The sequence below is a fragment of the Bos mutus genome, chromosome 27 (assembly GCF_027580195.1).
Source record: "Bos mutus isolate GX-2022 chromosome 27, NWIPB_WYAK_1.1, whole genome shotgun sequence".
NCBI classification, from domain to species: domain Eukaryota; kingdom Metazoa; phylum Chordata; class Mammalia; order Artiodactyla; family Bovidae; genus Bos; species Bos mutus.
In genome coordinates, this window is record NC_091643.1 from 23,937,566 (window position 1) to 24,225,923 (window position 288,358).

General features: G+C 38.5%; 1 protein-coding gene across 7 annotated transcripts; it reads left to right on the plus strand.

Moving 5' to 3' along the window:
* The first annotated feature begins 30,139 nt into the window (after nt 1-30,139).
* On the plus strand, nt 30,140-228,046 carry TUSC3 (tumor suppressor candidate 3). Of its 7 annotated transcripts, none has more exons than XM_070364137.1 (11): nt 30,142-30,503; nt 98,743-98,912; nt 119,488-119,605; nt 122,933-123,073; nt 125,948-126,088; nt 141,588-141,677; nt 196,123-196,186; nt 207,384-207,482; nt 212,984-213,074; nt 223,705-223,767; nt 227,570-228,046. In XM_070364137.1, exons 1-10 carry the CDS (start codon nt 30,366-30,368, stop codon nt 223,721-223,723), a joined length of 1,071 nt encoding a protein of 356 aa, XP_070220238.1. In that variant the 5' UTR covers nt 30,142-30,365; the 3' UTR covers nt 223,724-223,767; nt 227,570-228,046. The 7 variants fall into 7 exon arrangements, 5 of the variants coding, with proteins under 5 accessions (XP_070220240.1, XP_070220238.1, XP_005891018.1 ...); XM_005890956.3 differs by having other exon boundaries at nt 207,384-207,458; XM_070364139.1 differs by lacking the exon at nt 141,588-141,677 and having other exon boundaries at nt 30,140-30,503.
* Nucleotides 228,047-288,358: the final 60,312 nt, after the last annotated feature.

Here is a 288,358-nt window from a genome sequence, read left to right on the forward strand (position 1 = left end):
GGAGCTCTGGGGACAGAGCGGGAAGCACATGTAGGTGGCAGAAATCACAGAAGCAAAATGCACCTCTAGTTGACTATGGCTCTCTTTTCAATCTACCTGTTACTTGAGCTCGATTTTTCCTCTTTTTGTTTCCACTTCCTGGTGCCTCCGTTTATCTTTCTGTCCCCCTTCCTCCTCCTGCTTTTCTGCTCTCAGCTTCCTTCGTCCACTCCTTTATGGACAGCTGTGCTTCTCTTATAGCAGAGAGGAACATGTGATGCTTTGATTTGAGCAGCCTAGAACTCCCGTCTATCTGCCATCACTTCTCAGTTACTCATTAACAAAGACAGTTGCTTTCTGTTGGTGTTTATAATCGACCCTATCAAACCTAACTAGATTTAATGAAATGTCATTTGGATGTTTTACTCTATGTGGTGTTACTTAAGGAAGTGTTATGCTCCTGTAATTATGTAGATACTTAGATCTGCTTTGTTTTGCATGATGAATGCATCATTATGAATGATGACAGAGTCATTAGCTATATGCTGACAAAATAGGTGTTTTCTTTCACAATAACATTCACATCTGTAGTAGTCAGTTATCTTTATATTTTAGGTTTTTTTTAATAACAATGTCAAGAGTGAGTTGAGCAAGAAAGTAATTATCTTACAAGGAGTGTTTATTACAAAGCATGCAAAATAAAACATATCCCTTGGATGCTGTAATATTTTTAACTATCTTAACTCCAGAGGTCCAGAGTAGAAGATTATAAATCTGAAAGGCAAACTCACCTTGTAATCACACTGAAGGCAAAACTCCACTCTCCATAGTGTAGACCTTCACACCTCTTGAACATTCAAGGGATCTGACTTCTGTGTTTTGTTTAGATTCTTGGTATGGAATAGCCTCCTATATTTGTTTTCTAAACTATTTTTACACTTATTTTTATTTGGTGTTAATAATAATATTTTAATAGCCACCTTATTTATTTTATAAAGACACATCAAGGTAATCACATCATTCATGATTCCTTTGGAATCAGGCCCCAAAATCACCTAAATCTGGCTTCAGAATGGCTCAGCCACTTAACTAATGTGTTAACTTACACTCTCTTACAGTCTTACACTCCCTCAGTCTCAAATTCCTTATCAATAGAATGAGTATAATAAAACCTACCTTGCATGAATCCATAAATGATATTGTTATTTAATTTTGGTTGAAAAATCAGTAGGCCACAGACATTGGGTTTATTTCTGTAATCAAATTTTTCTCCATTGATAATCTGTATGTCTATCTATATGCCAAGACCATATTCTTGATTATTGTGGCTTTGTAGAAAGTTTTGGAGTCAGAAAGTATGAGTCTGCTGACTTTGTTCTTTTTCAAAATTGCTTTGGCTATTTAGGGTCCTTTGCATTTCCATATTAATTTTAGGATGAGTCCATCAATTTCTACTTCAGTGTTTTTTAAAGAACAGTTCCTTTTTAAAATCCAGCTCTGCCAGCTGCCAATCCTCAGTGAGATAGTTAGACATACTTACATTTTTTTCCGCCTCTAATTGGCTCCACTGAGGAATGAAAATAAGGCCTCTGGATAACAGACTAACTTAAGGGAAAGTGACTGATAATCTAGATGTGTATTTTACTCAAATTATGTTCCCTTATTTCAGCATCTTCCTGACTCTAGCAAAAGTCCAAATCTTATGTTTTCCTTGGTTCATTTTTAATTGTAGAATTTGAAAACGAAATTGGAGGCTGTTCTGTTAACATCAGCATAGAGCAAAATGCCAATGAAGTTTTTGTTAATCAAGTGCTTTCAAATATGAAAATTCATGTAGTTCATTATACAAGAGATGTACTGTTCAAAAAAATTTTACTATACCCTTGGAACTTTCCCAGAATTTTCTATTTTGTGAAATTATCCAACCTAAAAAGCTTTAGAGGACTTTGGAGAAATGTATAAAAAGGTCAAGTTAGCATAGATTTTTATAGTTACCTATTGTTAATGACTTTCATGGTTGAGTTAACTGAGTTTGACTCATCCTCATCTCTCTTACCAGAAATGTTTCATTGATTTTAAGTCAGAGAAAGAAAAACAAAATTGTATATTAACGCATATATGTAGAATCTAGAAAAATGGTACAGATGAACCTACTTGCAAAGCAGGAACATAGACATAGAGAACAAACATATGGACACCAAGGGGGAGGTGGGTGGGGTGAATTGGGAATTGGGATTGACATATACACTCTATTATGTATAAAATAGATAACTAATGAGAACCTGCTGTATAGCACGGGGAACTCTAACCAATGCTCTGTGGTGACAAAGAGGGGATATATGTATATGTATAGCTGATTCACTTGGCCACACCGCAGACACTAACAGACCGCTGTAAAGCAGCTAAATGCCAATAAGAAATGTTTCACTGATTTTAGAATTGATACATATTTCCTGTATTCTCTCAATATATTCAGCATATACGGGGCCATTAAAACAATTAGAGAGGAATGCATTGCCAACCAATTTAGAATCCATGATCTATTCCAACTTTTCAAAGCAAGTGATTAAAATGTTTCTGATGTTCTCACCTGACGTTAATGACTAACAATTTCATTTTCTTTAGTAGCTTCCTTGGTTGAAGACTTGCTTCTCACTTTGATTGCTTCATGGCATTATTCATTTACAGTGCATTGCACTCGGGCTCTGTGTATTTCTCTTGATAAGTACATTGCTTCTTGGTACTCTGGCAGGTGATCCCCCCTTCCCTGCAAATGGTTTGAGTTTCTATTACCATGCAGATTACTTTTCTTAATTAAAGTGGGTAGGTTTATAAATTGGAGCTGAAAGCATTTGGTTCCTCCACGAAACTCTCTGTTCTGCCATTTGTTATGTCGAGTGTTGGCTCTCGCAGTCTCATTACCATTAACCAGGGCACAAAAATGCTTCTGATTTAGACAAGCTATATTTAGACAGTGAATTCTATGAAATATAAAAGGTCATTCACTCCTCCCTCATTGTTTGTTGAGGAATAAAAAGGATGAGTAATAGACCATCAGACAAAATATAAAAATGTGGGTTATCCATTACAAAGAATATATTTCTAAATGAATCTGTGGTTTTAACAGTAATATATAATGTTAGAGTGTTCATATCATTTACATTTAATTTTAGGGAGTGAGATAATTCTATGCTTCTTTTAATATGGTTATTTGAATTGTATCAGAACTGGGGGAAAATCTTAATAAATGTGATTGAACTTTAAAGATATGAAGGTCTTTAAAGATCATCTAGTTCCCAGTATCAATGCTTAGATTCCCTTTTAGCGGTGACCTGTTATTAATCAATGCTCCCACTTACCTTGGGAACCTGAACTTCCTTCTGAGCAAAGAATTCTAGGGACCCTCACCAGTAGCTCAGAATTTTCTAGTTCTTATATTTACGATAACCTCAAATTATACACATTATGGTTTTACCTTTATAGTGTGTGGTATTGAGAAAAAAGTAGAAAAATACGGAGAAAAAAAGAGAAGTAGAAAAAATTTTATTGGGCCTTTTTCAAATCTTTCTTCATTCTCTTTTTTTTTTAATTTTATTTTATTTTTAAACTTTACAATATTGTATTGGTTTTGCCAAATATCGAAATGAATCTGCCACAGGTATACATGTGTTCCCCATCCTGAACCCTCCTCCCTCCTCCCTCTCCATACCATCCCTCTGGGTTGTCCCAGTGCACCAGCCCCAAAAATCCAGTATCGTGCATTGAACCTGGACTGGCGACTCATTCCATATATGATATTATACGCATTTCAATGCCTTCTCCCAAATCATCCCACCCTCTCCCTCTCCCACAGAGTCCAAAAGACTGTTCTATACATCAGTGTCTCTTTTACTGTCTCGTATACAGGGTTATTGTTACCATCTTTCTAAATTCCATATATATGCGTTAGTATACTGTATTGGTGTTTTTCTTTTTGGCTTACTTCACTCTGTATAATAGGCTCCAGTTTCATCTACCTCATTAGAACTGATTCAAATGTATTCTTTTTAATGGCTGAGTAATACTCCATTGTGTATATGTACCACAGCTTTCTTATCCATTCATCTGTTGATGGACATCTAGGTTGCTTCCATGTCCTGGCTATTATAAACAGTGCTGCGATGAACATTGGGGTACACGTGTCTCTTTCCCTTCTGGTTTCCTCAGTGTGTATGCCCAGCAGTGGGATTGCTGGATCATAAGGCAGTTCTATTTCCAGTTTTTTAAGGAATCTCCACACTGTTCTCCATAGTGGCTGTACTAGTTTGCATTCCCACCAACAGTGTAAGAGGGTTCCCTTTTCTCCACACCCTCTCCAGCATTTATTGCTTATAGACTTAATGGAGGTAAGATATATACATGCATATAATATATTCACATACCTATTTATATGATAATACCTTATTTTAATAAAATATTACTTTATAGATGATGGCTCAGATGGTAAAGAATCTTCCTGCAATGCGGGAAACCTGGGTTCGATTCCTGGGTTGGGAAAATCCCCTGGAGAAGGGAATGGCAACCTACTCCAGTATTCTTGCCTGGAGAATTCCATGGACAGAAGAGCCTGGTGGGCTACAGTCCATGGGGTTGCAAAGAGTCTGACACAACTTGAGCGACTAAGCACAACAAAAATATATTAATATATAGGTAATAAATATACAATATAGAGAGAATATTATTACATAAAGAATTATTTTAACTAATTGAATTGATTATCATCAAGCCACTTCTTATCAAAAGATACCCTCAGTTTCTATAGGATTTATGCCTTTTCTCTTTTCTTTTTCAGAATTGTAAGTAGACATTAAATAAGCCACATATGTGCAGGAACAGTCACTACTCATGGCAGTAAAGTTGAATTTTGAGAAAAAAATAAGAGTTAAAGTGTATCACTAAAGGTTTATTCAGGGGTTCTTTTAGTAGGCACTCAAAAGAGTATTTAAAGTTAGCAATGCTGGGAGAGAAGGAAGGGGAGTTTGGGATTAGCAGAGGCAAAGTATTATACGTAGGATGGGTAAACAACAAGCTCCTACTGTATAGCACAGGGAGAGTGAAAGTGAGAGGGTTAGTCATTCAGTCCTGTCTGACTCTTTGCGACCCCAGGGACAGTAGCCACCAGGCTCCTCTGTCCAAGGAAATCTCCAGGCAAGAATACTTGAGTGGGTTGCCATGCCTTTCTCCAGGGATTGTATAAAACAGGGAACTATATTCAGTAACCTGTGACATGGAACTTCCCTGCAGGTCCAGTGGTTAAAGTTCCATGCTTCCACTGCAGGGGGCATATATTGGATCCCTGGCCAAGGAACTAAGACCCTGCATGTTTTATGGTGTGACCAAAAAAATAAATAAATAAGTAAATTATAGAACTAATCCTGTGACAAACTATAATGGAAAAGAATATATATATGGGTTTTCCTGGTAGCTCAGATAGTAAAGAATCTGACTGCAGTATGGGAAACCCAGGTTTGATCCCTGGGTCTGGAAGATCCCCTGGAGAAGGGAGTGGCTACCCATTCCAGTATTCTTGCCTGGAGAATTCCATGGACAGAGGAGCCTGGCAGGCTATAGTCCATAACCGAGTCACTCTGCTGTCTAGAAGAAATTAATGCAACATTGTAAATCAACTATACTTCAATAAAACTTAAAGAAAAAAAATAAAGTTAGAAAGGCTAATAATCCCTCTTTTCACAAAACTAAAGTTTTATGCGTCTGAATATGAAGAATTGATTCTATTATAAAAAATAAAAATAGAATCAATCTAAATTATTTGGTTCTCTCTTCTCTATTTGAAAATGTTTATTGAACAATGCCCATGACATTACAAGACTATCCTAAAATTGAATCAATAAATGAAATCTCTGTATGCAAATAAGACACACAATAGCATTCGCTTATACAACAAAACAGCATTACAACTACATTGTATCATCCTGTATTTTGGCTCATTGATTTGGCTTCCTACTCACTCTCATACACACATCTACCGACAAGATTCATCACTCATCTTTTAATTAAACTGTTGAAGCATGATGGAGGAGTCATGATTGTGAGAATAATGATTGTGTTTTATTCTCTTATTTGGCTAATTTTAGAATAGCTTTAAAACTTTTTTGGAGATAGAACCCTAATTGAAACTTACTGAAGACTGTAAAGACATTAGTATCTTTTGGTATTAATCCTAGAAGCATATTTTATATAATCAGCATTTTTCATAGTTCGTTCTTTCAACTAGTTTATTACTCATAAATTATAGAACCTTGAAGCTACAATAGACTCAGTGGTCTTATAGATGTAGAAAGTTCTACATCTACCATCAAAGAAAAGTGGATGCTTGCTCTATTTTAAAATATTTTTATGCATAGAAATTCTCTAAGTTCGTTGACTAGCCTGTTCAATATGGAGTGATAGTGTTGGTATGTGGTTGTAGGCAGTATACCTCTCAATATATTTAGAAGGAAAAACTGTATGTACTTATGAATAAAAGAATTAGGAGATTCTATAGCCCTGGTACACCTAACGATTCAGATGGATTCCAAGATTTTATAATACACTTTACCTTCTAAGCCTGTTCCCCTTTCATCTCCTAATTTTTCTTTAATCACATGGTATCTATGCTAATCTCATTTTAGGTGAATTCAAATTCAACAAACACTCCCTCTTTGAAAGGTATTATAGAAACACTGAGAGAAGGGAAAAAAAAAGAAGCATGGTCTCTGTCAATAAGGATTTTTGATTTTATAAGTAGGTATACATGTTTAAATATCCTTAACATCATGAAGACTGAGATTAATGCTACAGTAAAATTGGATTTTACTTCCAGCTGTACCGCTTAACAACATTACGACCTTGAGTAAGATATTAAACCTTTGAAAGCCTTCATTTCCTCATTTGTCAATGAGATTCATGCAAACCACTTGGTCCAGTGCCTGGTATAGTTCTGAAAAAATAGCTACTTACAGCTACTTGTTATTTAAATGATATCAATCTGTATTTCTATCAAATCAGAAGAGTCTTATAGAAGACCGTGAAACAGCCCTTCCTCTGTATTGAATGAAACCTCTGCATTATATGATAACAAACACAATTTTTATTGCATGTACCTGGAAATATAGAGATACAGAAATAATAGAGTAGATTCATGGGTTTCCCACTCATAATTTTGCTCATGCATTCATGTTTCTCTCTACCTATTTAATTCTAGCCTGCAACCTGCTATTGCTTCTACTCAGGAAATTTTCCACAAATGCTACCACATATTTTTTTTTAATTACAATAAGGTTTTACCATGTGCTAGGCCTAGGGGATGTAGAAATGAATAAATGAAAATTCCAGTTCTTATAGTCTTGTGGTGAGAGAAAAAAAAAAAAGGTAAACCAATATATACAATAAAATGATGAAAGTGATTGCCAAAGCAGGACCTGAAGCAAAGGCTATGTGCACATCCTTTATTTGGAAAGTAATCATAGGAGATGAGGAAGGGGTAGGTAGTGGAAGGAAACAGGGAAGAGAGAAATTCTTTACAAAGAACATGTTCTCCAGTTGACCCCAACTCTTGGAGACTAGCACACCATCCCATTGGCCTTTCTGAAGTACTTTATGAATGTGTCTCAAAACTGATGTCCCCTTTTGGCAATTGACTCTTCTTCCTCACTGATCAGTGGACTGACCAAGGCTGATCTAGGACTTTAATTCAGCTTTCAAATTGTGTGTGGTTGAGTGACTAGCTGATCTTGCAGGTAAGCCATGCCACTGGGGCAGGAAATGAGAAATAAGTTCTGTATTCTCACCTCCCTAGCCTAGGATTCCTTCCACAATACCATGCCAGAGTATTTTTGGACTCCCTGCCTTGTTTTCTATAGAAGATTATTGTACCAAAGCTTCAAAGAAATCTTTCACCAGGTTTTGGGTCAGCTCCAAGAGGTTTTACCCACATATTGCATCCCAAGTCACGGGCGTGCATGTGTGCTTCAGTCATGTCCAACTCTTTGCAACCCTATGGACTGTAGCCCACCAGATTCCTCTGTCTATGGGGATTCTCCAGACAAGAATACTGGAGTGGGTTGCCATGCCCTCCTACAGGGGATCTTCCCAACCCAGGGATCAAACCTGCATCTATGTCTTCTGCCTTGGCAGGCAGGTTCTTTACCACTACTGCCATCTGGAGAGCCACAAGTCATGGGTAAATGCTCTTAAATCAATAAATACTCCATTATCAAGACTTTTTTCCTAATTACCTTGAGCCAACATACACAAGCTCCACTCTTACATGTGTTCCACTTATTCCTGGCTACCTACTAACCCAACTGCAAACACTTTGGGTGTGCCAGCTATTTCCTCCCAAAATAGGGGCTGTTTCCAATTCTAGTTTTGCTTAGATCTGATCCAAGCTGGAGGCAGTGAGGAAGAAAGCATCATCTGAGAAGCTCTGGCTTCAGGCAGAGTTTTTGCAAAGTCCCCAGGTAAACAGAAGCTGCTTTCCTTTAGCAAGTGAATTACATCTGCCAATGTCAAGGGTTCTTCTAATGGATTAAGATCCTCAAGCTTGTCCACACACATGCCCTATTTCAGGGTTTATGTGTAGGTTGTTTACTTGGGAAATGGTTTCAGGTAGCAGGAGAGAGAGGCAGTGGGAGTGAAAAGGGAAAGAGTAAAAAACAATACAGAGATGTGTCCCCCGAGGAGACTGATGCTCAATCCTCAATCCTTATGAATTTTATGACTCAGAACTATGTGCCAGGATGATGAAATAGGGAAACCATTTCTCTACTGGTTCTCATCTCCCACTTGTCAAGGGTTACTCCATAGTATTAAGCCCCCTGCATCTGCGGGTATCTCTACCATAGTATCAGGCAGATGCTGAGGCAGGAAGTGCAAAGTATGTGAGACAGTCTGATTTGAAGCATTGCCCAATGCTTCTGTGTAAATCCTGGAGGAAGTAGTTGTTGCATGTGTGGCTGAAGTGGGGGAGAGTGTGAAGAATGGAGTAGCACGCCTAGATGTCTGAGTGTCTTGTAATAAAGGTGTGGGTTCATATTGACCATTTCCCTCTACATGATATACAGTTGGCAGTATCACTTATATTATTACTTACTCCTTATGTAACTTTCATGAGTGCTTCTTTTGTCTTCTAAAATACCTGTAAACTCTTTGAGACCCAAGGCTTATTTTACTTATTTTACATTTTAAGATCACCCATCTATGTGCCACGTTTCCTAGAGCTGCATGCTAAATAATTATTGATTACATAGTAAATGTATTTCCAGCTTCTCAAATACTGTTTTTCCCAGATAATTGACTTTTAAAAGCTGTTTTTTTTTAAGTATGCTTCTTAATAGAGGAGTAAACTAACCCATAAGCCTAACACTTCAATAAAAATACTTTTTTCTTTGCCTATGTTAACTGCTGTGATCATGCCACATACTTAGTTTTATACTCTTAAAAGTAGAAACAATTAAATAGGAGTTGATTGGCACTTTTTAAAATATTAAGCCTATTTACTATAAATGATCCCTTTTAATAAATCTACAACCATTCAACCTTAATAATAGTGAATAGTTTGGGATAATAGACTTAAATCTCAGTGAACATATCTAACAGAAAGGAATAGGTTCTGACTTAATTCTTAAGATGTACGTTTGAATTTGGAATATACCATGGACTTATAACAAAAATAATGTCTTATGTTCAGGTTAAGCAAACTCAGTGGCATTTGCTTAACCTGATATTAAAATATTTTTTTCCTTAAATTAAGAATAGACTTTGTGGAAGTGATATCCACACATTGGGAGGAAGTTTATTTGAGATTTAAAGTCACAGAGTGGGTAATCTGTGTTTAAATAATTGTGAGCATATATGACTCTCTCTCTCAAGTCCCTTGGACCGCAAGGAGATCAAACTGTCAATCCTAAAGGAAATCAGTCCTGAATATTCACTGGAAGGACTGATGCTGAAGCTGAAACTCCAATACTTTGGCTACCTGATGCAAAGAGCAGACTCATTAGAAAAGACCCTGATGCTGGGAAAGACTGAAGGCAGAAGGAGAAGGGGAATGACAGAGGATGAGATGGTTGGATGGCATCACTGACTTGATGGACATGAGTTTGAGCAAGCTCCAGGAGCTGGTGATAGACAGGGAAGCTGGCGTGCTGCAGTCCTTGGGGTCGGAAAGAGTTGGACACGGCTGAGTGACTGAACTGAACTGATGACTTCTCTGTTTCTTTTCATTTTTTGGAAGTAGATAAAGGAAATGGAAACCCACTCCAGTGTTCTTGCCTGGAGAATCCCAGGGATGGCGGAGCCTGGTGGGCTGCTGTCTCTGGGGTCGCACAGAGTAGGACATGACTGAAGCGACTTATCTGCAGCAGCAGCATAGATATGAAATGATTAGAGAGCGTCACCGACTCAATGGACATGAGTCTGAGCAAACTCTGGGAGATAGTGAAAGACAGGGAAGCTTGGCATGCTACAGTTCATGGAGTTGCAGAGTCGGACATGACTTAGCAACTGAACAACAAAAGATATTGACAGGCCTAATGAAGGGCTCATTTTTGGATACCCAGATCTTTGGCTAATTCTAAAGTTGATAGATGTGTCTTTTGACTTAGTAGAGTGCAGGTTCTTCTGTCTGAGCATGAAAAGAATTCAGGGAGAGGCAGAGTGACAGATAAGAAGAGAGTTTACTACAAGATGATGTTTGTGAGAGAGACAAGCAGGTAGACAAGGGTGGAATGCCACCCCAAGAACTTAGTGGGTAACAGTTTTATAATCAGAGGGAAAGTGTGGGGGAGAAGACCCCTTTTCCTCATCCTAGCATAGATGTCAAACTTGCATCATTAGTTCTTCTTCCACATCAAGAGAAATTTTCTTGTCCTACATGGTCAAGCTGGGACTCACCACGGTGCAAATGAACAAAAACGTGGTCACCATATACTATGGTGCAGTAAATCATCTCAGGGTTTGGTGTAATGTCACCTTTTGTTGTATTTTTGTTTTTTGTGTGTGCAGTGGAGCATATCCTGGGAGTCCTGGGCAGGATATGGGTCTCCTGCCAGCACTGTTTTATTGTTTGGGATGTGTCTCGTGCTTCTGTTGCGTGGTTTTGCTGCTAAGCAAGCCTGCTTGCTTTTATGGTTAAGTAAACCTACTTTCTTTTTTTTTACATATATATTTATCTTTTGATTTTTTTTTCTTTTTAAAATTTATTTATTTTAATTGGAGGCTAATTACTTTACAATATTGTACTGGTTTTGCCATACCTCGACATGAATCCACCATGGGTAAGTGATCTCTAACTTACAGAGTCTTTAGTACTTTTTTCTCTACTGACAATCCCCTAGTAGGATTAACTATTTAATCACCTATTCTCTCCCTTTCCTCTGTCCCTATCTCTCCAAAGTGAAACTCTTTTCTCTATCATTCTCTCATGAGTGTACAGTGAAGTTTTCCAGAAGTTATAAATCACATCATATATGTAATACCACAACAGATTAAATGAAGAAACAATATGAGAATATAGTTGTCATTTATAAACCCAGACAGTAAGACTGGCAGAACTGTAATAAAAGAGTTATTCTTTTCACTACTATTTTTTAAAATAAAAATGTTATTTATGTTAAGCAGTTCACTTACTATTATTTTTAAATAAATTAATTTTTTTCTCAGTTTTAATTTAGAACGTGGCAAACATTCCTGTGGTCATGTATGGATGTGAGAGTTGGACTGTGAAGAAGGCTGAGTGCCGAAGAATTGATGCTTTTGAAGTGTGGTGTTGGAGAAGACTCTTGAGAGTCCCCTGGACTGCAAGGAGATCCAACCAGTCCATTCTGAAGGAGATCAGCCCTGGGATTTCTTGGAAGGAATGATGCTAAAGCTGAAACTCCAGTACTTTGGCCACCTCATGGGAAGAGTTGACTCATTGGAAAAGACTCTGATGCTGGGAGGGATTGGGGGCAAGAGGAGAAGGGGACGACAGAGGATGAGATGGCTGGATGGCATCACTGACTCGATGGACATGAGTCTGAGTGAACTCCGGGAGCTGGTGATGGACAGGGAGGCCTGGCGTGCTGCGATTCACGGGGTCGCAAACAGTTGGACACGACTGAGTGACTGATCTGATCTGAAACATTGATTAATACTGCTGCTGCTACTGCTAACTAGCTTCAGTTGTGTCCGACTCTGTGCGACCCCGTAGATGGCAGCCCACCACGCTCCCCCGTCCCTGGGATTCTCCAGGCAAGAACACTGGAGTGGGTTGCCATTTCCTTCTCCAATGCATGAAAGTGAAAAGTGAAAGTGAAGTCGCTCAGTCGTGCCCGACTCTTAGCGACCCCATGGACTGCAGCCCACCAGGCTCCTCCGTCCATGGGATTTTCCAGGCAAGAGTACTGGAGTGGGGTGCCATTGCCTTCTCCGACATTGATCAATACAGTCCGCATAAACAAAAGCTCTTTGAGCGTGCAGTAGTTTTTGAGAAGTTTACCCTTTATGGTCTACTGAGTTCAAAATGTTTGGGAACTGCTGCTATGTATTAATAATTGTCCAAAGATGGGACTAGGCAAAGAATTCAGAAAAAGAGTTCAAGGTGAACTAGAAGATTCTGTGAAGATTTTAGGTGGAAATATATACTTGAACTGAGTCTTAAATGATAAAGGGGGATTTGAGCTTTGTAGAATATAAAGGGCCTTAAAGTCAGGGAACCAAAGGCAGAGGTGCACACCGTGGAATGGGTGGGGGTGGAGAAACTGGATGTGTTTCGCCATAAGAGGAAAGCAAGTAGTAGCAAAACAATGAGAAAGTAACAAGAGATAAGAAGAAAAGACAAAGGCTGGAACACAGGACATGGGGAATTTAAATTTCATCATATTGGCTTTAGGGAGCCAGTGAAGGTTTCCAAGCACATTGTTGTTTGTTGTTCAGTCACCAAGTCCTGTGGGACTCTTTGAGACCCCCTGGACTGTAGACCTCCGGGTTTCTCTGTCCATGGGATTTTCCCAGGCAAGAATAGTGTAGTGGGTTGTTATTTCCTTCTCCAGGAGATCTTTCTGGATCAGGGACTGAACTCAAGGCTCCTGCATTGGGAGGTGGATTCTTTACCACTAAGTCACCAAGGAAGCCCCCATCCTACCCTATACTCATTTATATATAATTTTAACAAATAAAATTATTTTTAGTAATAGTCAATGTGGATTAAACCTTGTTAACTAATAAATTGGGGTACTTACATTTTGAGCTTCTTGGTTAGTCTTGGTTCTAGTCCAAAAAACATCCTTGGACATATTGCTCAATTACTAATTTAGTCCCTAGAATATGATGAACTCTTGCAGGCAATCAACTAAATCTGCCATAATATTCTACCAATAAAACTTAATGACTGATTATAATTTAGTTAAATACTTGATTTTGTTAATATGAAGAAAATTAAACTTACCTCAGCATATGTGGTGTTTAAAAAAAAAAAACTACTCCATATTTCTTTCCTTGAAAATGATAAGGTTAAAATGAACATTTATTCAGTGAAATAAAATTATTGGCATGTGGATATTAGCATATAAGGTACCTTATTTGGTGAGTTTAGGAAATAAATTAGGAAGAAAGCCATGTGTTAATATCTGACGATTCAGTGTATAATGTACTCATTACATTCTGAAGTTCAATTTAACCTTTTATATATAATTCAAAAGAGGAGATAATTGAAAAGAAGTAAAAATAAGTTAAATTGGCCACTTGTATCCTAACAAATTATAGCATTTTTAAACCCTGAGAACTACAAATCAGAACAACCCTGTTAAGTATTCTGCAGCAAACTCTCTTCTGTCCAGGCTCAGGCGGTTTGTTTGGCATAATAAGGAGAGTGAAATTATCTCTTCTGCTCACCTGGCTTCATAGCTTCCTTTCCAATGTTTTCTTGGCTCTGCGGAACAGTTCTTCAATTATTTCAGAATCTCTGAGATACTCTCTATGCACTCCTGTGAACCTCTTGGATTCGTTTCTTCTTTAAATGAATTGCTACCGATTGCATGAATTAAAGAGCTTCAATCATTGGTCCGTATCTCTATCTTCCTTCTATATAATTTCATTAAGATGAACTGCATTCTTTTAGTGAGCCTGGAATATTCTGGAAGCATTCTGCCAAAAAGCAGAAAGATTCTGGACTTGGACCTCAGGGTATCTGGTATACAAGAATTCAAGAAAATAACACCCTTCCTGTTGGTCCCCACAGTGGGCCCACCAGTGACTAACCAAAGCACAGTTCTTCAAAGTGATTTTTCTTGACCCCATCTTATGCTCCACTGGCTGCTCCATACATAAAACATGCCGAACAAATAAGTGATATGCTATTTGAGCTAACCAAACATTCTACATTATCAAATCATTTGCTGGAGGATATTTCTATAAACATCCCCAGGACAAACATTAGATTCTAAAATATAATTATACAAGTGCTTTCCTGGTGGCTCAGTGGTAAAGAATCCGCCTGCCAATGTAGGAGACACAGGAGACATGGGTTGGATCCCTGGGTTGGGAAGACCCCCGGAGGAGGAAATGGCAACCCTCTCCAGTAGTCTTGCCTGTAAAATTCCCTGGACAGAGGTGTCTGGTGGGCTACAGTCCAAAGGGTCAAAAAGAGTTGGACACAACTTAGTATCTGAGCATGTACACACATGCTCTTTAATACTGTAACTCTATTTGGTGGATCTTTTACTAGAATATTTCTTAATATTTGTGTTTTAAATATGAATTTATATTGAATTTGATAGATATTCTAGGGCAGATATTTAACAATAAGAAAAGATCATATACAAAGGATTTTTATAAATGTTGCTAAATTATATGAATAAAAGGGAATGTTTTAATGCTATGGGAAGTATCACTAGGGTGAAGTTTAACAATACTTATAAAAATAATCTAATTCCTGTTGGTTACATGGAAACAGTACTTCAAATAAATTTTTCAGTTACTAAGATACACTTTAAAAATAATTGAGTATAATTTATGATCACATAAAAATAATTTTTATTCTAGAATACCTCTAAGAAACACTCATCATAGAAAACTTGTTTTAAATGGCCAAGTGTTTGAAAAATACTACACCTACTTAGACATACTATCTGAAGTGAATATGTTTAGGAAAATGAGAAAAGGCTGCTAGAATTAAATATGAATACCTAACGTTTCCAGTCATTGGTTTTCAAACCATTTCCTGCCTTCTGTGTTTTCTCTTTACACTTTCCTCAACGTCAGGGATCCCCAACCTCTGGGATCTAATGGTTGATGATTCGAGGTGGAACTGATGTAATAATATTAAAAATAAAGTGCACAATAAATGTAATGCACGGGAATCATCCTGAAACCATTCCCCACTCTCCGTCCACAGAAAGATCAGATCAGTCACTCAGTCGTGTCCGACTCTTTGTGACCCCACGAATCACAGCACACCAGGCCTCCCTGTCCATCACCAACTCCCAGAGTTTGCTGAGACTCATGTGCATCAAGTCAGTGATGCCATCCAGCCATCTCATCCTCTGTTGTCCCCTTCTCCTCCTGCCCCCAATCCCCCCCAGCATCAGAGTCTTTTCCAGTGAGTCAGCTCTTCTCATGAGGTGGCCAAAGTACTGGAGTTTCAGCTTTAGCATCATTCCTTCCAAAGAAATCCTTCAGAATGGACTGGTTGGATCTCCTTGCAGTCCAAGGGACTCTCAAGAATCTTCTCCAACACCACAGTTCAAAAGCATCAATTCTTCAGCACTCAGCCTTCTTCACAGTCTAACTCTCACATCCATACATGACCACAGGAAAAACCATAGCCTTGACTAGACGAACCTTTGTTGGCCAAGTGATGTCTCTGCTTTTGAATATGCTATCTAGGTTGGTCATAACTTTCCTTCCAAGGAGTAAGCGTCTTTTAATTTCATGGCTGCAGTCACCATCTGTAGTGATTTTGGAGCCCAGAAAAATAAAGTCTGACACTGTTTCCAGTGTTTCCCCATCTATTTCCCATGAAGTGGTGGGACCGGATGCCATGATCTTTGTTTTCTGAATGTTGAGCTTTAAGCCAACTTTTTCACTCTCCTCTTTCACTTTCATCAAGAGGCTCTTTAGTTCTTTGCTTTCTGCCATAAGGGTGGTGTCATCTGCTTATCTGAGGTTATTGATGTTTCTCCCGGCAATCTTGATTCCAGCTTGTGTTTCTTCCGGTCTTCCATTAATCGGTCCCTGGTATCAAAAAAGTTGGGGACCACTGTCTAACACAGAGGGGCATCTGTGTAACACTTCTGGGGGAAAAACTTTCTAGTCTCCTGTATTGCAGCATGGACAGTATTAGGAACGTGGGACTGAAGTCTCTGGTCATAGTCTTGTTCCCTGGTAATTTGTCCTCCACCCAGCAGCTAGAAGGATGTTTCTTCACATCACTGAGCGGCTCCTCTCTCCAATGGAAGCGTGCTGAATATCTACCATTTTTCTTAAGCAAGGGTGATGCCTGTCAGTGTCTGTAGATACTAAATATCTGGATTCTGTTAAATATTTATTGAGCAACTATGACCACAGTGGGAGATAACATATGGGATTTATAATGTTTACAAATTTATAATTTATAATGTTTTCTAGTACCCTTCTAAATGCTTGACCTGCGGTCACTTCTTTCATCTCCATTGTACCATTCTTATCCTCATTTTACAAATGAAGAAACTGCAGTACCGGTTTCCCTGATGGCTCAGAGGTTAAAGCCTCCAATCTTCCAGGGGAAGATCCCCTGGAGAAGGAAATGGCAACCCACTCCAGTATTCTTGCCTGGAGAATCCCATGGACGGATAAGCCTGGTAGGCTACAGTCCACGGGGTCGCAAAGAGTCGGACACAACTGAGCGACTTCACCTTGGCAGCACAGAGAGGTGGTATAATCCGCCCAAAGTCCCACAGCTAACTAAGAAGTACAGGAAGTAGTCTAGCTCCAGTGCCCATGCGGCCAAATGCTCCACTGTAATTGGAGCTGGGAGTACAAAGAGAGATTAAACACAGTCTGAGTGTTTGCTGTTCAGCAGAGGGCAACGTATTTTCAGTGTAATGGTAAAAGATAATCATAGAGGTAGCAAATATTTATTAAGAATTTATAAATTCTGAGCTCTGTAATAATTCACTTATATGCATTGTTTGGGCTTCTCCGGTGGCTCAGCAGTAAAGAATTTGCCTGCAATGCAGGAGATGCAGGAAATGTGGGTTTGATTCCTGGGCCTGGAAGATCCTCTGGAATGGGAAATGGCAACACACTTCAGTATTCTGGCCTAGAGAATCCCATGGATAGAGGAGGCTGGTGGGCTACAGTCCATGGGGTTGGAAAGAGTCGGACACAACTGAGCATGCACGCATGCATGCACATGCATTGTTTAGCTTCATAAGAATCCTATACTTTTTCAATTAGAAAATTAAGATAATTTTGCTCAAGATGAGAAAGAACAAATTAGATCCTGATTCCAGTTAGCTTGGATTCCTCTGGATTTAACAGGCCTTAGTTTTCCTCTGTTGAATATTAAAAAGCTTCTTAGAACACACTGACCTTGGACAAGGTCACTTTGTGACTGTGACTGAGCAAGACAAAAATGAGTCCCTTTCATAATCTTGTCAGAACACAGACAAAAAAAAAAAGAACACAATACAAACCACAAAAATGACCAAACATTCCCCATCTTAGCCAACAGCAGTGACTGCCCCCTTTTCTGATCAATTTTATCTCGAGCTCTAATTTGTTCCTGTAACCTTCTAGACAAAATTTTTCAGACACTATCTTTTCCCTGTTATCTGCTCTAATCCAGAGCAAAATCATTGTTTTAAAAGTCCTTCAAAAAAATTAAAAACAAGCCTAAATCCTATAGCAAGTTTTTTCTAACACCCTCCTACTGAGATACCCCCGGTTTCTCATGGTAATCTATCTTCTCTGTTTGCAATGAGCCAATAAACTCAACTTGGTTCCACTTCAGGTGTATTTTTTAGCTGGAGGATATTATCAGTTAGGTCCCACTGAGATTGGGCTGAGACCCTCACCCAGGACAGGTCACTAGATTCAGTAATAAGATGCACATTGGGGTCACTTTTAAATCTCTTCCCGCTCAAGTGTTTAAGGTGTCACCCTGGCCACGTATGGGAAGCTAATTTCACTATGAACTAACCTGTGATTATTATTTCATTGTGATCCTTTGGCATTGGATTTTTGTTTTGTTTTGTTTTTTGACTTAGGACTAAGTTCCCTGCTGGCTCAGACAGTAAAGAACCTGCCTGCAATGCAGGAGACAAGGCTTTGATCCTTGGGTCGAGAAGATCCCCTGGAGAAGGGAATGGGAACCCACTCCAATATTCTTGCCTGGAAAATGCCATGGACAGAGAAACCTGGTGGGCTATAGTCCATGCGGTTGCAAAGAGTCGGATACAACTGAATGATTAACACTTCTTTCATTCTCTTGGGACTTATTGGTTATATGAGCAGATTTATGTTGTTTCTTAGTGAATTGTTTTCTGGCCTTATTTTATTCATTGCTATGGTCTGCTTGTTTACTCTATAAGAAAAAAGTCTATAAGGAGGGGATTGACATAGACTTGATAAGTCTATCTTTCACCTGGTGCTGGGGAAGGAGTTCAGAAAGTGTCATCACACTAGTGTTCTTTGAGTAAAAATGCTGTAGGTCAGCATTTCAAAAACTTATAAGAAGTTTCCCCTCAATCTTGTGAGAAATAATTTATTTAGTTTCATCTGTCCCGGGTTGTTTGGTTCCTGATCAGGGCAAGTTTAGAGGTACAAGGTTGCACAAACACCAACGTTACTGACCACTGGAATTCTCATGGGGCCATCTCTTGATCTAAACCTGCAACTCTTTCAAGCCAAACTCCCATTTTCTTTATATTTTCTAAATATAAGGTAAAATATCTATATATATATGTCTGTATATAGATAGAAATATATATTTATATATTTATATATAGACATACCCTCTGACTGGTGAAAATTACTAGAGGCAATGTGAAACCGTAATGACTGCTGGGAGAATTGTGACATTAGCAAGATGTTAATTTGATAGCTTCCTTAGAACAAAAGAGGAAGAAACACTCATGGGGAGATTGTCTTGTCTACAACAAAGAGTTTATTTTATTCAATGTAGAAGATTCCTTTTTCATTTCTTCAGGGTTAAATGAAGAAAAGAAATGGCTTTTAAAATGAGTGGCTTGATAAAATTGTCAACCACTTTTTCTCTCTTTTGTATGTATATACATGTCAAAATGGGTTTTCTTGCATCTAAAGTTTGTCACCTCTCCTTGCAAGAAATAGGTTTTTATAATGATATTAATTTAATATTTGGTGGAATTTGGCCCCTGCTTACTTATTTTTCAATAAACTGTGGAAAATTCTGAAAGAGATGGGAATACCAGACCACCTGACCTGCCTCTTGAGAAACCTATATGCAGGTCAGGAAGCAACAGTTATAACTGGACATAGAACAATAGACTGGTTCCAAATAGGAAAAGGAGTACGTCAAGGCTGTATATTGTCACCCTGCTTATTTAACTTATATGCAGAATACATCATGGGAAACGCTGGGCTGGAAGAAGCACAAACTGGAATCAAGATTGTTGGGAGAAATATCACTAACCTCAGATATGCAGATGACACCACCCTTATGGCAGAAAGTGAAGAAGAACTAAAGAGCCTCTTGATGAAAGTGAAAGAGGAGAGTGAAAAAGTTGGCTTAAAGCTCAACATTCAGAAAACGAAGATCATGGCATCTGGTCCCATCACTTCATGGGAAATAGATGGGGAAACAGTGGAAACAGTGATAGACTTTATTATTTTGGGCTCCAAAATCACTGCAGATGGTGATTGCAGCCATGAAATTGAAAGATGCTTACTCCTTGGAAGGAAAGTTATGACCAACCTAGATAGCATATTCAAAAGCAGAGACATTACTTTGTCAACAAAGGTCCATCTAGTCAAGGCTATGGTTTTTCCAGTAGTCATGTATGGATGTGAGAGTTGGACTGTGAAGAAAGCTGAGCACCGAAGAATTGATGCTTTTGAACTGTGATGTTGGAGAAGACTCTTGAGAGTCCCTTGGACTGCAAGGAGATCCAACCAGTCCATTCTAAAGATCAGCCCTGGGTGTTCTTTGGAAGGAATTATGCTAAAGCTGAAACTCCCGTACTTTGGCCACCTTATGTGAAGAGTTGACTCATTGGAAAAGACTCTGATGCTGGGAGGGATTGGGGGCAGGAGGAGAAGGGGATGACAGAGGATGAGATGGCTGGATGGCATCACTGACTCGATGGATGTGAGTTTGAGTGAACTCCGGGTGTGGTGATGGACAGGGAGGCCTGACGTGCTGCAGTTCATGGGATTGCAAAGAGTTGGACACGACTGAGCCACTGAACTAACTACTTATTTTTCTACTTATGTTCCTCGCTCTCTTTTTCTTATGCTTGGGAAATCCTAAAGAGAAACAGATTACAAAAATCATTTTGCTGGTACAAATGCACTCTGGGGATATCTAGTGAAGACAAACACTAAAAGTTGTTTTAAAATAATTATTGTGTTATATTTGCTCTAAAAATTGTAGAGTTAGAAAACGTGCATTTACTTAGCCTTCAGTACTATAATTATGAGATAAAAATATATTAGTTCTAATATATGAAATGGCTTTTGGCATCATTTAAAGAAGTGTGTTAAATTTAGTTTATCATATAAAAATATTAGCACAATATTTAGATTTATATAAACCAGGTTTTATTTCACAGCTTAAATTCCCTAAAATGACTTATGGTTTAAGTATATTACTACTGTTTTCTTAAAAAATTAAACATATATAAAAACATATGTGTGTGTGTATACATATATGTGTATAATATATACTGATAATAGTGGATATTTTTTTAAATGTTTAATTTTATGAAATTTTTACAATGTTGCAATCATGAGGATTTAATATATTGACTAAGATTATAGTCTAACTTTTCTTAACAAACTTTAAGATCTTGGACTATTCAAGACAGTAGTGACTACTATAATAGCCACTGTACCTATTGAAATTTGAATTATTTAAAATTAAATAAATAAATATTCAGTTCCTTAGTTGCACTAACCACAAGTCTAGTGCTCAGTAGTCACATATGGCCAGTGGCTACCATACTGGACAGTACACATGTAGGACATTTAAATAATTAGAGTTCCATTGATAGCACTGCCTTAGACATATGATTAAGCTAATAAGAAAATAATCTTTGGGTGCCTGGTAGTTTTTAAGTAAGAAAGATAGAGAAGTACTGATTACTGAAAATGTTCTGCACTCAGTTCTGTTGTGTGGCAGGATTTTCCACAACACCAAGGAATTCTCAAATGCTAGCTGGGTGTCCTACAGTTGAACTAAAAAAAAGCTCTGGCACTATTAACCGCATATACAGGAGATGGTCTCAGATTGCACAGGTTAAGTCCTCATCCCTGCAGGACTACACACCTCCCTTCCTTGGTCCTTACCCCTTCCCCCATCCCCTCCCAGACTCCAGACACAAACTAAGGTTAACATCTGTGCTTCTAAGTGAGTGAAATTCACTCAGTCATGTCTGACTCTTTGCGATCCCATGGACTATACAGTCATGGAATTCTCCAGGCCAGAATACTCCAGGCTTCCCAGGAGTGGGAAGCCTTTCCCTTCTCCAGGGGATCTTCCCAATCCAGGGATCGAACCCAGGTCTCCCACATTGCAGGTAGATTCTTTACCAGGTGAGCCACAAGGGAAGCCCAAGAGTACCAGAGTGGGTAGTCTATCCCTTCTCCAGTGGATCTTCCTGACCCAGGAATTGAACTGGGTGTTCTGCATTGCAGGTGAATTCTTTACTAAGTGATAGTTCATAAATTGTAAGTTCCAATGATCTGAATTCTGTTGATTTGCTAGAGTGTCTCATAGAATCAGGGAAGCATTTATCTTAATAGACTATTAAGCATTCGGTTCAGCTCAGTCGTTCAGTCGTGTTCGACTCTTTGCGACCCCACGAATCACAGCACGCCAGGCCTCCCTGTCCGTCACCAACTCCCGGAGTTCACTCAAACTCACATGCATTGAGTTGGTGATGCCATCCAGCCATCTCATCCTCTGTCGTCCCCTTCTCCTCCTGCCCCTAATCCCTCCCAGCATCAGAGTCTTTTCCAATAAGTCAACTCTTTGCATGAGGTGGCCAAAGTACTACAGTTTCAGCCTCAGCATCATTCTTTCCAAAGAACACGCAGGACTGGTCTCCTTTAGGATGGACTGGTTGGATCTCCTTGCAGTCCAAGGGACTCTCAAGAGTCTTCTCCAACATCACAGTTCAAAAGCATCAATTCTTCGGCGCTCAGCCTTCTTCACAGTCCAACTCTCACATCCATACATGACTACTGGAAAAACCATAGCCTTGACTAGATGGACCTTTGTTGACAAAGTAATGTCTCTGCTTTTGAATATGCTATCTAGGTTGGTCATAACTTTCCTTCGAAGGAGTAAGTGTCTTTCAATTTCATGGCTGCAATTGCCATCTGCAGTGATTTTGGAGCCCAAAACAGTAAAGTCTATCACTATTTCCACTGTTTCCCCATCTATTTCCCATGAAGTGATGGGACCAGATGCCATGGTCTTATTTTTCTGAATGTTGAGCTTTAAGCCAACTTTTTCACTCTCCTCTTTCACTTTCATCAAGAGGCTTTTTAGCTCCTCTTCACTTTCTGCCATAAGGGTGGTGTCATCTGCATATCTGAAGTTATTGATATTTCTCCTGGCAATCTTACTACTTATTAAGCATTTTATGTATTAGGTTTATTAGAAAAGGATGTAAGTTGGGAACAGTCACATGGAGGAGATGCATAGGGACAAGGATGAGCTAAGGCGAGTAGAGCTCCCATGTCATCTCCAAGTGCATCATTTTCCCCAAATCTCCATGTGTTCACCAACCCAGAAGCTCGCTGAACGCTGGCTTTTATTAGGTAGGTATGGTTGTTTAAAGTACTGTCATCTGGGATTGATTTACCCTCCAGTCCCTTTCTCTCCTCCCCTGCCAGAGGTCAGATGGAGAGACTGAAAGTTTCAACAAAGTTTCTTCAATCACCTCGTGGCCTCTCCTGGCAACTAGCCCCATTCTTAGGTGCTTTCCAGATCTCACCTTATCAATGTTATTAATACAAAAGACACTTCTCTCACTCTCATCATTTAGGTAGTTCCAAGAGTTTTAGGAACCCTGTGCCATTTACAGGATGAAGGCCTAATATATATTTCTTATAAATCACAATATCACAATCAGTAAACATAATTTTAATTTACCTTTACTTCTTAGAATAGCTGAGATCGGCCAAATACGCAAATATCTGTGAATTATATATATGTATGTGTGCATGTATGCATAGGTGGTTTTTGCTGCTTTACTATAAAACTAGTACCTTAAGAAATAAGTGCTTTTGAAGAAAAGATACCTAAACCCTTCTTACTTTTCCATCTTCTAGTTTTCTCTTGTGTCTGGAGGAAAGAAAAGTAGCTACTTTAGTTGAAGAGGTATTTAAATGGTTGACTATTCTAGGCACTCTGATTATAGAGTTAGACAAATAAGTGTACAAAAATAATGCATGCAATTTTTTGTTTATTAGGAAAGTTATCATAGTTTTTCAATATAGTACATTTATATGATATATACATTGTTTTATTTAATACACTGATAGGTTATATTTTAAACCTACAGTTAAAAGTTTGTATTTACAGATTTATGCATTTTATACCTTAAGTACATATATAAGGAAGATATGTTAGTAAATCATTTACCATATACATATTTCTTCCAGAATAATGTACAGAAGAGTTAAATTATAACTTTAAACTTTTTTGTAAAATCACCTGTTATTTTATGCCTAGATTAACAGTTCATTTTCATCACAGTTTTTTTTGTCTTTTCAAATCATTTTTTAAAAGATTGCTTATTTTGAAAGAACAGTTAAGATCCCAGTAATCATAACTTTATTTTAGTGTGTTTGACAAGACTATAATTTTTTAATCCTTAGTTAATTATGACATAATTAATATTAATGTATATCTTGTATTTTTTGACAACTATATCAAATGCTAAATATGTGTTTTTATATAAGCAACTTACAAATATCTATGGAAGCAAAAGGAGACATTGACTACTGCTGGCTAGGAATCAGGAATCACGAAGAGGTGATATCTGAGTTGTTCACTGAAAGATGGGCAAGATTTTGAAGGGCAAGGAATATAGACAATGTTATTATTGCAAAAGGATGCAATAGTGACAGAGGCAGGAATGTCCAGAATTTAGTCTTCAAAAATGCTTTGATAACATCTCTCTAAATATGGAAGACTAGATATCCTTTTGTGCATTTTAAAGGAAATATCTAAACATTTCATCCTAAGTTTAAATAGTTGCAAAGAAACCATTTCCCACAAGTTTTAAATACTGATATCTAAATAATAAAAGTCACAGCATTCTTTTAAATATTTTTGAAGTATAGAAATGATGGTCATCATTATCCATTAAAAATTAACAAAAAGGAGCTCTTCTTTTTAATAGTTGAATACTTTATATTACATTTTTATGATTCTGAACTTGTATTTTCAGCTTGTTGCCTCCAAGGGATTTTAAATATATGCTTTTCATAAAATTCTTTATTAAAAAGTAGCTTTTGTATTGAGATATAATACACATAAATACATCATAAGTTTCTGGCTCAATAGATTTTTATGAAGAGCATGCATTCATGTAATAACCAGCATTCAGATGAAGAAATAGGTCGTAGAATATTTTTAGCATTGCAGAGTTTTCTCTTGGGACCTCTTTCACTATCCTGACTTCTAATCTGGGATAATAAATATAATAACCAACAACGGCCAGATCATATATAAAAACAGATCATATATAAAAAAATATATATATATAAAAACAACCTGCAGCAGCTTGCTCAGGAAACCAACCCCTTGTCTATCATAACCCATTAAAGCAGGTTGCTTTAAGTTGGACTAGACTGCTTAGCTCTAATAACTATTGTGTTGTATATTTAACAGTTGCTAAATGTCAGACCTTTCAGTGTCATACCTTTTTTTGCCTCTTCATACTACTCATGGGGTTCTCATGGCAAGAATACTGAAGTGGTTTGCCATTCCCTTTTCTAGTGGACCACATTTGTCAGAATTTTCCACAATGACCTGTCCGTCTTGGGTGGCCCTATCTGGCATGGCTCATAGTTTTATTGAGTTAGACAAGGTGATAGTTTGATTAGTTTTCTGTGATTGTGGTTTGCATTCTGTCTGCCCTCTGAGGGATATGGATAAGAGGCTTATGGAAGCTTATCACAGTAATCCAAATCTATGCCCCAACTAGTAATGCTGAAGAAGCTCAAGTTGAACGATTCTATGATTTACAAGACCTTCTAGAGTTAACATCCCCAAAAGATGTCCTTTTCATTATAGGGGACTAGAATGCAAAAGTAGGAAGACAAGAGATATCTGGAGTAACAGGCAAATTTGGCCTTTGGAGTACAAAACGAAGCAGGGCTAAGGCTAACAGAATTTTGCCAAGAGAATGCACTGGTCATAGCAAAAACCTTCTTCTAACAACACAAGAGAAGACTCTACACATGGATATCACTAGATGGTGAATACTGAAATCAGATTGATTATATTCTTTGCAGCCAAATATAGAGAAACTCTGGGAGAAGGCAATGGAACCCCACTCCAGTACTCTTGCCTGGAAAATCCCATGGACAGAGGAGCCTAGTAGGCTGCAGTCCATGGGGTCGCTAAGAGTTGGACATGACTGAACGACTTCACTTTCACTTTTCACTTTCATGCATTGGAGGAGGAAATGGCAACCCACTCCAGTGTTCTTGCCTGGAGAATCCCAGGGACGGCAGGGCCTGGTGGATTGCCGTCTATGGGGTCACACAGAGTCGGACACGACTGAAGCGACTTAGCAGCAGCAGCAGCAGCATGGAGAAGCTCTATACAGTCAGAAAAAACAAGACCAGGAGCTGACTGTGGCTGAGATCATGAACTCCTTATTGCCAAATTCAGACTTAAATTGAAGAAAGTAGGGAAAACCATGAGGCCATTCAGGTATGACCTAAATCAAATCCCTTACACTTTTACAGTGGAAGTGACAAATAGAGTCAAGGGATTAGATCTGATAGACAGTACCTGAAGAACTATGGACGGAGGTTCATGACATTGTACAGGAGGCAGTGATCAAGACCATGCCTAAGAAAACGAAATGCAAAATGACAAATGGTTGTCTGAGGAGACAACCTTACAAATAGCTGAGAGAAGAAGAGAAGCTAGAGGCAAAGAAGAAAAGGAAAGATATACCCATTTGAATGCAGAGTTCCAAAGAATAGCATGGAGAAATAAGAAAGCCTTCCTCACAATACAAAGGATTAGAGGAAAACAATAGAATGGGAAAGACTAGAGGTCTCTTCAAGAAAATTAGTGATACCAAGGGAACATTTCATGCAAAGATGGGCACAAAAAGATCAAAAATGGTATGGACCTAATAGAGCAGAAGATATTAAGAAGAGGTGGCAACAATACACAGAAGAACTAACAAAAGAGATCTTAATGACCCCAGAGAACCACAGTGGTGTGATCACTCACCAAAGTCAGACATCCTGGAATGCAAACTCAAGTGGGTCTTAGGAAGCGTCATTAGGAGCAAAGCTAGTGGAGGTGATGGAATTCCAGTTGAGCTATTTCAAATCCTAAAAGGTGATGCTGTTAAAGTCTTGCACTCAATATGCCAGCAAATTTGGAAGACTCAGCAGTGGCCACAGGACTGAAAAAGTTCAGTTTTCATTCCAATCCCAAAGAAAGGCAACACCACAGAATGTTCAAACTACCACACAATTCCACTCTCTCACATGCTAGCAAAGTAGTGCTCAAAATTCTCCAAGCCAGGCTTCAACAGTATATGAACCATGAAATTCCAGATATTCAAGCTGGATTTAGAAAAGGCAGAGGAACCAGAGATCAAATTGCCAACATCCGTTGGATCATCAAAAAAGCAAGAGAGTTCCAGAAAAACATCTATTCCTGCTTTATTGACTACACCAATGTCTTTGACTGTGTGGATCACAACAAACTGTGGAAAATTCTTAAAGAGATGGGAATACCAGACCACCTGACCTGCCTCCTGAGAAATCTGTATGCAGGTCAGGAAGCAACAATTAGAACTGGACATGAAATAACAGACTGGTTCAAAATTGGGAAAGGAGTACGTCAAGGCTGTATATTATCACCCTGCTTATTTAGCTTACATGCAGAGTATATCATGCAAAATGCCAGCCTGGTTGAAGCACAAGCTGAAATCAAGATTACCTGGAGAAATATCAATAACGTCAGATAAGCAGATGACACCACCCTTATGGCAGAAAGCAAAGAGGAACTAAAGAGCCTCTTGATGGAAGTGAAAGAGGAGAGTTGAAAAAGCTGACTTAAAGCTCAACATTCAAAAAATGAAGATCATGGCCTCCGGTCCCATCACTTCATGGCAGATAGGTGGAAAAACAATGGAAACAGTGACAGACTTTATTTTCTTCGGCTCCAAAATCACTGCAGATGGTTGACTGCAGCCATGAAATTAAAAGACGCTTGCTTCTTGGAAGAAAAGGTATGACCAATATAGACAGCATATTAAAAAGCAGAGACACTACTTTGCCAACAAAGGTCCGTCTAGTCAAAGCTATGGTTTTCCAGTAGTTATGTATGGATTTGAGAGTTGGATCATAAAGAAAGTTGAGTGCTGAAGAAGTGATGCTTTTGAATTGTGGTGTTGGAGAAGACTCCTGAGAGTCCTTTGGACTGCAAGGAGATCCAACCAGTCCATCCTAAAGGAAATCAGTCCTGAATATTCATTGGAAGGTCTGATGCTGAAGCTGAAACTCCGATACTTTGGCCACCTGATGCGAAGAACTGACTCACTGGAAAAGTCCCTGACGCTGGGAAAGACTGAAGGTGAGAAGAGAAGGGGACAACAGAGCTGGTTCGATGGCATCATGGACTTGATGGACATGACTTTGAGCAAGCTTCAGGAGTTGGTGAGGACAAGGAAGCCTGGTATACTGCATTCCATGGGGTCGCAAAGAGTCGGACATGACTGAGTAACTGAACTATTAGATCTCTTTTAAAAATGCATATTTCTGTATTTTCTGTCCAGGTTTTAGTGGCAGTGTCCAGGATTTTAGTTGCAGCATGTGGGATCTAGTTCCCTGACCAGTGGTCAAACTGAAGCTTGAAGCCCCCTGCATTGGGAGCATAGAGTCTTAGCCTCTGGACCACCTCTTTTTAAAATGTATATTTATTTATTTGGCTGTCCAGGTTTTAGTTGCTGCATGTGGGATCTTGTTACCTGACCAGGGATCAAACCCAAGCCCCAAACCCCCTGCATTGGGAGCACAGAGTGTTAGCCTCTGGACCACCAGGGAAGTTAACACTTTATTGTTTGTTAATGACCTTCCCTTGTGGCTCAGCCGGTAAAGAATTCACCTGCAATGCGGGAGACCTGAGTTAGATGCCTGGGCTGGGAAGATCCCCTGGAGAAAGGAAAGGCTACCCACTCCAGTATTCTGGCCTGGAGAATTCCATGGACCGTATAGTCCATGGCATCGCAAAGAGTTGGACATGACTGAGCGACTTTCACTTTTCAAGAACAAACCATGACTTCTCTAACAATTGATCCCAAATGGCCAGTACTTGATTAATAACTGACAGTCTCCCTAATTTTTGGCCATGCCTCCAATTTAAGACTAACTACAGGAAGCCAAATATGCATCCCTCAGATCAGATCAGATCAGATCAGTCGCTTAGTCGTGTCCTACTCTTCGCGACCCCATGAATCGCAGCACGCCAGGCCTCCCTGTCCATCACCAACTCCCGGAGTTCACCGAGACTCACATCCATTGAGTCAGAGACGCCATCCAGCCATCTCATCCTCTGTTGTCCCCTTCTCCTCCTGCCCCCAATCCCTCCCAGCATCAGAGTCTTTTCCAGTGAGTCAGCTCTTCTCATGAGGTGGCCAAAGTTACTGTATCAGAAATTATTTCTCTATTTTACTGTTGATGGATATTTGGTCTCTTTGCAGCTTGGGCCTTTTTTGAATAAAGCAGCTATCCAAATTTTTACACGTCACTCAGTGAACATATGCTTATGTGGAACTCTGGGATCTTGGTTAGGTGTATTTAGCTTTAGCAGATACTGCCAAACAGTTCTTCAAGGTGATTGAATCCATTTGCTCTCCCACAGGCAGTATAATCTGATAGAATTTTAACCTGATATACCTTTTTTATGCTTGGAAGTCTTTTATTGATTTTTTTTTATGGTGGAAAGTCATTCTTCTCTGCAAAAAGAGTTGTATAAATCGAAATTTGATTTAAAGAAACTTCTGTGACCATAAGGCTATATTAAACTTTATGTTTTGTACTGTTATCGTTGGTTATTATTAGTAGTACCCAATTTATCAAAATAACATGTATGATGAATTTGAGAAAACTAATAAACACGAAAAGCAAAACTGTATCGAGAAAACATTCCTCGTAAAGATAAAGCATTTAAAAATTAGTTTATGTACCTGTGGATAAATAATCATTGCTAGAAGGAGATAATATGCAGCATCACTTATTCTTACTTTAAATTTTTGTTCATGTTACATGCTAAGAAACTATGTTCACAACAAGTAGGAAAAGATACTGTTATAGAATACTCTGATCACAATATCATTCAATTCTCTGAACTATTTTTGAGTAAAAACGTCCCAAGAAGATCAGAGGGTTGCCATGAGCTAGAAGGACCAGATCCTTACTAATTCCTCAGAGATCTTCTCCATCACCGAAGAAGGCAATTTTATTATGTATGTCTCTGGTTCCAGGTAGAGCGTTGGATAAACAAGATCCTTCAATATCCCTGGGAGCAGGTGCTGGTTTCAGCGGCAGGTCAGCCTAGGGTTCCGATCGGCGAGCCGGCAAAGAGGACCACGCCCTCCGCCGCCGCGCGGGTCTCCGACAGATCGCGGGCTGCGTGCGCCGCGCAGCGCGGCTCGCCGAGGCCCCCGCTCCCTGGCCACGCCCACTTCCTGCCCCATCCCGGGTCTTTCCAGGTCTCCTCTCCCGGTGAACCGGATGCGCCGTCAGTTTTCTCCTCAGCGTCCTCCGTTGGTTCCTCGCTCCGCGGCGAGGCCGTAGGCATCCACGGGGGCACGGGCAGGGGGCTCCCGGAGGCTGGCCTGGCAGGTATAGGGCGCCGGTAGGAGCTGGGCGCGCACGGTTACCGCGCGTGGAGGAGACACTGCCCTGCGGCGATGGGTGCCAGGGGCGCTCCTTCACGCCGGAGGCAGGCGGGGCGGCGGCCGCGGTATCTCCCCACCGGGAGCTTCCCCTTCCTCCTCCTCCTGCTGCTCCTGTGCATCCAGCTCGGCGGAGGACAGAAGAAAAAGGAGGTAGGACGAATCCCGTGGGCATTCCTGGGAGGGCCGGGGCGGGTCCGAGCGGGCGAGCCGCGTTGCTAGGCAGATGGGCCGCCGGGCGTGGGCGATGGCTGTTTTTGGGGGTGCTGGCGGAGTCGGCGGGCAGGCCTTTGCGCATGTCCTTTGAGCCCCACAGTTTCAAAAGTGGGGTTGCCATGTCCTTCCTCAGAAAACAACGCCAAGCCCCTCGCTCTTAGGTCACGGCGCGCTTTTGACCCTTAGTTGAAGGCTAAGCTTCGGGGCCCCTGAGTCAGTAAAAAGGGGTGTGTTGGATGTGAAAATACCGTTTAGGAATATTTGAAGCTGCATCGGTTTGTTCCTTGTGTTCATTATCCCGCGCCCTTCGTTATCCATTTAGGAGGCAACAGAGCATATTGAGACTGTTTAAAGTTATTCTGTGTTTTATTAAACCTTTGTAAAGCTGTATATTTTTCCTTAGGTTAAATTAACGGTATAATTGTGCCAGTAACCTCACATTATTTAGGTTGCACACATTTGTTTGTGAAATTCAGATCACCTGACCTCAGTCCTAGCCCTCTAATAACTTTGATGAGGGGCTTCTCTGGTGGCTCAGTGGTAAAGAATTCGCCTGTCAGTGCAGGAGCCAGAGGAGGCTCGGTTCGATCCCTGGGTCGGGAAGATTCTTTGGAGGAGGAAATGGCATTTCACTCCAGAATCTTGCTTGGGAAATCCCATGGACCGAGGAGCCTGGTGGGCTTCAGTCGTGGGGTGGCGACAAGAACACAGCACACACGCACAACTTTGACGAGGGCGAGGATTGAAGTAACTGTATTTAAAGTAACTGTCGAGTTATTTGTGAATTTCAGTTGTCCTTGGATAACTTTTACCTTGGATGCTCGATCTATAAGGATTAGAAAAAAAAAATTATTCGGAAATGTGAGTAAGGTTTCTAATTGTACGTCATTTTGGTGAGAGCGTCTCCTCATATTAATGAGGTTTTTTCAAAATGGTTTTTCCCGGTGAAGTTTTATTTACATACACCTGGGTCTAATTGAAGTTTCAAATGTTACCGCAGCTTTCTTGATAACTGGGTTGAGAGCGTGAAAAAAAATCCTCACACACAAAATAATTCTGGTACTCTTTGCTTGAAACAACTTTGGATTAAAATATTTTCTTCCCTTTAACTTTTTAAATTTTAACATGAAAATAGGCCTTAGCGAAATTCTTGGTGGAGTTCTGGATTTTTGGTGAAGAACCACTGTTAACTTAAGACTGTATTTACAAATATAACGATTTTTTCCCCCTACCGCTTGCTATTTATATACATTCTTAGAGTTTTAGATTTCATAGTTTTTCTTGAGAAAAGGAGGAGATTTGAAAAGTAGTTTTTGTGTGGATTACCAAAGCAGAGGGCAATTAAAACGATGAGGAACTCCAGGAAAATTCTAATGATTTGTCTCCTAGAAAGATTTCTGTGAGTACGGTTACTTTCAGTTGAAAGAAAAAAAAAGCCCCCAAAGAGGTCTGTAAAGTGCACATCTTCAAAGCATCTTAGCATCTCTAAATATGACTACTTTAACATGTGACAACATGCATTAATTTAGTGTAAGTGGCTTCCCTGGTGGCTCAGTTGGTAAAGAGTCTGCCTGCAATGTGGGAGACCTGGGTTCGATCCTTGGGTTGGGAAGATGCCCTGGAGAAGGAAACAGCAACCCACTCCGGTATTCTTTCGGGAATTCTATGGACAGAGGAGCCTGGTGGCCACAGTCCATGGGGTCACAAAGAGTCGGACATGACTGAGTGACTAACTCTAACTTTCATAAATTACGAAAATCTGTTTCCATTAAATTCTTTTTATAAAAGGTATTTTAAAAATGCAATATTTTGGAGAAACTTGTTAAGGATTAAAAAAGGATGTCTTCCAAAACTTTTCTTTCTCTTAAATAGGAGAGTCTAATACTGCTACATGGTGATATTGTAGAATATACATATTTAAGGAAAAGAGCAAAATAACAAATAGCTGAAATTTTAACGCTTTACCAAATGAGCATGCATATTTCTGAAATGTAGTCTAGTTCTCTTTCTGATGCTCAGTTACAAAACTATGGTCCTAAACAGACATTTCTCCAAAGAAGACATACAGATGGCTAACAAATACATGAAAAGATACTTAATATCGTTCATTCAGATCAGATCAGATCAGATCAGTCGCTCAGTCGTGTCCGACTCCCTGCGACCCCATGAATCGCAGCACGCCAGGCCTCCCTGTCCATCACCAACTCCCGGAGTTCACTGAGACTCACATCCATGGAGTCAGTGATGCCATCCAGCCATCTCATCCTCTGTCGTCCCCTTCTCCTCCTGCCCCCAATCCCTCCCAGCATCAGAGTCTTTTCCAGTGAGTCAGCTCTTCTCATGAGGTGGCCAAAGTACTGGAGTTTCAGCTTTAGCATCATTGCTTCCAAAGAAATCCCAGGGCTGATCTCCTTCAGAATGGACTGGTTGGATCTCCTTGCAGTCCAAGGGACTCTCAAGAGTCTTCTCCAACACCACAGTTCAAAAGCATCAATTCTTCGGTGCTCAACCTTCTTCACAGTCCAACTGTCACATCCATACATGACCACTGGAAAAACCATAGCCTTGACTAGACGAACCTTTATTGGCAAAGTAATGTCTCTGCTTTTGAATATGCTATCTAGGTTGGTCATAACTTTCCTTCCAAGGAGTAAGCGTCTTTTAATTTCATGGCTACAGTCACCATCTGTAGTGATTTTGGAGCCCAGAAAAATAAAGTCTGACACTGTTTCCAGTGTTTTCCCATCTATTTCCCATGAAGTGATGGGACCAGATGCCATGATCTTAGTTTTCTGAATGTTGAGCTTTAAGCCAACTTTTTCACTCTCCACTTTCACTTTCATCAAGAGGCTTTTTAGTTCCTCTTCACTTTCTGCCATAAGGGTGGTGTCATCTGCATATCTGAGGTTAGTGATATTTCTCCCGGCAATCTTGATTCCAGCTTGTGTTTCTTCCAGTCCAGCGTTTCTCATGATGTACTCTGCATATAAGTTAAATAAACAGGGTGACAATATACAGCCTTGACGAACTGCTTTTCCTATTTGGAACCAGTCTGTTGTTCCATGTCCAGTTCTAACTGTTGCTTCATGATCTGCATACAGATTTCTCAAGAGGCAGATCAGGTGTTCTGGTATTCCCATCTCTTTCAGAATTGTCCACAGTTTATTGTGATGCACACAGTCAAAGGCTTTGGCATAGTCAATAAAGCAGAAATAGATGTTTTTCTGGAACTCTCTTGCTTTTTCCATGATCCAGCGGATGTTGGCAAATTGGTCTCTGGTTCCTCTGCCTTTTCTAAAACCAGCTTGAACATCTGGAAGTTCACGGTTCACATATTGCTGAAGCCTGGCTTGGAGAATTTTGAGCATTACTTTACTAGCGTGTGAGATGAGTGCAATTGAAATGCAAATCAAAACTACAAGGAAATATCACCTCACACCGGTCAGAATGTCCACCATCAAAGTCTACAAACAATGAATGCTGGTGAGGGTGTGGAGAAAAGGGCACCCTTTTGCACTGTTGGTGGGAATGTAAATTGATACAGCCACTAGAGAAGACAGTATGGAGATTTCTTAAAAAACTAGGAGTAAAACCACCGTATGACCAACCAGTCCCACTCCTAGGCGTGCATATACCCTGAGGAAACTGAAATTGAAAAAGACACATGTACCCCAATGTTCATTGCAGCACTATTTTCAAAGCTACAACATGGAAGCAACCTAGATGTCCATTGACAGATGAATGGATTAAGAAGTTGTGGTACATAGACACAGTGGAGTATTACTTAGCCATAAAAAGGAACAACTTTGAGTCATTTCTAGTGAGGTGGATTAACCTAGAGCCTGTTATACAGAGTGAAGTAAGTCAGAAAGAGAAAGATAAATATCATATACTAATGCATATATATGGAGTCTAGAAAAATGGTACCGAATAATTTATTTTCAGGGAAGCAGTGGAGAAACAGACATAGAGAATAGACTTATGGACATGGGGAGAAGGGAGGAGAGGGTGAGATGTATGGAAAGAGTAACATGGAAACTTAAAATTACCATATATAAAATAGATAGCCAATGGGAGTTTGCTGTATGTCTCAGGGAACTCAAACAGGGGCTCTATTTCAACCTAGAGGGGTGGGATGGAGGGAGATAGGAGGGAGGTTCAAGAGGGAAGGAACATATATATACCTATGGCTGATTCATGTTGAGGTTTGACAGAAAACAAAATTCTGTAAAGCAATTATCCTATAATTAAAAAAAAAAATCCGAACGCTGGTCTCTTCAAATGCTGAGAGAAAAACATTCTTTATTGGCATTACTGGAAAGTGATTAGTCTCAAAGAGTTTTATGTTTCTAGGACTATTACAGTGTTGTTTTGACCAGATGTGGTTGATTGGTTGGTTTTTTGCTGAGATTAGAACCTGATGTGCAGTATGAGATTTGACACCATTGAACCAGAAAAATATAACAGTTGGAACTTAATTTACTACAATAAATACTACTAACATAAGTGCCAGAATATCTGACTTGGCATGGATGGTGTTTACTTTTGTGCTGGGGAATCCAAATGGAAACCTACAGTTGAACCTAGAATCAGAAACTGGACACTGGGTGCTTTTAAGGAAGTCACATTTATGACAGTAATAGTACCATTATAGGTGTTTTAATAGAATTGATGGTGTGGTTACAATTCATATCCTGTCTAATTATTTGATTTTAAATCACTTAACTTCCTGAATTTTAGTTATGTTTCTTAAAAATACAGACATAATACCTACATTTCAGGGTTGTTGGGATTAAATAAGACTAGATTTAAAGTGTTTAGTACAATGCACATAACAAATGATCAGTAATTTGGGTGCTGTAATTATGTGTCCTGATTTAAATGAAAGAGGAAAGACATAATGAAATCCTAAAATATGTAACATTTTTTTTTGCTAAGTTAACTGACTTTGTAATAACTAAATTATGGTTTATGGAATAAATTGTCTGTTACTTATTTTATTTTGAAACACTGGGAATTCCAAACTCTTACATTGTTTGAGAACTTCCCAAAAGGAGGTTTTTGTATCATGGAACAGTTGGTGATATTCATGGCTATGTGTGTGTCTGTGTATATTTGTATATACCTATTTGTTCAAGAAGACATTTTCACTCACTATAGTTAGCTTTCCTATATTCTTTATTTAAGAATATAGTCAAGAGAAATAAGTGAATAGGGAAAGAAAATCAACTAGAGATTTTTATAGTCCACTTCCTTAGTTACGTTGAATACAGTCTTGTTAATTGATTTTTAAATCCTCATGTTAAGTGGTATGGGTTTGTGGGAGACTTTAGTTACTTAATAGTATATCACTAGCATTTCTGGTGTCTCATGGGTTTCCATGATTTTGACAGTTTCTCTGTTTCTTACATTGTTTAATTAGCTTCATTTAGAAGTGTTTCAATCTGTAATGACTTCTTCTAATAGTATAAAAAGAGCTCAAATTCTGTAATGATTTCCAGTGGACTTGTGACTTTGCCACCATCAAAAGTAGCTGCCGTCAGCTCTCCACATCAGTGGATCCTGTATCTGCAGACACAAAGGGCCAGCTGTCCCCCCACCATTTGGTAGGATAAAGAGCTTGAGTAGTTTCAGATTTTGGTACTGATTTGGTACAGATCCAGATACTGGATCCTGGAACTACTTTTCATCAGATCAGTTCAATTCAGTCACTCAGTCGTTTCTCTTCGTGACCCCTTGGACTGCCACACGCCAGGCTTCCCTGTCCATCACCAACTCCCAGAGTTTGCTCAAACTCATGTCCATCGAGTCTGATGCCATCCAACCATCTCATGCTCTGTCCTTCCCTTCTCCTGCCCTTAATCTTTCCCAGCATCAGGGTCTTTCCATCAGATACTGAAGGACAACTATAATATATATTATACTTTCTGCAAAGAAAGTGATTAGCTAACAGGCTAGAACATGTAGGTAACAATGAACATGCAATATGAAACATTAAGTGACTCATTTTTTTAAGAGAAGTAACACTATTAGTTGCCTCTGAGATAACTTCTGTAAGCACATTTAACACTAAGATGTATGTATCCAGTATCCAGTTACTTTTTAGTGGTACAGCCCTGAAATACTTTACTGTCTTAGCAAATGGTAAGGAAAGGATGAAACTAAGCAGTGGATTTCGATTTTACTTTTAACCAGAGAACTTAGGTGGAAGAAATAGCATGTAAACATATGAGCACAACTTTAAGAAATGCATAGTAATTATACATTGATATGTATCCACATGTACAGCAGTCATGGTGATGTCAGATTGTTGTGTCATGTAGATTAGATTTTGTGTACGGTAACTCCTTGAAGAGTAATTGGAAATGACAGGTCTTAGTATGGCCAAAACTGCTTGTCAGTAACTGTGAATGTTTCGCCTGCTGCAGTCTCATGGGTAATGGCAGAAGGCATAGGACTCCTGGGTCACAGCTGGACAGTTTATTACAGCAGTAGAATTGCCAGAATATCAGCGTTTGTGCCCGTGACCCAGGCCAGCTGACACCAGGAATGTAAATTTTGGAGCAGAAGAGAACCTTGAGCTTGTGGACCCAGATTTTTCATAATGGGCAGTAAACTTATCTGGCTTCAGCTCTAGAGGAAGACAGCATCTTCATTAAAGTAGAAAGTGAACGGACCTGCTGTGTGTTCTGGAAGGGACCCCGTGTCACACAGTTGTGTGCTGTACAGACATCCTTGAAAAGATGGCTGTAGAACAGTCAGTCAGTGCCTGTGCTTGCAAGTTATGTAGAAACCTGTGACTGTCTGCTGACGTAAAGGACTGTACCTTTGCCAAAATGAGCACTTCAGCATAGTTTCCTGTGCATAGACACAGCACCTGCACGCTCAGCCCCTTGTAGGTGTTCTCTTCACATGGAGGATGCGGAGACGAACGGACAGCAGCATGAAACTTGACCCACGGATTCATCAGTTGTTTGTTAACTTTTTTTTTTGGCCATATTTACTTGTGCACGTGGTCTTTTGCCTTAAATAGTGAGTTTGGATATAAGAGTCATCAGTATGGCTGTGACTACCTTAAGCAGCCTCCAGGTTTTATTGGTGTATTAGACCATGTGAAGAGCCCACTCAATTGGAAAAGACCCCGATGCTGGGTAAGGTTGAAGGCAGGAGAAGGGAGTGACAGAGGATGAGATGGTTGGATGACATCACCCACTCAGTGGACATGGATTTGAGCAAAATCTGGGAGATGGTGAAGGACAGGGAAGCCTGACATGCTGCAGTCCATGGGGTTGCAAAGAGTCAGACATGACTGAGTGACTGAACAACAACATGATCCAATCCACCAGAAAATTTACCTTGGGCTTAGTGTCAGAGTAACGTTTCTCCTGCTAGAGGACAGGTAGATCATGAAGAGTTATGTATTTGTCATCTAACACTGTGTGTCTGTGTGTGTATGTGTGTGTGTGTGTGTGTGTGCACGCATGTACATATGTGGACCAAATAGGTAGTATTTATGTGCATCTGGTCCCATCACTTCATGGGAAATAGATGGGGAAACAGTGGAAACAGTGTCAGACTTTATCCTTTGGGGCTCCAAAATCACTGCAGATGGTGACTGTAGCCATGAAATTAAAAGACGCTTAACTCCTTGGAAGGAAAGTCATGACCAACCTAGATAGCATATTGAAAAGCAGAGACATTACTTTGCCAACAAAGGTTCGTCTAGTCAAGGCTGTGGTTTTTCCTGTGGTCATGTATGGATGTGAGAGTTGGACTGTAAAGAAGACTGAGCGCCAAAGAATTGATGCCTTTGAAATGTGGTGTTGGAGAAGACTCTTGAGAGTCCCTTGGACTGCAAGGAGATCCAACTAGTCCATTCTGAAGGAGATCAGCCCTGGGATTTCTTTGGAAGGAATGATGCTAAAGCTGAAACTCCAGTACTTTGGCCACCTCATGCGAAGAGTTGACTCATTGGAAAAGACTCTGATGCTGGGAGGGATTGGGGGCAGGAGGAGAAGGGGACGACAGAGGATGAGATGGCTGGATGGCATCACCGACTCGATGGATGTGAGTCTGAGTGAACTCAGGGAGATGGTGATGGACAGGGAGGCCTGGCATGCTGCGATTCATGGGGTCGCAAAGAGTCGGACACGACTGAGCGACTGAACTGAACTGATGTTAATCTCTCTAGTTTTTTTTTCTATCTAATGGCCAGATTTCTCAAATTGAGCATATCTAAAAGGAAATTGTCCACCCTGCCCTCTGCCCATCTGTTTTCTCATTGCTGTTAACAGTGTTGTTTTATGGGGAACACATTTTAACCTAATTTTTAAGTAATCACTTGCCATATATGTATCTTGGTAGCTCTTATATTTTGCACACTGTACACAAAGGCTGACTTCACATAATTTCTTGCAGAGTTGTATATAGATTTAAGGAGAGCATCTTGCAAAATACTACACATAGAGATATAAAACACAGAAATACTTAGTTTGAATTGTAAAACTTCTAAATAGTATTAAGAAGAATAGAGAGTATCTTTTTGTTGTAGTAATAGATATCTGTCTACCTACCTGCCTGGTTGTCTCCTTCAGTTTAATGTCAAAAGGAAGAAGGTCACTGTCAACAGTGAGCTTGTATTACAGCATGTTTCACAAATCTCTGATGAAAAGTCCTAACTTAGAAGCATAGCATCTGAAGCCATTAATGGACTGAAAAAAGTTAAGAAAGAAAGGAAGTATTTTCTAACGTATTTATTTTACTGTGTTTTTTTGTTGTTGCTTTTTTTTTTGGTTACTACGTTTCTGGATGCATATGTGAAGATACCTATTAGTATTTTGATGTTTGAAATTGGAAAAGGAAGTTTCTTTCCCCTGAAGGCTACTAAGAGAGCTCAGCCACCTTTAATGAAAAGGGGGATACCACACTATAGGTTAGGTAAATTGTGGTATTGATTTTATTTAATGGAACTGTTGTCTGTTTATTTTAGGTATGTATGTTTAGAGGTGGCTTAATATTGTAATCAACATGATTTGACTCAACTTTTGGAAAGATTGTGTCCTCTCTGCCCAGAAAGAAGGCAAACCATTGGAAAGTTAGTTCATAGGATTTTTGTGGTAAAACTTAAGGTACAAAATTGATTACAAATCGTGAACTCTGCTTACTACTCATATTAAATATTAAATTGAATGAGAAGCCTTCCTGTAATTTAGTGAATTTAACAAACTTGGGAGTTAGAATTAAGGCTTAAATTGTATCAGGAAATGAAAAAAATGTCAGTGTGGATAGATGTAATGCCAGGCATTTCACTTAAATTGTTTATAATCCTCACAATATCTTGGTGGTTGTGACAGTTTTGTTTGCCTTACCTTTGTCTTTGTTAACAGTATTCCTTGGTTTGATTTAAGTAATAGGAGAAATTGGGACTATCCCAAGCCCCAAGCAGTCATTTTCATTTGTCAAAGATTATCCCGATTATCCAGTACCTTTCTAATTATTGGTTTAGGAGTGAGCATGTGATACAGTTATGCAGGGTTTTTGGAAGTTTGCTCCCCCTCCTTTATAAAGGACCCAAGAGTGGGGTGGGGGTAATTCTCTCTTCCTTCTTTGAAGGTGTCTATCAGGATGTGATGCTTGAGTTGCTGAACTCATCTTGAACCACGAAAATACAAGCCTTAGGTCAAAACCAGTAAGTTCATGATGGCAGAGTAGAAAAGAGGGAAGAGCCAGGGGTACTTGATGGCATGACTTAACTAGCCTTGGAATTGCTCTAACTGTGGACTCCTTGTTGAGTTAACAAGCTTTCTTATTGTTTGTGCTAAGTCACTTCAGTTGTGTCTGACTCTTTGTAACCCTAAGGGCTGTAGCCTGCCAGGCTCTTCTGTCCATAGGATTCTTCAGGCAAAAATACTGTAGTGGGTTGCCATGCCCTCCTCCAGGGGATCTTTTCTGGAGGGATTGAAGCAGCTTCTCTTATGTCTCCTGCATTACCACTGGGATGCCTGGGAAGCCCTTCTTATTGTTTACATTTCAAATTGAATTTTCTGATTTTTTGTATTTGAAAGCATTGTACCGAGAAAGGTCATCTTGCAATAAGAATTTTATACGTGACTGTACAACTTGTAAGTTTACAGCCTTACTCCAAAGAACTCTTTCTACACTATGCTGTAGTCACCTAACAATTACTTTGCTATATGAGTTAGTTATTAAATATTAGTGAAGGACCATTAAGTATATATAGTCATTGCCAATTTTTGAATATCAGTGGTCAGTATTAGAAGTTTGTGTTTGTCTTTGAAGTGAAGTCATGTTCCTTTTATTGAAATAATTTCATTTTTATTGTATGAAATGAAATTCTCTTTCCAAAAATTATGTCCAAAAGATGGTAGGAAAGAAATTAGGCATAAATTTGTTATGTGCCTTTAAAGCTATCAGCCCAAGAAGAATAGAAGAGAGGAAGTATACCTGAGATATATTTGCCGTGTGCTGCTTTCTGTGTGAATGTTTTAAAAAAAAATTACTTATCCCTTTTGCATATGTAGTGGGTTGATATGTAACTTAAACATATGTGAAATAAAATTCAGGAAGATATTTTCTTTTAAAAAAGATCTTATTTTAATAAACTTTCAGTTAACATTTGAGTTAAAATTGAGCAGAAAAACAGGGACCTTTCTCAAAGAGCTGGTTTTGTGCAGTGTTGATTGGTTCATTTTTTTTTTTTTTTTACAGTGAAATCTTTCAAAGGGAATAAAAGATTTTTCTCATACTCATGAAAGTGGAGTGGCTTTGCTATGTCCTGCGCTTGTTTCCTGTACATTTTCCCCCCCTTTTGGAGCCTTTACAGGGCGAAAGAGTGACTGAGTCAAGGTGTAACAGAATCATAATGGCCCTGTGACTCAGCTTGGCTTCCTGCTGAGAGCTGCCTGAGTCCTGGTCTTTGATGCCCAGTGGACTCCACATCATCAAGAGGATAGTAACTGGATGTGTGTGTGGGGGTGCGGGGGTGAGGAGGTTTAAACACTGCGCTGTAGAATGATAAAGCAGGAAAATCCGATTCCAGGCTAAGCAACAAAGTTGGCTGCCACCAGGGTTGTATTTCCCCATCCCCATGCTCAGTTACTCCTTCCTTGTTTCTGCCTCTCCCTTCTTTTTTATTTTGATTATCTTTTCATAACTGATTTTTTATGAACTTTAATGATACTTAGAGTTGACCTCTTTGAGAACATAATTTATAAACTTAGGCCATCATTTTCTTTAGCAAGTTGTTTAAATAAATGAATTTAGGCTGAGGGGAGCCTAAAGTCACAAAAGACAGAACTCTGTAACCTACATGAATTCAGAAAGTATGAAAGTTTCTATTCCATCTTTCTTTCCCAAGTGGTGCCTCCTGCAATCTCTGACACTAAGTAAAGCATCTTCATACATCTGTTTGCCAGAGTCTGAAATCAGGTCACATTTTACTAGGTTTCAAACCTTTACTCACTTGTGATTTTTTTGCCACCTCTTCCTTCACCCCAGCTGAAGATGTCCCCTGGGACTTTTCTAACCAATGCTATCTTGGAGGAGTACTGTTTTAAATGCCAGTAAAATGGACTCAGTGTTCTTTTCATGCTATTGAGTGCTTTTCCTGAGTGAGGCTTTGTCTAACTGTCCTGTTTTAGATCTCGCCACTGGTACATGCTTCTCTCTAGGGTTAACTTAAACAGGTTACTCCTTCCTCTCCATTTAGAATCAGGAATTCCTACCCTGTGCTTCCCAAGTGGCTCAGTGGATAAAGAATCTGCCTGCAACACAGGAGACATGGGCTTGACCTCTGGGGCGGAAAGATTCCTTGAAGGAGGGCATGGCAACACATTACAGTATTTTTGCCTGGAGAATCCCATGGACAGAGGAGCCTGGCGGGCTATAGTCCATGGGTTGTAAAGTGTCTCAGAGCTGGACACGACTGAAGTGACTGAGCATGCACGCACCCTGTGCTCACATCGATGGTCTGTGTGCTTCTTCTGTATGACTCTTGGGTGAATTATTGCCTGTTGTGTGTCATTCCTTTTATTCTGCAAGCCCTTTGAGAAGAAGGGTTGTAGGTTTATTTTTATATTTCTATCCTCCATATGCAGGCATAGTGCCTTGTACTTGGTAAATGCTTAGTAAGGCTACTTTGGTCAAATTACTTAATCTCTCTAAGCTTCAACTTCTCTATATGAAAAGTAGAGATCGTCTGTTAGTCCCTGCTATAGAGTTGTGACCCTTCATGAGATAATCCTCTAAAGTATTTAGCATAGTGCCTGGAACGTAAGTGCTTAATGAATTGCTAGCTTTGGTGCTTATGTTAGTGAATGAATTCCCAGGATGTTCTGTGGTTGGTTTTATGTTTCCAAAGTGAATTTTCATGAGTAGCGTAAATTGATTTGGCATTTCAAAAGAAACTTTTAAAGACATTTGAAGTGCATAATTTTTCATGAATACTTTCTTATGTGACAGATTCTGCTACTAAATTGGGTGTTGAGAATGTCATCATTACTTTCTTCAAATGATTAAAGATTCGGCAGTGACCATTTTATCATGGTTACTTTTCCTGTTTGACTTGTTACCACATTTGGTAAGTGTCTCAGTGTAGCCCTGTGTGTGTGTGTCTGTGTCTGTGTGCACACTCAGTTGTGTACAACTCTTGGCAAACCTGTGGGCTGTAGCCTGCCAGGCTCCTCTGTCCATGAAATTGTCTAGGCAAGAGTACTGAATGGGTTGCCATTTCCTGCATCAGGGGATCTTCCTGACCCAGGGATCGAACTTGCATCTCCTGCATTGGCAATTGGATTCTTTACCACTGTGCCACTTGGGAAGCCCTTTTTGGGTGTAACATATTTAGCGTGCTTTGTACGTCTTAGAATTTGAGGTCTATTTCCCTCTACAGGTTTTCTTCTGTTGTTGCATTAAGTATACCTTCTGTCCCCTTTTCTTTCTCTTCTCCTTCTGGAATTCCTATAATGCAAGCATTGTTCCTTTGATTGTGTCCCATAATTCCTGTAGGCTTTCTTCAATCTTTTGTTTCTCTGACTGGATGATTTCAGTTGTCCTGATTCTTTCTTTTCTGTGGTTGAGTCTGGTTTTGAAACTCTGTTGAATTCTTCTGATCAGGTATTGTATTTTTGTACTCTGGGATTTCTGTTTTTTTTTAATTTCTATTTTTTTTTTTTTTGTTGTTGATCTTCTCGTTTGGTTGAAGCATTGTGTTCCTAATTTCATTTGTCTGCATGTTCTTGTAGGTCAATAAAATTCTTTAAGAAATTTGTCTGATAGTTCTTAGATCTGCACGTTTTTAGTATCCATTATCAAAGCATTATTAGTCTCCTTTGGTGGTGTCATATTTACCTGATTTTTGTGATCCTTGGTTCCTTACGTTGATATCTGCACGTGAGTAAATGCTCTCCTTTTCCAGACTTTGAATGTTTGCTCTGACAGAGATAATGCTCCACCAGTCAGCTCAGTTTGGGTTTCTGGATTCCTCAGCTCTTACAGAGTTACTTTTATTTTTCAGTGGGTGCTGAATGTTTGTTGTTGAGGGGAGGGGATGGTAAAAATGAAGGTCGTCTTATGCTGACATGATGCTGACGTCACTCTTCTTGCCTTCTTTTTTGAAAGTTCAGCAGCCTTGCCTTGTGCGACTTGACTTTACGCATGGCTTTGTAGCAGAATGACGGATAGCAGAGATTATCTGAATGCCACTATCACCTCTGTTTTTTTGCTATTGATTTTAATTGTCACCTTTCTTTGGCCTTTAATTGAAAATCTGTGACACCGTGTATAATTTGGTTTGGTCATTTGCTTTCTCATTGTCTTTTCTTCTTATTTTACTGTTTGGTAGTCTTTATAGAGTGGAATGAAAATGTGAAAAGCCCGTAATGTGAATTCTAGCTATATTGTTTATCTTTGCAAATTATTTAGACCACAGTTTCCTTCTTTATAAATTAGAGTAATTCCCAACTTGAAGTTGGTTTGAAGAGGAAATGAAATGTGAACTTTACAAAAGGTTAAGGGTTTAATAAAAGTTAGTTCTAGAAAATGAACTGTGGGTTCCAGGTTCTTTGATATAAACTCTGTGCTCTTGGGCCAGGCACTTAACCTTTTGAAACATCAGTTCGGTTCTAAAATGAGAACATTGAAAAAGATGAGGATGTCTGAATCTAGGTTAAATAGGAAAAGCTTCCCATTGGCCCTCTGAAATTATAAACATTATTCATAAATGGATTTTTCTGGCATGAGCATCTGTCCTGTTTATTAGATTTTTAAAAAGTTAAAAGCTATTGGATTAAACATTTGCTTAGATCCTTTTTAGATGGTAAAATTATCGGAAATATGATATTTGAATGATTTATGGTAGTTTCACTAAATATCAAAGGTAATTTTGTCTTAGAGGTTGAATCTTAGTAATAGTTCTGCTCTGATTTGAATAAAGTGTCCTTATCATAAAGAACCTGTACTAACACTAGTTTTTAACAGTGAGTTATATGATCCATAGAGGATGTCTACAACTAATGGTGGCAGGGCTATGCAAGTTCTTTGTATTTGATTGTCAAATAGCAATTAGATTTACACTTGCCTTATCTTTTCCCATTTCAAATATATAATCTACAAAGCCACAAATTAAAATAATAAGCTATTTCTGTACACCGCTCTAGTTTTCAATATGGCATAGTTACTATTTCTGTAGTAACTCATAGATAAGAAACCTTAAAGAAGTAGTCAGTTTTCTGAGTACCATCATTAGCACCAGTCTCTAGGGTTCGAGATATATGTTAGCAGAACAGAAAGAACATACTTCATTATCTAAAAAGGAATTGGTGAAGGAAACAGTGGTGTTTTCCTTTGTAAAGTTAGGTTAGCTCTATGGCATTTTTACATAGATTACAGCCCATTTTTTTTGTTTTTGCATTTTCACAGGATTCCTTCATGTCATAGTAGATGATCTCAGGGAGCTTTTCTGTATTATTTTATTCATATCTTACCAAAATCTAAACTTCTTTATTGTAGGGAGTTCCTAGTCTTACTTGTCTATAAGTAATCATAATCATAACAGAAGTCCTAAGTGGAGGAGTCTTTTAAATTTTGTGATTGTTCTTCTGGTTATTGATTTCTTAAATAGTGTATTTTTTTTCACATTGTGTCCTTTGGGATTATTTTAAATAGATATAATTGAAGTAAGGGATAGAAAATAAGTTTGAGTGTCATCTCCCTAAAAGATGGCACACATTACTGAGTTAAGGGCCATGTCACTGACATTTCTGTAAAATGCGATCTATTGTTCCTTTTTTTCGACAATCATCTGTTGATGAATACTGCGTGTCAGATATCATGCTGTCTTTTGGAGGTAAAATAGCGAATAAGACAGCCACTGTTCTGATATTTTCTATTGCTCCTAGCCTAGAAAGAGATTCAGACAGGAAAACAGTTATTTATAATGTGGTGTGAGAAATGAATAAACTGGAAACGGATGGGTGCCATGGTGTTCGGTTAGCACACTGGGGTCAGTGAAAACCCAAGGTACACATTTGTTGTTGTTCAGTCACTAAGTCATGTCCAAGTCTTTGTGACCCCATGGACTGCAGCACACCAGGCTCTCCTGTCCTCCACAGTCTCCCTGCGTTTGCTCAGAGTCATATGCATTGAGTTGATAATGCTGTCCAACCGTCTCATCCTCTGCTGCTCCCTTCTCCTTTTGCCCTCATTCTGTCCCAGCATCACGGTCTTTTCCAGTAAGTTGGCACTTTGCATCAGGTGGCCAAAGTACTGGAGCTTCAGCTTCAGTCCTTCCAGTGGATATTCAGGGTTGATTTCCTTTAGGATGGAAGGTACATATAGGAAATGATTTAACGAAGGAAGGAGTGTTCTAAGAAGAAGAACTAGTACTGTGAAGGTCCAGAAGTATGAAAAAGCACAGCAAATTCAGGGAACTCAAAGTAGGTCGACATGGCTTGGCTTAGAATGCACAGGGTGGGCGGGGTGACAGGGCTTGAGGCTGGAAACTGGAGTCAAATCCCAAGGGTCCCTGTAAGCGTTGACCTTGAAGTCAGTGGGGGGAATTGAAAGGTTTTCTCTTGGAGGTGAGGAGGAGGCTCACATTTAGGAGTATTGCTCTGGCAATGCTGTGGCAATCAGCTTAGGTGGGAATGTGAAATTGGAGGAACAGCAGCAGTGTGCTCAAGAGGCTCTGGCAGGAATGGACATGAGAGTTGATGATGACTCTTTACAGGTTGTGGCCGTAAGAATACAGAATGGTCACTGGACTTTTGAACTCTGTGAGCCAGACTTGGCAGCTGTTGGTGATCGATTGCTTGTGGGATGAAGAGAAAGGCAAGGATAAGGAGTCCATTGCTTGGTAAAACAGAAATTCTATTTACTGAAATGGGAAACAAGAGAAAGGTGAGATTTTGGAAGGAAGATATGTTCCCTTCTAAGACTGTGTGCCATACATGGGCGGAATCTAAACGGAGGTGTCTGAGAGGTGGTAGAATGCATGAGTACAGACCTGTGATTTGGGCTGACGTGAAATGGCTTTGGAAATCATTAGCATCAGTGGGAACTGAACTTTTGGTGGTGGTTAAAAATCACCCTGCCAGAGTACGTAGGGTGAAAACAGACAGCAGAGGCAGACCCTCAGGGATACCGGTGTGTCACTGTCCTCCAGAGGACAGGCTTGCAGAAGAGACCAAGGCTGCGCCACTGGAGAGCTAGGAAGAAACCCCGCAGAGGGGATGGCACAGAAGAAGAATGTTCCAGCAAGAGAGAGGTCAGCGGAGGCGAATGGCAACAGGCTAAACAAAAACTAGTAAGAGTCTTTTGGATTTGGCCAGAGCCCTTTGACTGCAGTGCTGGGCCGGCAGCTGGAAGGGAGTGAGTGAATACCTGAGTGGTTCAAGAGGAAGCGGAGACAGCCAGCGCCTCTTATCAGGCACTTCCACTGGGGAAGGATGGAGAGTTAAGTGGATGGGAGCTGGAGAAGAGGTTGACAGGTGAAGAGAGAAGGTAACCCAAGCAGAGCTAGGTGGTGAGAGGGGAGTGGGAGCTGGAGACTCGGGTTGGGGTTAGCTTCATACGGCACTGTGACAGCTCTCAGAGCTGCAGATAGTGTTGGGTTTTCTTCATGCCCGTGATAGGATTGCAGTTTCCCACTCCTGTGAACTCGGGCTTGGCCACGTGACTGACTTCGGCTCATGAGATGTGAGCAGAGGTGTTGTGTGTCCGTGACAGGCAGAGGCTCCGAGAGTCACTACATGCTCCACCATTGTCTTTTTCCTTCTGGCAGGGGACTGAATGTTTGACGTGGTGGATACTCTTATCATCTGGGTCCTCATGTGAAGAGGGTGAGCACAGTCTCCCTGCCAGCCCATGAGTTGGCGAAATCCACCTGTATTTTTTAAATGCTGAGATTGGAGCCTGTAGTGCTCTGTAATACAAGCTGTTTGGATTGTTACAAGGAGTATCGACCTCTCTTACCTTTTGATGAGAGAAGGGGGTGGAAGAACGGGTACAGTTGCAGGCACATTTGTTCCTTTGGTGGCCGAGACTGTTTCCTCTGTGAAATGGAAGGTGAACTGAAAAGGAGGAGTAAGTTGTCTAGGACAGTGACTAGTCTTAAGTAGCCAGAACAGGCATCAGGTAATTTGCCTAGAATTACCCCCCACTTTACACTGAATAGGAAAACAAAAAAGCATTGTTAAATCACAGGAAGGGTCAGATAATTTGAGAATCATGAGTTTTGTATAATCCTTATTTGATTTTCTTTTCCTCTAGCTGACCCAGAAGGGAAACTGCAGGGACAAGAAGTGTAGGCAGTTGGATTGCTTCAGGGTTGGAGGTTTCAGGTGGGAGATGGAAAGAGTGGCAAGGGGAGTTAACAGACATGCTGTGGGGTGAGTGACTTGGAAGATAAAAGACTGTCCGTGCTGAGAGGGGAAAGAAGCAAGGCCCCAGTGATAGTGGAGGGTCAGAATGTTGAGGGGAAACCAGAGTGAGGGAACTGGGAGAGCTGGTTTTTGTCATTATTGGGTTATATCAGTTTATCATTGCAGAGGTGAAACAGTACCAGATAAGACCCTGCTCGTAAGGGCTGGAGTTGAGGTTAGTTATTGGAAGTGATGAGGATAAAGAGCTGAAATCTTACCGAGGAGGTAAGATTGTTTATGTGGACTTTACTCAGTACTCAGAGTAAAAGAAAGATGAAGGGTAGTGACTAAGTTCCGTAGATGACACTGACTGAACGAGATGGAGAACTTAAGATTTTGAAGGTCTGATTCATACAAGAGCAGGGGTTTTTCTGTGAGCACACAGTTTCCCTGGTGGCTCAGACGGTAAGGAATCTGCTTGAAATAAGGGAGACCTGAGTTTGAGCCATGGGTTGCGAAGATCCTTCTCCCCGCTGGAGGAGGGCATGGCAACCCATTTCAGTATTCTTGCCTGGAGAATCCCCAAGGACCGAAGAGCCTGGCAGGCTACAGTCCATGGGGTCGTAAAGTTAAGGACAGTGAAAAGTTTTCATTTTAGTAGCTCGAGACGTTCTAGCTAAGAGATTAGGGGAATACTCACTGTAGATACAAAAACTGTAAGGAATCAGTTGTGATCTTGAACATTTTATATAAGCTTTTTCTTTGATTAGGTGGCAGTATTGCAGTTTTAAAATGAGAAATTGTTAGGCAGTTAACAGTAACCTTCATTTCCTCCATATCATACTTCCAAGGTCTCACACCAATTTCCTGATGTTACAGCATTTTTATGTATCAGATAAATTTTTTCATGTCTGCAGTATTTCATGGATATATGGAATATTGCTTCTGCTAAATGATCTTGTAGAAATTTGGCAACATTTGATCTTTTACAAATTGCAGCCTTTTGTGTAACAGTATTAAATCTAGCTAAATTTCTTACAGACTGTTTCAGCTCTGGATCATTTTATGAGATATAAGCCAATATGAATGCATAATCATTCATTGGTCTCTGATTTAAAATGCATCAATAATAATTGATTTCTGGACATAGATGATCAGAACGATTAATAAAAAGAGGTAAGAATTGATTTTAAGTCAGCTTTCAGACCTAAGAAAGAAATGGAAAAACAGCCGCAATGACAACTAAGCAGGAGTCTCTGTCTTCAGAGATTTTGGAGATAAAAACCATCCCCAGCATTTTGTTATAACCAGGGTGTCGTTACAGAATTATCACGGGGGGTTGAGTCATGTGATGATATACCAACCACTGTTTTCTCATGGTTTTCTTCTGAGACGTTATCATTTGTAGTTTGTATATAATGTGTCCTGTCCTATTACTGAAATAATCTTAGGAAGTGTGCTGTAATAATAGAGCCGCTTTGCAGTGTATCTTTCCATCACACTTATCTCTTCCTCTTAAGATGAATAGTCCCTAGGAACATTCAGAAACAGGCTATAAATACAAAGGTGGTTTGTGACTGTATTAGTTTTCTATTGATGCATAGCAGATGACCACAGATTTAGTGACTAAAAATAATACCCATTTTTTTTTTCTCCTCTCATAGTTTCTACAGGTGAGAGATCTGGATTCTCTGCTGAGACGCTGCCAGGCTGACGTTCAGGTGTGGCCAGGCTGTTCTAGAGCCTCTTCTTAACTCACTCAAGTTGTTGCTAGATTTCAGTTCCTGGAGTTGTAGAACCTGGTTGTGTATTTTCTTGCTGGCTGTGTTCTCTCCACTGTTGGAGGTCACCCTCTGGTTCTTAGCCATGTGGCTGTCTCCATGGGCAGTTTAAAACATGGCCGTTTGCTTTCTTCCAGGCCAGTAGGCTCGCCTCTGACTCTTCACTTTCTTCTACAGTGCTCATCTACTTTGGTCAGGACCACTTAGTATAATCTCCCTTGTGAGTAACTCAGAATTAACTGACTTTACATCAGCACATGTTTGCTGTATAAGGTAACATAATTACAGAAGTGCTAGTCCATCACATTCACAAGTCTTGTCCATACCCATGGGGAGGGAATTATATAAGGTTATGGGTCTCTGGGGATTATTTTAGAATTCTGCCTACTAAACTAGGTGAGCTTGCACTTGTAGAGTTTTCTGTGCTTTAAAGTGGTGGCTTACAAACTCAACATAGACAGTTATGATAGTGTATAGAACAACATTATTTAATAAAATATGTTTAGTAAGGCTATAAAGTTGAAGTGATAAACTTGAAGTGATAATAAAATTGAAGTATCAGTTCAGTCAGATGAGCAGGAGTGCAAGAAGATGAACATGCATGTGTGTGTGTGTGCATGTATCCGTCCTTGTTAAAAGGATTTGACCTCATGCAGTGGTGGGGGCTGTTTGGTGGGAAGAACAGGAACAAGCTGAAACCTCTGAGGAAGGAGTGAAACCATCCTCCTAGTGATTTTAAAGCTCAGTTCGGAAATTGCACAGTACGGGGAATAGTTATTTATGGAAATAAGTATTTGGAAATGATGAGAATTATTTTAAACAGATCATGTATCTTGCAACCTCAGGATGCCAGTTAAACTGGTAAATAAGTTTAAAGAGTAACAGACATTTTATTTTCTTTTTCATTTGGGAAACTTACAATTAAAATTAAACATTAAAATTCAAAAGAAATTTTCAATCTGTCTGATATAATTGTTTAGTGGAGTATATTTTAAAAATAAAATTTCTTCCCATTCAGTGCTGTATAGAAATGTTTCCCTCCCACCCACCCCATTATAGGATAATTATCATTTCTGTACTTACTTGTGATCTCAAAATAGAAAAGTTAAGTTCAGATTTTTTTCCATTTTTATGACTGATACTTTATGTATCTTGGTAAGCCTCATAGCAAGGGACCCTGCATTTCTAAATTGCACTTATTAATATTATAGAAAACATTGGGGAAATAACCTGAGTTAGGATAGCCATATTGTTTTTCGAATTAACATTTCTCTGTCATCTAAAATAAAAAATAAAAAAGTGATTTCTCATCTCATTTGAAATATTCATACTAGCTGCCAACTGGTATTATCAAAAAGTAAACTATGGAATAATCCATCTCTACTTTATTATTACTAAGTCTGATGAGTGTAGGATTTCAAGATAATGCCTTAATAAAGTTGACAGTTTATATGGTATTATCTTATACTGTAAAGATATGTATGTCTCTGTGATAGCAGCTCTTATTTGTGCATGTATCTGAGCAATACAGATTGCTTAGTAATTTACAACTACTTCTCATCTTTGTTTCCTGCTGTGGCTTTCATATTTTTATCAGATTTTATTACATTAAAAAAAAATTCTTTGGTATGCCAGAGCTGTTTACCACATCAGTTTTTTCTTCTTCATAGACTCAAGCTAGACTGCATTTCCCAGCCTCCTCTACATTTATTTAGGGCCATGTGACCAAGTCATGATTAATGGAAAGTGAATGGAAGTGATACGTACCATCTTTAGCCTACCCATAAAGATGGCCCTTCAGCTTGTGCTGGTCATCCACTACCCTGTTTGGAAGACTCATCAGGATTGTATCACAAGCTTCCTTTGAGAGTCTGTGTTAGTTTTCCTCTCAGATTTGGAAGGTAGATAGGGGGCGAGACCACTGTTCTTCAGAAGTAATTGAGGCAGGTTCGAGGACAAATGTAAGGTTTGAAGTATTGTCCTGGAAAGTCCAGGATGACTGCATGTGTTCATTTCCTATTTTACTGTATCAAATTATCACAAACTTATTGGCTTATTTTATTATCTTAGAGTTTTAGAGATCAGAAATCCAAAATCAGTCTCATTGGACTCAAGTCAGGGTGTGGTAAGAACTGTGTTCCTTTGGGAAGCTGAGGGGAAAATCAATTTCCTTGTGTTTTTCAACTTATGAAGGCGGTTTGAATACTTAATGGTTCTTTAGTTGCATCACTCCAACCTCATGCTTGCATCTTCACATCTTATACTGCGTGATACTCTTGCCTCCTTCTCATAAAACCCTAATGATTATATTGGACCCACTCAGCTAATGTAGGATATCTCTGCATTTCAAGATTTTTTTTTTGAATAATTGAAGTGTAGTTGATTTACAATGTTGTGTTAATTTCTGCTGTAGAGCAGAGTGATTCTGTTAAATATATACACATGTATGTAATATACACACACATGTGTATACATACACATTATTATATTCTCTTCCATTATGATTTATCTCAGGACATTGAATATAGTTCCCTTGCTATACAGTGGGACCTTGTTTATTTCAAGATCCTAAATCACATCTGCTCAGTTCCATTTACTACATGCTTCAAGTTTCTGGGACTTAGGATGTGAACATCTTACAGGGGTGGGAGGGGAGCACATTGTTTAGCCCGTCACTGGTCACTTAGCTCTTACAGACCAAGATACTTGGTGGAAGCCTCCAAGAAGTTTAAGAGCTTCCAGATGAGCTCTTGAGAACCCCATGTTCTGAGTTTGTTGGTGGCTGTTTGTCTTAACCGTAATTTCTTATGCACTTCTCAATGACATTCTAAGCTGCTTTTAATTCCTGGGTTAAATCCCTTTATATGTGGAGGACATGGAGCGTATTTTTTTTTCTGACTGAACCCTGATTGATCCAAAGCTCTTTCTGTGTTACTGGGTATGTAAAGAGTGATCTGGGAAACACAATGTAAAATGTGTTGATATGGCAGAGCAGCCATCAGTCTGCGTGGTCATGACTGTGTGGAGGAGAGGCCCCCTGCTGCCCTGAATTCTGCACTGCATTGTTATATGGATGTGAGTCACTCAAACTGGGGCTCCATTTCACACTATAGTCTACAGCCTAGTTTACTCTTTAATAATAGAGGTGTTTGTTGTTGTTGAAAACTAAATATGAAACAAGTCCCATCTCTTTCTTTGTGTTTAAACACACTTGATTTACAGTAGAACATTTTTCTATGTAAGAATGTATCATGCAAGGACAGCAGACTTCAAACATTTGTGTCTGTCATTTATCAAAAAGTTACTGTCTCAGCATCTGAAGGAACTCATTGGTATATATGCTCAGTTTCTTCTCTTCACTTTTGGGTGAGGAGGCTACTTGCATATTTGGACAGTGTCCTCATGTAATGTACTTCTTGTAATGTCTGGACTAAAGCATAGGACTCAGTAGCTGTTCTTTGATAATACACTCTCATGTGGGATGCAGCAGTTTCACCATCAGATTTAAAGTGTGCTTCGGGAGCTCAGAAGCAAATCTCAGTGGCTGTTTTTTCTTGAGGAACACAGCTTTAAAGGCATCATATCGTTTATTCTTCATAGGAGTATTTTGAACAGGTGGTATTGTACCACTGTAAGATGAGAGAACATATGTTAGTTCAGGAATTTTGGTACCAAGGTAACAAAGCTGGCAAGGGAAAGTCATGGGCCACAAACATGATCTTCTTGCTCTTAGTTCATGACTTTTCCCCAAGCTTCCCTAGTGGCTCAGTCGGTAAAGAATCCACCTGCAATGTGGGAGACCTGAGTTCAAAGCCTGGGTTGGGAATATCCCCTGGAGGAGGGCATGGCAACCCACTCCAGTATTCTTGCCTGGAGAATCCCCATGGACCGAGGAGTTTGGTGGGCTACAGTCCATGGGATCACAAAGACTTGGACATGACTGAGTGACTAAGCACTGGCCTCACAGCAGGCATGTGTACTATTTACTTCTCCTCACAGAAAACACATAGTCAAGAAGTATGGTTGAATTACAATATTGTGTTGGTTTCAGATGTACAGCAGAGTGATTCAGTTAAGAAGTACATTTTTTTCAGAATGTTTTCCACTAGAGATAGTACAGGATACTAAGTATTGTCCCGTGTGTCATCCAGTAAATCCTTGTTGTGTATCTGTTTTATATTTTTGTTGTTGTTCAGTCTCTAAGTCATGTCCAACTCTTTGTGACCCAGGGACTGCAGCACGCCAGGTTTCCCGGTCCTTCACTGTCTCCTGGAGTTTGCTCAGACTCATGTCCATTGAGTCAGTGATGCTACCCAATCCTCTGTCACCCACCTTTCCCCCCTGTCCTCAGTCTTTCCCAGCATCAGAGTCTTTTCCAGTGGGTGGCTGTTCACATCAAGTGACCAAAGTATTGGAGCTTCAGCTTCAGCATTAGTCCTTCCATTGAATATTTAGAGTTGATTTTCTTTAGGATTGACTGGTTTGATCTCGGGGCTGTCCAAGGGCCTCTCGAGTCTTCTTCAACACCACAGTTCAAAAGCATCAATTCTTCAGTGCTCAGCCTTTCTTATGGTCCAGCTCTTATATCCGTACATGACTACTGGAAAAACCATAGTTGTTACTCTATGGACCTTTGTTGGCAAAGTGATATCTCTGCTTTTTATGTGCTATCTAGGTTTGTCATAACTTTTCTGCCAAGGAGCGGGCATTTTTAAATTTCATGGCTGCAGTCACCATCCACAGTGATTTTGGAACCCAAGAAAATAAAACTTGTCACTGTTGCCAATTTCTCCCCATCTATTTGGCATGAAGTGATGGGACTAGATGCCATGATCTTCGTTTTTTGAATGTTGAGTTTTAAGCCAGCTTTTTCAGTCTCCTCTTCCACCTTCATCAAAAGGCTCTTTAGTTCTTCTTCACTTTCTGCCATAAGGGTGGTATCATCTGCATATCTGAGGTTATTAATATTTCTCCCGGCAATCTTGACTCCAACTTGTGCTTCATCCAGCCTGGCATTTCTCATAATGTACTCTGCATAGAAGTTAAATAAACATGGTGACAGTATACAGCCTTGACATACTCTTTACCCAGTTTTGAACCAGTCTGTTGTTCCATGTTCCTTTCTAACTGTTGCTTCTTGTCATGCACACAGATTTCTCAGGAGGCAGGTCAGGTTGTCTGGTATTCCCATCTCTTTAAGAATTTTCCACGGTTTGTTGTGATCCACACAGTCAAAGGCTTTAACGTAGTTAATGAAGCAGATTTTTTTTTTGAATTCCCTTGCTTTTTCTGTGATCCAGCAGATGTTGGCAATTTGATCTTTGGTTCCTCTGCCTTTTCTAAATCCAGCTTGTACATCTGGAAGTTCTCAGTTCATGTACTATGGAAGCCTAGCTTGAAAAATTTTGAACATAATGATACTAGCATGTGAAATGAATGCAGTTTTATATAAAGTTTGTGTATCTGTCAATAGAAGTGTCTCCTAGTTGCCATTTCTAAATGAAGATCAATAGAGAACACAAAACAAAATTTGTTACTACAACCTATATTTTTTAGGTCCTATTCAGATTCTTTGTATAATGTGCCAAGCTTGCTGCCCTAGATGACTTGGAAATTTTGTGTAAATTTGAATTAAAAAGTTTCAAAATTGAGAGTGAAATTGGAAAGGAATAACCTTTACAGCTTAAAAACAGAAGAAAAATACAGATTTGAGTGTTTTATTTGCCTCTTGGTAGGTCACTTACAACCACCATCATTTTTTATCATCTTACAAATGAGCAAATAGCCTTAGAGAACTTATGTAATGTAGTTACTGTTCCACTGTTAGTTCATGGTTGAGCCAAGGAATGATTTAGAATCTTCTGATTCTGGAACCTCTCATGGAGAAGCTGGGAGAAAAAAACTACTTCAATGTAGAAGTAGAGGAGTATAAAATCTCACCATCTCTAGTAAGGAATAGGAAAGAACAAATAAACTTAAGCCTTCTTTGAGGTAAACTTGCTCATGTTGTTGGGATAGATTTCATTTGCACTATCTCTCTTAATTTCTGATTACCATTTAATGTGTGAATTAGACCCCACTCTATTAATGTCCTGTTAAAAGCTTTTGACTTAATATTTAGGCTGACATATTACTGTATTGTAATAAAGTAGACAATAGACAACATGTCTGGATATTTGAATTTTTAAAATAGTCATCCTGGATTTTCTTTTCAATTTATCCAAAAATGTCTTATTACTTATAAACAGGTTCTTGTAAATTTGGTTCTCTGAATCTTGAGATTTAACAAAAATCATAATCTTTGTTATGTATTAGATTGCTGGAAAAGTGATTATGGTTTTGGACCCTAAATTTTAAATTATTATAACTAGGCTCAAGCACATCTTTATTAATCAAAATAGGAACCATTACAGTCAGCACATTTTTGCCAATGAGAAATAAGTTTGTTTACTCCTGTAGCATAAAAATCCATGCTTTGAGATTTTATGAACTCTTGGAGAGCATTTTCTGCATCCTGCTGGTGGTGGAAGCATTTTCCCTGCAAAAAGTTGTCAAGATGCTTGAAGAAATGGTAATTTGGCGAGAGGTCAGGTGAATATGCAGATAAGGCAAAATGTCATAGCCCACTCTTTCAACTTTTGAATCATTGATTGTGAGATGTGTGGCTGGGTGTTGTCACAGAGAAGAATTGGGTCCTTTCTGTTAACCCGTGATGGCTACAAGCATTGCATCTCAATGATTTGCTGAGCATACTTATCAGATGTAATGATTTCACCAGGATTCAGAAAGCTGTCGTGGCTCAGCAGATCATGAAACAGTGACTATGACCCTTTTTTTGGTGCAGGTTTGGCTTTGGGAAGTGCTTTGGAGCGGCTTCTTGGTTCAGCCACTGAACTGGTCATCACTGGCTGTCATGTAAAATCCATTTTTCATCCCATATCACAATCAGATCAAGAAATGATCTGTTGTTGTTGTGTAGAATAAGAGAAGATGACACTTCAAAATGACATTTTTTTTTTTTTTTTGGTTTTCGGTCAGCCCATCAAAAAATGATGGCCCCCAGTTACCTTTTTCACCCTTCAGTTTGCTGCAAATGCCAAATGACCCATTTAATGCTCAACGTTGAGTTCTTGGGCAACTTGTGTTTTCATTGTAAGAGATCAGCTTCAGTGATCCCCTGTTGGTCATGGTCAACTCCTGATGGCCAGCCACTCATTTTCAGCGCTCTTGTCTCCATTGCAAAACTTGTTGAACCACCACTGCACTGGACGTTTGTTAGCAGTTCCTAGGCCCGATGCCTTGTTGATGTTGAGTTGTCTCCACTGCTTTAGGACCTATTTGAACTTGTGTAAGAAAATCACTGGAATTTGCTTTTTGTCCAACATAATTTCCATAGTCTAAAATACATATAAATAACCAGCAAGTAATAATTCATTAGCAAAAAACATAAAGCAAGAAACGTGCGTTAAAATGATGTATAGCATAGCGACATTTATTTAAGAATGTATTCCAATATCAAATGGCAGAGTTCAACAGTGCGAAACTGTAGTTACTTTTGCACAGCCTAAATAGCAACCCACTCCAGTATTCTTGCCTGGAGAATCCCATGTTCAGAGGAGCCTGGCAGGCTACAGTTCATGGGGTCACAAGAGTTGGACAGGACTTAAGGACTAGACTACTGCTCCTACTAATTCCTCACTTAGTGTATGAACTGTGTGAACTAGATAGGGTAGCAAATGAGAACTACCTACCTTCAGGTGGTATTTAATGTGTTTTGTTTTTTTTTTTCAACTTCACCCCAGTAGTAGTTGTACTTTGCTATTTTTCAGAGTTGTTTCCTTTAGACTTTAATATTTTGTTTCTTTGACCATTATGGTGATACTGACTTGGGAAACATCCCCACACTCACTCTTTGGGGGACTTCTACTGCTTGACCATATGTGACTGATCTCTATGTCTTTTGTTGGTAAATTAAGGGTGTGAATACTTACATACCCTCACCACTTCCAAAATATTTATAAATTATTCTTTTGCTTTCTCCTCTGTGAAGATAAATCTTATTGATTCATCAAATGAAGAAGTTTGAGATTTCCCCCCTATATTATTAATGAAAGTTTGTCATGATACGAAATTAAAAAGAGTAGTAAATTTTGCCCTTTGAATTGATTGTACATGTGTTCTGAGAGAACTGAAATTACACATTTTTGATTTGACTTAAGAATTTATTATCTTGTAGTGGCAATGATAGAGATAGGACAGAATCTTGAATTTTGTTTTAGAAACCTGACCTTGAAAATGGCTATGCCATTGACTGGCAATGATATTTTAGAAAGTTGCTTTTCCTGGTGCTGGGGAAACTGGATGGCTGCACAGGAGAGAATGAAATCAGAGAATTTTATCATACCATAGAAAAAAAACTCAGTATGGATTAAAAACCTGAATGCAAGATTGGAAACTCTAAAGCACCTGAAAGAAAACATAGACCACTCTGGACATAAATCGTAGCAATCATTTTTTTGGATTTTTCTCCTCAGGGAAAGCAAACAAAAGCAAAATTAAACAAATGAGACTTAATTTAAAGCATTTGTACAGCAAAGGGAACACCAACAAAATGAAATGATAACCCAATGAAATGATAGAAAATATTTTCAAATGATACGTTCTATAAGGGGTTAATATTCAAAGTGTATAAGCAGCTCAATATTAAAAGACAAATTGGGTTTTGCTCAAACTCAGTTTTTAATATGCCTCAATATTTATGAGTTTGGAGTTCAAAGAAAGATCAGGTTTGGAGCTACAAACATTTTGGGATTTATTAGCCTATAGAAGAAGAAGAAGGAAATGGCAACCCTCTCCAGTGTTCTTGCCTGGAGAATCCCAGGGACAGGGGAGCCTGCTGGGCTGTTGTCTCTGGGGTTGCACAGAGTCAGACATGACTGAAGCGACTTAGCAGTAGCAGCAGCAGCCTATAGATAATAATGTCTTCATTATGTATTAATGTGCTTTTAAACAATGTTTATCACTTATTAAAATGATGCAAGCTACATTTTCACCAGACCAGTAGCATGGTCAGAGTATTGTTACATACTTCCATAGAGATATTTAAATGAGTCATTAATAGTTGTGTACACATTGTCATCTCAGGTTCTTTATTTTAAAAATTATTTAATATAAAAAGCCATTTGAATTAGGATTTGCCACCTATTGTTCCCAAAGATTAATAATACATTTAAATTCCAATAGTCAGATTTTTAATTTAATTTTTTTTTTTTTACTGTAGCTCTGCTCTCCATAGCTTCCTAACTTCTTGCAGTCTTTTCCTCAGTTTCCACCATTATATTGAAATGACTTTGTTGATTTTCATTGTTTTTCTCCTCTCTGTATCCAGGATCCTTTTCATCCTTTTATTCTTTATGCCCTGTGCACTACTGGTTTTCATTATTCAGTCCCTCCTTTTCTATTCTCTTCCTTGCCTTATAATTACTGCTGTCTTTTTTTTTTTTTTACTTCTTCATGAATCAAAATGTTAACCAATCCTGAAGACCTAGTGAAAGCATTAAACTACTGTGAAGTTGCCCCTCACTATTATAGCCAATATTGATCTTTTCATTCAGTATCACTAACTTTGGCATGTACTAATAACACTATGTTATGAGGTGTTTTATACATGTATGTTTTTTCTCCCCCACTTGTATAATTCCTGAGGCCAGAAACTGTATCTAAATTTTTAACTTTCAGAATTTTGCGTAGTATAGTATTGTGTCCTTTGAAGGTACTCACTGAAGAACTTTTGATTTTTAAAGTGAATTTTGAATATATAATGATCATTGACCATATGTTCATATCTTTTACTATAATGATCAGAATCCCAGTGTCCCAACCTGAGAGAGCCCTTTTTAAATTCCCCAAAATCAAGACATTTATTTATTTTTAGTCCTTTCATGCACTGAGGTAAGAGAAAGTCAAGAAATCAAAGCCGTAATAGCTCTGCTGGTATCTGGGGTCACTCTTTTGTGATACATTATTCTTGGAAGATATGGATGTTAACGTGCTGTTTTTGGGCTAACGGTAATTACTTCAGAATCAAAGTTGATGTGTGTTTATTGACTAATATGTTAAAATAAGTTTGAGAGATGAAGGGAAACAAAACTGAAGACATTTTGTTGTTAATAATGAGCTTCATTTTATTTAATACAACATAGAATTTTCTTATTTGAGATGGGCACAGAGACTTTGGGATTTATTATAAGATCTCTTTATAAGAAGGGATTCCTGGTGACTCAGATGGTAAAGAGTCTGCCTGCAACGCAGGAGACCTGAGTTCTGTCCCTGGGTTGGGAAGATCCCCTGAAGAAGAAAATGGCAACCCACTCTAGTACTCTTGCATGGAAAGTCCCATGGACAGAGGAGCCTGGCAGACTACAGTCCATAGGGTTGCAAAGAGTTGGACCACAACTGAGCAACTTCACTTTCTTTTTTTCTTTCTATACAAGAAACGTCTTGGATGATTATATATATTGTATCAGTACTGTAGAGATTGTTTCCAAACAGAAATCTGCTGTCATCCTTATCTTTGTGCCTCTGTATCTAATGTGTCTTTTTTTCTGTCTGTTTTTAAGATTTTCTCTCTAATACTGGCTTTAAGCAGTTGTCTGTATTGATATCGAGGGCTCAGTGGCCCTTGGAACCTAAATGATCTGAACCAATATCATTTGGTTTTTCTGAGTATAATCTGGATAATTCTTTTTTTTTTTTTTTTTTAGGTAAACTTTGTACTGTTCTTGGGCCAGTTAGGTGCTGGATTCGTGAAACGTTAATTACTAGCTTCAGTTTGTCAGTATGTTTCGTAATTTATTGAGTAAATTTATGTGTTTCTTTTCTTCTTTTTTGTCTTCAAATTATTCTCTTAGCACAATGAATTTTGAGTTAAATAGAATTCTTAGCTAATTATTTCTTTAAATGATCAAGCTTTATAAAATTTTGACAACCTGTCATGTAAAAAATTCATTTCAAAAGCCTAGCACATAGGAATATATATAATAAACTAAATATACATTTAAATTAGACTGATACTAGTTACAAAAACCTTCATGAATCTGTTTTTGGGAAATGATGACCAGATATCTGTCATTGGAATTAAGGACACACACTGAAAGCATATATGTAAATCCTAACTTACTGCTCTCCAACTATTTCTTTCATACTTTATCATTTGTCAGAAATATGTATGACCTAGATTTTTAAAGTAATTCATGTTCTACTTTGATAATATGGGGGGGCCTTTTGTTGCTACTGAGCATTGATTTTTGGTAATAGTGTATACTTTTAGTAATGCTTATTGATCAGCATTTATATATGCATTATGTACACACACATAGAAGTGTGTGCGTGAAACACTGTGGCCCATAATTGGTAGTTAGGAAGTGCTTTTCACGTAAGGTTGGTTTTACTAGGTTTAAGATATATAATTGCTATGAGAATCTAGCTATTTACAAACTTCAGGAGTTTCTGGTTGAATAACTGTGATTGTAAAGGGGATTTGGAGAGTACAATATAGGTTGGAATTTCATATAATTCCTGTTGTTATAATCTCGGACCTCATCCCCTCCCCCCAACACTCCACCCAGATTTTTACTGAAAGTTTTTCTTTTGTCTTTTCTTGCTTTTATGTACTTAGGTTCATGATAATATCCCTTTTTACTGAAATTTTGATTTGAGTTAGATGACCTTTAAGTTTATTACAACCTAAAGGTAGGATATTTTGTTAAAAATTAGGCTATATTTTATAGTTAATCAAAACTATCATGTTTTCCATTGCACATTGGACCATAAGTAAAAGTACTGCAGTGAATTATTCCATCTTCTTTTATTTCTATATTTTAAAATAAGTTTGCAGCAGGGTTTATAAAGTCATTTAATTTAGAATTAAATAATCTTCTTTTAGTCAGCATAGAAATATAATTCAGAGTTTTACTGTTGACCTGATATTTAATCTATGCTGTATGATTTAGGACATATTTTCTTGTTATATGAAGTAGTAGTATTTTCCTATTTTTTAGTATGACTTTCCTCTTAAAGATGTATGATTTTGTGTCGTAGGACAGGATTTCACATTTCTATATAGGATATGTATATTTTGCAAAAGTGTTTTATTTTAAAAATTCTTTTGTAAGCATTTGAAGTATAAAATTCCAACTAGTTGTCTCAGTATGTTTGCTATTAGAAAACTACAGTTAGCCCATGGAAGAACATTTAACTGGCGGTGTGGGAGGGGAATACTGACATTTGCAATGAAAATAAAAGATGATATTGCACTCATAATAGTATTTAAGAAAAAGTAAAGTAATGCTTAAAATTCTCCAAGCCAGGCTTCAGCAATACGTAAACTGTGAACCTCCAGATATTCAAGCTGGTTTTAGAAAAGGCAGAGGAACCAAAGATCAAATTGCCACCATCCGCTGGATCATGGAAAAAGCAAGAGAGTTCCAGAAAAACACCTATTTCTGCTTTATTGACTGTGCCAAAGCCTTTGACTGTGTGGATCACAATAAATTGCGGAAAATTCTGAAAGAGATGGGAATACCAGACCACCTGACTAGCTTCTTGAGAAACCTGTATGCAGGTCAGGAAGCAACAGTTAGAACTGGATATGGAACAACAGACTGGTTCCAAATAGGAAAAAGAGTACGTCAAGGCTGTACATTGTCACCCTGCTTATGTAACTTCTTTTTTTTTTTATTATTTAATATTTTTTTTAAATTTTATTTTATTTTTAAACTTTACAATATTGTATTAGTTTTTCCAAATATTGAAATGAATCCGCCACAGGTATACCTGTGTTCCCCATCCTGAACCCTCCTCCCTCCCCTTACCCTCCCTCTGGGTCGTCCCAGTGCACCAGCCCCAAACATCCAGTATCGTGCATTGAACCTGGACTGGCGACTCGTTTCATACATGATATTATACATGTTTCAGTGCCATTCTCCCAAATCTCTCCACCCTCTCCCTCTCCCACAGAGTCCTTCTATGCAGAGTATGTACATCATGAGAAATGCTGGGCTGGAGGAAGCACAAGCTGGAATCAAGATTGTCGGGAGAAATATCAATAATCTCAGTTATGCAGATGACACCACCCTTATGGCAGAAAGTGAAGAAGAACTAAAGAGCCTCTTGATGAAAGTGAAAGAGGAGAGTGAAAAAGTTGGCTTAAAGCTCAACATTCAGAAAACGAAGATTATGGCATCCAGTCCCATCACTTCATGGCAAATAGATGGGGAAACAGTGGAAACAGTGTCAGACTTTATTTTTCTGGGCTCCAAAATCACTGCAGATGGTGATTGCAGCCATGAAATTAAAAGACACTTACTCCTTGGAAGGAGGTTTATGACCAACCTAGACAGCATATTCAAAAGCAGAGACATTACTTTGCTAACAAAGGTCCGTCTAGTCCAGGCTCTGGTTTTTCCAGTGGTCATGTATGGATGTGAAAGTTGGAGTATAAAGAAAGCTGAGTGCTGAAGAATTGATGCTTTTGAACTGTGGTGTTGGAGAAGACTCTTGCGAGTCCCTTGAACTGCAAGGAGATCCAACCAGTCCATCCTAAAAATCAGTCCTAGGTGTTCATTGGAAGGACTCATGTAGAAGATGAAACTCCAATACTTTCGCCACCTGATGCGAAGAGTTGACTCACTTGAAAAGACACTGATGCTGGGGAAGATTGAGGGCAGGAGGAGAAGGGGACGACAGAGGATGAGATGGTTGGATGGCATCACTGACTCGATGGGTGGACTCAGGGAAGCCTGGCGTGCTGTGATTCATGGGGTCGCAAAGAGTCTGACGCAACTGAGCGACTGAACTGATTGAATGATTGAATTAGGAAAATCCTTGCATTTAAGGATAAGCTACAAGTTTGATTATAATTTAGGTAACCTTAGAAAACATAAAAAGAATGAATCCAGGTCTCCTGCATTGTAGGTAGATGCTTTACTGTCTGAGCCACCATGGAGTCCAATGTTAATTTGGAGAAGGAGAATTAGAGATAGCTAACGATTTCTGTAGTTTATTTTGTATATAACTTTGTTTCCTTTAACTTGTTTTCATTTTTCTTCTTCCTAAGTTTGTTAGATACATAGAAGATCTAATTTTATTTTGTTTATTTTGTCCTAATGGGTTGCACAAGTTGGAGGGGCAATTAGGTGAGAGGTATAAAAACATACGTGAATACTTAAAATGACTCAGCAGCCATGAGATACAGTAGTTCAGTTACTCAGTCATGTCCAACTCTTTGCGACCCCATGAACCCCACAGCACACCAGGCTTCCCTGTCCATCACCCACTGCCGGAGTCTACCCAAACCCATGTCCATTGAGTTGGTGATGCCATCCAACCATCTCATCCTCTGTTGTCCCCTTCTCCTCCTGCCCTCAATCTTTCCCAGCATCAGGGTCTTTTCAAATGAGTTAGCTCTTCACATCAGGTGCCCAAAGATACAAGGTATGGTGTGTTGTTTTGCTGTTTAAGAACTGAAATCACTTTCTTCAACTCTTTTTAATAGTTTCAGCTACTTGGTATATAGATTCCAGAATTTTTTTCTTTTTTGAGTTTGTTAGCATTGTTGATTTTGCTAATAAAGGAATTGTACTTCTGGTAGATAGGATAAATGGAATATCAATATGAAATTGTTTCATGATAACAAATGACTAATCTGAATTTCTTAATAATTATCCATATTGAGAGTTTATATGTGCAGACACTGTGTTAAATACCTTATGTGTTAGTGGAAATATCTTTTTCCTCATTTCAGCAGGGAAACCACAGGGTCACTGAAATCAAAAGAAGTACTTCCTCCAAGTCCCTAACAACTGCAGAATTCTGAATTACAAGTTAACTTCGTAAAATATTGTCAGTGGATTTGTTCTCATGGTATCCATGGCTAGCAGGTCTATAGTGGGTTCATAAAATGAAATATGAGAAAGAGGTTTTAATCTATTTCAGAGAATGGGTATTTTAATAAGTTGTATCTGTATTTTTCATTAATCATATAGAGTCTATCTACTTTATATTTGTAAGGATATAAAATGCATTGCCCCCTAAAAACAGCATACAAACATTTCCCCAAACTATTCTTTGAGCAGTGTACTCTCGTAGTAGGGATGGAAGATCTAAGTGCTAAGGTGTGTAGGTTGAAGCCTTATGGGAAGAGAGGCAAGCCCACTGAGACAAAGACCATAGTGGTGATACTCCCACCTAGTGGTGAAACCTGGTAACCCAACATGTAGAGCAAGGCAGGGATCCCATTCTGTGATTTTTTTTTTTTTTTAATAAGCCACAGGCCGTACAATTCATCAGATCTAGAATTTGGGTTGCTTCTATAACAATTTGATTAAATTCAGTACTTTCTCTTTAAATTTATTGTTGTTCAATCACCCAGTCGTGATCAACTCTTTGACCCCATGGACTGCAGCACTCTGGGCCTCCCTGTCCCTTACCATTTCTCAAAGTTTGCCCAAGTTCATGTTCAGTGCATTGGTGATGCTATCCAGCCATCTCACTTTATAAAACCTGTGGCACTATATCTACTACACACACACTATATATATCCACTATAAAACCTATATAAAACCTGCAGCAGTGGGAGGGCATTGCTTTAATGTTAGCTTCAACGTAAATCTGAGGAGATTTTTCTGAAGGAAGTAGGGAGGTGGTATTTTAAAGATAGTGGTGATGGTTCTCAGTGGTTCTCATGGAGTAGAAGCTTCTGATGAAGAGATTGCCTGAACTTTGGAATAAGCTTTTGAGACCTTGGGAATGATTTTTCTAGATTTGAAGATAAAAACATATTCATATTTCTGCTTCCAAATCATAAGTATGAATTTATTTTAGGACTCATTTATGTTGTTCTCAGTTGTGATACACATTACACTAACTGAAACATTTGATTTTAATACATGTATGAGCATAATGTTGGGAGTTCTTACAGTTTATTGCATAGATGTATGCTTTGGGCCATATAGCTCAGGTGGTAAAGAATCTGCCTGCAATGCAGGAGACCCTGGTTTGATTCTTGGGTTGGGAAGATACCCTGGAGAAGGGAAAGGCTACCCACTCCAGTATTCTGTCTGGCCTGGAGAATTCCATGGACATGCGAACCAATGTGACCATGGGGTTGCAAAGAATTGGACACTTTCATGCTTTGGGCCACTTTTTCTCTCTGAAAAATTTGTTTTATTCAAAACACTCTGTGACTACCTATAACCTAGTAGGAACTGTTATGCATTTACCGCATTCCGTGGCTTTTTTCATACCAATGTTTCTGTATATGTTTGCTTTGTTTGCAGATACTGTAAGAATTTATTCAGATGCTGTTGTTATTTTTATTGTGGTTTTTTAGTTTCCAGAATTAACTGAAATGCAGTATCAGTATTGGATTATTTAGAACTTCATTTACTAGTAAATAAGTTTTTTATTGCCTGCTGTTTACACATAAGTACTTACTTTCTGTGGAGTCTGTATAGAGTATATAATAAAATCTGATTTCTCTGGCAAAAAATCTCCATTAAATAAACTTCGATACAGCTATGATGAAAAAGATTTAATAGGTTTTAATTTTCCTACAATTTTTCATATGATTGCATTTTTTACAGCTTCACACTTTTACACTCACTTGTTAAAAGTATTGTTGAGCTTATTAGAGGCAGTTTCTAATGGTGGAATGAGGTGATGCAGTGTCTGTGACACGCAGCATAGAGTTTGTGGTCAGTCAGCACAAGTAACCATCTCTGTGTCTTAAGCAAATTGCCTCATCTTTGCAACAGTATGTGAGCATGCACACGTGCACACACACACACACACACATACATATACATACATACACACACACGCACACAGACTATTTGTTAACTATAGGGCCTAGTATGTAGCATGCATTCAATCTCTGTTAGCTATTTCTTTATTGTTTTATACAAAGAAAAAAGACAGTGAAAGTGATCTCTAGAAAAATAAGAGTATTACCTCATACCATAAATAAAAATAACAAAAATAAAGATTTAATGTTATCAGCTTAGGAGAATATTTTATGATGTCAAAGGAGAGAGAAGGTCTTTTTAAATAAGTTACCAAGAAGTGCAGATTATAAAGGAAAAGATTGATTTTGACCACATTAAGGAACAGAAGGATATGACAGAAGGCATCATAAATAGAATTTTATGCCAAGTCCTAGATGATAGAAGATAGTTGTCACTCATGCAGATGATTAATATTAATGACTAATACATTGCTAGTTAATTACTAGTAAGGAACTACTACAATTTGATAAGAAATGACAACTCAATTGAAAAATAGGTAAGTGATCTGAACAGGCAGTTCATAGAGGAATCTGAATGGTTAGTAAACATAGTAAAATGCCTGTGATATCATTGATCATCAGGGATATGGAAATTACAAGAAGATTGAGATACTGTTCATTGGACTGAAAATTTTTTTAAAAACTCTGCCACTTTTATTGTTGATAAAGATGTAGGAAAATAGGAACTCATACATTGTTGATGAGAATCTAAATTAGCATAATTAGTCTGGATATATACCCTTTGGCAATACCAACTTTTTTATGTGCTGTGGGAAGATTTAACAGTCTGGCAAAGCCTATGCACTTTTTTGCAGAATAATTTTTAAATGAATAATGTATGTAGAAGTACAAAGGATGATAATCTCATTAAAATACTGTTATCAAAATATAAATGTGATGCAAGAATGTTTGTTTCTTTTTGAAGTCATAACAAGAATCTAATGACAGGTCTGATAACTGTTGTGAGTTTCTAAGTATTGAGGAGTATTAAAGTATATAGAGCCATGTGTGACAAATAGAATGGAAGAGAAGACCCCTGATTTTTATTGGTCACAGAGTCACAGATACTGTTTATTCTCTGGTGTTTGTTATTTCCATTTATAATTGAAATGTTAAATTTTAGTTAGAGATTTGTGAAAATGAAGATATATTTTTATCCCTTTCCAAGTTCATGATCTGTCTTAATTCTAATTATGGAAGCAGTGAAGATCCAGTTTAAGAAGTCTTATGGAGAGAGTCTCAAAACCATGAACAGTGCTCATTGTTCATAACAATTTTAAAAATGCTTATAATTCTTATAAACACTCTATAGCAATGGAAATAAATGGATTATACCTCTATATGTCAACATGCATAAATTTCTAAAACAAAATGGCTTAAAAGTTTCAGTATGAAATTAGAAGAGAACATTATGCCAATTAAAAAAATATGAAACTATATTTTATATTGCTGATGATTTTATGTACCTGTTTTAGTGTTTGTCTCTATAGATATAAAGATAGATTTAAAAGAAATAATACTTTTACCTAAATGGGAGAGAGGAGAATAAGATGGAATAAAAGTGTTCAGACACACCTGTAAGGTTGAAAACATTGAAATAAAAAAGAAGTGGCACAGAGATGGGTTAGTTGAAAGGGTACTAACTTCTTTTATTTGCTTCAGGTATGTATGGGTTACTCCTGTACATAATTGTATAGTTGATACTTTGTGACTAACTCAAACATTTGTCTGCTTTCTGCTTTTCCATTACATTGAACAGAAGGTTTGTTTGGGTTTATGGAGAAACCCAAATGAACCTTTTGGCCAACCGTGTACTTAGACTGTAAAAGGAAGCCTTTAAATATCAATTGATGTTTATGGTAGCAGAATGAAAGCTCAATTAACATGGGTAAGACTGTGTTCCTCTGCAGTAACTTAATAGCCCTAAATTTGTCAATTTCTGGCATGTTTATCACCAGAAAAGCTTAAAAGTGTATATTACTAAACTCAGGAAAATGGTTTTATTTGTTGGGTTTATATTGGTTTCTTGTATCTCTTCTTTCTAATGGTTCACTAAATTAGATCTGAAATATCTGGGATTGCTTTCTTCAGTTTCTTAGTAAAGAGATACATAAAATCTTGGTTATTGAAGAACTTTTGATACTTACTCCTGGTCATTTTTACTGAAATGATCTGAATTGTTTATCAATAAAAATGAATGTAGTGGTAACTGTTCAAGTTGGAATATATTGAAATGTCTTCACTTTCTCAGTTACCTGCCTAGAAAGTAAAGATTAAATTGAAGTGAAATGAACAAAGCTTCAAAGAGAGCAGAGTCAGTCCACAGATAGGAAGGTTATATAGGAACAGCAAAGTATTATATAGGAACAGGTTAGTATTTCAAATAACACAGAAATTTATAAAGTAGAATACATATACCCCTATAATCTTCTCCTCCAGAAATAAAACACTATCAATTTGCTATATATCCTTTAAGATATTTAGCATGTGCAGTGTGTCAGCAGTAAAGAATCTACCTGCAATGTAGGAGACCTGGGTTTGATCCCTGGGTGGGGAAAAATTCCCTGGAGAAGGGAGTGGCAACCCGCTCCAGTATTCTTGCCTGAAGAATCCCATGGACAGAGGAGCCAGGTGGGCTACAGACCGTGGGGTTGCAAAGAGTCGGACACAACTGAGTGACTAACACCTCACTTTACTTCACAGTGTATAAAATAAGTTAATGAGTAAGTAGGCACACATGTTTATTTTTAAAATATGAAATGGTTCTGTACATAGTGTTGTGATAAGTAATCGTTTTAGATTTACTTAAAGGTAAGTTGTGACTGTCCTTTTAGGTAAGTGTCTCATCTTGTTAATGACTGTGATAGTGTTTCATTTCATACTGTTTTATGATCTAACTAATACCCTTTTTATGGACACACATCTTATCTCCAAATATAACATGCATATGTGAAATGGAAAAAATGTTTTGTTTTCATAATATTTTTACCAAATGAATATTACCACTAAACATATGGGACCTTATGTACACACTCCTTCCAAGTTTTAATGATCAACTTTCATCTTGGGCTGCTGTCTCTTATCATAATAACAAATGTTTTTGAAAGAGTAATTCTCCTGCCACAAGGGGATGGAGAAGGGTGTCTTGACCCAGGACTGTGTTACTTATGAGAGAGCTATTTTATTCTATTTCTGCATTTCCTGTAAGTTCCATTAGTTACTTGGCTATATGAGTATTCATCTAGGGGTCAAGTACCAGGCTGGTCACTGGGGACATAATGAATGAGACACAATACTAGGCTTTATTTTAATAATTTAATGGTAGAAACTGATAAATAACTGATTGTTGCTGTTCATTTGCTAAGTTGTGTCCAACTCTTTGCAACCCCATGAACAGTAGTATGCCAGGCTCCTCTGTCTTCCATTACTTACTGGAGTTTGCTCAAAAATTCATGTCCATTGAGTTGGTGATGCTATTTACCATCTCATCCTCTGCTGCCCCCTACTCCTTTTGCCCTCAGTCTTTCCCAGCATCTCAGGGTGTTTTCCAATGAGTCCTCTCTTCTCATTAAGTGGCCAAAGTATTCCTTCCAGTGAATATTCAGAGTTGATTTCCTTTAGCATTGACTGGTTTGATTTCCTTGCACTTCAAGGGACTCTCAAGAACCTTCTTCAGCTCCACAATTCGAAAAAAATCAATTCTTGGGTCCTCAGCCTTCTTTATGGTCCAACTGTACATCTGTACAGACTACTGGAAAAATCATAGCTTTGACTATATGGACTTTTGTTGGCAAAGTGATGCAGCTGGTAACAGGCAGCTATTTAAGAAACTAGCATTATGGTTATAAAATGACATTTGTAAAATAATACCCTATCACAAAAGGCCAAATAGAAATGTTCACAGATGAGAGCGGGAAAAAAAAAAAAAAAATCACTAAATTAAATCACCTAGAAACAACTGTCATTAATATTAGGTGAATTTCATTTTTTTACAATATTTTATTTTGAGTGTTTCAAACTGTACATAGAAGTTGAGAGAATTTTACAGTGAATACTCAGAAACACCACCACCCAATCTTTGAATACAATCAGAATTATACTGTGCTTGCTTTATTATGTGTCTATCCTGTCATCACTGTTCACCTTTTTTAAAGTAAGTTGCAGACATAAGTATTCTTCTTTCCTTCAAATGCGCAGATTACCTACTGCTTTAAATAATACTGTGTTTTACTTAAAGTCTAATTTAACTATATACTGTAGAAAATGTAAAAAATTTTGTACTGTTACATTCCCTCCCCTGTCTCCAAATGCTTGATAAATTACTTTTTCTAATTTTGGAACATAATGTAAGTGTTATAAATCTTGAGCAACCATATAACTTTATCCAGACAAGGATATTTGTGAGAGAAAAAGGAGGTCACACTAGTGATTATGCCGGGACAGTGAATATAGTTTGGCTCCTCTTAAGCAAACAGATATGATCAGACTATCTGTTGCTGGAGTAATTATTCTCAATTTTATACTTAAATATATTTGTATTTAATAAACACTATAGTCAACATTTAGTCTTTTACTGTAGCTTCTTTATTTCTCAAGTTCTTGATCTTGATTCACCTCTTGATTTTATCCATAGCTTCTCTTTTCCTGAGATCTTTATTTTCATTTTATGACCCTTGGATTTTATCCTTAAGTAGTTCCCCACCTCCTTGACTGGGTCTAATTTGTACTGAATTCATTAATAATTTTTTGTTTGGTTTGTTACCCTACATTATTTTTGTACTTTTAATAAATAACATATTTCAGTATGATATTGTTCTGTTATTATCCCTATAATATAGGGGTAAATGAAACAGTAGTAGAGGTATCGCTTATCCAGAAATGGGGGCACAGTGTTAGGTTAGAATATTGTCTCTAATATTCAATGTTACCTACATGAAGTCTCAGGTAGGAAGTTTCTTTTGAGGTTTTAATGCCCCCAATTTTGAAGTCTCTGTCAGTAATACAGATTTCAGATTTCAGTTAGTAGGTAGCTGTGATAATTTTTTTTAATTTAATTTTTATTTCTTTTAACACCAAAAACGTTTTGTACTGGAGTGTAGCTGAATAACAGTGTTGTGATAGTTTCCGGTGAATGGTGAAGGGACTCAGTCATACATGTATGTGTATCGATTCTCCCCCAAACCCTCCTCCCATCCAGGCTGGTGCATAACACTGAGCAGAGTTCTGTATGCTATACAATAGGTTTTTGGTGGTTATCCATTTTAAATATAGCAGTGTGTACATGACCTTCCCAGTGTCCTTAACTTATCCCTTCCCCTCTGGCAACCATGTGTGGTTATCTAAGTCTGCGAGTCTCTTTGTGTTTTGTAAGTTCATTTGTATCATTAGTTTTTTTAGATTCCACATATAAGGGATGTCATGTGATACTTCTCCTTCTCTGTCTGACTTAACTTCTCTCAATATGACACTCAGTAGGTCCATCCATGTTGTTGCAAATGGCCTTATTGGCCTTATTTCATTCCTCTTAATGGCTGAGTAATATAACATTGTGTACTATAACACATTACATTGTAGTAGTATGACATTACACACACACACACCCCACATCTTCTTCATCCATTCCTCTGTTGATAGGCATTTAGGTTGTTTCCATGTCTCGGCTGTTATAAACAGTGCGGCAGTGAACATTGGGGTGCATGTATCTTTTCGGGCCATGTTTTTCTCTGGATGTATGCCCAGGAAGGGGATTGCAGGCTGATACGGTAGCTCTATTTTTAGTTTTTTAAGGAACCTCCATCCTGTTCTCCATAGTGGGTGTACCAATTTGCATTCCCACCAACAGTGCAGGAGGGTTCCCTTCTCCCCTGAGCCTGTCCAGCATTTGTTGTTTGTGGATTTTTTTGATGATAGCCATTCTGACCAGTGTGAGGTGATATCTCATTGTAGTTTTGCTGGACTTGCATTTCTCAAATAACTAGCGATGTTGAAGATCTTTTAAGGTGCCTGTCGGCCATCTGTATGTTCTCTTTAGAGAAATGTCTATTCAGGTCTGCCCATTTTTTTGAGTGGGTTGTTTGTTTTGATACTGTTAAGTGTCATAGGCTGTTTGTAAATTTTGGAGACTAGTCCTTTATCAGGACATCATTTGAAAATATTTTCTCCCAATCTGTGAGCTTTTTGTTTTGTTTATTGTTTCCTTTGCTGTGCAAAAGCTTTTGAGTTTAAGTAGGTCCCATTTGTTTATTTTTGGTTTTATTTACATTATTATGGGAAATGAATAAGAATGATGTTATTGTGATTTATGTCAGAGAGTGTTCTGCATATATTTTCCTAAGAGTTTTATAGTATCCAGTTTAACGTTTAGGCCTTTATCCATTTTGAGCTTATTTTTGTGTGTGGAGTTAAGAAATGATCTAATTTCATCTTTTACATGTGGCTGTCCAGTTTTTCCAGCACCATTTGTTGAAGACACTGTCTTTCCAACATTGTGTACTCTTGCCTCCTTTGTCATAGGTTAATTGACTATAGGTGCATGGGCTTATTTCTGGGTTTTTTATCCTGCTCCACTGACCTATATTTCTGTATTTTTGTGTGTGATGGTACCATACTGTTTTGATGACTGTAGCTTTGTAGTATACTCTGAAGTCAGGGAACCTGATTCCTCCAACTCCGTTTTTCTTTCTCAAGATTGCTTTGGCTATTTGGGGTCTTTTGTGCCTCCATACAAATTTTGAGAATTTTTCATTCTAGTTCTGTGAAAATTGCCATTGGTAATTTGATAGGGATTGTGCTGAATCTGTATATTGCTTTGGGTAGTATAGTCATTCTAACAATATTGATTCTTCCATAAACATGGTATATGCTTGGATAAACATGGTACATCCATCTGTTTATGTCTCCTTTGATTTCTTTCATCAACATCTTACAGTTTTTGAAGTATAGGTCTTTTGTCTCCTTAGGTAGGTTTATACCTAAGTAGTTTCTTCTTTTTGAGGCAACGTTAAGTGGAATTTTTTCTTGAATTTCTCTTTCTGGTAATTCATTGTTAGTGTATACAAATGCATAGACTTCTGTGTATTAATTTTGTAACCTGCAACTTTTCCATATTCATTGATGAGCTCTAGTAGTTTTCTGGTGCATCTAGAATCCTCAATGTGTAGTATCATGTCATCTGGAAACAGTGACAGTTTAACTTCCTTCTTTTCCGGTTTGGATTCCCTGTACTTCCTTTTGTTCTCTGATTGCTGTAGCTAGGACTTCCAAAACTATGTTGAGTAAAAGTGGTGAGAGTGGATATCCTTGACTTGTTTCTGATCTTAGAGGAAATGCTTCCAGCTTTTCAGCATTGAGTATGATGCCAGCTGTAGGTTTGTCATATATGACCTTTATTATATTGAGGTATGTACCCTCTTGGAGAAGGAAATGGCAACCCACTCCAGTATTCTTGCCTGGAAAATCCCAGGGACAGGGGAGCTGGGCTGCTGTCTATGGAGTTGGGCACGACTGAAGCAACTTAGCATGCATGCATGTATTGGAGACGGAAATGGCAACTCACTCCAGTATTCTTGCCTAGAGAATTCCAGTTGACAGAGGAGCCTGGTGGGTTGCCATCAATGGGGTCGCACAGAGTCAGACACGACTGAAGCAACTTAGCAGCAGCAGCAGCAGCATGTACCCTCTTAGGCCCACTTTCTGGAGACTTTTTATCATAAATAGGTTGCTGCATTTTGTCAAAAGCCTTTTCTCAATCTACTGAGATGATAATATGGTTTTTATTCTTCAATTTGTTAATAGAGTGTATCACATTGATTGATTGGTGGATATTGAAATATCCTTGCATCCCTGGGGTAAATCCCACTTAATCATGGTGTGTATGACCTTTTTAATGTATTGTTGGACATGGATTGGTAGTATTTAGTTGAGTATTTTTGCATCTATGTTCATTAGTGATATTGGCCTCTAATATTCTTTTTTGTGGTATCTTTGTCTGGTTTTGGTATCAGGGTGATGATAGCATCATAAAATGAGTTTGGAGGTTTTCCTTCCTTTGCAGTTTTTTGGAACAGTTTCAGAAGGATAGGTGTTAACTCGTCACTATATGATTGATAAAATTTGCCAGTGAAGTGTTAGGTCCTGGACTTTGGTTTGTTGGGAGTTTTTAAATTACGGTTTCAATTTCAGTACTTGTAATCAATCTGTTCATAGTTTCTGTTCCTGGTTCAGTCTAGACATACTGTACCTTTCTAAGAAATTTTACATTTCTTCCAGGTTGTCCATTTTATGGGCATACAGTTGTTCATAGTAGTCTGTTAGGATTCTTGGTATTTCTGTTGAGTCAGTTGTAACTTCTTTTTCACTTCTAATTTTACTGATTTGAGTCCTCTCCTTTTCTATTTGATGAATAAGGTTTATCAATCTTGTTTATCTTTTCACAGAGTTGACTATTAGTTTCATTGATCTTTGCTATTGTTTTCTTTGTCTCTATTTCATTTATTTCTACTCTGATCTTTATGATTTCCTTCTTTCTACTAACTTTAGGTTTTGTTTGTTCTTTCTCTAGTTGTTTTAGGTGTAAAGTTAGATTGTTTATTTGAGATTTTTCTTGTTTATTGAGGTTAGATTGTGTTGCTACAGACTTCACTCTTAGAACTGCTTTTACTGCATCCCATAACTTGGACCTTTTTTGTTTTCATTTGTCTCTAGGTAATTTTTAATTTCTTCTTTGATTTCTTCAGTGATCCAGTGGTTATTTATTAGCATATTGTTTAGCTGCCACATGTTTGTGTCTCTTAGAGTTTTTTCTTGTAGTTTATTTCTAATCTTCTTGTTTCTGACAGTCTGATCAGAAAAGATGCTTCATATGATTTTGGTTTTCTTAAACTTATCAATGCTTGCCTTGTGGCCCAGCATGTGATCAATCCCGGAGAATGTTCAGTGTGCACTTGAGAAAAAGGTGTAGTCTGTTGCTTTTGGATCGAGTGCTCTATAAATATCAGTTAAATCCATCTCATCTAAAGTGTCATTTAAGGCCTGCGTTTTCCTCATTGATTTTTCTGTCTGGATGATCTGTCCATTGATGAAAGTAGGGTATTAAAATCCCCCACTGTTATTGCATTACTGTCAATTTCTGCCTTTCTGTTTGTTAGTTTTTACCTTACATGTTGAGGTGCTCCTATTTTGGGTGCGTATATATTTATAATTGTTATATCATCTTCTTTGACTGAACTCTTGATCAGTAGTGTCCTTCTTTGTCTCTTGTAACAGTCTTTGTTTTAAGTCTGTTTTGTCTGATATGAGTATTGCTACTCCAGCTTTCTTCTGATTTCCATTTGTGTGAAATACCTTCTCCCATCCCCTTACTTTCAGTCTGAAGTGTCCATAGGTATGAAGTGGGTCTCTTGTAGACAACATATAACAGTCTTGTTTTTGTATCAAGCCAGCCAGTCTGTGTCTTTTGCTTGATACCTTTAATCCATTTACAATTAAGGTAATTATTGATATGTATGATTCTATCACCACTTTGTTAATTGTTTTGGGTTTATTTTTTTATAGATCTTTTCTTTCTCAGGTGTTTTGTGTCTAGAGAAGTTCCTTTAGCATTTGCTGTAAAGTTGGTTTAATGGTGCTGAATTCTCTTTACTTTTGCTTGCCTGGAAAGCTTTTGATTTCTCCATCAAATCTGAATGAGAGTCTTTCTAGGTAGAGTATTCTTGTTCGTAGGTTCTTCCCTTTCATCACTTGGAATATATGATGTCCTTCCCTTCTGGCTTGTAGAGTTTCTGTTGAGAAATTGGCTGATAACCTTATGGGTTGTCCCTTATATGTTATTTGTCTTTTTTCTCTTGTTGCTTTTAATACTTTATCTTTGTGTTTGATTTTTGTCAGTTCAATTACATTGTATCTTGGTGTGTTCCTCCTTGGGTTTATCCTGCCTGGCACTTTTCTGGGCTTCTTGGATATGTTTGACTATTTCCTTTCCCACGTTGGGGAAGTTTTCAGCTATTACCTCTTCAGATATGTTCTCAAGTCCCTTCTCTCTGTTTTCTCCTTCTGGGATCCCTATGATGCAAATATTGGTGCATTTAATGTTGTCCTAGAGGTCTGTTAGGATATCTTCATTTCTTTTCATTCTTTTTCTATATTCTGTCTTGCAGCATTAATTTCCACCATTCTGTCTTCTAGGACACTTATCTGTTCTGCCTCAATTACTGTGCTATTGATTCCTTCTAGTAAATTGTTCATCTCCGTTCTTTAGTTCTTCAGGTCCTTGATAAACAATTCTTGCATCTTCTCAATCTTTACCTCCACTTTTTCCCCAAGATCCTGAATTATCTTCACTATCATTCTAAATTCTTTTTATGGGGAGGTTGCCTATGTAACTTTAATTAGTTGTTTTTCTGGGCCAGTCCCTACATTCAGGAAGCTTCTACAAGCCTCTTATCCATCAGAGGGCAGACAGAATGAAAACCACAATCACAGAAAACTAACCAAACTGATCACATGGATCACAGCCTTGTCTAACTCAATCACACTATGAGCCATGCCATGTAGGACCACTCAATATGGACATGTCATGACGGAGAGTTCTGACAAAATGTCATCCAGTGGATAAGGAAATGGCAAACCACGTTAGTATTATTGCCTTGATAATCTCATGAACAGTATGAAAAAACAAAGAGATATGACACTGAAAGATGAATTCCACAGATTAGTAGATGCCCAATATGCTACTGGAGAAGAGTGGAGAAATGGCCCCAGAAAGAATGAAGAGGCTGAGCCAACATGAAAACAATACCCAGTTGTGGATGTGACTGATGATGAAAATAAAGTCCAGTGCTATAAAGAACAGTATTGCATAGGAACTTGGAATGTTAGGTCCATGAATCAAGATAAATTTGAAGTGGTCAAAATGTTGATGTTAATTTTAGGAATTGTGATCTAAATTGACAGTTTAGGAATCAGTGAACTGTGAATCAGAATGGACGAATTCAATTCAGATGACCATTACATCTACTACTGTGGGCAAGAATCCCTTAGAAGAAATGGAGTAGCCCTCATAGTCAACAGAAGAGTCTGAAATGCAGTACCTGGGTGCAGTCTCAAAAACGACAGAATGATTTCTGTTTGCTTCCAAAGCAAATGATTCAATATCACAGTAATAAAAGTCTGTGTCCCACCCACTAATGCTAAAGAAGCTGAAGTTGAACAGTTCTATGAACACCTACAAGACTTTCTAGAACTAACACCAAAAAAGATGTCCTTTTCGTCATAGGGGACTGGAATGGAAAAGTAGGAAGTCAAGAGACACTTGGAGTAACAGGCAAGTTTGGCCTTGGAGTACAAAATGAAGGAGGGCAAAGGCTAACAGAGTTTTGCCAACAGAATGCTCTGATCATAGAAAACACTGTCTTCCAGCAACACAAGAGAGGACTCTACCCATGGAAATCACCAGCTGGTCAGTACCAAAATCAGATTGATTTTATTCTTTGCTGCCAAAGATGGGGAAGCTCTATACAGTCAGCAAAGACAAGACCAGGAGCTGACAGTAGCTCAGATCATGAACTCCTTATGGCAAAATTCACTTAAATTGAAGAAAGTAGGAAAACCCACTAGACCATTCAGGTATGACATAAATCCCTTACGATTATACAGTGGAAGTGAAAAGTAGATTCAAGGGATTAGATCTGATAGATCAAGTGCCTGAAGAACTATGGACAGAGGTTCATAACATTGTACAGGAGGCAGTGATCAAAACCATCACCAAGAAGAAGAAATGTAAAAAGAAGAAATGCAAAATGGTTGTCTGAGAAGGCCTTACAAATAGCTAAGAGAAGAAGAGAAGCAAAAGGCAGAGGACAAAAGGAAAGATATATCCATCTGAATGTGAAGAGTGAGTCAGCTCCTCTCATCAGGCGGCCAAAGTATTGGAGTTTCAGCTTCAACATCAGTCCTACCAATGAACACCCAGGACTGATCTCCTTTAGGATGGACTGGTTGGATCTCCTTGCAGTCCAAGGGACTCAAGAGTCTTCTCCAACACCACAGTTCAAAAGCATCAATTCTTCGGCGCTCAGCTTTCTATATAGTCCATCTCTCACATCCGTACATGACCACTGGAAAACCCATAGCCTTGACTAGATGGACCTTTGTTGACAAAGTAATGTCTCTGCTTTTTAATATGCTGTCTAGGTTGGTCATAACTTAAGTGATCCTAAGTGATCAGTGCAAAATATGTAGGGAAAAGTAGAATGGGAAAGACTAGAGATCGCTTCAGGAAAATTAGAAATAACAAGGCAACATTTCATGCAAAGAAGGCACAATAAAGGAGAGAAATGATATGGACCTAACAGAAGCAGAAGATATTAAGAAGAGGTGGCAAAAATATGCAAAACTATAGAAAAAAGATCTTCATGGCCCAGGTAATCATGATGGTGTGATCACTTACCTAGAGCCAGACATCCTGGAGTGTGAAGTCAAGCGGGGCTTAGGAAATATCACTACCAGCAAAGCTAGTGGAAGTGAAAAAATTCCAGTTGAGCTATTTCAAATCCTAAAAGATGATGCTGTGAAAGTGCTGCACTCAATATGGCAGCAAATTTGGAAAAGTCAGCAGTGGCCACAGGACTGGAAAAGCTCAGTTTTCATTCCAGTCTCAAAGGCGATGCCAAAAAATGTTCAAACAACACATGTATACCTGTGGTGGATCCATTTCGATATTTGGCAAAATCAATACAATATTGTAAAGTTTAAAAATAAAATTAAAAAAAAAATAGCCAAGGCCATCTAAATATCTATCAACAGAGGAATTGATAAAGATGATGTGTTAACATATATACAATGTAATGTTACTCAACTGTTAAAAATAATTAAATAATGTAGTTTTCAGCTACAAAAAAAAAAGGAATAAAAACATTTAAATAGTTGTGATAAAATGATTAATAAAAAAAAGAATGTTCAAACTACTGCACAATTGCACTCATCTCACATGCTAGCAAAGTAATGCTCAAAATTCTCCATGCCAGTCTTCAACAGTAAGTGAACTGAGAATTTCTAGATACTCAAGTTGGATTTAGAAAAGGAACCAGAGATCAAATTGCCAACATATGTTGGAATATCAAAAAAAAGCAAGAGAATTCCATAAAAACATCTACTTCTGCTTCATTGACTCTGCCAGACTCTGACTGGGTCACAATGAACTGGAAAATTCTCAATAAAATGGGAATACCAGAGCAGCTCACCTGCCTCCTGAGATACCTATAAGCAGGTCAAGAAGACATAGAACTAGACATGGAACAACAGACTGGTTCCAAATAGGGAAAGGAGTACATCAAGGTTGTATATTGTCATCCTGCTTATTTAACTTATATGCAGAGCACATTATGTGTAATGCTGGACTGGATGAAGCATAAGCTGAAGTCAAGATTGCTGGGAGAAATATCAATAGCCTCAGATATGCAGATGCCACCACTGTTATGGCAGAAAACAAAGAGGAACTAAAGAGCCTCTTGATGAAAGTGAAGGAGGAGAGTGAAAACACTGGCTTAAAACTCAACATTCAGAAAACTAAGATCATGGCATCTGGTCCCATCACTTCATGGCAGATAGATGGGGAAACAATGGAAACAGTGATATACTTTATTTTGGGGTGATATACTTTATTTTGTCTCCCAAGTAAGACGGTAGGCACTGAGAGAGAGGATCATAGGGCAGACAGACAATCACAGACAACTAGCCAATCTGATCACATGGACCACAGCCTTGTCTAACTCAATGAAACTAAGCCATGCCGTGTGGGGCCACCCAAGACGGCCGGGTTGTGGTGGAGAATTCTGATAAAACGTGGTCCACTGGAGAAGGGAATGGCAAACCACTAAAGTATTCTTGCCTTGAGAACTCCATGAACAGTATGAAAAGGCAAAAAGATAGGACACTGAAAGATGAACTCCCCAGGTCAGTAGGTTACTGGAGATCAGTGGAGAAATAACTCCAAAAAGAATGAAGGGATGGAGCCAAAGCAAAAACAGCACCCAGTTGTGAATGGGACTGGTGATGGAAGCAGGGTTCGAAGCTGTAAAGAGCAATATTGCATAGGAACCTGGAATGTCAGGTCCATGAATCAAGGCGAATTGAAAGTGGTCAAACAGGAGATGACAAGAGTGAACATTGACATTCTAGGAATCAGTGAACTAAGATGGACTGGAATGGGTGAATTTAACTCAGATGACCATTATATCTACTACTGTGGGCAGGAATCCCTTAGAAGAAATGGAGTAGCCATCATAGTCAACAAAAGAGTCCAAAGTGCAGTACTTGGATGCAATCTCAAAAACGACAGAATGATCTTTGTTCATTTCAAGGCAAACCATTCACCATCTAGGTAATCCAAGTCTATGCTCTGACCAGTGATAATGAAGAAGCTGAAGTTGAACAGTTCTATGAAGACCTAGAAGACCTTCTAGAACTAACACCCCCAAAAGATGTCCTTTTCATTATAGGGGACTGGAAGGCAAAAGTAGGAAGTCAAGAAACCCCTGGAATAACAGGCAAATTAGGCCTTCGAGTACAGAATGAAGCAGGGCAAAGGCTAATAGAGTTCTGCCAAGAGAACGCACTGGTCATAGCAAACACCCTCTTCCAGCAACACAAGAGAAGACTCTACACATGGAAATCACCAGATGGTCGACACCAAAATCAGATTGATTTTATTCTTTGCTGCCAAAGATGGAGGAGCTCTATACAGTCAGCAAAAACAAGACTGGGAGCTGACTGTGGCTCACATCATGAGCTCTTTATTGCTAAATTCAGACTGAAATTGAAGAAAGTGGAGAAAACCACTAGACCATTCAGGTATGACCTAAATCAAATCCCTTATGACTATACAGTGAAAGTGAGAGATAGATTTAAGGGACTAGATCTGATAGAGTGCCTGATGAACTATGGATGGAGGTATGTGACATTGTACAAGAGACAGGAATCAAGACCATCCCCAAGAAAAAGAAATGCAAAAAAAGCAAAATGGCTGTCTGAGGAGGCCTTACAAATAACTGTGAAAAGAAGGGAAGCGAAAAGCAAAGGAGAAAAGGAAAGATATACCCATCTGAATGCAGAGTTCCAAAGAATAGCAAGGAGAGATAAGAAAGCCTTCCTTAGCAATCAGTGCAAAGAAATAGAGGAAAACAATAGAATGGGAAAGACTAGAGATCTCTTCAGGAAAATTAGAGATACCAAGAGAATATTTCACACAAAGATGGGCTCAATAAAAGACAGAAATGGTAGGGACCTATCAGAAGTAGAAGATGTTAGGAAGAGGTGGCAAGAATACACAGAAGACCTGTACAAAAAAGATCTTCACGACCCAGATAATCACGGTGGTGTGATCACTCAGCTAGAGCCAGACATCCTGGAATGTGAAGTCAAGTGTGCCTTAGGAAGCATCACTATGGACAAAGCTAGTGGAGGTGATGGAATTCCAGTTGAGCTGTTTCAAATCCTGAAAGATGATGCTGTGAAAGTGCTGCACTCAATGTCCCAGCAAATTTGGAAAAGTCAGCAGTGGCCACAGGACTGGAAAAGGTCAGTTTTCATTCCAGTCCCAAAGAAAGGCAATGCCAAAGAATACTCAAACTACCACACAATTGCACTCATTTCACATGCTAGTAAAGTAATGCTTAAAATTCTGCAAGCCAGGCTTCAGCAGTATATGAACTGTGAACTTCCAGATGTTCAAGCTGGTTTTAGAAAAGGCAGAGGAACCAGAGATCAAATTGCCAACATCTGCTGGATGATTGAAAACGCAAGAGTTCCAGAAAAACATCTATTTCTGGTTCATTGACTAGGCCAAAGCCTTTGACTGTGTGGATCACAATAAACTGTGGAAAATTCTGAAAGAGATGGGAATACCAGACCACCTGACCTGCCTCTTGAGAAACCTGTATGCAAGTCAGTAAGTAACAGTTAGAATTGGACATGGAAGAACAGACTGGTTCCAAATAGGAAAAGGAGTACGTCAAGGCTGTATATTTTCACCCTGCTTACTTAACTTCTATGCAGAGTACATCATGAGAAACGCTGGGCTGGAGGAAGTACAAGCTGGAATCAAGATTGCTGGGAGAAATATCAATAACCTCAGATATGCAGATGATACCACCCTTATGGCAGAAAATGAAGAAGAACTAAAGAGCCTCTTGAAAGTGAAAGTGGAGAGTGAAAAAGTTGGCTTAAAGCTCAACATTCAGAAAAGTAAGGTCATGGCATCTGGTCCCATCATTTCATGGGAAATAGATGGGGAAACAGTGGAAATAGTGGCTGACTTTATTTTTCTGGGCTCCAAGATGCTGCAGATGGTGACTGCAGCCATGAAATTAAAAGACGCTTACTCCTTGGAAGGAAGGTTATGACCAGCCTAGACAGCATATTCAAAAGTAGAGACATTACTTTGCCAACAAAGGTCCGTCTAGTCAAGGCTATGGTTTTTCAAATAGTTGTATGTGGATGTGAAAGTTGGACTATAAAGAAAGCTGAGCACTGAAGAATTGATGCTTCTGAACTGTGGTGTTGGAGAAGACTCTTGAGAGTCCCTTGGACTGCAAAGAGATCCAACCAGTCCATCCTAAAGGAGATCAGTCCTGGGTGTTCATTGGAAGGATTGATGTTGAAGCTGAAACTCCAATACTTTGGCCACTTGATGTGACGATCAGACTCATTTGAAAAGATCGTGATGCTGGGAAAGATTGAGGGCAGGAGGAGAAGGGGATGGCAGAGGATGAGATGGTTGGATGGCATCACTGAGTCGATGAACATGGGTTTGGGTAGACTCTAGGAGTTGGTGATGGATAGGGAGGCCTGGCATGCTGTGATTCATGGGGTCGCAAAGAGTTGGACATGACTGAGCAATTGAACTGAACCAAAAATCACTGCTGATGGTGACTCCAACCATGAAATTGAATGATGCTTGCTCCTTGGAAGGAAAGCTCTGACTTACCTAGACAGCATATTAAAAATCAGAGACATTACTTTGCCGATAATGGTCCATCTAGTCAGAGCTGTCATTTTTCCAGTAGTCATGTATGGATGTGAGAGTTGGACCATAAGGAAAGTTGAGTGCTGATGAATTGATGCTTTTGAACTGTGGTGTTGGAGAGACTCTTGAGAGTCCTTTGTACCGCAAGGCGATCCAGCCAGCCATCCTGAAGGAAATCAGTCATGAATATCCTTTGAAGGACTGATGCTGAAGCTGAAACTCCAATACTTTGGCCACCTGATGCGAAGAAACTGACTCATTGGAAAAGATCCTTATGCTGGGAAGGATTGAAGGCAGTTGGAGAAGGGGATGATGGAGGATGAGGTGGTTGGATTGCATTGTCGACTGGCTGGACATGAGTTTGAGAAAAGTTCCAGAGGTTGGTGATGTACAGGGAAGCCTGGTTGCTGTATTCCGTGGGGTTGCAAAGATTCAGACAGGACAGAGCAACTGGTCTGATACTGTTACTGAACTCTGTTGTTCTTTCATCTGGGACATAACTCTGTTTCTTTCCATTTTGGGTATCTTTCTGTGATTGTGGTATTAATTTTGGAGGCTGATGGGATTGTAGTTCTTATTTTTTCTGACTGCCTTCTGGTAGTTGAAGATAAGAGGCTTGTGGAAGCTTCCTGATGGGAGCTCCCTCTCTGTTTGTTGTTTGGCTTGAGGCAACCTAGTCCTAAAGTCTGTAGGCTTCTATAGTAGGGCTGTAGGTGACATCCAAGAGGATGTAAGCCAGGATGCATCTCCCAGGATGGCTGCTACTAGTGCCCCTCACTCTGTGGCAGACCACTGTCAACCCGCGCTTTTGTAGGAGACCCTCAAACACTCACAGGTAGTTCTGCCTCAGTCTCCTGTGGGGTCGCTGCTCCTTTCCCCTGGGTCCTGGTGTGCACAGGATTTTGTTTGTGTCCTCCAAGATTCTCTGCTCCTTCCCATCCTATGGAAGCTTTGTAATCAATCCTGCTCACCTTCAAAGTCAGATTCCATAGGATTCCCAGTCCCTTGGCCGTATTCCCAGGCTGTGGAGCCTGATCTTGGGGCCTAGAACCTTCACAACAGTGTAAAAACTTCTTTGTTATTCTCCAGTTTGTGAGTTGCTCACTCGGTGGGTATCGAATTCGATTTTATTATAATTGTGCCCCTCGTACTGTTTGGTTGTGGCTTCTCCTTTGTTCTTGGATGTGGGGTGTCTTTCTTTTGTGGGGGAGGTTCCACTGTCTTCCTGTCGATGATTGTTCAATGGCTACTTTGTGATAATTCTTGATAGTATACCTTTTATATGAAATAACCAAACCAGATCGTCTGTTCTATCCAACAACTTGCTGCTGCTATTTGGAAGTAATTTGGTAGACCATATTTTCTGGTACGTTAATGAAAAAGATACTGGAAAGCTTTAAAGCACATTGAAAATTTTGCTTCCCTCTCAACTCACTTTCTTTGGATTCTGATAAGTTTTTCTTGCTTTTAATAATTTCACTATCACAGATTTTACTGATTAGCTTGTGTGACTCAAGAATAATCCTGCTGAAAAACCCATCTAAGTTTGCAATTTATGAATAAAGTTTTTATTTTTTCATATTCTTTTAGTAAAGGTTTTCTTCAGTTGTAGCACATAGTATATTGCTATTAATAGAGAAGACTTATATACAACCACTCGTAGAGCAGTGCAGATAACTTTATGATATAATGTATTATAATAGGATATCTGCTATACTCAGTAGTACTGGTAATGGTGATCCTGCCTGGATCCTGCTCTCAAGGGAGTAAGGCCAGATGGTTGTTTATAGTCTCTTCTTTGCTCATACATTTCTTACCTTTGTATCTGGTACCTATTTTAAAAGGGGATATTTATTTATACAAGAATAGATGTCCAACAGAAGGATATGGAGTTCAGGAAAGAAGGTATCAGAAATGAAGGCAATGGTGGAATTGATATCAGATGCTCATCTAGGCCGTATCATGATTGTTCCTTATTAAAATGACTTCATATTTTGATCCCTCAAGTGAAAACATCATAATCCCTATTTTAATGATGTTGGCTCCTGACAGGAGAGTATTGTAGTTAATCAATTTTACAGTGAAAAACAGTCACAAAGACAACCCACGTGAATTTAAGGACGCATTCTCCAAAAACCCAAAAAGGCTGTTTTTACTTTGCAGTAAGAAATAAACAATGCCAAAAAAGACAGCTTTCCACTGTTTACATGACTTTGTGGTTTATCTGTAGATAGTCATTTAGTTGTAGTGTGAACTTTACCTTCTTTCTACTTAATGTTATAACATTTTTTCACTAGAGACCACATATGTAATTATTCTAGTCCCTAGTATTTTATTGTTTAAATATGCTCTTTATTTCCTGCCTTTTTAACTTTTTTTGATGTTAATCACCTGTGTTCAGATTTTTCCTTCAGAATTATATTTAAGGGACATTAAAGTAGATATGATTAACTACTAGTAGATAGATTGTTATCAGTGTGATGTGTTTTATATCAGTGGTTTTGTGTGGGCCTTAACTTTTGCAGGATGGGGAATATTTCTGGGATACCTGAGTGTATATAATTCCATACATTCACAAATATAGTGTTGTTACTATTAATACTACTACTATCAATTTAAAAATATTTCAAAACACCTAGTGATAGTTTCTGCTGTTTTCTCTGATAAAATTAAGGTGTAATGGCATTTAACATTAAGTATCTTAAAATTTATTACTGCCTTGGGATAGTTAATTTTCTCATGGGACAAAATATTTTGATATTTTTCATTGTAGAATTTATATTCATCTGTTAATGTAAATGCACTTTTTATTTTTGTGAATTAGGATATCCTAAAATAATTAAAATTGATATTAAATTCTTGAACTGTTAATTGTAAATTTTACCACAGTAATTAAGTTCTTATGATTTTGTCAATTATCAGTTCAGTTCAGTTGCCCAGTCATGTGCAACTCTTTGCGACCCCATGGACTGCAGCATGTCAGGCTTCCCCGTCCCATCACTTGCTCCCAGAGCTTGCTCATCAGACTCATGTCCGTTGAGTCAGTGATGCCATCCAACCATCTCATCCTCTGTCATCCCCTTTTCCTCCTGCCTTCAATCTTTCCCAGCATCAGGGTATTTATTTATTTATTTTTATTTTATTTTTAAACTTTACATAATTGTATTAGTTTTGCCAAATATCAAAATGAATCCGCCACAGGTATACATGTGTTCCCCATCCTGAACCCTCCTCCCTCCTCCCTCCCCATACCATCCCTCTGGGTCGTGCCAGTGCACCAGCCCCAAGCATCCAGTATCGTGCATCGAACCTGGACTGGCAACTCATTTCTTACATGATATTTTACATGTTTCAATGTCATTCTCCCAAATCTTCCCACCCTCTCCCTCTCCCACAGAGTCCATAAGACTGTTCTATACATCAGTGTCTCTTTTGCTGTCTCGTACACTGGGTTATTGTTACCATCACACTGAGGAAACCAGAAGGGAAAGAGACACGTGTACCCCAATGTTCATTGCAGCACTGTTTATAATAGCCAGGACATGGAAGCAACCTAGATGTCCATCAGCAGATGAATGGATAAGAAAGCTGTGGTACATATACACAATGGAGTATTACTCAGCCATTAAAAAGAATACATTTGAATCAGTTCTAATGAGGTGGATGAAACTGGAGCCTATTATACAGAGTGAAGTAAGCCAGAAGGAAAAACATAAATACAGTATACTAACGCATATGTAGGGTATTTATTTTTCAGTGAGTCAATTCTTCTCATCAGGTGGCCAAAGTTTTGGAGTTTTAGTTTCATAATCAGTCCTTCCTTTGAATATTCAGGACTGATTTCCTTTAGGATTGACTGGTTTGATCTCCTTGCAGTCCAAGGACTCTCAAGAGCCTTCTCCAGCACTACAATTCAAAAGCATCAGTTTCTTCGCGCTCAGCTTTCTTTATGGTCCAACTCTCACATCCATACATGACTACTGGAAAAACCATAGCCTTAACTAGACAGACCTTTTTCAGCAAAGTAATGTCTCTGCTTTTTAATATGCTGTCTAGGTAAGTCATAGCTTTTCTTCCAAGGAGCAAGCGTCTTTCAATTTCATGGTTACAGTCACCATCTGCAGTGATTTTGGAGCCCCCCCAAAATAAAGTATGTCACTGTTTCCATTGTTTCCCCATCTATCTGCCATGAAGTGATGGGACCAGATGCCATGATCTTAGTTTTCTGAATGTTGAGTTTTAAGCCAGTGTTTTCACTCTCCTCCTTCACTTTCATCAAGAGGCTCTTTAGTTCCTCTTTGCTTTCTGCCATAAGGGTGGTATTTGCATATCTAATATTATTGATATTTCTCCCAGCAATCTTACTTCCAGCTTGTGCTTTATCCAGCCCTGCATTTTACATTGATGTACTCTGCATATAAGTTAAATAAACAGGGTGACAATTTACAACCTTGATGTACTCCTTTCCCAATTTGGAACCAGTTCATTGTTCCATGTCCTGTTCTAAATGTTGCTTCTTGATCTGCATACAGATTTCTCAAGAGGCAGGTATCGTAAGCTGGTATTCCCACCTCTTTAAGAATTTTTCACAGTTTGTTGTGAGCCACACAGTAAAAGGCTTGGGGTAGTCAGTGAAGCAAAAGTAGATATTTTTCTGGAATTCTCTTGCATTTTTTATGATCCAGTGGATGGGTGTTGGCTATTTGATCTCTGGTTCCTGTGCCTTTTCTAAATCCAGGTGGAACATCTGGAAGTTCATGGTTCATGTACTGTTGAAGCCTGGCTTGGAGAATTTTGAGCATTACTTTGCTAGCATGTGAGATGAGTACAGTTCTGTTGTAGTTTCAACATTCTTTGACATTGCCTTTCTTTGGGATTGTAGTGAAAACTGATCTTTTCCAGTCCTGTGGCCACTGCTGAGTTTTCCAAAGTTGCTGGCTTATTGAGTGCAGTACTTTCACAGCATCATCTTTTAGGATTTGAAATAGCTTGACTGGAATTCCATCACTCCACTAGCTTTGTCAATTATATATACTGTAAATATGCAAGTTCAGCAGGCAGGTTGCTTCTTTTATAGTGCTCTTTCTACTTTTGAAGTAGCGAGCAAATAGAGCAAAGAATCTATGATTAAACTGAATTTTAGAAACCCTTGTTTTAGAAATTGCATTTTTAAATAGGCATAATTTTATATCATAGGCATAAATTTATATCAGTTGATAAATTAGTTAATAAATGATCAGTTCCTAGATTACCTCTTTAAAATTTTACAGATTATCCTCTCGGTAGATGAACAGTGTGTATAGAGCAAGCATCAGGACCAGTCAGAAGCTTGCCATGCTCAGGAGGCTTCGAGTGATACAAAACCATGAAACAGTGTATCTTTTCCCAGGCAAATTTTCTGGGAAGAGTTCAGGTTAAAGCTATTGCTTAAAAGACTGTTACTGAAATATATATATATATATATATATATATATATATATATATTTTAAATTATTTATTTTTAAACTTTACATAATTGTAGTAGTTTTGCCAAATATCAAAATGAATCCGCCACAGGTATACATTTTTACTGATTAAGAAAAGTTTACTTAACTCAGTGTTAATTCACTTGAACCATTGTTTGAAGTTTTCTCCGTGCTAAAAAATTAAAAGGCAGGAACATTTGAAAAATTTTTTTCCTAAATAACTATTTATACATTTCTCATTCAGATCTGAATTTAATTAGATATTATTTTTGACATGTTGGACTTAACAACTTATGTAGACTCTCTCCCCCATGTAAGCGTGTAGCTGCTGTGGTATTGGCCATAGGTAGCCAATTCCCTTTTCTGTATTTACCCAGGTTCTCTTTAGGCTCTATGCTGAGATGCAATTGTTCTGGGGTTCTCCAGTATTTATTTATTTAATTCTAAAGCATTTGATATCAAATACATAAGAGAACTCTCAGTATTGATAGCTTACGGTAAATGATGTTGGATTCTTGATCTTTGAAGAAGAAGATTTAGCTTCGGGACCAGGGACCAGTCTTGATCACTCAAGAGCTTTTGTGTAGCAAAGGTTTATTAAAAGTATGAAAAGGGTTAGAGAAAGCTTCTGACACATCAGAAGGGGGATGGAGAGTGCCTGCCTTGCTAATGTTAGCAGTGGAATTATATACTTTTTTAATTAGTTATTACCGTAAATCAAAAGGATGTCTCAAAGTTGTAAAAATTTTACCAGACCCATTCCCACAATTTACATTTTAAGGTAACAGGATTAGAACTTAACAATAGAAAGTTTAGTTGCTCAGTCATGTCCTACTCTAGTGACCCTATAGACTGTAGCCTGCCAGGCTTCTCTGCTCGTGGGATTCTCCAGGCAAGAATACCAGAGTGGGTTGCCATTTCCTTTTCGAGGGGTATCTTCCCAACCTAGGGATTGAACCCAGGTCTCCTGTATTGCAGTCACACTGTTTACTGACTGAGCTACAGGGGAAGGCCACCCTCGTAATGTACATTTTAAGATAACAGGATTCAGTTCAGTTCAGTTCAGTTGCTCAGTCGTGTCTGACTCTGCGACCCCATGAATCGCAGCACGCCAGGCCTCCCTGTCCATCACCAACTCCCGGAGTTCACTCAGACTCACGTCCATCGAGTCGGTGATGCCATCCAGCCATCTCACCCTCTGTCGTCCCCTTCTCCTCTTGCCCCCAATCCCTCCCAGCGTCAGAGTCTTTTCCAATGAGTCAGCTCTTCGCATGAGGTGGCCAAAGTACTGGAGTTTTAGCTTTCGCATCATTCCTTCCAAAGATATCCCAGGGCTGATCTTTTTTGAATCTTTGCACTTTTTATGGCATGTGTACTGTGTGCATTTTCTATTTTTGATAAATCTGTCTGTCCTCTTGATTGTTTAGCTCATTGTGGTCTTCTGAGGGCCCTTAAGACTGCCGGTGATCTTTAGTGACTAGATGTAATATACACGGGGTGGTATAAAGTGTGAAAGTTTGGCTTCTGGGAATATCCATTGCCGCTTACATTTTATTCAAATCTGAGAGGAATGCTGTAATATTAAGAAAATCGAATAAAATAAGTTGGGGATCAATTAATTGTAGAAATTGAAACTGATTTTGTCCCAAATGCTAAAATATGCATCTGGCTGCTTTTATTTGCTCCATCATTTGGCTTTGATTGAACCTTTTGGATATTCAAGTTGTGAAAAGGAAAACTCTCTTTTCTTGTTAGAAAAGAGGAAATGTGTAAATATTTTATATTCTAAAAAAAAAAAACAAAAAAAACACAGGACAGAGAGGTGATGAAGTTTCTTTGTGTCACCGAGAGATACCTTCAGCATGTACTTCTTATTCTCATTCCAAATTTATGTCCTGTGAATTATTATAAGCAGGTTATATCGTGGCTATTTGGAAGACAGTGGGTGCCTAAACGAATGCTGTATGGTTGTAAATACTGTGTAGGTGACTGGGGCAAAGACATGTGAACAGCCATCTTTCTGGCAGATGTATGTTTTTTAAGACATGAGGCCACATACGTATCTTTAGTTTGGTGCATCTGGTCATCATTAAAATTTACCTAGGGAGAAAATGCTAAAAAAAGAAAAAAGTATGAATGTAAAAGTAGTAAATTATTGAGATTTTATTTTTCCTGTTTGAGCTTCACTTTGGAATGAAAAATTTCATTGAACAGTGTTTAAATGAAAGGTACCATTTCTTTGTATTTTGTTATGAATTGGTTAAAAAATAAAACATGAATTGAGGAAAAGTTACATAATGTCATATGTTGGGGACTGGCACATATAAATTATGCCAGTTTGGGCACCTATTGTTAATATGACTGAGTGTCTTAATTTTGTTAATATGTGGGACCTGCCAGCCCATCGTTTTACAGGGTAACAGGTAAGGACAGGGTTTTTTCCTTGAAGAGTCTAAGTTTTAGAGTTCTTTTTCCTTTGGAAATGGTAGATGTATGGCACTTATGTCTATTTCCCAGCTTTTGCTAGCAGCAGACAAAACCCAACTGGTCACATACTCTTTACTGATAGTATCAGTCTGGATTTCAAAAGTTTGCATTGTACTGACTTTAAATTAGCCACTACCAATCACTTAGTGCTCATGGAAGTAAGATCTTTTGTGCCGTCTTTTCCTGACTTGGCACTGAGCCATTTATTTAACAGCAAAGCCACAACCAGAGTACATCAATATAAGTATATTTTTTTAACGCTAGAGCTTATTTGCTATAAAGCCTAAAGAGTAGATTCTGTTGTGCTTATCTTTCATTCTCTGTAAATTAAGCATAGTGCTTGTCATATAATTGGTAATCCACAGTGCATGTTTATAGACTTTAGCACAATGTTTGCTATGTAGTGAGTACTCAGAAAACATTTGGTAACTCTGTGCTGTGCTGTACGCACTCAGTCGTGACTTTGCAACCCTATATGGACTGTAGCCCCCCAGGCTCCTCTGTCCATGGAAGTTCCCAGGCAAGAATACCGGAGTGGGTTGCCATTTCCTTCTCCAGGGGATCTTCCCAACCCAGGGATCAAACCCATGTCTCTTGCATCTGCTACATTGACAGGTGGATTCTTTACCAATGTGCCACTTGAAGATATTAATAAGATAAAAAAAAATTCCCATGGTAGGTATTCCTTCAGCAACCAAATCAGTATTGCTGATAGAAATTAACCCGAGGAGAAGGGGACACAATTTGAGTGCCAGTACTTTGAAGGATGCTGTGCTAGGAGTTTTCCATACAGTAACTCATAATTTTATCGATATCATTGTGATATTATTTTATAGATGGAGAAACTGAGATTCAGAGAAACAATTTGGTCAAGTCACATTGCATGTAAACACAGAATCATCATTTAAACTTGAGCCATCAAATTCTTTTTCTGTTTTTAAAATGAACATATGGTGCCTTCTCAATTTTTAAAGGTTGTGCTGTAGTCCATGTTAGGGATGTTTTTATGCTCCCTTCACCACACAGAATTCCCTTGGGCCTGATTTTGCTTTGGGTTTCATCCTCCAGTGGGAATATGGAGTTAAGATTCATGAGCATCAGAGACCCAAAGGGACATACAATCAGAGATGGTGGTGAAGTCTTCAGAGTAGTCCTGGAGAAAAGAAACTATATCATGAAGAAAAAGAGCTAACAAAGAGAGTACAAGTGTCCCTAAAAAGGGAGATGCTTTGAAGGAACCGATGTACCTAACCTTCTCCTTCAGTAAGGTCATAGTCCTGTCCTAGAGAAATGTAATGGTAGATTAATTTCTGTGATCTTTCTCAGATTTTAAAAGCTTGAATTCACGTTACTCAGACTTCTTTTCCTTACTGAATATTTCTGCTCTGTCACCCTGCAACATTTTCCTCTGGGAATTAGCTTAGCCTTCTTTATAACACATGGTCTTGAAAGTTTCAGTCAACCATGGTGCCCCAGAAGCCTACCTTTCTAAACCATTTCTTTTTCCGTGCAGAGTTTACTAGATGAAGATGCGAAGAGGCCTCTCTTTCTTTGGTAGTAGTGTTATCCCCTCTTCAGTTCATAGACTCTCCTACTTAGCAATTTTGTTTTGAATTCAATATGTGCTTTTTGAATATTAGGCTTCTGGTTGCATGGGCTTTTCTGTAATCTCTAAAACCTTTAAGATTCTGCCGTGTGTGTAAAGGTTTTTTAAAAATTGTTTTTGGAGTGTGGTTGATTTACGATGTTGTGTTAGTTTCTGCTGTACAGCAGAGTGAGTCAGCTATATTAATACATATCCATATATCCACTCTTTTTTAGATTATATTCCCATATAGGTCATTACAGAGTATAGAGTAGAGTTCCCTGTCCTGTACAGGAGGCCTTATTAGTTATCTCTTTTATATATAGTAGTGTGTTTATGTCAATCCCAGTCTTGCAATTTATCCTCCTGTTTTCCCCTGTGGTACAGCATAAGTTTGTTTTCTATACCTGTGTCTCTGTTTCTGTTTTGTGAGTTCATTTGTATCTTTTTTTTTTAAGATTCCACATGTAAGTGATATCATATGATAGTTGCCTTTCTCTGTCTGACTTATTCAGTATGACATCTGTGTCACTGCAAATGGCATTATTTCAGTGGTGGGAGACCTGAGTTCGATCCCTGGTTTGGAGAGGGCATGGCAACCCACTCCAGTATTCTTGCCTGGAGAATTCCCATGGACAGAGGAGCCTAGTGGGTACAGTTCACGGGGTTGCAAAGAGTCAGACACGACTGAGAGACTAAGCACGCACGCACACGCACACACATGTATCACATCCTCTTTATCCTTTCCTCTGTCCACAGACATTGAGATTGTTTCCATGTTTTGGCTATTATAGTGCTGCAGTGAACATTGATTGGGCCTACATGTATCTTTATTTTTTTTTTTTTTTAATTTTTTGAGTCTCTCCTTGAATTTGTTAGAGTATTGCTTCTGTTTTTATGTTTTGGTTTTTTGACCACAAAGCATGTGGGATCTCTGATCAGGAGTGGAGTCTGTGCCCCCCATGCACTGAAAGGTGGAGTCGTAACCGCTGGACTGCCAGGGAAGTCCCTGCAAGTATCTTTCTGAATTGTGGTTTTCTTTGGATATGTGCCCAGAAGTGGGATTGCTGGATCATGTGGTAGCTCTGTTCTTACTTTTTAAAGGAATTTACATACTGTTCATACTGACTGCGCCGGTTTACATTCCCACCGACAGTGTAGGAGGATTCCTTTTTCTCCACACCCTCTCCAGCATTTATTCTTTGTAGAGTTTTTTGATGATGGCTGTTCTGATGGGTGTGAGTTGATACCTCAATGTAGTTTTGCGTTTCTCTAATGATCACTGACATTGAGCATCTTTTCATGCATCTCTTGGCCATCGGTATGTCCTCTTTGGAGAAATGTCTGTGTAGATCTCCACCCATTTTCTGATTGGGTCTTTTTATATATATATATATATATTATTGAGCTACATGAGCTATTTCTATATGTACAGAAGTTTAGAGTATGTACTTTGGATTAAGACTCGGAGTCCCAGTTCTCCCATTTTCTAGCTGTATAATCTCGTAGAGGTTACTTAAGTCTCAGTGCCTCAGTTTACTTGTCTCTGAACTTGAAACAACAGGGATAACCCCCGTAGGACTGTTATGAGGATTGATGAGTTTATTACCTAATGAAAGCATTTTGTACAGTGCCTAGTCCATAGTAAGCACCCAGTAAGTGTTCGCTGGTTTTGTTAATACTACAGATTTTTAAGGTGCACGTCTTCTGTGTTTTACAGTCTTAACTTTTGTTTTGTTTCCAGACTTAATTTGTTAATGTAGTTGAATATCTTCACATGATAAAAATTATTTCTCCATGTATACAAATTATTGACTTATCTTTTTTTATTGACTTGTCTTAAAAAAAAAAAAACAAATAACTCTCTATCACTTACCATGCTAATGTGTTTTATCTCAAACAATAATAGGTCAGCATTACCTTTTCCTCTAATAATGGGGGATTTGAAGCTTGTCATATGAATAAAACTGAGCACTCACTAGAGGTGTTGTTGTTGGTTTAAGGTAACTGGCGTATTTTTTAGAGTCGGTTGCAAGTAGAACCTTTCAGGGGAGAGCAGTGGTGAGAGCTGCAGTTCTTTATCAGTTTCTCATTTGTGGAGTAAGTGTATTACGTGTCTGCTGCCTGATTGCTATGTGGGTTTAATAAGGTGGCATATGTGATGTCCACAGTATGGTGCTTAGCATATATGAAGCACTTAATATTCTGAGACAGTAATTAGAGAAAGATAGATTTTATTTTTAAAATTTCTCATTTTTTGTTATTTAATATTTAATCTGAATATATACAGTTCTCTGGTAATAGCCAGAATTAAAACTGTGATTCTCACTTGTGTGTTGTTTTAATGTATTTCAGAAGGGGTGGGAAATTTGACAGGAGAGGCATTATAGATTATATATAGGATGATAGTGATCACCCTTCATTATTTCACAATAGTAAAAACAATACTTCTACTAATATCACCTTATGTTTTACAGTAGTTTATAATTTACAATGATTTTTTGTCTATCATCTCTCAGTAAATCATCTTGGTAATTATTGGAATGCTGTGTGCGTGCTAAGTCGCTTCAGTCATGTCTGTTTCTTTATGACCCCATGGACTGTGGCCTGCCAGGCTCCTCTGTCCATGGGACTCTCCAGGCAAGAGTACTGGAGTGGGTTTTCATGTCCTCCTCCAGGGGATCTTCCCCACCTAGGGATCAAACCTGGGTCTCTTGGGTTTCCTGCATTGGCAGGCAGGTTCTTTACCACTGGCACCACCTGGGAAGCTCATTTATTGGAAGGTCAGATGTTAACAGATAAGTCCCTAGGTTCTGAGAGGAGAAGTGTCTTGTCCAAGTTTTCCTATTGAGGGACCAGAACATCCCTTTTCTCTGCATACAGTACTCTTGGACTGTGGCTTGGTGGGCTCAGGTATGACTCTTGATAATCATGTTGTTTAGTCAGTATGTTGTGCCTGTTCTTTTGCAACCCCATGGACGGTAGCCCACCAGGTTCCTCTCTCCATGGGATTTCCCAGGCAAGAATACTGGAGTGGTTGCCATTTCCTTCTCCAGGGAATCTTCTCGGACCAGAGATTGAACCCACGTCTCTTGCGTTGACAGGCAGATCCTGTACAGCTGAGTCAGAAGGCATCTAGCTGTCACTGTTGTTGTTGTTCAGTCGCCAAGTCACGTCTGACTCTTTGCAACCCCATGGACTGCAGCACGCCAGACCTCCCTGTGCCTCTCCATTTCTCGGAGTTTGCCCAAGTTCATGTCCATTGAATTGGTGATACCATCCGACCATCTCATCCTCTGTTGCCCTCTTCTGCTGCCTTCAGTCTTCCCAGAATCATGGTCTTTTCCAGTGAGTTGGCTCTTCACATCAGGTAGCCAAAGTACTGGAGCTTCAGCCTCAGCACCAGTCCTTCCAATTCAGAGTTGATTTCTTGTAGGATTGATTGGTTTGATCTCCTTGCTGTCCAAGGGACTCTGAAGTGTCTTCTCCAGCACTGCAGTTGAAAAGCATCAATTCTTTGGTGCTCAGCCTTCTTTATGGTCCAGCTCTCACATCCACGCATGACTACTGGAAAGACCATAGCCTTGACTGTATAGGCCTTTGTCGGCATAGTGATGTCTTTGCTTGTTAATAGTCTGTCTAGGTTGCATAGCTTTCCTTCCAGGAAGCAATCGTCTTCTAATTTCATGGCTGCAGTTTCTGTCGGCAGTGATGGGAAGTCCCCTAGGTATCATACATCTCATCCATTAAGATTGTATCTCTCCCTAAGTCCTTAGTCTTTCTTAAATGGCATAATTGAAGCCTTTCTTCCCTGCCCATTCATGCTTTCTTGGTTTTCCAAGGCTAACAGATTTCTTGTAGGAATACAACCCCATGCTTTTTTTTTTTACTTCCCAGACTTTTTCAGGTAAAATGGGCAATGTAAAGATTAAGAGCATACTATACAGAGGCTAGAGAGCTACTTCACTCCCACCCACATCCTGGAAGAGAAGCTTCCTGGTTCCCCAGCTCCATGGAACTGCCTCACCTCACCATGCCTCCCACCATTGCGGTGCCTGCTGCACTCAGCCACTGTCCTGACTTCTAGCACAGTAGGGTTTTTCCCCTTTTTGACCTTACTATAAATATTAACAGAATCACGCAGCAGTGCTGTTTTGTACATTGTCTTTCACTCAGCCTTATCTTCACGAGCTCCCTCCATACTGCTGCATGTTAAAGCTTAGCGGGGATTTGACTCTACTTGGGTTGAGGCATCTCATTCATTCCGCCCTTCATAGTGAGGGAGGCAGAATAAGGGCAGCGTTTCTTCTGTGGTATTCGGCTAGACTAGAGCAGTTACTTCTTGGCTTTCGGTTGTCCCTCTTTGTCCCTTGGGTAAAGAGAGCGGGCTTCTCTTGGGGCTTTTTGTGTGTGTTTGTGTCCATTGGTGGTGTTGGACTGCCAACGCCTCTAGCTACCAGTCTGGGATGGATGAGGCTGAAACAAAACTTAGGGCACTCACTGCTTTGGCACTCTGCATTTTGGGATTCCCCTGCCATCCTTCCTCTTCTTTCTACTTCTCAGAGCCTTCTTAGGGTTGTATTTTTATACAGTGACCAGAGTTTTTAGCTGTGTTTAGTGGAGGATTAGGGAAAAGCACCCTGGCATCCCAGGTGGCACTGGTGATAAAGAACCCACCTGCCAGTGCAGGAGCCATAAGAGATGTGGGCTTGATCTCTGGGTCAGGAAGATCCCCTGGAGAAGGAAATGGCAACTCACTCCAGTATTCTTGCCTGGAGAATCCCATGGACAGAGGAGACAGGCAAGCTATAGTCCACGGGGTTGCATAGAGTCAGACACAACTCGAGTGACTTCGCACTCACTAGGGAAAAGCACATCATTTCCTTTTTCTGGAAGTGAAAGTCTGTTTTATCTTGATGCCTTTTTAATAAACTTTTCCAGTCATTAGGAAGAATAAATGAAGTATTTTATGCATACGTGGTCAGCTAACAATGTATGTGTTCACCAAAACAAATTTTTGGTAACATATAGCCCCATGTAATTTTTTTTTAATATATAAAGTACAAACCGAAGGATTTGAACCCTGTGTAAATTTAAATCCTTATGTTTACTGCAGAATCTTTTAGCCGAGAAAGTAGAACAGCTGATGGAATGGAGTTCCAGGCGCTCAGTCTTCCGAATGAATGGTGACAAATTCCGAAAATTTATAAAGGCACCACCTCGAAACTATTCTATGATTGTTATGTTCACTGCTCTTCAACCCCAGCGCCAGTGTTCTGTGTGCAGGTAATGTATGTATTTAAAAAATTAACTGTTATTGTATTATTATGTACTTATTATAGTTAAGATAAACATGTATAATAGAATTAAGCATTTGTTCAGATTCTCTGGCGGTACAGTGGTTAACATTTCCTGCTTCCAATGTGGGTTCTACCCCTGGTTGAAGAATTAAGATCCCACATGCTGCAGGGGGGCATTAAAAAAAAAAAAAAAAAAGAAAGAAACATTTGTTCAATGTTGTAGTCAACTGTAATTCAGTGCATTTAAATGTAGGCTCAAACTTAGTGTTTTCTGGGAAGTGATTTTGAAAGGCTAATATTTTTATATTGTGTAGACCAATCCACAAGTAATCATAAAACAAATTTTTGGCTTTATGTCCTGTGTAAAGTTATGTATGTTATGGAATTCAGTTTGAATATTGCCTTGTAGGTCACCAACTTATATCTCAGGAGCAGTGAAGTAGCCCCATTAAATACACTCTACTTAAATTGTTTAATAGAAAGATTTTAATGGACTTAAGGGAGTCCATTTACCTTTTAGTACCTCTAGTGTTGAGAATTTTGTTCCTGTGATGTAGAAGTAAACAATTTGAAATGAATGAAATATTTTTCAGTGGAAACACACCAATGAAAGTTTTGGAGGAGTATAAGTATAATATATGTGCAGCAATGCGTATTTTAAATTAGATCTTAATTTTGAGATAATTGTAGTCTTCCTACAGTTCTAAGACACAATACAGAGAAATCCTGTGTAGCTTTCCCCCAGTGACCTCCAGTGTTAACAGCCTGTGAAGCTATAGCGCAGTTTCATACGCAGGATATTGGTATTGATACAGTCAAGATGCAGAGCAGTTCTTCACAATAAGTATCTCTTCTGGTGTCCTTTCTTCTGGTGCCACACCCACCCCATCTCCCCACCTCCTGAATTTATTCTCCATTTCTATAATTACATCATTTCAAGACTGTTATATAAATGGAAGCATACAACACATGACCTTTTGGATTTGGCTTTATGTTTTTTTACTTTTAACTCCTTCAAAATCTATCCAAGTTGTTGCATTTATCAGTACTTCATTGTTTTTATTACTGAGTAGTATCCTGTGGTGGGCTTCCCTGGTGGCTCAGTGGTAAAGAATTTGTCTGCCAGTGTGGAGACACAGGTTTGACCCCTGGGTTAGGGAGATCCCCTGGAGAAGCATGTGGCAGCTCACTCCAGTATTCTTGCCTGGGAAACCCTGTGGACAGAGGAGCTTGGTGGGCTGCAGTCCATGGAGTCTCAAAAGAGTCGGACACGACTTAGCGACTAAACAACAATATCCTGTGGTATGGAAGTACTGCAGTTTGTTTAACCATCCATCTGCTAAAAGAATCCTGGGTTGTTTCCAGTTTTTGGCTATTAGAAATACAACCGTTATGAACACTCTTGTACAGGTTTGTGTGCACTGAAGTGTTCATCTCTCTGAGATAAATTGCCAGAGTGTGTGATGGCTGAGTTGCATGGTAGTTACATGCCAAAATGTTTTCCAGCGTGGCTGTATCATTTTACATTCTTACCAGCAGTATGTGAAGGGCCTAGTTTTTCCATATCCTTACCAGCATCAGTGTTGTTATAGTTTTATTTTAGTCATTCCGTGGGTATGTAGTTTTATTTTGTGGTTTTATTTTGCATCTCACTGATGTAATGGTGCTGAACATCTTCTCATGTACTTTTTTGTCATCTGTGTATCACCTCTTTACTGAAATATCTGTTCATGTCTTCTGTGCTCTGCTTAGTTGCTCAGTCATATCCAACTTTGTGGCCCCACGGACTATAGTCCTCCCGGCTCCTCTGTCCATGGGGATTCTCCAGGCAAGATGCAGTTCTTAAATATTTCCTCCTAGTCTATGGCTTGCCTTTACATCCTCATAACAAGATCTTTTGCAGATTTCAATTGAGTGAGTCCAGTTTTTCAGTTTATCTTTTACAGATCTTGTCTTGTCAAATTGAACTCTATGCCTAGCCACCAATTTTTTTTTCCTCTTACGTGTTTTTCTAAAAGTTTTATGTTTTACATTTTCATCTGATCCCCGGGAGAAAGCATTCAGTCTTTCATCACTTGTTATGTTATTAGCTGTTAGATTTTTACTAATCTTTATAATTGAGAGTGTTCTTTACTAGTTTATTGAGAGCTTTTGTCATAAATGGGTATTGAATTTTGCCTGATTTGGGGAGTTAATTGATGGGATTTTTCTTCTTTAGGTCGTTCATATGGTAGATTACATGGGCTTCCCTAGTGGCTCAGATGGTAAAAAATCTACCTGTAATGCAGGATACCTGGATTTGATCCCTGGGTTGGGAAGATGCCCTGTAGAAGGGAATGGGTACTCATTTCGGTATTCTTGCCTGGAGAATTACATGGACAGAGGAGCCTGGCAGGCTACACTCCATGGGGTTGCAAAGAGTTGTACACAACTGAGTGACTAACACTATGGTAGATTACATTGATTGATTTTCAGCTGTTGAATCAACTTTGCATTTTGGAATATATCCCACTTGATTATTATATTCTTTTTTAGTATTGCTGAATTGAATTTGCTGATACTTTGTTGAAGACTTTTATATTTTAAGTTATATCAGATATTGGTTTATATTTTTCATTACTTATACTGTCTTTGTCTAGTTTTGGTATCATGGTAATACTTCATAAACTTTATTGGGAAATGTTCCCTCATTTATTTTCTGGAAGTGATTTGGAAAATTAGTTTTAGAAATTGTGTTAATTCTTCTGTAAATGTTTGATTAAATTCTCCAGTAAAATTGTCTTAACCTGGAGTTCTTAAATTACATATTCCATTTCCTTAGTTGTTAAGGATAATTCAGTTTTTCTGTTTCTTCTTGGATGAATGTTTTTCTTTTCAAGAACAAACACTTTTTACGTGGTGACTCCACATTCAGACTTCACATTGTGTATTTATCTGTAGACTTTATTTAGATTTCTAAACCATTTTGAACTTTAGTGGAAAACAAAATCATTAGTAACATGAGCCAGTGGAAGAAAACTAATCAGTTTCTGTCAGACCGCTGCTGCTGCTAAGTCACTTCAGTCATGTCCGATTCTGTGCGACCCCATAGACTAGCTTGCAGAAAGGGAATTTCAGTGTTCTGAAATTTTTATGAAAGATTTCATCACAATCTAGTAATGAGTGTATGTTGAGACAGGTCAAGGTAGGTAAAAAAGATAATGAGCAAACTATTTTGAAAAACAGTATTTCAGATGATTCTGAGTCCCCTTCCTATCAATTTGAAGACTCGTACTTAAGTGGACATTAGCATTTGTCAGCATTGGGCTAGCACTTAAGAACAGGGTGTGTTTATGTTCATAAACAAGGGTTGTTCAGCACTTGTGGAGCAAAAATACATCTTAATTGGCATTTGGTGTAACAGCTCAAATTCCACAAAAATTCAGACTATCCTCTGGCATCCTATAATGCCATATATAATTTAGGGAAATCATTTCTTTGCTTCTAAAAACTGAATATATTGATTTTATGTATTCATTATTATGAAGAGATCTATTATTATATTTTTGCGACTGTAATCTAGAAAGGATGTACCGATTGACTCAGTGGGAAAGAATCCACCTGCAATGCAGGAAACCAGGGTTTGATCCCTGGGTCGGGAAGATCCCCTGGAGAAAGAAATGGCAACCCACTCCAGTATTCTTGCCTGGAGAATTCCATAGATAGAGGAGCCTGGCTGGCTACAGTCCATGGGGTCATAAAGAGTTGGACATGACTTAGTGACTAAATAACAACAATCTAGAAAGGTTTTATTATCTAAGTATTTATTTCACAGTTACATATAATTGTATGTTATTTGATAATGTAAACCAAAACATAATGTAAATGGCATATCCTGTAGATAGTAGTTGACTTAATGAAGTATGTTGTTAAATTGTTAAATATGGATCCTCAATTTTTTAATGATGCTTAGCTCAAAATAACTTGTATTTACTTGTTTATTACAGCCTGTTTTGTAATAAACTTTTAAATTTTAGAGTAGTTTTAGATTTATGAGAGAAAAAGATTGAAGTTATTTGAAAAAGTCATTTCACAGGTTAGAAAGAGGGTGAAGTTGTTAGAGAAGAAAGAACAGGTGAAGCTTTAGAGGCAAATAAAAAGTATAGAGTAGATATGTGATTCCCATGCCCAGATATTTTGATTTGTTTTTTGGCGGGGAGGACATTTAAAGATGTTCTAGGTAATCCTAGTATGCAGCTAGGATAGAGAAAGGGAAGGTGAGAAGCAGTTTAGTGATTAATAGCTTTTAAAAATTTAATTTCTTTGAGGAAAAATTGGAGTAGGAAGCTTAACTAATTGGAATGACCATATGGCATTGACAAGGATCCTTGATGAAACTAGAATATTCAGATTTTTAGTGAAGAATCTCCGGAATTAAATGATTTTCTTCCCCAGTACTCAGCAATTGAGGAGCAAGAGCATCCTCTGTAGGGACTAAGCTGTTTGCTTTATTCTGTGAAGTAGACTAGGCAAATATTCTGACTGTGCTAACAAGAGTATATTTGAAATGTATAAATGTGAGTTAGAAGTTGGATAGGGCATCAGAGAAGCCACGGGACAGTTGATCAACTAGGTGTGATACAGTTAAGCTAGATTTTCTTTCTTTCTTTTCTAATTGGTGCTTAGTTACTTTACATGTCGTGTTAGTCTCTACTGTACAGCACAGTGAATCAGCTGTACATGTATATACTACAGAGCACGCGTAGTTTGCTGTGCTAGACAGTCAGCTGTCATTAGTTATCTGTTTTATAGATTTTCATATGAGGTTTTGTGTGAAAGGGGGATGGAGTTGAAAATTAGGAGGTTGGAAAGGGTTGATTTAATAAATAAGTAAATTGCTGATGTATAGTGTAGATGATTGTTGATGTAATAGAGAAGCTTTAGGAGTAATAAGGCTGGGGTAATGTAATACTTTGTAATAAGGCTGGGCTAGTGTAATAATTTGTATACTATAAACATGCATGTCGAAATAACTCAGGATTTTAATGGAACTGGAGGGGAAAAACGGTAACTGAGCTGAAAGAGGGGGATGCCTTTGAGTATGTTGGATGAGGAGGTTAGATTTATAGAATACTGCAAATTTAAAAGGAGAATTTGTTAAATAATTCTGATCAAACAGTGGTTTGAGATCTGCTGTCATTGAGCCAAGAGATTACCAACTGTGGCCTATATGGACAGAGTGCATCAGAGAGATCTCAAGGGGACAACTAAGATGAAAAGATAAGGAGGGGTTTCAGGGAAAAAATTTCAAGAACAAGTATTCAGATTATATTTTGTATTATAAATTAAGCCTCAAAGGGAGTTGTAGATTCATGGAGAAAGGCACCCATCAACAGCAATGTTTTTTTTTTGTTTTTTTTTTTAATTTAAAAAATACATGAATTCTCCGGGGTACTTCTGTGTGTCAGTGTAATTTGGGACCATCTTGTGATACTGCTGTAATTTTTTTATAATCCATAGAATCATTGAAATGTTAATAACTATAATTTTAAAAGATTAGTGCTTTTCCTTTGTGAGACTTCTCTGCTTTTTTTGTTTTCTTTAAGAAAAAGTGAAATTTTCTTCTAGAGCTAACACACTGAGATTCTCCAGTTGCTTTTCTTTGCTGAAAGGCTGGTGAATGAGCTATTGGCCTCCTCGTAAGCCCTCTTAGCAAATCACTCTGCTCTTCTTTCACACAGTCAGTTTATTCACAAATCTCAGAATTCAATTCTCACCTTCCTCAGTGGGAACATCAACCTCCTTGGCCAAATAAAGTTGTTAATTAAGACTACTCAGTACAATTCTCACCTCCCATAAGTGTTAACTCCAAACTTCCTTTTTCAGATTGTACTGTGAGGAATATTCTTCATAATTGCTAAATCTTTTAGATGTATTCTACCACACAGTTACTCATCTTTTCCAGAATTCACTAAAAATTCTAAGAACAAAATATTTTCTTCCAAGGTTATTACTATGGTTCAGTAGAGGTAAGGAAAAAACATCCTGGTGTTGGAAAATCGAAAAGTACATATGGAATCAGTCTGGGTGCACATATCATCAAAGGCTGGTAATACTAGAAATTAATATATTGTTGAATGTCAAATAAAAGAAGATATAATTAGTAATTGCAAAGACATTTTAAAGACAAGGGAGAATAAATTATTGCATTGATAGATATTAACTGGTTAATGTCTTTCCTTCTCTAAATAAATAAAATTATTTACTATGTATAAATTATTTGGGCAGTCCTAGGTTAAGTCATCTATGTATGTAATATCTCTTGGCATTCTCACTGCTCTACATGGTAAGAGTTAAAAAAAAAATCATTTCTTTAGATGAGCCTATCTAGGCTGAGAGGTTATACAGTTTTCCCAAAGTCACAGAGCTAATACCTGTCAGGGTTGGGATTTGTGACTCCTGAGCTAGTAAATTTAATGCTTTCCTTAAGTGTACATATTCATCATTGCTTTTATCCTGTGAACTGTAATTTGCATTTGGCTTTTGCATTCCCAACTAAGATTATTAGTCTTTTAGGGCAGGGATCCATCAGCCAGCATTTCTTAAACTCTTTAGATCATGAAAAGCTTTCATTCAGGTTAGCATTTCAAACAAGGGCTGGTGAGTTGAAGCCAGCTAGCCCACATCATGTGGAATAGTTCATCAGCCTTTTGTTTCACTATGGTGAAGTCACATCTCTTAGGAAATTCTATTCTAAGGGCAGCACATAAGGTGAGAACTGTGTTTATCAATAGATAAAATCACCTTTTGCATCACTTAATGCACTTGTAAGTGCTTTCTAAATGGCTTTGGGTCTGCAACCCTTGTTGTTGCTTCTAGTCCTCAGATAATATTTCTCTATGGCCTTAATTCTTAGGTTTTTCAAATATGCCTGGCTACCTGGACAAAGTATTTCACTTTCTCAAAGACTATCAAACTCTCATGTCATTCACACATATTTTGCCTGGCTTGTCTAATACGTGAGGACTGTTTCAGACTTGATTGAATCCGTAAGCAGTTTAATATAAATGACATTCTAGGGTTATTGTTGAGCTCTGTCTAGTTTATTTTTTAATGTCTAAGGCATATGATATAACTTCATTGTACTAAATTTCTTCCTAGGTGTCTCTTCCCCAGGTTGGTTAATTCCGACTATTTTACAATAAATAGATGAATGTTTTCATGAACTTTCATTATCTGTGTGACATTGTAGCATTCTCTGAGCTCTATTTTCTGTATTATTTGTATATAAAGCCCAGTTTTAGTCATCCATCTTATAATTTGAAAGCTACAGAAACTCGAAACAGTAGTATTAATACAAAGGCACCAGTGTACCCTTTCCTAAGATTCATAATTTTAATATTTTGTCACATTTGATTTTGCTCATTGACTTGAAGACACACAGGAGTTTTATGATTTTAAGTTTTATACCCTGGGAGATAGCCACTCATTTCTGAGAAGCTGCTCTGAAAAGATAGGGGAGGAGCCAGTAAATGTATGTTTTAGCTGAGAAATGCATGCAGTGAGGCACACAGTTTGGTAAAAGATTACTGCTCATCCCGAAGAACAGATAACTCAAGTTAATGATTTAGTGCTTTTCTGCTTCTGGAAAGATTCAAGAATCTGGTCATTGAAATTCTTCCTGAATTTCAGTGGTCTGACTACTTAAGGGCCTGTTTATCCAAAGCACAGGGCTCCTGGGCATTTTTCATCCTGAATTCTTCTCCGTGGTAGTGTCAGTGGGTGGCTGCTGTGGTTACAATTTAACTCTTGTAGAACAGGGTGATGAGAGATGTTCTTTGTGTTTCTCTGTTCAGTCTTTTAAGTATAAGTAAAAAATCAGTCAGTTCAGTCAGTCAGTCAGTTCACTCGCTCAGTCGTGTCCAACTCTTTGTGACCCCGTGGACTGCAGTACGCCAGGCTTCCCTGTCCATCACCAACTCTCAGAGCCTGCTCAAACTCATGTCCATTGCTTTGATGATGACATCCAGCCATTTCATCCTCTGTCGTCCCCTTCTCCTCCTGCCTTCAATCTTTCCCAGCATCAGGGTCTTTTCAAATGAGTCCGATCGTTGCATCAGGTGGCCAAAGTATTGGAGTTTTAGCTTCAGCATGGTCCTTCCAATGAATATTCAGAACTGATTGCCTTTAGGATGGGCAGGTTGTATCTCCTTGCAGTCCAAGGGACTCTCAAGAGTCTTCTCCAACACCACAGTTCAAAAGCATCAATTCTTTGGCACTCAGCTGTCATAGTCCAACTCTCACATCCATACATGACCACTGGAAAAACCATAGCCTTGACTAGATGGACCTTTGTTGACAAAGTAATGTCTCTACTTTTTTAATACACTGTCTAGGTTGGTCAGCTTTTCTTCCATGGAGCAAGCATCTTTTAGTTTCATGGTTGCAGTCACCATCGGCAGTGATTTTGGAGTCCAAGAAAATAAAGTCTGTCACTGTTTCCATTGTTTCCCCAACTATTTGCCATGAAGTGATGGGACCAGATGCCATGATCTTAGTTTTCTGAATGTGGAGTTTTAACCCAACTTCTTCACATTCCTTTCACTTTCATCAGGAGGCTCTTTAGTTCTTCACTGTCTGCCGTAAGCATGGTGTCATCTGCATATCTGAGATTATTGATATTTTTCCTGGCAGTCTTGATTCCAGCTTGTGCTTCATCCAGCCTTGCATTTTGCATTGATGTACTCTGCATATAAGTTAAATAATCAGGGTGATAGTATACAGCCTTGACATTCTCCTTTCCCAATTTGGAACCAGTCTGTTGTTCCATGTCCAGTTCTAACTGTTGCTTCTTGACCTGTGTACAGATATCTCAGGAGGCAGGTCAGGTGGTGTGGTGTTCCCATCTCTTTCAGAATTTTCCACAGTTTGTTGTGATACACACAGTCAAAGGCTTTGGCATAGTCAGTAAAGCAAAAGTAGATGGCTTTCTGGAATGCTCTCGCTTATTCGATGATCCACTGGATGTTGACAGTTTGATCTCTGGTTCCTCTGCCGTTTCTAAATCCAGCTTGAACATCTGGAAGTTCATGGTTCACGTGCTGTTGAAGCCTGGCTTGGAGAATTTTGAGCATTACTTTGCTAGCGTGTGAGATGAGTGCGATTGTGTGGACCTTCATGCCAAACATTCTTTGGCATTGCCTTTCTTTGGGATTGGAGTGAAAACTGGCCTTTTCCAGTCCTGTGGCCACTGCTGAGTTTTCCAGATTTTGCTGGCATATTGAATGCAGCATGTTGGGCTGCATATTGCTGGCTTATTGAGCTTCCCTGATAGCTGAGTTGGTAAAGAATCCACCTGCAGTGCAGGAGACCGTGGTTCGATTTCTGGGTCAGGAAGATACACTGGAGAAGGGAAAGGCTTCCCACTCCAATATTCTGGCCTGGAGAATTCCACGGGGTTGCAAAGAGTCGGACATGACTGAGCGGCTTTCACCTTTCACTTTCACTTTGAAAGCACTTTCACAGCATCATCTGATTTGAAATAGCTCAATTGGAATTCCATCACCTCCACTAACTTTGTTCGTAGTGATGCTTCCTAAGGCCCACTTGACTTTGCATTCCAGAATGTCTGGCTCTAGGTGAGTGTTCACACCATCGTGATTATCTGGGTCATGAACATTTTTTTTTCCCTATAGTTCTGTGTATTCATGCCACCTCTTAGTATCTTCTGCTTCTGTTAGGTCCATACCATTTCTGTCCTTTATTGTGCTCATCTTTGCATGAAATGTTCCCTTGGTGTCTCTGATTTTCTTGAAGAGATCTCTAGTCCTTTCCCATTCTATTGTTTCCCTCTATTTCTTTGCATTGATCTCTGAGGAAACCTTTCTTATTGCTCCTTGCTTTTCTTTGGAACTTTGCATTCAAATGGGCATATCTTTTTTTTCTCTCTCTCCTTTGCCTTTCGTTTCTCTTCTTTTCTCAGCAATTTGTAAGGCCTCCTCAGACAACCATTTTGCTTCTTTCCATTTCTTTTTCTTGGGGATGGTCTTGATTACCGCCCCCTGTACATTGCTAGGGCTTCCCTGGTAGGTCAGATGGTAAAGCCTCTGCCTACAATGCAGGAGATCCTGGTTCGATCCCTGGTTTGGGAAGATCCCATGGAGAAGAAAATGGCAACCTACTCCAGTACTCTTGCCTGGAAAATCCCACGGACCAAGGAGCCTGGTGGGCTACAGTCCATGGGCTCCTAAAGAGTCGGACAGGACTGTACACTGTCAGGAACCTCTGTCCATAGTTCTTCAGGCACTCTTCCTCCCTGCCTTTGGGTGGGGAGGGGCCTGTACGCAGCTGGCTAGCTCTCCTTTGGTGTTTGCTCAATCCTTTGTTATGTGAGTGGGCCAGGCTGAGCATTAGGTTGTTATGCTAGAGCCTTTGGCTGGAAAGTTCTCTTTTCCGCAGTTGTGGTTAGGCGTGAATTCCCCCACATACCCCGCTGTGGGTGGGTTTCCTACTGTGTGAAAACTTCTCATTCACGACTCCCTGCCTAGGATAGGTTTCTATCCCTAACTCTTTTGTCTCTCTTTTTGTCTTTTATATTTTGTCCTGCCTCCTTTAGAAGAGAATGGGCTGCCTTTTTTGGGTGCCTGGTGTCCTCCACCAGTGTTCAGAAGTTGTTTTGTGGAAGTTGCTCAGCATTCAAATGATTTTTGATGAATTTGTGAGGGAGAAGGTGGTCTCCCCATCCTATTCCACCATCTTGAAGCAGATGAGTCATGTACCAGCAAATATAGACATCATGAAATATCACCACTAAATATTTAAGTTTGCATATTTTAATATGACATTCTTACATAATCAGAGTAACATCATTTTTAAATGAGTTGACATTAGTTCAATGATACAGTCTGCTTTTTCTTTTTTTTTTAAGGAATTCAGACAACTTGCCTTGTATATTGTTTCATGATCTGGATTTACTTGATTGTTTCCTCATGATTAAATTCATTGACTAATTTTTACACAAGTACTATAGCAATTATCTGTGTACTTCTTACTGCATTGTATCAGGAGGCATATAATGTTCACTTCAATTCAGTCACTCAGTCATGTCTGACTCTTTGCAGTCCCATGGACTGCAGCACGCCACGCCTCCCTGTCCATAGCTTGCTCAGACTCATGTCCATTGAGTTGGTGATGCCATCCAACCATCTCATCCTCTGTCGTCTCCTTCTCCTGTCTTCAGTCTTTCCCAGCATCAGTGTCTTCTCCAGTGAGTCAGTTCTTCACATCAGGTGGCCAAAAGTATTGGAGTTTCAGCTTCAGCATCAGTCCTTCTGATGAACACTCAGGACTGAGTCTCCTTTAGGATGGACTGGTTCTGTCTCCTTGCAATCCAAGGGACTCTCAAGAGTCTTCTCCAACATCACAGTTCAAAAGCATCAATTCTTCGATGCTCAGCTTCCTTTATAGTCTAACTCTCACATCCATACATGACTGCTGGAAAAACGATAGCTTTCACTAGATATAATGTTAGTTCTTTTAGATACCAAAGGTGAAATCGATTACTTGATCGCAGTGGGGATCCCTGCATGTTTCTGTTGTATAAGTATATCCTTCCCTGGTAATAAGTGTTAGCAGGAGGTGAATAGGTTAAGAGGGGGAATGCTTAAAAATTATGTAACTGTCCTATTTCTTGGTACTTTACTCAGCGATCGTAACATCCATTGATAATCTCTGCCTGAATTTGGTGTTTCGTTGATTATTGTGAAGTGGTGATTTTGAACATTCTGTCTTTGCATCTACGTTAATTGGTTAGTATTTGTCTATAAAGGAGAGCTCTTCCTTCATTTTCCCCTTGGAGTATCTCTACTCAGAGATTCTTGTTTATTCACTAACCCATTACTGTGATTATTCTTCTTCACTCTTCAAGTTGCCCTAAATTTCCAGTGGAAACCAACTCCCATGTCATTGAATGCCTCTGTTAGTCTTTGCTTTCTGGCTCAGTAAAATATTCTAAGCCTACATTATACTTATTCGTGGAACTGAAAGAAGCATTTTTTTTTTTTTTTTGAGGAGTCCTTCCTCTTTTTGTTGGAAACAGTGTTTAGAAAGCAACACCTGGGTAAGTTACACTCTTTCCTGTTGAGATAGTATCATTGTTTTCAGACCTTTTTAATAGAGCTAAGATGTGTGTACATATGTGTGTGTATGTATGTGTCATATAAATTAATAAAGACATAACTTACGACTTTAATTGGATATCTCCTCTTCCAAGCTAATACTGTAGGGTTTTTCCTGTATTTTCCTCATTCTAAGTTTTATCTGCTTTCTACAAATTGAAACCCTGGATCCCACCAATATTATGTATTTGGTCATTTGGTCTCTCGTTACGTATTTATAAAATAGTTGGAGAATTTCAATGCCAGTATGATCTCTGAAAACAAATTATGGACTGGAGTCTCTGTGCCGTTCCTTTCTTTTACCTACATTATGTGTCAGTTTTCTTAGCATACACCCTTTAAGCTTTCTTGTATGTTTGTGTTACCATTTTTCTTGAGAACAAAAATTCTACTGACTCATAAACTGAGTTGTATGTGCATGTTATATACAGTTTAGTATCTCTTACGTTCATATACATTTTTGATGTAAGATATGTGTTGGAATGATATATTCATGTTAGAATAGTTTTCTAAGGAAAAAATAGATGCACAGAAAACATAGTGTAATGGACACAACATCTTTATCATAGAAGTAGTGAACTGTACAGAGCCAGTGGCATTGGGTCTATTTAATATATTTCCATATAGTAAGTAGTATCCTGAATATGTGTGGCACAACCAGAGAGAAGTCACTGTTGAAATCTTTGTGCAGCATGTTGTTTACCAACTTTTCTCTCTTCAGGATACCAGGACCATAAGTAGTGGGTGGTTCTGCTCACCCCAGATCTCTCTCTATATATATTATCATCTGTAGAGATTAACTGGGGCTTCCCTGATAGCTCAGTTGGTAAGAATCCACCTGTAGTGCGGGAGACCCTGGTTTGATTCCTGGGTTGGGAAGATCTGCTGACGAAGGGATAGGCTACCAACTCCAGTATTCTTGAGCTTCCCTTGTGGCTCAGCAGGTAAAGAATCCACCTGCAATGTGGAAGACCTGGGTTGGGAAGATCCCCTGGAGAAGGGAAAGGCTACCCACTCCAGTATTAATTTGATGTTTTATGAAGACATACTCTGATGTATCTATGCAATATATAAGTAGCTGTTGTTCAGCCACTGAAGTCATGTCCAACTCTTTTTGACCCCATGGACTGCAGCACGCCAGGCTTCCCTGTCCTTCACTGTCTTCCAGAGTTTGCTCAAACTCATGTCCATTGAGTCGGTGATGCTATCGAACCATCTCATCCTTTGCTGCCTCTTCCCCTTTTGAATTCAATCTTTATAATTTTATAATTCAATCTTTATAATTCATCATAAACATATAACTGTAAAAAACATACATTGGGATTTTGATATTTGTTACTTTATAGGAAATTTGATTAACCTTAAAAAGAGAAACCATGTTTCTTTAAAAATCCCTTCAAGGGATAAAAAGATAAAATATACATTCATCATGGGAGCTGTGTTAGTATATACGACTATAGATGAGCTAATAATACTTGATGATAATATAAAATGTTACAGCATTTGGGTTAAGTGATTTTTTTTCTTGTTTTCATAATAAAAGATTGGAAAGATTTAATAGAAGAGCTTTATCAGACCTGTGCCCTGCAGTTGCTGCGTAAGCCTTTCTGGATGCTTGGCCACAACTTGACTGCCCTCTTCAGGCTGCATGTGAATGGATTAGAAACGTTTACAATGTACCCTCCATTCATGGTGTTGCATCTCTAATGTTCCTATGAACTATTAAAAAAGAAAATACTTTTTAGCTAACAGTGTTGGAAAAGTGCTTATTTAAGTGCTTGGAGCATTTGCAGTTTTCAGCTTTCAGTTTCAGGAAACAGTGAAGTTGGTAGAGTTCTCATAAGTACTAGTGATGGCTTTGCTCATTAGAATAAGCTGACACAAGTCTTTGCAAGAAGCCAGTGACTTCCTTTGTCATTAGTTAGGCTTAAGCGTGAAGAAGTTGGGAAATGGAGGGATAAGAGGTAATGGAGTTAAGTTTAGAGAACAGGGTTTATGTTATTGGACATATGTTAATATTTGCACATTCCTTCTACCAAGTCTTAATTCTAAATAGATATTATCAACATTGAAATATGTATTTCTTAGGCTTATTGAATTACTTTTCATGACAGACATATCTGGTTTCTAGTCCTATTGCTACTAAATTATATTCAACAGAAGAAGGCCCCATTTATCTTGTCAGTATTAAATTTTCACTAAGTATTGTATTTGTGTTGAAAAAAATATAATATTCTCAGCTCCCCTGGAATTCTTTATTCCAGCCAAATGGATTCCTAACTAAAAGCAAAATGTGCAGAAAATTTTGCTGGTTGTTTCGGCATGTTAGATGCTAAAGGAGTATATGTACGAAACAGGTCATAATAGCCTCGTAGATTTTCCCAACTAGACCATTATAGTAACATTCAAGGTGGTTTAAAAACATTTATTTTCTCCTGCTATAATACATTATGCCCTCTCCTGCCAATTACAGCTTTCTTAATCAACATTTTACATAATGTACTTCTTTCAAAACACTCAGTAGCTGTTCACTATTTACAGAGTAAAGTTAGGATCTTGTGTATCTTTCTCTTGGAAGAGAGGTATCAGTTTCTTCTTTCCTATTTTCTGACATGAAACTTATATTCTATTATTTAACTACATAATACACATTTCAGACTGGGTAGTGTTTGTTTATACTCTTCTCTTACCTTGATATCCTCTTCCTGTCCTTCCTTGCTTACTATTTAGCCCTTCCATTCTTTCTTGAATATTTTCACATTCACACTTTTGTATAGCACCTGCAGTCTGCAGTTTTTTTTAAGTATATGTATCTCCTTTGTATGTTTGTGTGTGTCTTTTCTATTCTCTAACAAGCATCTTAGAGGTGGAGACTGTGATGTATTTTTTATTATTTGCATAACATATGAAAACACTGAATACATATTATTGATGATTAAGATGTACATTCTGTATTGCATGTGAAATTGATATTAGATGATATGATATTAGATGCTTTAGTCATTATAATCTTTCAAGTCAAGACCACTATTCCTTTAACAAATAGCATGTATTTGTGATGGTATATGGTGTAAGGTATTTCTTTTTTTCATCCTAAAGTACAGTGAAGCAGATTGATCTTGAAAGGGACATTGATCTGTGACATTAATCTGACTAAGCAGGCTTTTAGTCAGACTCTCCAGATTTCACAATCTCTAATTTAGACTTACTTAGGGTGTGTGGGGTTGTATGTGTATTGTGTATATACACAGACTCTTTAGGAAACTATATTATTCATCATCAAACCTTAAATGCCTGTTTTGGACTAGGTCTTAGCCACCGAAGAATCCATGCATAAACAGAAAATGCATAAACAGAACAACATGTACATAAATAGTGCTGCACGGTAGCTGAGAAACCGTCGAGATTTGAAGGGGGGCATTTTGGAGCAAGCTTTCTGAAAGAACGGAGGACATTTTAAGCAAAGGATTTAATACTTTAAATCTTAAAGAATGAACACGGGGTGTCATACAACGGAGAGACCCTTTGAATGTGTGGTATGTTCATATGGACATAGACTGCAGATGTAAATTGTGGAGACATTGTGTTCTATTCTGCCCAGGGTCTTCGTTATGTAGGCAGTTATCTAGGACTTTGGAGCAGAGGATAGAACCCACGGTTGATTATTGGAAATTAAACTGAGAATGTGGACAGTGTGGAAACAGAGTTTGATGGCGAAATGAATCCATCTTCTTTGGCTTCTCAGTACCACTTATCACATCTTCTTGTTTTAGTTTTTTCAGAGTATTTCTGATTATCTGACATTTTGTGTGTACTTGGATGAGGCATCTTTTTTTCATGGAATGTGTTATTCTTGAGGTCAGGGCCCTTCCATGTATTATCCAGTCCTTCATTACCTGACACATGTGGGCACCGAAATATATTTGTGGACTGAATGAGTGTATACCTAATAGAATCTAATAGGTCTGTGGTAGGTTATCACATGATGAGGGAAAAGTTCAAGATTATTCTAGTCATATCATCCCTTAAGATCTTATACACAGATGTTGAATACTAACATTTGATTGTTCTCTTCCTGTTTTTCAAAATGAAGCATTTTCATTTCTTAGAATATCATCATTGTAAGAATGTCAGTTTTTGAAGATTTACCATTTCCCTGTTTTGCTTTAAAATTTAAAATGTGTTTTTGTGAAAATGTTCCTTTGTGTAAAAATAACCTGTTTTCTTAATTGTAATGCCATCCTTTTAATGATTTATGTATTTTTTTTTAATGGGAGCACTGTTCTCTTAAGGTTTATCAGTCTGCAGAAATGTTCAGTGAATCATCAGTGCCAATTCACTGTATGATGTTACTATACATATTTTCTTTGAAAATAATTGGTGAATTTGTTACTGTTTCATTGCTCTGTCATGTGTGACTCTTTGCAACCCCATGGACTGCAGCCCACCAGGCTCCTCTGTCCGTGGGATCCTCTAGGCAAGAAAACTGGAGTGAGTTACCATTTCCTTCTCCACTGGATCTTCCTGACCCAGGGATCGAATCCTCGTCTTCTGCATTGGTAGGGGGCTTCTTTACCACTTAGCCTCTGGGGAAGCCCCCGATATTATATTCCATATGACAAAAATCATATCACATTTTAGAGCTCATATTCGTCCTAACTCTGTTTTCATTTAGGATTGGAAGAGAAGCTGTGAGGTAGTATTTGTTTAAACAGCATGTTCTCTTTTATATCACAGCTTCAGTTCATCAGCATCTTAAATTCTTTCTCTAGTGTCTCATGCCTGCTACTCCTGCTCCCTGAGATGTTCTTTCTTGAGCTCTTTGCAGCGATGGCTTTTTCTCTTCCTTGGAATTTGAACATTAATGTCCCTTCATCTGAGAAGCTTTTTATGACCGTGTCATCTAAGTAGATCTTCCATTGTTTTCTGTAATACAATTCTGTGTAATTTTTCGCTCAGTATATATTTTAGCTTTGAATGATTTTCTCTCATTTGGTTGGTTGTTTATTATATGTCTCCTCAGTAAAACCTCAGCTCCATGAAAGCAGACCTTGGAACCTTGGAGATTAGCTCACTTTTTGCTATTAGGTGCTCATGTTAAATGTTACTTAAGCACCAAAGCTTTACAAGCTTCTATTTCATTGAACAGATTCAAAATATATATAGTACAGCTTTCTGCCTGCTGAGCATAATGCAGTTTCAGGCTGATGTTTACAGTGGTAGATATTTTGGACTGTTTTACCATAAAACGTGCCCGTAAGGTCTTTATGCTAAATGATCTCAGATAGGTCTTTATGCTAAATGACCGAAGATAAAAGCTTTGTTTGCTTTTTAGCTCTCTTAAATAGATACATTTCGATCATAGCAATATTATGTGGCTCCTTGTTAATAAAAAAGGGCCTAGACTATCCCTAGCCCTTGCATTCACCTGTTTGCACAGTTAGCCATAGGCAATCTGTTATTCCTTTATTTTTTCTTTTTTTTTTTTTTTAATCTCTAAAGGTTACTTTTGTATATTTCATACAGTACACCTAGTCTTTACATTTCTGGCTCTAACAAGTGAGGATTTAACTCATCTCACCTCTTGTCATTTTTATAGCTTTTTTGTTTTACTATTATAAAAGTAAATAGCATCCTTCTATTACTTATTCATAAGTGATATCTCTTGATTCCATAAGTTGCAGGTTAGCAAGTACAACCTCTCCTCCCCTCTTACCCACCAAATCCTGTTACCTCTATCTCTATATTGTCATCGTTGATAGCACTGTCGTTGATAGGCCATCGTTGATAGGCCATCATTATGTCTGTCTGTAGGTTGACTTATTGTTTCCACATAAATAACATCAGTTGCAAAGTAGTAGGTTTTTATTATGGTTCCTTTTCTACAGTGTCGTGCTGTTGCTTATAACTCTACTTCTGTGTAAAAGAAAATGTTCAAAATAATTAATTTTTCCCATCACCTATTAATCTAGATAATGATAAATTTTAATTTTCTTCTTACTTAGACCTTGCCTTTTATATTCATTTTGTTGTCATCATTCTTACTGTTGTGGGACCAAATATGTCTCCCTACAGTCTTTGATATCGTCCAACGCTTTCTAATTATAATGGTTGCTTAGAATGTATTCTCTTCTTCATCTTGAGGTCCAATTAAATTCCTGTTCTGATTTGTATTTCACAGCTTTGTAGTCGGATCGCATTTTTCTTACACATCTGCCTTTCCTCCTGCACCATATCCTGCCTAGTCATCCTTTTTTTTTTCTTTTTCTTACAGTTCCTTTATTATATTCTCAGGTTTTCTCATTTTTTCCATTCCTAGTACCTTTCTATTAGTTATATCTTAAGGTACTTTCACATGACTTACCTTTCTTCACATGACTTATATTTCTTCAAACATGTTTATTTCAGACTTCATCAGTTGTTTGGCTTGATGTAATTCTAGATGGAAAACAGCACGCCCTCAAAACTCTACAGGCGTGTTCTGCAGGCACCGAGCGCTGCCGATAGCCGGTCCAGTCCCCGTCTCACTGTTTGCCCTTGTTAAATACTTTTCTCTTCAGAAAGTTTTTAGGACCTTCTTTTTATCCATAACATTCTAAAGTATCACAACATGTTGGTCTTATTCCACTTATTCAGAATCTGGCAAGTGATTTAATTTGAATACTTAGTCCCTTTAATTGTATTATGTTTCCAGAAATACTTCCTTTGTCTCTTCTCTTTCTGGAGTTCTTTCTGTTTGAAAGTTGGATTTGTTGGATTAAATATCTAGGTCCCTTTCTCCTTCCTGCCCCCAATATAGTCTACCTGTGTCCTTTTTGTTCTGTGAATTTTATTTAACTCCGTATTTAATTTGAGAAATCATACTTCCTCTTTAAAGTGCCCTCTCAGTTTATTTGCTCTTTTTTATATGGCATTGCTATTTTTTTATGACTACTGTTGGGAAAAGCAGTCAACCATGGGCTGTGATCATCCCGCCTGTTCTTGCTGGGCACGCCAAGAAAGCAAAGGATTGTGTTTGCAGTGGCAAGCCTTAAGGAGTGGCGTTATGTCTTTCCCCAAAGCACGGAGTTGGTCATCATGTACTAGAAAAACAGTAGTCCCCAAACTCGGTAGCACAGTCCTGTAACCCAGTCAGCTGTGTGTGTGGACATCCAGGAAGGGCCTTTTGTGTCATCCCGTGAACTTGGGGGCACAGGGATACAAACAAGAAGAATAAAGTCCTCTAGGTCTCTGACCCTGAGTCTTGTGGCTTCTGCCAGCACCCGAGACAGTAACAGGCTGGCTTGTTGGCAAGACGAAACCTCCAACCCAGCAGCTTTGTGCTTCTTATCCAGTATTTTCCTAGGTTCTTCTGCACTGCTGTCTTCTTGGAGATTGTAATTTTGTCCATCAAAACTTTTCCACTAGCCTTACGTTTTCCAGATATTCCTTGAAATCTCTTTATCTGCTGCTGACTCCTTTCCAAGTTTTTTTGTGATTGTAGGATTAGACCTTTTTCTATCTATACTTCTTTGGGGGAGGGACTCACCATATCTCCTGTGAAGAGTCAACTACATGGAAGAAGCTCCCTCTCCTTTTTTTAAGTTTTAGCAATCACTGTTGCTTCATTTTCCATGACTGTGCGTACATCCTTTTGCAACCAGCCTTTCCTTATTTCTCCTCCATGTCTACGTCAAAAAATAGAGCTTCTGTATCTGGCGTATCAAGAAAATGTCCAATACAAATGAATTCAAAATAAGAGTAAATATGCTCTTAGAGGAGGGCTTGTTTGTGGCATTTGGTTTAGCTACTCAAATCTTTGCTTACTTTTAGGTGCAAACGTAAATGCATTTTTAGATAGATGGAATACATAAAGGTGGAGCATAACTGATATTTACAGTTTTAAAACATATCCATGATGTTTATTTCTCTGTTAAAGTGAATTGCAAAATTCTTAAAAACGGCTCTGTGCTTTTTACAAAAAATCATTAGAAAATTTAAGTTATATATATGTAGGAAGTGGCACAAAATGATTTTATCCCCTAGAACAAGAGTTGTCATGCTTCTTATACAAAGGGCCAGGATGAGCTTTTTGCCCTCACACTTTCTACTAGAACTCCTCAACTCTGCCCTTATGTAGCTTAGTAGCAGCCGCAGCAATAAGTAAATGAATCAGTGTGTCTGTGTTGCAGGAAACCTTTATTCATGAATGATAAAAATTTGAATTTTAGATAATTTTTATGTGTCATGGGATATTCTTTTTTTTTTTTTTTTCCCCACAGCCATTTAAAATATAAAATCTACTCTTAGCTTGTAGTCCTTACTAAAGCCAGGGTAACTCTTGCCCCAGAATTCCTGTTTTATTAATAGCTTTGTTGACGTTTGAATACTGATAATGTTTCCACTCTGTGCCATTATCCTTATCAGACTAGCTAACGAAGAATATCAAATACTGGCTAACTCCTGGCGCTATTCATCTGCCTTTTGTAACAAACTCTTCTTCAGTAAAGTGGACTATGATGAGGGAACAGACATTTTTCAACAGGTAAGAGAGTTATATTTTGTTTCAATAGCGTATTTATCAGAGTTGGTTATGGTTGATAACGTCTTTGTGTGCCAGGTAAAAACACAGTTCAGTGATTCCAATGAGTAGTTACTAAATTCTGTGGTATGATGAAGATAATATTAAGTGTAATTATTTTAATCAGTACAGTTTTTGCCATTAGTGAATAAACACATTTTAGCTTTTCCATCATAGAAGAAATATGTTTTTTTTTCCCATCATACAGTGGCAGTTTATATGCTGCTGCTAAGTCGCTTCAGTCATGTCTGACTCTGTGCGACCCATTAACTTTATTTTGATATTTAATTGTATGTGCTTTGGGTGGTATTTTGCATAAATTTGTGAAATTTTGTATAAGATTCAAGGTAAGTTTTACATGGGGCTTCCCTGGTAGCTTGATGGTAAAGAATCTACCAGCAATATAGGAGACAAATATTCAGTCCCTAGGTCAGGAAGATTCACTGGAGGATGAGTGGCAACTCACTCCAGTATTTTTGCCTGGAGAATCCCATGGACAGAAGGGCCTGGTGGGCTACAATCCACAGGGTTGCAAAAGAGTCGGGTACGACTTAGCAACTGAATAGCAACAATGAAGTTTTACTTAACCTTTAAGCTGTTTTAGGGGGATAAAAGGTCTTTAAGCGGGGGTGAGTGTGAGTGAAAGTCTCTGTCATGTCCGACTCTTTGCGACCCCATGGACCATACAGTCCGTGGAATTCTCCAGGCCAGAATCCTGGAGTGGGTAGCCGTTCCCTCCTCCAGGGGATCTTCCCAACCCAGGGATCAAACCCAGGTCTCCTGCATTGAAGGTGGATTTTTTACCAGCTGAGCCACAAGGGAAGCCCTTTAAGAGGATTAATTAAGGTTAAATGATGTCATAAGGATGAAACTAGAAATCAGCAAAGAAGAATGAATTACCAGTCTGAAAGCAAGCAAGCAAAAATATTCACTAACGGTCCACTTAAAATTAGCTTGAGTCTAAATGCTTTTCCATGACCTGGTAAAGAACTGGGTCAGACAGTGTAAAAAAAAAAAGGGACAAGGATACCCAAACTAATCCATGCTGGGTACTGCAATGAGTTGTACATTTGAAAGGCATGATCAAGTACTGATAAACACAAAAAGTTAATAACTATAGGTTAACAGCAGGGGTCAGGGAGCCAGACAGTTGAGCTCAGATTTTATCTACATATTTTATCATCTCCATATATTAACTTTGTATTCTTGGACAAGGGACGTAACCTCTCTATACCTTAATGTCTTCATGTACGAAACAAATAAAAATGATATATTTCTCTGTGATTGTTGTGAAGCTAAATGAAAGAAAACACATGAACCACTTAGAAGTGTCCCTGGAATATAAAGACTCAATGTTAGCAGTGATGATGATATAATCTTGACAAATTTCAATAGGACTGGAATCCTTATAAGAAGTAGGACATGAGTCCTTTTGGATTAGCATCTCATCCTTATGACATCATTTAAGGGGGGAGTTCAGTTCAGTTTCTCAGTCGTGTCCGACTCTTTGCGACCCCATGAATCGCAGCATGCCAGGCCACCCTGTCCATCACCAACTCCCGGAGTTTACCCAAACTCATGTCCATCGAGTCAGTGATGCCATCCAGCCATCTCATCCTCTGTCGTCCCCTTCTCCTCCTGCCCCCAATCCCTCCCAGCATCAGAGTCTTTTCCAGTGAGTCAGCTCTTCGCATCAAAGTATTGGAGTTTCAGCTTTAGCATCAGTCCTTCCAGTGAACACCAGGGACTGATCTCCTTTAGGATGGACTGGTTGGATCTCCTTGCAGTCCAAGGGGCTCTCAAGAGTCTTCTCCAACACCACAGTTCAAAAGCATCAATTCTTCGGCACTCAGCTTGCTTCACAGTCCAACTCTCACATCCATACATGACCACTGGAAAACCATAGCCTTGACTAGATGGACCTTTGTTGGCAAAGTAACGTCTCTGCTTTTGAATATGCTCTCTAGGTTGGTCATAACTTTCCTTCCAAGGAGTAAAGCGTCTTTTAATTTCATGGCTGCAGTCACCATCTGCAGTGATTTTGGAGCCCCCCAAAATAAAGTCTGACACTGTTTCCACTGTTTCCCCATCTATTTCCCATGAAGTGATGGGACCAGATGCCATGATCTTAGTTTTCTGAATGTTGAGCTTTAAGAGGGGTATATAAGGTTAAATGATGTCATGTAGAAATTTGATAGTCCTGGGCTTGTTAGGGACTTGTTCAGAAAGTAAACTATATGTGACTCCTGTGTGATGGCTGAGGCTAAGTGTCTGACAACAGACCAGCAAGTCAGTGATGTGTTAGAGGGAGCTGTGCACTAGCAGTCATGTTGGCTGTAACTGTCTCGTGTGCACCTATCACGGAAAACGCACACAAACAAAGTGTGGAGTGGGAGAAAGGAATTGGTGACTGTGTTTTTGTTCAATTTAGTAAAAATTACTAAATGTCCATAACATGTACGCCCCCGCTGGTACTGCTGTATCTTTACCTTGAACCGTGATCTAATGTTTGTTGTTACTTGAATTTTTTTATTTTTATTGTTGGGGAATGTTGAACTGTATATTGGAAGCCAGGGCCAAAAAGCTCCTTGCCTTTCATTTGAATCATTTTTCATAATTCTTGGGCAGCAAGAATTTAATCTGTATCTGTGCTTTGCAGTTTACTCCCCAATGCAAATTAACCTCATTTTTTTTTTAGGTTGTTATTAATAAACACCATTTATACTAGGGTGGTGTATATTCAATATACTTTTCAAATGAAGCTTGCCTTTAGAAAATAATTAATGAGACGTAACCATTTTAAGACAGTTGAAATAACAGAGGAGGTGAACAGAAAAAGTTTTTAAAATTAATAGAGAAGTCAATATACTCAAAATTAATTACATAATATATTTATATCTTTCATCAAATGCCAACCTTTTTCTTTAACAACTGCTTAAGAACTGAAAATAATCCGTGTACCCCCAAACTACAGTAGTTCTATTTTGCACTTTGAATCATTTCATTCTTTAGTTGTAGAATTCTAGAAAATAAAGAAGGAAATGAGCAATGAAATAGATGGATATAGCTGAGAATATGAATGATGTATGTGAAATGTTAAGGTTCAGTGAACTTGGCCTAATTCATAAGTTCTTTTCTATTCAGCAGTATATCAAGATGAATAAAAACAGTAGTTAAGCTCTGGAAATCCCCTTGGATTTTTCATAATAAATGCTGTCTTTCCAAAATTCATGCAGGAAAAAAAGCTGGGATATTAGATTTAGTCTTTTTATCTCATGCTGTCTTTTACAGCTCAACATTAACTCCGCTCCTACGTTCATGCATTTTCCTCCAAAAGGCAGACCCAAGAGAGCTGATACTTTTGACCTTCAAAGAATTGGATTTGGCGCTGAACAACTAGCAAAGTGGATTGCTGACAGAACGGATGTTCATGTATGTTTTTATTCCCCACAGTTTTAATAATAGGCTAATTAGCTTGGTTTGGTATAACATTATAATAAGGCCACAGGATTTTTTTCATTTTCTCCTGCTTTAGGAAAACTGCATATGATAGCTGTAAGCTGAACTTTGAGTTAGGTGAATTTAAATGGTTTTTAGAATAATGGTTTTTAAAATATCAATGAACCATTAAAGAATACATGTTAGGCACAAAGTAATTTCTGAGGCTAAAAAATATACTGAATATTGCTCAGTGGTCTTAATAATCAAAGATACTCTAATTAAAAAAACAGGTGTATAATTTTTATCTATCCTTTGGGCAAATAACAATAGGATAATACCCACTTTTCATGAGCCATATGAGAAAATGTCACTGACATATGCTGTTCTTAGGACTATAAATTCTAACAGTATAATTCTTTCCTTCCTTCCCTTCTCCCCCAACCATTAACTATGGGGGAAAAAATTTACACATTTTAATAGAAGAAAATCACTCAGGAATCAGATATCTAAAAATGAGAATTGAATTAAATGTGTACAGTCTAGACAAACAGTGGTGTGCAACATTATTTGACATAGAAAGAAGCTCAAAGGATAACAAGTGAAAAAGTAGGATAGAAAAACAGTATTTATAGTTGATTTAGAAAAGCAAAATATTACTGAGATATGTACAATGTTGATGGTAGTTAATGTCTTTGTGGAGGGCTATGGCTATTTTGTTCCTTAATGTCACTAGAAGTTTTTACAGTGAGCAATTCTAACCAGCTATTTAAAAATTACATTTCCCTTAGATATAATACAGGGATATTAATTTTGTGTAAGCATATTTCTCATTTGAGATAGATGTCTCTCATACTATCATTGTACATAAAATAATATAGGTATTAATGATATTTTGGTGACTACCTCTTTTTTGGTGGAAATATTTAGGCAGATATTCAGTTCTACAATGTATCATTTGTTTGGTACAAAATATTAAATGTAACATTGGAAAGTACTACTAGTTCTTTTTTAAGAAATACTCAGTTTTAATCAGAAATAATTCTAACCTATTTATCACACTTATATGTTGTTGACAGATCCACATTTGTAAAAAGAAAATACATATTTGGAAATAATTTCAAACTTTAAGTAGTTCCACAAATGAAAAAAGTGTAGTCTCAATGTATACCCTATATCAGGATTCACATACTCTTAACTTTTTATGGCTTTTGCTTTGGCATTCTTACTCTCTTACCATCCCTCACCCTGTCTACACATATACTTACATACCCACACACATTTTTTTCTGAATCCTTTTAAGGTGAATTGTCTTTCCTAAGAAATACAGGACCGTACAGTTATTGTGTTCACAGACGCACATTAATATATTGAGCTTCTGTCCATAGTCTAGTTTTGTCAGTTGACCTACCCTGTCCTTCCTAAATCGTAAGCTCCCTATGTGGAGACATTTAGGATCATGCAGATATCCTACTCCTCATCAAAATTTTGTCAGTATTTAGTATCCATTGATGACTCTTCCTTGATCCAGATTTCATCATGCTGGTTGCAGAATGATGATGTTCCAGTTCTAGCACTTTGTCCATATTTCAGATTGATCCTTGGCATTTTACTGTAAGCAAGAGTTCTCCTCTCCTCTTTGTATTTCATTCATTCATTGGTACACAATCTTATATTGTTTTTTCCCTCCAGTGATTGTTAGTACTATGCTTAAATATTTTGGTACCAAAATTGTTCTAAATATAATTAGTGGGAGCCCCTTCATGCTGGCTTCTTTGTTCTTGTAAAGTATCTCACCTTGTAAAGTAAGTCGGGGAAATAGGAATCCTCATATACCACTTGTGGGAATGCAAAATAGTGCAACCACTTTGGTAAACAGTTTGACAGTTCTTCAAACCATTAAGCATAGTTTCTATGTGACCCAGAAATTCTACTCCTAGGTATACGTATGTAAGAGAAAAGAAAACATACACTACACAAAAACTTGTGCAAAATGTTTACAGCAGCATTATTCATAAGAGCCATAAGGTGCAAACAACGCAAATATCCAACTGATTATTTGGCTAATGGATAAGCAAAGTGTGATATCCACACAAGGAAATACTAGCCATGAAAAGGAATGAAGCAGCGGCACATTTTACAACAAGGGTGAGCCTTGAGAAGGTCATACTGAGTGAAAGAAGCCAGGTACAAAAGACTACATGTTATATGAAATTGCAGAATGAATGTATGGAGTCAGAAAGTAGATTGATTGGTGGTTGCTTAAGGCTGCAGGGTGAGAGGAATAAGGGAGTGGATGCCAAAAGGGAATGGGATTTCCTTTTGAAGTGATTCAAATGTTCTGATACTGACTGTGGTGATGGCTGCACCTATCTGAATATGCTTAAAAAAATATATCACTGGATTGTACACTTTCAGTGGGTGGATTGTATGGTATATGGATTAAAGCTCAGTAAAGTTGTTTAAAAGAAAATGTCTTAAAAAATTCCAATTTGAAATAATACAAGTAGTAGTCCCTCCATCTCACCTCTCCTTTTTACCAGATGATCCCGTGTTCGGGATCATCATCATTATCTGGTTCATCATCATGAACCAGAACAGCTCTGGGTTGAATGTAAGTAGGTTTTGCATATATTTAACTGTATTCACCTAAAAGCACCAGAAGAGCACATTTTGTTACATAGCCATGATGCTTTAGGGCATATATTTTTGACTCACAAAGAACAAAAGGAATGTTAGTGCCTGGTATGAAAAGTAAGGTGGTACCTTTCTGAATTACATGTGTTAAAGATCAGAAGGACGAGAATATCAGAGGAAAAAATGAATATTTTTCTTGAACTTTAAAACATTTTCATTGTGTTGTTGCAGATTCGTGTCTTCAGGCCTCCCAACTACTCTGGCACCATTGCTTTGGCTTTGTTGGTGTCACTTGTGGGTGGTTTGCTCTATTTAAGAAGGAACAACTTGGAGTTCATCTATAACAAGACTGGTTGGGCCATGGTGTCTCTGGTATGTTAACACATTTACCCTATTTCTTTGGGTAATGGTCCAAGTTGTGTAATATTAACAAAGTGATCCAGATTATAACTGTAATGAAAATCAAGTCTGGATGAGAAGAATTAACTTTTAGGACTTAGGTGATGTAACTTAAGTTCACCATTAATGTAGCTTGTGCTCTCTTCCTTCAGTTTTCACAACTAAAATGTAATGTCTTTCCATGTGTACTTGGCATATCACGAGTGCTAGATAAATGTATGGTAATACATTTAGAAATACACTAGGGATTCGTGTATTTTTACTAATTACACTAAAAATACTTACAGACTGTTAGAGTCTGAAGCACTTGGAAATGTACTCATTCAGCTATTTTTTCCCTAGCAACTCTTTTCTTTTGTCTCTACTATGTGCCTGATAATTATTAGGTACCAGAGATATAAAGGAAAGACATAAACCCCACCTGATCGTAATTCATCACAGGGATACTAATCAAACTAATCAAGAGATAAATCATGTAACATTCTGCATGCTGTGGTGGAAGTAAGCACACAGGATTAGAGGATTACATACTATATAGGAAGGACACCTAATCTTGAGTACTGAAAAGTCATTATAGGCTTACTAGAGTGTGTGACATCATTTATGTTTTTTAGGTTAAGAGTATCTTAAGATCTCTAGCAAGTATCTTAGTAATGATGCCTACAGTCATCTGCTCTTCATCATTTTACTTGTGGTCTTGGTCAAAGCATAAGAATGGAGAAAGAAATACAGGGAATAAAAAACTGTAAAGAAAGAGATGTTACTATTTACTTAATTTGTGATTTGCCTATATGACTGTCTACATGAAAATTTTATCACAATTTACAGAGTAAAATAAAATTAATACTAGAGTTGAACAGTTCTGAATTCAAGGTCTCCAATAATCATTAGGATTTTTACACAGTAAACAATTTAGATGATTAAAATCTCTTTCCCAAAGGAAGAAGAAAATAATGATACTTAAAAGTAACAAAAGATGTATAAAACATTTATAAACAATATAAAACATGAAGCTATTTAATATGTATATGTATACATATATATATATTTACAGCTAAATGTCAGTTTGTTGGTTTTACCTTCGTGCAGTAGCCCTCCATCCTTCCATTTTTCAGCAAACAGTGGTGTTTATGATACAGTAGGACAGACTGATAAGTGAGCATCCCAGTCAACTCACCTTAAAGCACCCATCATGTGCAATAATAGCTAATGTCTTGAAATTCAAGCAGATCCTCTATGGCTTTGTGGTAGACAGAGAAATAAGATTTTGAGGTTTGGATTTTTTTAGCGTAAGGAAGATTTTTCAAGGAAAGTTTCTTAATATTTTCTCAGTTTTTGATAACCGAGTTAAAGAGATTTATTAGTTATACTCCAGTTACTGTAACTGGATCCAGTGGGTGATCTCAGTCACCGTGGTCATTAAGTTTGAAAGTGTTTTGGACGTTGCTTAGTCTGGTTTTCAGGTTGCTTCATTCAGTTAAGCCACCCACTGTCTTGGTGAAAAAAAAAATACACCCCTTCTTTCAAAGTGTTATTGGAAGGTTAAAATTCCTTTAGTATTTCAGCATTATTATACCAAATTTTGTCACTGTTTCAGTCTCCTGAAAAACTAAGTCTGCTTCTGATGTAACCATGTGCCTGAAGTAGACCCAGATGATACACCTGCATGCACTATTCTCCCTTCTCAAGAGGAGGTGGCCTCCCTGGCAGCTCAGTCAGTAAAGGGTCCGCCTGCAATGCCGGAGACCCAGGTTCGGTCTCTGGGTTGGGAAGATCTCCCGGAGAAGGAAATGGCAACCCACTCCAGTATTCTTGCCTGGAGAATTCCATGGATGAGCCTGGTGGGCTACAGTCCATGGGGTCACAAAAGAGTCGGATACAACTAAGTGACTAACTTTCACTCCTCAAGAAGAGACGTAGAGTTACTACTGTAAGTAATAATGGACATTACAGCACCTTTTCCTTCTTTGGGGGTTATGTTTCTTATGCTTATTCTTTATAATGACTATGAAACGGAATTTCTATTATCATCATTTTACAGACAAGGAAACAGATTCAGTAAACTCAATTTGCAGAACCTCACACCTGGGATAGGATTCTGTGTACATCTAACTTAAGACTTGGTACTTCTCACAGTGCTGTGCTGTGCTTAGTTGCTCAGTCATGTCCGACTCTTTGCGACCCCATGGACTGTACCCTGCCAGGCTCATCTGTCCATGGGAATTCTCCAGGCAAGAATACTGGAGTAGGCTGCCATGCCCTCCTCCAGGGGATCTTCCTGACCCAGGAATCCAACCAGGGTCTCCTGCATTGCAGGCGGATTCTTTACCAGTTGAGCTACCAAGGAAGCCCTTTCACAGTGTTGGGTTCTCTAAATCTGGCATGTGCCTCATATGCTGGATGTTTAATCCAGTGGATGCAGTGAGTCATTACAACTCTAAATAAATGTCTAAGAACATTTATATGGCAACTAAATGTTAGTACTTAAATGGTCAATTCTCTCACACCCTCTGCCACATCATACAGATTTTTTTCCTTTGAATCCTTGAAAGCTAATGAACTTGGCATAACAGAAGATGCTCTAACATTCATAGACACATACTTGAGAAGGAAATCTTGGCAGGTATGTCTACTCCCCAATGGCAGCCTTTCAGAAGCCATAACAGGCTGCAGAAAACAGACATGTTTTCAAACAATATGCTGGAAAACTCTGAATATAAAATGTTGAATTAAACAGATTTGTCTTTTTTTTTAATTTTTCCTCATCTGCTGATGGCTTATGAAGCTTAAACAGTGAGGGCAGAAATAATTTAAATCTCCGTTACCATTCCACCACCAAACTTGATTCTTTTTAATGAAAAACTATTTTACATGAAAAACTGGATTTGCCCAATTCCAGTCCTTTTAAATCCAATTTTTGGGATATCCTTACAAAGTTAAGAGGCCGTCCAAAATACTGAATCATTTACTCAGATTGCTAGACATTTGTTTATTTAAAACAACCAATATCTGGTTCTTCTTTGGAAATGATATATTTTGAAATAATTCTTGGCAAAATACTGTTATCTGATTTGCAGAAATGCTGAAATCCTTGGCTTGCACAGTAAAATGAAGTTCTTAAAGTAGTGAACTCTGTACAACAGCACAGCATTTTTGTAATGTAAAAACTGTATGCACAAGGAAAATAATGAAAAAACAGTTTGGTGGAGAATTTCTATGGACATGCTCACTTCATAGTAAAGAACGACTATACATACAGGTCGGAGAAGGCGATGGCACCCCACTCCAGTGCTCTTGCCTGGAAAATCCCATGGACGGAGGAGCCTGGTGGGCTGCAGTCCATGGGGTCGCGAAGAGTCGGACACGACTGAGCAACTTCACTTTCACTTTTCTGTGTTGGAGAAGGAAATGGCAACCCACTCCAGTGTTCTTGCCTGGAGAATCCCAGGGACAGGGGAGCCTGGTGGGCTGCTGTCTCTGGGGTCACACAGAGTCAGACACGACTGAAGTGACTTAGCAGCTGAAGCAGCAGCATACATACAAGTAGCAGTTGTGTCTTACCTTTGAACAGATGCCAGAGTACCTCTGAGTCCTTAGTTCTGAGCGGACTGTATTCTAGGGCTGGTAAATTTTTTTTTTCTCTTTTTCATTATTATTTCATATTATTGTATATGAGTCATGGGATTAAGAATCAAGTATATGCTGGGAAGAGAAATCTATTAATAGTGCTTTAAGGTATAGGATAGAGACAAAGCTTGCAATTTCCTGGCATAGAGGAAGTAATATATGCAAATGTTGAAACATACATAGATATTATAGCTTCCTGGTTTTGAGCTTTAAAGAAAAAAATAGGTGAAGGAATAGTCATAAGTTGTTCTTGGTCTCATGCTTCCTAGGGGGAAAAATGCTTGTTAACATAAAGGTACTGTTGGTTCTTTTTGGAGCTAAATAAAGCATTGGTTCTGGTTTGGTTTCACTCTGCTTTCCAAACTTCGTCCACCCCCTTAAGATGGAGGATAATAAAAAACCTACACATGTATACCTGTGGCGGATTCATTTTGATATTTGGCAAAACTAATACAATTATGTAAAGTTTAAAAAAAAAAAAAAAAAACCAGAGTACCTGTTTCATGATGAGTTTAAAGTAGAATGGTTGTATAAAATGTTATGCTTTGTAGCCCTTAATGCAGAGCTTTATGGTAAGCTGCTGCTGCTGAGGCGCTTCAGTTGTGTCCAACTCTGTGCGACCCCATAGACGGCAGCCCACGAGGCTCCCCCGTCCCTTGGATTCTCCAGGCAAGAACACTGGAGTGGGTTGCCATTTCCTTCTCCAACACAGAAAAGTGAAAGTGAAGTCGCTCAGTTGTGTCAGATTCGTCGAGACCCCATGGACCGCAGCCTACCAGATTCCTCCATCCATGGGATTTTTCAGGCAAGAGTAGTAGAGTGGGTTGCCATTGCCTTCTCCTGTGGCAGGCTATTGTCGCAACCCCATGAACCGCAGCCTAACAGATTCCTCTGTCCGTGGGAATTTCCAGGCAAGAGTAGTAGTGGGTTGCCATTGCCTTCGCCTATGGCAGGCTAATGCTCCTGATAGAGGACTGTCATTTCAAACCAGGAATATGAATGTGATGAGTAGTTGCATCCATTTCAAACACAAATAAAAGCCTCCTAAAAATCCACAATTAAAACCGTGAAAGATAAAAACATCATTTAAAAAGATCTAATAACCCAAGCCTTATTATCACAGTAAATCTCAGTAGGATAGAAGCTGTTCTCTGCCTTTTAACACCATTGCTCTGCATTGTAGGATGATTCGTATGCCATAATATTTCTTCTGTCTCAAACACATTATATTGGTTTAATTATGTTCTATGAAAAATGTAAGCTCCAGATTAATATATTTATTACTACATAATTTTCACAATTTATGAAAGTTTCTGTGGCATCTATACATTATGGTATATCAGTAGAAATGTGTTTTTTGTGAGCATTCTGAACTACACGGCAGCTCTGACTTCAGAGTGGAATAAGCTCCTTTTTCTTTCAAATTTTTCTTGAATAAAATTATGCATTAATACTTTGTAATGTCATACAGGTATTATCTCTGTGGCATATTTATAAGTGCGAAGCAAATAATTGCTGATAATATTTGTTTCCAGTGAAGTAACTTCTAACAAACAGCTTTTCCCATTAGGTAGTTGAATCATTTGGCCATTTGAAGATAGGTATGTCAGTTTATGGACTTCCCTGGTGGCTCAGACAGTAAAGCGTCTGCCTACAATGCAGAAGACCCGGCTTCAATCCCTAGGTCGGGAAGATCTCCTGGAGAAGGAAATGGCAACCCACTCCAGTATTCTTGCCTGTAAAATCCCACGGACAGAGGAGCCTGGTAGGCTACAGTCCATGGGGTCGCAGAGAGTCGGACACGACTGAGCAACTTCACTCACTCACTCATGTCTGTTTATAGGTAATTTTTCTATATAGCCAAATGTATAATTTTGTTCATATCGGGAGTATGACAACAATATAATGAAATGAGTTAATATCTTATTAGGGTATACTTTTCTTAATACATATAGCATTTAATTTTCTTTAATGAGGAGAGGTAATGGCCTATATAAACTCAGACATTTAAAAGTTACTCAGATGATCTTACCTTTTTTTTTTTTTGCATTTGAATGTGCTTGTCTTGAGTTTTTTGCTTATTATAAAGCTACAAATAAGCCTCAGTGTGAATATCCAGTACATGAAGTAATCCCCCAGCTTCTGTTCTCCATTCATCATAAAATTTCTCAGTAGAGGAAACATACCTCAACATAATAAAGGCCTTATATGATAAACCCACAGCTAACATGGTATTCAGTGGAACAAAGCTGAAAGCTTTTCCTGTAAGATCAGGAAGAAAGCCAGGATGTCCACTTTCAGCACTTTTGACATATTCACTGTCCGAGTGAGAGCAGTTATGCAAGAAAAAGGACATCCAAATCAGAAAGGAAGAAGTAAAACTGTCCTTGTTCAGATAACATAATACTGTGTATGAAAGTGAAAGTGTTAGTTGCTCAGTGTTGTGTGACTTTTTGCAACCCACCAGGCTGCTCGGCCTGGAATTCTCCAGGGAAGAATACTGGAGTGGGTAGCCATTTCCTCCTCTAGGGGTGAAAGTGTTAGTTGCTCAATTGTGTCTGACTCTTACTCCTAGAATTCATAAATGAATTCAGTAAAGTTTCAGGATAAAAAAAATCAGTATACAGAAGAATGTGGCACTTCCACATACTAATATCAAACTATCAGTGAAACTAAAAATCCAGTTTCATTCACAAGTCATCAAAAAGAATGAAATAACTTAGGAATAACTTTAACCAAGGAGTTTAAAGACCTGTACACAAGTAACTACTAAGACACTGATGAAAGAAATTGAAAATGACACAAGCAAAGGGAAAGTTATACTTTGCACATAGATTAGAAGCGTTAGTATTGTTAAAATGTTTACTACCAAATATTATACTACCCAAAGCAGTCTACAAATTCAGTGCATTACTATCAAAATTACAAAGGCACTTTTTACAGAAATAGAAGAAACAATCCTAAAGTCTGTATGTATCCACAGAAGATGCTGAATAGACAGAACAAAAATAAACACGCATATGTGATCAATTAATTTGTGACAAAGGAGCCAAGAATAGGTGTTGGGGAAAGGACAGTCTCGTCAATAAATGGTGTTGGGAAACTGGACAGCCACATGCAGATGAATAAAACCAGACCCCTACCTTAGCCACACACAAAAAGTTAACCCAAAATGGAGAAAAGATTTGAATTCAAGACCTGAAACTGTAAAACTCCCAGAAGAAAACATAGGTGGTAAGCTTTTTGATGTTGTTCTTGGTGATAAATTTTTGTATTTGACATAAAATGCCAACGCGTAAAACAAGCAAAAATAAGTGGGATCTGCATCAAACCATGAAGCTTCTGCACAGCAAAGGAAACCATTAACAAAATGAAGAGACCATCTGGATGGGAGAAAATATTTGCAAACCATGTATCTGTTAAGGGGTTAATACCCAGAATAAGGTATTGGCGCACTGTGGTCCATGGGGTCAAAAAGTTGGACACGACTGGGCGACTGAACATCAACCCAGAATAAATAAAAAACTCATACAGCTCAATAGCAAAAACAACAAATAAATGAATTTGAAAAACAGGCAGAGAGAAATGGGTTAATGGTTTGAACAGACACTTCATAAAAGAAGATATAGAAATGGTCCCAAGAAACATTTAAAGTTTAGTCATTTGGAACATGTAAATTAAAACCAAAGTAGTTACCCATAGAAGCCTATTAAGTATGCTCAGATTTCAAAGAAAGGTGACATTAAGGTTAGGACAGATATGCAGGAAAATGAGTCTTCATATATTACTGGTGGAAATGTTAAATGGTATCTTCCTTCAATTTCACTTCTGGTTATTTATCAAAAAGAAATGAAAATGTGTGTACATACAAAGGCTTGTCTTTGAATATTCATAGAAGTTTTATTCACAAATATACCTCTTTGAAAGAAACAATATAGTGTCCATAAACAGGGGAATATATAAACAAACTGTGAAATATGCATACCAAAAAAAAAGGAAACAACAAACCAGGCAGAGACTCAGGAGAGACATTGTTCTAAAGAGAGATACAAGTGGTAGTTAAGTCACTGAAGCCTGGTATACACATACTCTGTGATGCAGCATTTTCAAGAAAATTTTCTTACCCCTTCAGAGGTCTATGGAGGTAAATAATTAGGAAAGGCACCAGTGGACTGTTTTTAATAGTATTCTACTTGATCTCAGTGTTAGTTATAATGGTGTATTCATGTTAGAATTGGAGAAGGCAGTGGCACCCCACTCCAGTACTCTTGCCTGGAAAATCCCATGGACGGAGGAGCCTGGTAGGCTGCAGGCCATGGGGTCTCGAAGAGTCGGACACGACTGAGCGACTTCACTATCACTTTTCACTTTCATCCATTGGAGAAGGAAATGGCAACCCAGTGTTGCCTGGAGTTCTTGCCTGGAGAATCCCAGGGACGGGGGAGCCTGGTGGGCTGCCGTCTATGGGGTCACACAGAGTCGGACACGACTGAAGCGACTTAGCAGCAGCAGCAGCAGCAGCATGTTAGAATTCATTAAGCTGTACCCTTTAAATCATGTCCATTTTTGTCCTTTTTTATTTTAGTAAATAAGATACAAGAGTAAACTTGTAATTTAATTATAAAAATTTAAATTTCCAAATTAAAGTGGTAAAGTGCTGGACATTTCCATTATTAAAGTAAAAAAATAAATACCATTTATACTTATTTTAGAGATAGAATTTTAATAATTCTAGGCCATTTTGCACTGTCAAAGTTTATTTAGTATTTTATTATGTTGTGAGAAGTGCCCACAGCTCTGTGTGTAATTATAAATACTGTAAATACATCTGTCAGTACTTCAAATGATTAAGCAAGTATACCATGTTTAAGCCTGCTTTTGTTTTATTGAACCATTTCTTAGAATCTTGAATAAATCATGTATTAAGATGAATTTTTAAAAACTTCTATAACAAAGCATATGTAATATAGCTACTGCTATTTAATTTTAACTTCTCATTTTAAAATTTGAGCATTTTCTCATGTGTATGTAACATTTGTCACACTGTAGTTTTTACCTTTCCTTATTAATGCATTAAATCACCAAACCTAGTGTGGATCTAGTAACTACCACAGATTTGAAGTAGTTAAGAGTATAAACAAATGTTTTGAGATATCCACTGTAACTGTTGTAATATGAAAATGTTAGAGTATGAAACAGGTGCTGTTACAACTATTGTGATCTGTCAACTGCATACTTACAAGACAGTGAAAATGAAGGTTTGTTTTTATCTCGTTTAAGTACCCAGATCTCCTTCCACCCCACATTCTATGCATGGCCTCTTGGAGTCTGTTCTCTGTTACTTGAACCATTTCTACTCTTTTCTGAGACTAACACCCCCGCTTGGGTACTAGGTCTCCTTCCTGCTCTGCTATTCAGTGACCGTGCACCGACAGTCTGCCCTCTTTTTCTGTCATCCTTATTTTTTCTTTTATTACTGAACCTTTCTCATTAGCAAGGCACACAGCTCCTTATTCATCCTGAAGGGACATATTGCTGTTTTCCCTTCCAGAAACTGTCCTATTTACCTGATCCCTTTTATAGCAAAACTCTTTGAAACAATTGTCTACGTTGTTTCCTTCTTTTCTCATAAGGCTTTTGTCTCACTCACTGTTCCATTGAAAATGCTCTAGTCTAGGGCACAGATATTTTCCAGGGACATAAATTCAGATATTAGTTCTGGGTTTAGTTCACATCACTGGTCTTGCGTCAGTATCTACACACCTTTTCTCTTCATCCACAACCACTTTCTTGTGTTCCAGGGGGCCACACTTCTCTCACTGCTACTTCTTAATCATCTTTGCTCATTCATTTGTTATCTCCTTTCACTTCCTACTTTGGAGGGTCTTCTGGATCTTGCTCATCCTCTCTATCTATATTTACTTAATTGGTGTCCAGCTTTAAAGACGGTCTATTGTGTGTATGTTAAGTCGCTTCAGTTGTGTCTGACTCTTTGTGACCCCATGGACTGTAGCCCACCAGGCTCTCTGTCCATGGGATTTTCCAGCTAGGTAAAAAAAATGGAGTGGGTTGCCGTGCTCTTCTTCAGGAAATACTGTCTATTATTGAGTCCTGAATTTTATCTTGGGGCCAGATCTCCCTGTAAATTCCAGACTGATAAATCCAACTTGTTCATCTTGCATCTCTACCTGGAAGCCTACCAGGTGTCTCAAAACAGACTCCTAACCTCAGTCCCCAAACCTAATTGTCCCACACCTTTGATTTCTCAGCTAACGGCAACTTTATTTTTTCCGTTGTTCAAGTCAAAAACCTCAGTCTTTTCTCACCACTTCTTTCCTCCTATACCCCACATCTAATCTCAGAAAATCCTCTTGGTTCTTGCTGCAAAATACATCTAGATTCCAACAACTTCTCACCATACTTACCACCTTTAAGGTCTAATTATTTCACAGTCCACTTCTTGCAATAGCATTTGAACTGTATCCCAGCCTCCACCTTTACACACCATATGGTTAATTTTCCAACCCAGGGGCTCTGGATCTGGCCTTGCACTACTCACCAACCTTATCCGTTTCTCCTCTCCTCAGCAACTGTCCTTCAGTCCTCTTGGCTTCTTTACTGTCTCTTAATACGCCGGATATTCTCCTTCAACACAACCTGGCTCACTGGCTCTTCCCTCTTTTCCCAAGTATTTTCCTGGCTTGTAGACATCTTCAGATGTCTGCTGAGAGCTCCACTGTCTTGGAGAGGCCCCTGCTGACCACTCATAAGTACTGCAATCCTTCTCTCATGACTTCTTTTCTCCTTCCCTACTGTTCTTCAGTTTTCATTGTCTCTAATTATTTTGAATTTCCCTAGAAGCTTAAATCGGAGAAGGCAATGATACCCCACTCCAGTACTCTCGCCTGGAAAATCCCATGGATGGAGGAGCCTGGTGGGCTACAGTTCATGGGGTCGCTAAGAGTCAGACATGACTGAGCGACTTCACTTTCATGCATTGGAGAAGGAAATGGCAACCCACTCCAGTGTTCTTGCCTGGAGAATCCCAGGGACCGGGGAGCCTGGTGGGCTTCCGTCTGTGGGGTCGCACAGAGTCAGACACGACTGAAGCGACTTAGCAGCAGCAGCAGCAGTAGCTTAAGTGGTAAAGAATCTGCCTGCAATGCAGGAGACTTGGGTTCAGTCCCTTGGTCAAGGAAAACTCCCCCGGAGAAGGGAATGGCTACCCACTCCAGTATTCTTGCCTGGAGAATCCCATCAACAGAGGAGCCTGGCGGGCTACAGTCCGTGGGGTCGGACATAGTCAGATAAGACTGAGCAACTAACACTTTCATCATATAATTTAATTACTTAAAATTTTTTTTTTTTTTTTTTTTTTTTATTTTCTCCCTATAGAATGCAAGCTCCATGAAGATAGTGTCTCCCTTGTATTTTTGTTCTTTGTTTTATTCTCAACTTCTTAAACAGACCTAGGGATCAAAGCCAGGTGTTCTGCATTGCAGGCATATTCTTTACCATCTGAGCCACCAGGGATGCCCTCTTGAATATATAGTTAGTTCTTGGTATATAAATGTTGAATGAGTGAAGGAGGAATGCCTACTTATTTTTTATGACTCAGGGCACATGTCACTTACTGAGGATCTTCATCTAAGGGTAGGGATTATTTTTACCTTATTCATTGCTATATTCCTACTGTCCAGTGAATAATTGTCAAATGAGTAAATTAGGCTGGAAAGGCTTCATAGAAAACCATATATAGACCTAAATATAAAGAGGTTGGCTCCGTAGGAATCTTAGGCAGGTGTGGCATTAACAAGATGTAGCTGTAGCCACTGCCTACACCATGGATGGACCTGTCATCATCATACTAATCGAAAACAGAAATATACGGTATCACTTACATGCAGGATCTTTAAAAAAGTGACACAAATGAACTTATGTTTGAAACAGTCACCAGGGAGAAGGGCTTGTGGGGAGGGACAGACTGGCAATTGAGAATTGACATGTACACACTGCTGCATTTAACATAAATTACCAACAAAGACCTATTGTTAAAAAAATAATTAAAAAAGCTCAACTCCGAATCTGGGTAACCTTGTTCCTTTTTACCCTCACAAGCTTCTTCCTTATTCTTTATCTCATTGGGTGGCACTACTGACTGTACATTGTTCTTCAGATCAGCAACTCAGAGGTTAATTTTTTACTATTTTCTATCACGTCAATCAATCAATGAAGTCTGTTGATTCCATCTCTTAAATATTTCCGTTTATCTAAATTGCTCAATTCTGTCATTACTATGGAATTGTTCCCTTGATACCACTGTTCTCCATGGTATCCATGGAGATACCAACGGAACATTTCATGTAGAAATGGGCATGATAAAGGACAGAAATGGCAAGGACCTAACAGAAGCAGAAGAGGTTAAGAATATGTGGCAAGAATACACAAAAGACCTGTATAAAAGTGGTCATAATGACCTGGATAACTGCAATGCTATGGTCACAAACCTAGAGCCAGACATCCTGGGGTGTGAAGTCAAGTGGGTCTTTGGAAGAATCACTATGAATAAAGCTAGTGGAGGTGATGGTAGAATTCCAGCTGAGCTATTTCAGATCCTAAAAGATGATGGTGTTAAATTGCTGCACTCAATATGCCAGCAAATTTGGAAAACTCATCAGTGGCCACAGGACTGGAAAAGGTTAGTTTTCATTCCAATCCCAAAGAAAGGCAATGGCAAAGAATGTTCAAACAACCACACAGTTGCACTCATCTCACATGCTAGCAAATTAATGCTCAAAATCCTTCATGCTAGACTTCAGCATTATGTGAACTGAGAACTTACAGATGTACCAGCTGGCTTTAGAAAAGGCAGAGGAACCAGACATCATATTGCTAGCATTTGTTTGATCATAGAGAAAGCAAGGGAATTCCAGGGAAATATCTACTTCTGCTTCATTGACTACACTAAAGCTTTTGTGTGGATCACAACAAACTGTGGAAAATTCTTAAAGAGATGGGGATACCAAACCACCTGACCTGTCTCCTGAGAAGCCTGTATACGGACAAGAAGCAATAATTAGAACTGGATATGGATCAACGGACTGGTTCCAAATTGGGAAAGGATTACGTCAAGGCTGTATGTATATTGTCACTTTGCATATTTAACTTATGTGCACAGTACATCACACAAAATGCCAGTCATTACAGTGCTTAAGTAATGACTTAAGCTGGAATCAAGATGGCAGGAGAAATATCAATAACAGATATACAGATGATATCACTAATGGCAGAAAGCAAAGAGGACCAAAGAGTCTCTTGATGCAGGTGAAAGAGGAGAGTGAAAAAGCTTCCTTAAAATTCAACATTCATAAAACAAAGATCATGGTGTCTGGTCCCATAACTTCATGACAAATAGATGAATGAAAAGTGGACAGACTTTGGATGAAAAGGACAGTGACAGACTTTATTTTCTATGCTCTAAAATCACTGTGAATGGTGAGTGCAGCCATGAAATTAAAAGACACTTGCTTCTTAGAAGAAAAGTCCCAACAAACCTAGTTCAGTTCAATTCAGTTCAGTTGCTCAGTTGTGTCTGACTCTTTGCGACCCCATGAACCGAGCACGCCAGGCCTCCCTGTCCATCATCAACTCCCGGAGTCCACCCAAACCCATGTCCATTGAGTCGGTGATGCCATCCAGCCATCTCATCCTCTGTTGTCCCCTTCTCCTCCTGCCCTTAATCTTTCCCAGCATCAGGGTCTTTTCCAATGAGTCAGACCTAGACAGTGTACTAAAAAGCAGATACACCACTTCATCAACAAAGGTCCATATAATCAAAGCTATGGTTTTCCCAGTAGTCAGTATGGATATGAGAGTTGGACCATAAGGAAAGCTGATTGCCAAAGAATTGATGCTTCTTAACTGTGATGCTGGAAAACATCCCTTGGCCAGCAAGGAGATTAAACCAGTCAATCCTAGGAAATCAACCCTGAGTATTGATTGGAAGGACTGATGCTGAAGCTCCAATACTTTGGCCACCTTATGGGAAGAACTGACTCATTGGAAAAGACCCTGATGCTGGGAAAGATTGAAGGCAAGAGGAGAAGGGAATGACAGAGGATGACATGACAATGGACTTGAATTTGAGTTAACTCTGGGAGATAGTAAAAGACAGGGAAACATGCTGTGTTACAGTTCATGGGGTCGCAAAAAGTCGGACAGGACTTAGCGACTGAACAAGGCATGGAATTGGCCACTGTAGTCTCACAAACAGTTTTGTGTATCAGCCTCCAAACTGATGTCTGTGCCTCAAGTTACACTTTCCCCAGTCTGTTCTCCACAGTGTGGCTAGTACCCTCCTTCTAAAATACAGACTTGATCATGCATTTTTCCACCACAGTTAGGAATATCAATTGAAGCAGTAAAAGAGAAGGAATATAGATGGGTAAAAGTAAAACCAGAAATATATATAATTTTAGTGCTGATTTAGTGACTACAAGGGTTTGATCCTCAAAAAATTCAGAACTCGAATTTTAGAGTGTCTACTAAAAACAAAAATGTCATTTGCTTATACTTTAAATATGTTTATTCACTAGGTACATCTTTCCCTGGATTTTAAAATATACTCTGCCTTTCACACTACTATATTATAATCTACAGGATATTCGACTTTCATATATTCTTTAAATCACTGATATGATCTTCTGTAAACAAGAGATATAATTTATTTTTCTCATAACAATTTCCCACTTTTTATGATGTTTTAGATGGTACATCATTCTCTATGTCACTCTGGGCCTAGTATTCTAGTGCACCTTCAAAGTTTAAAGTGCAAGTATTCTGTAAAATCTTGGCTTTCAGAAATATCTCAATCTAGGCAAAGTCTGGAGGTCAAATCTGGCTTTTAAGAAGTTTGTGTTAAATTCAGAAGTATTATCAAGAAAATAGGGAAAGGATTCATATTAATCTTTATAATCTTGCTATATCATTTTCATTTTCTTCTGAAATGCAGTGGTTGCCAGGAAGTTATGAAACAGAATCTGGATTTATTTTCTGGGTTTAAAAACTCTCCATAATTTCCCCATCCTGCTGTTTCCCTTTTGTATCCTCTTACCTGCTTTAGAAATTGTGCAGATCTAACATGTTTAGATCCCTAGTCACATTGCTTAGTCTGACCTTGAATCTTTGTTGATACATCTCAGCTACTTGCCAGAGGCAGGCAGCTCAAAAACAGTGAGCTGGGCAAGTTCTGAGACATTCAGAAGCGTTTTAACCTGAAGACACACTTTAGTCTAAAGATGCCCAAGTTTATAAATTTAAGCATAGATGATTTAAACAAAACATGCTTTCATTTGAGTTATAGAGATTGACTGACGTCCAGTTTATACTCTCTCCTCTACCCTCTCCGTAATGCCTCAGATTTTTAAGATTAGTTTTCCAAATACAGCCTTTCTTGCTGGATCTAGCAGTTATGTGGTTTCTATGAATTATTCCTGGCTCTATCTAAAAGCATCATGTTTGATCTATGCTTTTAACTATGCTTTACCTCTGGTTAGGACATATGAGATTATCAGTCACCATGCCAGATGCTTTATATATGTTACCCAATTTGGTTATTAATATATGTCTTAAGCATAGTTGGTATCACCATTTTATAGATACCAAATCTGCCAGCAGAAGAATAAGTTACTTACCAAAGGTCCCATAATTAGTAAATGAAAATGCTTTTAACAGATGAGCTGATATACATGGTATTTGAAAGTAGTTTCATGACCATTTTTTAAAGATTGCAGTGTTCCCCCATTTCTTAGTTTGCATGGTATAACACTGTACCCTGTCTTTTCAGTGTATAGTCTTTGCTATGACTTCTGGCCAGATGTGGAATCACATCCGTGGACCACCATATGCTCATAAAAACCCACACAATGGACAAGTGGTAAGTGCATGTTCTAAGCATCAATATTATGAACTTGAATCCTGTTTACACGGCAGTCAGAAATTTAATATTTAGTAAGAAAGAGTTTATTTGTAAATCTAAATATATGTTCCATTTTCTCTTTCCTCCACTATGTACATACACACATGCACGTGTATGTATATATATATATATGTGCATATTATTTTATGGTGAGGACTGCTTCAGCATAGATTAAAAAAATTCAGTGTACCTCCCATACCAAATATACACACATAAAGGATTTTTTCAACTTTGTAGACTGCTATGGCAATACTATGTAATGTCCAAAGAGGAAATAGAAACAGTTTTAACGAGCATCCCAGCATTGGTAAATTTAATTTAGTTCAGAAGAGATTAAATGGTAAATTTAATTTAGTTCAGAAGATCATTAAAAACTCAGGAAAACATTGTATTAGAATGCCAGGAACAGTCTGCCACAAAATTCAAAGTGAAATTGGCGTGCAGTTCTGTCAGTAGCAGAGCTGACTTTAGTAACCGCTACTGTCCTATTGCCTTCCCTTTCCACCAAAAATGGCCAGTGGCACATGTTACCATAGATCAGCTTTACAAAATACCATCTCTGAGGCTTAGTATTAGAGGTTACTGAAGATTATTAGCTGTTTTAAAATGTGCCTCTTTTCTCTAGCTTTTTATACAGATTTTTGAGGGAAGAATATAATGATACCCCTTATGTACTCATCACCAAGGTTAATTGCCGCTTCATAACCCGTCGTGTTCCATCTATTCTCCTGCCCAGTACTCTTTACCTGCTGTAGGATTCTTTCGAAATAACTTACCAATATAATTTCATTTACACATAAATATTTCAATAGGTATTTATAAAAAATAAGATTATCTTTAAAAATCTAATGATAGCACCACACAATCACACATAAAATGGTAATAAAGTCTTAATTTCTGAAATTCGGTTCTGAATGGAATACAGTTATTCTGTGGCAAATAATCTTATGATTTCTCTATAAAGGTATAATGTAAGCTTGTGAGGTTTATTCTTCATTGCTTACAGTACTTCACATATCTTTAATATTAAAGAAAGCTAACAAATTATTCGTTTCTTCTTCCTAAATTGATTGTGACTTTCTTTGAACTTCTTTGTGGAACTGTAATTTAGGGATATAATTCATTTTATTTATTGTATTCTCCCTGGTGACTCAATTAGGTTTTAAGGGCTGGTTGCAAATAAGCAGAGTTGCAGTCACTGATACTACATATTATAAGAACCAGTTTGGTCTCATATTGTCGTCACCATTTTCAGATATATTCTATAGGTGTCTAGGATATAGAGTCAAAGTTAGACTCTAAACCAGATATGCTTTTTGTTAGATGTACTATGTATTTTCGAAATCTGTCACTACTTAGAGAAGTAATTTGAGTATCTCAACTCTTCAGAATTAGATTTTACAGAAAAAATAATGGAAGTAATTATCAAGCAATAAATTGTCCCCTTTTCTTCAAGTCTTCCTGACTGTCCTTTTTGAGAATGTGGTTGTTTTCTCTGCCCTCCCCTAAATTATCCATACTCACTGTCACCCTTTCCTCTTTAAATTTTTTCTCCTTTATCACTTAAAACATGCTATATGATTTATTTATTTTGTGTTACATTTGTTTGTCTTTTGCCAGGACCCCAGTAGGATATAAGCACTTCACAAAATGATTTTTTTATATCTGTTTTAGTCCCTGATATATTCCTATTTCATAGAGAAGGGCCTGACACAAAGATTTGATCACTATGGTGTCAGTGATACTTAAAAGTATAAATTTAGGAAATCTTATATTTTTATTCCTGTCTCTTAATATTCTTCTAAAATAATATTCCTTAGGTAAAAATAAATAAGCACTGCTTTTTGTTATTGTTTATTATTGGCTAATATATCTGAAAAATAACCTCCTCATGAAATGTTTTAGCTTGTGTAGGGAAAGAAAATACAATTTTCCCTCTACTGTTCTGACTCCCTCTTTGGCTGAGGTCCCTGTAATAAAAGAGAATAACAAGAGAAAACCAAATCTGTTAACGTGTATACCTCATGTATACATGGAAGATACTCAGGATAAAAAAAAAAAGACCACCACTCAGAAGTGGCTTAGACCTCAGGCTTAAGTACAAGCTTTGGTTAAAGACAGAAAGAAAAGTACTGAGGGAAAGTCAGTTATGTGGAGGTGACCAGGAAAAAGAAAGATTAAGTTTACTATGCAGATAGAATTTAGTAGGTACTTTGCAGTTGATAAGGAGCTAAAGTTGTCTCCAGGGGTTAGCCTTTGTCCTTCCTGGTAGAGAAAGAAGAAGGGACACCTTTGTAAATTTAGGTCCTGTTTTTAGGGAGCTGGGAGAAGACAGAGAACTTTTCTTGTATCTGCTTTATCTCATCTCTGCTTTTTCTCAGTGCCTTCAGCTTAAAATAAATTCTTAGGCCAAAGTGGCATATTAGAGTGTCATATGCTGTCATCCTTCATTCTCACTGTCATCTTCTTACCATTTCAACCTTTACTTTGATAAATCATGAAACTCTAATCCCTTTACATGTAGTTTATTGGAGTAAGCTCCAAAAGCTCCAAGTGCTGGAGAGCTTTCCCTCAGCACTAACAGTGACAACAGCATGGATGCCATCTATTGCTAACTAAACATATGCTGGGCACTAGACTTCACAAATGAGTACTTTAGGCATTAGATGCACATTGCTGAAGCACATTGATTATAGTTAAAATATCAATATATGCGGACCTAAGTTAACTCCAGTCAAGTGGGAAATCCTCAGTAGCTCTCCATTAATACTCCCATTGTAATCTTCATTTGCATCCTGAGACTCTGCTGCTTTGCAAAGAAAGAAACTCCATGTTAGTGTATTTGTACTGTCCCTTGTCCCCTATATATGTGCTGCTTTTGGTTCTTCCATTCCCACCCGGAATTTCTATCAAAACATGCTCATCGTCAAACACCACCTAATTTGCCCATCCCTCTGAAATGCTTTATTTAATTACATTAGAAATTCTTTTTTCCTTTACCTACTTATAAACATGTAGTTATCCCATTTATGTATCTTACTTACATTAGTCAAATTCTTACCATTGAGTTTCTTTTAAGTTGTTTTTCATCTTTACACTTACATACACCTGGTCCTCAATAAATGTTTTCTTAAAAGATTATAAAGACACTAGGAGATGTTTTCTTAAACTGGATTATCTTAATTCTTTCAATTTATTTTTTCTCACTAGTCAGAAGAGTAATAGGATCAACATGTCCCTGTTAATTTAGCATAAACCAGTTAGTAACCTTAACATGGTAGGAACATTTATTTAAGGTTCAGATTAGATTGGAAAGAAATCTTCTCTATTGATTTAGACAATTTTTTATCCTGTTCCACATTGTTGTATTACTGTTTTGTAGGTAGACAATGGCATGGCCAGTAGGTAGAGGTCCTGTGATGGCCCAGAGGAACACTTTACCTTCGTATGTTAATGAAAAATACATACATTGAAAGTGCATATAACTTTTAATGTGTATATTTTAGCTTTTCAGGACCTTATCTTTTCAGCACCGTATCAGAAGTTACAGAAATGATGAGACTTATACCTATAACCAAGATATTCAAAAAGATGAATTTCATCCCAAACTCTCCACCCTCTTCTGTTTTAAAAAATATATTTTTTCTTATATTTGAATAAAGTATTAGGATTGAAGGGAAAAAAATCATGAAAGTCTTGGAAATATAGGAGGCTTCTTGGTACAAAATCAGTGCTTAAATGTGCTCTTGGCCAGAGATGTGGATCCAGTTTTAGACTGATGTGAGATGTTAATTACTAATCAGTGCAGACAAAGGCAGGTTAAAGGGGCAGGTTAAAGTTGTCCCTTGGTATATAGCTCTCTACTTGTTTTAAATTTTAACATATTTTAGAAAAACATCCCTTCCTGTATTCTTGTATGCTTAATGTCAACGTATACTGAAACAGAAAACTGTGGTTTAAGTTTTATTTTAATGAATTGATCTGCATAATAATGTGTTTTCCTGTTACTGAACAAAATAGAAGATTAACTTTGCTTTATAACATCAAGTGGTTACTGGCAAAGAATTATACTTTAAACAATGTTTGTCCATTAGAATAATAATAGTGAATAGGTTTTTTTTTTAATAACACTTCAGTTCAGTCCCTCAGTCCTGTCCCACTCTTTGCGACCCCATGAATCACAGCACTCCAGGCCTCCCTGTCCATCACCGACTCCCGGAGTTCACTCAAACTCACGTCCATCGAGTCGGTGATGCCATCCAGCCATCTCATCCTCTGTCGTCCCCTTCTCCTCCTGCCCCCAATCCCTCCCAGCATCAGAATCTTTTCCAATGAGTCAGCTCTTCACATGAGGTGGCCAAAGTACTGGAGTTTCAGCTTTAGCATCATTCCTTCCAAAGAAATCCCAGGGCTGATCTCCTTCAGAATGGACTGGTTGGATCTCCTTGCAGTCCAAGGGACTCTCAAGAGTCTTCTTCAACACCACAGTTCAAATGCATCAATTCTTCTGCGCTCAGCTTTCTTCATAGTCCAAGTCTCACATCCATACATGACCACTGGGAAAACCATAGCCTTGACTAGACAGACCTTTGTTGGCAAAGTAATGTCTCTGCTTTCAATATGCTATCTAGGTTGGTCATAACTTTCCTTCCAAGGAGTAAGCATCTTTTAATTTCATGGCTGCAATCACCATCTGCAGTGATTTTGGAGCCCCCCAAAAATAAAGTCTGACACTATTTCCAATGTTTCCCCATCTATTTCCCACAAAGTGGTGGGACTGGATGCCATGATCTTCGTTTCCTGAATGTTGAGCTTTAAGCCAACTTTTTCACTCTCTTCTTTCACTTTCATCAAGAGACTTTTGGGTTCCTCTTCACTTTCTGCCCTAAGGGTGATGTCATCTGCATATCTGAGGTTATTGATATTTCTCCGGGCAATCTTGATTCCAGCTTGTGCTTCTTCCTGTCCAGCGTTTCTCATGATGTACTCTGCATATAAGTTAAATAAGCAGGGTGACAATATACAGCCTTGACGTACTCCTTTTCCTATTTGGAACCAGTCTGTTGTTCCATGTTCAGTTCTAACTGTTGCTTCCTGACATGCATATAGGTTTCTCAAGAGGCAGGTCAGGTGGTCTGGTATTCCATCTCTTTCAGAATTTTCCACAGTTTATTATGATAGATGTGCTTAAATTTCAAGATACAACTTGAAAATTAGCACTCTCCTTCTTTGGTAATTTCTTCATATTTTAACCTATATTTCTGAAAAGAAATTACCATGTAGTATTTGCATTTTTGAGAATAACTATAATTAGGCTATTTATTTCTTTCAGTGGTATGGAATAAAATGACAGAATGAGTATCTTATGAATATTTATATAGGAATTTTGTAATTTGACATTAATTCTTGATGACCAGTGCACATTTAGTGGAGTAAGGTATATGAAACAGTATTTTTATTGTTTTTCATACTTGTAACATAATTGAATAACCATTTATATTTTAAAGATTTATTTTTAGGCAGGTACTACACATAAATAACAACTAATTGAATTCTAATTTTTGTTCATTTTTCCTGAATTAGTTTTTAAAATGTTTTGCTTCAACTATTTGTCTTAGATGGTTTGAGAAACTGTATTAAATTGTTTATAAAGAATTATTTCAATGTTAAAGTGAATTAACTTTGTTAATACTTTAAAATTATATTCAGAATGTCTCTATGGTTTCTAGAAATAGTTAGGGGATTTTTTTCCCCCTTTTTCTGAAGTTGGTTTCTAAATAGAATTCTGAATGATGGTGAGTTCTTTCATGCTGGACTTTTAAAATATGCTGTTTTTCCTGTGGGAGTTTTTAATGGGTTTTGGCTTTTTATGTCTAGTTTGATACCTTTTAGGCATAATGCTGTGAGATCAGAGAGCAGATATTTTACAAATGAGGAAAAATAATAGTCTAAGTAGTAGAAGCCAGAATTAAAATGGTGGATCTCATAATGTGATTGAGAGTCATTCAGAGACTTAAGCTGATAATATTTTAAATATTTTTTAAATATTTTAAATATTTTTATATTTAAAACTGTAAATATTTTAAAATACATATTTATAAAGTTTAGACATAAATATTATTAATAGTAATGGGTTAGTATTTGGTCCTTGATGCTAAAATCTATTTTAAATTTTTTGACAGAAATTCCAGGAAGTCTTAGGGCCTGAGCAGTCTATGAATTCAAATTGGTACCTACTATTTTTTTTTTTTTTTTAATTTTATTTTTTTTTTTAAACTTTACATAATTGTATGAGATTGACTAATTAAATAAGGGTGAAATGTCATGAAAGCTCCATAACCTTGACAAACATAATGCTTTTAAATAAAATGACCTGGTGGCTCAGAGGTTAAAGGGTCTGCCTACAATGCGGGAGACATGGGTCGGGAAGATCCCTGGGTCCAGAAGATCCCCTGGAGAAGGAAGTGGCAACCCACTCCAGTATTCTTGCCTGGAGAATCCCATGGACAGAGGAGTCTGGTAGGCTACAGGCCACAGGGTCGCAAAGAGTTGGACATGAATGAACGAGCGACTTAATGCCTAATAATACCCTAGAGGTTTAAAGATACTGTTTTTCTCTATTATCTGATTCCTCTCATTATTCTTTGAAATATGAATTTTGACTTTTTCTTTCAGCTTTTGCTTTTGAAGTTTCTGATCTTAAAATTATTAATAAGTTCTCATTATGAAAATCTAGAGTATTATTTAAAAAATAGGTATCAATAAATGCTACCTCTTTGTAGTTTTCATGTCAAAGAGAGAGAAAGCACATATTTAAGCAAACTGTCTTCTTATAGGTAATAGATTAAAGAGAATGCTGTTGAAACAAACTGTAAAGTTATGAGAAATAGGAGATGCAAAACATTCAATGCCAGGCTTGTCATTCATACTATAAACAGAAAAATTGAAAGGCCACTGAGAACTGAATGGCCTGTTCTTTCATCAATAAAATACCATATAAATACCATACAAAACCTACACACATACACACAGTTTAACACAGAGAATGGGTCTATGTACATTCCTGAGACCACCTTACCTGTCTCTTGTGAAACCTGTATGCAGGTCAAGAAGCAATAGTTAGATCCAGACATGAAACAATGGACTGGATCAAAACTGTTAAAGGAGTACGTCAAGGTTGTATATTGTCACCCTGCTTATTTAACTTATATACAGAGTACATCATGCGAAATGCCCTGCTGGATGAAGCACAAGCTGGAATCAAGATTGCCAGGAGAAATATCAGTAACCTCAGATATGTAGATGACACCACCCTTATCAGAGATACCAAAGGAACATTTCATGTAAAGATGGGCTCGATAAAGGACAGAAATGGTATGGACCTAACAGAAGCAGAAGATATTAAGAAGAGGTGGTAAGAATATACAGAAGAACTGTACAAAAAAGATCTTCACGACCCAGATAATCACGATGGTGTGATCACTGACCTAGAGCCAGACATCCTGGAATGTGAAGACAAGTGGGCCTTAGAAAGCATCACTACGAACAAAGCTAGTGGAGGTGATAGAATTTCCGGTTGAGCTGTTCCAAATCCTGAAAGATGATGCTGTGAAAGTGCTGCAGTCAATATGCTAGCAAATTTGGAAAAGTCAGCAGTGGCCACAGGACTGGAAGAGGTCAGTTTTCATTCCAATCCCAAAGAAAGGCAATCCCAAAGAATGCTCAAACTGCCGCACAATTGCACTCATCTCACACGCTAGTAAAGTAATGCTCAAATTCTCCAAGCCAGGCTTCAGCAATATGTGAACCGTGAACTTCCTGATGTTCAAGCTGGTTTTAGAAGGCAGAGGAACCAGAGATCAAATTGCCAACATTCACTGGATCATGGAAAAAGCAAGAGAGTTCCAGAAAAGCATCTGTTTCTGCTTTATTGACTATGCCAAAGCCTTTGACTGTGTGGATCACAATAAACTGTGGAAAATTCTGAAAGAGATGGGAATACCAGACCACCTGATCTGTCTCTTGAGAAACCTGTATGCAGGTCAGGAAGCAACAGTTAGAACTGAACATGGAACAACAGACTGGTTCCAAATAGGAAAAGGAGTACGTCAAGGATGTATATTGTCACCCTGTTTATTTAACTTCCATGCAGAGTACATCATGAGAAACGCTGGACAGGAAGAAGCACAAGCTGGAATCAAGATTGCCGGGAGAAATATCAATAACCTCAGATATGCAGATGACACCACCCTTAGGGCAGAAAGTGAAGAGGAACTCAAAAGCCTCTTGATGAAAGTGAAAGTGGAGAGTGAAAAAGTTGGCTTAAAGCTCAACATTCAGAAAACGAAGATCATGGCATCCGGTCCCACCACTTCATGGGAAATAGTGTCAGACTTTATTTTTCTGGGCTCCAAAATCACTACAGATGGTGACTGCAGCCATGAAATTAAAAGACGCTTACTCCTTGGAAGGAAAGTTATGACCAACGTAGATAGCATATTCAAAAGCAGAGACATTACTTTGCCAACAAAGGTTCGTCTAGTCAGGGCTATGGTTTTTCCAGTGGTCATGTATGGATGTGAGAGTTGAACTGTGAAGAAGGCTGAACGCCGAAGAATTGATGCTTTTGAACTGTGGTGTTGGAGAAGACTCTTGAGAGTCCCTTGGACTGCAAGGAGATCCAACCAGTCCATTCTGAAGGAGATCAGCCCTGGGATTTCTTTGGAAGGAATGATGCTAAAGCTGAAACTCCAGTACTTTGGCCACCTCATGCGAAGAATTGACTCATTAGAAAAGACTCTGATGCTGGGAGGGATTGGGGGCAGGAGGAGAAGGGGACGACAGAGGATGAGATGGCTGGATGACATCACTGACTCAATGGACATGAGTCTGAGTGAACTCCGGGAGTTGGTGATGGACAGGGAGGCCTGGCGTGCTGTGATTCATGGGGTCACAAAGAGTTGGACACGACTGAGTGACTGATCTGATCTGATCTATGGCAGCAAGTGGAGATAAATTAAATAGCCTCTTGATGAAGGTTAAAGAGGAGAATGAAAAATGAGGCTTTAAAACTCAGCATTCAAAAACAAAGATAATGGCATCTGGTCCCATCACTTCATCACACATAGATAGGGAAATAGTGGAAACAGGGACAGAGTTTTATTTTCTTCAGCTCCAAAATCTCTGTCGGTGACTGCAGCCATGAAATTAAAAGATTCCTGCTCCTTGGCAGAAAACACTATGACAAACCTAGGCAGTATATTAAAAAATAGAGACATTACTTCACCCACAAAGTTTGGTATAGTTAAGGGTATGGTTTTTCCAGTAGTCATGTATGGATGTGAGAGCTGGACAATAAAAAAGGCTGAGCGCCAAAGAATTGATGCTTTTGAACTGTGGTGCTAAAGAAGACTTTTGAGAGTCCCTTGGACACCAAGGAGATCAAACCAGTCAGTCCTAAAGGAAATCAACCCTGAATATTCACTGGAAGGACTGATGCTGAAGCTGAAACTCCAATACTTTGGCCACCTGATGCGAAGACCCAGCTCTTTGGAAAAGACTGTGATGCTGGGAAAGATTGAAGGCAGGAGGAGAAGGGGAGAACAGTGGATGAGATAGTTGGATAGTATCACCAATTCAATGGACATGAGTTTGAGCAAACTCTGGGAGATTGTGAAGACAGGGAAGCCTGGCGTGCTGCAGTTCGTGGGGTCTCAAAGAGTCAGACACGATTGAGCAACTGAACAACAGCGTTCCTGAGATGATACCATAAAGATGACAGTGAAACAGAAGTAAAGAGAGAGTTTCAGGGTTAATATGAAGGCCTGATACATATCTGCCTTCTTTCTTGTTAAATACTGATAGAGATTCATCAAAATGCAAAGCTAGAAGCAGAATTACAAAGTAAAGCTAACTAAGCCCAAATCATCCCAAAGCACAGGAGGTTGTTAACTATTATTATTCATATAATATTAACATCTGAATTTATTGAAATGGACATTGGCATATAGTTTCTTTGTGCTTCTGAACTTCCTCAGAGTTGTCTTTTAAGTTTCCATCAGTATGCTTACATCTATTTTACTTCACATGTCCTATGTCTCATCTTACCAGAGGTCTGTTGTTCTTCCTCATGCTATCAGGATTGTATAGAGCTATTAGTGGGATGGGTGATAGTCGCTCAGTCGTGTCTGACTCTTTGCGACCCCGTGGACTGTAGCCCACCAGGCTCCTCTCTCCATGGATTCTCCAGGCAAGAATAGTGGAGTAGGTTGCCATTTCCTTCTCCAGGAGATCTTCCCAACCCAGGTCTCCGGCCCAAACACAGGTCTGTGGCATTGCAGGCAGATTCTTTACCACCTGAGTCACTATGGAAGCCTGGGAAAGACAAGCTAAATGTAACAGATTCCATTGTTGGTCCCAAACATGAAAAACAATGGTTCTTTCTGTAAAACCGCATTAAGTAATGTTTCAGAAGGATTGCTTCATGCCTATTGTTACTTCTTTCACTTCCACAAAGTTATAAAGTATTTTTTGTTTGTTTTTAATAACTTTGGAACCCTATAACGTTAGATGAATGTTACCAGGACTTCAACTTTTCCTCATTTGTAAAATTTCAAGGTAGGTTTAAATGGTTTCTGTTCCGACGCCACATTAAACTCTACTGCCCTTATAGCTGTCTGGTGAAATAGTCGGGGATGTTTGGGCTGTGGAACTATGCATCATACCACAGGGGATGAATTCCCACCCCCACCCCCTGCCTCGGGACCCTTGGTAGTTTCTGGATTCTTTGGTTGTCGCAAGGTGGGGGCACGTGCTCTCTACTGGCACCTAGTGTTCAAGGCCGAGCATGGCGCGCAGCCTCCCGCAATGCAGTGCCAATGGCTCACAGGGAGGAAGCACCTGGCCCGAAGGTCAGCGTTGAGAAGCCCTGTTTCAGAGCTGTGAGAACCCTAAATATAATTTTGTCCTTATTTTGCATCCCAGAAAACCATCCCATATAGCATTTATACCTAAAATATGACTTTCTTTAAAAAATTATTTTTTTAGAAATCGAAGTAACCCTTGAGTGCATAGGATCACACTGACCCAATGTTTGGGATGGCTGTGTATGTTGAATTCCGTCACTAAGTATGACTTATATGTCAGTGTTTAGGCTACAGTTGTTTCCTTTAATCTGTCTTAGTAAATAAACATGGTTTAACCTTGGACATTTTGTATATGCTTAAAAAGAGGTGCTTACATAAAAATGACTCTCAGGCCCACAGAGTCATTTTTATGTCTTTGTCCTGAAGTGTCCAGTGAAGAGAAACAGAAGGAAAGGAAACAGGGTTGGTTTCTTCCCAAGTTCTGCCTCTTACCAGCTGTGTCCTTGGGGGGGAAGTTACTTGGTGACTCTTTTCTTATATAAAATGAGTCTAATAGTGCTCTTCTTACCTTGTATTTGTGAGATAAAATATGACAGTAGATGTATAAGTACTTCTCAAAGTTGAAAACACTCCAGTCTTAGTTTGGATTCCTCCCAAAACAGACCCCAAGACAACAACTGAGTTGAAAGTAGTTCATAGGGAGGTGAAGGAAACGCGGGCGGGGGGTGGGAAATTGAGTTCAGGAGGGAACGGCGGTCAAAAAAAGATGCTTTATCCCAGCAGTGAGCGTTGTGGGTCCTGAAGCCTAATACTGCTTGGGGGTCTCTGGGAGCCAGTGCAGAACACACCCAGTGATATTCCTGTCCAAGTGGTGAGGGGACCTAAGCTCTATACCTGCTTTTATCAGTCACTCGTTGAGTGCTGTTTCCTGGAGAAGGCATTACTTGCCCGCACTGATGGACCTCAGGTATTAAAGCCCCCCAGACACAGAAATGCAGGTGCTGCTGGGGGGAGTCAGGCTGGGTTGCCAGGTGGTGCCCTTGTAGATGGCTTTTACCACTGCTTCCAATAATGTGCTAAGTTTATTCTTTGTTAGTAGATTCCAAAGCAGAGGAGAAAATCATGAAGAGGCCTAGTTTTCAACTGGTGTTTTTAATATACCATTCTTTGAAAAAAAAAGAACGACAAATAATAACAATGTCTCACCAATTATAGATAACTTTTAAAATCAATGTAGTGTTTGTCTTGTAGACAGTCCTCTAGGGAAAAGTGTAAAAATATATTCACACTTACAAATATCTATCAGAAATGGTTTTAGCCTATTATTTGTTCCCTTATAGAAGATTGGTTACTGATGCTGTTAAGGGGGCCTGTGTTTTGCATTGTATTGTCCGGAAAGGGACAGCATTGCAGTCTTCTTGGCCATCTATCCACACTGCTCATTTGCCCTGGGATCAGCATATATATACTCCTTGGGAAACACTGGGCAGAGTGGTGCAGAGTTCATGGCCATCAACAGAATCAACATATAATGGGCCTGTGTCAGCTCTGAACTTCTGATTTAGCTTTAATAGTCCCGTTTTCTGACTGAACTGAGATAATTGGATCAGACAAGCTTAAAAGACCGAGGCATATGCTGTTGGGTCTGCATTTAGCTATCAGCTTAGCAAATATGTACTTGTAAGGCTGGTGACTGTTCCCATTTTCATATATTAATTGTAAAATAAAACATGTCTACAGGATCTAAAAATGTTATCAGAGTTTCACTGCATTGAACTGAAGTGTAAATGAATACAAAGAATGGAAAGAAAATTAATAGTGCAGGCAGTGTGGTACTGTGCTGATTTGCCAGTTTGTCTGTCATTATTAAGTTGCTATATAGTGGCCCAGTCAAGTACTAATGGTCTACTTAACAGCATGAAAGTCATCACAAAAACAGCCATTACTGTGTAGCTAAAGGGAATCTATATAACTGTATGGTTACATGGAACATTAATACAATTGCTGCTAAAACAACAACAACAAAAAAACAATAATCTCAAATGACATACATTCAGCAAAATAAAGCTTGTGCCTAGATGATAACTCCTACCATAAACAAATGTACTGGTCTCTTATTTTTAGGATTTGGCTTTTAGCTGCTGCCTGAGGAATGCTATGGATTTACCATATATACTGCCAATATTTCACTGTATTAGACTTCAGTTATGAATGAAACCAAGAGCTGTGTTCTACATGCATGTGCAAAAGCATTTTGTTGCAAAAATGCATGCTATCATTAATGATAATGTAGCACCTTTTCTGTGTCTCGGGTAGTCTTAGTAGTCTCATACTTTCTCCAGTGCTGCACACACACTCTCATGCCTTAGAAATTCTGCATATGCCACCTCTTTGAGGAACATATGTTTAGTCCTAAATTGAAAAATATATAGGCTTATTTAAACTAACACAGTTAATCTGATCTAGGATATTCAGTAGTTTTATTCCCATCTCTATACCACCAGCAAAGAGAATGTCAACATGTAATGACAAATTTTAAACAAAAATATCAGAAAGATAATATAAAGGTATGCAGAAAACTTACAGTACAGTTTGGAATTGCAATTCTGCCTTTTCATGTATGTACTCCTTTATTTTCCCATCCAATAACTGTTTGTTGAAGGCCCATTAAGCGGCAGGTACTGTATTTGCCCTTGCAGTACAGCTGCATCACAGGACTGACAGACCAGTGGAGAGATGCAGCGTGAGTCTGGTTCACCCCATGTCTCCGTCAGTAAAGCTTTGCATTGTATTAGAAACTGAATTGTTTTAAATTGTTGCCTCAGTTCCCTGGTTGCTGTGACCTTGCATCTTTTTTCTTGACAAGCTTTGCCTTTTTATTTCTTTTGGTTTTTAACATTTTTTTGTGTCTAGTTGGCCATTGGTAAAGGTCCTTGCCTTTGTCTTTAGCATCTGTTGCTTCTCTCTGCTGTGTCTATACCTGGCTTTGACTTTCATCATCAAGTATGCATTCTTGATACTAAATTCACTGATCTAACCACCTTCTGAAGCCAATCCAAACTGTTCCTTTACTTTCTTTTAATTGATGGTGCTAACAATCCTGACAATTAATTAAGAAGGGCCATGTGAGTGATTTGTGGAGAAGGAAATGGCAGCCCACTCCAGTATTCTTGCCTGGAGAATCCCATGGACAGAGGAGCCTGGCGGGCTACAGACCATGGGATCACAAGAGGCAGACACGGCTTAGCGACTACACCACCACCACCACGTGATTTGTACCCTCCCTGTCTATCAAAACATTTCACACATGATACATATTAAATAAAAATAAATCTGAATAGATAAATCTTTCTTTGCAAATAGAAACTCAAGCTTATTTTCAGTCTTTCAAAAATATTAACTGTGTCTGGGAAAAATGTTTCCCTCCTAAAGTTTGTTTGTACTTTGTAATTAAAACCTTTAAAGCACATACCCAGAGGGATTATAGAACTACAAAATGAGAGTGTTTTACGATGTCAAACTTCATGTAACACTGAGAATCCAGAATAAATGTGATTTCAGAGAAAAGAGTAAAAAAGCAAAGGCAAGGAGAATTGACTCACACACAAAGAAAGGGATGTTATTTGCTGACTGGTTGGCATTATTTAAATTTTTTCCAGTTTTGGTAAATTTAGTATATTGTAAAGAATAATGTACTAAATAAATAGAACCCTGTGGTCATTAAAAAACAAGGAAATTATTCTCATACTATCAATAAAATTGAATTAAATTAAATTATATTAAACATAATCCATAATAAGCATATATATTCTAATTTGAAAAAAAGCATTTAGAGTTGTGTCTCTCCAACCTCAAAATAAGACCATGTAAATTTCAGTAAATCAGAATATGTCTTATTCATTGTGTATTTTCCAGTATCATATTTTGATTCTCTAAAATGCCAATCAATGATTTAAAAAGAATTAATTTTTATAAGCTTGCATGAAATTTAGTAGTCCAAAATTATTTCAGTATTCATATTCATATCACCTTTCCATATAAAGATTAGGAGCCATGAGAAAATTTGTGTAAAATTTAAGTATTAGGTTACATTAAAAGAAGTTTTAGTGTTTCTATATGTTTAATGTTTCTTCCCCATAAAATCTTAAGCACTACATCAAATGTGTCACATATACTTACCAAAACAGAGAATCAAAATATACTTTGTCCCTCTTATATTAAAAAACATGGCACAGTGCGATTTGGTCACATATGCTAAAATTTGTGAATGATTAAAAATCGTAAGAGAAGGAAACAATAGGTCTGCGTTGGAGAAATGACCATTGTTTTGGAGACATCATGCTAAATATTTTGAAGTAACAATAAAATCATTGTCTCTCTCTATGTGTTCCACTTCCTGCATTCTAACTTATTTCTTACCTCCCCTAAATATTATTATTAAACTTCTGGTGTCATGTTAGCTAAATAGTAAAATAGCCCAAAGAATAGGACTCACATAGAAAAACCAGTCTGATATATTTGTTAAATTCTTGTTAACAATGAAGACATTGCACATTTTCTTTTACTGTAAATATTATCATTGTGGAATGGCATTCCTCCTTTTCTATACTTGTAAAACCCGTGTTGTTTTTTTGAATGAAGTCTTTTCTTTTTATCTTGGATGAATATAGAGTTTTCCAATTCTGAATGGCCATGGTAGTTATTTGTCGCATTCATTTTTTTCAATCTTAAATATTTTTGCATAATCATGTCCACTCATAAAATGAAATTACCTTAGACACAGAATTGGAATGTTACTTATCTTTGTAATTCTTTTTTTTAATAAGATTTATACAGACTTGAATGAATGAATAGAATGAGCCAAAGAACAGTCACACAAAATGATCAAACCTGATGGATTCTGTACATTTTATTCTGTATTTGGGCTGATAAGGCTGTCTGTGTTCTAGCTATTTATAACATGTCAAAGGTTTTTTTTTGGCCTGTTCTTAGGTTACTATGAGAAAATAATGCTTTAATTTTGTTCTACTCACTCACTAGAAGACCATTGACTGCATATAGTATACAAATGATTATTTATGAAATTATTTGTAGCTATATAATTATATCTAATAGTCCATTGGTAATTTACTTATATGGGTTGTAATTGTTTATTCCTTACCTTGCTAAAATTTAATCTATTTGAAAAATTTGGACTTGTCTGACTTGGATTTATTGTGTATTAAAGTACAAAGTATACAGTGAAATATTACTCAGCCACAATGAAGAAAATTGAATCAGTTGTACAGAGGTACATGAACCTAGAGTCTATCATAGTGAAGTCAGTCAGAAAGAGAAAACTAAATCTCCTATATTAACACATATACATGAAACCTAGGAAAATGGTACAGATGAACCTGTTTGCAGGGCAGAATACCAGATGCAGAGAACAGACTTGTGACACAGCGGGGGGACAAGAAGGTAGGACAAAGGGAGAGAGTAGCACAGACGTACGTACACGGCCGTGTGTAGACAGACAGCTAGAGGGCAGCTGCTGCATAACAAGGAGCTCAGCCTGCTGCTCGGTGACCACCTAGAGGTGTGGGGTGGACGCTCGAGAGGGAAGGGGCATGTGCATACTTCCAGCTGATTCACGTTGCTGTACAACAGAAACCAACGCGACATTGTTAAGCAGTTATCCTCCAATTAAAAAAGAACAAAAGGACTCACAAAAAAGTATATACCATAAAACATTTTAAAGCAAGTTTTTAAATATTGCTTGCCTCTACTATAATTTCTGATCTTTTATCTCTGAGTGTAACTTTTAAAAGACTGTGTAATTTAGACTACTCTAAGCCTCATGCCTAAAATGAATTCTATAACAGATGTACTAGCAGAGTTGCTATGTTAATAATGCAAAGGTGCTTTAATTCTCTCCTGAAGAAACACTTACTGTGAAAAGCAACATTTTATTTCTGCCAAGAAACAGAAGTACTGTGTCCTACATCAAATCTTGCAAGAATCCTTGAAAAGCTCTGAAAGTTAGGTAACATTATAGTTTTCTCTCATTCAAAGATAAAATAGTATTTTTTTTTTACATAAAGGGAACATTATGAAATAAGCAGTCACTATATTTTATCTGAAATTTGATTTGCAATCTATAAACTTATTAAATCTTTAACAGTTTCAGGTTTAAAATGTAAACTGTAAATCATCAGGAATGCTTTTCCCATTATATGAAATTGTAACACACCACTGTGTTCTTTTTTTGAGGTACATACATGTCAGGTTCAATTTAATTGGATATGCAAACTAATACCTAAGGTTTCTTCTCGTTTCCTCAAAATTATATGGTACATGTTTTTTTAAATTTTAATAATACCTAAAATGTGTAAGATAGCATATAGAATGCAATACCATTTTATTGTTCTTTAGAAGTCCTCCAACTGATAACTTCATACAAACTATCTGAAGCCTCACTTGAAAATGAAAAAAAAATGTCTCCATTATTATATATGTGATAATGTCAATTTAGTCACTCAGTTGTGTCCAAATCTTTCTGACCCCAAGGACTGTGGCATGTCAGGCTTCCCTGTCCATCACCAACTCTTGGAGCCTCCTTAAACTCATGTCCATAGCGTCAGTGATGCCAGCCACCCATCTTATCCTCTGTCATCCCCTTCTGTTCCCACCTTCAATCTTTCCCAGCATCAGGGTCTTTTCCAATGAGTTGGTTCTTCGCATCAGGTGGCCAGAGTATTGGAGTCTCAGCTTCAACATCAGTCCTTCCAATGAATATTCAGGGCTGATTTCCTTTAGGATGGACTGGTTTGATCTCCTTGCAGTCCAAGGGACTCTCAAGAGTCTTCTCCAACTCCACAGTTCAAAAGCATCAATTCTTTGGCGCTCAGCTTTCTTTGCAGTCCAACTCTCACATCCATACATGACTACTGGAAAAACCATAGCTTTGACTAGACAGACCATTGTTGGCAAAGTGATGTCTCTGCTTCTTAATATGCTGTTTAGGTTGGTCATAGCTTTTCTTTCAAGGAGCAAGTGTCTTTTAATTTCATGGCTGTAGTCACCATCTACAGTGATTTTGGAGCCCCCCCCCGAAAAAAAAAATCTCTCACTGTTTCCATTGTTTGCCCATCTATTTGCCATGAAGTGATGGGACCAGATGCCATAATCTTAGTTTTCTGACTGTTGAGTTTTAAGCCAGCTTTTTCACTCTTCTCTCTCACTTACATCAAGAGGCTCTCTAATACTTCGCTTTCTGCCATAAGGGTGATGTCATCTGCATATCTGAGATTATTGATATTTCTCCCTGCAGTCTTTATTCCAGCTTGTGCTTCATCCAGCCTAGCGTTTTGCATGATGTACTCTGCATAGAAGTTAAATAAGCTTGTGACAATATACGGCCTTGATGTACTCCTTTCCCGATTTGGAACCACTCTGTTGTTCCATCTCTGGTTCTAATTGTTGCTTCTTGACCTGCATATAGATTTCTCAGGTAAGGCGGTCTTGTATTCCCATCTCTTTAAGAATTTCCCACAGTTTTTTTGTGGTTCACACAAAGGCTTTGGTGTAGTCAATAAAGCAAAAGTAGATGTTTTTCTGGAACTCTCTTGCTTTTTCGATGATCCAGTGATAATGTATGGCACCCAAATTGTTGAAACTATTACATTTCAAAATAACATTTGCTATTAGGTTGTTATAGTATCTAACACTATTTTCATATTTAAGATATTTTTTCAGTAACTTTCCATTTTCATATATATATAAAAATGAAGTAGTTTTCAAATATTTTACTGTGATAGCCTTCATGATATTCCTAGACTGCTTATATTTAAGTTTTGATGGCCAGAAACCATTCTTTTTCTTTAGTTTGCTTATTGAGTTAATATATTGAGTTCTGAAAGCATGGATCATCTTCAATATATTTTATAATAATACACTGTAAACATAACTAACAATTATTTAACTATACTTTCTCAGTTATAATCTGTACTTCATTAACTCATTATTAAGTCATTACTAAAGACATTCTCTAAAGAAAGTTTTTTGTCTTTTTTTCCAAACACTTAAGTTTGCTGTGGTTCTAGAAAATTTCAAACTTACATAGCTCTCTTTTTCTCTCTTTTTTTTTTTTTGCTATTTCATTAATGCTAATAAAATTCTAGACAACCTGGGTTTAAGTCTCCAACTATCAAAATCTAGCATTAATAGGAGTAGTAACATAATTAATGACTTAAAAGTGCTAATGGCAACGTAGCAAAACCTGGTACCCCAATCCCTCATGGGTCCCCATAAAAATCAATGATTGGACAGCTATCCACAAATAAAAATTTCTCTGGAAGACCTAAAAAGTCCATTTGGCAAGTTTTAGCAACACAGTCGAACAAAAAACCTGCGAAAATCTCACTAGAAGGAAAGGTTTCATTTTGCCTGCATCACTCCGTCCCTCATGCTGGCATTGTTCAGCATCAGGAAGCAACTTCCCAGCTAGAAAGAATTCCTCTAACCAAAAAAGGAAAAGCAAATAGTTTCTTCATCCTTTTGAGGCCCTGTGTAATGGTCTGCTTCAACTTTACCCCACCCATAACAACCAAGCTGAGATTTACAAAGCCAACAAAATCAAGGAGGAAAAGCAGAGGCTATTACCAGCACAAATGCAGTGCAATGACTGCGTTTCACAGAGACCAGCTTTGAAGACAAACTCAGCAGATTTTGCCACTGACAGAGTCAATAGCCAGCACAGCCACCAGGGACTCCTCGAACATTCTGCTATCTTCCACTCCAGGGATGTTTCTGTTTGCTTACACCAGCCACCTGAGCCCCTCCCCACCCCTGCTGCAGCCCTGAAATTGCATCAGCAGTCATCACGGTCCTCTGCATCTGCACAAGGGTAAGACATCAGCGGTCTTGAGTCCCTCCCCAGCTTCCGAGGAACTTGGGAGCCATGTGGGCAGTTAGTTCAGGGCTCTGCCGTGCAAGTGCAAGCCTAGATTCCCTGCTAATTACCCCTACCACCAGGTCCAGCGACCTGAGTAGAAGCAGCACTCGGTCTGGTCCCCACCACAGACGCAGACACACGCGCACACATACGTATCTGGTGCTCTGGACCACTAGACCCAGGGTAACAGCAGATGCCATTACACCCCACCCGTGATAACTTTTTTTGTATTAAAGTTAGTTCATGAAGTCTGGAACGGTGACTGCTTCTTAAAAATACTTAGTCATCTATGCAAGTCTCCAGGAATCACAGAGAATCAAGGAAACATGACTCCACCAAAGAATACAGTAAACCTCCAGTAATTGGTCCTGAAGAAGTAATGATCTGGGAACTGCCAACAAAGAATTCAAAGCAATTGCTCTAATGATGCTCAAAGAGCTGTAAGAGAACACAGGTTGGTGATTTTGAAATACCAGGGAAATGATATAAGAACAGAATAAATGCAATAGTGAGATAGGAAACATGAAGTAAATCCAAACAGAAATGTTGGAGCTGAAGAATTCCGTAGAGAGCTTCAAAAGTAGACTTGACCAGATAGAAAAGTCAGTGAGTTAGAAGACAGATCAATTTTAATCATCCGAGGAATAAAATGAATGAAAAGAAATAAAGAACTTATAGGACTGACAAACCCCATCAAGGGAAATGATGTATGCATAAGTGGAGTCCCAGAAGGAGAAGAAAGGGATAGAAAGCTTGTTTATAGAAATAATAGGGAATTCCCTGGCAGTCCAATGGTTAGGACTCTATACTTTCACTGCCAGGGGTCCGGGTTCAATCTCTGATTGGGCAACTAATATCCCACAAGCCACATGGCATGGCCAAAAGAAAAAAGAAATAATGGCTTAGAACTTCCCAAGTATGGAGTGATTTGGACATTCCAAGTTCTTCAGTTAGTAGGTAAACCCAAAATTTCAGTTAAAAATACTTTCTCTAAGAGGCATTGTAACAAAATTACTGAAATCAAAGAAACAGAATTTTATAAGCAGTAAGAGAAAAATTTTCTTATACATGGTAACCCCCAGAAGACTGTCCGAGGTTTGTCAGCAAAGACCTTGCAGTCCGGGAGAGAAAGGGTGTTAGATTCAACGTGCAGAGGAAAGGAGCTGCCAACCGATAACACATTACCCACCAAAGCCATCCTTCACAAATAAAGGCAGGATGGAGACTTCTTTTAACAATTATGGGAGTTCATCATCACTAGACCTATCTTACAGAAATACTGAGAGGAGTTCTTCAAACTTTACCAAAACAACAGTAATTAGTAACAAGAAAGCATATGAAAATGTACAACACACTGAAAAAATCAACATATAATCAGATTCAGAATACTCTGAATATTGTAATATGATGATGTGTTAAATACTTAATTCTAGTATAAAGGTTAAAGGGCAAAAGTATTAAAATAGCTATAGCTTCAACAATTTATTAAGGTATAAACACAATAAAAGATGTAAATGGCAACATCAAAAACATAAAAGGAGTAAAATATTAGAGTTTTTGTCTGTGATCAAAGAAAAATTGCCATCATTGTAAAATGCACCTTTATATATTTTTATACAAGCTTCATGGTAAAATCTACAATAGATTTACAAAAGCTAAAGAGAAGGAAGACAAAACTTATCACAATGGAAAATTATCGATTCAGAAAGGAAGGCAATTCTCAAGAGAAAAGAGGAAACAACGAAACAGCCATAAAACTGGTAAGATAGCCTTAGTGAGTTCTTACCTATCAGTAATTACTTTTAATATCACTGTATTGAACTCTCTGAAAGCTTATTGTGGCTGGATGGATAAAATTAAACACCAACTGTATACTGCCTACAAAAGATGCACTTCAGCTTTAAGGACAGAGGCTAAAAAAAAACCAAAGGGATGGAAAAAGATACAACATGAAATTAGAAAGCAAAAGAGAACAGGGGTAGTTATAGCTGTATCAGACAGATTTGAAGCCAAAAGCAGTATTAAGAGAAAAGGATCATTTTATAATGATAAAGGGGATCATTAAGCTTACTGTTATTTTAAACAACATGTTAGTAAACAGATCAAAAGAAAGAAGCAGACAAAAATAGAATTATAGTAGGGGAATTGAGTGCCCCACTTTCAACAGTGGATAGATGATGCAGACAGAAAATCAGTAAGGGAACATTGGACCTGAGCCTAATGCCTTTAGGTAAGAGGATCTAACAGCTGCATATGTTATAGAACATTCCACCCAAAAGCAGTAGAGTATACAGTCTTCTCAAGCACACATAAAACTTCTCCAAGAGAGACTATATAAGTCATGAAACTAATCTCTGCAATTTAAGAATACTGAAATCACACCAAGGATCGTTTCTGACTATAGTGCTATGAAACTGTTAATAACAGGAATAAACCTGGAAAAGTCACAAATACAGGTTTTCTTCACTATCTGTAAGTAGGGCATTCCTATGAAAACTTCTGTAGGCCAGAATGGTGCAAAGAAAGGGCGGGAGCAATTACTTTTTTTCTTTCATGGAGTGAAACTTTATACTAGCAGCATGTGTCTCCTGTAAAAGTGAAGTGGCATAGAGAGTGGCATAGAGAGGAAAAGTAAGGGATTCTTGTATATAGAAATTAAATAATGCACTGCTGAACAACCAGTGGGTCAAAGAAGAAATCAGAAAGGAAATCAATTGTGAAACAGAAGAAGAGGGAAACACAACATATCAAAACCTGTGGGCTGATTGATACACAAGTGTTCTAAGCAGGAAGTTTATAGTGATACTCCCATATTAATTGAAAAGAAAAATCCCCAGCAAATCAACTTTTCACTTTAAGGAAGTAGAAGAAGAAGAACAAACTAAAGTCAAACTCAGCAGAGGAAGGGAAATAAGGAACAAAAATAAATAAAATAGAAAATGGACCAACAACAGAAAATCAACAAAAATAAATGATCGTTTTGGAAACCATAAACAAAATAAATAATACTTTAGCTGGACTAACTCAGAAAAAGTAGACTCAAATAAAGTTAGAAAGAGAAAACTTTAAAACTGATAACACAGTTATACAAAGGGTCATAAGATGCTACCATGAACAAAAATCAATAAACTAGAAGCAACTGATAAATTCTTAGAACCATACAGTTAGCTGAGCCTGAATCATGAAGATAAAGGAAATTTGAATAGACTCAGTAACAAGTGAGGAGACTGAATCACTAACAAAAAAAAAAAACCTTCCAGCACAGGAAAAGCCCTGGACCAGATGCTTTCATTCGTGAATTCTACCAAACAATTCAAGAAGTATTAAATTAATATCAATATTTCTCAAACCCCTACAAAAAACTGAAGAGGAGGGAATACTCTCCAACTTACTATACAAAGCCAGAATTACCCTGACACCAAAGCCATATATGGCCACTATAGAAAATTATAGATCAATATTGCTAGTGAACATAGATGCACTATTCCTTGACAGAATGTTAGCAAACTAAGTTCAACAGCACATTAAAGGATCATATACCATGATCAAGTGGGATTTATCTCTGAGGTGCAAAAATGGTTAAACGTATATAAATCAATAAGCATATTACACCATGTTAATAGAATGAAAGATAAACACTGTATTATCATCCCCATAAGTGAAGACAACAAATTTGACAAAGTACAGCATTGTTTCATGGAGAAAAAGCTCAACAGGTTGGATATAGAAGGAACATACCTCAACACAATGAAAGCCACGTGTGACCACCAGCCAATATGGTACTCAACAGTGTGATATTAAAAAGTTTTTGTCTACAATGAGGAATAAGACAAAGGTGCCCACTCATCATTCCCATTCAACATAGTATTGGAAGGCCTGGCCAGAGCAATCAGGCAAGAAAGGGAATAAAAGGCATCCAAATCAGAAAGGAAGAAGTAAAATTCTTTGTAAATGGTATGATCTAATGTGTAGAAAATACTAATGACTCCACCAAAAAACTATTAGAATTAATCAACCAATTCAACATAACTGCAGGATGCAGAATTAACATACAAAAATCAGTGGCATTTCTATATACTGACAATAAAATATCTGAGAAAATAATCCTATTTACAGAAATATTTTGAATATTGCAAATTTAACCAAGGAAGTGAAAGATCTATACACTGTACAGTGAAAACTGAAGACACTGGTGAAAAAAAATCGAAGAGAGCATAATTAGTGGAAAGATATTCCATGGTCACAGGCCAGAAGAATTAATATTGTCATAATGTACATGCCATCCAAAGCCATCTACAGATTCAGTGCAATCACTTTCAAAATTCCAGTAGTATTTTTAACCAAATAGAAAAATCCTAAAATTTATGTGGAACTACAAAAGACCCTGAATAGCCAGAGTGATTCTGGGAAAGGAGAACAAAATGGTGACATCACACTTCCTGATAAAATTGCATCACAGAGCTATAGCAATTTTATGCCTGTATGATACTGGGATGAGAATAGACACATTGACCCACAGAACAGAATTTGAGAGTCTATTAATAAACCCCTGCATATACAATCAAATAATATATGGCAGGGGAACCAAGAATACTCAAAGGGGAAAGGATATTCTCTTCAATAAATGGTGTTAGAAAAACTAGATAAGCACAGCAGAAAAATAAAATGGGACCCCTTTCTTGAGATCACTCACAGAAGTTCAAGTGAATTAAAGACTTAAACCTCAGGCCCCAAACCATAAAACTCCTAGAATAAACTCTGGGAAAAAGATCCTTGACAGTGATCTTTGCATTGATTTTCTGGATGTGATACCAAAGTCACAAGAAACAAAAGCAAAATAAGTGGGGCTAACTACATCAAACTAAACAATCTCTGCACAGCAAAAGAAGTCATCAACAAAATGGAAAGGCAACCTAAGGTATGGGAAAAATACTTGCAAATTATATATCCAATAAGAGATTAACATCCAAAACACATAAAGTATTCATACAACTCAATAGCAAAAATACAAACCTGATGAAAAAATGAGCGGAGGAACTGAGAAGACATTTTTCCAGAGAAGGCATATAAATGATCTAAAGGTACACGAAAACATGCTTAGTATCACTGATCGTCAGGGGAATGCATATGAAAGCCACCATGAACATTACTCAAGCTTGTAAGAATAGCTATCATCACAGATAAGAGGTATACGTTGTTGGGGATGTATGTGGAGAAAAAGGAGTCTGTGAACTGTCATTGGGGTGTAAATTGATACAGCCACTATGGAAAATAGTATGGGCTTACTCAAAAAGTCAAAAATAGAAGTGCCATTTGATCCATCAGTTTCACTTCCAAGTAAGTATCTGCAAAAGCCTAGATAGGGAAACAACCTAAATGTATGTCAGTGGATGAATGGATAAATAAAGTGCGATATAGATACACATCTCATGTTATACACATAAAGGAACAGTATTCAGCAATGAGAACATCCTGCCATTTCTGAAAACTTTAATCTTGAGGTTACAGTGCTTAATGCAGTAAGCCAGACAGATAAAGACAAATACAGTATGGTATAACTTATATGTGGAAACTAAAAAAGCCAGATATACAGAGAAAGTAGAGTGGTGGTTACCAGGGGTTGAAGGTGGGAGAAATAGGGAAATACTGGCCAAAGGTTATGAATTTCCAGTTATAAAATACGTATCTTGAAAGTCTACCTTAAAAAAATAGAGCATCGTATATCCTGGGGGTATAATTTATGGCAGAGTGAAATAAACACAGTTGACATGGACCACGTTTTGTCATGTGGTTTTCTGAGGATGGTTTACAAATTGTTGAGAAGAGAAACAAAAGGCAAAGTAAAAGGGAAAGATATTCCCAACTAAATGCAAAGCTTCAGAGAATAGCAAAGAGAGATTAAAAAAAGCCTTAAGTGAACAATGTAAAAGAAATACAGGAAGACAATAAAATGGGAAAGACTGGAGATTCTTCAAGAAAATTGGAGATACCAAGGGAACATTTCATGCAAAGATGGGCACAATAAAGGACAGAAATCGCCAGGACCTAACCGAGGCAGAAGAGATTAAGAAGAGGTGGCAGGAATACACAGAACTATACAAAAAAGGTCTTGGTGACATGGATAACCATGGTGGTGTGGTCACTCACCTAGAGCAAGACACCCTGGAATGTAATGTCTAGTGGGCCTTAGGAAGCACTACCACAAACAAAGCTAGTGGAGGTGATGGAATTCCAGCTGAGCTGTTTCAAATCCTAAAAGATGCTGCACTCAGTTTAGTTACTCAGTCATCTCCGACTCTTTGCGACCCCATGAACTGCAGCACGCCAGGCATCCCTGTCCATCACCAACTCCCAGAGTTCACTCAAACTCACGTCCATTGAGTCAGTGATGCCATCCAACCATCTCATCCTCTGTTGTCCCCTTTTCCTCCAGCCTTTAATTTTTCTTAGCATCAGGGTTTTTTCAAATGAGTCAGTTCTTTGCATCAGGTAGCCAAAATATTGGAGTTTCAGCTTTAGCGTCAGTCCTTCTAATGAACATTCAATATTGATTTCCTTTAGGATGGACTGGTTGGATCTCTTGCAGTCCAAGGGACTCTCAAGAGTCTTCTCCAACACCACAGTTCAAAAGCATCAATTCTCCAGTGCTCAGCCTTCTTCACAGTCCAACTCTCACATTCATACATGACCACAGGAAAAACCATAGCCTTGACTAGACTGACTTTTGTTGGCAAAGTAATGTCTCTGCTTTTTAATATGGTATCTAGGTTGGTCATAACTTTTCTTCCACGGAGCAAGCGTCTTTTAATTTCATGGCTACAGTCACTATCTGCAGTGATTTTGGAGCTCCCCAAAATAAAGTCTGTCACTGTATCCACTGTTTGCCCATCTATTTGCCATGAAGTGGTGGGACCAGATGCCATGATCTTAAGATTTCTGAATGTTGAGCTTTAGGCCAACTGTTTCACTCTCCTCTTTCACTTTCATCAAGAGGCTCTTTAGTTCTTTGCTTTCTGCCATAAGGGTGGTGTCATCTGCATTTCTGAGGTTATTGATATTTCTCCTGGCAATCTTGATTCCAGCTTGTGTTTCTCTAGTCCAGCATTTCTCATGATGTACTCTGCATATAAGTTAAATAAGCAGTATGCACTCAATATACCAGCAACTTTGGCAACTCAAAGGTGGCCGCAGTACTGGAAAAAATCAGTTTTCATTCCAGTCCCAAAGAAGGGCAATGCCAAAGAATGTTCAGACTACTGCACAGTTGCGCTCATTTCACATGATAGCGAGATCATGCTCATAATTCTTCAAGTTAGGCTTCAACAGTATGTGAACGGAGAACTTCCAGATGTATAAGCTGGATTTAGAAAAGGCAGAGGAACCAGAGATCAAATTGCTAACATCCCTTGGATCATAGAAAAAGGAAGGAAATTCTAAGAAAACATCTACTTCTGTTTCATTGACTATGCTAAAGCCTTTGATTGTGTGGATCACAGCAAACTCTGGAAAATTCTTCAAGAGATGGGTTTAACAGACCATCTTACCTGCCTCCAGGGAAACCTGTATGCAGGTCAAGAAGCAACAATTAGAACTGGACGTGGAACAACTGACTGGTTCTAAATTGGGAAAGGAGTACGTCAAGGCTGTATATTGTCACCCTCCTTATTTTACTTCTATGCAGAGTACATCATGCAAAATGCTCGGCACCAAGACTTATAAGCTGGGATCAAGATTGCTAGGAGAAATATCAACAACCTCAGATATGCAGATGATACCACCCTAATGACAGAAAGCAAAGAGGAACTAAAGAGCCTCTTGATGAAGGTGAAAGATGAGAGTGAAAAAACTAGCTTAAAACTCAACATTCAAAAAGCAAAGATCAGGGCATCCTGTCACATCACTTCATGGCAGTCAGTCAGTTCAGTCGCTCAGTTGTGATCGACTCTTTGCAAACCCATGAGCTGCAGCACGCCAGTCCTCCCTGTCCATCACCAATTCCCTGAATTTACTCAGACTTATTTCCATTGAGTCGCTGATGCCATCCAACCATCCTCTGTCGGCCCTTCTCCTCCTGCCTTCAGTCTTTCCCAGCATCAGGGTCTTTTCCAGTGAGTCAGTTCTTCACATCAGGTGGCCAAAGTATTGGAGTTTCAGCGTCAGCATCAGTCCTTCCAATGAATATTCAGGACTGATTTCCCTTAGGATGGACTGGTTTGATCTCCTTGCAGTCCCCGGGACTCTGAAGTCTTCTCTAACACCACAGTTCAAAAGCATCAATTCTTCGGTGCTTGACTTTGTTTATAGTCCAACTCTCACATCCATACACAATTACTGGAAAAACCATAGCTTTGACTAGACAGACCATTGTTGGCAAAGTTTTTAATATGCTGTCTAGGTTGGTCATAACTTTTCTTTTAAGGAGCAAGGTCTTTTAATTTCATGGCTGCAGTCACAATCTTCAGTGATTTTGGAGCCCCCCAAAATAAAGTCTGTCACTGTTTCTCCATCTATTTGCCATGAAGTAATGGGACCAGATGCCATCATCTTACGTTTTCTGAATGTTGAGTTTTAAGCCAGTTTTCCCACTTTTTTAGACTTCCTTATCTGTTTTAGAAACTGAATGCCTTGTCCTTTGCATATACCTGAGACCCCAGAAATGGACAAGATTGTGGAAACAGTAGTAAGCCTTGGTGATGATATTATAACTATCTAAATCTACTCATACTCAGATAAACTCAGAGTCTAGGAAATCAGTGGCACTGACTCAGGAAATAATGAGGTTATCATCTTCTGTTATCAGAAAGTGAAATTATCATCTCTATGATACCACAGAAATATTTACACTTCAAGTTATTTTAGTTCAATTCAAGAACTAACTGCTGTGTGCTTTTCACTCTGTGTTGTTCCAGCATTATAAGAATATTCTGGGCTTACACAGTTCAGGTAAGGATGCAGGTCAGCATAGCAGTCATTTCATATACAGTGTGACAAAAGCTGTGATCCTGATAAAAAGCAAAGTGATGTTTGCACACAGAATAAGAAGGAATGAAAGATATTTTCCTCCAGCTGGGTATCTTAGGAAAAATAAAATTTTATCAGGCAAAAGACAACTGGAAAATGTATTCAAGATAGAGAAGACAGAGTGAATAAAAGCCATATCCCTCATTCAGAGAACAGGAAGTAATTTGACGTGTGGTTAGTGTCTGTGAATGTTGAAAACTGAGGCTATAAAGGTAACTTGGCGCTCAGTTATGAAAGACCTTGAGAACCTTGTGGCAACTTTTTCTTAATCATAAGAGCAGTAGAAAATCGTGGGATGATGTGAAGACAGAGTGGTGTGGTGTGACGTGAGAGAATGTGTAAACAATTTTGTATTGTGAGGTGGCTCTTTCCTGGTTTCTGTTTGTTCGTTTTTGACTAGAATGAGCAGGCTTTTCTTGGAGATTTTTTCTGTCTGTGCTGTTGTTTCTGGCCTTTCTACTTATCTAGTATCATCCAGTCCAGGACATAAGTACAAAGAGACCCTAAGATGTATTGTTTTTGGTTCCTGAGGTCCCTGGCCTATATGGGTTCTTCTCTCTACCTTTCAGAGCCTTCTTATGTTTCATATATAAATAACATTCAGAGTTTGGGAGCATGAAGAATGAGGAGAATGCCATCCATTCCATCTTGTCCAGATCCACAAGGTGTTTTTAGTTTGTTTTTTGCTTTATAACATATATGTATTTTTAGTTTTGGTTGTGCTGGGTCTTTGTTGCTGCACGCGTGTTTTCTCCAGCTGCAGAGAGCAGGGGCTACTCTCTCCTCGGCAATACACATGCTTCTCATTTCAGTGGCTTCTCTTATTACGGACCACAGGCTGTAGGCACATGGGCTCAGTAGTTGTGGCTCACAGGCTTAGTTGCTGCACAGCATGTGGAGTCTTCCTGGGCCAGGGATAGAATCCGTGTCCCCTGCATTGGCAGGCAGATTCTCACCCATTGTACCACCGGGGAAGTCCCAGAACCACAAGTTTTAAAATTGACTTTCACAAATTTTTTATGGAAGTAAAATGTATAGTCTAATGTACAAATCTTAACTTCCAACTTGAGAAGCTTTGATGCACATATGTGTGTATGTATATGTGTGTGTGTGTGTGTATACATATATGCACACATACACCCATATATCCCTAAAGGAGGGCGTAGCAACCCACTTCATTTTTCTTGCCTGGAGAATCCCATGGACTGGAGCTTGCCAGGCTCCAGTCCATGGGGTCACAAAGAGTTGGACATGACTGAGTATTCATGCATCACATACACACACACACACACACACACACATATACTAATATATATATTATATACCTATAACAATGAAGATATACACTATTAGTATCCACCCCGACATGGATTTCTTCTGGCCCTCTTCCATTTGCACCCCCTCCCTTATATGACATCACTGTTCTGATTTCCATTGCCATAGATTAATTTGCCTGTGCTTAAAAACATAAGAAAAAAATTGCAGAGTATATATTTGGATATTTTTACTTAACAGTGTTTTTGAGATTTAATATGATTTGTGTGTGTGTGTATTTATAGATATGCACACACAAATAGATCAGATCAGTGGCTCAGTTGTGTCCGACTCTTTGCGACCCCATGAATCGCAGCACGCCAGGCCTCCCTGTCCATCACCAACTCCCGGAGTTCACTCAGACTCACGTCCATCAAGTCAGTGATGCCATCCAGCCATCTCATCCTCTGTCTTCCCCTTCTCCTCCTGCCCCCAATCCCTCCCAGCATCAGAGTCTTTTCCAATGAGTCAACTCTTCGCATGAGGTGGCCAAAGTACTGGAGTTTCAGCTTTAGCATCATTCCTTCCAAAGAAATCCCAGGGCTGATCTCCTTCAGAATGGACTGGTTGGATCTCCTTGCAGTCCAAGGGACTCCACAAGAGTCTTCTCCAACACCACAGTTCAAAAGCATCAATTCTTCGGCACTCAGCCTTCTTCACAGTCCAACTCTCACATCCATACATGACCACAGATAAAACCACAGCCTTGACTAGACGGACCTTTGTTGGCAAAGTAATGTCTCTGCTTTTGAATATGCTATCTAGGTTGGTCATAACTTTCCTTCCAAGGAGTAAGCGTCTTTTAATTTCATGGCTGCAGTCACCATCTGTAGTGATTTTGGAGCCCAGAAAAATAAAGTCTGACACTATTTCCACTGTTTCCCCATCTATATCCCATGAAGTGGTGGGACCAGATGCCATGATCTTCGTTTTCTGAATGTTGAGCTTTAAGCCAACTTTTTCACTCTCCACTTTCACTTTCATCAAGAGGCTTTTGAGTTCCTCTTCACTTTCTGCCATAAGGGTGGTGTCATCTGCATATCTGAGGTTATTGATATTTCTCCCGGCAATCTTGATTCCAGCTTGTGTTTCTTCCAGCCCAGCGTTTCTCATGATATACTCTGCATCTAAGTTAAATAAATGGGGTGACAATATACATCCTTGATGTACTCCTTTTCTTATTTGGAGCCAGTCTGTTGTTCCATGTTCAGTTCTAACTGTTGCTTCCTGACCTGCATACAGGTTTCTCAAGAGGCAGATCAGGTGGTCTGGTATTCCCATCTCTTTCAGAATTTTCCACAGTTTATTGTGATCCACACAGTCAAAGGCTTTGGCATAGTCAATAAAGCAGAAATAGATGTTTTTCTGGAACTCTCTTGCTTTTTCCATGATCCAGTGGATGTTGGCAATTTGATCTCTGGTTCCTCTGCCTTTTCTAAAACCAGCTTGAACATCAGGAAGTTCATGGTTCACATATTGCTGAAGCCTGGCTTGGAGAATTTTGAGCATTACTTTACTAGCGTGTGAGATGAGTGCAATTGTGTGGTAGTTTGAGCATTCTTTGGGATTGCCTTTCTTTGGGATTGGAATGAAAACTGACCTTTTCCAGTCCTGTGGCCACTGCTGAGTTTTCCAAATTTGCTGGCATATTGAGTGCAGCACTTTCACAGCATCATCTTTCAGTATTTGGAATAGCTCAACTGGAATTCCATCACCTCCACTAGCTTTGTTCGTAAATATATAGTTTTACTATTAAAAATTTTAAGCCAAAGAACAATACATTAGAAGTAATGTTTTAAGAAGGGAGTTGGTTTTACAGTAGGTATCATAGGTATTTGGGGGGGAGGAGTGGTTGGTACATGGAGATGTGGAACTCCCCACATTGTCACCAGTCATTAATAATGCAAAACTAAATGTATTAGATCTTCCTGCAGCAAGAAAGCCTTAGCAATGTCTTGAAAGTAGAAAGCAGAAGTGGGGTATTTATAAGGGTCTTGGGATCTGAACTCAAATAGTTTCAGTTGGCCATTTCAAAGCAGATGGCTGATCTGAATTGCCCACAATTTTCCAAGAATAGGTTTACTGAACACCTAGAGGTGAAAATCTTCAAGTAAGCTGTTCATCCAGGTGTCCAGACTATTGTTTCTGATAAATGGATCTGTAAGAACTACTTGAAGCACAATGAGGTTGTTTTTTGGTTTATAGTCTTATCTTTGCCAGGCAAAGATTTCTTTGAACTAACTACTAAGTCATGTTGACATAGATAGTCTCAGTTCTCAGAGATAAGTTAAAAGGTGGTTGTTGAATTTCAAGTTATTAAGGCTGCAGCCAAGGTAACAGTGATGTGATGAGAATGGAAGAGCCATTAGATAAGGAATCAGTATGGCATATTTGGAGTTAAAAAAAAAAAAAGAGAGATTCTGTTTTCAGGGTGTGATGGGGCTTATTTTTAATTTTTATAGACTTTTTATTGTGGCATTTAATTTTCAGACTTTTCTTATTGATCTTAAAGATGGAAGGAATTCTAAAGTTATCAAGGCCAGAATTCTCTGAGTAAGGAGCCCTTTTATAACATCCATATTAAATCATCATTTTTGAGCCTCTTAAACAGTTTAGATGAGAGGGAACTTGCTTTCTCATCAACAGCCAATTTTAGCTTCATTTGATGGGAAGGTATTTCTTACATTGGGTTGAAGACTGTTTCTTTGACATAGCTAATAACAGTCCTCTCCTCCCCAGGCACTGAAATCTCATAGTTAAGTGCCTACTAAGTTCTGTACGTCAGCTGAACAAATGTGAGGTGGGTATCATTCTGGACTCTTTCCAGGCAACATGCTTCCATTTCTGTCAGCTGTTGCCACAGGGCAGACATGTAAGTCCTCACTGTCCTGAGAACTGTTCTCTGCTTTGCTTTCTGTCAGTGCCACTCTTTCCAACTGCAGTGTTCAAGCTAGAATGTTATTCTTTAGACATGTCTGAACAGGGAGGAGAAATACTGATTTCTGGGTACCAGACCTACATATTTAAACAACAGCAGCAACAGAAACAGAACAAACTTTCTCAGAACTTTCTAATGATTTGATCAGATGGGTACACTCACAGCTCATTTGGTTTCAGTGTTACTAGGCATGGTTGAGAATGACAGGTAATGGGGTTCCAGAAAGGCGAGTTGAAACTACCTGTTTATGTGCGCAGTACTTGCACTGTCCCTACTTACTAAATGAAAAGAGAGTATCTTCTGTTTGCTTCATATCTGTACCATCAAATAGTGAATGGACATTTCTGTAATGAGTTGGTATAAGTAAAAACCATGCCTTTGCAAATTTCAAGAGAGAAATTTCTGAAGGAACGCCCCTTGAAAGAGTTAGTGGTTAGAGAGAGATTACAAAACATTGTCAGCAGAAGCCTGATGAATAGATGGTATTTGGATTTCTTATATATTTAAATAAATCTCTGTCCTTTTGGTGATGAACTCTTAGGCACGGAGAGACACATATGACGCATTTGTCCTTTGGAAACAGCTCTGCAAGGGTGGCAGCACTGATGCTCTTGTTATTTTTGCTCAATTCAGACCTTAGTACAGGGAAGAACTGCTGAGATTCTTGCTTGTCAATTCCCCAAATGATGGCAAACTCTCATCCTCTTTGCTTGGCTTGCTGTTGTTAGGGAAGAAAGTGTCTTTCCAAACTCTTTTTGAATTCAAGGACTTTATAGAAGAAATAGCAGGGGACACCAGCATAGCTATAAACTTTAAAGAGTTATGTGACTTGAGCTATGTGACTTAATTACTGAATATAATGCAATATAATATAATAGAGATAAAATTCACAGGTGACTTGTACTAAACATTTAGAGAAGAGTTAACACCTATCCTTCTGAAACTCTTCCCAAAAAGCTGCAGAGGAAGGAACACTCCAAAACTCATTCTATGAGGCCACCCTCACCCTGATACCCAAACCAGACAAAGATACCACAAAAAAAGTAAATTATAGGCCAGTATCAACACAGATGCAAAAATCCTCAACAAAATACTAGCAAACTGAATCCAGTAATACATGAGAAAGATCATACACCACGATCAACTTGGATTTATCCCAGGGGTGCAAGGATTTCTCAGTATCTGCAAATCAACAAGTGTGATATGCCACATTAACAAATTGAAAAGTAAAAATCATATGATTATCTCAGTAGATATAGAAAAAGGTTTTTAAAAAACTCAACACCCATTTATGATAAAAAACTCTCCAGAAAGTGGGCATAGAGGGGACCCATCTCAGCATAATAAAGGCCATTTATAACAAACCCACAACTAACATCATTCTGAATAGTGAAAAGTTGAAAGCATTTCTTCTAAGATCCAGGAAGAAGACAAGGATGTCCATTCTTGCCACTTTTATTCAGCGTAGTTTTGAGAGTTCTAGCCACAGCAGTCAGCCTCCAAAAGGAAATAAAAGGCATTCAAAATGGAAAAGAAAAAGTAAAACTGTCACTGTTTGCAAATGACATGATACTCTATGTAGAAAATCCTAAAGACACTACCAGAAAACTACTAGAGCTCATCAATGAACTCGGTCAGACAGTGTGGTATTGGCACGGAAACAGAAATGTAGCTCAATGGAGCAGGATGAGAAGTCCAGGAATAAACTCACTCATCTATGGTCAATAACTCAGTGACAGAGAGGCAGGACTGTATGGAGAAAAGGCAGTCCCTTCAATAAACAGTGCTGCGAAGACTGGACAGCTACATAGAAAAGAATTAAATTAGAGTAATCTTTACCACCATATACAAAAATAAACTCTATATGGATTAAAGACCTAAATATAAGACCAGATACTATGTTTTCCCAGAGGAAAACATATGCAGAACACTCTTTGACATAAACTGCAGCAGTATCTTTTCAACCCATCTCTTAAGAGTAATGGAAATAAAAACAAAAATAAACAACTGGAACTTAAACTCAAAAGCTTTTATATAGCAAAGGAAACCATAAACAAAAGGAAAAGACAACTCCCAGAATGGGAGGAAATATTTGCAAACAGTTTGACCGACAAGGGATTAATCTCCAAAATTTATAAACAGCTCATGTAGCTCAACGTGAAGAAACAGCCCGATCAAAATGGGCAAAAGACCTAAATAGACATTTCTCCTAAGAAGACAAATAGATGGCCAAAAGTCACATGAAAAGAGGCTCAACACTGCTAATTATCAGAGCAATGTAAATTAACTACAATGTGGTATCACCTTACACCAGTCAGAATAACCATCATTAAAAAATCAGTAACAATAAATGCTGGACAGGATGTGGAGAAAAGGCAACCCTCCTACACTGGTGGTAAGAATATAAACCAGTGCAACTACTACATAGAACAGTGTGGAGTTTCCTTAAAAAACTAAAAATAGAGTTACTACATAATCCTACAATCCCACTCCTGGGCACATATCCAAAGAAAACCATGGTTCAAAGGGATACATGCACCCCAGTGTTCACTGCAGTGCTGTTTACAGTAGCCAAGACGTGGAAGTAACGTAAATGTCCATTGGCAGATGAATGGATAGAGAATATGTGATGTGTGCATACACACACATAAACACACACACAATGGAATATTACTCAGCCCTTAAAAACAATGAAACAATGCCATTTGCGGTACCATAGTGGGCTTGGAGATTATTAGACTGAGTGAAATAAGTCAGAGAAAGACATGGTAGCACTTACGTGCAGAATCTAAAAAAATGACACAAATGAGCTTATTTACAAAATAGAAGCAGACATCAAAAAAAAAAAAAGTTATCAAAGGTGAAAGGTGAGGGGGAGGGATAAATTAGGAGTTTGGGATTGATGTATACATTTTTGTATTTTTGAAATAGATAACCAACAAGAAATACTGTGTAGCACAGGGAACTTTGCTTAAAATTCTGTAATAACCTAAATGGGAAAAGAATTTGTAAAAGAATAGACACTTGTATATGTAAAACTTGCTGTATACAACTAAAGCTAACGCAACATTGCTAATCAGTTATACTCTAAAATTAAAAAAAGGTACCATACCATATACCACATATTTATGGTGTCTCTTGATGTATTATTTTATATCTGCCTCTTATTTTCATCTTAGAACCTAGTTCTATGTATTTTTTTTAATCAAAAGGTTAGTTAAAGAAGGAAAGGAAGAAAATGTTATTTCCCATGAACAGCATTTTATTTTGAGGTGCAATTTCCCCAGGAAATGGAACAAAGACCCATTATACATAATCTAGCAAAGATATTTAACTAGGTACAAAAATACTGGTTCTTAAGTAAGCTTATTAAGATGGTTTTCTGCAAACTTTATTCATTATGTTGTACTTACCAGTCAAACAGATACAGACCCATGATGAGAATACTTAAGCATTTGAAATGTCAGTAGAAGAAGGTTCCATTCTGAAATTATGTTTGCAGGAGTGGAGAAAAGATAACACTATTATCAATGTTTTTGTGGTGTACACAGTTTTACATTGCTTATATTAAAATGTGGTTTGTAATATAAAACATGTTAATGCAATGGTAAATATTTCATAACAGGAACATAAAATCATAATTACTCCTTCTGTGTGGATGACACATACATCACATTGAACTCTTGATTGTGCAGAGATCTGGTCATGAACATCTTCTTAACACCCTTCCACTGTACAACAATTTCAATACTTCACAAAACTAAAGTACTTCCAAAGAAGCATGTATTAAGCTGTCAACTGTATTTTATTCTTTATTCCATTATTTTGAGCTTTTAAATTTGGGAAATTAAGCTGCAGGTGAAGTCACAAAATTGATTCAGCCATCCAGAGCAACATTAAACAGTGATAACTAGAAGAATGCTAATCCTGATCATTGACTCATGTGAATTATATACATCCTCATCTGTTAGTGTCATTTTGGAAGTGGTACTGAATTTAGTATTTGATAAGTCATATTTCAGTTGGTTCAAAAGAAAATAGGAAGTACTCCAGATGCTAAGTGACCATACATACACTAAGATGAGAAGTCAGAAACGAAAATGATGTGTTTTAGAAGAAAGATAGCCTGACTAGAAAAGAGAGAGCAGCCAAATATTCACCCGTGTTACATTTGGAAACACTATACATAAAACTCGAGGATATGTAAAAACAGTGTAATCTATCTTGGGAGGTCAGGTAGGCAGATTTATTTACCACTGAAAAAAAGAAAGTTTTCTTTTAGTTGTATTTCTTGACAGCAATATACAGTTCTATTATTAGAGATAGCAAAGCCAACCTTGAAGCTTTTGCCCAAATCCAAGTATAACAAAATGAGAACACACTACTAGAAAAGTTATGTTTTGTGTATTTTTGACTATTTCACATATGTCTTAGCTCTTCTTTAGCAATCTGAACTTCTTACATGTATCTTATACCTTCTTCACTTTTTCTCTGAAGTCTTACATTTTGTTTTCTTCATCAGGATTTAGCTCCAGGCAAACTCACGTGAACCATCTAAATATACCATATTTAGCATAGGAAAAACTTGAGTCATGTGAAAAAGTGGATGACGATGATGATCACAATGACCAACTACCTCTGAGGTGCTAGGAAATTGACATGTTGGCCTCCTTCAGTGTCTGCAGGGCCCTTATATGAAGTCGTTTCTCTCCCATCCCCTAATTACAAGTGGTAGCTGGGACTCAGGTTAGGCAGCTCGATCGAGTAGAGTAGCAATAGAACCCAGATCTGTGTAGCCTTGATTCACCATCACTGTGATCCGTAGCATGGTGACTTACCTTCATCTTGTCACGGTTCATTAAATTTGTGGCTTCTGGATTCACCTTCCTGGAAGTGACTTACAATCGTGTCTCCTTTCTGTTCAAACGTCCTCTGTGACTTCCTTATTCCTGTAAAATTAAAATCAGGCATACTTATTTCTGCCTTTTATCCAAGGCTCCTTCTACAGGTAGTGACAGCCTGCATTTCTGGCCTCATCTCTGACTACTTTCTTCCCAGCAGCGCCATCTACAGCCTATGCTGTCCTTAGCATAGTGCTCCTATCTGCACTTTCAGGAGTGCTTCCTCTTTTCTTCTCTCATCTGTTGAAATTACACTTAAGTTTCATGTAGTTTTGATGCTGTCTTCCAAGAGGCCTTGTCTGCTTCCGCATCCTTCCTCTTTTACAGTGCTTTGTTTGCTGCCACTTATACCACTTAATTTTTTTGCTTGCTTTGTATTTCAGGTACTATGGAATTATTTAAAGTAGATTATAAACTTCTTGAAGGCAGAAACTATGATTTTCTCATTTTTATGGTATCCTATGTAGGGTCTGGTACATCCTAAGCCTAGGTAAGTAAAAAGTAAGGATGGAAATGATCTCTGATCCCGAGTCTATAGTCAGTAATCCATCTGCTTTCTAAATGACTGGAGTAAAGGGTTTCAAATCAGCAGATTTGTTGAATACTCAGAAATGCCTGTGGCAGGAGAAAGCATTTGCTGAGAGGATGAAAAAATTACTTTTGAACCTCTCAATTGTTGTTTTTCCATTTATGTCTTAGAATGGCTGTATACACCCCCAGGGTACTTGTTAAATGCAGATTCCAGAAACTAGTATCCAGAAATGTACCCTAGTAGCACAATCCCCAGTTTATTTACTTACATATCTGAGATTTTTTTAATAGAAACATTACATAAATTTAAGAAAGTGCTTAAAATTAAATGCTTTAAATCATGTGTGGCTTAGTTCACTTTTTTAATTTTAATTATTTTTTAATTGAAGGATAATTGCTTTACAGAATTTTGTTGTTTCCTGTCAAACCTCAGTATGAATCAGCCATAGATACATATATAGTCCCTCCCTTTTGAACCCCACTTCCCATCTCCCCCCCACCATCCCACTCCTCTAGGTTGATACAGAGCCCCTGTTTGAGTTTCCTGAACCATACAGCAAATTCCTGTTGGCTGTCTATTTTACATATGGTAATGTAAGTTTCCATGTTACTCTTTCCATACATCTTACCCTCTCCTCCCGAAACAGACATAGACAATACGCTTAGTTCATTTTAATGGAGAGAACACTCCTGTATAGCCAGCACCAGATCAAGAAACAGAAGGTAGCCTGCATTCCAGCAGCCAGGCCACACTCCCCTTGCTAAGTCACTTCAGTTGTGTCCGACTCTGTGCGACCCCATAGACGTCAGCCCACCAGGCTCCCTCGTATCTGGGATTCTCCAGGCAAGAACACTGGAGTGGGTTGCCATTTTCCTTCTCCAATGCATGCAAGTGAAAAGTGAAAGTGAAGTCGCTCAGTCGTGTCCGACCCTCAGTGACCCCATGGACTGCAGCCTTCCAGGCTCCTCCATCCATGGGATTTTCCAGGCAAGAGTACCTGAGTGGGTTGCCATTGCCCTTATTCACTAGCTAATCTACCCCTCAGGGGTTTCCTGTGTTTTGTATACAGGAAGTTTAAGGACTTCTGCCTCAGTGCAGGCCTGCTCCTGGTACTGCCATGTAATAAGCATCACTCCCCAAACCACATCCCCCTTTTCTTTTTCCTCCCTTTGTTTTCTTGTCATCTTCCCTCCATACCAGCTTTCTCCTTCATAATAAAAATTCATAACATTTTTCTTCTGAAAAAGTTTCTACCCAGTGTTGAATCCTTAAGCCCTAAAATCACATTTTGGGGTTCTCCCCCTTCTCTTGTACGGTTCCAGAATTAGTCTACTAGGCATAGAAGATTCTGTTTATTTTCCCCCCTCAAACATTACTTGGAAGATTGAAAGGATAAAAATTGAAAAGCATGTGTGCTATTGATTGTTTCTAAACCAAAAGCTTATCTTATTGTAGCTAAGCTGGTAAAGAATTCACCTGCAATGCAGGAGACCCTGGTTTGAGTCCTGGGTTGGGAAGTTCCCCTGGAGAAGGGATAGGTTACCCACTCCAGTATTCTTGGGCTTCCCTGGTGGCTCTGATGGTAAAGAATCTGCTTGCAATGCAGGAGACCCAGGTTTGATGCCTGTGTTGGGAAGATCCCCTCCCAGGTTTTTTAGAGAATCCCCATGGATAGAGGAGCCTGGCAGACTACAGTCCATGGGGTTGCAAAGAGTTGGATGCGACTGAGCGACTAAGCACGTGTATTTTAAAGAAAAAAAAAGGTATATATATATATTTTTAATTACTTTAAGCATTAATTAAGGATTCAATATATATGGGATTCATATATATAAACTACATAAAATAGATAAGCAACAAGTATTTACTATATAGTGCAAGGAATTATACCTAATATCTTATAGTAACCTGTAATGGAATATAATCTGCAAACACCCTGAATCAGTATGATGTACACTTGAAACTAACACAATATTGTAAATCACCTCTCCTTCAACTAAAAAAGGACTCAGTTTTAGAGTTTGTGATAGTTTAACATTAGATAAGTATATTGCACTGGGCAGGCCTGGTTTACTAAGCAAATTAAAGCTGTAAACAGTTTTGACTGAGTTTCGTTTAGATTGCTCAATAAAATATTTCTAGGTGCACAGTATTACTTTGATTGTTATATCCTTAAAGATGATGCTAATTGCCAATATATTTTATCTTTTACTGAACAAGTTTTCCACTTTCAAAATTTTACTTGACAATTCATTATTCTGTTTGAGAATTTGTTTTTAAAATTATACCTTCCTTCTCTCCCCAGTTTGGTACAGTCAGATTGTTACTGTATTTTTAGGAACTAAAAGTAAATCATAAATATGAAAGTACAAATATATATTGCTGTGATTTGTTAAAGAAAACACTGCAGTAGCCACAATATGATATATTAATTCCATTTAAGTAGGATAAATTAGAATTGTGCAGCCATTTAAAAAAATATTTTCAAGAGGATAAAAATCTCATTAAGTTAATTTGTAGCACTTATAAATGATGCTGCTAGGACTGAATATTCTTTGTGTCATTTATACTCTTTTTGGAAAAGACCTATTTTTTGCTATATTTAAGACAATCATGTAGTAACTTCCTTGAATAAGATTAGAGGGATAAAAGACTTTTAAAGGTTGTCTAATTCACTCTGTCTTCAGGCATGATATATATATATTTTTAAACTCCTTTATTTAGAATGCCCATGCTGTCTATTCGTTCAGCACATTGGCTTCATATTTTCATTTTTTTCTCTTTAAATTCTATAACGTACTTGTTCATTTCACTTAAACTGCTCACTTGGGAACTACCTGAAACCTCATCGAAATTTTTAATAGTTCCAAATCCAAGCTTTCAGACTTGCAATTAATATCAATGAATTCAATTTCTTCTATTCTCTTATTCCTGCTTATTCTGCTGTTCCATCTTTGTCCATTTTCTTTGATTTCTCATATTTTCTGTTCTCTCACCCGCTTCCAAGGGACTTAACTGGTCCCCAAGAACACTAAGATCAACCTTTCTTCAGAATCTCCATCCACTTTTTCAACCATATCCTCCTTGTCAATACCTTTTCCTGTAAGGTCTACTATCTACTTAGTTGCCACTTGTAAGATATTTTGGAAAATCATAAATAAAGTTTGATTTAATGTATTCCACGTGGTTTATTGCTAAAATTTCTCAGTAGCACACCTCTCTCCTGGTCTTTGCAGTCATAACATGACCTAATTGACTATGTGAGGGTTGTCTCTGCCCATGATCTCAGTTCATTTCTGGTCACTCCCAGTGTCCTTCCATCTGGCTTCTGTACCCATCACTCATCTGAAAATCACACTAGTTCACCAAGGATTTCCATGTTGTTAAATACCAGATGGACATTTTTCAGTCATATAAAAAATCAGATTTGTACATAGCATTTACAAGCAATTCCTTAAAAAACTAAAAGTAGAACTACCATATGATCCAGCAGTCCCACTCCTGGGCATATATCCAGAAGAAAACCATAATTTGAAAATATACATACACCCAGTGTTCATTGCAGCACTATTTACAATAGCCAAGACATGAAACCAACTGAAATGTCCATCGACAGTGTATAAAGAAGTGGCATATAAATACAGTTGAATATTACTCAGCTATAAGAAAATAATGAAATTATGCCATTTACAGTAACATGAATGGACCTAGAGATGGATGGTGTTAAATGTTATCATAGTAAGCAGAGTAAGTCAGAGAAAGATGAATATCATATATACCATTCGTGTGGAATCTAATTTTTAAAAACGATAAATGAACATATTTATGAAACAGACTCGCAGACATAGAAGACAAACTTATGGTTACCAAAGGGGAAACTTGGCCAGGTGGGGATAAATCAGGAGCTTGGGATGAACATATACACACTATTATATATAAAATAGATATTCAACAAGGGCCTCCTATATAGCACAGGGAACTCTACTCATTATTCTGGGATAACCTATATAAGAAAAGAATTTTAAAAAAGGATGTGTGTGTGTGTGCATATATGTGTGTGTATATAATTGAATCACTTTGCTATACACCTGAAACTAACACTGTAGATCAATGATACTCTGATAAAGTTAAAAAAATAATATAAAAGATACTCTGATGGAAAAATAAAGAATCAGTAAAATGTCATTTCAAATTCCTCCCAGTAGTGTTGGGTTTTAGGAAAAAAGTGCTTCCTTCCTGATTATAATGAAAAACTCATGGAAGAATTTTATTATAGATATGATGGAAAGACTCTTGTTTCTGTTTATTTTTTCTAAACAATATTTCTTCGAAAATATACCTCTTTAGAACTGACATATAATTTGCATACAGAAAATTGCAAAAGTCTTAAATCTATAGTTTGAGTTTTGACTGGGCTTAGCTATCTCAATACAAAATCTGTGGGTGCCTGGTTCCCCCCCATTGTGTATTTTTGATTAAGAACAAATCTGAGTAATCTATTATGAATTAGCCAGTTTAAAAAAAAAAAGCACAGTTAAAAGAAGCTTTTAGACTTTAAATCAATCATGTATACTTGCGGTGTCACAAACTCTCAATATGTGAGGCTAAGTTCACATTTTGATATTTGCAATCTCTCAGGTAAGATTTTTAAAATCTATAAAGAAAAAGCACATATTTTAAAAATGGAATTATATACCCCCCAAAAAATTTATGTGTTAAAAATTAAGTACATATAAATACACAAGAACATTTGTAATAAATTACTAACGATGGAGGGCTTCCCTGATAGCTCGGTTGGTAAAGAATCTGCCTGCAATGCAGGAGACCCTGGTTTGATTCCTGGGTGGGGAAGATCTGCTTGAGAAGGGATTGGCTACCCACCCCAGTATTCCTGGGCTTCCCTTGTAGTTCAGCTGGTAAAGAATCCTCCTGTAATGCAGGAGACCTTGGTTCGATCCCTGGATTGGGAATACATTTTTGAAATCTCTGGAGAGATATGATTTTTTCAATTATGTGCTTATAGTACATACTGATAACCACCAAATATCAATGTTTACTTGTTAAAATTTTTATTGGCAAAAATTTCTTAATAAAAAAATATTATTTAATGAGCCCAGTCTAAATTTGAGAAGAGTACACTGTGATTTTATTAATTTTAAATAACATTCACTCTACATAGTTGTTTAAAACATCACTTTTTCTCTAAGATATATATATATATAAAATATTTCCTGAGCTTAACTGTTCTTTATGCTATTTTGAGGAATTTAACTTCATTTGTTAGCTTCATCTAAGATGTTAAAAATACAGTTATTAATAAATGCTCTAGATTTTAAAAAATTCCTAAATTACACTAAATATACAGAGTTTTACAATCATTTCACAGTTTAGGGTTTAAATATATATATATATATTTTTTTAGGGATTTCATCATTTTCCATGTTTTGTATAACTTAATTCTTTTTTTTTTTTTTTTTTTTTTAATTTTTTATTCCTTTATTTCTCATGTGTTCCCCATCCTGAACCCTCCTCCCTCCTCCCTCCCCATACCATCCCTCTGGGTCGTCCCAGTGCACGAGCCCCAAGCATCCAGCATCGTGCATTGAACCTGGACTGGCATCTCGTTTCATACATGACATTTCACATGTTTCAATGCCATTCTCCCAAATCTTCCCACCCTCTCCCTCTCCCACAGAGTCCATAAGCCTGTTCTATACATCAGTGTCTCTTTTGCTGTCTCGTACACAGGGTTATCGTTACCATCTTTCTAAATTCCATATATATGCGTTAGTATACTGTATTGGTGTTTTTCCTTCTGGCTTACTTCACTCTGTATAATAGGCTCCAGTTTCATCCACCTCATTAGAACTGATTCAAATGTATTCTTTTTAATGGCTGAGTAATACTCCATTGTGTATATGTACCACAGCTTTCTTGTCCATTCATCTGCTGATGGACATCTAGGTTGCTTCCATGTCCTGGCTATTATAAACAGTGCTGCAATGAACATTGGGGTACACATGTCTCTTTCCCTTCTGGTTTCCTCAGTGTGTATGCCCAGCAGTGGGATTGCTGGATCATAAGGCAGTTCTATTTCCAGTTTTTTAAGGAATCTCCACACTGTTCTCCATAGTGGCTGTACTAGTTTGCATTCCCACCAACAGTGTAAGAGGGTTCCCTTTTCTCCACACCCTCTCCAGCATTTATTATTTGTAGACTTTTGGATCGCAGCCATTCTGACTGGTGTGAAATGGTATCTCATAGTGGTTTTGATTGGGAAATCTGGTCAACCACTTGTAAATATATTTTGTATTTAATTATTTTAAAATATGTTGAAGCAAGTATTTGAAGCCTGTTCTCTTTTTTAAAAAATTGAAATATTCTGTATTCTACAAGTAATATATCCTTTTTCCTGAGACAGTGGTATTCATGTGAGTTTTAAGTCTAGAATCCTAACATTATAAATCCATATGTGACTAAGATACAGAAGAAATGTTATAGACAGTATTATAATAGTTTAAGGGCATTAACTATTCATTACCCTGAGGCAAAGTTTTATTAAAAGAGGTAGAATTAGAGTTATTAAATCACACTAAATTTTGGTTACCCAGTAAGAATAAAGATTGCTCCTTGATATGGATCAGAAAGAAAAAAAAATGGAACAGCCTTAAGAAAACCCATACAGAGGTGAAAATGAGGACAGGATGTTTGGGGACCATAATTTTTTTGAGATATAATTTTTAATGGAAATAGTGTTAGAAAAAGTGTACTTACTGTGGCATCCCAATCATGTCTTACCTTCAAACCCCTTCCCATCCTCTGTTAATTTCCTTGTCATTTTCCACCTGTTTAAAGTTCGCTCTGACTATTCCTAATGTATCTCAACATAATCTCTATTGAAATACCCTGTTTATAGTTAACCATCTTTGGAGCCTTTTCCTTCCATTTCACACTACAGTAATTTCATCTTTTTTTTTTTTTTTAAACTTTACATAATTGTATTAGTTTTGCCAAATATCAAAATGAATCCGCCACAGGTATACACATGCTCCCCATCCTGAACCCTCCTCCCTCCTCCCTCCCCATACCATCCCTCTGGGTCGTCCCAGTGCACCAGCCCCAAGCATCCAGTATCGTGCATCGAACCTGGACTGGCATCTCGTTTCATACATGATATTTTACATGTTTCAATGCCATTCTCCCTAATCTTCCCACCCTCTCCCTCTCCCACAGAGTCCATAAGACTGATCTATACATCAATGTCTCTTTTGCTGTCTCGTACACAGGGTTATTGTTACCATCTTTCTAAATTCCATATATATGCATTAGTATACTGTATTGGTGTTTTTCCTTCTGGCTTACTTCACTCTGTATAATAGGCTCCAGTTTCATCCACCTCATTAGAACTGATTCAAATGTATTCTTTTTAATGGCTGAGTAATACTCCATTGTGTATATGTACCACAGCTTTCTTATCCATTCATCTGCTGATGGACATCTAGGTTGCTTCCATGTCCTGGCTATTATAAACAGTGCTGCGATGAACATTGGGGTACACGTGTCTCTTTCCCTTCTGGTTACATAATTGTATTAGTTTTGCCAAATATCAAAATGAATCCGCCACAGGCATACATGTGTTCCCCATCCTGAACCCTCCTCCCTCCCCATACCATCCCTCTGGTTCATCTTTTATATTTCTCTAGAACTCACTGAACACATAGCTAAATTATAGAGTCCTTACTGAATACCACATAATTTAGTAGCTAATTAACTTCTGATCTGTTCACTCCAGTAGCAGTTTTCAGTAAGAAAGATACAGTTATCATCCCGATTTACAAAGAGGCAACTCAAGCACAGACTGAAATGTTGGCTTACTAATTCTAGAATGTTAAGCACACTGCCCTTATTTTGTCTGTATGGTTAGAGATCTCCATGTGCATGTTCCCATGTTTCTTTTTCAGCAAAAAAAAAAAAAAAAAAAAAAAAAAACCATGTTTTTTACATGTACTTGTTTTCTCATTTTATGGAATACAGCTCTCTCACTGTTAAGTAATGACTAGATGGCTTGATTGATAAATCGATTGATTCAAAAGTGTTTGACTTTACTGCCAAGAGCTGTGGCCTCTAAGCAGTTTTAAATTTTCAAAGGTTTGTGAGCAGTAGACTGATGAAAGTGGAGATTTTGGAAGATTTAGCTAGAAATGAGAGATTGGAGACTAAAGATTAGAGTGCCCATAATCCAAGCATGATATGATAAACATCCATACACAGTCAGTTGTGTCAATGTAATAGAAAAAAGGCAAATATAGGGTAGAAAGTGTTCACTGGCATTACAATTGATGTAGGCAGAAATGGTAAAGTTGAAACTTGGATCATTAGAAAAATGGTTGCATTATTGACAGAAGCACAGAAGTCTGGCCAAGATAAATAATTTTGTGCAGAGAATAGTGACATGTTTGAAAAACATTTGGTTTTAGAGTATTAGGACATTCAAGTGAGATATTCAAGTAGATATATCCAATTAGTGGTTACCCTACAAGATGTAACACTATAGTCCTGGCTAAGAAGGAGTCTTTCATACCAAGAGCTGTTGAATTGAAGAGTATGAATCATCTAAAGGAGAAATGTGAGAAGAGAAAGGAATGTCAACGACAAATGATGTAACTTATCTCTTCACTATTTCAATTACAGAACCATTACTAATTAAAGTACGTTACCATTTTCAGTGACCTCTTTATTTTAATAAGCCCAAATATATAAACAAGTATGTGGATTTTGTTTTGAATTGATGTAGTCTCAATTTAATGTTCCATATAGTAGTATTTTATGTTATTTGATGCTTTTGAACTGTGGTGTTGGAGAAGACTCTTGTGGAGTCCCTTGGACTGCAAGGAGATCCAACCAGTCCATTCTGAAGGAGATCAGCCCTGGGATTTCTTTGGAAGGAATGATGCTAAAGCTGAAACTCCAATACTTTGGCCACCTCATGCGAAGAGTTGACTCATTGGAAAAGACTCTGATGCTGGGAGGGATTGGGGGCAAGAGGAGAAGGGGACGACAGTGGATGAGATGGTTGGATGGCATCACTGACTCGATGGACGTGAGTCTGAGTGAACTCCGGGAGTTGGTGATGGACAGGGAGGCCTGGCGTGCTGAGATTCACGGGGTCGCAAAGAGTCGGACATGACTGAGCGACTGATCTGATCTGATCTGATAATATATTTTATTTTTATTTATATTCATTGGGCTTTTCTCCCCCTCCAGTTCCCTGCCCCCAACACACACGTGCATGTGCACAAACACCAGGCTATAAACCCCATGTGTGTGTGTTAGTCACTCAGTCGTGTCTGACTCTTTGCAACCCTGTGGACTGTAGCCCTCCATGCTCCTCTGTCCATGGGATTCTCCAGGCAAAACTACTGGAGTGGGTTGCCATTTCCTTCTCCAGTAAACCCCACGAGGCCAGGGATTTTTGCTCTGTTCACTCTTATCTCAAGTGTCTAGAAATGTGCCTATCACATATTAGACATTCAATAAATATCAGCTGAACAAACAGAAATAACGATAGCCAACACTTAAGGAAGGCTCACTTCATGTCATATTTTTCTGAATGCTGTAAATTATTATAACATCCTTGATCTGCTGATGCAGAAACTGACCCACAGGTCGGTTAACACACCCCAGCCTACACAGCAGCCTGGTCTGTAACCAGATTCTCCAGCCGTCAGTGTGGTGCTTCTGTTGAAGACGATTGCTGTGTTTGGTTCTGTGAAGTCTTTATGGAAGAACCAGAAGCTGTATATTAGCCTCTAGATACAAAATACTAGTTATATACCTGGATTCACATTGTTAGTATACTGATTAAGTATGAAAGTAAATGCTACTGATTTGAAGCTTTCAAAGTAGTAAGCTTAAAGAAATAGAAAATCACACCCAAGAATTTGATGTCTCATTTGGCAGATTAGCAGGCTAAACCAGGCCCAGCCGTCGTTAAACCCATTCTCAAGACTTGCAGATCCAGGGTACTGTCAGCAGTGTTATATGGGTCTAATATCTGAGTCCTTATCAGTGTCATTTTCATTTCTGAGACAGGTTTCATTTATCATCCCATTGTGCTATGTTTCACATCAAATGTCAAGATAAAGTCTCTAATGTCAAAGATTTAGAGGCAGTGATTTTCCAGACTTGTTCATCAGAATGCAGTGATCCTGGACATCCAGAGAAAACGGATGGCACTGAACTTTTAAAGCAGATGGTGAACTGGCATTAGGTGAACTTTAGAGAGAGTATCACTCTAAGACAATATGCGAGAAGTTTCAAGGATATGAACTAAAGGCATCTGAAGAAACTGGACTAGAAAACCCATCACAGCAGGTAGTTCCACGTGATGCAATGGGATCCAGACTTAGCAATGTTTCACTCAGGTCGCAATCAGTGAGGAAGTGACAGGGAAAAATACCAAGTGCAAACAGTGATCAGGGAATTATCTAATAGACACACTACAAGACTCATCATTAAGGAATAATTGCCTAGCATCTCAGGTGCTTTCATCCACATGAATATGCTTTCATACAGAGGAATATCAAAGACTTATCATGGGAGCATTGAGAGGGAAGATGTGAATATCCATTTTCACAGATAATCCAAAAAAGAAAAATATGAGAGACTAGGTTTCAAAAGACAGTGGTCATTTTTCTGCTTATTTTTTGTTTAAATCCATTTTATAGACTTCTCTTGATAATAACATCTTTTTTTATCACCTAATAGGCCCATAAGTAACAACAACAACAAAAAATGATCTGTACAAGGAAAATGAATTACGGAGAGGTTAAATGGCTTTCCTGGGGGAAATCATTCAATTCATCTGCAAAGTTAGAGTAGGGCAGAAAAACTATCTTCCTAGTGCATTTCTTATGCCAGTCACAGATACAAAATATTTAGTGATATGAAATGAGTGATTTTACTTTTTAACATAGAATAATGTGACTTTTAAGCTTCATGTTACATTGTATTTTGTTGTTGTTGTTCTTGTACTTTAGATTACATTTTTAACAACATGAGAATAGTAATGTTCCTTGATGATTTTTTTGTAAAAGATAAAAAGGAAAAAAGCCCATATATACTTTTACTCTATTATACTTTTCATATATATCTAATATGACAGAGTTCCCAAAACATTTGCATTGTAGATCTACATATTCAGTGTATCTCATATCAAAAGCTATTCAGTTGGATTTTAAAATGAAGAATCTAACAAGTAACTTTTCATTTTGAACTTACTACTTTAGTTACCAAAAATATTCCATGAGAGTAATTCTACTAAGCATTCCAGGTTTTCTTTCATTGATGAATAGAAGAATTGATAAGTCTAGAAATGGGCTGTCAAGAAAATATTAATTACTAAAATGTACTTAGAAGCTGAGTCACAGGACCTTTTAAGTCAACCTCTGCGGTACACTTGAAAGAAACAGTCATACTATGTTGTCATATTATTTAACCTCTCAACGTTTTGAAAGCACAGTGAATATGAGAAGCTCTCTCGTCAGTCATAGTATCGGTTTTGTTCAAAAACTAGAAAGTGCTTCTACAAGCATACGTTCTCCCCAGTAGCTGTCTCACTAGTGTCTGGGCTTTAGGGTAGTCTTACAGTCTCCTCAGAATTTTTCAGGCCTGCCTGCACTTTGGGTTCTCATTGCCTGACCTTCTAGGGAGGAGCAGTTATGATGAACTATTTCTGCATATTCTGCTTAGGATTTCCTTAGAATTGATTGGAGCTTTTTGGTTTGGTTGTTCTGTGTTGTTACTTGTTCTCTCCCGTACCTCCCCTGTTTACAGTACCTGACCTACTGATCTTATGGTCCCTGTGAATTCAGGTAAAGCTCCTAAGGAGAGGTGTGTCTCCACTGTACTAGCGGGGCTGATGCTTTTCGTAGAGAAGAGTTTGAATAAGACCAATCATACCTACCTAGCCTGGGGAAATCCAGCACAGTGGCATTCTTTGCCATCTGGCTGTAGGTAACCATCCCTATCTATGTCTCTTATTTCAGGCAAGTCCAGAAGGACTTGGCCGAGCTATTTATTGTCTGATCTATATCACACCTGCTGCTTGGTGTCACGGCCTTGTAAGGACCAGTGCTACCTCAGAGAAGTTTATCCAGTTTGATGTATAAGAAGACAACCTCAAAGAAAGGACTGGGACTATGTAACTATCGAGAAATAGAGAAATCTTTTATTAGACTCTCAGAGGGCTAAGTACCTCAGGATTTCCACTTGTTTTGCACCAGCAGTGGTGATCCAGACACTCCCATTTGCCAACAGAAGCCTGCCCACCTGCTGCCCACTCTCACACTGTTTTTACTAAAGACGCAAGTAACTGGTTCCAAAGATCATAGTACCATACATTAGGAAGGTCACAGAATGCCTCGGAATACTTCTGTTATACTCAACACTAAATAAAAGAGTATATTTTGTCTTAACAGTTAAAGAAAATCTCTTCCTAGATGTTCGTCTTCTCACAAAGAAACTGAGAAAGAAATAATCAAGATTACTTCCTTTTAGTATTCTGGGTGCCTGAGCACACAAAGGAGACTCAGGACTATGATGTCATTACTGCATTGCTACAAACTTGTATATTTTAAAATAGCATCTTCTTTATTTAGAGTTATGTAGTTAAAAAAAAAGGATTGACTATCATATATGAAAAATGGATCCCTCACTGTACGTAGGCTTTGATCACGAAAGCAGTTGCTCTTCTACTGGCAGATCTTAAATAGCCAAGATTAAAGACACAAGTTTATTTAAGAGCAATGAGGAAACTCATTTGACTTCTTGGAAGTCCTGCCAAAGGAAATACAAGATTTTTCTCCTACATTCTGTCTTCACGTTGATAATAAATCATCATGTTTTTTTGCTGTTATAGTACTTCTGTTGCAGAGTGAGAATCATATGCTAGACAGTTGAGAGATTATCGCTTAAATATTTTCTTAAATTTCATGTGTCTGCTCTTCTTGTACTGGAGGATAGTAAACAAGGTACAGAAAAAGGTGAAAGGATTCACACAGGTCATTTTTCCTGACGTATACAAGAGGGAAAGAAAATGAACAGAAATAAAGTTTACATTCCCTACTGATGAGTCCAGCTGCATGAAGAGATGGACAGGAAGAATCCACGTGATAGTAAAAGATCATCACAGCAGTGTTTCCTCTAGCTATTGACAAGATCTTAGTTCATTCTGCAGTTGTGTATTTTAAAATGAAAGAAAGGACCAAAAGTGCTCTTGTGGATTTGATGTTAGGCTGAAAGTGGCATTTGGATAACACCAGACAATATCAAATCTAAGTTTTTTTTTGCCGTTTTCTTGGTGTCATAAAATGTTTTTTAGTCAGTCATGTCCGACTCTCTTGCAACCCCATGGCCTATAGCCCACCAGGCTCCTCTGTCAATGGAATTTTCCAGGCAAGAATACTGGAGTGGGTTGCCATTTCCAAGTTAAATAAATATTTAGGATTAAATTTCCATGAGTTACTGACATTTCCCTTGTCAGAATTAGTAAAAATCACAGGTGGAAAGAATATAAATGAACATCATGCTTGCTGAAGTTGTAAAGGAATTACTCAGTGTTCCTTCTTCCAAAGTATTTTCAAAGTACATGCATCAGTTAAATACATATATTAAAGACTAGCTTAAAATGGTGAGCTTAGTTAGATTTTAATTGTGTTAAGCATTGCTTTAGGTAACCCTGTAAATGAAACATTCCCTCCAAGGTCAGCACTTAAGACCTCTAGAGTGCTTGTTTGTTCTTTTATTCTTGTTTTTGCTCTTCTGACTTTTATATGTGCCAGTAATGTCTCTGTCGCACTCTGGTAGACAAAATGTGTTCTCACAGTTTGAATGTGTAAGCTTGTGAAAGCATTTTTTTGGATTTGTTTGTTTCATTTTGTTTGCTGTTTGTTACACTTGATATCCCCATTGCCTAAATAAGTGCATAGTATCTGCACTGTGGTTCTAATCCAAGTTCCTCGCAGTTGTCACATACATCTGGGCATCTTATTCTGTGTTGTTACAGTCAGATATTTCAGTCAGTCACATAAATGTTGATTTTTAATTCCTTTAATGGTCAACATTTAACTGTGATCACCAGTAAAAACTTTTATAAAACTTTCCACTAGGTTTTTCTTCCTGTCTTTTGCTAAGTTATTATATGATGGAAAAGGCATGGACCTTGGAGGTCAAACCCAGGTTGCTCTCCAAATTTCACCAGTTACTAGTTGTGCAATCTTAGTTCATTTCTCTAAATCTCAGTTTCCTCGTTTGGAAGACAGAATAACATCTATTTTATATAGTTATTAAGATATGATGGGATAATCTATATGAAGCATCCTGTCAAGTGTCCAGCAAATAACTAAGTATCGATAGTATAGTGAATATGAGCTCAGGATCTGAAATCACACAGACCTAATTTCAAATCTCAGATTTTACACACAGCAGATGCGAAAACTTAAGCAATTTTTCACCTCTGTTGAGCCTCAGTTACCTTATTGATTAAGTGGCTGTAATAAAAATACCTTTGTTATGACTACTAGAACTAAATGGGCTATTGCATGTAGAACTTGTGTTAAATACAAAATGAGTGCTTAATAAATAGTTGTTATTAGTACTTGGTATCATTGTATTTGGTATTATCTATGCTGCTATAGTTATTAGAATAATAAAACCTTCATTTCTGTGATATGAGAGTCTTAGTTTCTAATCAGACTTAAATAATATATAACACATTGCTTATAGTATTTGTATTGCTACACTGTTGTCAATATAGTAATATTTAATAAAATAGAAAATATATGTGACAATATTCTTCATAAGCTATAATGTAAATAAACCACACATGGCTGTTTTTAGTTGGTTTGCTTGAAGCTATTCTTTAAAAATATATCCAAATACACGTTTGAATGAGGCAGCTGCACTACAAATGATTGAGAAATTAGAGATGGAAACAAAGTAGCTTAGACTGAAGTACCAAAGCAGTCTCTACATGAAAATACCAAGACAAAATTGATAACAATACACACAAGACTGTACATGCTTCAAAAAGATCAGAGGACTCAGTTAATCCAGTTCCTAGTTTTATGGATGAGGGAATATTGAATAATTGAGAGATTGGGTGACATACCAGGGTTAAGGACAAAAAGGAATAATGTCCTGACTTTTAGTTAAATACTTTTTCCATGAAAGCCAAACTACTGTGGGAATCAGGTTTTCAGAAGCAAAATAATCCTGCATGGAGATTTTTGTCAAATTTCTATAATTGACTGGTATCAACTAATATAGTTCTTACCAGGTATAGGAAACTATACCTTTCTCAATAGGATGAAACAATTTTAATAATTATGTTTTGAAAAAATCAGTTTAAAATAAATGCGTTTGTAAAGCTATCTCCTTAATTTAAAAACTTTGATAGTATAGAAAAGAGTCATTAACTTTTGATTGGTCATTTTTTATTTACTTTAAAGGATATAGAGTCATTAATCTTAGTTCCTCTAATCTGTGTGTTACACTATATTAAGTATATTTTACGGAGGCTCTGGAAGAATCATTACAGTTGGTGTATGTTTTTGTGGTAAACCTTTTAACAAATTATACTAAGTTTACTTCTGATAGTAGGTTGCTTTCTACAGTTGACAGTGGCATCAGCCACCAGGGCTTCTTCTGTTCTAGTTAACTGAGAATTATTTTATTCAAAAATAACTAATTATTTCATTCTAAAACCATAAATAGGAGCTTAATTCATAGCTTCATCCATTGTTAATCTTCAAGGTATAGAATTATACAAAGAAAAAGCTGCCAAAACCCTGCTTTTCCCCAGATTGTAATTTTTTGCTTCTCTGTCTTGTTTTATAGAGCTACATTCATGGGAGCAGCCAGGTCCAATTCGTGGCAGAGTCACACATTATTCTGGTACTAAGTATCCTTTAAAGTACTGATGGGTTGAGAAGAACAAAGCAGAGCTGCATGCTATCAAATTGATTTTTTTCCTAACAAATAATCAAGACTTTTGAGACATTAAATTTTAAACTTTACCATGTGACTAATTTTCCAATTCCTATGCTAACTATTTTCTCTTACCATGTAATTTTTAAAATTCTAAATCATTAATAGGTTATAATTTTCTTTTTTTACTGACTATTGAATTTTGAAGTATAGCTTTTGATTATCTCTGGCTAGAGTTTTTTTGTGATGTCTGTATGGTTTTTCCCTTTAGAATCTTAATGGGGAAGGAAAAAAAAGTGTTCTATTATATAAAAAGCAGGATAAAGAAATTATCTTAATTCCCTTAAATGTTATAGTAAATGAGAAGAGGAAGATTTAGGATAATTAGACAACTTTTTGGAACATGGAAGACTAAATGTTATGAATTAGATAATACAGTACAATTTATGGTTTAGAGGTAGAAGGGTAAAGAAGACAGCAAAATAGCAAAGAGGTACGATTCATTTCTCAAAAAACAGATTACATATTACTAGAAAGAAGAGGAGAAGGCTTTGGCACCCCACTCCAGCACTCTTGCCTGGAGAGTCCCATGGGCGGAGGAGCCTGATAGGCTGTAGTCCATGGGGTCGCTAAGAGTCGGACACGACTGAGCGACTTCCCTTTCACTTTTCACTTGCGTGCATTGGAGAAGGAAATGGCAACCCACTCCAGTGTTCTTGCCTGGAGAATCCCAGGGACGGGGGAGCCTGGTGGGCTTCCGTCTGTGGGGTCGCAGAGAGTCGGACATGACTGAAGCGACACAGCAGCAGCAGCAGCATGAAGTAAGGTTAATTTTGGGGCACACAGTTATACTTTGGGGGAACACTGACATTTGTGTGAGTCCTGTGGAAACGTTTGTATGTTAAGTTTATAGTGTTGAATGTACTGAGTCATTGTCAGGATCTAAAGTGTGCCTTATAGTGTCGTTTATAAAATTCGATTACTCTCCGGGTTACCAAGGTTCATCTTCAAATAAAGCAGTCTAGACCCAATTTTCTAGTATCTGATATAACCATAACTATTTAAACCTTTAAGGATTTTTAGAACTCTACTAGAGCAAAACCTCATTTTATAGCTAGGAAAACTAAAACCCACAAAGTTTAATTGCCTTGCCCTAGTTTGGAGAAAGAACTGTATTTTTTCCTAGACATACATACCTTTGGTACAGGTTAATTTACAGACTAGGCATAGTAAGAGAATATTCAAACTGTCAGCATCACTACTCTTGTGCTTTGGGGCCACTAAAAACAGCGTCACCTGAACACAGCCCTGCGACCCCACGACAGCTGATCTGGTAACAGGATGGCTGCTGAGTGACACTGAACAGGTAGTGAATGCAGGGTGGACACTCTGGACAGAGGGACAGTTCACATCCAGAGGAACAGGGCAGGAAGATGTGAGATTTCATCATGCTGCTAGAATGGCATTTGAATCTTACTTTAAAACTTACGAATTATTTCTGAAATTTTCCGTTTAATGTTTTTGGACTGTGGGTAACTGAAACCGTAGAACGTGAACCTACAGAAAAGGGGAAATACGTTTTGCAGGTTAACTTTTTGGTTCTTATTTGTATAGTTTTTTTTTTTTTTTTTGTTTTCAATCCATGATGTAGCATTTTAGCAATATACTTCTTTCAGAGCAGCTATTAAATCAGAAATACCTAGCAAAAGGAATGAAAAGGTATATTGAGACCATCATTCCATTGTATGGCAGGAATTCCCCAACGTTTCATTTCATGGCTTATTGACCTCAAGCCGAGATTTAGGACGCAAAGAAATTTTACAAACAGTATGAAGTCTTCCATGTAGATTTTTAACAGTAAAATGTATTATCTTTCTGCTGCTAGTAACTATTTGTTGCTTTATCGCTGCTGTTCTTTTTATTTGCCTGTATCTATGAAAAGAGAAAATGTCTTAAAATGGTGGGCTCATTAAAATCAACAAAAGTTTAGAAGAAGCCATTATATAATAATTTCTGATTTTACTTGGCAGTATCTACTAATTTTTTAAAACTTACTTTATAATTTTTTTTTTGTAATTTGCATGTATGTTTTTATGTGGTGGTTTAGTCGCTAAGTCGTGTCTGACTCTTGCAACCCCATGGACTGTAGCCCTCCAGGCTCCTCTGTCCATTGGATTCTCCAGGCAAGAATACTGGAGTGGGTTGAAAAAATGCAAATTCCAGGTGGTAACTTCTTGTTTATCTTTGGAGAAAATTTCTGCCTTTTGGTTTTCTCTTCCTAATTTAGTAAGCCAGATCATTAGATGCAGTTGCTACATACAAAATTTTATTTTAAAAAATCTAAGAACAAACAGATGGAGTCATTTGATGTCATAGGTTATAGAATGACATTTAGTAGAAATAAGATTTTTCTCCATTAGTAGTCTTTTATTTCAGTACCCTATTTAGGAGGGAAAAAAAACCCTAAGTAGTCTTTGAGAGAAAGCTATTTTTAAAAATAATAAAAAATGTTATGACATTTTAATAAGGAATATATGAACTAAGGCTAATATATAAATCTCTATATTTTTCCAAATAAAATATTTTTTAAATTTTTCATTCAGTTATGTTTTAACACCTGTTGTAAATATATTTGCTGTTTGCAAGAAGGTAGGCTGATAGGACCAGTACTCTTGCCTGGAAAATCCCATGGATGGAGGAGCCTGGTGGGCTGCAGTCCATGGGGTTGCTAGGGGTCGGACACGACTGAGCGACTTCACTTTCACTTTTCACTTTCATGCACTGGAGAAGGCAATGGCAACCCACTCTAGTACTCTTGCCTGGAAAATCCCATGGACGGAGGAGCCAGGTGGGCTGCAGTCCATGGGGTCGCTAGGGGTCAGACACGACTGAGCGACTTCACTTTCACTTTTCACTTTCATGCTTTGAGAAGGAAATGGCAACCCACTCCAGTGTCCTTGCCTGGAGAATCCCAGGGACAGTGGAGCCTGGTGGGCTGCCATCTCTGGGGTCACACGGAGTCTGACATGACTGAAGCGACTTAGCAGCAGCAGCAGGCTGATAGGAAAATAATTTTAATTAGTATGAGGCATCAAGAGGCAACTTGATGCATCGAAAAGTTGAATTGACTTTTTAGCCAGGTTTTTATACAGTAGAAAAGGACTTCACCCCAGGTGGAGAATGAGTGAGCGAGACTATTCCAGTGGAAGGTGTAACAGGTAGAAAAAACATAAAATGAAAGAGTATTCACAGACTGTGCAGGGCAGACTGATGAAAGGTTAGTTGGCTGGATAATAAATATCTTTCCATACGTTGCTAAGAAATTTGAATCTGATCTAAATTCACCAAGACATGTTCTACATGCTAGTGGAAACCAGACACATGAGTTCTCAGATTGGCTTTACTGTCAAGTATACAAATTCTGACCTATCCTTTAATTCTGCACATCCTCTAAATTCTGGGATGTCAAGATGACATGAGATAAATATCAATTAGGAGTAAAGGTTCTCATATAAAAGGCAAAGATTATACTAGCAGTAACAACTGTTTCTAAATATTTAAAAATATGTGTTTTTATAAAGATCACATTTGCTTTTCCTATGAGAAAAACATTTGTTTTCCATCTATTATGAGAGTATAGTTTTACTCTGACTTATTTTCAGTCTATGATAGACAGCAAATGTTTCTTTTAATGTGTTATATCCAAGGAGAAACATACTACAGAAAAAAATTAATGATGGATACAAGTTGAAGATATTTTAGATAAAGTCTTCTATAATATGCTGACTTTTTCCCAACATTTGTTCACATTTATCTTTAAACTGACAATCCTGGGTCTCTTCTTAGGAGCCATCGTAAACGTAACATCATTTGTGATTGAGAATGGATTGTAATGTAATGCAAATATATGTGCATTTCTGTGCACATTCATTTCTAGGATATTCATTTTCTGTGGATTTTGTTATTTACACAAACAGCAGCTCCTGTTTTATGTAGGATCATGTCAATATTTTGACTTTTTTAGCAGTAAGAAAGTGATTGACAAGATAAGCAGGGGACTGGAGAGTAATAGCTGAAGTGTATAATGTTATATTAATGAATACAGATGTGCAAAGTTATACATGAAGTAGAACAAAGGTGTGTGTGCGTGTGCGTGTGTTTGTGTCTATGTAGGCACAGACATTAATCTCAGGACAATAGAAAAAGTTTCAGGAACATTACCATTTAGCTGGTATATATTTATATCTCTTAATGTTGAGATTCTTTAATAAGGCTTAGTTAAATGGTTACACCCATCAGTTTATGACAGAAAAGTATCTGTTATTCCAGAGTTTGACACAGAATCTCTCAGAGATTTGTAAGAGCTTTCATTAATCAGTCAGCCTTCCACCCAATAAAGGAAGCCCTACACATTAACTCTGGCAGATGTTACAGTCAAAGCTTTTTCCTGTGTTTATAAATCAGTACATCATCTAAAAATGTTTACATTACAAATGTGATTTTTCCCCCAAATGATAACTATTATGTAGGCTCTCTTTTACCAAAAATTATTTTCATTGACAGAATAGAACTTGACCTAAATAATGCTCAATGCTCAAAGTTTTTAAGCTCAAAAGTATTTTTAGATAAAAGAGGAGGGTTGGCTAGTTTAAGACATTTAGTGTAATTCACGTATCTCAGTTACAGCCATCAAGTTTAAAGTAGGTTCACAGGTCTTTCCTTGTTAATGACTAGAAAACTCACTTTTGCAGGAAACATTCTAAGTAAAAAAGTCACACTTAGTTCCTGACCCTGCTGCCCTCTAATAAAGTATTTTATATTGGGGTTGTACATAACACCTATATCTAATAATCTCTTTGCTTTAAAGTTCCTGCTTTGAGATCATGTGTACAAGGATTTTTGCATTTCTTTATTTTCACATAAGAGCAAAGCTAACTTCCTCTCAGACATAACAGTTTAGAGTATCTTTGGCACTGTCTCAGATCCTCTATAGCAGGGGTTGGCAAACTAGGACCAGCGAGGTTCAATTCCAGCCTGACTGATATTTTTATAAATTAAGTTTTATTGGAACACAGCCACACCTATTCATTTGTGAATTGTCTGTGATTACTTTGCACTACAGTAGCAGAATTGAGTAGTAACAATACACCATACAGCGTGCATAGCCGCAAATATTTACATTCTGGGCCTTCACAGAAAAAGTTTGCAAACTACTATTATGTAGAGTATAAATAATAGAAAACAAAACCCTACAACCTTATTACCCCAAGACAGTTGCTTTTAACTTTTTATTATCTTTCTTTCCCTGAATTTCTCTTATTATTTGTAAAGAGATGCAATTATATTGTTAAGTGCATTTTCACTTGATATAAAATTTTATGCTTAGTATAAAGATATACATTGTTAAACAGATTGAACTGTTTTGTTCCTTTGCTGTTCCTTCATCATTTTCTTCTAACCCTGTTACCATCCTGCTTCAATTCTTCTGTGTTCTTTTGGTTTGTACCTTTTACTCACTAACTTTGTGGCTTTGCACAAGTTACTTGGATCTCTGATGGCTTCAGTTTTCTTATGTGTAAACTGAGGATTACAATCATGTATATCAGAGCCTAGTTGGTACTGGGTAAGATAGTGAACAAAATAAACTCCCTACCCTTTGGGCACTAACATTGTAGTGACAGGAGAGAGACAGTAAATGAATTAAAAAGATACAAGTTCTAAATTTCTTTTAAAAAATAATGTTAATAGAGAAAAATAAAGCAAGATAAGAAGTACAGTGTTCAAAGGAGGCTTCTCTACTGTCATTTGATCAAAAACCCAAAGGAAGTGAGGGAGTGAGTTATACGGACATTCAGGGTAATAGCATTCAGATAGAGAAATAGCAGGTGCAAAGATCCTGAGGCAGAGGGTTCTTCTTGTTGAAAAAATACCAAGGACACGAATAAGAGCCAACAAGGGCAGAGCGGTATAGAAGTGGATCAGGGTACAAATGAGGTGCCACCTGGAGGTCATTTTGAGGTCTTCAGATGATTAACTTTCCATCTCACTGTGAGTAGAGAGTACTCTGAGGAAAACCATGACATTACCTGCCTTATGTTAAAGATATAGAAAGTCCATACTGCCCAAAGCAATCTGTAGATTCAGTGCAGTTCTTTTCAAAATACTAGTGCCATTTTTCACAAAACTAGAATAATTAAAATTTGCACAGAACTGCATAAGACCCTGTTTAGCCAAAGCAATCATGAGAAAGAACAAAGGTGTAGGTATCACAGACCCTGATTTCAAACTGTATTAAAAAGCTGTGTGGCTTCCTTGGTGGTCCAGGGGTTAAGAATTCACCTTGCAATGCAGGGGACACCAGTTCAGTCCCTGGTCTGGGAAGATCCCACATGCCACAAGGCAAATAAGCCCTTGTGCCATAGCTACTGGGCCTACACTCTGGAGACCATGAGCCACAAACACTGAGCCCACGTGCTGTAATTGCTGAAGCCTGCATGCCCTAGAACACATGCTCCGCAACAAGAGGAGCCACTGCAACGAGAAGCCCACGCACCACCAGAGAGTAGCCCCTCTCTCCACAACCAGAGAAAAGCCCACACAGCAACCAAGACCCAGCACAAAACACTATGGTAATAGAAACGCTATGCTATGCTATGCTATGCTATGCTAAGTCACTTCAGTAGTGTCCGACTCTGTGTGACCCCATAGACGGCAGCCACCAGGCTCCCCCGTCCCTGGGATTCTCCAGGCAAGAACACTGGAGTGGGTCGCCATTTCCTTCTCCAACGCATGAAAGTGAAAAGTGAAAGTGAAGTCGCTCAGTCGTGTCCGACTCTTAGCGACCCCGTGGACTGCAGCCTACCAGGCTCCTCCGCCCATGGGATTTTCCAGGCAAGAGTACTGGAGTGGGGTGCCATTGCCTTCTCTGAGAAACGGTATAGAATCAGCACAAAAATGGAGACACATATCAACAGAACACACTGGAGAGCCCAATATAAACCCATGCACTTATGGTCGATTAAGCTACAAAAAAGAAAGAATATGCAGTGGGAAAAATACAGCCCCGTTAATAAATGGTGTTGGGAAAACTGGACAGCTACATGCAGAAGAACGAAACTGGACCACTCTCTCACACCATATACAAAATAAGGTCAAAATGAATTAAAGACTTAAAGGTAAGACCCGAAAGCGTAAAATTCCTCAAAGAAGACACACAGGCAGGATGCTCTTCGCCATGGGTCTTGGCAATAATTTTTTCGCTCTGTCTCCTTAGGCAAGGCAAACAAAAGCAAATATAAACAAGTGAGACTACATCAAATTAAGAAGCTTTTTGCACATTGGAAAAAAAGCCATCAACAAAATGAAAAGGTAGCTTACTGAATGGGAGAAGATATTTGTAGTTTATATATCCAATAAGCAGTTAATATCCAGATACACAACTCATATCAAGAAACAAACAACACAGTTTAGATGGAGGACTTGAGTGGACTAAACTCTTTTCTAAGGAAGACATAATTCCAACAGTCACTTGGAAAGACAGTCTAAATCACTAATCATCAAGGAACTGCAAATAAAATCCAAGTAAGATACCACCTTACACCTGTCAGAATGGCTGTCATCAAGAAGACAACAAATAAACCTTGATGAGGATTGGAGGAATCTCATTTGGTACAGCCACTATGGGAAACAGTATGAAAGTTTCTAAAAAAATAAAAATAGAACTAGCATATGATTCAGTAATTTTCTGAATATTTACCTGAAGAAAATGAAAACTAATTCAGAAGGATATATACACCTCTCTGTTCGCTGCAGCATTATTTACAGTAGCCAAGATATGGACACAACCGAAATGTCCATCAGTGGATAAACAGGTGAAGAAGATCCGATGTACAGACACACATATTCAACCATTAAAAGAAAAATCTTGCCATTTGCAGCAGCATGGATGAATCTAAAAGATCATGCTAAGTGAAATAAGTTAAAGGCGGGCACTTTATGATCTCACTTGTATGTGGAATCTAAAAAACAAATGAACAAACAACAAACCAAAAGCAGATTCATAGGTACAGAAAACAGGGTGGTTGCAAAGGGCAGCTGGGTGAGGGCTTGAGCAAAACAGGGGACGAGGAGGCACAAACTTACAGTGTTAAAGTAGTCTCGGGGATGTAATACACAACATAAGGAATATGGTTGATAACATTTAATAACTCTGTATGGGACGTGTGGTTACTAGACTTCTGGTGATTATTAGTTCCTAACGTATTTAAATGTCCAGACACTTAATATTGTATATCTAAAACTAACAGAGTATTTCTAAGACTTAGGGGTAGGAATTAATTTCATAAGTAAGAAACAGTAACCAAAGCTCATAAAGGAAAAGAATAACAATTTTGACCATACTGAAATGACAACCTTCTGATAAGTAAACAATTTAAAAGACAAGTAGAAGAATCTGTATGTAACACTTCAAAATATTCATATTCAGAAAAAACTGAAGCATCTTCTAAGATAATAAGAAAAGGCAAATATACTTATGGGAAAATGGGCAAAAAAAAAAAAGTAAGCACAATACAAAAACTTAAGCAAAAAAAGGAATTAACATATCAAAAGACAAACTCTGACTCACTAGTGAGACAGATCCCTACTCAACAGTTTGATAAAATCAATAGTTCAGCAAAACTGTGTTAGTGTAGTGTAAAAAAATGGTAATTCTTTTAACACTACTTGTTTTACAGAATATGATCATACCTAGTAAATTTGAAACTACATATATCAGCCTCTCAAAAACTCTACCTCTAGGTGTAGACCCTAGAAAAAATATTTCACATGTACATATAAGAAGATATTCCTTGTAGGAGTATTTTTAACACTTGGAAACAAAAACAAATGTCCTTGAGTAAGATAAGCAATAACTATCAGTATACTCTGATGAAAATCTTACAGCTTTGTAATAACACTGTTCGAATTTGTGTGAAGTTCAAAAGCAATCAAATGAGAAATACATTGGTCACGCCGTTTTCAAATCTACAGAGGGACAAAGTGACAAAGCAATTTTTGACAAGGTGAAAGTTGCTCAGTCACTTCCGACTCTGCTACCCCATGCACCATAGAGTCCATGGAATTCTCTAGGCCACAATACTGGAGTGGGTAACCTTTCCCTTCTCCAGGGGATCTTTCCAGCTCAGGGATTGAACCCAAGTCTCCCACATTGCAGATGGATTCTTTACTAGCTGAGCTAGAAGGGAAGCCCAAGAAGACTGGTGTGGGTAGCCTTATCCGTTCTCCAGCGGATCTTCCTGATGTAGGAATCGAACTGGGGTTTCCTGCATTGCAGGTGGAATCTACCAACTGAGCTATCAGGGAAGCCCTACAGAAGGAACAGTAGTAATTTTTTTAAAAGTGTATATATATATATATATATATATATATATATTCTGAAGATATTAACAGGGGTATGTTACACTTGACTGACCATAGTTAATATCCAATAAAATGTAATTTGCTTAATAACTTCTCCCTAAGTGAATATTTATGTCTCTGTGTGCTAATAACACATACAGTGTACACATGGGTGTTTACATATCCAGTTTTATCCTAAGACTGTTTTAATATACAGCTTTCATCTAGTTAAAATTTTAAAGCATTTAATTTCTAAACTTTATTTTTACCTAGAAGTAAAAAATAGTGCTATTTCCCCCAATGTTATATTTTGGAAGCTACTCAGTAGATGGCATCATAAAATAAATATTTGTTTTGTTTGTAGTATCTATATAAAATAATTTTTAAATGTGATTTATATTTCAAACATGTATTGAAAATGTGTTTGAGATAAATTAATCCAGAAATCTGTGTGAATTGTCAGTAGCTCAAGTCTGTACCGGAGAAGGCAATGGCACCCCACTCCAATACTCTTGCCTGGAAAATCCCATGGATGGAGGAGCCTGGTGGGCTGCAGTCCATGAGGTCGCTAAGAGTCGGACACGACTGAGCGACTTCACTTTCACTTTTCACTTTCATGCATTGGAGAAGGAAATGGCAACCCATTCCAGTGTTCTTGCCTGTAGAATCCCAGGAATGGGGGAGCCTGGTGGGCTGCCGTCTATGGGGTCACACAGAGTCGGACACGACTGAAGCGACTTAGCAGCAGCAGCAGCAAGTCTGTACACTTAAATGGATAGAATTATACATGAATATAAAAGGGTGTTGCCAGAAAAAAATGGAAGGGCAATCCTAATTGAACTCCTTTTTAAGGATCTACATCAGTCCCATCAATTCAAAGAACTAAGTTAAGCAGTAAATTTCCTGTCTATCCGCAGTTTCAGTGAAATAAGCTTTTAATTTTTCTATCAGTTGATTATTGGTAACATCCCCATCATTACACAATTGATACACAAAGAACTTATAATTATCTAAATTTCAGAAGTTTTCAAACTGTTACCACGAATTCCCTCAAAGTTTAGTGGTATGTGTATATGTATGTCAGGTGGGCTTCCCTGGTTTCTCAGTGGTAAAGAGCCTGCCTGCCAGTGCAGGAGAGGCCTGGGTCAGGAAGATGCCCTGGAGAGGGAGATGGCAACCCACTCCAGTGTTCTTGCCTGGAGGATCTCATGGACAGAGGAGCCTGGCGGACTACAGTCCATGGGTTTGCAAAGAGGCACGTATGACTTTGCAACTAAACAACAGAAACATTTTTGTCAGGCAAGGGGATGGTTTTTAGTAGCTTTCTCTCTTGTACATATTAGGCATCCGCCAAGGCTGGTTGGTTGGTTCCATGCTGAGTATATTCTAATTTTCTGTGATTGCCCAATGAAATGTCATTCTAAGTGTAACTAGTATATGTATATTTTTATGTATAAGGTGCAATATCATTATTGGTTTTGAGAGTATATAATTCATACGCACTATTAAAGTCCTGGAATTTAATAGCATTTAGAATTAGACCTTAAAAATCTCACAAAGCAAAGTTTGAGGTTATGTAGTCTAAAAATCAAGGCATATTTATTTAAATACATGAAAACCAGTAATTTTGTATCAGGAGAGTAAGTTGCATTCACCTCTGTGTGCGTGTGTAATTCAGTCATTCTGGTACAGAACACATGATGTTCAGGTCCAGAACAATTAATAGATTTTATTTGCATCTATTTCTAATGTTTCCTTGACAATTACTATAGATGCTGCTATCACCATGGGGATGGTTCTTCTAAATGAAGCGGCAACATCCAAGGGAGATGTTGGAAAAAGACGGAGTAAGTCTCTGTGTTGGTATCTTTGTAAGTTTGTTTTAGTCAAGTTCATTTAAATCAAATGGGAAATAGATAAAAATCCTTTGTAAATGAACTTCTTAAGAAAGGTTCTGGTTTGAAGACAGCTGCAGCGTTTCTTACTTTTTTCTCTTTCTTGGATGTGTGGTGTGTGCACAAATATTTAAAAATACATTTCTTCCAAAATGGGATTGGTGCTTTTCTGTGGAATTGGGTGTAAAGAAAAGTTGTTATTCACCCTTGTTGGGGGTGGTTTGATTTATCTCTGCTGAAGTTATGGTCTCTTTGGTCATGTCCACCGTACAGGAAGAGGGGGAAAGTTCTAGGGACAGAGTCTTCAGAGGTTTTATAGGCTAATGATATGTCCCTTATGCCACAAGAGCCATCTATGCATTCAAGGACTGATTCAGACAGAGAAGTTTGTGTGTAAGTGTTGTACCCCGAAGTATTATAATGCCTTCCAACTACCTCCAAAACCTCTTTTGAGCTACATTTTGAAAGGGGGCATCTTGTGGTACTATCTTTTTCAGGGTTTTTGCCTTTTCCAGTGATATTCCAAGATTCACAACTCTACCGAGTCTCAGCTTTGTGTCTTAACCAGGTGACTATTTTATCCTTTGACAGAGCTGTTCCCCTCAGGGAGTTCCAGTAAGAGATTACACATTTTTATGAAGTGTTTTTGGCAAGAAAAGGGAAAAAACACAGGAAAAATCTTCTGCCCTCAGGAGCACGGGTCAAAGAATGTGAGAGAGCCTTAAATTCAGTATTTCCTGCCACAAATCTTCCCATAATTGATATAAAGTCCCTATGTGAATTTATGATTATGCTTCCACAAACCTATAATTAAGATTTTTATCAATATGCTTTGCATTTCTGAACCCTATTAAAATCCAGAATGTATGTATGAGGAACATAGGCATCTGGAGAAGATTCTTAATTTATTAAAAAGTTTAAAATACAAATCCAGACTTATTTTCTTTATGGGGAGTTTTAGCTATGGTGACATGAATGTCAGTCAGTCACAGTGATTTCTAAATACAATCCTTAGGGATCTTTAGTGTTGAAATATTTTGGATGTAATAGATCCTTTACCCTCATTTCCCCTGATGCCATTTACATACTGTTATAAAGAAACCACAGAAGCAAGGAATGCATTACTTTGTTTACTTAATCATTGTTCAGAACATCATTTTATGATTTATCATTTGCATAAAGAATGTGATGTTCTTGGGACCAACGAGTAGTATTTATATAAGGACAAATTCTTACATGTTCATATATTTATCATACATCCTATCACATTAAAGTAGTGAGATAGTGTGTAATATATATATAAAATCACTTCAGCCCCCCCCACTGCCACTTTATTTGTGTATGTGTGTGCGAGAGGAGTGCACAAGCGAGTGCATGGGAGAGAGAGGAGGAGTGCGGAAGGGGAAATATATTTTGAAATCTGCCCTTTTGATCCCAGTGTGGTTTTTATTCTGGATATAGTGCAAGCGCTGTGATTACCGTTGCCCAGATCAGAATCCGTCTGTGCCCTCTTTGCACGTTCTTCTCACAAGGATGTTACCTGGGAACAGCTGCAGTGCGTGGTTTGTTGGGTCACCACTGACTCCTCCCCAAGTCCTCTTCCTTCCCCATGTGCCTGTACCTCAGTTCCATTACTTTGCTCCACCACATAGAATCAAGTAAATAGCTTCTGTTTTACTTGATCACATTTTGAGACACATTTCCCATGGTATATATCAAGTGTTCAATTTAGTTCAGTCACTCAGTCGTGTCCAACATTTTGTGACCCCATGGACTGCAGCACGCCAGGCTTCCCTGTCTAGCACCAACTCCCGGAGTTTACTCAAACTTATGTTCATCTCATCCTCTGTCGTCTCCTCCTCCTCCTGCCTTCAGTCTTTCTCAGCATCAGGGCCTTTTCCAATGAGTCAATTCTTTGCATCAGGTGGCCAAAGTATTGGAGTTTCAGCTTCAGCGGCAGTCCTTCCAATGAATATTCAGGACTGATTTCCTTTAGGATGGACTGGTTTGATCTCCCTGCAGCTCAAGGGACTCTCAAGAGTCTTCTCCAATATTGTAAAGTTAAAAAATAAAATAAAATAAAGTCTTCTCCAACACTACAGTTCAAAAGCCTCAGTTTTTCGGCACTCAGCTTTCTTTATAGTCGAACTCTCACATCCATACATGACTACTGGAAAAATCATAGCTTTGACAAGACAGACCTTTGTTGGCAAAGTAATGTCTCTGCTTTTTAATATGCTCTCTAGGTTTGTCATAGCTTTTCTCCCAAGGAACAAAGGTCTTTTAATTTCATGGCTGTAGTCACCAACATGGTTATCTGGGTCATGATCTTTTTGGTATAGTTCTTCTGTGTATTCTTGCCACTTGTTCTTAATATTTTCTGCTTCTGTTAGGTCCATACCATTTCTGTCCTTTATTTTGCCCATCTCTGCATGAAATGTTCCCTTCGTATCTCTTATTTTCTTGAAGAGATCTCTGGTCTTTCCCGTTCTGTTGTTTTCCTCTGTTCTTTGCACTGATCACTGACGAAGGCTTTCTTAAACCTCTCCTTGCTATTCTTTGGAACTCTGCATTCAGATGGGTATATCTTTCCTTTTCTCCTTTGTCTTTAGCTTCTCTTCTCTCAGCTATTTGTAAGGCCTCCTCAGGCAACCATTTTGCCTTTTTGCATTTCTTTTTCTTGGGGATGGTCTTGATCCCTGCCTCCTGTACAATGTCACAAACCTCCATCCATAGTTCTTTAGGCACTCTGTCTATCAGATCTAATCTCTTGAATCTATTTCTCACTTGCACTGTATAATCGTAAGGGATTTGATTTAGGTCATACCTGAATGGCCTAGTGATTTCCCTACTTTGTTCAATTTAAGTCTGAATTTGGCAATAAGGAATTCATGATTTGAGCTACAGTCAGCTCCCTGTTTTGTTTTTGCTGACTGAATAGAGCTTCTCCATCTTTGGATGCAAAGAAGATAATCAGTCTGATTTTGGTATTGACCATCTGGTTATGTCCATGTGTAGAGTCTTCTCTTGTGTTGTTGGAAGAGGATGTTTGCTATGACCAGCGTGTTCCCTTGCCAAAACTCCGTTAGCGTTTGACCTGCTTTGTTTTGTTCTCCAAGGCCAAATTTGCCTGTTACCCCAGGTATCTCTTGACTTCTCACTTTTGCATTCCAGTCCCTTATAATGCAAAGGACATCTTCTTCGGGTGTTAGTTCTAGAAGGTCTTGTAGGTCTTCATAGAACTGTTCAACTTCAGCTTTTTCAGCATTACTGGTCAGGGCATAGACTTGGATTACTGTGATATTGAATGGTTTGCCTTGGAAACAAAGATCATTCTGTCGTTTTTGAGATTGCATCCAAGTACTGCATTTCAGACTCTTTTGTTGACTATGAGGGCTCCTCCATTTCTTCTAAGGGATTCTTGCCCACAGTAGTAGATATAAGGTCATCTGAGTTAAATTCGCCCATTCCAGTCCATCTTAGTCCATTGATGGCTAAAATGTTGAGGTTCACTCTTGCCATCTCCTGTCTGACCACTTCCAATTTGCCTTGATTCATGGACCTAAAATTCCAGATTCCTATACAGTATTGCTCTTTACGACATCAGACTTGACTTTCATCACTAGTCACATCCACAACTGGGTGTAGTTTTTGCTTTGTCTCCATTTCTTCATTCTTTCTGGAGTTATTTCTCCACTGATCTTCAGTAGCATATTGGGTACTTACTGACTTGGGGAGTTCATCTTTAAGTTTCCTATCTTTTTGCCTTTGCATACTGTAAACAGCAAAGGGAGTGATAAAGTGTTTTACTCAGCTCCTGGAAAAAGACTGAGGGAAGGAAGAAGTGTGTGGTCATACCAAATGTAGGAAAATGTAAAGTAAAGCAACATGTCATTCATTCTAGGTGCACTAAGATTATTGTAAGCAAAGTTGCTACGTCAGGTGGCTGGTGTCTGTCTGTTTGGGCATTCTACAGTTTCGGGGGGAAAAGATGGTTTTCATTTTTGCAGTATTCAGCCGCTTTTTTTTTTTTTTTTTGCTTTATTTTCTGCCAAAATTCATTTGAAATTCATGTGCATGTGTGTTACATATGAAATGTCACAGAGGCTGCAACTGAATGCTATTAAGTACTTAGGATTTTTCACAGTTTGTTCTCAAAACTGAGAGAGTGATATTCCTACAGAGTTGAAGGAAAACTGACCAACAGGCTTCTGGATCATGTTTTAACAATTTCCTAAAGTCTCCACTGATTTCTAGGATTGTAATTAAACCTGGTCTAATTTATATGCTAGAATAAGTTAAAAATTATAGTTCATCACTATAGAAGCATATAGAATTATTTAATCTCCCTTGTTTTCTTCTGTCTTGGCATGTTTAATCTCTTTTATCTTCCCCTTTCTTTTATAATTAATCATATTAGATAGCCCAGTGTTTTTAAAGAATTCCCTGAAACTAATGAAAGGATACAGGTATCATGCATATGTTTAATTCCTAAGAAATCTTTAGGTATTTCTTATTAAAAGAACTTATTTACAGAGCAGATTTAGGTAAATTTCCATTTCTCTAAATATATATTTTTATTCTAAACATACCTGCATTTAATTGGCTCAGATTTTTAAGCATTTAAAGAATTTACTGCTAGCAAATTTAATTAAAAACCTAGTAGATGTATTTGCATATATTTCATAATATATATTTGATTAGTCATCTACTTTAGAGTAAAATCTTCCTAACCATAACAGAAAGGGAAAGAAATGTCCCTGTTGTCAACTTGTGAGGGATAAAGTGATGCTGGAAACCTAAATCACAGCCCAGCGGATTCTGCTGTAACATATACCACTTGTTCCTCTAAAACGAACAGTAATGCCTTGACACCATCACCAGCTCTTTAGGGTTGGTTTTCCCTCTTTGACTGTCACAGAGTCTGTATTTTCTCACACCCCAAGCCTTTGGTTACTGGCTTGCGGGATGCTGGGATGAACTACCACTTTTAAGTAACAGGTGTTTACTGAAGCAATAATCTAGCCAATCATGTAAAATTGCATTTCTTTGTAAATACTGCATGGCATCTGAAAATAAAATTATATTGCACATTCCAGTACTGTAGATGTCTCTGCTAATATAGCCCGTACTTCACAGTGCAGGGACTGATCATCTCATTTGTGGTTTATCACATTTTGCTGTGTTTGGTTTTGGTCCCTCCGGGGGCATTTTTAGTACTTGTAGGAATTTGGTAAGAGAAGAATACCACCCAGAAACTTAGATCAATCACTTTTTTGTTTTGTTTTGTTTTCATACTCCAAGTAGTAAATTGTCATTGAGAAGAATGTGGAAAATAGTGATTATCTGGTTTGTGGTACCTGTATGTGCCATGAGCTGTTACATGTAAGTATGTGTAATTAACTGAATGCTTTTTAAAAATATAAACATTTGTGTTGTGTGTGTCTAGACTAATGGAGTTTTCTGTTTCTTTCTAGTTATTTGTCTCGTGGGATTAGGCCTGGTGGTCTTCTTCTTCAGTTTTTTACTTTCAATATTTCGTTCCAAGTACCACGGCTACCCTTACAGGTAATATCATTATACTAATATGAATGTTTTCATTTTAAACTAATAGAATAAACCGAATTTCATGTTTTTATGTTTCTAACATGTATTTAAGGATTAATATAAAGTAGCTACTTTATTTGCCAAGTCATCTTAAACTCTGTTAAGCAAGTTTTTGAGCACCTACTATGTGTTCAGCACAGATTATATGAAGGAGATATATATATAAGGCATGGTACCTGCCCTCCTTTGTATATGATGGTTTCATTTTAGATATATGTTGCATGCATATGTATGTGTGTGTGTGTGGATATATGTATGTATGTATGTATACATTACATATATATACAGACACACATAACAAAATGAGTTTTCAACTTTGTGGAATTTATCAAAATTTCTTCTTGTTTTGGTTTGCCTATTCATGATTTTTACTTCATTTACAAATTTTTTCTCATATAATCTAGTGTTCAGTGTCCAGCAAACTCCCATCATATTTTGAATTCTTCAAAGTTTTAGCTTTTCAAATAAGGAATGGCAACATGAATGGAAAATGAAATGATAAAAGAATCCCTGGTCACTACAAGCTGTCATAAAAGAACATCTCCTAAGTTTTTCATCAACATAGTTTGATAATTGGGGATGGGAAGATGTTGAAAATCATTCTGAAACAACGTTATTATAACCAAACTATTATTCTTACTAAAGCAAAGTACAACTGACACGCCAGATTACAGTTATCCAGGTCAGGAAGTAGGCACAGGTTCATTTCTTGACCATTCCTCCCTTAACTTGTCTCAAAGGAATAAGTATTCCACTTTCTGTAGGGAGCATCCTCCTCCCCAGTGAAGCAGTAAAGGTCCCTTTTCTCCGAGATTTTGAGAACTTTCTGTTGAGATAGTAGAGCTCATGATATATTGACAGAAAATAAAATCTCATAATTCACATCCCTCTTGCAGGTAAGTGAATGAATGACAATCACTGTGTAGTATCCGACTCTCTGTGACCCCATGGACTGTAGCTTGCCAGGTTCCTGTGTCCATGGAATTCTCCAGAATACTGGAGTGGGTTGTCATTGTGAACTGAGCAATTACTTCAAGAAAATGTTTCTGCATAGGTGATGGCAGCAATGTGTAGCTTTATCTGGGGCACAGAACTATTCCCATGACAGAGAGATCTGATTAAGGGCTTATAGTAAAGAGTAAAACACTTCAACCCTGCCTCTGTATCTTTTCATATGGGCAGAGGCACATTTCCAAGACTTCTCATATCCATTAAAAATAAACGTACTCAAGGAGTAGAAGAAATCTGAATATCAGATGTGAGCTGTGGGACCATCTGCCTTTAATCTGGTCTGCAGTATAAAGGTCTGAGGGCAAGAAGTTTAATAAGAAAGGCCAAGTAAAGTCTCCAATTTCTTGGTTTTTATTCTTGATGCTGTCTGGCTATTTCATTTTGGTTTTGAAAATATGAAGTCAGAAGAATCAAATCCAAGATGAAGTAGGCCCAAGAAAGATGAAGTTTCTGTTCTTCTTCTCCCCTACCCTAGATTGAGGATCATGGTTCTGTATGATTAGAGTCTCAGTTTGACTTGCATGTATTCCATTAACAGAATCTGTAGAAGAATATTTCTATTACTTAAGTTTTCATTTACTTAAAAAACATTTATTCATTTCAACCTACAGCATTTACAGTGTCAATGAAAGGTATCTAAATTATAAAAAGGAAAGTGTCATAAGTTATGTGATTCTTAAAACCTATTTAGTTGACAGAAAACGGAGGAAGGTAAAGAGCAAGTTCTAGCTCTCCTTACACATCAGAGCACCTAATCCAACAAGAGTCAGTTGAGTTCAGTTCAGTCGCTCAGTCACGTCTGATTCTTTGCGACCCCATGGACCGCAGCATGCCAAGCCTCTCTGTCCATCACAAACTCCCGGAGTTTACTCAAACTCATGTCCGTCAAGTCAGTGATGCCATCCAACCATCTCATCCTCTGTTGTCCCCTTCTCCTCTGCCTTCAATCTTTCCCAGCATCAGGGTCTTTTCAAATGAGTCAGTTCTTTGCATGAGGTGGCCAAAGTACTGGAGTTTCAGCTTCAGCGGCACTCCTTCCAATGAATATTCAGGACTGATTTCCTTTAGGATAGACTGGTTTGATCTCCCTGCAGTCCAAGGGACTCTCAAGAGTCTTCAGCACCACAGTTCAAAAGCATCAATTCTTCAGCGCTCAGCTTTCTTTATGGTCCAACTCTCACATGCATACATGACTACTGGAAAAACCATAGCTTTGACTACATGGACTTTTGTTGGCAAAGTAATATCTCTGCTTTTTAATATGCTGTCTAGGTTGGTCATAATTTTACTTCCAAGAACGTGAAGTGAAGTTACTCAGTCATGTCTGACTCTTTGCGACCCCATGGACTGTAGCCTACCAGGCTCCTCAGTCCATGGGATTTTCCAGGCAAGAGTACTGGAGTGGGTTGCCATTTCCTTGTCCAGGGGATTTTCCCGACCCAGGGATTGAACCTGGGTCTCCTACATTGTAGGCAGACGCTTTACCATCTGAGCTACCCTGCAGTCACCATCTGCAGTGATTTTGGAGCTCAAGAAAATAAAGTCTGACACTGTTTCCACTGTTTTCCCATCTGTTTGCCATGAAGTGATGGGACTGGATGCCATGATCTTAGTTTTCTGAATGTTGCACTTTAAGCCAACTTTTTCACTCTCCTCTTTCACTTTCACCAAGAGGCTCTTTAGTTCTTCTTTGCTTTCTGCCATAAGGGTGGTATCATCTGCTTATCTGAGGTTATTGATATTTCTCCTAGCAATCTTGATTCCAGCTTGTGCTTCATTCCGCCCAGCATTTCGCATGATGTACTCTGCATATAAGTTAAATAAGCAGGCTGACAGTATACAGCCTTGACATACTCCTTTCATGATTGCAACCAGTCTGTTGTTCCATGTCCCATTCTAATTGTTGCTTCTTGGACTGAATACAGATTTCTCAGGAAGAGGGTCAGGGTGGTGTGGTATTCCCATCTCTTTCAGAATTTTCCAGTTTGTTGTGATCCACACAGTCAAAGGTTTTGGCATAGTCAATGAAGCAGAAGTAGATGTTTTTCTGGTATTCTCTTGCTTTTTTGATGATCCAGTGGATGTGGCAATTTGATCTCTGGTTCCTCTGCCTTTTCTAAATCCAGCTTGAACATCTGGTATTTCACAGTTCACATATTGCTGAAGCCTGGTTTGGAGAATTTTGAGCATTACTTTGCTAGCGTGTAAGATGAGTGCAATTGAGTGGTAGTTTGAGCATTCTTTGGCATTGCCTTTTTTTGGGATTGGTATGAAAACTGATCTTTTCCAGTCCTATGGCCACTGCTGAATTTTCCAAATTTGCTAGCATATTGAGTGAAACACTTTTACAGCATCAGCTTTTAGGATTTGAAACAGTGCAACTGGAATTCCATCACTTCCACTAGCTTTGTTCATAGTGATGCTTCCTAAGGCCCACTTGATTTCGCTTTCTAGGATGTCTGGCTCTGGGTCAGTGATCATACCACCATGATTATCTGGGTCGTGAAGATCTTCTTTGTACAGTTTTTCTGTGTATTCTTGCCACCTCTTAATATATTCTGCTTATGTCAGGTCCATACCATTTCTGTCCTTTATTGTGCCCATTTTTGCATGGAAAGCTCCCTTGGTATCTCTAATTTTCTTGAAGAAAATACTCTGACCAGTAATGCTGAAGAAGCTGAAGTTGAACAGTTCTATGGAGACCTACAAGACCTTCTAGAACTAACACCCCAATATGATGTCCTTTTCATTATAGGGGACTGGAATGCAAAAGTAGGAAGTCAAGAAATACTTGAACTAACAGGCAAATTTGACCTTGGAGTACAGAATGGAGCAGGGCAAAGGCTAATAGAGTTTTGCCAAGAGAACGCACTGGTCATAGCAAACATCATCTTCCAACAACACAAGAGAAGAGATTCTACACCTGGACATAACCAGATGGTCAATACTGAAATCAGATTGATTCTATTCTTAGCAGCCAAAGATGGAGAAGCTCTATACAGTCAGCAAAACCAGACCAGGAGCTGACTGTGGCTCAGATAATGAACTCCTTATTGCCAAATTAAGACTTAAATTGAAGAAAGTAGGGAAAACCACTAGACCATTCAGATATGACCTAAATCAAATTCCTATCAACTATACAGTGGAAGTGAGAAATAGATTCAAGGGATTAGATCTGATAGAGTATGAACTAAAGAACTATGCCTGAAGAACTATGGACGGAGGTTCATGACATTGTACAGGAGGCAGGGATCAAGACCATCACCAAGATTGAGAAGTGTTAAAAGGCAAAATGCTTGACAAATAGCTGTGAAAAGAACAGAAGCGAAAGACTAAGGAGAAAAGGAAAGATATACCCATCGGAATGCAGAGTTCCAAAGAATAGCACAAAGAGATAAGAAAGCCTTCGTCAGTGATCAGTGCAAAGAAACAGAAGAAAACAGTAGAATGGGAAAGACTAGAGATCTCTTCTAGAAAATTAGAGATACCAAGGGAACTTTTCATGCAAAGATGGGCACAATCCAACAAAAATAGGATTTCCTATCTAGATGTTCCTGGTCACGATCCTGCTCTGATAGAACAAGTAAAGTTGAATTTTACTAGTTCCAAGAATAATATTACATTTGACAGCATTGTATTTTGTCATGATGTGAGGAGTTTAATTTGTACTTTTCCCAAGGAGTAGCTGTCATTTAGTATTGATTGTATAAAACTCTAATCCTCTGGTCTTTACAAGAGTGGACATGTAAATTACCTGAGAAGCTTTTTAAAATACATATTCTAGGCCTCACCTTAGCTTTCCATTGTGAGCATTTCTGAACCAGAGTATATTCTGGTTTTATTTTTCTATGAGTGTGCCCCCCACACCATGCTTATTGGGTCCCAATCCCACCCCCTTGTCAGGGGCCCACCAGGCTAAATGAGGAGGGGGCTTGCTGGCAGCTGGCTTCATGGGACTGGAAGTAAGATGAAATGTCCTATAAGAAGTCAGATGGAAATCATGCCCCAGGGTGGTTTATGAATATGAAATTTGACATAGTTTAGATGAAAACCCTACAAGTGCTGCCAAGAAACAGCATCAGAACAGAGCCCAGCATTGAAAAAGCAGCAGCAGCAGCCTGGGAAGATAGGTGCACTGAAAGAGTGGGACGTGGCATTACAGAGACGTGAAGGCAGGGACCCGGCTGTGGCCCAGCTCTCGTGAGCTCTGTGATTTGCTGGGCTGTTGCAGGACTCAGCCATCCAGCCCTCCTGTAACCCTACCTAAATCATTCTTTTAGTTTCACCATCTCTTCTCTTATCACGTTAAAGCTTCCTAGTATTCCTCTTCAGACTCTTAAGAACTTCTGCTTGTTTCTGCATCGTGTCTTTTCTGTGGATATGGTGATGCATCATTCATCAAGCTTCCATAAATCCATCCAGCCCTCTTAGACCATCCCTCTCCACTCACTCATCTTCTTGCTTTGTAAAGTTGGTAGGACAGGTTATGTATGTTTCTTTCATCACATGTACAGCAACCCTTTGAGGTAACAAAATTTGGCAGATGGGAGCATTGTGAACAAAAACATGTGCTTTGCATTAGAACGTTTTTATGCTCTTATTAATCTAACCCATGGATATATGCTAGGGTTACCCTAGTAATGTTATATACTGCTTTGGGATTTGTTTTCGATTCATTGCATCATTTTCCTTCAGAATAAAATTTTTCTCAGAAATTTTATCAGTTTTATTATGAACGATTATAATAATAAACATATTATTCATATCAAGAGTTAAAGCTGGATTTAGAAAAGGCAGAGGGACCAGAGATCAAATTGCCGGCATCTGTTGGATCATAGAAAAAGCAAGATAGTTCCAGAAAAATATCTACTTTTGCTTCATTGACTATGCCAAAGCCTTTGATTGTGTGGACCACAGCAATCTGTGGAAAATTCTTCAAGAGAGGGGAATACTAGACCACCTTACCTGCCTCCTGAGGATCTATATGCAGGTCAAGAAGCAACAGTTAAAACTGGACATGGAACAACAGACTGGTTCCAAACTGGGAAAGGAGTTTGTCAAGGCTGTATATTGTCACCCTGCTTATTTAACTTCTGTGCAGAGTACATCATGTGAAATGCCAGGCTGGATGAAGAACAGGCTGGAATCAAGATTGCCGGGAGAAATAGTAATAACCTCAGATATACAGATAACATCACCCTTATGGCAGAAAGCAAAGAGGAACTAAAGAGCCTCTTGATGAAAGTGAAAGAGGAGAATGAAAAAGCTGGCTTAAAACTCAACATTCAAAAGCTAAGATCATGGCATCTGGTCCCATCACTTCATGGCAAATAGATGGGGAAACAATGGAAACAGTGACAGACTTTATTTTCCTGGATTCCAAAATCAGGGCAGATGGTGACCACAGCCATGAAAATAAAAGACTCGCCCTCCTTGAAAGACAAGCTGACAAACCTAGACAGTGTATTAAAAAGCAGAGACATTACTTTGCTGTCAGAGGTCCATCTAGTCAAAGCTATGGTTTTTCCAGTAGTCATGTATGGATGTGAGAGTTGAACCATAAAGAAAGCTCATCACCAAAGAATTAAATGCTTTTGAACCACGGTGTTGGAGAAGACTCTCAAGAGTCCCTTGGACTGCAAGATCAAACCAGCCTAAAGAAAATCAATACTGAATATTCATTGGAAGGACTGATGCTGTAGCTCCAATACTTTGGCTCCCTGATGCAAAGAGCCAACTCATTAGAAAAGACCCTGATGCTGGGAAGATTGAAGACAGGAGAAGGGGATGACAGAGGACAAGATCATTGGATGGCATTACCGACTCAATGGACAGGAGTTTGAACAAGCTCCAGGAGATGGTGAAGGACAGGGAAGCCTGGAGTGCTGCAGTCCATGGGGTTGCAAAGAGTCAGACAGGACTGAGCGTCTGAACAGTAATAACAACACATCAAGAGCAGTTGTTGCCCAGAGGACTAGAAGGAGAATATACACCAGAGAACTGGAATAATCCTGAGCTAAATTCTAGAAACCAGGCAGCATAGTGGGAAAGAAAGTATCTATCCAGCTAGTAAGTTCACTGGAGAAAAAGCAAACGTGATGCAGAAGCCAGAGTGAGAGGAGGAATAAATGAAAGAAGGGAAGAGAGAAGTCATTTGGGAATAGTTGAAAAGTGAAAGTCGCTCAGTCGTGTCTGACTCTTTGCAACCCCATGGACTGACTATACAGTCCATGGAATTCTCCAGTCCAGAATACTGGAGTGGGTAGCCTTTTCCTTCTCCAGAAGTTAAAAGATGAGATGTTAGTACAAAAGAAAAAGAAACCTTTTCCTTCTGAGTTACTCTGTGGGAGAGGCTCGGTCAGTGATGGACATAGTACCATATTCTGGAGGGACACTTTGCAATCCCAGCAGCATGTTTCTGTGGCACCAGCATAATATGATTTGATTAAAAAAAAAAAGCTTGTTCCTATTGGAAAATGGTAGTTCGTAGGGAAGGAGAAAATAGGATTCCGGACACCATCAGTATAACAAGAGAAAGACTATTCCATATGCTGGAAGATATGCCCTGGTCTTGTATTACTGAAAAGACCGTGTGGATGTCCATATTCAAAGGGAGTTAGTACTTATTATAATGTATCATAAACCCTGGTGACCAAGAGCTAAGTCAACCCCCAATAATTTTTACCAATATACACTGAAGTAGGCTTGTAGGAAAAAAAAAAAAAGACTTTCTTAAACAAGACCATTTCCTTATCCTTGAGATGAGCTGCCAGGACAAAAAAAAAAGTTTTCTTCTAAAAGAATGGAAAAACTTCCCTCTTCTACCTACTCTGGTTGGTACTGGATAAGATGCAAGATATCCTTTACTGAAAATGCGCATTTGAACATAACTCCATCTGCTAATTGAAAAACACCTTTAGCAGGGGCTTTAGCTTCAATGCCAGAGTCCACTCTTGGGTATAATACCATAGCCTTTGGTCGCCTTTGATGTCTGTGTTTTAGGTTTGTGATTTTTAACTTTTATACCAGGAAATGCCACTGATGTCTATAAACTAATTTTTTATTTCCTCACAATTTTTAATTGATCGACAGTCTTTAATTTCTTCTGTACGGAATGATCTTTCTGCTTTTCCATTTTTAAACTTCACAGAACCTTAAACATTCATGTGTTTCTTATTTTCTCAGTACTTCACACTGATATTTTTGTTGTTGAACTGTGTGCTTGCTGAAAGGGATAAAAGTCTATTACATGTTTACCCTATTTCCTTAAATCTTCCCCACATTTTGGTCTTACGGGTTTTTTCCCTACAGTATCAGCATCTTTCATACCATCACTAAATTCTCCCAGATCATCTTTTAAGTTTCATTAAGCAACCTTCCATCATTTACATCCTTAATCTACATGTTACTAACTCAGAGACTTTGGGAAAGTTAAATAACTTTTCTAAACCTTGGTTTTCTCATTTCTAAGTGGGAAATGTTTACATACTTTGACATCATGTAGGTTACATGATGTAAGTCACTTAGCACATTGCCTAGTACTTAGTATGTGGCACATAGTATTACTTACTCAAAAACCACTTTCTCCTAATTATTATCATTAGCTCTGATGTAAAGATTTTACCCATTTATATTTAATTTTTCATGAGCAGGATTTTTTTTATGCTAAAAATTAAGCAAGTGTTGTTTTTTATTTGCATGATTCAGTGGGGTGAAGATTAGATTTTCCCTGAACCTTCTGAGGAACTTAATTGGGCTCTCAAAACCTTTGAAATTAGTGAAATAACAAAGATATTAAGAAGTTTATCTAATTACCATCTGACCCATAGTTCAGAAAAAGAAATTGTATTCTAGTGGTAGCAAGAATTCATTTTGTATATTAAATAAAGATTAGCTTTAGGGCTTGTTCCATTTTCCAAGAGCAAAGTGCTAGTGTTCATACATGCACGTCGTCTCTTATGGGTAATTACTTTCCCACTGGTTGCCCCTGACATACTTTGATTCAAAAGTTTTCTTCAAAAAGATTTCTATAAAACTATTTGAAAGATCAAGTCTCTGAGTAGAAAAATAGCATAGAACATTCTCTACTAATTCTCTCACTTTGCTACCTGTTTATGATTCTTTAGTTGTCTTAGAGAGATGGTGTGGTATAATGGGAAAATATTTAGAATCCAAGACATGAGTTCAAATTCAGTATATCATTTTGTATGTCAGTTAAGAACGCTGGCCCAGCAGGCATAGATACTGGCTTGAATCTTACACCCTCTCATCACTAACTTTGGGACTAACTTCTCAGTCTCATTTTTCCTCACCTGTAAAAGTATGTTTTTATGGGGTTGGATAACAACTTTGTTAAGCTTATTTCTTCATTTATAAACTTGGCATAATAATAAATATGTATCTGAGAATTTTGAGGGGATAAAGTACATCATCAATTTATAGTTCATGGAATGTTGCAGGTTCTGAGAAGAAATTACTTCACCTACCTCTTGCCTATCCTTAGCCATTTCAGCGCTTGGTTATTCAATAGCACTTTACCACGTTAGCTTTTTCATTAAGTATCCATATGTAACTTTTGTGTATTGGAGTTCTTTTCTTTCTAGAGTATTGTAAGGTGCCTTACAGAAGGTCACGGCTGTGCCTTTTTAATATCTCCAGAGTGTTACACATAGCAGGTGCTCATCGTGTACTTACTAATCGAATGTGTTTACTCAGAAGCATTTTGTAAATGTACTCCTTATCTAAATGCAACAGGAACAATTAAGATAGAAACATAGTGGACAGAGGAGTATTGGTTTGCCACATTGCACAACTCCAGAAGGTGGACTCACATCACATGACACCCCCATGGAATTGTTGGGTTGTTCCCCCACACTGAAGGGGTGCAGTGTGCACAAACAGTGTTCCGAAACCTGGGCTCTAAAGATGCTTATTGCAACCTCAAGTGGACCCTGAGCTGGCCCACATCAAAAAATACACACTGATTAAGCTTACAATGGATATAGAAACTATTGACAAGATACCTGTAATTCATGATGTCTTTGGTTCCTTTTGAGTTACTTTGAGAAATAATGAGTTTAAAAAAATTTAAAAATCAATCTACATTCCATAATGGAAAGTACAGAATAATAGCTAGACAAGAAAGACATTCCTGGTGAATTTTGAGGCAAATGTACTAATGAACCAGCACAGCAAGGCAAAATATCCCAGGACATGCAGTATGTAACAATATCCCATTCATTTCTGTATCTTACTTAGATGTAGATCTTTTATCTATAGGGAAAATAGAAAATACAGTCTTAAGCTATACAAATAGAAAACACAGAAATGGTGTGGTGATCAACCCACAGTACGTGTCATTGATAAGAATTTCACTGGGATTGCCTTTCCGATGCTGAGTTCCAGCTTTGAAGAATATCATGAAGGACCAAAGACTTAGAGATGAGTAGGTGAAGATCTGGAGAGTGTCTACATAAAGAATACAGTGCTAAGTCTTTGTAATACTATTTTACAAGTGGAAATTGAATCTCAAGGACTATTTTTTCCATATTGTTGTATTTCACTGTGGTGTATTGGAAAGTGATCTGGACTTTGAGTGAGAAGATGAGATTTGGACCATGGCACTTTAAAACTGTAACCTCAGGCAAGTCTTTTCATCTTCTCTGAGCCTCAGTTTTCCTCATCTTTCAGATAATAACCATAATCTTTATCTCATAAGTAAGACAAGTTGTGGCAGACTATTGTTTTACAAATGAAAGATAACTTTGAATTGTGAGATCTCATATTCCAGTCTCATGCTGTTGTACTTAGCTGCTACAGGAACAAGTCCTTGGATAAAATTGCCAGCAATAGACTTTGGCTCACAGAATTAACCACTGACAAGCACAGTATTTTTTTTTTAAATAATAATATCCATATGCATGCGTATGCCCTCCATTTCAAACAAAATATGATTGCATTTGGTTATTTCTGTTTTATTACTTTAGGGAAGAAAACAGAACTATACAGCTGACAGAAATATATTGAATTCTGCCGAGGAAAAATGTAGTCAGATGCCTTTTCCCACTAACAATATAAGTCTTAATTTTCAGAATAAATACAAGTTTTCTAAACATGGACTAATTTTTTAATCAATATTTAGTAATTCAAAACTAGATATTAGGAACCGCTATATAAATCCAACATGATTTTAATAGAAAACTCAGAATCTAGGCTTTTTGATTTTGCAGCGCACATTCCCACCCCTCAGACCGCAGAAGACATGGTCTAAGCAGAGACACACAGCAAAGGAAGCTCTGGAGGCTTATTTCCGTTGTGTAAATACAGTTTTCTTACTCTGGCAGAAACTCCACCATTCAGCAACCCCCTGAAAGCAGGGAATGAGGAGGAAGCTCCTTTGTCCCTAAGTTCTGTTTTTTATCTGACCGCCAACCTCTTCCCACATACAAGCTCTATTGGTCTTTTTCCCCAGACCCAGCATCCGTTGTTTCTGACCACACAGAGTTATGAACGATAATGTTACCAGCCTCTTCCAAAACGTGCCCCTCTGTGTAGGCTGTAGAGATGTGCCCTTAGCAGTCGTAAGACTTGACAGCTCTTATCCTGTGTAGCTACAGATCAGAAAGCTTACCACTCCCAAAGATCTGTTTCCCGACTCCTAATAAAATCCTGAATTTCTTTAGGCCTTTATTTTAGATCATGTACTTCAGACTTGAAGACTTTTCGGGGTTCAGTAAGTTTCTGTCACAAAGAAGAGAGCCCCCAGGGCTTCTGGCCAAAGAGGCCTGGGTGGCAGCCATCATGTACTTCTCCCTGGCATCCCCTTAGAACGCTTGTGAAAATAAAGGTTAGAAAATCCCAAGAACAGGGAATCATTAAGTTCTACTAACCCCAAGGCCAGGGGAACACGTGTGAACTTGCTAGAGGCCTATCCTTGTTCAGAGTAAAGAACCAAGGCTTTTCCTCCCTTCTATACTTTCTGGCTCCAAGATGACATCAGTAGCTGCCCCTTATCCATGTAAGCGATTTCTGTGTGACAGAGTGCCAGGACATGCCCAGAAGTCTCTGACTTCTTTCCCAGTTTGAGATCAGGAAGTGAGAACCTTAGCCAAGAAAATTCTGGCCAGCTGAAGGTCTCGGTAGAGAATTTAACCTGATCTCAATTGGACAGAATTCATTCATTCAAGAGCACTGCATCCATTCTGATGTTTTAAAACACTGTGGAGCAGGTGAATTAATTACTCTAAGAGAAGTCTAAACAAAATACCAACCACTGTTTGGTGCCTCCTGCATATTTCACAGGAGGAGAAAAGGCACGTGTTTCACACGTAATACGGTCTCCAGCAGCCACCCAGTAATCAAACCCAGATGCCTTTTCTCATGTGGCAACCTATATAACCCTTCCAGGATTCTAGTTAACCATCTCCTCTTGAGTATCTTATGCCCTGGATTTTGAAACATGACACTCCTAGACCTTCCTTTTTCCTTTCAGATGACTTCTCGGTCCCAACAGACATGCCGAATTCTGACCTAAGGCCTAGAGCCAGACCTCAGACCATATTGTCACCTCCTCAGCTCCAAAGCCTGGCTCATCCCTGCTCCAAACCATATCTCTTCTTCCCATGTTCCCTAACACAATTATTGTTATAATCATACAACATATAAAAGTAGAACCTTTTTAATCTTCCCAGAACCAAAAAGTTCGCAAGCATAAAATGATCATAAAGGGTCATATTCTTGCTTTTATGATAGTAGTATTTTTATAAAAGGTGATCTTTAGTATTCCATAGCTTGAAATGTTCAGACTATTTTTATTAAAAAACAAACCTGTAAATTGTCAGGTATTTTTTAAATTATAAGTTTTGCAGCTTTCATTACCATTTTAAATATTTTATGGTGATGTTTTCTTTTTTAACTGTCAGTCAGCTTTATCTTTAGGGCAATCTTATATCTGAGGACAGAGAAAGCCAAAGTGTTCATCTACACATTTTATGTACATATATATAAAAATATATATATATATATAACATACCCTGCTTTGCCACCACTGTTGTTAAAGATTGGGTGAATTGAACAGCAGCAGTACCTTAATGCTCTGAGGAATGTTACTGCTGATCTTCATGGCAATGTTACCCTTGCAGTACTTAAGTCATAACTTGTTATCTCAAAAAATAGAAGCAATATCTTGTTGCCTCTAGACATCAGCACTTGATTTGTATCTTGTAATTTAGTAATTCCTCAGAAAAAGATAGGGTAATAAAAAGTTTAGGCTGTATTGCATAATTGCTTTATTATATATTACAAGCTAATAGAGATAATATATATTTAAATATATAATGCTTTATATTTACTATTTAGTATATGAAGTATATTATATTTATATTCACTATATAGTATATATATATATTTATATAATGTGTGTTTTTTTTTTTTTACTATTTATTTATATAGTATCACAGGATTAAAATAAACATTAGCACTGGAAAGAACTTTGGAGATCATCCAAAACAAGCGTTCTTCTCACTAATGAGGAAACCGAGGTTCAGAAAGACGAAGTAACATATGCCTAGGATATTGTAATTTGAGTGTCCAAGTATTAAACTTATCAGTTTGAACAATTTCCCAACTACATGGTTTTTCAACTATAGTAACCATTAATATTTTTAATATTAATGTTTTAATATTAGTTAACAATTGGTTCATTTCTGGTTGTCCTAAAGTTACGTTGCCAAGACTATAAAAAGCAAAGTTGCTGCACGTTAGCAGAAAGGTACAAATAGCCAACAAAGGCTTAATGATGTTATTCAAATTGACTTATGATATTACGAACTTACATTTCTTTTCATAGATAAAAGTGTTGCCTAGGGAAATCAAGAAAGGCAAAAAGAGTTATTTTGCTTTTTTTTTCTATATGTATAAACGTCTATTTGTATTGTTTCATCAGAACCTGATGATACTTTTAATATTTATAATTATTTTTGACTGTTCAATATAGTGAAATTATAAAATTCTTAAAAGTATTTATTTTAAGTAAATGCATATTGATTAAATAACCAGAAAAAATATATTGTCTAAAATATTGAAATGACCCAATCCAAGTGTATGTTTCAGCTCATTCCCTTTCTTCCCCTGTGTTGTCAGTTTAAATGCCAATTTAACTAGGAGTCTTGCTAACGTTGAGAATGACTCACAGAAGTTAACCAAACTTAACCAACACAACTTCAAGTTCTTATCAGCATCTGCTTTCACCCCTGACCTAGTCTCACCTGATCCCATTACAGGACCTAGTTCATAGAAATTGCCTTGATATAAAATTACAATGAAGTGAATTAATGTAACTGTGTATGATGTTACATTTTTATTTTATATTTACCTGTACTAAGTTAATATAGAATAAAAAGCACACTGTGTTTTTTTTTCAGCAAAGAATTTTCTTTCTTTTTCAGCTTTTTAATTAAGTGAAGCCAAGTGGGATTTGCATAAAGTGACTGTTTACCATGAAGACAAAGTGTCCCAGACATACTAGTTCCAACTCTTGAGTCCATTTCCTTGCTGATTGTGATAATCCAGCTGTTTCTTGTATAATTTTTTTTTAAATGTGAGTTTTCGTAGTAAACTTAATTTATAGACATGGATGGTTAACTTTAACATGGAATAAACAAGGGCAACAGTGAAGAGTTTTTCCAGCAAATTATAGTCTGTGTATGCTATAGATTGAAATAAACAACAATGTAATTATGAATTCATGCTTTTAAGCTGTTCACTCATTAGCAAAGAAAACTATAATGTTAGTAAAGGAGAAACTATGAAATGTATCCTCAGCAATTCTTGGGATTGTACAGAGATAGGTGTATGCATGAAAATATGTACTGAAAAATTATACTTTCCTCAGTCTCAGTATAAAGGATGTGTATGGTTACAAATAGCGTTTTGTTCTTATTAATCATAACTAGATGAATGAGATGGGGCCGGGAGCTGGACACACAGTACATGGATGCCTGCCCTGGGGAACGGAGGTCCTTCCCAGGATAGAAATCTACAGCAAACACGACTGAATCAGCATGCTCAGGGCACAGGCAACGGGAGCAGCACACCAGAACTAGGAACGAATTCTTCCCCAACTCAGAAGTGTGACCCGAGAATCCAGACCTGCAACCACAGAACTCACCCACGGGGATATTATCCCCTTGTGTCATGTGGAAGAGGCTAGTCATCAAAAGCTTATTCCCAGACCCGAACAGAGACTGTGTGCATGTGTGCTAAGTCGCTTCAGTCATGTCCGACTCTTTGTGACCCCATGGACTGTAGCCCACCAGGCTCCTTTGTCCCTGGGATTCTCCCAAGCAGGAATACTGGAGCAGGTTGCCATTCCCTCTTCCAAGAGATTCTTCCTGACCCAGGGATTGACCCCCATCTTTTACATCTCCTGCACTGGCAAGCAGTTTCTTTACCACTAGGGCCACCTGGTAAGCCCTGATAGAGAGTAGTTATCCTAATATGAGTGAGGGACTCAGTGAAACTTTCTTGAAAAGCAAATATAGGAGAGTAACCATTATTATGTTTGTATATTGTATTTTAGCTTACAAAGCACCTTCCCATTTGTTAGGGTATTTTTTTCTTCACAGCAACCCTGTAAATTAGGCATTTAGACAGGAAATGTATATTCTATCTGACTTATTTAAGTACTGGAAGCTGAAAGCCACAAAGGAAAAACAGAGCTCGTAACTGGGCTTGCAGACTCTCAGACCTGAATTTCCATTTTCTGTGGTGCAGTCTAAAGAAGGATTTAGAAGCACAGTTAATTTTAGTCAGCTCAATAAACTTTTTTAGGCTTTGTTATCTAATTTTCCTTAAGATCTGAGTAACAGACCATGGAAATCTTTGTTACTCAGGAGTTCCAGCTGTGTAGTCTCAAACCAGGACTCATGTGCACGCCCAGTGAACTACACGTTTTGTACCTAGAAAATTCAGTAAAGAATGGGAAATACAAAAACCTACAAGGATATATGAAGTTTAATCCCAGGATAGTGTGTGTGCTAGCAGGAAGAAACAAGATATTCAGCAAAAATCATGATGTAAATTCTCAACTATGTTAACCTTAACACATGCTCCGAAAATCTGTTATTTAAAAAATCACATTTACTCTCCCAGTTCCTGTACACAGAATGATCAATTCAGTATTGGAATGGCATTTATGGGAAAGCAGTAAGTGATCATAATAATTTAATGTCTACACCTAGGTAGCATTTGACCTGTAAACCCCAACCCATTAGAGTATTCTTCTCTAAAGTTTATTCAGGACAAGCATCAAAATTGGGAGTTTGAGGCCAAATTTTACATTGAGTAAAAGCTTCTTTATTTTACACAATTACTTTTGCTTGTTCCTTTAAAGCTCAAAATTCTTATTAACAGCACATATCTAATCTCTTTATAAAGCCTAATAATGTTTAATTATGACCAAAGTCAGCTAGTTCTCACACACTGTGACTGAGGTAAAGAGAACTTCCCTAGCCCAGATTAGTAACAAATTTCTAGCCTATATTCTGTAATTTTCTCCAAATATTAAATATATGCCACCTATGACTCCCCGCCCCAAGTTTCAATTTGAAAAGCTGTTGCTTCTCTATAGGCAATTATTGCATCACAGAAAGGAAAAAAGTCTGCCTCAAAATAAGTCATTCCTGAAAAGTGCTACAGACAAAACTACAGGAAGTAGCTCAAATGGAGTCTGTTTACAGAATGTAGCATGTGGAAAATCACATACAAAACATAAGACATCTTCACTTTTGTCAAATAATTTAAATTGAAAAATGAATCTGTATGTGGTGTATTACATCGTTCAATGTCACTTCAGCTAGATTCACTGCATGGAAGTCTCCCTTAAAAACAGATTTTATGTTTAACCATCTTCAGTAAGAACAAAAGGAATTAACTCACCTACTCAGTTGGAGAGAAAAATCTTAATATAAAATTCCAGCTAAAGGAGTAAAATTCCATTTAAATCTTAATATGAAAATTTCATCTATTCATATAATAACATCTATTGAATAAAGTGTTCCATTTTCCTCAGCTCATTGTTCCTTATATTAGATATTCACATGAGTAAGCCCAATAGTGTGTGTTTACTGTAATTTTTCTTTTCTGTCACGTGAAGGAATATCCTTGTCAATTTTAATTCAACAACCATGGTGATTTGGGGAGATGAGATCTTATAACCAAAGAGCTTGCGGAGTATTCCCTTTCTTGCTATTAGGAGGACCTCCCACAAAGGTACCCGAAGAGAGTGGTTACTCTATACCAAGATCAAAGACACTGAACAGTGTGCTTCAAGAAGGACTGGTTTATGGGGCAAACACATGAGCTCTGGCCTCTAGGGTCAAAACATTTGAGTGGCCTTTTGGAGACTTAATGTTCCTTGGAGTCCACAGAATTCAGTAAGTTTAAAACATTAAAATGTTTTTCCTATTCCAGCAGGAAGCCAAACTGACTTAATTCCTAACAGTGGAAAACGGGTGAGCAGTAGCTAGTTATTCTGAGTACAAATATGTACGTGAAGGTGAAGTCGCTCAGTCATGTCCAACTCTTTGCGACCCCGTGGACTGTAGCCTACCAGGCTCCTCTGTCCATGAGATTCTCCAGGCAAGAATACTGAAGTGGGTTGACATTTCTTTCTCCAGGAGATCTTCCCAACCCAGGGATTGAACCAGGTCTCCTGCATTGGAGGCAGACGCTTTAACCTCTGAGCCACCAGGGAAGCCTCAGGGTACAAGTATGTACATGAATCCACCCCTAAATTTCCTTATATGATTCATAAGCACATCTGTCACTTCCCATGGAACATTTTCCATGTTCCTTTACCTACTTATTTTTCTGAACTATATGCAGATGTTTATGACATAACTAGAGTACAAGTACACAAAGTTTTAATAAAGGATCACATATTTGGACTAATAGGAAAGCCATGTTACATTCACCCAAATGTTGGTGCATCCACTTCCATTAAAAATATGCATATATGCCAACAAAAGTAGCATAATGAGGAACTCTAGGGACCTATCCCCTCCATAGAAAACTAGAAAAACTGACAAAAACTGGCAGATGTTAGTTTTGTTGAAAGTCTGTAAAGTATTTTAAGTCTTATAGGAGCCAAGTAAATGCTTAAAAAACAAAAAAACAAGAACTGAAACCCAGGAGGATAGTTTAATGGCATTTCGTCTTAACTTTTCCTCAGCCTTCTGCCCCAGTCAGCCTCAAAAAAATGGCAGTCTGTCTTCCTGGCGTGGTTCTGAGGAAGCAGAACAGACCTTGTTCCCAAGGAACAGTGTGTGTGCTCACTTTTCTGGAGGCTCCTAGGAAAACTGAGGCGAGGGCTTGCCTTTGTTTGACCTAACTCAGAAGTCACTCAGGGTAGCAAAAAGGCTGCACACAAAGGGTGTTTCTCTAAAAACTCAAGGTAAATGAACATGCTGCTGCTGCCCAGGCAAAAGATAAGAGCTGCGACAAACAACACACACAGAGTTGAAAGCCTGGCCGGAAAACTGGGGAGTGACATACTCGGGAATAAGGGCTTCAAAAAGCACCCTCATATTCTAAGGAACCTAGAAGGACCTGCCAGTAACCCAAGGCAGGATACGTCTTCATAAAAAATGTGCAAAGCCCTTGAGTTTTTCCCTCTTGCCAGTCTTTACACCGAAGCCCACGCAGGAAGTGGAGGCCAAAGCGGAGCTGTAAACACCAGGTAAATGTTGAAGGGGCAACAAACACAGTCAATCTGCAAAGACCAGGAGAGGATTTTCTCTCATTTCCTTTTCTTTTTGGCTTTAAGCATTTAAGGAAAGCTCTGTCACACCACTAGCTGACCACTAAAATAGAAACTTCACGTGCCACATGCAGTTTTTACAAAAACAATTTTTTCGAAAGTCACTAAAGAAGTACAACCTACAATAAGCAGCAGAAAATCTGGAGAGGGAGCAGAATTTCCAGAGTTGCCATATTAGAGTATTTAAAATGAGCAATTTCAAAAAATAAAAGCATACAACAAGAAAATGGTCTATTCACAGGAAAGAAAAAAATTAGCAGAAAACTATCCTTGAGAAAGCACAGACATTGGACTTCCTAGATAAAGACTCCACCAGTCTGTAACATATTCAGAGAGCTAAATGAAACCATTAGCTAAAGGAAACAAGATTAGCAATGTCTCAGACTATGAATTAAGAAATAGAAATTATTAAAGGAATCAAATACAAATCATGAAACTAAAAAATACCATAATTGAAAAATTCATCAGAGGGACTCAACAGCAGAACAGAGAGATGTACTGAAATGATCCAGTCTGAGGAGTAAAACCAAAAAGAATGAAGGACAAATGAGCAAAGCATATGAGACCTAAGAGACCTATCAAACACCGTGAAGTAAAAAGTACTGATTCTCAAGCATAGCCACAGGCAGTCCAGGTAGAAGAAATCAGTAACTTGTGCTATCGTGCCACCTACTGAAAAACAAAGGCCTCTAGCTATCAACTTGCTGAACTGTTGAAATCAGAGTAAAAGGCAAGCTTTACCTAAAGAAGAAAAGTATTTGCTACTTCGAAATATGCTGGCAGAGGAACAACTCATCAGGCACTGTGAAAAACCATGGTAACTGTCACAAAGAGAAAAATGACAATTTTCCAGAAGCCAAACTTCAAGTCACAGAATACTGCAATCTAAGAGAATTAAAAATAGTTGTCATGAAGAAACAAGCTATAAGAAAAATAAGAAAGGCAGTTCAGTGAGCTCAAGAATCAGATTAATGAACAGAAGGAACACTTTACCAGAGATTTAAACTCTTAAATTCTGGAGCTGAAGAAATAGATGAAGATCATATTTGAAAACATTGGGAATGAGTTGCTAATTTTCTCTTTTACATGGTCTGCTTTAAGACAGAACTCCAGAAATAATTAAGGTAGAGGAGAATATTTTTTAAATCTAACTTTATGACAACCATTTGACTCTGCTAGGAAAGAACAGCATGAAAATAATGGGTATCCAGAAGAAGAAGAGCACAGAGTTTGTACAAGGAAATATTAGCAGGTAACTTCCAAATTCTGGGGAAGCAACTATATATAAAATTCAGACAACACAAAAAGGCCTTCTCCAAAACACACTGGGCTTTCCTAGTGGCTTACATGGTAAACAATCTTCCTGCAATGCGAGAGATGCAGGTTCAATCCCTGGGTTGGGAAGATTGCAACTGGCAACCTAGATGTCCATCAGCAGATGAATGGATAAGAAAGCTGTGGTACATATACACAATGGAGTATTACTCAGCCATTAAAAAGAATTCATCTGAATCAGTCCTAATGAGGTGGATGAAACTGGAGCCTATTATACAGAGTGAAGTAAGCCAGAAGGAAAAACACCAATACAGTATACTAACGCATATATATGGAATTTGGAAAGATGATAACAATAACCCTGTGTACGAGACAGCAAAAGAGACACTGATGTATGGAACAGTCTTATGGACTCTGTGGGAGAGGGAGAGGGTGGGAAGATTTGGGAGAATGGCATTGAAACATGTAAAATATCATGTATGTTGAAACGAGATGCCAGTCCAGGTTCAATGCACTAAGCTAGTGCACTGGGACGACCCAGAGGGATGGTATGGGGAGGGAGGAGGGAGGAGGGTTCAGGATGGGGAACACATGTATACCTGTGATGGATTCACTTTGATATTTGGCAAAACTAATACAATTATGTAAAGTTTAAAATAAAATTAAAAAAAAAAAGTCAATGACAAAGAATTGACGGAGAAAAAAAGACAGTAACCTACAAAGGAATTCCCATTAGGCTATCAGCTGACTTCCAGCAGAAATTCTATAGGCTAGGAGAGAATGGAATGGTAGAATCAAAATATCAAAAGAAAAATTGTCAGCCAAGAATACTGTTAAGCAAAGTCATTCTTCAGATATAAAAGAGAAACAGAAGAGTTTTCAGATAAACAAAAGCCAAGGTAGTTAATCTCCACTAGACTTGCCTTATAAAGAAGTTATTGAAAGTTCCATCTGAAAGGAAAAAGGCCAAAGTACATAAAACTGAAGTGGACGGAGTCAGAAAGCTGAAACTGTGTATCAGAATAGGTTGTTAAACAATTATGGCATAAAAAAGGAAGAAGAAGTATAAAAATAACTATAGCGATCACAATAAACTGTGGAAAATTCTGAAAGAGATGAGAATACCAGACCACCTGACCTGCCTCTTGAGAAATTTGTATGCAGGTCAGGAAGCAACGGTTAGAACTGGACATGGAACAACAGCCTGGTTCCAAATAGGAAAAGGAGTTCGTCAAGGCTGTATATTGTCATCCTGCTTATTTAACTTACATGCAGAGTACATCATGAGAAACGCTAGGCTGGAAAAAGCACAAGGTGGAATCAAGATTGCCGGGAGAAATATCAATAACCTCAGATATGCAGATGACACCACCCTTATGGCAGAAAGTGAGGAGGAACTAAAAAGCCTCTTGATGAAAAGTGAAAGAGGAAGAGGAAAAAGTTGGTTTAAAGCTCAACATTCAGAAAAAGAAGATCATGGCATCCAGTCCCATCACTTCATGGGAAATAGATGTGGAAACAGTGTCAGATTTTATTTTTTTGGGCTCCAAAATCACTGCAGATGGTGATTGCAGCCATGAAATTAAAAGACGCTTACTCCTTGGAAGAAAAGTTATGACCAACCTAGATAGCATATTGAAAAGCAGAGACATTACTTTGCCAACAAAGGTCCATCTAGTTCAAGGCTATGGTTTTTCCAGTGGTCATGTATGGATATGAGAGTTGGACTGTGAAGAAAGCTGAGCACCAAAGAATTGATGCTTTTGAACTGTGGTGTTGGAGAAGACTCTTGAGAGTCCCTTGGACTGCAAGGAGATCCAACCAGTCCATTCTGAAGATCAGCCCTGGGATTTCTTTGGAAGGAATGATGCTAAAGCTGAAACTCCAGTACTTTGGCCACCTCATGAGAAGAGTTGACTCGTTGGAAAAGACTCTGATGCTGGGAGGGATTGGGGTCAGGAGGAGAAGGGGACAACAGAGGATGAGATGGCTGGATGGCATCACTGACTCAATGGACGTGAGTCTGAGTGAACCCCGGGAGATGGTGATGGACAGGGAGGCCTGGCGTGCTGCGATCCATGGGGTCGCAAAGAGTCAGACACGACTGAGCGACTGAACTGAACTGAACTGAACTGATAGCTACTTCAATTTGGTACCAAAACACAAAGGATCATTTGAATCAACAAAAACCTAAGGGAAAGAAAAGAACTGCACTTATAGAGGCAAATAAAGATGCTATCAGCAAAGGACTAGTTTATCTCTGAAAAATTTTATGCAAACCTCATGATAACCACAAAACACACCTAGAGGACAGACACAAAATAATTAAAAAGAGGAAACTGATAAAAACATAGAAAACCACCAAATTAAAGTTACAGAAACAGAAATGGATATATATAGCAACCAGAAAATAAAAAGTGAAATGATATTACTAATTTCTCATTTATCAATAATCACCCTAAATGTACATGTTTTTTGAACTCGCCAAAAAACACAGGGTATCTATGTGGATTAAAAAAAAAATAAAACAACTATCTGCTGCCTTTACAAGATCCATCTCAGCTCTAAAGACAAACATAGGCTCAATGTGCAGGGATGGAAGATGATCCTCTGAATAGTAGCCAAAACAAAGCAAGTGTAGCCACTCTCATATCAGACAATACCGACTTCAAGCCAAAAAATACAGACAAAGATGGACATTATATAAAGAGGAAAAATTTTCAAGAAAACATAGCATTTATTACCATATATACACCTAACATAGGAACATCAAAATATATAAAGCAGTTATTAACAGTAAAATATTGACAGCAACACAATAAAAGTAGGGACTTTAGACACCACTTAAATCAACAGGTATACGATCCAGACAGAAAATCAACAAGGAAAGAGTGACCTTAAATAAAACATTAGTCCAAGATGAAATAACAGATTTATACAGAACATTCTATCCAAATGCAACAGAATAAAAATGCCCAAGTATGTGTGGAATATTCAAGGACAGACCATACAGTGAGACACAAAACAAGTCTCAGTAAATTTAATAAGCTTGAAATCATATCAAGCATCTTTTCCAATATAATGATATGAAACTAAAAATCAACTGCATAAAAAAGCTGGAAAAAATCACAAATATGTGGAAACTGAACAGTACACTACTGAACAACTATGGACTCAAAGCAGAATTTTAAAAATACCTAAAGACAAGTAAAAATGAAAGTGTGATACCAAACTATGAGATACAGCTGAAGTGGCATTAAGGGTGAAGTGTATGGCTACATAGGCCTACTTCATGAAACAAGAAACACTAACAAACTTACACCTAAAAGAACTAGAAACAGAACCAAAAACAACAACAGCTAAAAAAAAAAAAAAAAAGCCTAGAGTTAGAAGGAAATAACAAAGATCAGAGCAGAAATTAATGAAATAAAAACTAAAATCACAATAGAAAAGATCAATGAAACCTAAGTCCTATTTCTTTGAAAAGATAAAATTAACAGTTTTGACTAGACTCATTAAGAAAAAATTGGGAAAGCTCAGATAAATAAAAATCAGAAACAGGAGAAATTACAGTGGATACCACAGTAACATGAAAGATTGTGAAGAATACTATGAACACCTATATACCAACAAATTGGGACAACCTAGGAGAAATGGGTAAGTTTGTTGTATCGTACAAACTTCCAAAACTAAATGAAGGAATAGAAAACTTGAATAGATCAATTACTAGTAAGGAGACTGAAACAGTAATCAAAACTTCCCAAAACAGTAAACTTCAAGATCAGGTAGCTTCACAGGTGAATTCTACCAAACATTCAGAGAAGATTTATTACCCATCCTTCTCAAACATTTTCAAAAAAACTAAAGAGGAGTGAATGCTTCCTACTCAACTTACAAGGCCAACATTACCTTATAACAAAACCAGACAAAGACAACACAAACATGAACATTGATGGCAAAACTCCCAAACAAAATTATTAGTGAACCAAGTACAATAGTAAATTTAAAAGATTATAGCCATGATCAAGTGGGGTTTATTCTAGGAATGTAAGAATGATTCAGCATTTGCAAATCAACCAACATGATACCACGTTAAAAAAAAATGAAAACAAAAGCATATGATCATCTCAGTAATGAAAAAACGCTTTTGACAAGATTGAGAATCTATTTATGATTTAAAAACTCACAACAGGTATAGAATACCTAAACATAACAAAGGCCATATATGACAAACCCACAGCTGTCACCATCAAGACTCCACCAAAAACACCATTAAAAATAATAAATGAATACGATGTTGCTTGGTATAAAAATCAGTATACAAAAAATGTTGCTTCTCTTCTAACAAAGAACTCACTGAAAGAGAAATTAAGAAAACAATCTCATTTACAATCACAGCAAAAATAAAATACCTAGGAAAAGTCGAACAAAGGGGGTCAAACACCTGTACACTAAACACTGTAGAAAGATATTTTGTGCTCATGGATTGGAAGAATTAATGTTACGAAATTTCCATATTACCTGAAGCAATCTACAGATTCTGTGAAATCCCTATCAAAATCCCAATGACAATTTTTATAGAAATAAAAGAAAATCCAAACATTTGTATGGAACCACAAAAGCCCTTGGAAAAAGGAATTCTGGGGGAAAAAAAGAAAGGAGATATCACACTCATTGATTACAGATTATACCAAAAAAAGTTATAGCAAACAATACAGCACAGTATTGTCAAAAAAACAGATGTAAAGATCAATGGAAGAGAATTTAGGGTTCAGAAATAAGCCCAGACACACAGGGACATTTAATTTACAGCAAAAGAACAAGAACATACAATGTAGAAAGGATTATCTCTTCAATAAATTGTGTGAAAAACTGGACAGCCGGATGAAAAAGAAATGACTATTTTTTGTACCATACATAAAAACTAAAAATAGATTAAAGATGAATATAAGACTAAAACCATATAAAATTGCTTGAAGGAAACAGGCAGTGTGCTCCTTGACTTAGGTCTTACTAATATTTCTCTGGATATGGCTCTTCAGGCAAGGGAAGCAAAAGCAAAAATAAACAAACATCAATTTAAAAAGCTTCTGTACAGTAAAGGAAATCATCAACAAAAAAATGTAGCAAATAAGATACTTCGAAGTCATATCTGATAAGGTGTTATTATCCCAAATTTAGAAATAACTCGGGGGGAGGAGCTAAGATGGCAGAGGAGTAGGATGGGGAGAACACGTTCTCCCCCACAAATACATCAAAAGAACATTTAAACACCGAGTAAATTCCACAAAACAACTTCTGAATGCCGGCAGAGGACATGAGGCACCCAGAAAAGCAACCCAAGTCTTCGAAAGGAGGTAGGAAAAAATATAAAAGACAAAAAAAGAGACAAAAGAGGGAGGGATGGAGTTCCGTCCCGGGAAGGGAGGCTTAAAAAGAGACAAATTTCCAAACACCAGGAAACCTTCTCACTGCCGAATCTGTGCCGAGCCTTGGAAGCACAGAGGGCAACATAACAGGGAAGAAAAATAAATAATTAAAACCCGCACATTGCGAGCCCTACGGTAACTCCCACAGCAGAGAAGCAGTGCAGATGCCTGCATCCACCATTAGCAAGCGGGGGCTGAGCAGGGAGGCGCGGCGTGGGCTGCATCACAAGGATCTGGCCTGAATACCCCAAGTGCTATCTGAGCGAAATAATTCGGGCTAGCAAACCAGACTGTGGGATATCTATCACGCGAAAAGCCAGCCCTAACCTAAGACACTGCCAGGCCCGCACACGGAACAAAGGACTGAACAGAGATAGCCAGCTGCAGACCTTCCCCCTCTGGTGATAGGCAGCCAGAGCTGGAAGGGGACAATCGCAGCCCCAGAGAGACATTATCTATAAAACTGTAAGCAGGCTTCTTTGCTAACTAAAACTTCTTGGGGGTCTGGATGGTCAACATCTGCCTGAGAAGGTGCGCCAGTTGCACACCTAGATAACCGAGTGGCAGGGAGGCGATAAGTCGCAGCAATCATGCTCGCCAAACACCTTATCACCTGAGCTGCTCAGATCTGGGAAGGGCACAAAACGCAGGCCCAACTGAGAGTCTGCGCCTCTGAGGACTACCCAAGTGCCTGAACCTGAGCCACTTGGACCTGGGAAGTGCAGGCAGCCCAGGGCCAGCCACGGATGGTTCCCAGCGGAGCAACCTAGAGCCTGAGCAGCGTGGGCAGAGAGGCTACACGCGCCATGAACGGGGGGCAGACCCAGTGTGGCTGAGGCACTGCGAGCACACGCCAGTGTTATTTGTTTGCAGCATCCCTCCCTACCTTCCCACAGCGCGAATGAACAAGTGAGCCTAAAAAAAAAAAAAAAAAAAGTGTCCTCCACCGTCCCCTTTGTGTCAGGGCAGAAACCAGACACTGAATAGACCAGCAAACAGAAGAAGCTATAACAGAGGGAACCGCCTTGGAAGCTACAGGCAATAGATTAAAACTCTGTGGTTAGTACCAACTACATAGGAAGGGGCCTATAGATCTTGAGAAATATAAGTCAGACCAAGGAACTAGCCAAAAATGAACTGAACCCACAATACTCACAACAAAACCGGAGAGTGTCCTAGATATATTTTTACTATTTTTACGATCATTCGTTCTTTTTTTTTTAATTAAAAAAAATTTTTTTAAGTCCTCTATTATTCCTCTGATTTTCACTTTTATAACCGATTACTTTGCAGAAAAAAAAAAAAAAAAAAGAGAGAGAGAGAGAAGAAGACCCTATTTTTTTTAAAGCAAACTTCATATATATATTTTTTATAATTTTTTGACCTTTTTTTTTTTTTTTTTTTTTTTTTCCTTCTTTTCTTTAACATTGTATTTTTGAAATTCCAAACTCTACTCTAGATTTTTAATTTTAGCTTTTTGGTATTTGTTAATCAATTTTGTACCTATAGTTTTTTTAAATAATTTCTATGACCCTTTTTATTTTTTCTTTTTCTTTTTCTCTGTTTCTTTCTCTTCTTCTTTTAAATAACATTGTATATCTGAAATTCCAAACACTACTCTAGATTTTTAATTTATGCTTTTTGGTATTTGTTATCAATTTTGTACCTGTATTTTCTTTATAATTTATGTGACTTTGTTCTTGTTTTTTTTTTTTTTTCTCTTTCTTTTTCTTCTTCTTTTTTTTTAACATTGTATTTTTGAAATTCCAAACTCTACTCTAGATTTTTAACTTTTGCTTTTTGGTATTAGTTATCAATTTTGTACCTATATTTTCTTTATAATTTTCGCGACGCTTGTTTTTGTTTGTTCATTTTTTCTCTCTTTCTTTTCGCTCTTCTTTTCTTTAACATCATATTTTTGAAATTCCAAACTATACTCTAGATTTTTAATTTTTGCTTTTAAGTATTTGTTACCAATTTTGTACCTTTAAGAACCCAGTTTTCAGTACCCATTTTTCACTAGGGAGCAAGATTACTGGCTTGACTGCTGTCTCTCCCTTTGGACTCTCCCTTTTCTCCACCAGGTTGCCTGTGTCTCCTCCCTAACCCCTCTCTACACTACACAACTCTGTGAATTTGTGTGTTCCAGACGGTGGAGTACACTTAGGGAACTGATTACTGGCTGGATCTGTCTCCCTCCTTTTCATTCCCCCCTTTTATCCTCCTGGCCACCTCTGTCACCTTCCTCCTTCTTCTCTTCTCTGTATAACTCCGTGAACATCTCTGAGCGGTCCACTTGTGGAGTGCACATAAGGAAGAGATTACTGGCTAGCCCACTCTCTCCTCTGTTGATTCCACCTCATCTCATTCGGGTCACCTCTAACTCCCTCCTCCCTCTTCTCTTCTCCATGTAATGCTGTGAACCTCTCTGGGTGACCCTCACGGTAGAGAAACTTTTCATCTTTAACGTAGATGTTTTATCAATGGTGCTGTATAGAAGAAAAAGCTTTGAAAGTACTGTAAAAATAAGACTGATAACTGGAAGCAGGAGGCTTAAGTCCAAACCCTGACTCCAGGAGCTCCTGACTCCAAGGAACATTAATTGACAGGAGCTCATCAAATGCCTCCATACCTGCACTGAAACCAAGCACCACACAAGGGCCAACAAGTTTCAGGGCAAGACATACCAAGCAAATTCTCCAGCAACAAGGAACACAGCCCTGAGCTCCAAGATACAGGCAGCCCAAAGTCACCCCAAAACCATAGACATTCCATAACTCATTACTGGACATTTCATTGCACTCCAGAGAGAAGAAATACAGCTCCACCCACCAGAACACCGACACAAGCTTCCCTAACCAAGAAACCTTGACAAGCCACCTGTACAAACCCACACAGAGCGAGGAAACGCCACAATAAAGAGAACTCCACAAACTGCCAGAATACGAAAGGACACCCCAAACTCAGCAATTTAAACAAGATGAAGAGACAGAGGAATACACAGCAGATAAAGGAACAGGATAAATGCCCACCAAACCAAAGAGGAAGAGACAGGGAATCTACCTGATAAAGAATTCTGAATAATGATAGTGAAATTGATCCAAAATCTTGAAATCAAAATGGAATCACAGATAAATAGCCTGGAGACAAGGATTGAGAAGATGCAAGAAAGGTTTAACCAGGACCTAGAAGAAATAAAAGAGAGTCAATATATAATGAATAATGCAATAAATGAAATTAAAAACACTCTGGAGGCAACAAATAGTAGAATAACAGAGGCAGAAGATAGGATTAGTGAATTAGAAGATAGAATGGTAGAAATAAATGAATCAGAGAGGATAAAAGAAAAACGAATTAAAAGAAATGAGGACAATCTCAGAGACCTCCAGGACAATATTAAACGCTACAACATTCAAATCATAGGGGTCCCAGAAGAAGAAGACAAAAAGAAAGACCATGAGAAAATACTTGAAGAGATAATAGTTGAGAACTTCCCTAAAATGGGGAAGGAAATAATCACCCAAGTCCAAGAAACCCAGAGAGTCCCAAACAGGATAAACCCAAGGCAAAACACCCCAAGACACATATTAATCAAATTAACAAAGATCAAACACAAAGAACAAATATTAAAAGCAGCAAGGAAAAAACAACAAATAACACACAAGGGAATTCCCTTAAGGCTAACAGCTGATCTTTCAATAGAAACTCTTCAAGCCAGGAGGGAATGGCAAGACATACTTAAAGTGATGAAAGAAAATAACCTACAGCCCAGATTATTGTACCCAGCAAGGATCTCATTCAAATATGAAGGAGAAATCAAAAGCTTCTCAGACAAGCAAAAGCTGAGAGAATTCAGCACCACCAAACCAGCTCTCCAACAAATACTAAAGGATATTCTCTAGAGAGGAAACACAAAAACGGTGTATAAACTCGAACCCAAAACAATAAAGTAAATGGCAATGGGATCATACTTATCAGTAATTACCTTAAACGTAAATGGCTTGAATGCCCCAACCAAAAGACAAAGACTGGCCAAATGGATACAAAAACAAGACCCCTACATATGTTGTCTATGAGAGACCCACCTCAAAACAGGGGACACATACAGGCTGAAAGTGAAGGGCTGGAAAAAGATTTTCCATGCAAATAGAGACCAAAAGAAAGCAGGAGTAGCAATACTTATATCAGATAAAATAGACTTTAAAACAAAGGCTGTGAAAAGAGACAAAGATGGTCACTACATAATGATCAAAGAATCAATTCAAGAAGAAGATATAACAATTATAAATATATATGCACCCAACACGGGAGCACCACAGTACGTAAGACAAATGCTAACAAGTATGAAAGGAGAAATTAACAATAACACAATAATAGTGGGAGACTTTAATACCCCACTCACACCTATGGATAGATCAACTAAACAGAAAATTAACAAGGAAACACAAACTTTAAACGATACAATAGATCAGTTAGACCTAACTGATATCTGTAGGACATTTCATCCCAAAACAATGAATTTCACCTTTTTCTCAAGCGCACATGGAACCTTCTCCAGGATAGATCACATCCTGGGCCATAAATCTAGCCTTGGTAAATTCAAAAAAATTGAAATCATTCCAAGCATCTTTTCTGACCACAATGCAGTAAGATTAGATCTCAATTACAGGAGAAAAACTATTAAAAATTCCAACACGTGGAGGCTGAACAACACGCTGCTGAATAACCAACAAATCACAGAAGAAATCAAAAAAGAAATCAAAATTTGCATAGAAACGAATGAAAATGAAAACACAACAACCCAAAACCTGTGGGACACTTTAAAAGCAGTCCTAAGGGGAAAGTTCATAGCAACACAGGCATACCTAAAGAAACAAGAAAAAAGTCAAATAAATAACCTAACCCTACACCTAAAGCAACTAGAAAAGGAAGAAATGAAGAACCCCAGGGTTAGTAGAAGGAAAGAAATCTTAAAAATTAGGGCAGAAATAAATGCAAAAGAAACAAAAGAGACCATAGCAAAAATCAACAAAGCCAAAAAAGCTGGTTCTTTGAAAGGATAAATAAAATTGACAGACCATTAACCAGACTCATCAAGAAACAAAGGGAGAAAAATCAAATCAATAAAATTAGAAATGAAAATGGAGAGATCACAACAGACAACACAGAAATACAAAGGATCATAAGAGACTACTATCAACAATTATATGCCAATAAAATGGACAACGTGGAAGAAATGGACAAATTCTTAGAAAAGTACAACTTTCCAAAACTCGACCAGGAAGAAATAGAAAATCTTAACAGACCCATCACAAGCACGGAAATTGAAACTGTAATCAAAAATCTTCCAGCAAACAAAAGCCCAGGTCCAGACGGCTTCACAGCTGAATTCTACCAAAAATTTAGAGAAGAGCTAACACCTATCCTGCTCAAACTCTTCCAGAAAATTGCAGAGGAAGATAAACTTCCAAACTCATTCTATGAGGCCAGCATCACCCTAATACCAAAACCTGACAAAGATCCCACAAAAAAAGAAAACTACAGGCCAATATCACTGATGAACATAGATGCAAAAATCCTTAACAAAATTCTAGCAATCAGTACCCAACAACACATTAAAAAGATCATACACCATGACCAAGTGGGCTTTATCCCAGGGATGCAAGGATTCTTCAATATCCGCAAATCAATCAATGTAATACACCACATTAACAAATTGAAAAATAAAAACCATATGATTATCTCAATAGATGCAGAGAAAGCCTTTGACAAAATTCAACATCCATTTATGATAAGAACTCTCCAGAAAGCAGGAATAGAAAGAACATACCTCAACATAACAAAAGCTATATATGACAAACCCACAGCAAACATTATCCTCAATAGTGAAAAACTGAAAGCATTTCCCCTAAAGTCAGGAACAAGACAAGGGTGCCCACTTTCACCATTACTATTCAACATAGTTTTGGAAGTTTTGGCCACAGAAATCAGAGCAGAAAAAGAAATAAAAGGAATCCAAATTGGAAAAGAAGAAGTAAAACTCTCACTATTTGCAGATGACATGATCCTCTACATAGAAAACCCTAAAGACTCCACTAGAAAATTACTAGAACTAATCAATGATTATAGTAAAGTTGCAGGATATAAAATCAACACACAGAAATCTCTTGCATTCCTATACACTAATAATGAGAAAACAGAAAGAGACATTAAGGAAACAATTCCATTCACCATTGCAACGGAAAGAATAAAATACTTAGGAATATATCTACCTAAAGAAACTAAAGACCTATATATAGAAAACTATAAAACACTGGTGAAAGAAATCAAAGAGGACACTAATAGATGGAGAAATATACCATGTTCATGGATTGGAAGAATCAATATAGTGAAAATGAGTATACTAACCAAAGCAATTTATAGATTCAATGCAATCCCTATCAAGCTACCAACGGTATTCTTCACAGAGCTAGAACAAATAATTTCACAATTTGTATGGAAATACAAAAAACTCGAATAGCTAAAGTTATCTTGAGAAAGAAGAATGGAATTGGAGGAATCAACCTACCTGACTTCAGGCTCTATTACAAAGCCACAGTTATCAAGACAGTATGGTACTGGCACAAAGACAGAAATATTGATCAATGGAACAAAATAGAAAGCCCAGAGATAAACCCACGCACATATGGACACCTTATCTTTGACAAAGGAAGCAAGAATATACAATGGATTAAAGACAATCTCTTTAACAAGTGGTGCTGGGAAATCTGGTCAACCACTTGTAAAAGAATGAAACTAGAACACTTTCTAACACCATACACAAAAATAAACTCAAAATGGATTAAAGATCTCAACGTAAGACCAGAAACTATAAAACTCCTAGAGGAGAACATAGGCAAAACACTCTCCAACGTACATCACAGCAGGATCCTCTATAACCCACCTCCCAGAATATTCGAAATAAAAGCAAAAACAAACAAATGAAACCTAATTAAACTAAAAAGCTTCTGCACAACAACGGAAAGTATTAGCAAGGTGAAAAGGCAGCCTTCAGAATGGGAGAAAATAATAGCAAATGAAGCAACTGACAAACAACTAATCTCAAAAATATACAAGCAACACCTACAGCTCAACTCCAGAAAAATAAATGACCCAATCAAAAAATGGGCCAAAGAACTAAATAGACATTTCTCCAAAGAAGACATACAGATGGCTAACAAACACATGAAAAGATGCTCAACATCACTCATTATCAGAGAAATGCAAATCAAAACCACTATGAGGTACCATTTCACGCCAGTCAGAATGGCTGTGATCCAAAAGTCTACAAGCAATAAATGCTGGAGAGGGTGTGGAGAAAAGGGAACCCTCTTACACTGTTGGTGGGAATGCAAACTAGTACAGCCACTATGGAGAACAGTGTGGAGATTCCTTAAAAAAACTGGAAATAGAACTGCCTTATGATCCAGCAATCCCACTGCTGAGGCATACACACTGAGGAAACCAGAATGGAAAGAGACACGTGTACCCCAATGTTCATTGCAGCACTGTTTATAATAGCCAGGACATGGAAGCAACCTAGATGCCGAACAGCAGATGAACGGATAAGAAAGCTGTGGTACATATACACAATGGAGTATTACTCAGCCATTAAAAAGAATACATTTGAATCAGTTCTAATGAGGTGGATGAAACTGGAGCCTATTATACAGAGTGAAGTAAGCCAGAAAGAAAAACACCAGTACAGTATACTAACGCATATATACGGAATTTAGAAAGATGGTAACAATAACCCTGTGTACGAGACAGCAAAAGAGACACTGATGTATAGATCAGTCTTATGGTCTCTGTGGGAGAGGGAGAGGGTGGGGAGATTTGGGAGAATGGCATTGAAACATGTATAATATCATGTATGAAACGAGTTGCCAGTCCAGGTTCGATGTACAATACTGGATGCTTGGGGCTAGTGCACTGGGATGACCCAGAGGGAGGGTATGGGGAGGGAGGAGGGAGGAGGGTTCAGGATGGGGAACACAGGTATACCTGTGGCAGATTCATTTCAGTATTTGGCAAAACTAATACAATATTGTAAAGTTTAAAAATAAAATTAAAAAAATAACTCATAACAAAAAAACAATCAAAATCATAGGCAGAAGATCTGAATAAACATTTTTCTAAATAAGACACAGATGGCTAACAAGCACATGAAAAGATGTTCAACATCACTACTTATTAGGGAAATGCAATCAAAATCCCAGTGAGATATCACCTCACACCCATCAGAACGGCTGTTATCAAAAAGGTAAGAAATAACAAATGTTGGCAAGGATGTGGAGAAAAAGGAATCCTCATATATTGTTCAGTTCAGTTGCTCAGTCATGTCTGACTCTTTGCGACCCCATGAATTGCAGCATGCCAGGCCTCCCTGTCCATGCAGAGTACATCATGAGAAACGCTGGGCTGGAAGATGCACAAGCTGGAATCAAGATTGCCGGGAGAAATATCAATAACCTCAGATGTGCAGATGACACCACCCTTATGGCAGAAAGTGAGGAGGAACTGAAAAGCCTCTTGATGAAAGTGAAGGTGGAGAGTGAAAAAGTTGGCTTAAAGCTCAACATTCAGAAAACGAAGATCATGGCATCTGGTACCATCACTTCATGACAAGTGGATGGGGAAACAGGGGATACAGTGTCAGACTTTATTTTTTTGGGCTCCAAGATCACTGCAGATGGTGACTGCAGCCATGAAATTAAAAGATGCTTACTCCTTGGAAGGAAGGTTATGGCCAACCTAGATAGCATATTGAAAAGCAGAGACATTACTTTGCCAACAAAGGTTCGTCTAGTCAAGGCTATGGTTTTTCCTGTGGTCGTGTATGGATGTGAGAGTTGGACTGTGAAGAAGGCTGAGCACCGAAGAATTGATGCTTTTGAACTGTGGTGTTGGAGAAGACTCTTGTGAGTCCCTTGGACTGCAAGGAGATCCAACCAGTCCATTCTGAAGGAGATCAGCCCTGGGATTTCTTTGGAAGGAATGATGCTAAAGCTGAAACTCCAGTACTTTGGCCACCTCATGCGAAGAGTTGACTCATTGGAAAAGACTCTGATGCTGGGAGCAATTGGGGGCAGGAGGAGAAGGGGACGACAGAGGATGAGATGGCTGGATGGCATCACTGACTCGATGGACGTGAGTCTGGGTGAACTCCGGGAGTTGGTGATGGACAGGGAGGCCTGGCGTGCTGCGATTCATGGGGTTGCAAAGGGTCGGACACGACTGAGTGATTGAACTGAACTGAACTGAAAGAAATTTTTTAAAAATTTAAATGACTTCATCAAAATTACAGGATACATGATCAACATGCAAAAATCAGCTGTATTTCTATACATTTAACATGAACAGTCTGAAATAGAAATTAATAAAAATTCTACTTAAGGTAGTGTCAAAGAGAGTAAGATACCTTGGAATAAATTTTAATCAAGGACCTAAAAATACAAAACATTGCTGTAAAAAATTAAATAACACCTAAGTAAATGGAAAAACCATCCTGTGTTCATTTATTGGAAAACAATATTGTTAAGACGGCAGTATTCTCCAAAGCAATCTGCAGGTTTAATGCAATACCTATTAAAATCCATCAATGTTTGGGCTTTTTGCAAAAATAAGCAAGCTGGTTCCAAAATTCACATGGAATTGCAAGGGGCCCTGAATAGCCAAAGCAATGTTGAAAAAGGCTTCCCTGGTGGCTTAGATGGCAAAGAATCTGCTTGCAATGTGGGAAACCCAGGTTTGATCCCTAGGTTGGTAAGATCCCCTGGAGAAGGGAATGGCAAGCCATTCCAGTACTCTTACCTGGAGAATTCCACTGACAGAGGAGCCTGGTAGACTGCAGTCCATGGAGTCACAAAGAGTCAGACTCAAATGAGTGACTAACACACACACACAGTGTTGAAAAAGAGGAATGGTCCCAATATTGAAGCTTATTTATTTACTATGGTAATGGAAACATTGATACTGACAACTACAAGGTCCCCAGAATAGGCACTGGCGTAAGGATAAACATGTAGCTTAACAGAATAAAACTGAGAGCCCCAAAATACACATATAGTCTTTGTTCTTTTAATTTTTGACAAGGGTGCTGAGACCTTTCAATGAAGAAAGAACAGTCTGTTCAAGGAGTGGTAGTGGGACAAGTGGATTCCACAGTCAAAAGAATGAAGTTGGACACTTACCTCATGCCACTGACAAAAAACTAATCCAAATGGATCAAAGATCTGTTAATAAATGTAAGCGTTCAAATTTCAAACTCTCAGAGGGAAACACAGGCATAAAATCTTCATGATCTTAGATTTGGCAATGGTTTCTTAGCTATAACACCAAAAACACAAGCAAGAAAAATTAATTTGACTTTGGCAAAACTAAAAACTTTTGTTCTCCAAGGGTATCAGTTCAGTTCAGTTCAATCGCTCAGTCATGTCCGACTCTGCGACCCCCATGAATCATAGCACACCAGGCCTCCCTGTCCATCACCAACTCCCGGAGTCCACCCAAACCCATGTCTATCGAGTCAATGATGCCATCCAACCATCTCATCTTCTGTTGTTCCCTTCTCCTCCTGCCCTCAATCTTTCCCAGCATCAGGGTCTTTTCCAATGAGTCAGCTCTTCGCATAAGGTGGCCAAAGTATTGGAGTTTCAGCTTCAACATCAGTCCTTCCAAAGAATACCCAGGACTGCTCTCCTTTAGGATGGACTGGTTGGATCTCCTTGCCGTCCAAGGGACTCTCAAGAGTCTTCTCCAGCACCACAGTTCATAACAGTTTTAGGGGTTTTTTGTGGTGACTAACATTCTGGGACTAGACAGTGATGACTGTTGCACAACACTGTGATATATTTAATGCACTGAATATACTCATTAAAATGGTAAATTTTATGTTTATTTCTCTACCACAAAAAAATTATGTATGTGTGTGTGTGTTAGTCACTCAGTCGTGTCCAACTCTTTGCAGCCTCATGGACTGTAGCCCACCAGGTTCCTCTGTCCATGGAATTCTCCAGGCAATAATATGGGAATGGCTTGCCGTTCCCTTCTTCAGGGGAATCTCCTGACCTAGCAATCAAACCCAAGTTTCCTGCTATGCAGGCAGACTCTTTACCATGTATAACTATTTAAAGAATTGGTGGGTGGTGGAGGGTGGCTAAAAACCAATGCTATTCAAGAAGACATGGTCCCCTTATCTGGACTTTTAAAATCCAAATTAAGTACATAAGGGCCAAAAAGGTAGATTTACAGGTCCTTACACATACATGTGTATATATGAACACAATATTCATAATGATAAAAAGGCAGGATACTTTTTACAGAAAAGAAGTATCGCTTCTGAACGCATTCTTTTTCCTGTTGTCTTGTGCCTTTGTATAGGAGTAAAAGGCTTCCCTGATAGCTCAGTTGGTAAAGAATCCGCCTGCAATGCAGGAGACCCCGGTTCTACTCCTGGGTCAGGAAGATCCGCTGGAGAAGGGCTAGGCTACTCACTCCAGTATTCTTGGACTTCCCTCGTGGCTCAGCTGGTAAAGAATCTGCCTGCAATGCAGGAGACCTGGGTTTGATCCCTGGGTTGGGAAGATCCTCTGGAGAAGGGAAAGGCTACCCACTCCAGTATTCTGGCCTGGAGAATGCCATGGACTACAGCCCATGAGGTCACAAAGAGTCGATATGAGTGAGTGACTTTCATTTTCACTTTCATAGGAGTAAAAAGGTTGACGAGTGTGGTAAACAAGAGAAAAACAGGCAGAAAGTGAGATAATCAAACCAATGTAGAAATAGGCAATCAAGTTAAATGATGGGAAGGGATGTGAGGTTAATTGTTTTTCAATTTTTTTTTAATTCTTCTTAAATTTTACTATACAGTTTTTAGATACAGAAAATATGTATCTAATGTAATTCACTGCTTTTCAAACGCATGGTAGTTTCTGTATGGCACAGCACATTTAGTGTATCACTATGCAAAGGATGGGCTTCCCCAACAGATCGGCAGTTAAGAATCCACCTGCAATGCAGAAAACTCAGGAGATGCAGGTTCTTTCTCTGAGTCAGGAAGATCTCCTGGAGAAGGCAATGGCTACCCACTCCTGTTCCTGCCTGGAGAATTCCATGGACAGAGGAGCCTAGTGGGCTATGTGACTAACACTCACATGCAAAGGACAGTAGCCTTGAAAAATATCTTCACTGATGGTTGCTTTTCTCTCAGCAGCTTTTCAGCTGATTATAAAACAAGATGCTCACCTTCAAGCTTTTTAATTTCTGGTGCCTCATTTTCACTTATGATCATGTAGCTACATTTTCTCCTATCACCCGTAGGGAAGAAGGCATTTCTATATTTAGTACATATTTTTAGATTCCTTTGTAAAAGGATAAATTCTTTATTTTTTATTTTTTTACTGTACAATATTGTATTGGCTCAAAAGTATGAGCACATGGCCTACCATTGGTCTGGGAGAGATGGCTGTTGCTCGATACTTAGGAAATATTATTTTTGAAGCATCTTTGCAATACTTGATGTGCTTATATGCCATTTTCAACTTTCAGTCCTATAACATCTCAAAACACATGGATTTATATTTATGTGCCCATGTATTCATATTATTTGTAATTATCAACACACCTTTTTAAATCTTCTCTGTAAAGCCCATATTACCATTACTTAGTGTTTAAGAAGTTTTAGAATTTAATATCCCAGTGCTAGAAATTCAAATTCAATTTTAATATTCTTTGGGGGACTTCATTAGAAGTTTTTTTTTTTTTTCTTTTTGCCTCATCCTTATTGTCTCTCATTGGCAATGAATGACATTATCATTTAAACATTTCTTCCTAATAGTCTTACATTCTGTCATTGCAAAATGTGTTATTTTGATGTCTTCTTTGGATATTGTAATCATGTAAAATCACTGCAGATGGTGATTGCAGCCATGAAATTAAAAGACGCTTACTCCTTGGAAGGAAAGTTATGACCAACCTAGATAGCATATTCAAAAGCAGAGACATTACTTTGTCAACAAAGGTCTGTCTAGTCAAGGCTATGGTTTTTCCAGTGGTCATGTATGGATGTTAGAGTTGGACTATAAAGAAAGCTGAGCACAGAAGAATTGATGCTTTTGAACTGTGGTGTTGGAGAAGACTCTTGAGAGTCCCTTGGACTGCAAGGAGATCCAACCAGTCCATCCTAAAGGAGATCAGTCCTAGGTGTTCATTGGAAGGACTGATGCTGAAGCTTAAACTCCAATACTTTGGCCACCTTATGCAAAGAGCTGACTCATTTGAAAAGACCCTGATGCTGGGAAGGATTGGGGGCAGGAAGAGAAGGGGGCAACAGAGGATGAGATGGTTGGATGGCATCACCGACTCGACGGACATGGGTTTGGGTAGACTCCGGGAGTTAGTGATGGACAGGGAGGCCTGTGCTGGGGTTCATGGGGTTAAAGAGTTGGACACAACTGAGTGACTGAACTGAACTGAAAGTGATGTCTTCCAAAAAGATTCTATCTCTGTAAGAATAAACCTTTATTATATGAAAAAAATCAAGGTATCATGATTACCTTCACACCCTTATTGGTGACTGAGAGGTGTTATCAAGCTGTTCCTGAACATGAAAGGAAAAAAAAAGCATAACCTGCCTCTCTGGCTTTCCCATAGTCCATATAGCCTTACTTTATTCCTATTAGTCATGAAGGGAGATTTAATTTTATCCCACCTTGGTGACGGGGCACAAAAATTAATGGGTAGAACATCTCACATCTCTATGTATGCTGCTTAAATATAAGATGGAAAATATAATTCAGTTTTGCACTGTGCTAGATGTTAGAGGGTCAAGAAGGAAAGCTAGAGTCCCACAACTCAAGTAGATGCAAAGTATATAAATCTAATATTTTATAAGGTACTTCTAACTCTTTGAAATTTTTGCACAGAGCTCATTTGAGCCATAGAGCTTCATATGGTCGATAAGGCCAGTGTAACTACAGATCTTGTAGATGTCTATGGCACAAGGAGAATGAATGCTCCAAGGCTGACTGGCCATGATGTCTATTAATAACTGTTCCTGGTGGTGGTGGTGGTTTTAGCTGCTAAGTCGTGTCCAACTCTTGAGACCCCATGGACTGTAGCCCTCCAGGCTCCTCTGTCCATGGGATTCTCCAGGCAAGAATACTAGAGTGGGTTGCCATTTCCTTCTCCAACTGTTCCTGACTCTCCTTGTTTTCCTGTGTTTGAAATTCCTTTTTAAAATATCACATATACATGGACACAGAAAGTATAAATTCATGAAAGTTCTTGAAAATGAAGGCTACGAATTAGCATAACTTCTGGTTAGACGGACCAGATTAGAAATGATCAGCAAAGAGCCTGTGCTTACATCTCAAACCAAAAGAGCACTTGAAGAACGTCTTCATTTCCTTCTCCTTCACCCACCAATCCCAATGCACCCACATTCCAAAGACTCAGAGCCCTATCACATCATGCCAAAGAAAAAGGCTAACAACAGTCTTGCTGCCAAACAATTAGGAGTCAACAAATCAGTACCAAAGCTACTGATTTCCATAACAACTTGATTTCCTGTATTCATTCTGGAAACTATAATTAGCACTAAGGTAAAAACCTAAGGTGAGAAAGTGAAAGTGTTACCAGTACTAAACCATTTCCTTAATAATGTCTTTTTAGGGTCCTGGGAATGGCAAAGAAAAAGACACTGTAGAAACCTTTGAGGTCTAATATTAGATATTATTAATTAATCATCTACTACACCAGGGGACTAAATTCAAGCCCAACTCAAAGAAGAAAATTATGAATAAATATTTTATAAATGCAACCATATTTTTTCTTTTTTATTTTGCTGCCAACATCTATCATTACCACACTGAGCACAGCATAAAAGGTACCTTATGACATTCCTCCAAAAATCACTACTCATCTAGATTTCTATACTAAATAAGAGATGTGTGTATTTCCTAAAGTACTTTTCCCAAAATGTACCTTTGCCTTACAGAAAAGGATCTATAAGTGGCCTCAAAAAGGAGATCATCATACAATTTGATTATACAATGGAAATATATAATGGGATTAAAAGTTACAGCAAGAAATTTTTATGCATGACATTCTGCTTTGGATTGTTAAGATACTGAACAGTGAATACATACTGAGACATTTAAAAGTTTTGCCTGAGTTTACATTACTTCTATTTCAATATTAAACCCCAAAGCCTCTTTTGTTCACTAGAATATTAGCTCTCCATGAAGCCAACTTTAATAACATTTCAGCATTAGGACTGGGTTGTGATATTCTGTTTCAGTTATGTTCCTACACATCCTGGAAAGTTACTAGCTGTTAGGCCACACTTTAACTTTATCTTTTTTTTCCCATAATACTTGTAGAAAAAGTGTAATGGGATTTTGAGATTTTCTGTTTGAGATTTTTCCGTAAAGAAACACCATGATCCATGGGATCAAGGAAAAACCCCATATACCTACAGCATAAGAAACCAGCACCTTGGACAAAGGCTCTGCCATTGGAGTGTGAAAAGGATGGAGAAGAATTGGGAACAATGCCAGCAAAATCCTGGGGTCAGAAAATGTACTGCAAATAAAGAACCTTGATTTCTGTTATTAAATCAGTAGAAATTTAATAATGTTTAATAATAATGTGGAGCCTACAAATAGTTTGTTACACAGAAATAGTGCAGCAAATGTACAAAGAAAAACCATCCATTAAGAAGTATATTATCATAAGTAAAAAAAAATAATTTGGAACTTTGGGAGTAATAGTTTATATAAAGTGTTATTCCTCAACTTTAGATAAGCAATGCCAAAACACATAAAACTATCATCTATTTTTAAAGATATTCAGAAGGCAGTCACTTTTATATTTGAAAGATGTAACAAGAGCTACACATAAAAATGTATGTTGTAATATTTGAACAAAAGATTTTTTTTTCTAAGCCAATTTCTTTTATCTTTGTTCTCAAAGGCAAGTAAGAATCATTTCTTTCAAATTATTAACCCTTCCAGTCTTATCCATATGAAATAATCAATTTTCCTTAATAAAATTTGCTTTCCAGATTGTACAAGCTGTTAGAATGTTCTACCTTTTGCCTCCTATTTCCATCTGTACTTGAATTGCAAGTGTTTAGAGAGCATCAACTTGGCTTTGGAGTTCACAGTCTCTATTGGCCCAAGAATTTATCTCAGGTGCTGGGAGGGAAACTTTCTGTAAAAGTTTCAACATGCAGAAGAATTATCTTTGTCTTCCATATATTTCCATATACCTTGGCCTTTTGTCTCTTCTCTCTCTTTTTTTTTTTTTTTGTACACCAACAGGTATAAGCCACTCTGAACCTGGAATCTCAGCATTCCCTAGAAAGATTGTGAGACAGAGATTAGAGTCATAAAGAATGGAAGTAGTGGTGCAAATTGTTGAATAGGGAATCCTTTATTTCAATGACGTGTTGGTGGATCTTCTGGAAATTGAGTGATAGTAAAAATGTCATGATACTGCTGTAGTATTATACTATGACACTGACAAGATCCTTGACATAGTCAAGAAATTTGTCTGAAGAACTGCACGAATGCCCCAGGTTTCAATTGATTAGTTATCAACTTATTAATTGAATTTTGATGCTATACCATCCATTATAATTCCCTAGAAAAGTGAGTAAAAATAGAAAAATTAAAGCTGATCTGTGCTTTCAAGATGTAGACAATGAGAAGCATCATGCCCATAGCAGTGTAAAGATGAAAGAGGACATGATTAAGATAGAGTATAGAATCAAAAGGAGATAGCAGGGGTCAGATTATGTAGGGAAAAAATGAAAAAACAACTATAAACTAAAGATTAATAAAGAGAGGCCAATCTGTAGGAAACTATATTAGTGTGGTAGAGAAAAATGAGATTAAGAATTCCCAGGAAGGGATGAAGACATGAGAACACTGAGTAAAAACATAAAAGCAGAAAATATTCAGTCAAAAATAACAGGTGTTCTTAAGGAAGACTATAATAACTGAAACTGAAGTAAAAATCCTAGCATATCATCGCTTTCCTGGACTAGACAAATAACCTGAGTTTGAAGGCTAAAGACTTAACATGTTACAGAATAAGCTAATGGAAGAAACTAATCCCAAGTATATCCTCAAGAAATCATTAATTTCAAGACAAAGTGTTGGGGGAATTCTATAGCCTAAAAGGAAAATTAATTCAATTAAAGTGATTAGATATCAGAGGTATTAAATTTTTTTGCAGCTAACATCAAGTAAAAGAAGAAATAAGGAACACGTAGTTACCTATCTAATGTATGACAGCTTTAACTTCTCTGTGAGTGCAAAATATATCACCTATTTCTTTTCATGGTAAAAAATTACTCAAAAATATTCTTTACCCAACCATATGATTAATCAAATATAAGAAACTCTGCAAAGTTTTAGACACAAGAAAAAATCAATAAGAATTGTTTTCTTATTGAAGAGGAGTAAAAATGTGCTGAACTCCTAGGATTAGACAGGATGGTACTAAAACCTTATTTTTTTTAAATTCAGTACTTTTTTAAAGTATTAATAATAATAATACTATTTCTGAAAAGCAAAATTCACTGTATGTTTTAACATCTGTGAATTCAAGATCACTGGTAGTAAAAAAAAAAAAAAAATCACCTCTACTTCTGATTAGAACTCTCACTAAACTAATCTGAAAAGAACTTCGACCTGCTCGCGAGCATCTGTGGAAACCATATAGCCAATGTCTTACAGCAAAAGCTTTAATGATTTCCTGATAAGATCAGAAAACAAGAATGGCCTTTCCCATTCTTTATAGTCAACAATACACTAGGGCATTCAGATTAGAGAGGATTAAATAAAACTATCTCGATTCAAAGATCACACAACTGTCTCAGTAGAAATTCTAAGGATTTACCCCCAAAAGTTATTAGAACTTATGAACTTAACAGAACTGTAGAATGCAAGACCAATACACCAAAATCAGTTGTACTTCTACATATAAGCAATGAAAAAAATATCAGAAGTGAGGCAAAAAAGCCATTTACAATATTATAAATACATGAAATACCTTTGAATGTATCTTATGAAAGGAATACAAGATCTTTACACTAAAAAAAAAACATAAAAGGTTGCTGAGAGAGGTTAAAGAAAATCTAAAGACAAAGAAATACACTGTGTCCCTGGATTGGAAGAACTCAATATTGTTAACATGTCATTTCTCCCCAGATATCTATAAATTCAAGGCATTCGGAATCAAAACTCCAGGAAGCTATTTTTTTGGTAGAAACTGACAAGCTAATTCTAAAATTGATATGGAACTGCAAACTACCAAAACAAATTTAAGAAAAATGAGGAATGACATAATTGATTCTAAAACTTAAAGTAAAATTACAGTAAATAAAACAGTGACATATTTGCAGAGAGCTAAAAATATACATCAGTAGAACCGAATGGAGTCTATAATTAGGGCCAAAGATAAGGATAGCTGATTCAGCAAATGTTGCTCAAACAACTGAATATCCATATGCTTGAAAATTTTCATATATGCTATGAGGTATGGATCAAAGTTAACTCAAAATGGATCACAAGCATAAGTTTAAAACAGAAAAATACAACCCTTTTTGGAGAAAATCTTTGCAATTTTGGGTTAACCAGCAATTTCATAGATATTGCAGTAAAAGGTGTGGTCTATAGAAAACCAAATTAATAACTTGGACTTCATTTAAAATTAGCAGTATCTTGGAAACCATAATCAAGATGAAAAGACACTCTACAGACTGGGAGAAAATACTGGCAAACAATGCAACCAACAAAGGCTTAATTTCCAAAATATACAAACAGCTCATACAACTCAGTAACAACAAAAAATCTAATTAAAAAAAAATGGGCAGAAGACCTGCATAGACATTTCTCCAGAGAAAATACATAGATGGTCAATAAGCACATGAAAAGATGCTCAACATCACTAATTTCCAGAGAAAATCAAAACTACAATGAGGTATCACCTCACACTGGTCAGAATGGCCATCACTAAAAAACCTACAAATAATAAATGCTGGAGAGGGTGTGGAGACCACAGTGTTGGTGGGAATGTAAATTGGTGGGAACGCAAATACGGAGAACAGCATGGAGGTGAATAAAGATGAAAATGGTAAAACAAAACAAAACAAAAAAACTACAAATGGATTACAGTGATCTAGCAATCCCACTGCTGGGTGCGGGGAGCTGCCTGTGAGAACGGGGTCCTGTGTCTGAAGGACACAGCTCTGGGAGCTGCCTCAGTCCTTGAGGGTTTGCTTGCAAACATAGCTCTCTGTCCCGCCACCCCAGAGATTAGGCGCTTATTTACTGCAGGCACCTGGAGTTCTGTGCAAACTTCTCACGCACAGAGAAATGTTATCTGGTGTAAGAAATAATAACAGGGAGCCATTCCCATGCTCTCAAGATTTCTTGTGACTGTTTGTAAGATGTATAGGCCAACCAAGAAAAAATGTCAACTGTCTTGTCTTTCTCACGCTTTTCTGTATAAATATGAGATATTGAATAAAGTTGGGGTCAGACTGCGTCCCTTCGTGGTGACGTGTCTGAACCTCTCGACCCCATCTTTGTAGTCTCTTGCTTTAGTTTCTTTCTTAGCCCCGCCGTGCACGTTCTCGGGACCTGATCGACTTTGCCAGCTGGCTCCGGCAGCTGGGCATATATGCAGAAAAACTCTAATTCAAAAAAATACATGCAACCCAATGTTCATAGAAGTACTACTTACAATAATCAAATGGATAAAGAAGATGTAGTGTATGTATGTGTGTGTATGTATATATATATGCTGTGCTGTGCTTAGTCACTCAGTCATTTCCAACTCTTTGGGATTCCATGGACTGCAGCCCTCCAGGCTCCTCTGTCCATGGCATTCTCCAGGCAAGAATACTGGAGTACGTTGCCATGCTCTCCTCCAGGGAATCTTCCTAACCCAGGGATCAAACCCAGGTCTCCCACATGGCAGGTGGATTCTTTATCAGCTGAGCCACAAGGAAAGCCCAAGAATACTGGAATGGGTAGCCTATCCCTTCTCCTGGGGATCTTCCCCACCCAGGAATCGAACTGGCGTCTCCTGCATTGCAGGCAGATTCTTTACCAGCTGAGCTACCAGGGAAGCGTGCGCACACACACACACACACACACACACACACACACACACACAGGAATGCTATCAGGGAAGCGCACGTGTGCACATACACACGCACACTGGAATACTACTCAGCCATAAAAAGAATGAAATACTAGCATCTGCAGCAACTGACCAAGTGAAGTAAGTCAGACAGAGAAAGACAAATATCATATGATTATCACTGATGTGTGGAATGGTAAAGATGATACAAATGAATTGATTTTCAAGAACAGGAACAGAATCACAAAGAAAACAAACTTAGGGTTACCAAAGGGGAAAGGGTGAGAGGAATAAATTAGGAATTTGAGATTAGCAAATACAAAGTGCTAAATATAAAATAAACAGCAAGGTCCTACTGTATAGCACTGGGAACCATATTCACTATGTTGTAATAACCTTCAATGGAAAAGAACATGAAATTATATGTGTGTGTGTATGTATATATAAACTTTGCTGTATAGCAGAAACTAACACATTGTAAATCTACTATACTTCAATAAAATTTTAAAAATTTCTCTTAATATTAATAAATACTTATAAAACTTAAAAATATCTGTTCTTCAAAAGATACTGTTTAGAAAGTAAAATCAAAAGCCATAGACCAGGAGAAAATCTTTGTAAAGCATGTATCTGATAAAGGATTTATCCTAGGATACATGAAGAACTCTTAAAACTCATTAAGAGGGGCAGAATAAAGATGGTGGAGTAGGAAGACCTTCAGTTTACTTCTCTCAAAAAGCATCAAAACTACAACTATATATAGAGTGACTCTCACTGAAATCAACATAAAGACTAGATCACAATGTTACTAAACAAGTCACATCAAATTTAAGAAAATTAAAATCATATCAAGCATCGTCTTCAGATAAATCACAAGAAAAAAGTGGGAAGAAAACAGAACCACGAAGATTAAACATGTTACTTAACAACCAATGAGTCTAAGAAATCAAAGAAGTAAAAACACAACACAGAAAACCCCAGGATCAAATGGTTTCATAGATGAATTCTACCAAGTTTTAAGGTAATTTATGCCAATTCTTCTCAAGCTTCTCCAAAAAATGGAAGAGGAGGGAACACTTCAAAACTCATTTTATTAGACCACCATTCTCCTCATACGAAAACCATATAATGAAATGAAAAAATTATAGGCCAACATCCCTAATGCATATATAAGCAAAAATTCTCAACAAAATACTAGTAAACTGAATTCAACAGCTCATTAAAAGGACCATACACCACCAAGTGGGATTCATCTCTGAGATGCAAGGACAGTTCAGAATATGCAAATTAACTGATAGACATTAGTTAAAGACAAAAGTCACATAATCATTTCAATAGATGCGGAAAAAGTATTTAACAAAATACAACATACTTTCATTATGAAAACTCTCTACAAATTAGGTATGAAGAGAACATACCTCAACATATAAACTCCATAGAAAACAAATTCACAACATTATACTTAGTAGTGAAAAGTTGAAAGCTTTTCCTCTAAGATCAGGAACAAGATAAAGATGTATACTTTCATCACTCTTATTCAACATAGTACTGAAGTTTTAGCCAGAGATACCCAGCAAGAAAAAAATAGGCATTCACATCAGGAGGGAAGAAGTAAAATTTTATTTGAGAATGAAATGAATTTTTTATATACAAAATCTCAAAGACTCAACCAAAAAACCTATTGGACTAAATCAACAATTCAGTAAAATTGCAGGATATAAAAATCAACATGCAGAAATTATTTGTATTTCTATATTCTATAACACATCCGAAGAGGAAGTAAAGAAAGCTATCTCATTTCACAGTAGCATCAAAATAATAAAACTACCTAGAAATACATTTAACCAAGGAAGTGAAAGATCTGTATAGTAACAAGCTACAAGGCTATGCTCAAAAGAATACCTAAGAAGACACATACAAATTAAAAGACATTTTGTGTTCATGGATTGGAATATTGTTAGAATGTTCATATTATCCAAAGCCATCCATCAGTTCAGTTCAGTTCAGTTGCTCAGTTGTGTCCGATTCTTTGTGACCCCATGAATCACAGAACGCCAGGCCTCCCTGTCCATCACCAACTCCCAGAGTTCACTCAGATTCAAGTCCATTGAGTCAGTGATGCCATCCAGCCATCTCATCCTCTGCCATCCCCTTCTCCTCCTGCCCCGAATCCCTCCCAGCATCAGAGTCTTTTCCAATGAGTCAACTCTTCGCATGAGGTGGCCAAAGTACTGGAGTTGCAGCTTTAGCATCATTCCTTCCAAAGAACACCCAGGGCTGATCTCCTTCAGAATGTGTTCAGTCCAAATTCCAATGACATTCATCACAGAACAAAGAAAACCAATTCTAAGATTCGTATGAAACCACAAGAGACTCTGAAGAGACAAAGTAATCTTGACACAGAAGAACAAAGCTGGAGGCATCCTACTTCCCAATTTCAAACTATATTATAAAACTATGGTTTTATATATATGGAAGGAGAGAGAAGCCTGGCTTGCTGCAGTTTATGAGGTTGTAAGGAGTCAGATATGACTTAGTGATGGAACAACAAACAGTAATTAAGACAGTTTGGTACTGGCATAAAAATATACTCATAGAACAACAGAACAGAAAAGATTCCAGAATTTGGATTCACAAAGTATTTGACAAGGGATCTAAGAACATCCAATAGGGAAAAAAATAGTCTCTTCAACAAATGGTGCTGAGAAAACTCAATAAACACATACAGAATAATGAAATTAGACCCTTGCCTTATACATCACCTACAAACTTAACACCAAATGGATCAAAGATTTAACCATATAAACATATCAAAAACTTTTAGATGAAAACATTGGGGATTGACACTGGTCTTGGCAATGCTGTTTTGGTTAAGACACCAAAAGCACAAACAACAAAATTTAAAAAAAAAACAAACAACACATCAGTAAGTGAGACTAAACCACAGTTAAAAGCTTCTGCACAGCAAAAGAAGCAATCAACAAGATGAAAAGCAACTTACAGAACAGGAAAAAACATTTGCAAACCATATACTGAGTAAGGGGTTAAAATAACCTAATTAAATATAAAGAACTCATAAAACTCAATAATAACAAAAATAAGCAATCTGATTAAAAACTGGGCAAAGAAACTGTATACAGATTTTTTCCAAATAAAAGAAACAGATGGCCAATGGGTACATAAATAGATGTTCAACATCAGGGAAATACATATCGAAACCATGAGATATCTCCTCACTCCTGTTAGAATAGCTGTCATCAAAAACACAAAAGCTAACAAGTATTGGAAAGTATACAGAGCAAAGGGAACCCTTGTGCGCTGTTGGTGGGAATCTAAGTTGTTACAGCCACTATGAAAACAACATGGAGATTCCTTAAAACATTAAAAAACAGAACTACCATGTGACACAGCAGTTCCACTCCTGGATATATACACAAAGGAGATGGACTCAGGATCTCAAGAGACACCTGAACTCCCACGTGAATCAGCATTCTCACAATAGCCAAGATACAGAAGCAACCTGTGTCCACGTATAGACAAGGGATAAAAATGTGACATATGAAGGAAATCCTGCATTTGGGCCCACATGGATGGATCCTGAGCATATGTTAAGAGAGATGACAGACAGAAAAATGCAAAAACTCTACGATCTCACTTCTATGTAGAATCTTAAAAAGCCAAACTTGTGAAAACAGAGTAAAACTGTGTTACTAGGGGGGCTTGAGGGTCGGGAAATATGAGAGATGTTTAAAGCCACAAAATTGCAACTCGTGAACAAATCCTGGGCATCTACTGCGCAGTGAATATAGACAAATTGTAGTGGAAATCAAACTGGTAAGGTGACTAGCTTTTACACTCACCACAAAAAAGAATAATTCTGTGACATGATAGAGGTGCTAACTATTGCTTCAAAGACAGCCATATTACAATATATAATCATATCATCATCTGTACACCTTAAATTATATGATGCTATATGTAAAATGTACTTCAATAGAACACATGCAAAAAATAAGCTGAGAAAAATTAAATATGTAATAAATTTATTATATATATGGGAGAGCCAACCAGTTCATCCTAAAGGAAATCAGTCCTGAATATTCATTGGAAAGGCTGATGCTGAAGCTGAAACTCCAATATTTTGGCCACCTGATGTGAAGAACTGACTCACTGGAAAAGACCCTGATGCTGGAAAAGATTGGAGGCAGGAGGAGAAGGGGGCGACAGAGGATGAGATGGTTGGATGGCATCGCCGACTCAATGGACATGGGTTTGAGTAGGCTCTGGGAGTTGGTGATGGACAGGGAAGCCTGGCATGCTGCAGTCCATGGGGTTGCAAAGAGTCGGACACGACTGAGCGATTGAACTGATGAAAATTTTAGAATCCAAAATTGCTACAATCAGTGAAAACTTACCACTTAAAAATGAATTTTTGCCATTTGTAGCAACATGAATACACCTGGAGGGTATTATGCTAAATGAAACAAGTCAGACAGAAAAACAAATACTGTATTATATCACTTATATGTGGAACTGAAAAAACAACAGATTAGTGAATACAGCAAAACAGAAAGAGACTCACAGATGCAGAGACACTAGTGGTTACCAGTGGGAAGAGGGGAGGGGCATTATAGGTAAAAGGGAGGAAGAAATACAAACTTTTAGGTATAAAATAAACTATACTGTACAGATAGGGAAAACAGCCAATATTTTATAATAACTATAAGTGGAGTATAACCTTTAAAATTGTGAATCACTATACTGTATACCAGCAACTTACATAATATTGTACATCAAATGTACTTCAATAAAATAAATATATACATGCCAAAATAAAATTTAAAAGAACACTTTGAATTGATCCTAAACAGAATTATGTGGGTCTTTTGCAAGGAGAAATTACATAAGAATTAATGGAGATTCCTTTTTCCTGGACAAGAAGATTGAGCAATATAGCTACTGCTACTGCTAAGTCACTTCAGTTGTGTCCGACTCTGTGCGACTGCAGAGACGGCAGCCCACCAGACTTCCCCGTCCCTGAGATTCTCCAGGCAAGAACACTGGAGTGGGTTGCCATTTCCTCCTCCAATGCATGAAAGTGAAAAGTGAAAGTGAAGTCGCTCAGTCGTGTCCGACTCTAGCGACCTCATGGACTGCAGCCCACCAGGCTCCTCCGTTCATGGGATTTTCCAGGCAAAGTACTGGAGTGGGGTGCCATTGCCTATAGAGAAGTCAGTTATTCCTAACTTCAACTAAAATAGCAATTAGATTTTTTTAATATTAGAACATTTATTTTGATTAATATTTAAGAATTTCTTTAAAATATTTAATAAGAAAGTTATCCATATGTACATATAAAAGGGGGAGGGGAACAGAAAAATATCAAGTAATTGTCACAGAGTAATAGAATGTTGGCTCAGAGGGTAAAGGATCTGCCTGCAATGCCAGAGAGCTGGGTTTGATCCTGGGTTGGGAAGATGCCCTGGAGGAGGGCATGGCAAGTCACTCCAGTATTCTTGCCTGGAAAATACCATGGACAGAGGAGCCTGGCGGGCTACAGTCCATGGGGTCGTAAAGAGTCTGACACGACTGAGTCTGACACACACACACAATAGGGTTAGTGTGAGCTTTTGTTTTCTTTCACACTTTGACTTTTTTTTTTTTAAGATGCTCAAGGTCACTAATGATAACAGGATTACCTTAATCAAACCGCAAAATAACCTATTTTTATAGAACTGCTTTTTGGACCAGAGTCTCTCAAAATCAGTCCTTGAATTATATTCTGCTCAGTCACATCCAACTGTTTGCAACCCCATGGACTGTAGCCCACCAGGCTCAACTGTCCGTGGAATTTTTCAGGCAAGAGTACTGGAACGGGTTGCAATTTCCTCCTAAGGGGATCTTCCTGACCCAGGATTGAACCCACATCTCTCTTGTGTCTCCTGCATTGGCAGGGGGATTCCGGGAAGCCCATGAATTATGTTGGCTCACATGCATTGGGGACTAAAGGAGTCAAGGGTCAAAGGCATAGATGCACAGAGCTAAAGTAAGCTGTACTCTGGAAGTTTTCTGTTGATCCTACTTCAAGTTGACCAAACAAGAACTAGAAAATAAACTCACTTAGAAACGTCGTGGTAATCAGGAACACAATTCAACAAGCAATGATCAAAGTATTTACCTGTGGGAGTGACACCAGGACATACAGTGAATGTTTATATGGGAAGACTTTATATTTTTAATACTATTCATTGTCTGAATATGTTTTCGCCAAATTCTTCCACTACTGCTGCTACTGCTAAGTCGCTTCAGTCGTGTCCGACTCTGTGCGACCCCAGAGACGGCAGCCCACCAGGCTCCCCCGTCCCTGGGATTCTCCAGGCAAGAACACTGGAGTGGGTTGCCATTTCCTTCTCCAATGCATGAAAGTGAAACGTGAAAGGGAAGTCGCTCAGTCGTGTCCGACCCTCAGCGACCCCATGGACTGCAGCCTTCCAGGCTCCTCCATCCATGGGATTTTCCAGGCAAGAGTACTGGAGTGGGGTGCCATTGCCTTCTCCGATTCTTTGCTACTCTAAAGTAATAAATGAGAAAAAATAAAGTAATAACAGAGAAAACCTCATAAAGATATAAAGATGTGAAATAGGGTCATCAACCTCTGCTAGGTGAAAAAGGACTGAAGTAGAAAATTCTACATGATTATTACAACAAAGTAGACAGAATCGCAAAGCCTCTATGCAAAGAGAAGCTCCGAGATGCTTCACTGGACAGTATCTTTAAAATAACTATAAAGAAAACCACCACCACCAATTCAGCACTAGATTAGAGGTCAAAAATTTTTTAATCCTATTTCTACCATAACCAGGCACACATGACTGAGGGGAAAAAATTCAATCACAGAGACCTTTGAGAAGCCACTGATCTAATCTGTAAAAGGAAAGATTTCACTGAGTAATAGTGAAGGTCCCTTCTAGCTTTAAAGTTGCTTTCTCATATGATTCAGAATAAGCTTCCAAGAAATTTTAATGCATTATTACATGGTACGTAAAGGCAGCACACAGGCTAGCTCTATGTTGGACTCCTGAAACTTTTGGAAAAATGATACTATTTTATTTGAAAACTCCTAACTTGTTTTATCACAGTATTTATCTAGTACTTGAAGTTATTCTCAAACTATTTATAATGTCTCATTTGTATCCTGAATTGAAAAATATCTCTATCTTCATACCATGTCTGAAATGTTTCTTCATGCATATCAGCTATTTCCGGGCCAGGTTTTATCAAGGTCCATGCAAGGCACTGATAAAAGTGAACTATCTTCAGAAACAAAACTTACTCTGAACCTTATGACACTATCTTGGTGGAACAGTTAGGTATTTCATGTTACTAATTGGAAATATTTATGAACTGGAAACACTTCTCTTAAAGGCATATTATGTCCCTGCACAGATCATGTTTAGGAAAAAATATTTTAATGTGTCTTTAAGATGAAAGAAAATAGGATGTAGAAGTGAAAAATTGAGGGAAGACATTCAGGAGGGTAAGAAAAGTGATTTCTGTTTCATCACAGGGATTCCTAACAGCAGCAATTTCTTCTTTTGTTGTTAATTTATAAATAGAGAAAAAAGCATGATATGTTTCTAATTTCCCTAGTCTTCACACACACAAACTCATGTAGATACACTGAAAACATACGAGAAACTAGTCAGAGGTTGTACTTAGTCTTCATACACACACACACTCAACACTAGAACCCTGTCAGAGGGTAGATGAGGGGACAGTGAGATGATCTGGGATTCAGAGAAGGTGCCAGAGGAGTCATGAAGCTTAATGGGTTTTGGTCTAGTTTTTACTTGCTACATTCTTATTTTTCGCTTGTCTTTTTATCAATTCACCCCACCATACTGCATCTCAAAATTCAGAACCTTGGCATTCTCCAGATATTTCAGATTTCATGTAATTTTAATTTCATCCTTCTGTGGCTTAATTATTTTCCTGAGGCTAAAATTAGGCTATCAATTGTGTCTTAGAAAAATAAGTTACCTTCAAAATTATTGTTTTGTTCAGGCAATGGTAAATTCTGAGATATTTATTCAACATGGTTTCAAAAGTAAGATAAGCAATTTGTTTTCACTGTCAGCATCACACACACTAATTATGGAAAAATGAAAATATCAACGCACTGGCTAATAATGGCTTAGAACCAATCCTTGACAATGAAACTGGGCAAGAAATATAAGTGGCAATGGACAAAAGAGATGGTGATCTGGTCTCTGTGAAATCCTGCCAGATTATGTATTTATCATTGATTACATTTCATGTTGTATTTGGGTCAAAGTCTTGTACAAACTGTCAAGAAAATACATTGAAGGATTTTATATTGCCAATGAAATCCTTTCTTAGAAAAATGAGACCGGTATCAGTGACTGCTGTGCACTTTCTCACTCCAACGAATCACTTTTCTCTAGTGATATGTATTTCCAACATATTAGACTTTGATGCTTTCGCCTTGTAAGAGCTGTTTCCTGATATTGGATCTTAATACACAACAACAGAAACAAAATCAATCTGACCAGAAGAAGTCGATTGCTACTGCTGATTCCCCTTTATTCCAGATTGAGAGTGTCTGAAAATAGAACCCACTTCCCAGGCTTAAGACGGAAAACATAGTTCAAATAATACCTTCTCATTCTCCCAAGAATTAATGCTTGCAAGGTTCAACTTTACCCTTAAGCCCTAGTATTTGTTAAGGAAGGTCACTATTTACCATTTAGAGAGATGAATAGAATTACATCGTCACAAAAGATAGATTGTTGTTGCTCAAATGTTCCTTTTGTTTTATAAAGAGTTAGGAGGGGTGTGTACCTTCAGGGAGAACAGGTCCAAGCTCCCCGGAACTGTTTGGCCAGTCCCCTTCTGCCTCCCCTACCTGCCTTCACAGTGATCAGGACATGAACAGACGATGGCTGCAGGGACCTTTGAAAACCAGCCAAGAGTGTGTGGGAGAAAATTCTGGTTTCAAAGAACTTAGTCTAAACTAACTCCACAAAATCTAAATAAATCAGACACTAAACTAAATCATGGTAACTTTTACATTAGAATACAAACATTCTTTCATTCTTGTGAAAGAGGCAAATGCTTACCTAGGAATTAAATTTTAAAGCTGGTTAAAAGAAAATCCAGTCTTACCCAGGCTGCCAATTCAAGAACTGGTAGTAATTTTCACTGACGTTTCTACTGGGTGAAAGGTTTATTTCTCTCAGAAGCCTGTTATTTAATTAGTCTGATTTCTGAGAGTGCCGAGAATGCTGCAGGTACTCAGGAGATGCTCAGAGACCAACATCCTCATCATTTTAAAGCAAACAGGTAAGCTGGAAAGTCAGTCTCCTACTAAAGAGTGTGAGGGGCTTGAGAGAAGTTATTATTGGTGTTTCTACAATTTTCAGCCATTTGGGGAGACAAGATGACTCTCACTGGCAGGTGTTGGATTATTAGGAAAATTAAGCAGATGGCATTGGCAAACCATGCCTCCCCTTTCCCTCAGCTGCCAGGAATGCCTACCCTCAGGCTTAGCTCCACATATGTTTGTTTAATAAAGCTCCTGCCATTGCAAGGAAACAGAACCTGCATCATTCAAGCTCACTCAGAACTATGAATAAGTAGCATCATCCACATTGTCCCAGAGTGTTAGGCAAACACCTCTCTGTTTCCAATGTCACTCGTACCCACCACCACAGGTTCCAAGGAGATGACTCAGAGGAGAAGAGTGCCTGTGTCTCAGTGGCGGTCTCCAGGATTCTGCACACCATAAGATGGATCTGGTACCCTATTTGATCATGTGACCAAAACCAGCCAAGCCTCAAGTCTCTGCATGGAGCTAAGAGATAACACGACTCCATGCCTAGTATTTTCCATCATCTAAACCCGTTCACTTCAGTAACATCATGTCTGCCTCTTAACTGTAGGTTCGTTTGATTTATCAGCCAGTCTTAAGAGACAGCTCACAAGTTATTGACAGAGAAGCCCATACAGATGCCTAATTAAGGTCATTAACATAATGAAGCCATGAAATTTTATGAATTAAAAGCAATCTGAAAATGCAAATCATCCTAACAAAAAGCCAAAATAAAGATCACCTGTGACAGTATCATATATTAGATATGCATATATATAATTAAAATATAATCAATTTCAAAGCTATTACAATGAACAAAAATGTACTCTTTCAAAGATATATGACATATTTACCACGAGCCTACACTATGACATACACTGGGGCTATAAAATAGAAAGTGCCAAATATGGTTCTTGCTCTTGATAAGCTTACAAATGACAAGGAAAAAGAAAAGCAGACAGCAATGAAACTGAAAATGATGGGCCTATGTGAGTACACAGGAAGGACACCCAACATCTTGAAGGGCAGAGGTGGTAGGGAAATGCCTTGTGATTCCTGCAAAATGGTGGGAGTTTTCCAGGCAAAGCATGCTAATGAGAACTCCTGGCAGAAACCCAAACTCGATGAGAAAGTATATGTAAGGATATGAAGTTGAACAAGACTAAGATGTCATGGGTGAGAAGAGGAAGGACCGGGGATATGACTGGAGACGTCAATAGGGTTCATATCATGAGGGCGCCTAAAAGCTTTCTTAAAGACTTGACACTGAGTCTGTTGGCACATCATCGGAGGTTCTTAAACAGCGGGGGAGGCACAGTTAGATCCGTATGTTAGCAACAGCACCTTGACTATCATGTGGAAAATTGATCGCGTTGGGGCAAGTGTGGAGGAAGCTACAACACTCAAGGCAAAACTAGGAACTAAAATCCGGGTGATAGAAGTGGGGATGCAAAGAGTGATTTCATCTTAGAAAAAAGATCCGCAACCTCCCCCCCAACCCAGTATTTTATGACAATCACCAGCAGAATTACCTTCACCAAATCCATCTTCTCTTTTCTTTGTCCATTTGCTGGTACAGATGCTAATTTAATGATAAAAACATGCAAACTGGGTAACTAGCCCTTCTTTAGTCCATGGCGTGTGGTTACACACACATACACAGAAACATGTTTGCCCTTCAATGTATGGTTACTGTAACGGTAAGTAGTGGTGATGATGCCATTACGTACAAAGTAGTAAAACATACTCTGAGTTGTTTTTACATTAATATATACACACAGATCTGCCCACCTGAATACCTGCTAACAGTTTAACTGTCAACCTAGACACGATCACCTAATCTGGTTTGTGTCTGGATATCAATACTGGGGAGCCCAGTATTTTGTTCCATTGTTGACCAGCTCTGTTGAATTTTCTCCCAATAAGTTCGGCATGAGCAAAGAGGGGTGGCCTAGATGAAAATGATTCAAGATGATCTCCAAACCCCACCCCAGACACCTCCCAATGTGGCCCAGGAGAGCTCACAGATAAGCTACAAAATAACCAGAGATTTTTCCAACTTGAGCATATGCACCCTAGGTGCAAGGGGTATACAAGCTAATCATAGGGACCTCTCTAACTACACGCATGCGCCCTTCATGCAAAGCTGTGTCCTCTAGTGACCTTAGGCAGCTGGGAGCCCTTTAAAGGTTCATATATATTTTATACATACATACATCTGAGTATAGCAGACTGAATTGTGGCAAAGACATGTGCAATACAGGCTGTTATGTAACTTGCAAATGTCAATCAAAACTGTCGGTCCATGCCCACCTAGACCAAAATGTAAAAACGCCTTGTCTTGAAAACCCCATACCTTACCATTCTGGCACGAGAGCCCCTCTTGGCTTGGCCCACCTCTCCTTTGAGGTGTGTTGTTTCTTTCTTCAATAAACTTGTTTTTCCACAGGTAAGACCTCAGATTCTTCTTTGTGTCCTTACCAAGAACCAAGGCCCACGAGACTCTCCCTATCTGGTAACAACACCATTGCTAATGCTGAAACATGTCCTCTTGTCTTACACACAGGGAAAAAACTGAAAATAACAAATCAAGGAAGCTCATTTAACCCCCACCATTCACAGTCTAAGAACTTTAATAGTTTGACCTCTTGATTAAGCCATGGACTTTAGCTATGTTTTTTCTCACCTACCAAGTGAGACAGAGTGCCTGAAGAACTATGGAGGGAGGTTCATGACAGGAGGCAGTGATCAAGATCATCCCCAAGAAAAAGACATGCAAAAAGGCCAAATGGTTGTCTGAGGAGGCCTTACAAACAGCTATGAAAGGAAGAGAAGTGAAAAGCAAAGGAGAAAATGAAAAATAAACCCATCTGAATGCAGAGTTCCAAAGAATAGCAAGGAGAGATAAGAAAGCCTTCCTCAGTGATCAGTGCAAAGAAACAGAGGAAAGCAATAGAATGGGAAAGATTAGAGAACTCTTCAAGAAAATTAGAGATACCAAGAGAACATTTCATGCAGAGATGGGCAAAATAAAGGACAGAAATGGTATGGACCTAACAGAAGCAGAAGATATTAAGAAGAGGTGGCAAGAATACACAGAAGAACTGTACAAAAAAGATCTTCACGACCAAGATAATCACAATGGTGTAATCTCACTCATCTAGAGCCAGACATCCTGGAATGTGAAGTCAAGTGGGCCTTAGAAAGCATCACTACAAACAAAGCTAGTGGAGGTGATGGAATTCCAGTGGAGCTATTTCAAATCTTGAAAGATGCTGCTGTGAAAGTGCTGCACTCAATAAGCCAGCAAATTTGGAAAACTCAGCAGTGGCCACAGGACTGGAAAAGGTCAGTTTTCATTCCAATCCCAAAGAAAGGCAATGTCAAAGAATGCTCAAACTACCGCACAATTGTAGTCTTCTCACACACTAGTGCGGAGAAGGCAATGACATCCCACTCCAGTACTCTTGCCTGGCAAATCCCATGGATGGAGGAGCCTGGAAGGCTACAGTCCATGGGATCGCTGAGGGTCTGACACGACTGAGCGACTTCACTTTCACTTTTCACTTTCATGCATTGGAGAAGGAATTGGCAACCCACTCCAGTGTTCTTGCCTAGAGAATCCCAGGGACAGGGGAGCCTGGTGGGCTGCCATCTATGGGGTCACACAGAGTCAGACACGACTGACGTGACTTAGCAGCAGCAGCACACACTAGTGAAGTAATGCTCAAATTCTCCAAGCCAGGCTTCAACAGTACGTGAACTGTGAACTTCCAGATGTTCAAGATGGATTGAGAAAAGGCAGAGGAACTAGAGATCAAATTGCCAGCATTCATTGGATCATCAAAAAAGCAAGAGAGTTCCAGAAAAACATCTACTTCTGTTTACTGACTATCCCAAAGCCTTTGACTGTGTGGATCACAACAAACTATGGAAAATTCTGAAAGAGATGGGAATACCAGACCCCCTTACCTGCCTCCTGAGAAATCTATATGCAGATAAAGAAGCAACAGTTAGAACTGGACATGGAACAACAGATTGGTTCCAAATAGGGAAAGGAGTACATTATGGATGTATATTGTCACCCTGCTTATTTAACTTATATGCAGAGTACATAATGAGACACGCCAGGCTGGATGAAGCAGAAGCTGGAATCAAGATGGCCAGGAGAAATATCAATAACCTCAAATATGCAGATGACACCACCCTTATGGCAGAAAGCGAAGAAGAACTAAAGAGGCTCTTGATGAAAGTGAGAGAGTGAAAAATTTGGCTTAAAACTCAACATTCAGCAAACTAAGATCATGGCATCTGATCCCATCACTTCATGGGAAATAGATGGGGAAACAATGGAAACAGTGACAGACTTCATCTTCTTGGGCTCCAAAATCACTGCAGATGGTGACTGCAGCCATTAAATTAAAAGACGCTTGCTCCGTGGAAGGAAAGTTATGACCAACCTAGAATGCATATTAAAAAGCAGAGACATTACTCGGCCAACAAAGGTCTGTCTAGTCAAAGCTATGGTTTTTCCAGTAGTCATAAATGGAATTTGAGAGTTGAACTATAAAGAAAGCTGAGGGCCAAAGAATTGATGCTTTTCAACTGTGGTGTTGGAAAAGACTCTTGAGAGTCCCTTGGACTGTGAGGAGATCCAACCAGTCCATCCTAAAGAAGATCAGTCCTGAATATTCATTGAAAGGACTGATGCTGAAGCTGAAACCCCAATACTTTGGTCACCTGATACGAAGAACTGACTCATTGGAAAAGACCCTGATGCTGGGAACAATTGAGGGCAGGAGGAGAAGGGGCTGACAGAGGATGAGATGCTTGGATGGTATCACCAACTCAATGGACATGAGTCTGAGTAAACTGGGTGTTGGTGATGGACAGGGAGGCCTGGCGTGCTGCAGTCCATGAAGTCGCAAAGAGTTGGACACGATTGAGAGACTGAACTGAACTGAACATGGTAAGATTGACCCATGCTGTTCTACCACTCCATAAATTACCTTAAACAACAAATCTGGTTTTCTGACATCACCTGTGTGGCCAACCTTTATCAACACTTACTTTCTAGGATAAAAAGAAACCTACTCAAAATATTAAATACTGAACTGTCTTCTCCAAGACTCTCCTTTCTTGAAAGCTACAGTGATTTTCCATTTTTGTTATCAATCCTGTTTGGATGAGGAGAGTTGTGGTTCATGGGCTAGGTGTCTGCTTTCCAGGTTGTACTTACAATTCAGAAAACAAATGGATCTGCTATTAGCCATCCTCTAGTGCACACACATGCACTTATACACACTTTAAGAGGGAGTGGCCATTAATCCACATTTAGTGAACAAATGTGTACCAAGTACTGTTTAATATTTGGCAGTGAATGAAGTAGAAAGTATGTCTGCTCTCATTTCTATGTGGGAAATAGGTAACATCCAGGCAACTCAATCCACAGGGAAAGACACAGTGACGCACGCCACACAGAGAATTCAAATAAGCTATCACCACTGAGTGGCCGCCATCGAGTGGGGAAGAGAGACTTCTCTGAGGAAGTATGGATAACACTGAGGTTGAGGTATGAACAATCGCTAGATTACTCCACATCTGTACGTACAGCTGAATTTAGCCTGGAGCGGGTCATGACCGTGTACAGAAGTCTTATTTGAAATTCCTGATCATGGCCCTCTCCAGGACCCTTGTATAGGACTGCTACAATCCTATAACCTTTCTCTATTCCATCTCATTACTACTGTTAATATTTCTTCAACCCCCCCAATATTTTCTTTTTCTTCCTCTCTGCCAAGGCCCCTGCTTCTTATCTCACCGAGAAAGCAGAAGTGATCACAGGGGAGGTTCTGCAGGCCCCACCACCACGCCCAGCTGTAGCGCTGCCGTCTCTGCTGGAGCTCCAGATGAACGTTTGGACTTCTCCACGGGGCTAGTCATTCTCCTCTGCAGCAGATCGGCTGTCCTCAGCTTTACCCTAAGACCTGCCTTCAGTCCCACCCTCACCTCTTCTCCATCTTCCACTTTTCCTTCTCTCCCTCATCAGTCATCACCCCAATCTGCCTGCACATCGGAACGCTGTGCTCCCCCTGCCCCACCCCGGCATGCAGGAACAGCCCACCTAGATCAGGCCTCGGTGCTTGCAGGGCTTTCCCTGCCTCTCCCATCGCCCTCTCATGCTGCTTCAGCCACACTGGTCTCTCTGCTCTCCTAGCACCTGGCATGGCACACGTCTACCTCAGGGCCTTTGCACTTCTTTTTTTTTTTTTTTTTCCTGCCTTGACCTAGCCTTCTTCAAATCTCTAGGCCACTCACTCTCTCACCTTTTGAGTTCTTCGTTCCCATGTGTCTTGTGAGATGCTCCCTACACCTTATTAAAAAACCCTCACCTGTCATTCACTATCTCTTCACTACTTTCATTTTTCTCTTTCAAATTTGTCACTTGAAGTACCAAATATTTGGACATTGTATTATTTACATATTTTATCGTCTGCCCTCATATTCCACTAGGATACAGCTTCTGCAAGGGCAGGATTTTGTTTTAAACAGGATTTTAGTTTCCTGTTTTGCTTGATTGTCCTTTATGATTGCATTAACATCATAATGTAGGGGAGAAAAACGTGCATATATAGGGTGTCACTAAATGTTGGTTTATAGAGTTGAATGCAGGTGAGAAGGAACTAGTCTTGCAAAGATCACTGGAAGGAATATTCCAGGCCAAAGGAATGGGTCATACAAAGGCCCCTCTAAAGAAGAAAAGCTTGGTGTGGTGGAGGAAACCAGAGAACAGTGTGGTTTCAGCCAAGGTGGGAGGGGATAATGATCCAGGATTCTTCCTCCTGAGGAAGCAAGACTGAACAATGGCCTTTCCCAGCTCCTAGGTGATGCCTGCGGTGTCTGATGCTTCTCTCCTTTTGCTAGATACTTAGTCAACTACCTGTTTCCACTGCACTTCTGGAACATTCTTCATTTTGCTACATAAAGGCTCTTACAGAATCTGTGTGGGACCTCAACACTGCCTTGGTCCTAAAGAATTACACTTTCCCTCATCTTTGCCCATCACATTTTTCTGAGGACCCAGCCTTTTTTTTTTTTTTTTGAGAGTAAACTTTTTCTACTTGATAATTTTAACCAATACAAAAGTCTTTTTCTTCTTCTAATAAAGTCAGTTCTAGAGAGGCAACTATCAAGTCTTCCATTTGCCCTAACTGGAAAATCAGGTTACATTTTTATTATATAAAATTGATGATTGCTCTCAAATAGAGGAATAGGTCTAACACATAATTCGAGTTTGCTAGAATGTACTGTCAGAACTGTGAAGGATTTGAGATTTTAATCCTACTTTGCAAGCTTAACAAGTTAGCCTGCCACGGTGTCATGGATGTAGAAGAAGATATCAGATTTCTCATCATAGATATAGGACAGTTGATTACTCAAAGCAATAGGGGTAGCCAGAAAAACTGGCTTCTGCTGCTGGTTTCCTGAGCTTCAGTTCCCAGAAAGCAAGGTGCCTGTAGTGGGTTACAGGCATTGTTACAGGAGAAGAACCCTACACTTTGGAAACTGATTTTTTAAAAAAAAGGAAAAGAAAGGAAGAAAAGTAAGTTTAAGTAAGCATGTTTGCCCTTTGTTCCAAATGACAGCATTGCCTTTATTATACTGGTAAGTAAATACGCCTCCCCTTTGCTCCAGAGAGACAAACGGTATCTTCTATAGCTGCTTTCTGTACAAGCATCCTTTAGAAGAATCTAGAATGAAGGGAAGTCAGTGCCTTAGTCACAGAATGTACAGAAATGAGAGAGACCGATGAAGAGTCATCTCCTAATGATACCTGCCCCTCATTTCTTTTTAAGATTTTTGTTTTAATGTGGACCATTAAAGTCTTTATTGACTTTGTTACAACATCACTTCTGTTTTTATGTTTTGGGTTTGTTTTTTTTTTTTTTTTTGGCTGCAAGACATGGGGAATCTTAGCTCCCCTGCCAGGGATTGAACCCAAACTCCCTGCATTAGAAGGCAAAGTTTAACCACTGGACTGCCAGGGAAGTCATCCTGCCCCTCATTTCTATACCATCCTGGCTTCTGATGAATTTCTGTATGCCACTATGACAACTATTCTGCTATGTGACAGACAGGCTGGGACCAACCTCTTACATGTGTCTCAGGTTACATTTCACTGAGACTATTGGCAACAGAACTCTAGTGGCAGTAATGACCTTGACCATGGCCTCCAGAATCCCAGAGCCAACCATCTGAACAAATCCCACAGACCATCAGGGTTTACATTAGAACATCAGATAGCATTCGAAGTTTCTGTATCAACCTTTCTCCCTAGCCCAAAACACTACCTAGCCCAAAACATTCAGCCAAGTACAATGGGAGGCATTAACATTGGCACAGACTCAGCCTTGGTGTGTGAGGAGAAAGAACAGGGCAATCGGTCCTTTGTAACAACCCAGACCAGTGAGCTGAAACTGACCTATGGTCTTCCAGGGTCAAGTCTACATCACTGGTCACTTCAGCTAAAATCAGGGACAGATTTTACCATTTCTAAATGGAAGTTCCCCAATGCACAGCTCACTTCCTGCAGGTTGCATATAAATCACATGTCAGTTACCCCTTCAGGAGGCTCCTTTGATTAACCAAGAGCAGCTGCATTTTGGAAAGATGTGAGGTCATGTGAGAGCTCTCTCAACCACATGCAAGGTATATCTTCAGGAGGGAGCCAAGAACTTCTTGTCTTCACCCAAGAAACACAGGCCTGGGAGTACATGGTACCCCTGGAAAGGAGGAATGTTTCTGAGGGCACCTACTCCAGTTCCTTGGACAGAGGTCACCAGGGTCTGCAATGGGGCCTCCAAGCTGGCTGGTGGACACTAGGGTTTCCAGTCCCATTTGAATAATGTAAACAATCCCTGTTTTGGAGGAATTCTTGAGGTTATGAAACCAAACAGGACTCTCTGGGGCCCACCCAGGAACAAAACCCTTTCCATGTTCCCCATTTCGTGTTTGTAGAAAAAAGGTTTAGTCTCCTAGGCCTTCTCTGAGTTCCAAAGGGCAGATTCAAGCATTTACCAATTAGGGAAGTGAGAGAATGTGAAAACAAATGGAAAGCAGTCAAGAAACAACAGTTTGGCTACACAACAGAGTTTCAGCTCCTCCTCAAAGGACATACATGGCAATCTTGGCCTTCTGCAGGAACTAAGTCCCTGATCCAAATGGAGGATGGTGACTATATGCTGACCACAAGCACTAGATCCCCGAATGGTTGGAACCAGAAGGCTGACGATGTTGACTGCAAAGCATAGTTCTCAGCATGCACTAATCAGAACTGTGCACAAGCTGAGCATGTATCCCGAGGCCCACCCCTTTTATGTTTATATACCTTACACCCCGGTCAGCCAGCAAGACGGATCTGAGCCCAGCCTACATCTTCCATATTCCTGGTCCAGTGCCCTCTCGATTAATAAACCTTTCTCCACTCCAAACTCAGACGTTTCAGTTTGTTGTACCTTACTGTTCTTCAGACATACATGTCTTCAGACATGAACTTGGGTTTGACGACAGTGAGTTCAACCTGTGAATGGAAAATGTTGCCTTACTCCAGTACTCCTGTCTGGAAAAATCCCACGGACAGATGAGCCTGGTGGGCTGAAGTCCATGGGGTTGCAGAAGACTCAGACACAACTGAGCCCGCGTGCCTATCCTATCAGTCAACAAAGGACGTTGCAGCCGCCAAGGCATTACACATACAGCTGCCCCAACTGTGAGCCCTGAGGGAACTTGGGATAGAATAAAATGCCCGCCATCAAGTCATCAACCACCACAGCACTGGCCCCAACCCTACACACACACACACACACACACACACACACCCCCCACCCACCCACCCACCACCCACACACACCACCCCCATGGAGACTCAGGATGAAAAACACACATGATTATGGCCTCTGAATGCTGAGGTGCCTCTCAGCACATACTAGTGGGTTTCAGCTCAGCCAAACCATCAGTGAACCAAGCCCAGCCGTTCAGAACATGAAGCATTCCAAGAGCTCTCAAGTCTATGCAGTGGATTCAATTACTCTCCCAAAGCCTGCGAACCGCTGAGGCAAAGGGAGGAACAGCTGAATCCAACTGGTGATCACTGGCTGTAAACCTCTAGCTCCTGTTCACTTTCTGCTTACAGTGTAAGCCTCTTGTATGGAGCCACTGGATCTCTCACTGCTCTTCTTAGTTTTAAGCCTGTAACCAAGCGTGCAATTTTCCATTCTCCTTCTGAGACACTATCTTATTTCCAGGCCAGCCAGGGCAGGACCAGGAAGAAGGCGATGGGGCGGGTGGGGCGCAGGAAGTACAATATTCACCCACCAATGACTAGACATTCAGACACAGAATCAACAACAGAACACGGCAAGCTCCCAAGGTCTCATGAGCTTCCCTTCCCCACCCTGGACCCTTTGCAAACACGACTAGCTGTTTCTCAGCACCTTTTCCTTCCATGAGCCTGGAGACGATAGGACCTGTGGCACATTTGTCCAGAAAAATCATTTAAGTTTGATTTCCTCCCCTTTCAACACCCCCAAGCACACACAAGTGGGTGGCCAGAGTTTCTGCTTCCCCTTTTCCGATAGGGAGACCTCAGAGCTATCTCTAATTTTCTCTCTACTTCAAGTAGCTGAAGTTGGCGGGGAGGAAGTGGGGGATGGAGACCAGAAAAAGATAGGCCCTGGGCTGCTGCTCAAGGCCTCGTTCTTACCTTCGCTTTCCAGCAGCGTAGCAGCTGTTCTGGTTCAACAACACGAACTCCCGACGTTCTCAGCCCGCCGGGTGTTCCGTTTCGGGGATGAAACGCTCTTGCTAGTACCCTGGGAGCCGCTTGCTTGTACCACGGACCCAGCAGCACACTCTGGCTGCTGTCCAGCCGGGACCACCAGGACCACCAACCAGGCCGCGAGGTCCGGCCTACTTCCGCTTGGCTCCCACGGCAGCAGCTTTTAAGGGCATACTCTTTTTGATGGGTGGTACCCCGGCCCCACTGCCAAGCTAACATCTCTTAACCTCTTGCCTCATTTCAAAGTGAGGGCGAGGTAAGTTTTCTGTGGTGGTGAGGCTGACCACAAGAGTATACCTAAATTTAGATCTCCTGGAGAAGGAAATGGCAACCCACTCCAGTACTCTTGCCTGGAAAATTCCATGGATGGAGGAGCCTGGTGGGCTACAGTCAATGGGGTTGCAAAGAGTCGGACACCACTGAGCGACTTCACTTTCACTTTCTTGGGAGAAAGTTTCTCATTCTCCAGCGGGTGTCTTTTATCCGTCTTCTAAATCCAATCCAAGCTCCAGAAAACTAGTCAGCGTCTCTGCTATGGTTTCCCCTAGGAGTTTCATTGTCTCAGAGAAATCTGCCTGGGAGGGTTAACATTTCCTTTCCAAAGCGAGAATCCACTGCTAGCAAATAAAACCTCAGTCCTTGCGCTATTGCCTTCCAGTAGATCTAGAGTTGCCACCCCGGGTTTCTGAGGTTGAGCTTCTATGAGGCTCAGCGGCTGCCTTTCTTCCTTAACAAGCTCCGCCCCTTCACGGTCCAAGGGAACCAGCCCAGGTTTTAACAATTAGCTCTTTCTCTGCAGGCACGGTTGCTAAGTCGTTCAGTCCTGTCTGTAGCCCACCAGGCTCCTCTGTCCATGGGATTCTCCAGGCAAGAATACTGGAGTGGGTTGCCTTGCCCTCCTCCAAAGGATCTTCGTAACTCAGAAAACGAACCTGTGTCTCTTGTATCTCCTGCATTGGCAGGCAGATTCTTTACCACTAATGCCACCTCTTCATTTTCTCTCCTTTCACACTCAGCATAGTCATACTCCTCTATAACTATTTTCTGAAAGGGTCTGGAAGGTTTTGCCTGCCAGGGTGAACCCTAGCTCCCATTGTTGCAATGCAGCGGACCTGAACTGACCATCAGACCCTCAAGGAAGTTCCTCCGCCTCCAGGAAAGGTAACTACAACAACACAACCTGTTTTCCTGGACTGATCTTGTGACCACCTCCCCTTACTAGTGGACAAATGGGAAGGGTCATTTATTGTCCAGCTGCTCATATCATTGTCAACAATTTCACTACCAGTTCTCATGGACTCCCCTTGAACCTTGTTAGTTAGCCCATGAGGTCCTCACTCTTATTTTCTAGAAAGGGATCTCTGTCTCCCTATCCCACCCTCATCACCCAAACTGTCAAGGACTGTGAAGGGTCTGAAATGTTACCCTACTTGCAAACTAACAATTTACCCTCCCAGAGTGGCAGAGATGTTGGTGGGTGACCTGAAACTCCAGGCCAGAGATGAAAGACACGGCAGCCCACCAGGCTCCCCCATCCCTGGGATTCTCCAGGCAAAAACATGGAGTGGGTTGCCATTTCCTTCTCCATGAAAGACAATATATTACCTAAAGCCACAGTAGTAGCCAGACTGTCTGCATTTTCATGCCACTTCCCTGAGCTCCAGTTCCCACAGGGTACCACAAAGAGGGCTACCTCCAAGTGCTGTGGGTTGTACTACAGGAGAGGACCCCGGAAACCCAATTTGTATAATGGGCAATAAGCATGTTTGCCCTCGGCTCCAAGAGGAAAGATTCCTCTCTCTGTCAAGGTTGTAAGCAAACTTGTCCTTAGCTGCATAGAGACCCTCCCTCTATCACTAAGGCTGTTCCTTGAATATATAGTACAGAACAATCCAGCCCTTGCTCAGAAGACATAGAAACACAAGAGTCGTGGCACATTAGCTCTTTGTGGCTTTTCCCTGACAATAAACAGCTGGAAACTGCATAAATAATGCTTTCTCCTGAGGATGAGCGTACTTCAGAGCAGTGCTGCTTTTATGACTACGTATCCCCAGCCTGTGCTACCTGCTCCCTTGCCAGCCTGCTCTATAGAATGCAGAAATTCCAAAGGTGCCTTCTTAGTAATTCATGTGCACTCAGACATGCATGCACAGTAGTAATGACACTTTTAAACACAAGAAGCATGGAAAATCTCATTTTTAATTTGATACAGTTTTCCTTAGCTTCTGTCGGCCTCCCAATAGAAAAAGGAGGCCCAGTGTCCTTCCTGAACTAGCTGTTTCTCAAGTACATTTAATTCAAAATAATCAATATGCCCAAATGGCATTATTTCAGGATGCAAGGCCTGCTGAGATACAAATTTAGGAGCTGTCAGTTTATGTATATACTGAAAGCCATGAAAGTGGAAGATAGTACCTAGGAGGGTTGAGTAAATATTTGCAGAGACCCCCAGTGACATTCTATCATGAGTCTTCAGGAAATAAGGAATCATCCATCAGCCATGGAGACTGAGGATGGGGCTGGGCAATGGAGCAGGAGATTCAAAAAGATGATGCTCTGGAAGCCACATGCAAGGGATGTTTTAAAAAAGAGAGACTCGTAATCTGAATCAAAGGCTGCTCTTGTCAAGATGACAAGGAATCAGAGCTGCTTACTGGACTTGCCAATGTGACAGTTCTTAATCACCTTGACAAGACCAAGTTCAGTCAAGTGGCTTTGGGGAAACCTTGACTGAAATCAGTTCCAAAGACATGGTGAGAGTATCTGGAAACAGCGACATTGGACAACTCTTGAACATATTTTTCTGTTAAAAGATACAACGAAACAGGTAGTACCTAGAAGAGTACATACAGTATTGTATCCCTTGGGTCGCTAAGTCCTGTCTGACTCTTTTGTGATCTGCCAGGTACTGTAGCCCGCCAGGCCCCTCTGACCATGGGATTCCCCAGCAAGAATACTGGAGGGGGTTGCCATTTCCTTCTCCAGAGGATCTTCCCAACCCAGGGATTGATGTCGCGTCTCTTGCATTGGCAGGGGTATTCTTTACCACTGAGCCACCTGGGAAGCCCATATAATATCTTAGGTGAATATTAAAAATGATACAAGAGAGACCTCAGGCACTGGTGCAAAAGGAGAGGCAGATCATAGGATAATGTGCTGAGTGGGTGAGAGTGTGGAGTCAAATGGAGTGGTTGGTCTGGGAGAGGAGCAGAGACGGGCAGTTCTCCCAAGAGGAAGGGCACTGGAGACGGGACAAGTTTAGTGGTAGGAACCAATGTGGGGTTCTCTTCTGATTCATATGATTTTCTCCATGAAATAGGGAGTTTGGACAGAATGAGGAGGTTTAAGATTTGAGGAGAAAAGAGAAGTTGTGAAATAGTCATGGGGTGAGGGGGTGGAACAATCATGGCATGAGGCAAATATGCCATGATTCCGGGGCAGCACTGAGCGCCCACTCAAGTATGCAGGGCTTTCCTTGTGGCTCAGCTGGTAAAGAATCCGCCTGCAATGCGGGAGACCTGGGTTTGATCCCTGGGTTGGGAAGATCCCCTGGAAAAGGGAAAAGCTACCCACTGCAGTATTCTTGGAGAGTATTCTGGAGAATTCAATGGACTATACAGTCCATGGGGTCACTAAGAGTTGGACACGACTGAGCAACTTTCACTTTTCAAGTGTGCAAGGTGACACACTGGATTGATGTCATTCAGCACAGCCTCGAGTGTGTTTCCTCAGCCAATTCCAGCTGCATGGGTGCAGTAGAGTAAGCAAAGGATTTCTAATTGAGCATTTCGATTTGAGGTATTTCAGGACATGTTTTTAAAGGAACATGGAATCTAGAGTGTTGGGAGGAAAGAGAAGACTCAAGGGAGACAGTCCAGGAGGACCTCAGGCTAAGATGAGAGAAAACAAGCCCTACAGCGCAGGTTTCCATGCACTTCGTCTCTTCCTTTCTAGGGAATAAGTAATTCCCACTCCATTACCTTCACAGACATGCTAATGAGCTTCTCAGACCAAATTCAGCCTCTCTTGAAGGGAGCACTCTGCCTGCTGCCTTCTCCTGGGTCAGGGAGACTGCTCCCCAGTGTGAGCCTGTGCTAAGCACTCTGCATCCTTCATCATTTCAATTCCCACAAAGCCTGGCAGGTAGACGTGTTTATTGCTATTTCCATTTAGCAGATAAACAACCACCAAAGTGAGATGGAGAAAGGGGAGGTCACTCACCCTGGTTCGCACCTGTTTCTGCGTCTGAGTGCAACCAGCTTTCTCTTTTTCAAAATCTGTGGCTATAAACCCAACACTTTAAAAAAATAATTCAATTTGAGTTACATTTTAAAGCTCTTACTGTCCTTGTTCAATGATTCACAAATTAGGAAGCCTTCAGTCTAGTGGAGCTCTGAAGAGCTACACAAGGCCAAGATTGTATAGGCAGAGAGCAGCAGGCAACAAAGCATGTCAGTTATTGCAAGGTGACTTTGCTCGAGATGGCAGTGGTCTCTCAGGTAGATAATCTCATTAGAGCCGATCAGGTCATCAGCATAGCTCAGTCCTAATTGACTGGTTTAAGATTCCATTTCTCAGAGATCTGAAACTGTAATTAAGTCTCAGTTTGGTGACACAGGGCTTCTCTGGTGGCTCAGACGGTAAAGAATCTGCCTGCAATGCGGGGGACCCAGGTCCTGGGTTGAGAAGATCCCCTGGAGAAGGAAATGGCAACCCACTGCATTATCCTTGCCTAAGAAATCCCATGAACAGAGGAGCCTGGTGGGCCACAGTCCATAGTGTCTCAAAGAGCTGGATCAGATCAGATCAGATCAGATCAGTCGCTCAGTCGTGTCCAACTCTTTGCGACCCCATGAATCGCAGCACGCCAGGCCTCCCTGTCCAACACCAACTCCCGGAGTTCACTCAGACTCACGTCCATTGAGTCAGTGATGCCATCCAGCCATCTCATCCTCTGTCGTCCCCTTCTCCTCCTGCCCCCAATCCCTCCCAGCATCAGAGTCTTTTCCAATGAGTCAACTCTTCACATGAGGTGGCCAAAGTACTGGAGTTTCAGCTTTAGCATCATTCCTTCCAAAGAAATCCCAGGGCTGATCTCCTTCAGAATGGACTGGTTGGATCTCCTTGCAGTCCAAGGGACTCTCAAGAGTCTTCTCCAACACCACAGTTCAAAAGCAACAATTCTTCAGCGCTCAGCCTTCTTCACAGTCCAACTCTCACATCCATACATGACCACAGGAAAAACCATAGCCTTGACTAGACAGACCTTTGTTGGCAGAGTAATGTCTCTGCTTTTGAATATGCTATCTAGGTTGGTCATAACTTTCCTTCCAAGGAGTAAGTGTCTTTTAATTTCATGGCTGCAGTCACCATCTGCAGTGATTTTGGAGCCCAGAAAAATAAAGTCTGACACTGTTTCCACTGTTTCCCCATCTATTTCCCATGAAGTGGTGGGACCGGATGCCATGATCTTCGTTTTCTGAATGTTGAGCTTTTAGCCAACTTTTTCACTCTCCACTTTCACTTTCATCAAGAGGCTTTTGAGTTCCTCTTCACTTTCTGCCATAAGGGTGGTATCATCTGCATATCTGAGGTTATTGATATTTCTCCCAGCAATCTTGATTCCAGCTTGTGTTTCTTCCAGTCCGGTGTTTCTCATGATGTACTCTGCATCTAAGTTAAATAAGCAGGGTGACAATATACAGCCTTGACGTACTCCTTTTCCTATTTGGAACCAGTCTATTGTTCCATGTCCAGTTCTAACTGTTGCTTTCTGACCTGCATACAAATTTCTCAAGAGGCAGGTCAGGTAGTCTGGTCTTCCCATCTCTTTCAGAATTTCCCACAGTTTATTGTGATCCACACAGTCAAAGGCTTTGGCCTAGTCAATAAAGCAGAAATAGATGTTTTTCTGGAACTCTCTTGCTTTTTCCATGATCCAGCAGATGTTGGCAATTTGATCTCTGGTTCCTCTGCCTTTTCTAATACCAGCTTGAACATCAGGAAGTTCACGGTTCACATATTGCTGAAGCCTGGCTTGGAGAATTTTGAGCATTATTTTACTAGCATGTGAGATGAGTGCAATTGTGCGGCAGTTTGAGCATTCTTTGGCATTGCCTTTTTTGGGATTGGAATGAAAACTGACCTTTTCCAGTCCTGTGGCCACTGCTGAGTTTTCCAAATTTGCTGGCATATTGGGTGCAGCACTTTCACAGCATCATCTTTCAGGATTTGGAATAGCTCAACTGGAATTCCATCACCTCCACTAGCTTTGTTCATAGTGATGCTTTCTAAGGCCCACTTGACTTCACATTCCAGGATGTCTGGACAGTTGGACACAACTGAGTGACTAAAACTATCACTGCACTATATATTGGTGACATGGGGTTCAGCATACATTACTCCTTTGGGGGCCTATTTTCTTGTTTTAAACAATTTTGAGTCCTTCCAAAATACTGATGTCAATAACAAGTTCGACTTAGGCCACAGCTTATTTTTAGAAGCATCTGTCTCCTCCTTCTAATACACAACTAGTTTGATTTCAACTCTGATTCATAGGTTTCCTGATAATAAAGATAGGGTTGCATTTGAATGTCACAGACAAGACATGCTTTGCTTCTGTTCTGCCAGGAAACACCATTCCCCCCGAAAAACTTTACTTCCATTTCTCGTAAGGCTTTGATGTCTTTAAAAAAATCCTAGTATTTGGAAGATGTTTAAGATATGCTATTCTAGTGTTCACCATCTAACCTGGAGGATCGCAGGATGGAGGAGGAAGACCACAAGTAAGAAAAGAGAAGAGACAGAGGAAGTTAATGGCAACAAAGACACACTTGCCAAATTCGGAAATTTGAAATGCACAGCTTTGCAGGGGTTCAAGCAAGAATGTTTCTGCCTTTCCAGAAACATTATATTCCCTGTGTGAAGGGGACTTAAAAATCTTAAATAAATGTAAATATTTATATTAAAGGGTATGGCTAAAAAAGTTTTAAATCTGGCACGTAAGGTCTTAAAAGCACAGAACAAGAATCAAGCATTTCCTGTAAGTAATGCCTAACAGACTAACGTGTGCCATAAACGTAGGACAGCAAGGGTGCACTCTCAGCTCATTTCTTAGATTAAGATGCAGAAAAGTCCGTGGCAAAGTTGCCTGAAAAAGATGATGGGAGGAAATATAGCTCTATCCCCCAGCCACTAATAAAATTGTAGCTACAATTATTCCCGATGGTTCACAAAGCAGTCCTAGACTCCCAGATTGCTGCAGAGAGGCATTTAGTGAGGATAGCACATCAATCTCTCTGTCCATTAAACCCTTCAGTGAGTCTGATGCCTGTTGTGTTTCTTAATTTTGCAGGGATGAATTTTTACTACGTTGCTTAGTGCTCTCGATCCTGGTGGTAGGGAGCTTGGGGGAGTGAGAAGGACAGTTTAAAGAAGAATGCCATGGAGCGCTTGGTTGCCGAAAGTATGTTCACTGAAAAAAACATACTGTGTGATTAAAGAGCTATACAAATGTTATGGCAGGAATTGCTGAGCTCTGCTATGATTTCCCACGAAACCCTTTTAACCTGCATTCATCAGGAGATCAAACAAAATGACTTGTCCATTTCAGGATCTAGTTCAGTTCAGTCGCTCAGTCATGTCCGACTCTTTGCAACCCCATGAATTGCAGCACACCAGGCCTCCCTGTCCATCACCAACTCCTGGAGTTCACTCAAACTCACGTCAATCAAGTCGGTGATGCCATCCAGCCTTCTCATCCTCTGTCGTCCCCTTTTCCTCCTGCCCCCAATCCCTCCCAGCATAAGAAAATGCTGGGAGGATAGACAAGTAGACAATGAGTCTACTCTTCACATGAGGTGGCCAAAGTACTGGAGTTTCAACTTTAGCATCATTCTTTCCAAAGAACACCCAGGACTGATCTCCTTTAGAATAGACTGATTGGATCTCCTTGCAGTTCAAGAGACTCTCAAGAGTCTTCTCCAGCACCACAGTTCAAAAGCATCCATTCTTCAGTGCTCAGCTTTCTTCACAGTACAACTCTCACATCCATACATGACTACTGGAAAAACCATAGCCTTGACTAGATGGACCTTTGTTGGCAAAGTAATGTCTCTGCTTTTGAATATGCTATCTAGGTTGGTCATAACTTTCCTTCCAAGGAGTAAGCGTCTTTTAATTTCATGGCTGCAATCACCATCTGCAGTAGCTTTTAGTAAATATGACAGCTCAGGTTCTATAGATGGTGCAGTAAATTGGAGGCAGGCCAACTGGTCACAAACCCAGAGAAAGTCAAGTACATAAAACGACAATGAGAGCCCCCAGAGAGTTGTGGAAGGCTGGGTACAGTGGTCCATGAAGGGCAAACCTTGTGCCTCAGAGTTAAAGAACTACTAGAGAACTTCCAGATGAAGAGTAGGATGACTCCACAAGGAGCCTCCAGACACTGTGGGAAACCCTCCTCTCAGTTGGATGCTCTTATAGCAATGGAGTGTAATGGACAAACTGTCGAAGGGATCGCTTAACCAAGGACCACAAAGCAGGTTACAGTGGAGATTAGAATAAGAAAGAGGACCCAGGAAAAAAGACATTGCCAACTGAAGTTACATTTGCTTTCAGTCTCTCAGCAATTCCCATCTGTCCCCTAAGCCTTCAGCTCTGATCAAATGTCCTCCCTAGAGAAAAACCTTGCATTATGTTTGTATGACAAGGTATTAAGAGCCTAAAAACTATGGTGCTATTAAATGTGATTTTTGCTCAACCATATCTTTTTTTTGAAGATGTATCACACAAGAGTGGAATGAGGAATGCCTGTGACTTCGGTTGAACTTTAAGCACAGTATTCATTAAATATGTTATAATCCACAACAGAAAGAGGGAAGCTGCAGTAAGAGACACTGGGTAAAATCCCACTCTGTATTCATAAAGAGCCCCAGAAATCACCAGGCATTTCACATGTTTCTTTTGTATCAAAACACATGGGATTAATAAATGGTATTGGTTGTCTGTGGTTCTCAAGCCAATTCTGCTAAGATTCAGGTGTCTCCTCTTATAGATGAATTATACATATTTTATTACGGAAACAATATGAATAACATGAAATCCTATAAAACATTTTCCTTCACCAGAAATTATACTTGTTTATTGAATACTTTGGCTTCCCTGGTGCCTCTGATGGTAAAGAATCCACCTGCAATGCAGGATACCTGGGTTTGATCCCTGGGTCAGGAAGATCCCTTAGAGAAGGGAATAGCTACTCACTGCAATATTCTTGCCTGGAGAATC

What these genes read in the sequence shown, in the direction of transcription:
- TUSC3 (XM_070364137.1), top strand. Translation starts at nt 30,366, where the DNA reads ATGGGTGCCAGGGGCGCTCCTTCACGCCGGAGGCAGGCGGGGCGGCGG. An exon ending in GTTGGGCCATGGTGTCTCTG is followed by an intron (nt 126,089 to 141,587) that starts GTATGTTAACAC and finishes CTGTCTTTTCAG; the next exon opens with TGTATAGTCTTTGCTATGAC. An exon ending in ACACATTATTCTGGTACTAA is followed by an intron (nt 196,187 to 207,383) that starts GTATCCTTTAAA and finishes CAATTACTATAG; the next exon opens with ATGCTGCTATCACCATGGGG.